The 242,936-nt window shown below is 45.6% G+C and overlaps 5 protein-coding genes, 4 long non-coding RNA genes, 1 other non-coding gene and 1 pseudogene across 29 annotated transcripts in view; 5 read left to right on the plus strand and 6 right to left on the minus strand.

Annotated features, from left to right (window-relative positions):
• Positions 1–621, plus strand: part of LOC148004155 (uncharacterized) — a 22,379-nt gene extending 21,758 nt beyond the window's left edge. For all 3 annotated transcript variants that reach the window (XR_015627727.1, XR_015627729.1, XR_015627728.1), the window contains exons 2-3: positions 1–23; positions 116–621. The exon at positions 1–23 is cut by the window's left edge. This is a non-coding gene — a long non-coding RNA (uncharacterized LOC148004155). The remainder of the gene's footprint in view (positions 24–115) is intronic.
• Cyp1a2 (cytochrome P450, family 1, subfamily a, polypeptide 2) lies at positions 428–7,348 on the minus strand. Its single transcript, NM_012541.4, is given in 7 exon segments — positions 428–990; positions 2,530–2,616; positions 3,369–3,492; positions 3,761–3,850; positions 4,761–4,878; positions 5,441–6,276; positions 7,301–7,348. Coding segments are annotated over 6 exon segments (1,542 nt in total). The 5' UTR covers positions 6,269–6,276; positions 7,301–7,348; the 3' UTR covers positions 428–695.
• A 12,737-nt stretch (positions 7,349–20,085) lies between these two features.
• Positions 20,086–27,230, plus strand: Cyp1a1 (cytochrome P450, family 1, subfamily a, polypeptide 1). 2 transcript variants are annotated; one of them, XM_087560401.1, is made up of 7 exons: positions 20,086–21,257; positions 23,737–24,584; positions 25,049–25,175; positions 25,260–25,349; positions 25,443–25,566; positions 25,715–25,801; positions 25,948–27,230. In XM_087560401.1, exons 2-7 carry the CDS (start codon positions 23,748–23,750, stop codon positions 26,255–26,257), a joined length of 1,575 nt encoding a protein of 524 aa, XP_087416527.1. In that variant the 5' UTR covers positions 20,086–21,257; positions 23,737–23,747; the 3' UTR covers positions 26,258–27,230.
• A 4,017-nt stretch (positions 27,231–31,247) lies between these two features.
• On the plus strand, positions 31,248–76,842 carry Edc3 (enhancer of mRNA decapping 3). 2 transcript variants are annotated; one of them, NM_001399316.1, is given in 7 exon segments: positions 31,248–31,330; positions 35,697–35,950; positions 38,649–38,968; positions 49,730–50,065; positions 66,229–66,382; positions 71,029–71,246; positions 74,848–76,842. In NM_001399316.1, coding segments are annotated over 6 exon segments (1,521 nt in total). In that variant the 5' UTR covers positions 31,248–31,330; positions 35,697–35,792; the 3' UTR covers positions 75,183–76,842.
• Positions 34,199–34,305, minus strand: LOC120094560 (U6 spliceosomal RNA). The gene has a single exon (XR_015628310.1). It is a non-coding gene; the product is annotated as a U6 spliceosomal RNA (small nuclear RNA).
• Positions 76,843–77,398: 556 nt separating the features above from the next.
• Positions 77,399–92,450, minus strand: Clk3 (CDC-like kinase 3). Of its 12 annotated transcripts, none has more exons than XM_087560305.1 (13): positions 91,431–92,450; positions 88,020–88,171; positions 87,061–87,277; positions 84,784–84,880; positions 84,441–84,507; positions 81,962–82,078; positions 81,198–81,364; positions 80,145–80,239; positions 79,918–80,047; positions 79,284–79,366; positions 78,792–78,871; positions 78,453–78,543; positions 77,399–77,810 (listed from the first exon to the last, which is right to left on the minus strand). In XM_087560305.1, exons 1-13 carry the CDS (start codon positions 91,941–91,943, stop codon positions 77,634–77,636), a joined length of 1,986 nt encoding a protein of 661 aa, XP_087416431.1. In that variant the 5' UTR covers positions 91,944–92,450; the 3' UTR covers positions 77,399–77,633. The 12 variants fall into 12 exon arrangements, 11 of the variants coding, with proteins under 11 accessions (XP_087416431.1, NP_001423377.1, NP_001423378.1 ...); NM_001436448.1 differs by having other exon boundaries at positions 91,494–91,534; NM_001436449.1 differs by having other exon boundaries at positions 91,399–91,534.
• A 2,818-nt stretch (positions 92,451–95,268) lies between these two features.
• On the plus strand, positions 95,269–114,622 carry LOC148004156 (uncharacterized). 2 transcript variants are annotated; one of them, XR_015627723.1, is made up of 4 exons: positions 95,269–96,317; positions 96,855–96,987; positions 113,816–113,916; positions 114,424–114,622. It is a non-coding gene; the product is annotated as an uncharacterized LOC148004156 (long non-coding RNA). The 2 variants fall into 2 exon arrangements; XR_015627724.1 differs by lacking the exon at positions 96,855–96,987 and having other exon boundaries at positions 96,123–96,317.
• On the minus strand, positions 109,510–110,745 carry LOC148004157 (single-stranded DNA-binding protein, mitochondrial pseudogene; annotated as a pseudogene). The gene has a single exon (XR_015627722.1). The product of XR_015627722.1 is annotated as a single-stranded DNA-binding protein, mitochondrial pseudogene (transcript).
• Positions 114,623–116,407: 1,785 nt separating the features above from the next.
• Arid3b (AT-rich interaction domain 3B) lies at positions 116,408–163,805 on the minus strand. Of its 3 annotated transcripts, none has more exon segments than NM_001109001.2 (9): positions 116,408–118,739; positions 121,228–121,326; positions 122,368–122,613; positions 122,739–123,049; positions 124,189–124,372; positions 136,300–136,372; positions 136,525–136,596; positions 160,656–161,254; positions 163,687–163,784. In NM_001109001.2, coding segments are annotated over 8 exon segments (1,698 nt in total). In that variant the 5' UTR covers positions 161,184–161,254; positions 163,687–163,784; the 3' UTR covers positions 116,408–118,554.
• LOC148004158 (uncharacterized) lies at positions 118,299–125,860 on the plus strand. The gene is made up of 3 exons (XR_015627726.1): positions 118,299–119,240; positions 120,503–120,619; positions 125,375–125,860. It is a non-coding gene; the product is annotated as an uncharacterized LOC148004158 (long non-coding RNA).
• Positions 163,806–211,923: 48,118 nt separating the features above from the next.
• Positions 211,924–218,170, minus strand: LOC134480188 (uncharacterized). Its single transcript, XR_015627277.1, has 2 exons — positions 217,624–218,170; positions 211,924–217,167 (listed from the first exon to the last, which is right to left on the minus strand). It is a non-coding gene; the product is annotated as an uncharacterized LOC134480188 (long non-coding RNA).
• Positions 218,171–242,936: the final 24,766 nt, after the last annotated feature.

Consider the following 242,936-nt stretch of genomic DNA (forward strand, 5'->3'; position numbering starts at 1 on the left):
TACTTGTTTCTGCCCCTTTACAGGCAAGTATGGATGGGTCCCTATTTTATGTGGGTGCTTGGGATTCGAACTTAGGCTGTCATGCTTGCACAACAACAACCTCTTTTACCCACAGAGTCATCCCCTCCAGTGAAACCCGAGCACATCTGAGGATGTTATTCTCCCCTGACTATGAGAAGCCACACCTTCTACTTGAGATAGGACATAGGAACTACTTATCCACCATCAGCTGGATTCCCTCCTCTCTGTCCCTTTCAAGTGTCCAAGTTTCAAGTGTTCAAGTGTCCAAGCATAAGGAGAAAGCAGTAAATGAAGTGCCCATTGTGACTATGAGGAAAGAGGATTCAAGAAAGCAAAGCCTATGAACCCGTATGACAATATAAATGGACCTGGAAAGAACTGTGTTAAGTAAAAGGAGCCAGTCACAGACCATAACTCACTGGATTTATATGAAACAGCCAGAGTTGGCAAATCTATTGAGTCAAAAACTAGATTAGCACGTGGCACAGCAAGCGAAACAGGGTAGGAGGAATAGTCATAAATCTTAATGGGTATGGGTTTGCAGGGAACAGTGTAGACAATATTGAAAATTGATTGGAGCTGAATTAAATGGTGGAGGAATTGTATCTTGAAAAAGCTGTTATTTAAAAAGAAAGGAAAAGGAACAAGGGTGGCGGCCGATGTCTCGGCCATCTTCACTTGGAGAAGCGTGGCCAGGCCTGGACGTGTTCACAGGTTCTGGGCTTCATGGTCAGCCCATAGCTGGGTGTCAGGTCCACCTTCACGCCCGGTGGCACAGTGAACTCCAGCTGATGCAGGAGGATGGCTAAGAAGAGGAAGACTTCCCACTTGGCCGGGATCTCCCCAATGCACCGGCGCTTTCCCAAGCCGAAGAGCATCACCTTCTCACTCAGGGTCTTGTCGATGGCCGTGTTGTCATTGGTAAGAAACCGCTCTGGGCGGAACACAAAGGGGTCTTTCCACTGCTTCCTGTGGGAGGAACAGATGGGACCTGAGCTGTGTGGCCTCTGGAAAGGGTGGCTGCATGCGGAAGGCACCAACGTTGCTGTTTATTTCCTTCTGTTATTGTTCTTTTTGTGTTGGTTTTGAGACTGGGTCTCATGCACCTAAAGTTGGCCTTGAACGCCATTCATAACCCCAGGGTCACCTTGGGTGACATTCTGACCCTTCTGCCTCGACCTCCCACGTGCTGGGATTACAAGCCTGTGCTATCACACCTGGTACTTCCAATAGAACCTAGGGCCTTGGGCAAGGTTGGTGAGCAACTCTACCAACAAAGCTGCACCTCCAACCATACTAATGACTTTTAAAAAAAAATTCTCTCTAAAATGATCAACTTTAAAGAGAGTGGACTTTGAGGAGGGGAATCTGAGGGAGAAGGGAGTTAGGGGGAAGGACTGGGGGAAGGAGAGGGAGGGCTGCAGCTGGGATATAATACATAAGAGAAGAATAAAAAAAGAGTGGATTGTGATTGTATTTTAATTTTTAAATCATATTTTTATTTATTTACTCGTGTGCATGTGGAGGACAGAGGACAACTTGTAAGGATCAGCTCTCTCCTTCTCGTATGTGGGGTCTAGGAACTAGGGCCCTCTGCACCACATATACTACCAGCGAGCTATTGAAAGAGGGAAGACATGTTGCTCTCCCTCCCGTTTGCAATAGCCCAGTAGCACGGAGCTCAGTGCTCACTCAGCTCATGCTCATTTTTCTGACTAAAAGTTGACAATACAAATACAGATGGCATTCTCATATTCAGTATGTCCTGGTTTGGATGGATCTCGTACCTACAATTTAGAGTGGACTTTCCCAAGGGAGTCATTAGATGATTCCCATAAATCATTTGGGGTATCCTTGTTATCAGATTGGAACCTTGGGATATGAGGAAACTTCCTAATTTCCCCTTCCTTCCTTCCTTCCTTCCTTCCTTCCTTCCTTCCTTCCTTCCTTTCTTCCTCCCCATTCCCTTCCCTTCCTCCCTCTTTCCCTACCTCGACCTCTACCTCTACCTCTCCTTTCTCTCTTTCAACAGATATGGAATCTATGCTAGCCTAAAACTCACCTAGAAGTTCACACTGGCCTTGAACTTGTAATTCTCCTGCCTCAGCCTCCTCAATAGGGTGGATTACAAGCATTTACCACCCACACCGCATACCTAGTTAAGTTCCCTGTACACTGAAGTTTGTGAAACAGGGTCTAAATTTTGTCACTTCAATAGGCTATCTAGCAATGAGGCGTTCCTCTTATAAGCACTTCCTGAAGGGACAGACTGCCTTCCTATTGCAGAGCATGACCTTTCCCGAAGGGACAGACAGATAGCCTTCCTATCGCAGAGTCTGCCCCTTCCTGAAGGGACAGACAGACAGCCTTCCTATCACAGAGCCTGCCCCTTCCTGAAGGGACAGACAGACAGCCTTCCTACCACAGAGCTTGCCCCTTCCTGAAGGGACAGACAGACAGCTTTCCTACCAGAGAGCCTGCCCTTCCCCGTGAGGGCTATGTGCTTACTCATCATGGTTGACCTGCCACTGGTTTATGAAGATGCAGCGCTCCTTGGGAATGTGGAAGCCATTCAGTGAGGTGTCCCTCGTTGTACTGAGGAAAGAAGACAGATATGTCAATCTCAGGGCTTGGAAAAGCTGAGATGTGGCTTGTTCCTTCCTCCATTCTATCTCAGTTTCTGACTACCACAGTCTCCAAACCCAGTACTGGGAGACCATGTGAAGGTCAGGGAATATAGGCCCAGTTATCTTTCCTTTTCTGGGACCCTGCGCTTCAACAGTTGTTTACTAGCCTCTCTTTGTGCATTGGGGCAGTCTGAAGCCAAGAAAGTAGCAGTTGGGACTTGCCATGATGAATCTGTAGCTGTTTGAACTAGGAATAACCAGACTAGGGTTTGAGCCAAGCTAAATGCTCGTGCTTACAATCAGGGAATGTGGGCTGGAAGTTCTACAAATCGTTGGAGAGTTACTGAGCCAAAAGGAGCGTCTACATGGAAGAGTGCACAGTCAGGACTGATGTTGGGCAAGAGTAGAATTTGGGAGCCAGATATGTGGTCTTTCCAGGGAGGGTCAAACTTAAGCAAAGTTGGCAGGTGCCTGGGTTACCCTTGAGAGGGACAGTGAGGAACACCTGGCTGGAGAAGGTGTCCACAGGGAGCAAATACAAGTGGAGGTGAATGACAGTTGGGGCCACAGGGGACTGGACTGGGTGGGGTAGACCAGGGGCTGAGGTCAGGAGCTGAGGACAGGCTTCAGGAATGAGATTGATCCTGAGCTGGGGCCAGAGCCGAGAGGCTAGGTGGAGGAAAGTATGAAAACTTGGGGGGCATAGCATAGGGTCATTACCTGTGGGGGATGGTGAAGGGGACAAAGGATGTGTATCGGTAGATCTCCAGGATGAAGGCCTCCAGATATGGCAGCTGGGGTCTGTCAGAAAGCCGTGGCTGCCGATCTCTGCCAATCACCGTGTCTGCAGAGCACAAACAGAATTCATGGGATGTTCTGCCTACTCCATTCACGTGGGTCCCTCCTGCACTAGTATCACTCTGTCTATGTTGGACTGTTGCCTTGTGTTTCTGAGACCCCCATAATCCTCCCACCCAACAACATATCCAGACAAGTGGGGGATGCCATATGCCCAGGACTTACACATAGTGGACACATAAACATATGTCTGTAGGTCAAGTGACCCAGAACCTCAGGGCTTCTCTGACTTTAGGGTTGGGAACAATACATACCCAGCTCCTCATGAATCTTCCTCTGCACCTTGGGCTCTGTCACAAGTAGCAAAATGCTCCAGAAGATGGCTGTTGTGACTGTTTCAAATCCTGGGCAGCAGGGAGTAGGGTAAAGGGGAAATAAGATGGACAGAGGGGGGTTGGGGATTTAGCTCAGTGGTAAAGCGCTTGCCTAGGAAGCGCAAGGCCCTGGGTTCGGTCCCCAGCTCCAAGAAAAAGGAAAAAAAAAAAAAAAAAGATGAGCAGAGGGAAATGGTTTTTTTTTATTTGTTTGTTGTTGTTTTTTTCTTTCTCTCTTTCTTTCTTTCTTTCTTTCTTTTTTTTTTTTTTTTTTTTTTTTTTTTGGAGCTGGGGACTGAACCCAGGGCCTTGCGCTTCCTAGGCAAGCGCTTTACCACTGAGCTAAATCCCCAACCCCTTGTTTTTTTTTTTTAACCATTCAACACAAATGGAGCTCTCTCTCTCTCTCTCTCTCTCTCTCTCTCTCTCTCTCTCTCTCTCTCTCTCTCTCTCTGTCCCTGTGTTTACCCTGAGGGAAGGACTGAGTCCTCAACAGAATCTTAAAAAGCCGAGCTTATATCTAGAATTCCAACACTATGGAGTCAGAGGCAGGAGAATTGCAGTAAGTTTGAGGTCAACTTGGAATACAGAGGTGACACCTAGTCTCAAATATAACAATTCAAAACTAACCAAATCCGAAACCCAAACAGATAAAACCCCATTAACACTCGTTTCTCAGTCAGCAGCTGGGATTATAAGCCTGAACTTCTAGGTGGTAGAACTCTTACACTTTCCCTGTGGGTAAACCCAGACCTCCAAAGGAGAGGGAACTCCTTTGAGTTGAGTTACTCCTAGGAGTTGGTGGGCAGCATGAGGTCACACCTTGGTCCTAGGGCAGGTGTCTGACCAGTGTCCCCTGACATTGTTGATGAATGGGCTGATAGGTTGGGTGTGGGTGAATAGCAGTTGGTACATGGAGAGGTAGGAATGTGGCTCCTACCAGCTCCAAAGATGTCATTGACAATGTTGACAATCTTCTCCTGAGGGATGAGACCACCGTTGTCTTTGTAGTTCTCACTGTGCTTGAACAGGGCGCCTGTGATGTCCTGGATACTGTTCTAGGAGCACACAAGTTTAAGAGAATTTAGGCACTTCGGTGCCCAATGCCCAACCTCGCCCATCCCATTTGATATACCCTTGGGGGCCTGAGAACTGCCTTGGCCTCCAGGCCCTGGGCTGGAGCTCAGATTTTTGAACTAGCATCAGAGCTAAACAGAGCATAGTCATTTCATGTGTCCCGGACCCTTCTTTCCCATAACCCCAGGGCTCAGGTTTCAGAGGAGGAAGAGATAGGGTGAACACAGGGAAGAAAACTGACATGAAGCTGGAGCTTACTTAGGTTTTGTTGAGGTTCATTTCCTGAAGAACAATAAATAGCCTTTAAATTAGTGACACCACCCCCACCCCATATTGCAAAGTTCTGCCAAGGCTCCGTTGACATGCCTTTGCTTTCTGGGGCTTGGAACAGTCCCCAGAGGCGAGCTGTAAGGAAAGGCTTCAGGTCCTACAGTTGCTAAGTAGCCCAGAGCCTTCCAAGGTCTTGGCAGCACATGGCAGCACCCGGGAGTACCTGGGAGTTCTCTGGTGGCAGTGCAATCACAGTCTGCCTCTCAGTCTCACCTTGTTGAAGTCTTGATAGTGTTCCTGGACTGTTTTCTGCAGAAACAGCACAAAGTTATCATTGAAGTTCTTAAACCTCTTGAGGGCTGGGTTGGGCAGGTAGCGCAGGACCGGAAAGAAGTCCACAGCATTCCCTGAGGTGACATTCTCCACAAAGTCCTTGCTGCTCTTCACGAGGTTGAGCATCTCCTCGCTCTTCCTGGGGAAGTTCTTCCCAAAGCACATGGCTCCGATGACGTTAGCCACCGATTCCACCACCTGGTTGACTGGTTCGAAGTGGCCAACCTCTGCCATCAGCTTCTGGAACTTGCTGATTAGATGGTTAGCCTCTTTGCTCACGTGCTCCTCCAAGTAGCAAGAGGATACTGATGTGGGGTCTGAGGCTATGGAGAAACTCTTCAGGGCATCCTGGGCCAGGCGCCGGCGGGCAGCCCAGACCGGTCCAGAGTCTGGGTTGAAAGTCATGCTCTTGCCATTAGTGATAAGTGTGAAGCTGTAGAGGTCTGGCCGGCCTTTGAAGTCATCCCCCTGCTTCACTAGGGCCTGCTTGATGGTGTTCAGGCCGCTCAGCACCACCACGGGTGTGGAGCCAATGCGGATCTGCAGCACGTCCCCATACTGCTGACTCAGCTTTGTCAGAGATAGGTGTGGGTTCTTCCCCAGGGTCAGCATGTGCCCAATGAAGGGCAAGCCCCAGGGTCCGGGAGGACTCTTCAGACCTTTGGGAACCTGGGTCCTTGTGCCTCTCAACACCCAGAACACTAAACAGAAGATGGCAGTGGCCAGTAGCAGCTCTGGGGCTAAGGAGATATACTGGGAGAACGCCATCTGTACGACTGCAGGAGAAATGGAGATGGACTGGTTGAAGATGGATTCTGAGCCTTCCATTTATTTTTTTCGCTCACTCACTCGGTAGGCGCTGACATACACTCTATGTTTGACCCTCAGCCCCACATCAGAAAAGTGAATCTACCTGGCATGTGTCTTGTTCTTTCGGGGATTTGCCCTAACCCCGTCACAGGAGCCAAGGGCTGGAAGGGAGCCTTGCATTTACAACTTTAGTGTCTGGATTTCCATCCCAGGCTGTTCTGTCTGCCTTTCTCATGTCCAATTCTGAGACTGGTGTGGATGCCAGTGACCACTCCAAAATAATGACACTAAAGGCAGCCCCTCAAGAGCACCAATAACAGAGTGTTTGCTGCACTTTCTAACAGAGGGTCCAACACATTGTCGGTTCCCTCTACATACCAAAGAACAGAAGATGCCCCTTTGCCAGCAACAGAAGGCCGCTTTCCCTGGGAGGTTATCAATGGCCTGTGATATCCACCCTTCTCAGTAACTCTATCACTACCCACAGAGGTACCTCCTGCAAAAGTGAGTCTTCATTTTAGCACTGTGCTTAGAGGCCGAAGTAGGCTACAGCCAGGTCCCGGGTTGTCCAATGTCAGGTGGGTATTCTCTCCCTACCTCTTCACTCCGGGTAACTGTCCTTAGAAAAAGCCTGGGTGAAACCGCTTAATTAAAGATAATGGGCTAGTGAGATGGATGGCTCAGTGGTTAAAGCACTTGCTGGCAAGTCTTCCTGGAATCAATGTGGTAGAAAGAAGGAACTGACTCCTGAAATATGTTGTCTCTGAGAGCCACACATAAGCTTTGGTGTTCTGATGGACAGACAGACAGACAGACACACACACACAGAAACAGAGATACACACACAAACATATAAACACACACACACACACACACACACACACGGGGATGTTAAAAAGAGAAGCTAAGGTGGGTCCCTGTTTCTCCATCTCTAATAGTATTTAGGAAATAGAAGCGGATTTCATGGTCTGGAAAGACACACAGACATACCTGAAGGGCAGGGGCTGGAGACTGGCAGAGTTGTAGGAGTCAGTCCAGGACTTCTGGGTTCTGACAAGGGGCCTTTTATAATACCACCTCCTCTGGACTGGCTCAGCTGCCCAGGTCACTTGATATCAAAGCTGGATACTGCACAAAGCTAAAAGGATCAATTCTTGGCTTCAAGCCATGATCCCTCAGTTCCACATTTCACTTGGGGCTTAGGAATAGCTCTTTGGGTCAGAAGTGGTTCTGGGTCCATGGAGATAAATATCCATAGAGATAAAAAATATGACATTTTAGGGGCCAGGGTATATTTCTTTGAAAGAATACACTTCTTTCAAAGACGGCAGAGTTCGGGTGTAAAAATTAAGCTGATGGACAAGTATAGCCTCTTTCCCACCCATGAGCAAGGGACATGCCTAGCCCCACAGCCAACCAGGGACGGCTCATGCTCCCCACAGAGGCAGATAGGGAGGTACTTTTACTAGTGACTTGTCTTGATGTGACAACCTACTGACAAAAGCAAGGAAAGGAAGGAAGGAAGGAAGGAAGGAAGGAAGGAAGGAAGGAAGGAAGGAAGAAAGGGTAGGTTATTTTGGCTCACAATTTTGGAGTATAGTCCATTGTGGCAGAGGAGTTGCAACACCAGGAACGTGAGGTGTCTGGTCACATGGCATCTGCAGTTAGCTGGTCACATGGCATCTATAGTAGGAAACACAGAGGGGGGGGAGAGCTGCTGGTGCTAGAGTCTTTGTTTTTGTTGATGTTGTTGTTGTTGTTGTTGTTGTTGTTAACCAGGGACTTCAGTCTAGGGATGGTACAGCCCACACTCAGGCTTGGTTCTCCCTCCTCAATTAACCATTTAGGAAAGGTACGCCCTGAGGGCCATCTTCAAGGTGATTCTAAATCTCACCAAGAGGACGCTGGAGATTAACCATCACATGTATGATCTAGCTACTTCATGATACCCCCCCCCGTGTGTGTATGTGCGTGTGCATGAGTAATTGAATCTACATCCACAAACATACTTGATGAAGACTCTACCACTGAACTATGTCTTGATTCCTCTCCCACCCCCCTCTCCCAACTTTTATTTTCTTTAGAATTTTGTTTTCTAAAGGGAGGCTCTCTCAACACCCTCCCTCCTGTGGAAGATGGCAAGGAATTAAAAGCCAATTAAGAAAATTCATGGGAGGGGTTGGGGATTTAGCTCAGTGGTAGAGCGCTTGCCTAGCAAGTGCAAGGCCCTGGGTTCAGTCCCCAGCTCTGGAAAAAAAAAAAGAGAAAAAAATTCAAGGGAGTTGGAGAGAGAGGTTAAGAGAACTGGCTGCTCTTCCAGAGAGGTCAATTCCCAGCACCCACATGCCAGCTCATAACTGTCTGTAATTTCCATTCCAGGGGATCTGACACCTTCACACAGACATATGTGCAGTCAAGACACCAATGTACATGAAATAAAAGTAAAGAAATTATTTTTTAAAGAATATTCATAGCATAGATTTCTCCTTATGACAACTGGCTTGGACTCTTGTGATCAACACTATTAGAGGGGAAAAAACAAATAAACCGGACAAGTTCCAGAACCAAGGAACAAAAGAAGTGAAAGCAAATGCAGGGCTGGGTATGGTGGCACACATCTCTAATCCCAGCATTTGGGAGACAAAGGCAGCTGGATTTCTGTGAGTTCAAGGCCAGCCTAGTGTACATAGTAGTTCCAGGACAGCCACAGCAACAGAGTAAGACACTTAAAAAAATCAAATGCAATATGTGAACTTGACTGGATTTTATTTTTAACATAAAGCAAATTTTAAAGATATAGGAGGCATTTTTGGAGAGATAACTGGGGACTCAAAGACATGGTCTGGACGCGGACATGGAGATTAAGTGACACTCTGAAATGAACACCAATTTTCTCAGATGTGACTTATAGTCGTACTTACATGATATCTTAGTTACTGTACTAGTTCTGTAAAGAGACACCATGACCAAGGCAAGTCATAAAACGAAACATTTAACTGTGAGTTTGCTTACAGTTTTAGAGAGTTAGTTCGTTATCTTCATAGCAGAAAGCAGCCAGGCATGGTGCTGGAGCAGTAGCTGAGAGCTTTACATCCTGCTCTTCAGGCAGCAGGCAGAGAGATCAAGATTGGGCATGCTGTGGGCTTTTGAAACCCCACCCCCCTTGGGGCTGGGGATTTAGCTCAGTGGTAGAGCGCTTACCTAGGAAGCGCAAGGCCCTGGGTTCGGTCCCCAGCTCCGAAAAAAAGAACCAAAAAAAAAAAAAAAAAGAAACCCCACCCCCAGTGACACACCTCCTCCAATAAGGCCACACCTCCTAATTCTTCCCAAGCAGTTCCACTAATGGGGGAACAAACGTTCAAATGTATGAGCTATGAGGGCCGTTCTCATCCAAACCACATGTAGGAAGATATTCTTGTTCTTAGGAGGTCAGTGCTGAATGCTTAGGGGTGAAGTTTCATGATGCCTGCAACCGTCTTCTAAATTGTTCTGTTTTTAAAAAAAAACAAACAACGACAAACCAAAAAAACCCTACATTTTGGGACTGTTGAGATGGGTCAGTGAGTAAAGGTTCTTGCCACCAAACCTGATGACCTGAGTTGGATCCTAAGGACCCATGTGGTGGGAAGGGTTGTCTTCTGATCTCCACATGTGTGCCCTGGCACATTTATGTCTTGACAAATGAGTACTCTCTCTCCCCCACCTCTCTTTCTGTCTCTGTCTCTCTCACACACAATAGATAAATACAATTTTAAGACTTAAATATACATACATATATATGTGTGTTATGTATGTACATATGTATATGTACATGTGTACATATATATTATATGCCAAGTGGTGGCAGCTGCTACCACTGCCTTTAATTCCAACACTCGTGAGCTCGTGAGTAGAGGTGGATTTCTGTTAGGTCAAGGCCAGCCTGGTGGTCTACAGATCAAGTTTCAGGACTACAGAGAGAAACTCTTTACACACACACACACACACACACACACACACACACACACACACACACACACAGAGGCACACACATATACCTTCTGGGCTGTCAAGATTGCTTAGTGGGTTAAGGAGCTTGTTGCCAAGCCCAAGGTCTTTGATGTCTATGACTCACATGGTGGAAGGAGAGAAGAGAGCCTACAAGTTGCCCCCTGACCTCCATGTGAGCATCTAGGTGCACACACGTGCGCGCGTGCACACACACACACACACACATACACACAAACACACACAAGCTTCAGGATCAACTTCTGCAAGTGTCAAGGATGAAGACTTGAGCAGAGTCACAAAGCTGTTTCGAAGAGAGCTAGGAAGGAAGGAACACAGTTTCCTGTCTGAGTCTTTACTGGGTTCAGCTCACACAATTAAAAGGCTCAACCTGGAAATTAGGCTAAGTTTTATACAAATTCATTATCTTCTTTCTTATTGACTGAAGTTTATGGTTTATTCTATTTAGATGCCTCTCCTCCATTTTTTTGTGAGACAGAATCTGTCTATGTACCCTTGGTTGGGTAAGAGGGAACAAGGAGATGAGTGGGATTGGGGTGTATGATGTGAAATTCATAAAGAATTTTATTTTATTATAGGTATGTGTGTTTTGCCTTCATGTGTGTTTGTGGATCACATGGGTGCAGCACCCATGGGGGCCAGAAGGGGCCATCAAATTCTTTTGGGACTGGAATTATAGATGGTAATGGGCCACCCTGTGGGCAGGGTTGGGGTGGGGTGGGGAACTAGGGTCCTCTAGAAGAGCAGCCAGTACTCGTAACCACTGAGCCATCTGTCCAACTTCTAGATGTCATTAATTTTTATTTAATATTCTTATTTGTTTCAGGATCTCCTTTGGGATATCGGTGATTCTTAGGTGTTTAAACTTAGGCTGTGACAGGCTTCTCAGGTTTTGACGATTTTGATAAATCTCAGGAGCCTGGGCCAAGTGTTTGCGATACATCTCTCTGCTAGAATTGGTCTGGAGTTTTCTTCTATCAAGCCTGAGGTTGGGGGTTGTTGGTAAAAGGATTTCAAAGGTATAATGATTCTAATGTCACTAAGCATTGTCTTTATGACTTTGGTTGGTTGGGTGAACAGAGACTAGCAAATCTCTCCAGAATAAACAGTGTTAGGCTGAGAAGTGATTTCATCCATTTTAAGTCCTCTCCCTTCTCTTTCCATTCTGCATCCTTCGAAAGAAGTCTGTGCACAGGCTACACCCAGGAAGTGGGGAGCAGCTACACAAATATTTGGACACTTATCTATGGCAGATAGCTTTTTGGTTTTTTTGTTTTTGTTTTTGTTTTTAAAGATTTATTCACTTATTATATATAAGTACACTGTAGCTGTCTTCAGACACACCAGAAGAGGGCATCCGATCTCTCTACAGATGGTTGTGAGCCACCATGTGGTTGCTGGGAATTGAACTCAGGACCTCTGGAAGAGCAGTCAGTGCTCTTAACTGCTGAGCCATCTCTCCAGCCCATAGCTTTTGTTTTTAAAAAGTAAACTACAAGAGGGCAGGCTTGCAGCTCAACTGGTAGAAGACTTACCCCATCATGCACCAGAACCAGCTTTGATTCTTAGCATTTTGTCAGTGGAACATGGTGATGCATGCCTATAAGCCCAGCACTTGGGAGGGACAGCCAGGAAGATTAGAAGGTCAAGATCATTCTCAGATACATAGGGAGTTTGAGGCTACCCTGGGCTACAAGTAAGTGTGTCTCAAAAACAATGTCCTACAATAAAGAAAAAGTGCACCTCATACCTAGCGCAGTGAATTGTTTTGTTTTGCTTTGAGAGAGTCTCACTGTGTATAGTGCTATGTCCATGCACAACTCCAGGATTTTGAACATGACTGGGGAAGCAAGGGAATGAAGAAAAGATAGACACCACACACACACACACACACACACACACACACACACACACACACACACACACACGGGGGGGGGGGAGGGGAGGGGTAGGGGAGGAGGAGGGGAAGGGAGAACAAGGTGGGTGGATAAACAGAGGGGGAAGGGGGAAGGGAGGGAGGGAGAGAAAGAGAGCAAGCACAGGAGAGGCAGGCTCTCAAATGGAGAAACTGGAGTACCCTAGAAGTTCAGTGTCTTTACTATATAGAGCTGAATGGAGAGGTGGGATTTTTGCATATAGCTGAACAAGGAGGTGGGGTTATCAGGTACAGATAAACAAGGAAGAGGAGTTTATGGCACTCAGCTAGATCAAGAAGACAGTAGGCGTAGTTTCTGGAGGGGAGGAGTCTTCGTACTGCAAATATCCAGAAGGGGAAAGCTGTGAAGGATGTTTTCTGCACACACCATCAACATACACACAGATCAGAAGAAAAGGCTTTGCCTCTGAGTCTCAGCTCAGGGGAGAAGGCTTTGCCATGTTCTCTGTGGGTTTGAGGCTCTGGGGTGCCTGGCATGGCTGCACCACCCCAATAACACACATTCACTCAGGACTTTTCTCACTCGGGCCTTACTTTGCTCTCTACGGTCTAGTCCAGGTTAGCCTAGAATTCAAGAGCCTCCTGCCTGGGGGGCCATGAATACTGGAATTAAAGGCACATAGCTCTAATGCCTGGCTTCAGTGCATTTACAAACTAAGTCAGAAGGTAGAACGTCACCAGACCCCAGAATTCCCTGTATGTCCCATCCCCCCAAAGTAACTGCAGTGCTGAATTCTAATTGCATATCTTAATTTGGTCTGGTTTTTGAAAAATATATTCCTTTATTATTTACGTTATGTTATATACACTTGCTGGCACGAGTGTGTGTACACCACATTGCATTCAGGAGTTCTCAGAGTCTGTGTCCTCTGGAACTGGAGTTGCAGGTTCCTGTGACATTCATGTGGGCCCTGGGAACTGAACTGGGGTCCTCGGCAAGAGCAGTAAATACTCTTTAATGCTGAGACATCTCTCGAGCCACAACTATGTTTTTAAGATTTACTTATTCATTTGTTTATTTATTTTATTTATGTGAGTACACTGTCACTCTCCTCAGTCACACGAGAAGAGGGCATCGGATACTTTTACAGATGGTTGTGAGCCACCATGTAGTTGCTGGGAATTGAACTCATGACCTCTGGAAGAGCAGTCAGTGCTCTTAACCCCTGAGCCATCTCTCCAGCCCAGTTGTCTGCTTCTTTCTCCTAAGTGCTGGGATTAAAGATGTATGCCACTATGCCTGTCTCCACCATGTTGAGACAGGATCTCTCTACATGGTCCTGGGTATCCTGAACTCACTATATAGTCTAATCTAGCCTCGAACTCACAGAGATTCAACTACCTCTATTTCTCAAATGCTGACATTAAAGGTGTGATACACCCAGTCACCTTTATTATTTAATTTTTTAAATTTCAAATATTTATATTTGGTTGTGAGCCTAGCCTTTAACGGCTGAGCCATCTCTCCAGCCCAATTTCAAATATTTAAAATGTGTGTTTTATGTGTGTCTTAGTCAGGGTTTAATTGCTGTGATGACGTCATGACTGAAAAGCAACTTTGGTAGGAAAGAGTTCGTTCCAGATCACAATCCATCATTGCAGGAAGTCAGGACAGGAACTCAAGCAGGGCAGGAACCTAGAGGCAGGAGCTGATGCAGATGCCATGGAGGGTGCTGCTTACTGGCTTGCTCCTTTCTTTTGGTCAGCCTGCTTTCTTATAAACTCAGGACCACCAGCCCAGGGATGGCACCACCTACATAGGGCTGTGTTCTCCCCAATTGGTCACATTGAGAATATGTCCTACAGTTGGATCTCATGGAGGCATTTCCTCAACTGAGGCTCCTTTCTCTCTGATGGATTCTAACTTGTGTCAACTTGACGCACGAGCCCAGCCAGTACAATGTGTATCAGTATTTTGCCTACATATATCTGGAGACCAGAAAGGGTGTTAGATCCTCTGGGACTGGAATTACTGCTAATTGAGAGCCTTCCTGTAGGTGCTGGGAATTGAACCTAGGTCCTCTGGAAGAATAACCAGTGCCCTTAGCCATTGAGCCATCCTTCAGACCTTTAAATTTTATTTTATGTGTATGGATGTTTTGCTTGCAGGTATGTATGTGTACCACATGTGTACCTGGTGTGCATGGAGGTCTGCAGAGGCCATCAGATCCCCTGGAACTGGAGCTGCAGATGGGTGTGAGCTGCCATGTGGATTCTGGGGATTAATGCTGAGTCTTCCAGCCACGGAACAGTTGTTTCTTGGGTTTTGTTTGGTCTCACTATGCAGTCCTGGCTGTCATCAAAACTATGGAGATCTGCCTCCACCTTCTGAGTGCTGGGACTAAAGGTATGCACCTGGCCTTTTATTTTCTGAGGGAGTCTCTTAGTGAACCTGAAAGTCAGTGGTTTGGCTAGACTGGATGGCAGTGAGTGTTAAGGATCCATCTGTCTCCTTCCCCTCAGTGTTTAGGTTACAGATTTATGCCACTGTTTCCAGCCTTCAAAATGTGTTTCTAAACTTTATTTAAAAGTGTCTCTGTGTGTATGGTATGTGAGTATTCATGTGTATGAATGTTGGCATGCCTTTGCCATACATAGGTCAGAGTACAACTCAGGTTTCAGTTCTCAGTCTCCATCTTTTATATTTTTTTGTTATTTACCACTGCTCATGACTGGACTTCTGATCCTTGAGCTCCAGGATTTTTCTGACTCCAACACTTACCTTGCAGTAGGAGCTCAGGAATTAGACACCTGCTGCAGAGTCTAGCTTTATGTGGGTTTCTGGGATCTGAACTTAGGTCTTCATACCTGTGTGGCAGGCGCTTTACCCACTGAGCCATCTCCCCAATCCATACCTGCCTCTTTGCACCGGGTCAAGGGATCTGAATCCTACACTATGCTGAGCAACACACACCAAGAGACAGGAAATACTTCCACAGTCTTTCTCTGTTGAACTTCATCCTGCCTTTCTGACCCAACTCCTGCTCAGTTTTATACCCTGCTCAGTTATCACCAAACCAGCCAGGACCCTCTGAATTTTTGGTTCTGCTCATCTCCTGCCTCCCTTTAGGACTGTGAGTAACTTAGAGTTTGCTGTGATTTGAGATGAGTGTTCTCCAAAGACCTATAAGTTTGAGACTTGATTCCCTGATCAATGCTATTAGGAAGGGGTGAAAACTTTGAAGTGTGTCCTTATTGAAGGTATGGATAACCAAAGGACCACCTTCGAAGGAGATTGTGAGACCCTAGATTTCCATTTTTTTTTCTTTTTATCTCCTAGCAATTTTGCTCTGCCATACTCTCCCCTCCACAGGTACAAAACAACAGGACATTTAAATTTCTAAAGTTGTGAGCATGTAAATTCTTCCCTTCTCCAAGCTGATAAACTCAAGTATTTGTTATAAGAATGGAAAGTTGGCTAACAAAGAGATTGACACAGCTTCAACTTTTCTTTATACCTTTAGTCTCTAATACTGGGACCAGGACACAACACACATTCAGGAAAAGGTTTGACAAATTAATTAGTCCTCGAAAGCAGGTATATAAACCTGCACAAGAGCTTGGTGAAGGCTCTTGTTAGGGAATGTCCTGCTTTGGTCACATAAGTGAATAAGAATAGTTAGTGTTCCCTGAGCATCTGCTCAGCCCAGGATCTCCTACCACATAACACAGGATGTCTCTGCTTCAACTGCTATTACTACCTGAGCCTCATTTCTCACTTGATTCAATGGAGACCTGGAGATGTTATGTGCTTGAGCCTGAGTCAGATATAGGGCAGAGGTAGAGGAAAGGGAAAATCAGAAAGTTTCTGTGAGTGGAGAACTAGGGGAGTTTACTCTCCGAAGAAGGTGGGTAAGGTAGAGTTGAAGCTGGGCAGTGGAAAGATAGTGCTGGTTGGGTCACTCAAAAAAATTTTTTTCCTTTTCTTTTTTTCAGAGCTGGGGACCGAACCCAGGGCCTTGCACTTGCTAGGCAAGTGCTCTACCACTGAGCTAAATCCCCAACCCCTCAAATTTTTTATTTAGGGCTATGGATATAGCTTACTTGGTAGAGAGTTTGCCCGGTGGGCATGAAGGTTCTGTCTCCAGCACTGCATAAAACCAGACATAAGCCTCTTACCCCGATCCTTGGGAGGCAGGAGTATTCACACTTCAAGATCATCTTTGATTACATAGGGAGGCTCGGGCCATTCAAAGCTACATGAGACTGTCTTGGGGATTAAACTCAGATGGTCAGGCCACCCATCCTGCCCGAAAAAAGGGTTTTCTATTTTTGTTGTCTGTTTGGTACAGCTGTAAAATGTGCTAGCCAGCAGTACTGACATGTTGTGCGTTTTATTCTCTTGAATTTCGAGTGTGACCAAGATTCACAGCTCCCAATGAGTGCTCCATGTTACCACCTAAGTGAACTTTGTAGATGCTAGATTCCTCTCAGAGCTGCTTCTTAACTTCTCAAGGCATTTAAAACAAGTTTCCTCAACTCGGTGTGTGATCCTGTCTTCCCGAATCATCTCCCTCTTAGTGTAACTCTCCCACCAGCCAGAGGAGAGACATCACTGATTCCTCCAGCTGCTGCCTCTGCATTCTCATGAGTTGTGCCCACTGCCCAGAATACACAACCCCTCCTCCCAACCACTCCTCCACCCTCGAGAAAGTGCAGTTTTCCATTAGAGATGCTTGTTTATACCTCACCATCATGAAGCACTGGTGGCAAACCAGTCAACCATCTCCTCCGGGAGTGGGTGGCCTGACCATCTGAGTTTAATCCCCAAGACAGTCTCATGTAGCTTGGGATGGCCCGAGACTCCCTATGTAATCAAAGATGACCTTGAAGTGTGAATACTCCTTCCAGTCAACCACCTTCCAGTCAACCACCTCCTCCGGGGTTATCTTTCTTTGGACCTTTTTCCCCCATGGAACCAACATCACAGTGTCTTAGTGATTTGGCTTCTTCTTCCTCTTTAGACTATGATGCCTCCCACCATGTCAGCAATATCTTTCCCAAGTTCCTCCCATTATTCTAAGCTCTCCAGAATCCCTATATCATCTGCCTCAGCCTCCTTGGGATTCTGTAACATCTTTGGGCTCTCCTCTGGCTTTCTTTGGGGTGTGACTCCTGTCTTCCTGGTGGAGAAAGGGATTTTTTTTTTTGGTAGGGTCTTGCTTGTTTCCTGGCTTCCACTACCTAGCCCTCAGCAGTACTAACCAAAAGTCCAAAGCTATTGACTCTGCAGGTTGACTACAAGCTCTCTGCCTCCCTCCAGCCCGGAGCCCTCTCCCCTCCCAATGTGTTCCTGGTATCAGTTACTAGGAAAGCCCAAGAGCTTCTCACGCATAGGCTTATAAACTTTGGCCTCAGTTGGGTGTTTATCCCTGTGCCAAGGTCTCCAAACGTTCTGCCCTTTAGCAAGGGATTAGTGAGGCCCATTCTTTCTATTGTGACCCTTAGCACAAACAAGTCTTGGTGATCATGAGTATAAGGCCCATAACCCCAGTGCACAGGGGCTGGGGAGATACAGGCCTTTGCTTAGAGCCTGGGCCTGTTGCCCAGGGCTTCCCCTTAGCAGGTAGAGCCATTGCCAGGAAGCAAGAGGTCAGGATCTTAGGCTCAGATGTCATCCGCCAGAGGTCACTGGGTCTTTTCTTTCTGGGATCAATCTCTCCAGCAGAGAAGAAAGAGAGGAACTGGTTTTATTAGCTAATAAAGTTTTTGGTAAGGAACATGAGCAAAACAGCGGGGCTTCCTGCATTCCTGTCTGCAAGCCTCGGAGCAGATTTCCTCAACTCTCCAGAGCTAAGGCATTGGTAGGGACAATGGAAATAGGCAGAAGAGTGAGTGAGGGCAGGCTGAGGGATCTACAAGTGTCTTGCTTCCACTGCCTGGCCAGGAGTTATTGCTACACGAGCTCTTCCAGTTCTCTAGTTCTTGCTCCAATGTGGGTACCAGGAAGGTTCTTAAGCTGAGTCCAGAGGTGCAGTGAGTGGAATGTCGGACTGTAAAGATGGCGAGAGGACCCACCTTACCTCCTATGTGGCTTGCTTGCTCTGATGCCCAATTTATTTCCCTATTTTCTTTTTCTCTCTCCTTGTCCTCCTCTTTCTTAAAATTTTTATTTTTTTATTTTTTCCCAATTTCGCTATATCTGCTGTGTAATCCTGGCTAGTCTACTGTTACTATGTAGCCTAGGCTGACCTTGAACTCATGAAAGTCCTCTTGCTTCAGCTTCCCAAGTATTAGAGATATAGGTATGTGCCACCGTGCCCAGCACTTCTCGCCTAATTTTATCATTACAGAGTTGGAGCTCAGTACTACCATGTTCCCCACCTATAACGCAGTTTGGCATTCATTTCTACCTCACAGGGACCCGTATATCTGATTAATTTTCCACATGCATATTTTCTGTGTTGGGGCATAGAGGAAGAAGAGGCAGATTGTCAGGGTCAGGTGTCCTGAGAATGGCTGCAAAGACGCTGAGAAGGCCCCACCTCACCTCCTATGCACTTCCAGTGGCGAGGAACAGGCTTCTCCCACTCTCTGGAGCTAAGGCAGTGAGTGGTAGGGACATGGACATCAGAGGAAGAGTGATACGGAGTGAACTCTAACTTGCTGTTGAGAAGATCCAGGAAAGGATACAAGGGGGAAGCCATGTTTTATTTAGACTCAGAATCGAGACTAGTAGAACCCTAGATGGGCAGACCTGGAGGATTCTGCAAGAGACTCTGGTTCCTATCTGCAGATAGGATTTCAGCAAACATGGTGGTGACAGAAAGGATTTCACATTCTGAGAGGCACAGCGGGGAAGAAGTTGAAAGAGTCAAAAGGCAAAGGGGAATCCAGTCTCTGGGGATCACTAGGGGTCTGGATGAGAGTATGGACATGGGGCTTCACAGATGTCAAAATGAACAGAAGGATTCTTGCCCTCCAGTCTACCTCCAGCACAGAAGCCTGAGTGATCTTGCTCAAGTTAGACAGCGCCCACACTGCTGACTCTTATCTCCCTCGCTGGGATACTTCTTGGTGGGATAGGTATGCATGTCAGGAGAATGTCACCCCTTACCACAATCTCTATACATTTGCCTCTGTTCAGTGCTGTCCCAGAGAGCACTCCCCTGGCCACCTCATTTGCAGCTGTAAACTGTCCTCTGCTTATCGTTTACCGATTGCCCCCTTTGCACTATGTCTGTCTCTGTGTCTTGTTGCTTAGCACCTCTCCCTATCCTCCTGCCCTCCCAGCAGAGGGTAAGCTCTGTCAAGGGAGCATTGTTAGGTCTTTTCACCAGCATCGATCACTAGTGTCCAGCGCATAGTAGGAGCTTGATGAATATTTGGGCAATGTATGAGGATGACATGTGACCAGAGTGGGAGGTGAGGGGGTGGATGAGGTGGTTTTTGTCTTGTTTTGTTTTTCTGGTCTTGGTCACAGAGCAGATGGCAATGTTCTTTCTGGGCTCTGGAGCTCACAGGGGAGGGCAGGTGAGGATGTTAGTTAGGAACAGGTTGAGTTAGACACGCAAGTTCAGGTGATCTTCTTACACTAATCTCACTCTGGGAGCACCCTTCAGGGCCAGAGAGCACCTGCAAAACAGCCAGCTAGGCGTGCCGGGTGGTGCTGTGTGTCCTGCCACTAAAAATGTGGACACACGCTGTCAGGCCTTTGCTCTCAGGCAGAAGCCGAGCATTGCACGCAAACCCGGCCCTTTGCACCGCTGGCGCTGTCTAGTCGCGCCCTTGCAAAGCTTAAGACTATTTCTTCCTCTCAAACCCCACCCCAACGCCCCGGGAGAGCTGGCCCTTTAAGAGCCTCACCCACGGCTCCCCTCCCCCAGCTAGCGTGACAGCACTGGGACCCGCGCCCGGTAGTGAGTTGGGTAGCTGGGTGGCAGCGCAGGCCTCCAGGCTCTTCTCACGCAACTCCGGGGCACCTTGTCCCCAGCCAGGTGGGGCGGAGACAGGCAACCCGACCTCTGCCCCCAGAGGATGGAGCAGGCTCACGCACGCCAGCTCCAGGAACCTGTGTGCACGCCAAGTATACCCCTTTGTGGCCCCAGACCCCCTCCTGCTGTCTCCCGTGGATCCTCCCTCCACTCTTTCCTCCACCATACGGTAGATAGCTCTGCTCCCGCCGCCAGACTTCTCTGTGTCGCCTGCTTCAGTATGCAAAACACTAGCAAGCCCTGGGAGCCTACAGGGAGCCGCGAGAGGAATCTCCCAGGCTTGTAGCTTGCCTAAGGTGACCCTTAGAGGTGCGATCTGCAAGCCACCCTTAGATGAAACAGCGCGAACTTCGGCCGGTACCCAATTTGTGAGGCACAGTCAGTCCAATGGCGCCACTGGCCTTCCTGCCCTGTGACCTCTGGGCTGGGGTCGCTGCACTTCTCACGCTAGCTTGGACTCAGTAACCCAGGGAAGCAAAGTCACCACTCAGCTTCTCTCTCTCTCTCTCTCTCTCTCTCTCTCTCTCTCAGCACTCATTGACTTGTAGTGAGCAAGAGGATCTTATACACCCAATGTCCCAATGTGTTAGGAGCGCAAAAATAGTGGAAAGGAACTCCTATGATCCGGGATGGAGCCCCCCCCCCCCCAATACAGCTTTTTAGGCTGCCCCAGAATTTTTTTTTCAAACTCCTCCCTTAGTGGGATTCTGTGCTGTCCATGGAGCGCCTTGAAAGTGAGGGTGACCCCAGCCTTCACACTGTGTGTGTGTGTGTGTGTGTGTGTGTGTGTGTGTGTGTGTGTGTGTGTGTGCCTGTACCTACATCAGGTGTCCCCATTTGGCTTCTTGCCTATCTCATCCATCCCCCTCCTGCCTAGAGCACTCCCTAAGGCTGTCCCTCCCTCAGTCCCACCACTGGGCTCAGAGAAGGAGGCGTGGCCAACAGACAGTCATATAAAGGTGGTGGTGCCTTCACCCTAACCATGAAGGGGGTAGTTCTTGCAGCTTTCCCCATCCTCCCTGGGGTCCTAGAGAACACTCTTCAGTTCAGTCCTTCCTCACAGCCAAAGGTGAGTGCTTGGGGGCTCCTGGACTGCCTTTCCTTCCCAAGAAAAGGAAAATTTTGGTGAAGAGTTTTACTGGGTAGCTCCTCCAAAAGACTAAGTTCTCTCTCTCTCTCTCTCTCTCTCTCTCTCTCTCTCTCTCTCTCTCTCTCTCTCTCTGTGTGTGTGTGTGTGTGTGTGTGTGTGTGTGTGTGTGTGTGTGAGAGAGAGAGAGAGAGAGAGAGAGAGAGAGAGAAAATAAATTCCTTAAGGGAGAAACTGAGGCTGGAGGAATAAGAGAACTTGCCTGGTCCAGTAGCTATTATCAGATATTTAGATGGAAATGAGACCCCTTTCCCCTTCAGGTCCACCCCTTTGATCCCCTGGGGCTTCTCCTTCCTTGCACATTTACCCTTCTTCAGGACTGCCAGTGGGGGTGAGGGTTCCTCTCTGGGTGGGTAGGGTGGAGAGTGGAGATGCACTGATCTTTTCCAGCTTTCTCTGTCTTATTTAAAAACCACCCCCAGTAGTCTCTGCCCTCCCGAAGAGTAGCATGTCAGGGCTGTTTCTGGCCAGGGCTAGAGAGGCCCCCAGGCCCACTGACTGTCTTACATCCTTGCTGGACACCATCAGGTCCATAAACTGAGAGCTTCAGGAAACCCCAGTGACGTTTCCCTCGGTCCTTCTACCTTACAAAGGTAGAGGTCCTTTGGGGCTTATGCTGAAGTATGTTTTGCGTTCAGCTCCTCCAGGAAGCCCCCTCACTTCAAGCTGGCTATAGTATTTGGGGTAGGAATTGTACATCTACCTGTTGTATGTGGTTCAGATTTTCCCTTCCTGGGATCTGCACCCCTGAATTGAGCAATCTTTTTTTTTGTTTGTTTTTGTTTTCCAAGACAGGGTTTCTCTGTGTAGCCTGGCTGACTTGGATCTCACTCTATAGACCAGGCTGGCCTCAAACTTAGAATTCCTCCTGCCTCTGTCTCCTGTGCTGGGATTAAAGGCATGGGCCAGCACCTCCCAGCTGAATTGGGCAATCTTGTCTTACCCTCTCTCCCGGTTATGTAATTGAAGCCTCAGAGTTAAAATGACTTGTCCAAGACTACCTGGATTGTACTTCATGGCAAAGTGATTCTCCTGACTGGGCAGAGCCTTAGAGCAGTCTGTAAATTTGCTTACCTTTTCTAGAATAAGCCCAAAGAGAAAGTGTCCTCTTAGACAAAACTAAGCTCAAATCCATTCCAGACTTACCTGACTCCAGTCAGTGGTTTTTTTTTTATAGCTCTAGTATGACAGGAATCTTCCTTTTCATTTCTGCTCTTTTAAGACCAGCAAAAGAAGGGAGGGGCCAGTCCATTCATTCATGAGAATTGAGCACAACAAAAAGCTTGGCTTGGATTGTCCTTACATGGAGCTGGTTCCCCTCCGCTTTTAAAGTGGCTCAGTTAAACTCAGGGAGCTAGGGCTGCGAGCAAGGTGACTTGGGCACTGGTTTCCCTGCACCCTCTCCTATTCATTCCTGTCCTCTACTGGGGTTTGGTGGGATTCTTTAGATCCTGAGATGAACAGTAAAGAACTGAGAACTCAAATTCTTTGATTTTTTTCAAAAGGAGGCACCTGGGAAAGCAGCCGTGCATTCCACAGAACTTTCCCTAAGAGCTGTGAGCCCTGGCTCTGCCATTATTGTTGGGTGACTTTGGGCAAGTCAATGCCCTATTTGGAAGTTGATTTTCCTGCTGCTAGAGTATGAAATGAGGCTGAAGAAACAAATGATCTTTGATTTCCCGATAGGATGGCTTTCCCAAAGGTGATAGGTAGGACCCAAAGAGACTTCGGGGTGATATTTGTTGATTGTGCACTAACTGCAATGTGTTAGGTGGAAAAAAAAAATCACAGCCGTATTTAGTTAGACACAGCTACCTAGGATGATGCTACCTACTGGATGCAAAACTGATTTTAGGAAACACAAAGTAATTGGGGGTTAGTGGAAACCACAGAGATTGGAAGCCACTGTTTGAAACCATACAGTTAAGAGAGGGTTTCTAGAAGTGGGTTACTTGGGTTGAAAGTTTACCCAACATTTCCTAGCTGCGTAACTTTGAGAATGTTACCTACTCTCTCTGAATCTTACTGCAGCCTTCCTCATCTGCTTATGTCTAAGACTGAATAAAAAATGATTGTGTGTGTGTGTGTGTGTGTGTGTGTGTGTGTAGTATGATTAAAATATATTGTGTAAAAAATAAAACGAACTCACACTGAGCTTCCTGGGTACGAAGACTTCTCCATGAGAGCTCAGTCTAGCAGACCTCAGCCTTTCTGTGTGTGGGGTAAGAGAGAGCAGCAGCACACAGTGGTAGCTCAACAAACTCTGCCCTGCTCTATGCCCAGCGAGCAGCTCTAGGAGGAAGGCTTCTCTTTTTCCTGACTAGCATGGCGATACTTTAGGATATTCATTCCCTCACCCTCAGTCTGATGATTTCCTTCTTCTTGCCTCACTTCTCAGCAGCCACCTAGATCATGCCTTCTGTGTATGGATTCCCAGCCTTCACATCAGCCACAGAGCTGCTCCTGGCCGTCACCACATTCTGCCTTGGATTCTGGGTGGTTAGAGTCACAAGAACCTGGGTTCCCAAAGGTCTGAAGAGTCCACCCGGACCCTGGGGCTTGCCCTTCATAGGGCACGTGCTGACCCTGGGGAAGAACCCACACCTGTCACTGACAAAACTGAGTCAGCAGTATGGGGACGTGCTGCAGATCCGTATTGGCTCCACACCCGTGGTGGTGCTGAGCGGCCTGAACACCATCAAGCAGGCCCTGGTGAAACAGGGGGATGACTTCAAAGGCCGGCCAGACCTCTACAGCTTCACACTTATCGCTAATGGCCAGAGCATGACTTTCAACCCAGACTCTGGACCGCTGTGGGCTGCCCGCCGGCGCCTGGCCCAGAATGCGCTGAAGAGTTTCTCCATAGCCTCAGACCCAACACTGGCATCCTCTTGCTACTTGGAAGAGCACGTGAGCAAAGAGGCTGAATACTTAATCAGCAAGTTCCAGAAGCTGATGGCAGAGGTTGGCCACTTCGACCCTTTCAAGTATTTGGTGGTGTCAGTGGCCAATGTCATCTGTGCCATATGCTTTGGCAGACGTTATGACCACGATGACCAAGAGCTGCTCAGCATAGTCAATCTAAGCAATGAGTTTGGGGAGGTTACTGGTTCTGGATACCCAGCTGACTTCATTCCTATCCTCCGTTACCTCCCTAACTCTTCCCTGGATGCCTTCAAGGACTTGAATAAGAAGTTCTACAGTTTCATGAAGAAGCTAATCAAAGAGCACTACAGGACATTTGAGAAGGTAGAGGCTGGGGAGAAGCAGGTGGTGATGGGAAGCAGTTAGGATCCAGGGCCAGAATGTCATGGGCAAGCTTAACACTGGTAGCAGTGTGCACTCAGTCCTCAGCAGGCCAATACAACTTTTCTTGGCTGGTCCTTCTGTGCATCCATAGGACAAGAGCTGCTGAATGGGAGGAGCCCTGGGCCAGTTCTTACTGGATTAGGAAGAACCTGTCTCCTGGCTTCATGGTAGAAAAAAGAACTCATCAAATAACTAACAGTGTCAGGCTCTGTGCCTCCAGGGTCCCTTGAGTTGGGTCATCAATTCTCTAAGGTAGAATGAGACTCTGAGAGGCAAAGGGAAACTGGGACAGCTGCCTCAGAATGTCACCTCTTGAAGAAAGGTGTTAATGGCAGTGAAGGGCCAGGCCGAGATGGAGAGGTAGGTCTGAGATATTTCTCACCTTGTGCTCTTTTGTCTCTCAGGGCCACATCCGGGACATCACAGACAGCCTCATTGAGCATTGTCAGGACAGGAGGCTGGACGAGAATGCCAATGTCCAGCTCTCAGATGATAAAGTCATTACGATTGTTTTTGACCTCTTTGGAGCTGGTACGTGTATCTGTGTATCATTTTGTGCTCAGGGGCCCCTCCTTGCTACCTACCTAACCACTGCCTCTGTTCTATCCTGTTCAGGGTTTGACACAATCACAACTGCTATCTCTTGGAGCCTCATGTACCTGGTAACCAACCCTAGGATACAGAGAAAGATCCAGGAGGAGTTAGGTAGGTGGTGGCTCCATTCCAAGGACTCTAAGTGGAGGACCCTAATAAAGTCTTGGCAATCCCTTAATCCTTTTGAACCTCTGTATTTTGTAGACACAGTGATTGGCAGGGATCGGCAGCCCCGGCTTTCTGACAGACCTCAGCTGCCCTATCTGGAGGCCTTCATCCTGGAGACCTTCCGACATTCATCCTTTGTCCCATTCACCATCCCCCACAGGTCAGGCCATAGATCCATTGACATCTGATACTAAGTCTTAGTTTAGTATACACAGCCCATTATGATTCATGGGAAGGACATGGCATGTGTGTGGGTGTGTGGATTTCCCTTGTGGCCCCGATCCTGACTGAGCATTCTCTTTCCCCAGCACCATAAGAGATACAAGTCTGAATGGCTTCTATATCCCCAAGGGACACTGTGTCTTTGTGAACCAGTGGCAGGTTAACCATGACCAGTAAGTTGACAGGTGCAGTGGAAACTCCTGAGTGGGATGGGTCCATCCTCGCCTGGGCTTCAGACCCCCTTGTCCCTTGGGGATTGACCTACTTGATACTTATAATCCCCTGAACACTGACTTCAGCTGTCTCCCTCTGTATACAGGGAACTATGGGGTGATCCAAACGAGTTCCGGCCTGAAAGGTTTCTTACCTCCAGTGGCACTCTGGACAAACACCTGAGTGAGAAGGTCATTCTCTTTGGTTTGGGCAAGCGAAAGTGCATTGGGGAGACCATTGGCCGACTGGAGGTCTTTCTCTTCCTGGCCATCTTGCTGCAGCAAATGGAATTTAATGTGTCACCAGGCGAGAAGGTGGATATGACTCCTGCCTATGGGCTGACTTTAAAACATGCCCGCTGTGAGCACTTCCAAGTGCAGATGCGGTCTTCTGGTCCTCAGCATCTCCAGGCTTAGACTGTCCTGGATGCTCACCAGACCAGGTGGCTGTTCCTAGGATTCAACTTCAGTCAGAAACACAGACCCTGGGGCATTGTGCCTGCCTCCTACTTTGGACTTGTTTCTCTATATGCTGAACACAGACACTGGGCACAGCAGAGACCCACAGGAACCTCAGATCCTTCTCAAGTTCAGCATCAACTAGGAGACCTAAAAGGGTTATGAGATACCTGGGCCTCAGAAAACCCCTGAAGAGCTCTCTAGGTCCTCCAGTGGCTGGCTGGTTTGAAAAATACTTACAACAGGTCATGCCAGGATCTGGCTGGTTACTTTGACAACCGGGAGTAGCCCAGAATGGAGGGAGAAGAGAACTCAAAATACTGGCACGGAGGTGCTCTTGCCATCTGCTGAGGCTCAACTGTCTTCCAACATGGGTTTATGACACTACATGTGGGGGTGTAGCACCTTCATTTACCCTACATAGAAATAAACAAGGTCTCCTTGTCCTTGCAAAGCCCATGTTCCTGTTTAGGAAGGGCTGAGAGTTGTGTGTAGAAAGACCTAAGAACATAGGGACAGACTTTCTGGGCAGTAAGACCAGGTTTAGAGTAAAGGAATGCCTTTTGAGACAGTATTGTGTAGTCCAGGCTGCCTCTGAACTTGCTACCAAGGGTGGCCTTGAACTCCTTAATTCTTTTTTCTGCTTTTACCACCCTACCAAGTGCTAGGGTACAGTCATGAACCGCTACACCAGCTCTTGGTCTCTTGTCTTTACTGTATAAAACGTTTCTTTCTTTCTTTTTTTTTAAAGAAAATGTTTGTGCATAAGAGTTTTTTATTGTGGCCTGTATTTTGCTTATGCATTTGTATTAGTCGTACCTCAATAGATTTAGATAATTCGCTTAGTGTAATAGAGAAAAATCTAACTCAAGTATCCAGAAATATATAGGAAAAACGTACCTGAGCTAAATAAAAATATTACCTGGAAGTACTCTGTGTAGAGAAGTTTTGAACCTGAAGTTAAGCCACATTCCCGTCCTTAAGCTCGACCTTATGCTGTGTTTTCCTGTGCGGAGGAGAGGGCTGGCTATTGAGAGCTGGAGAGAATGGCACATTATCAATGGGGTCTCCTCTAATGTGTCACACTTTGATAGAAAGTACTCTCTGGAACTCTAAAAAAGAAAGACTGCTTTCAGAAGCCCCCAAAACTGGTGAAAGGGTCTGATGCATAAGCACATCATCTAATTCACAGTAACCAGGGCTTTACTAGCCCTTCATAGGGGAATAGGAATTCAAGAGCTGAGGATGTGGCTAGGTGGGGAGGAATACTGGAAAAAGACCCTAGGTCTTTGGGGGACATTTTAACAGAGCCTTCCTTGAAGGATGAGAATCAATCTCTCTAGCTTTCTCTTTATTTTGTATTGGTTCTTTGTGAATTTCACATCATGTCCCCCGATCTCACTCATCTCCCCATCCCTTCGTATCTGTCCTCCACCCTTCCAGTATATATATTGGAAACAAAACAAACAGAACCCCATCACAGAAGCTTCAGTGTGTCATATAGTATACCCTTTTGCCCACACTTCTTTGCTTGCAAATGTTTATTGCAATGAATCATTCATTGGTCTAGTTGGAGGCCTCTGGCTTCTGCTGCACTATCAATACTGGATGCTCTCACTAGGACTCCTTTCAGATATCCTGTTGTTGCCTCGTGTCATGGAGATCCTGCAGCTTTGGATCTGCAGGGCCAGCCCCTTCATGTGCTCCAGCAGATCATAGATGGGATAGATGTTGGGGTGGGGCAACTCAAAACCCCGGGTGATAGCTAAGCTGGTCAACCTGTCAGCTCTCCCATAACCACACCGCCAGGTTGAGCTCTCCAGCACTGCCTCTGGCTAGCTCAGCCAATGCCACAAGCAGTGAGGGACAGGGCCAGCTCTTCTGGAGAAGCATTCTCTTAAGTGGCTCACATTTTTTATGCAGAAATCCTCATCCCTTAGTAATGTCAGAATGGCAGTGTCAGGTAGTGGTGAAGGACAGACCCACAGAGCTAGAAGCTCCTCTAACATGCTAAGAGGACATGCATCTTGGGATGTGACCCTTCCTAGTATCACCCCATTCAAGCCCCTTCTTGAACAGCTGGGAGTGGACAGTAGTTACCAGACTTATGCCTTTTGAATAGAGTAAATAGACAGTAAATAGAATAAAAAACATTCACCAAGAGTTTCAGGCCACGATAAAGAGCAAACCCAAATCAGAGGGAACAAGGGTACCCAGTTGCCATTCTCATGGTTGTGTTAAAACAAAGCAGTCGCAGCTGGAAATGTTGCTCAGCTGATGGCTGTCTAGCATGCCCAAAGACTTGAGTTCTGTGGCAGAACACAGCTGTAATTCTAGCAAGCAGGAGATAAAGACAGGATGGTCAAAGGTTAAAAGTCACTCCCAGCTACAGAAAGTTTGTAGCCAGCCTGAAATATGGGAAATTCTGTCTTTGAAACAACAAACAAATTTGTATTATATGCTATAATGTAGAGGAACACATAATATATCCAGAATAGGCAAATTAAATAGAGCCAAAAATTAAGGAACACAGGGCAAAGGGAATCCGGAGGTGTGGGTTTCTTCTACACAGAGAGCACGTATTTTTAAATCAGGAGTGATGCTTGTATAACTTTATGTACACTAAAAAGCAAAACAAACAGCAGCAGACCGGGGAGACCTATGGGTTCAAGAATTCTTGCTCCTCCTCTAGAGGACCCAAGTTCCATGACCCTTGTAGAGCAGCTCACAATTGTCCATAACCCCAGTTCCAGAGGAACTGACAGCCTCTTCTGGCATCTGTGGGCACTCTCACCCATCCTGACGTATGCATATACCCCCCTCAAATACCCACATACCCACAAAAAGTAAATCTTCATTAAAAATACAACAATCAGGGGTTGGGGATTTAGCTCAGTGGTAGAGCACTTGCCTAGCAAGCACAAGGCCCTGGGTTCGGTCCCCAGCTCCAAAAAAAAAAAAAATACAACAATCAATTGTGCAGGGTAAATGGAAGGGAAAATACCATTTTAAAAGTAAGGAATCTGGACAGCATAGGTAAAACAGTTTATAAGCAGGGCAGTGGTGGACACACCTTTAAACCCAGCCCTCAGGAGGCTGAGGCAGGCAGATCTCTAAGTTTGAGCCAGCCTGATCTACAGAGTGAGTTCCAGGTCAGTGAAAACCTGTTTCGCCATGTACTATTTTGCTCTGCTAATATCCTAAATCTTAGAGTCCATGGGCAATTGACAGAAATGAGCATTCTAACTTCCTAATGCCCAGATTGAGATCCAAGGCTTCTTATGAAAACAATTGGCCACAAATCTTGGACAGAAGTATTAATAAAAGACAAGCCTGGAACGCTTAGCCATGCCAGATGGTAAAGATACTATGAAGACTCCAGGGATAGATTAAGTCACTCGAGACACTCTTAAACAAGTTTTAACTCCTGAAGATAAGGCAGTTTGACTATTGATAATAATTTCTATTGTGTAGACACATGCTTTTAATCTCAGAATGTAGGCAGAAGGATTTCTTTGAGTTTGAGTCTAGCTAGGGTTATATAGCAACAAAGTGACTAAAAATTTGTCCCCACAAATTAAAACCCTTCATGAGCTCATAAACATTTATAAATTTGTTTTTAGATTTATTTTATGTGTATTGAATGTTTTTGCCTACACCATAAGCCTGCTGGTCCTCTCAGTGGTCAAAAGAGAGACCCTCCCTACCTGGACCAGGAGTTATGGACAGTTGTGGGAAAGCAATGCTTTTAACTTCTGAGCCATCTCCCCAGCTTCTCTTTTCTCTCTCTCTCTCTCTCTCTCTCTCTCTCTCTCTCTCTCTCCTTCTCTATCTTCTCTATCTTTCTTGCTAGCTCTCAGGAAATACTTCCCATAAGATTTAATCATGCTTAGTGGTGGCACATGCCTTTAATACCAGCATTTGAGAGAGAGAGGCCAGCTGATCTACAGAGCAAGTTCCAGAGAAGGAAAGAAAGAGAGAAAGAAAGAAAGAAAGAAAGAAAGAGGTTTCACCTCAACAATGTTTTTCTTTTCTTAAGCACCACTAATTTCTCAACTCCAGTCAAACAGTATTGAGTATCCCAGGAAAGCAAAAGTTTCACTTTTGTAGTTCTTGTTAACCACAGCCATTTCTTCAGCCCCACTTAACCAGAACCATAGAATCAAAGTAACAAATGGCCCAGATAGTCTTTAGATTTTTCCCTGAAACTTCACAAGCCAGGCAATCTGCACTGCTCTCAACATTCTTATCTTCCAATCTCCTACAGAAGAGCCCACTGAACTCTCGTGGCTTTTCCAGTTCAAAGTTCCAAAGTCCTTCTGAAACATGATCTGGCCTGTCACTATACCCTACTCCTAGTACCAATTTATCTTAGTTTGGATTTCTATTGATGTGATGAAACACCATGACCAAATACCAATTTGGGGAGGAAAGGGTTTATTCAGCTTACACACTCATATTAGTATTCATCATGAAAGGATCTTGAAGTCAGAAGCTGGTACAGGGACCACTGAGGAGTGTTTGTTACTGGGTTGCTCTCCATGCTTGCTCAGTCTTTTTTTTCTCATTGAACCCAGGACTGCCAGCCCAGGGAGGGCCCCACCCACAATAGCCTAGGTCCTCCCTATCAGTCACAAGTTAAGAGAAATGCTTTACAGGCTTTCTTACAGCCAGATCTTACAGAGGCATTTTTCTCAATAGAGGTCCCCTCTTTTCAGATAACTCTAGCTTGTGTCAAGTTGATAAAGTAGCCAGCATATTTTCCTTTCTTTCTCTCCTCTCTCTTTCTTCTTTCTTACTTCATTCAGATTTCACACATAGAAAACATCTGGCTTAATTTAGCGGTCTTGCCCATCAACCCTTAACAATCCAACCACTCAAATTTCCCGGGAGCCCCGCCCCTTGGCTCCTCCCAGTGTCAACGGAAGTGACATCATTCGCGTTGGCCCAGACGCAGGGGCGTTTCCGGCGGAGGTGGTGGCTGCTCCTGTGTCTGTGGAGGTGGGCGTGAAGCCCCTCGGCGGTGTTTTGGTGAGTGAGGACGTCTTGGTGTGCTGTGCAGCGCAGGCGGGGGCAGGCGGCCAGACAGTGAACTTGAGGGAGGCCGCGTGTTCGTGGGTGCTCGTTGGCTGGCGCTTCCGGGTGGTCAGCTCGGTTTGCTTTTTAGGCTGCGGGCTTCCAGGCCTTGTAGATTTTTATACTGGCGGACAGAAACTGCGGTGTGTATGTGTGTGCTTTTTAGGCTGCGGGCTTCCAGGCCTTGTAGATCTTTATACTGGCGGGCAGAAACTGCGGGGTGTATGTGTGTGTGTGCGCGCGCGCGCGTGCGTGCTCATGAAGAGTGTGTGTGTGTGTGTGTGTGTGTGTGTGCGCGCGCGCGTCCCCGCAGGAACTGGTGGGGGTGGGCGCGTGGGCCCGTGGGCGCATGTGGAGTACTCACTGAGTTAGGTGTAGCCCAAGGATTCGTGTTGGAGGCGGGAGGTAGAGAGATTGGACGTGATAACGGCTTGGACTGTCTCAGGCCAGCTTTGGTTGTCACTGTGGTTCTCACAGCTCTTTGCCTTCATTTCCTTTGACTAAAAGGTTAATAGCCAGTCGTGCGAGTGCCGCATGGTGGCTAATAACTTGTCACGGGACTGGGATGTGGAAATAGAGATACTGATGCCCTGCCAGTGCACACACTTAACTTCCCTCGATGCACTGCTGTGGTTGCCCTTTCTGTGCTGTGACTGTAGTTATTAGTGATACTTGATCTGTGGTTTGAGTGTTGGGGTGTGTTGGGGTGTGTTGGAGGAATAGCCCTCATCAGCGTAAGTAATTGATTTTCAGTGTCCTGATTGCAGAGTTAAGAGGAACTTTAGTCTTTCCACAATATAAATGACTATCCTTGGAGCCCTCAGGTGGTACCCAGTTTTTTGTTTTTGTTTTTGTTTTTTTTTTCTCCGGAGCTGGGGACCGGACCCAGGGCCTTGCGCTTGCTAGGCAAACGCTCTACCACTGAGCTAAATCCCCACCCCCCCACCTTTTTTTTTTTTTTTTAAAGAGTGATCTATCAGTGTTTTGGGGCACAAAATTACTAGTTGTTGGTTTCTCTGAAGTAAAAGTAGTTGCAAAGAATGACCTTTTTTTGGTGACAGGCTCTCAAGCCAGAGCTACATAGTGAAGAGCCTGTTCAATTGTCTATGTAGATCAGACTGGCCTGGAACTCACAGCTATCCTCTGTCTCTGCCACCAGAATGCTGGGATTAAAGGCTTGATTTTTGACTACGAAGGATTATTGGTTTTGATGTCATGGAGACATTCGGCCACTTGGGTCCCTGTTACTCAGTAATACTGCTGCTTTAGCCTCTGGAGTACTCAGATTATAGACATACACCAACACACCTGACTCTGCTTGTCAGTTTCTGATAAAGTCAAATGCAATTTCAACTCTGATTTTCTATGTAATATTAACCAGAGCACATGTAAAAATGTTACTTAAAATGGAACTCAGAACTTGAAATAATTCAACTGTGTATAATAGGCTGGCTAAATTCATTGATGCTTAAACAAGATGGTACAGACATGGTAATTAACTTCTCCCAAATGCTAACAGCTGAATTTCACACTTGTACTATTGATTAAAGGAAACCAGACACATGAATCTGCGTGATTCTACTTTTGTGAAGTTTGAAAACAGCATAAATTTGTCTTTCATGATGTCAGAATAGCAGAGACACAGTGAGCCCTTTGTGATGTTTAGGTCGCAGCTCCGTTGGGGATTACTGTGAACATTTTTGAGCACAAGATGTCATGGTGTGTCCCTGTAATCACAGTACTCAGGAGGCTAAGGCAGGGGGATCTTGAGTTGAGCTTGTCTGGGTTACATAGTGAGTTCATGTCTTGGGTTGTTGTTGGTTTTTTTTTTTTTTTTTTTTTTTTTTTGGTTCTGTTTTTCGGAGCTGGGGACCGAACCCAGGGCCTTGCGCTTCCTAGGCAAGCGCTCTACCACTGAGCTAAATCCCCAACCCCTGTTGGTTTGTTTTTTAATGTGGAGTGATATACTTTTATGTAGATTATAACTTGATGGAAAAGTACAAAATACAAAATAAAAGGCCTCAAGATTTGCCCTGTGCTAGATACGTAATTCAGTGACAGAGGTTATCTCGAAACTAGCACAAGCTCTGTATTTGATCTCCATCAAAACGCATGCATGAGCATGTACACACACACACACAGGTCAGCCAGGCATAGTGACATTAATCCCAGTAGCCGGGAGATACAGGTAGGCAGATCTCTTGAATTTGAGGCAGACTGGTCTACATAATGAGTTCTAGGACAGCCAGAGCTAAACAGAAGACACCCCCCAAAAAAAGTTCTTTTGTAGCTCCTGTCTATCTTCCTGCTTCACAAGCCCTAGCTTTTTTAAAAAAAAACAAAACCTTAGTAGTGTGTGGGTAAAGGAAAATGTTTTACTCTTTGTTGTTGTTGTTGTTGTTTTCAGTGTTGGGGAATAGATCCAGAATTCATGCACACATTCTAGGAAAGCATTCTCCAACTGAGCTGTGTCCCCAGTCCTAGGAAATTTTGGCTTATGTTCTTTCCTCTGAGCCTGGTTTTTCTGTGTAGCTGTGAATAGCCTAGAGCTTGCTCTCTGGGACAGATTGGATTCAGACTTGCTGCAATCCTCCTGTTCCAGCCTTTCAGGTGCTGGGATTCCGGGCATGCACCACCACACCCAAGAGGTAGTTTATAGGATAACCCATTTGATTTAATTTTCAGTATTTCGTCAATGTATTTTATAGGGGAATTTCCAATGAAAATGGACAGTTGCACATCAATATAGAAGCAAGTAAAAACTTGCATTTAACAACTAAAAGCCACATTTTCTTTTTTTTCTTTTCTTTCTTTCTTTTTTTTAAAAATATGGACCAATTTACAAATTTGTGTGTCATCCTTGTGCAGGAACCTTGCTAATCTTCTCTGTATCGTTCCATTTTTAGTATATGTGCTGCCAAAGCGAGCACAAAGCCACATTTTCTTAGTGCTAACATTTTGATTCAGTTAGCATGGTATAAATTTGAATGTAGAATATCAGGGCCTTAAAAATACATATTAACTGGAAAAACAAGAGCTGCTCTCCATTTTGTTAAATTTTAGTTGGTTTTTTTTTTGTTTGTTTGTTCTTTTTTTAGTTTTTATGACAGCTTTTTATAATGCTGTTATCTAAAGCAGGTGCCAAAATAAGATTATGGAGTATAAATGATAGAAAAGGAAATTGATGCTACCCTAACATAAAGTAGGCAAAAGCTGACAAGGAATGGAAACAAGTCTACAGTAGGTGCCTTTGTTGTTGTTTGTTTGTTTTTGAGATAGAGTTTCTTTGTGTAGACCAGGCTGGTCTCAAACTCCTGCCTCTGCTTCCTGAGTGGTGGGTGATGGTATTAAAGGTATGTGACACTACCGCCTGGCTAATAGGTGTCTTTTATAGATAGTAATTTAATTAATTAATTAATTTATTTATTTTGGAGCTGAGGACTGAACTCACTTTAATTTTATTTATAGTGACTTATTTAGTTAAAATTTTTATGTACAAAAGTTTACCCGAGTGTGTTCCTGTGCATCAGGTGTGTGCAGTGGCTGAGGAGGCCAGAAGAGGGCCTCAGATTCTCTGGAACTGGAGTCACCAGCACATGTGTGCTGGGAATGGAACCTGGATCCTCCAGAAGAGCAACCAGTGTTTAACTGCTGAGCTCTCTCTCCAGCCCCTTTTGTTCAGCCTTTTAATTTTTTTTAAAGTTTTGATGGTGCTAAAATTTAAACCTTGCTTGTGAGGTAAATAGCATTCCACTGCTTAGTCAAATACTTTGTCTCTCTTTGAAAGACGTTGCACTGTTACCTGCCCTGCCCTGGGCTCTGTAGACCAGGCTGGCCTCAAACTCACAGAGACCCACCTGCCTCTGCCTCCCGAGTGCTGGGTTTAAAGGACTGTGCCACCACCACCTGGTATCTACATGGTCTTTGCATACGTGTATCAATATTGCATATTAATATGCACACTCCTACTGATGGTTTTTGTTTTTTTAGATAGATTCGCACTGGGTAGTGTGAGCTACCTGGAACTTACTCTGTATACCAGCCTGGCCTCAACTTAGATCCACTTGCCTGTTTCCCGCCAGCCTCCCAACGTTGGGAATAAAGTTATTTTAAGCTGGGTGTGGTGGTACCTTTCACCCTAGCATTCAAGAGGCAGAGACGCATAAACCTCTGTATGGTTGAGATCTACATAGTAAGTTCTAGTTCCACCAGTTACACTGTAAGGCCTTGTCTCACAAAATAAAACAAATCCAAAACAAAGGTGTGTGCACTTACACCTCACTTCTTACCAAATGCTCGTCTTCTGTGTGTTTGTTTCCAGGCTTTATCACCTTAGTGGCAGAGTGTTATCAACAGCACTGAGCACAGAGCCTGACGTACTGGTTCTGCACGGAGCCTTCACATCCGACACGAGGCAATGGATTGGCTAGGCAGTATTGTGTCTATCAACTGTGGAGATAGCCTGGGCGTCTACCAGGGAAGAGTATCAGCAGTGGATCAGGTCAGCCAGACCATTTCTCTTACTCGGCCCTTCCATAATGGGGTGAAGTGTCTTGTACCAGAAGTCACCTTCCGGTAAGTGTCCTGACCGACGTCCTCCAAAATCCAGCCTGGTGGGTTAGGTGCTGGAGTCGAGGTGATTGACAGTATCTTCTTGCCTGGGCTGTTGGAGTTGAGTCTTGTCAGAAAGGAGAGTTCAGTCTTACAGGCCTTAGAGTTCTGTTGTTCCTCTCAGTGGAGACTGGTGTAATACAGTCATCATCCTGTACTATCTCTTGCCAGGCTTGCACAGGACTCAACTGCCAAATTCAGAAGTGCCCCTTTCTCTTTTTTTGTGGGGGGTGGGGAGTTTCAAAAATTGGGGCTTTTACGGGTTTTTTTTTTTTGTTTTTTTGTTTTTTTTTTTCTTTTCTTTTTCTTTTTTTTCGGAGCTGGGGACCGAACCCAGGGCCTTGCTCTTCCTAGGCAAGCACTCTACCACTGAGCTAAATACCCAACCCCACGTTTTTTTACTTAAACACCAAGGCAAGATTGCAGTATGCAGTCCAGGCCAGCCTGGAACTCCCAGAATTCTGCTCGCCTCTGCTTCTCTAGCTATTTTAGATATGTTAAAGCAATCGTAATATATAGGCATAGAAAGTAGATATACAATAAAACATCTATTGTTATTGGACCATATAGAATCTTTTATATAATCTTTGGTATATATAGAACTTTACCACTTATAAAAGGTGGATGTGCTTACTTATTTTTACATAAAGAATGCAAGATTGAGTTGGCAGAGGTAGCGCATGCCTTTAATCCCAGTACTTGGGAGGCAGAGGCAGGCAGGTATCTATGAGTTCAAGGCTAGCTCAGTCTACAGAGAGAATTCCAGGACAGCCTGGACTAGACAGAGAAACCTATCTCAAAACAACAGCAAAAAAGAATTCAATTCTAGCATGGCTGAATATTTGATACTGTAGTACACAGAGTATCCTCTTAATACTTTGATTTCATAGTTGTCAGAGGAATGTGGATTCATACATGTAGCTGAGCTCTAGATACTTTGTCTCCCGTCTGTCCCAGGTGGGTGGTCTAAAAGATACCTCAGATTGAAGACCTGCAGCTGAACACGTTTATTTACAGGTTTCTTCCTCGGGAGGCCTGGTCATATTATTGACACCTTTCACCAAAGTTAGACGTTTAAGACTTGGACTGGTGACATGGCTCAGCAAGAGAAAGTGCTTGCTCACAAGCCTAGCAGCCCGAGTGCAGTCCCCAGAACCAGCTCCAGCACATTTCCTCTGACTTCCATGTGCACACTGTGACACTCTGTCCCCTCCATCTATACCCTTCCCCCATGCAATGAATGAATGTAAAGAATCTTAAAAAATTAAAATTTCTTAATGTGAGAGACTGCATTAAGTAACTATGTAACACATGTGTGTCTGGTGCCTAGGTAGTCTAGAAGAGGGAGTGGGATTGCATGGAACAGGAATTACAGACAGCTATGTGTCCTCTAGAAGAGCAGCCAGCCTTCTTAACCTTTGAACCATCTCTTCAACCCAAGGGAAACATTTTTTTTTCCTTTTCTTTTTTTTTTTTCGGAGCTGGGGACCGAACCCAGGGCCTTGCGGTTGCTAGGCAAGTGCTCTACCACTGAGCTAAATCCCCAACCCAAGGGAAACATTTTTTAAAACAGGGTCTCAAAAGTATAACCTTGCCTGACCTGAAACACACTCTGTAGACCAGGCTGGCCTTGGACTCACAGAGATCCGTTAGCTTGTGCCACCATGTCCAGGGTCCAAGAAAACAAAACCTTAAAAAGGAAATTTAAGAATCATAATGAACGGGGTTGGGGATTTAGCTCAGTGGTAGAGCGCTTGCCTAGCAAGCACAAGGCCCTGGGTTCGATCCCCAGCTCCGAAAAAAAGAAAAGAAAAGAAAAAAAAAGAATCATAATAAACTTTTTCCCAAATATGATGATCTAGAGAGTACTCTTAGAGTTTCAAAGAAAATCCCCATCAGGAGCTGTCCAGCACAGAAAAGCCAAAAACAGGTGGAAGAGCGACTGTATCATCCTGGCTGCCTTGTAACTCTATGTAAACCATGCTGCCTTCAAATGGTGGTGATTGGAGGTGTCGATCCTGCCTTTGCCTCCCAAATGTAGGGTTCTGGGCAAGAGCTGCAATGCCCTGTTGGTTCCTTCCTCTTTCCTGTTGCCATGGAAAAGTCTATTGTGCTTATGATTATCACCTTACCTTCCCGATAGCCTTCCACAAGCATTTCTCCTTATGTACTACCGTAGAGAACATTTGCAGTTCTTCCTGTGGACAGTGCCAGATTTTCTTAGTCTCTGACTCTCTGGGTGAGATGTCTTTCACCCTAGCGTCCTCTGCATGTGTCTTTTCCAGTGCGCAGACTGAGTCCCTTAAAGGAAGTACTGTGTCTCTGTGTAGCTTGCTCATAACCAGGGCTCACCACATAGTAAGGGCATTGTATGTTGAAAAGCAAGTGGGTGAAAGAATTTAAGAAAGCTACTAGCGTTCTGGAAATCTAAGGAGGCTATAGAGCTGTTCTTAACAACTGGGTCTCTAAAGTAGTGTATGAGTTGCAAGTTGGTGGCTGGGCATGGTCTGTAGATGTCCTGCTACCTTTCTTAATTTCACTTCTGTTAACCCTGAGTTACTGCAGTTTTGCAGAGTGCAGTTTCTTCCTTAACCCCAGTTTCATCTCTACCACTTTCCTATTGCTACTATAATTTTGAGACTTGGACTTTTGTGTGTTTCAGGGCAGGTGATATTACAGAATTAAAAATCTTGGAGATACCAGGTCCTGGAGACAACCAGCAGTTTGGAGACCTTCATCAGACAGAATTAGGCCCTTCTGGTGTTGGGTACCAAATGAGTATCAATCAGAATGGAACAGGCAAGGTGGTCAAGAAGCCAGCCTCTTCCAGTAGTGCCCCTCAGAGCATCCCTAAGAGGACAGATATGAAGAGCCAGGACGTTGCCATTTCTCCTCAGCAGCAGCAGTGCTCAAAGAGTTATGTGGACAGGCACATGGAGTCTTTGAGTCAGTCCAAGAGCTTCCGTCGTCGGCACAACTCCTGTAAGTACAGTCAAGGTGCTGTCTTTTGTAACCTGGTGTTTCAGGCTGTAAACACTTACCTACTGTTGCTCCTTCCATGAGTCCGTGATTCCTCATACAAAGGGTTTCATGGAGATACAGTGTGTTTCTGCCATTCTAGGGCCAGTCCCTCAAGATACCAAGGAAAAGGAAATGACTTATTAGAGGTTCACCCAAGCTTCTTGCCCACTTTGTCACTTTTCTCCCTTCAGGAAAGGTCTTGGATCTGCACCATATTCATGTTTTAAATCTCATAACTGTTGGGGTTGTGATACCTGATTGACTCTACTTGGGGTATTCCAGCTAATTTCTTGAGTAGACTTTTACTTAGAGAGGAGGGGCTAGTGTAGGCATTGCTGTTACCTTTCATTTCTAACAAGCTGATTGGTTTGTTTGTTTGTTTGCTTTGTTTGTTGAGGTACTGTGGACTGAACCCAGAGCTTTGCATATCTGGCAAGCATTCGGCCACCAAACTCTTAACCCTAGCCTTAATTGAGTATTTTACTTTTTTTTTTTTATGTCCCCACTAAAGGCGATTAAGGAAAGCACTTACTGGTATATATTACTCTCTGGTCTTGCTTGCTAGTAACAGATATAGAACCATAGATGGGTCACTAAAACCTGTAATGTTTTTAAACGTGTACTAGAGTAATGTAATTTTGAGATATAACAGATTTGTTCACATCTGTTATGTTCCTTAAATACATATGAATGGTCTTTTTAAAATTACTTCTAGGAAGGCTGGATAATCAGCCTGTTGGTTAAGAGCACTTGTTTTTGTAGAAGACCCCATTTTAATTCCCAGCATGCAAATGGGAAGTTTACAACTCTGTAACTCTAATCCCAGGAGAATCTGATACTGTGTCCTGATTTCCAAAGGCACTAAGCAAACATGTGCTACATATATGTATATGTAGGCAAAACACTCATACATATAAAGTAATAAAATAGGACAATTTTAAAAATTACTTCTAGGACTGGAGAGAAAGCTCAGTAGTTAAGAGCAGTTTGGCTGTTTTTACAGAGGACCTAAATTCAATTCTCAGCACATAACTGCCTGTAACTCGAGCTCCGAAGGTTCTCTTCTGTCTTTTGGATACCTGTATATATTTATAGACACACAGACACATACATATAAATAAAAATAAATATTTAAAAATGGGTTTGGAGGGGTTGAGGATTTAGTTCAGTGGTAGAGTGCTTGCCTAGGAAGCGCAAGGCCCTGGGTTCGGTCCCCAGCTCCGAAAAAAAGAACCAAAAAAAAAAAAAAAATGGGTCTGGAGAGGTGGCTCAGCAGTTAAGAGCACTGACTGCTTTTTTTGAGGTCTGAGTTCAGTTCCCAGCAACCACATGGTGGCTCAAAACCATCTGTAAAGGGATCTGATGCTCCCTTCTAGTGTCTGAAAAGAGCAACAGTGTACTCATATACATAAAATAAATAAATAATTCTTTTTAAAAAAAGTTTAAAAGAAAAGTACTTCTAAATAGTAAACTATCTTAGGGTTACTGTTGTTACAATGTAACACCATGACCAAAGCAACTGAGAGGAAAGGGTTTATTCAGTGTACACATCTACATGATAGCTCATAATTAAGGAAGTCAGGACAGGAACTTAAACAGGGAGGCAGGAGCGGATGCAGGAGCCACAGAGGAATGCTGCTAACTGGCTTGCTCCTCATGGCTTGCTCAGCCTGTCCTCCCATACAGCCCTGGACCACCAGCCCAGGGGATGACACGACCCACAATGGGCTGATTCCCATTCCCACCCCCCCAATCAATTATTAACTTAAGAAAATGGGCTATAGGCTTGTCCACAGCCAGATCCCATGGAGGCATTTCCCCAATTGAGGTTCCCTTCTCTCAGGTGACTCCAGCCTGTGTCAGGTTTACTATCCAGCACAATATTCTTACTTTTCTTACATTTTATACCTAGAAGTAGTAGCAAATATATTAGGAATTTTAAGTGTGTTTTCGTTGATACATGTAAAACTCAAACTAGAGTCATACTAAAATAAAGCCAAGGCATTTCCTACTAAAAGGCAGAATTTAGAATGAGCTGTTTTCTAGAGCCCACATAGGAGTGGGAGAGTTGATTACAAAAGGTTCCAGATGCCACTTACTGTCCTTTTGGCTCCTTGTTATTGTCCCAGTGGCCGTCATAAGATTTTGGTGTGCTCTTCAGTTCCAACTTGTGATGTGACATTTGTGTCAAGCCTGACATTTAAGTTTTAGAAATTCCAACTTTGGGCTGAAGCAATGGCTCAGCAGGTTAGAGCACTGGCTGGTCTCCTGAGGACCTGGCTTCAATTCCCAGTACCCACAAGGTAACTCACACCAGTCTCCAGGATCTGACACCCTCACACAGACAGACACACAACAGTCTCCAGGATCTGATACCCTCACATAGACAGACACACATGCAAACGAACACCAGGGCACATAAAGTAAAAATAAATAACTAAAAATAAAGCAAGCAAAGAGAAGAAAAAGAAATGCCTACTTTAAGTGAAAAAAACAATAAAAAGGGTATTTCTAGGGCTGGAGAGATGGCCCAGCGGTTAAGAGCACTGACCGCTCTTCCAAAGGTCCTGAGTTCAATTCCCAACAACCACGTGGTGGCTCACAACCATTTATAAATGAGATCTGGTGCCCTCTTCTGGTGTGTCTGAAGACAGCTATAGTGTACCCACATATATTAAATACATAAACAACCGCCACCCCCATTTAAAAAGGGGGGGGGTGTTTCTAGACATTTTAAATTCCTGTAAAGCAACTGTATTACTGAGTGACGGCCTAAAACAGAAGACTGACATGCATGCAGTAGTACTTGCGTGTCCTAAGAAACACTTTAATGCTTGGGTAGAGAATGACTCAGTCCACTTAGACTTTAGTCTTTTTTTGAATGAGGTGCATATTTTATTCAGGTGCCCTTGTTTTACCCTAATGTCTTAGATCTTTTTTTTTTTTTTTTGGTTCTTTTTTTTTCAGAGCTGGGGACCGAACCCAGGGCCTTGCGCTTCCTAGGCAAACGCTCTACCACTGAGCTAAATCCCCAACCCCAATGTCTTAGATCTTATTCAGCATGTTTCGTTTAGAAATTACTAATCTTTAACTGACTGTATTTGTCTGTCTATTTATTTTGGGATGTGTGTTTGTGTGTGCATGCATGCATACAGGTATCCCAGGAAGTCAGAGAAGGACATTGGGTCCTTTACAGCTGGAATTTTAGTAGGTTGTGATCCGCAAGTGTCCTCTGGAAGAGCAGTTTACACTCTTAACCACTAGCCAGCACTTGCGCCGTAGGCTTTCCTATTTTTGTTGATAGATACTTTTGATGTATACTGGTCAGGTATTTTGTAGAAAGTTCCTCAGTTGATATTTTTCTTGTGATTGGACTAGTATATTTTGGGTAGGAAAACACAAAGGGTAAAATACCATTTTATTATAATGTATCAAGGGTCTGTGCAGTGACTGTAATTTATGACTTGTGTGTGTGTGTGTTGTGTGCCATGTGCATTTGTATGTGCAGATCTGTCCATGTGTGTGCACTTGTAGAGGCCAGAGGTTGACACTGGGTATTTTCTTTTGTCACACTCTCCACCTTACCTTGTTTTTTGAGACAGTTTCTTACTCAAGCTGGAGCTCACCAGTTGACCAGACTAGCTGGTTAATGAGCTCCTATGGTCTTCCTGTACCTACTCCCTAATGCTGGTATTTCAAGTGTGTGTAGGCATGTGTGTGCTCGTGCACACACACACACACCTCTCTGTTGTCTGTCTGTCTGTCTGTCTGTCTGTCTGTCTCTTTGTGTGTGGGGATATATGGTAGGGATCTGAATTACTAAAGTCCTGATGATTGCATAGCACTACAGGGAACCATCTCTCCAGCCCTGCTTTCTTATTATGTGTTGGTGTTGGAGATTAAACTCGGGACATTGAAGGTTAGGAAGGTGGTGTGCCGTGAGCCATGTCCCTAGCTACTGTGTGCCACTGGTACCATATTATTTCAGCCTTGACTATAGGAACACTTTTTTATTGAGTCCCCATGTCCCTGTGACATACTCCTGACACAGGAAATAGTTTTTTATTCTCTAATACTTCCTTTATGACACTTAAGATAACTTGAGGCTTATCTTGTCTTAGCCTGAAATGAATCAGGTTCCTTGTCTTCTTTTTTCTGGTATTAAAACCCAGTAGGTTTACCCATTGCTAATTACTGTCATCCTTATAACTGACAGCAAAGAAACGGGTGTCTGTCTTTATAGACATGTATAAATACTTATGTCTGGAACCATGTTTACCATGCTAAATGTGAGTCCATACTGATCTCCAACATTATTTCAGTATCTCATTACATCTATTAGTTTTGTGAACTTGACAAAAACTGTAGTCACTCCGTAAGAAGGAAACTCACTTAAGGAATTGCCTCCCTCCATTTAGACATTTTTGTTGGACATTTTCTTGATGAATGATTGATTAATGTAGGCGCACCCAGCCCACTGTGGGTGATGACATTCCTTTGCTGACTGTCCTGGGTTGTATTTCAAAGCAAGCTGAGAAAGCCAGTAAGTAGCATTCCTCCATGGCCCCTGCTTCATTGAGTTGCTGCCTACAGACCCGCTCTGCTTGGGTTCCTTCCTTGGCTTCCCTCAGTGATGAACTGTGTGATTGGGAAGCGTAAGCCACATAATCCTTTCCTCTGCATGTTATTTTTGGTCATGTTGTTTTTCAGAGCAACAGGAAACAAACTAATACATTCATGGATTAGTTTTCTAAAGATTTACTTATTTTTATGTGTTTGCTTGCATGAATTTTTGTGTACTGCATGCTACAGAGGTTCAAAAAGGGTATCAGGTCCTTTGGAAGTAGAGTTATAGGCAGCTGTGAGCCTCACGTGGGTGCTGGCTTTTTACAGCTGAGAGCCATCTCTCCAAATGATGCATTATGAGCGGCTTTTACCTTCTTTCACTTATTATAATCTCGCATGCCGACAGTGAGGAGCTTGATTCCTACCATTTGTCACCTCTCTCTTACTTGGTTCCAATGTATGTGCAGTGATAGAGAATGAAGATCGCTAATCTGAAGATCAGAAATTTAAACTTGACACTTGAACGGTGACATGATGCCACAGTTGGAAAATTCCATGCCTATTCACATGTCACAGGTTGCCATCAAAATCAGGTATACTGAAAATATTACATAAAATCACCTTCAGGCCTGGTGGGAAAGGCAGTTATGAATTTTGTGTTCAGTTTTGGGTCTTATTCCTAGGATAGCTTATGCGTATGAAGATATTCCTAGAATCCCAAACACTTCTGGACCCAAGCATTTCAGATGGAGAATACTCAGTTTATATCAGAATTACTAACTTGTATTCCCCAGCCCTGTGGGAGGCTGTCACAAAGAACGTAAGCGAATGTGTGATTCCTCTTGCTTTTCATCCTACCAACAGATTCCATTTATTTTCTGGGTTACTCAGGTTTTTTCACCCATGTTGTTGATTTGTTTCTTATATTCATAATACAGATGGGTTGCCATTTTTCATTCCATCTTGGGATTCCTCAAATCTACTGAATAATTTGAAAATTTGCAAATATAAAGGCTTATTACTCTTTTTGCTATAACATTTTATGCGTTTTTGACAAGTACATGGTTGTATCTTTGTCATTGGATTTTCATAGAGCGTGCTTTCAGTGTCCTAACTAGTCTTCTGTGCTTCAGCTGTTCAGTGCCCCTCCCTTTTCTCCTCTTTCTCCTGGTGGTCCTTGAGCTTTCACTTTCCAGAATGTCAGTTATAGCACACCATATGTTAACTATCTGAGTGGTGTCTTAGGGCTTCAGTTGATGCGATGAAACACCATGACCAAAAAGTAAACTAGAGAGAAAGGGGCTTACACTTCCATATTGCTATTCATTATTGAAGGGAGTCAGGACAGGAACTCACACAGGGCAGGATCCTGCAGGCGGGAGCTGAGGCAGAGGCTGTGGAAGGATCAAGCACTGGTCCAGGTGAGGGAAATCACTTAAGGTTTATTAAGTGGATAGGTCTCTGTGTAGTAAAACTCATATTTGTTGGGCTGGTGATGTGGCTTCGTTGCTACAGTGCATGCTTACCATGAAAACCTGGATTAGATCCGCAGGGCCATGTAAACTGGACTGGTCCCTGTCTATAATCTCAGCAATTAAGAGGTAGAAGTAGGAGGATCAGGGGCATTGTATCATGGGTGCAGATATGCACAAACATACACTAATAATAAATTTAAAATTAAAAAACCTCCTTTTTAAATCCCATGTCAGCTGAAAATAATGACTCTTAAAGACTGATAAAGATACTCCTTTGAAATCACATTATAATTGTGGATGTGGCAGTCATTCATTGGCTACATGCTGTTGAATGGTTAAGGCACTTTTGCTCATTGAACATGAAAGGCTTTTAGTTCACTTTTATATAAGCAGAGGTTGTCTTACAGGTAAGACATTTTGAGGGCTCTTAGTGCCTGTAATTCCAGCTCCAGAGGATCTAATGATTTCTGCTGGCCTCTGGGGCATTTGCCCCCACCCCAGAAGCACATATGCACAAAATTAGAAGTAAAATAAAATCATAGGCACAATGTTGTATTACTTGGTGCCAAGTTCCCCCTTCCTCTATTGAAGATAGAAATTAGTATAATTAAACCATTTAAATGGAAAGTTGTATGTTAACTTGTTGCAGTGCGACTGGGCTTTAATGAACTATTAGATTTGGTAGTGATCTGAGGTTGGAACTTAGGTTTCCATGGTTCTATTAGAAGTCCTCTTGACTTTGTTTCTCTTTGGATGTGCTTCATCTGTTTGCCAGACTGGAAAGAACAGGGCTGTAATCCGGTAAATGATCAGGATGTTTTCAATGTTGACAGGCTTTCTGTCATAGATTCTAAGTTTGGAACCAAAATATCTCAGTTTGTCTATCGGGCACCCTTTAGAACCTTAGGTGTAGGACAAAGTTCTCTTTTATACTGTATACATGGCAGAAGCCAGTTAGTAAGTGACACTAGGGTTACACAACTGTGGGCTTGTTACAGAGTGTTCTGGCCAAAGGGCCTGTGTATCAAAGGCTGGCAGAAAAATGGCACAGGAAGGCCAGTGTCCAGCCTTAATGCTTGGTCCTTGTTTGAAAGGTATGCAAGCCTGGGAAGGACTGTTTATCTTTTCCAAGGGAAGTTCCTTGTTCTCCCAGTGGCCAGAGGCCAGCCTGCTTAATGCATTGCCAGACCAGGGGTAAGTGAGCCAAGTACTGAGCAAGCTTAGTCTCCAGGGACTTGCGAGTGTTTGTGGGAAGGAACTGGGAGACTGACAACCCACTATCTTACCTGCTTTTCATTAAAAACAAGTCTTATTTCCTGATCATCTTTTTTCTGACTTGGGATTTATCAGTGTTCAGTGCACTTAATCTTCAGGACCAGCATAATTTTCTGTCGTGAACCCTGCTGCCTTTGTAGTGGGGCATTGTGTCAGCACGCTGAGAAGCTCTGTTGTACAGCCACCTCGGGCTGTTTGCTTTGGCTTTGTCCTGGGCATCTCAGTAGTACTTCATCGTCCAGTGTGATAGCAACTGAGTACACCGTATTAGCTTCATTGTTGTTGACTGATCTACTTTATTAGGTTTCTTATATTCTGACTTCTACATTTCTATGATAGTCATACAGCTATTGATTGGCTCAACAATCTGTAATTATTACCTGTTGATGCAGCAGTCTTTGTGTGTTGCTGCCTTCCATAATGTCACACAACAACCAAACACTGTAACAGCACTATTCTTAGAATATGTCCTCATCAGTAAATGACTCAGGCATTGTAATTTAAATACTGATACAGCCGAGTATGAGGCCACACATACACTAGCTTTTCCAGGAGCATTGTTGCTGGGCTACATGGCCCAGCTTTTCCAAGGCAAGACCTTGTCTTTAAAAAAAAAAAAAAAAAAAAAATCCAGACTTACTAAGTAGAGAATCCTGGGTTTTTCTCCAGATACCTCAGAAATGATAGTGATTTGTGGCATGAAACCTCATAGGAATGCCAGTGTACATTAGCATAGTAAATTCATGAAGTGTCATTTCCTACAGTTTTTCCCTAAAAGCGAATAATAAAATGTTTTGTGATATCTTCTCCATCCCAGTGGATTGTCCTGTGTGGACCTGGGGATGAGCACATCCACCTGAGAGGTGATTGGGTTACGTGCCCATTTCCTAGTAGGGAGTTGATTTAATATTGGATCATTGATTATTTGAGAGTTGGACTCTTTGTCCTGTGCTTTCTGCCCTTTGACTACAAATATTACTGATGGCATATTATTTTCAACTCCTTATTTTCATGCCTGTTCTCCCATTCTTGATCAAGCTTCATTTTCTCTCCTAGAGTTCTGTGGCACTTTATAAATTTCTGGGCTGGGGAGCATCTCAGTGGGTTAAAGCACTTGCTATGGAAGCATGGGACCTGACTTCAAATCTCCAGCACCCAAGTGAAATCTGAGCATGGCTGCCTGTGCCTTTAACCCGTGCAGGCCAGAGACAGGCGCATCCCTGGGGCTACCAGCCTAGCTCCAGGCTCAGTGAGAGACCCTGTCTCGGGGAATAGGCTGGAGAGTGATGGAGCAGGACACATGACATCCTCCTCTGTGTGTGTGTGTGTGTGTGTGTGTGTGTGTGTGTGTGTATGTGCGTGTATGTGCGTGTGTGTGTGCGTGCGCGTGCGTGCGCATGTGTGTGTATGTGTGTGTGTGCCTGTGTGTGTGTATGTGTATGCGCACATGTGCACACACACAACTGAAAACCTTTTAAGATTTGAGTCTACATGACATCTTCACTGTTTGTATACTTTATTCTCTGTAGTCAGTATTGATTGTGCACAGTCTGTTCCCAGCACTGGGTTATGCCAGGCAGCATGCCCTCAGGGATAAGTCTGACAAACTGTTGAAAGTGCAATTTAGTGTACTCTCTGAATTTTTCTCCTTTTGTAGAGGTTTAGAATCTGAACTGTTAATGGTATCTTGGCTACTCCTTCCCCTTCATTATTTTCATTGTGTTTTGTTTTTTTCTTCAGAGACCAAAGTCAGATTACTACCAAAACCAGCAAAAGTTTTTCCATACCTAGGCATTAGGAAAATATGAGTTATAATTCCATAATATTTACACCTCAGGATAATGTCATTTGCTAGTGTGGATTAATTTGTCAGCTGTTTATTAACTGCCTAGAAGCTGTGCTGTGAGCATTTGCCTGATGGAGACAGAAGACTATATGTCACTCTTGGTTTGTTTTCTTTTTTAAAAACAAGATCTCGTGTGGCCTAGTCCAGTAGGTGACCTTGAGTCCTGCCTCCCCTTCTCAGTGTGGGGATAACAGGTGTGTCCACCATTTGTGGTGCCAGGGATTGAAGCCAAGGGTTAGCGCATGCAGGGCAAGCACTCTGCCATCTGGACTTCAACCCCATCCCCAAATTCTATAACTCTGTATGTTCATTGTGTGTGAGTGTGTGTGTGTGTGTGTGTGTGTGTGTGTGTGTGTGTGTGTGTGTGTCTGTGTCTGTGTCTGTGTCTGTGTCTGTGTGATTATATGCGTGTGTGCATGCCAGTACACATCCACATGTGCTCAAGCTGCCAGCAGTTAACACTGGGTGCCCGTTTTCATCCCTTTCCTTGGTCTCTGAGGTAGGATCTCTCTCACTGAACCTGGGACTTATGGATTTGCCTGCACTGGTTGGCTCAGCCATAGCTCTCAGGGTCCCTCAGTTACAGATGTGTCCACCTTGCATCCAGCATTTATATCTGTACTAGGGATGCAAGCTCAAGCTGTCATGTTTGCTTGGCACATACTTTAATGATTGCTGTTTCCTGAGCCCTTAGATTATATAACATTGATGGCAAAGCTAGATGAAAAGCTCTTGGCCCGTGGAAGGATTGTGAAAAGGGAACATTGCAGTTGAGCTGAAATGATGTGTAGATGTAATTTGTAAAGATAATTCTTGGTTCTCTGTGAATGGTTGGTTTAGAGAAATGTATAGGGCTCCCTCCCAGAGAAGTATTGATTGACACATAGCAGCCAAGTAGAGTCTAAGAGACAGGGTGGTTGCGTACTGCAGTGTTGATGTTTGCTCTTCTCGACTTGTCTTTGATAGTTCAGAAAATGCTTATATAGAGATAAAGTTCTGAGAAAACAAGAATTGAAAGACCTTTCAGACTATCTGGATCTGTTGTCTGGTTCTTGCCTGCTATGGTCTCACCTGAGGATAAATTTGGTCAGAAAGAACCTTGGTGGTTATGCAGAGAATAAGAGTCAAACAGCGTCTTCCTGTGGACTTCCCTCTTGTACCTGGTGGCAGCAGCTGTCCTGGCCTGAGGACATGTTGCTGCCCTTGCCACTCTAGCTCTTACTTGATAAGCTTTTGTTGCCTTGTATGTTGGGAGTTCAGGGCCAGCCTAGGGGATTTATTGATAACCTCAATTTTCAAAATTTCTATCATCTCTTCCCTTATGAAAGGCAGCACTGGTTAAGGTTTTCAGGACTACTGCCTTTTTCATGGTCAGTTATTTGGGTGGTTTCTCACATTGATGAATCCATGTGAGATTTGTGTGCTTGTCTTTTTTGCTACTAATGTGATGTAGAAACACCCTGCCTTTCCCTTTGACTATACTCTGTCAGATGACTAATGTCTTGCACTGACACTGCACATTGGCGCACAGATTTTGTTCTTTATTCTCCCTTCCTCCAGGGTCATCTAGTAGCAGGCACCCAAACCAAGCAACCCCAAAGAAAAGTGGTTTAAAAAATGGCCAAATGAAGAATAAAGATGATGAGTGCTTTGGAGACGACATTGAGGAGATCCCAGATACCGATTTTGACTTTGAGGGGAACCTAGCCCTTTTTGACAAGGCAGCTGTGTTTGAGGAGATCGACACTTACGAGAGGAGAAGTGGTTCCCGTTCTCGGGGTGTCCCAAATGAACGGCCCGCTAGGTACCGTCATGATGAAAACATCCTGGAATCGGAGCCAATCGTGTACCGTAGGATCACAGTTCCACACAGTGTGAGCAAGGAGTTCTGCACAGGTGAGTCACGCTGAGCCCTGCCTTGGGCTGCTCTTACTTCTGAGTTTGTTCTTTGGAAGTCAGCATCTTGCATCAGAAATTGGTGACCTAGCTATTGACACAGTGCTATTGTTTGTTGGGGACTGTGGCTAACTTAGCACTGATCTGTGGTGGCGGAGTAATTTCAATACTTGTCCCTTTGTATCCTACATCTGGCAGATGTAATGTTCATCTGACCTTTTCTTTGGTCTGGTCTCCCTGTTAACTATCTATATATTTTACCAGAAATGTAGCTCTGTTTGCTAGTTTTTGGCTGATGCAAGAAAGAATTGAAGATGGGTAAAATCCATGTATTAAATTGGTGTATTAAGAGGTTACATTTGTTTGCCCTACTGCCCTTATCTGCCTTGATCACTGAGAGCTTGGCTAGTTAAGGTTCTCACCTAACAGAGTAGTCCCTTTGTAGTGATAAAAGCCACTGTATTATAGTGTAGTTCTCTTGCCTTAGCGATTTTCTTTGATTGATTTACTTTTCAATTTTATGTGTGTGCAGTGCCCTTGGAGCCCAGAAGAGGGCACTGGATTCCCCTGGACTGGAGTTACAGTCAGTTTTGAACAACCTTGTAGGTGCTGGGAATACAGCCCCCATCTTCTTTTTTTTTTTTTTTTTTTTCGGAGCTGGGGACTGAACCCAGGGCCTTGCGCTTCCTAGGCAAGCGCTCTACCACTGAGCTAAATCCCCAACCCTAGCCCCCATCTTCTAGAAGAGCAGCCCCTAGTTAGTTTTAAGGGTTTATTTTAGAAAACAAACTTTTACTCTGTAGCCCTGGCTGGCCTGAACACCCCAGAGAGCCATCTACCGCTACCTCCCAAGCACAGGAACTGGAGGAGTCTGCATCACATCCAGCTGTTCAGTTTTCTATTTTAGTTTCATTTTTAAAAGATATTCTTATTTTATGTTATGGATGTTTTATCTATACATCTATCTGCACACCAGAAGAGGTCATCTGATCGCCCAAGACCTCAGTTGTAGACGGTTGTGAGTTACCATGTCGGTGCTGGGAATTGAACTCAGGACATCTGAAAGAGCGACTAGTGTTCTTCACCTTGAAGCCACCTCTCCAGTTTCTGACTTTTTTTTAAAAGCATTTAATCGGGAGCTTGCTTACAGAGGCCTAGTCCATTATCCTCCTGGCAGATTGGTGTGATGCTGGAGAAGTAGGTGAGAGCTACATCCTGATCCACAAGCAGGAGAGTGGGGAGTTGGGGAGGGAGGAAGAGAGAGAGGGAGAGGGAGAGGGAGGTAGGGGGAGGATAAACTGTGAGCCCCTGGTTCTAGTTTGGGCTTCTGAAACTCAGAGCCCATCCCCAGGAGCACACCCTCTCCACCAATGTTACAGCTGCTGAGCCTTTTAATTCTTTCAAATAGTGCTACTCACTGGAGACTAGACATTCAAATATAGGAGTCTGTGGGGGCCATTCTCACTCAAATTACCCCAAGCTTGTCTTCAAATCTGTGGCCTAGAAGCACAAATGAAAAGCAGCTGTAGGAGACTGCCTCATCAGTATCCTTCCTTCTCCAAACCATATATGAACCAGATTTGTTAGAATACAGCATACAAATTATTCCCAGTGAACCTAGGAGCCCAGACATTTTAATCGTGAGTGCTCACAGAAAGAAATGTGTAGACACCCAAATTGATTAGATGACAGCTTGTGCACCCTATGAAGGATATGCAAACTGCCAGGCTAAGACTGCAGTTGTTCCAGTTCTCCACTGGTAGACCCTGGTAGGCATGCCTCTTTACAGGAGTGGGGTGGGGGTGGGGTGGGGGGGTGGAGGTGGAGGTCGAGGGACCTCCTTAGGTCTCAGTGACTGCTGAGCGCCTTGCGGTTTCAAAGCTACTTGTCTAAGGACAGGTAGCCTTGCTCAAACTTCAGGCTACCTACCCCCCTCCCTTCCTCCTCCTCTTCTTCCTCTTCTTCCTCCTCCTCCTCCTCCTCCTCCTCTCTCTCTCTCTCTCTCTATCTATCTATCTATCTATCTCTCTATCTCTGTATCTTTCTTTCGTTGTTGTTGTGGTGGTGTTTGTTTGTTTGTTTGTTTTTGAGGCAGGGTTTCTCTGTGTAGCCCTGGCCATCCTAGAACTCATTATTTAGATCAAGCAGGTTTCAAACTTACAGAGATCCACTCACTCTGCTTCCCAAATGCTGGGATTAAAGGTATACACTTCCACCTCCTGGCCTAATTTTCAGGCTTTTCAAAATTAGTCACCTACTAGGCATGCTCCCTGACCTATTAACTGCTGTTGTTGCTGTGTCTTTCTGTGCTGCCATCCCTGTGGCGCTGCAGAGTGGGGTTGGAGTATGAGATATGTGGTTTCCTGGAGTTATTTAGACCAAAGGAATGCCCGAGCTTGGGAAGATTATGGTCTTACCTTATAGGTAAGTGAGAGTCTACAATGAGGATGAGGAGAACATTTCAGATCCTTAAGAACCCAAGAAGAGGGGGGGGGAAAAAAAGAACCCTAGAAGACATTTCTTGAAGAGCCCAAACAAGTACTCATTTTTCCCATCAGACACTGCACCTCTACAGCTTTGCATTCATACATCTTTTATTTTAATGACAGGAATAGAAAATCAGTTCTCATGAAATTATTTTCCAAGAAACTATATGCCACATGTGCTGGTTCTTGACCAAGAACTCAGGGATAGCAGCTTGTGCTGTGCACTGCTAAGTGGCATTCTCCTAGTGCATGACCATTAGGCCACAGGAAGCCCAGCAGCCTCTTGCCACCCGGTTTTTCCTGTTTTTCCTAATAACAGTCAGTAGAAATTAATTCCCTCTGTCATGCTAGAAATAGAGCAACAGTTGTCTCACTGAGCAGCTTTCTTCTCCAGCTTTTTTTTTTCTTTTCTTTTCTTTTTTTTCGGAGCTGGGGACCCAACCCAGGGCCTTGCACTTACTAGGCAAACGCTCTACCACTGAGCTAAATCCCCAACCCCTGTTCTCTAGCTTTAAAGCACAGTCTTCAAGCAGGTTTTTACTGAGCTATATTCAAATAGCAAAGAACTGGACACTCTTCAGTTCCAAATGTTAGCATCAGAAAAAAGCCATCTGTCCGGGCTATTTGGAGAAATGATTTAGTTGATATTCCTTTGTCTCTTGTGTGTGAGGACAAGTGAGGAAGGGAATCTGTAGTGTAAGAAGTGAAATCTGATTAATGGCAAACAGATGCAGTCTCTAAAAAGTGCTGTCTCAGAAATGGCCCAGTCTGATCAGTAATTTCCAGGAGTGGCCTGGAGAACCCTCAGCCTTGTAGCATTCATGTTTTGAATACTGGATGCTTTCATTTTTGCTAATACCGAGGGTAGTGGAAGAAGAGCAATATGCTGATCACCTGTTTGGTGCTGGCTTGGGTTTTAGATCTAACAGCTTGCTGTGGCTGTCCTTCATATTCATGCTAAGTAGTGTCAATAACACGGAAGCAGGTATCTGATAATTGGACATATTCCCCTTACAATAATCTCTGCCAGCAAAGGGAGAGGAAGGGGGACATGGACGGGGACACACACACACACACACACACACACACACACACACACACATACATACACAGAGTACGTGAGCGAGTGCGAGCACGTGCGTGCATGAGCGAGAACACAAGTGTGAGCATGCCTGAGTGTGCATGTGCACGAGTTTATTACAGTAGGTCAGTTAACTGGGAAAATACATCCAGGATCAACTACATTTAGGTCCTTGTTTAGCCCACGTTTCTCTGGAAAGCTCCTTTCGGTTCTTTCTCAGGGCTATTGTCTCTACTGGGACAGGTTTTAAGACAGTGTCTTGGCCTACCTGAGTAGGTCAGGGTGTCTCTGGATCCAGACTTATAAGTTGAAACTCTGTAGAAAACAAATTGTTAGTATATGTGTATGTGAATGTACTAGGTACAATGAAGAAGTCCCCAGAGAATACTGCTTAGAGGTGGTAGGGTGCCAGAGGAGAATTTTTGCAAAATATATCCTGAAATGCATACTTGGGACCAGTTGGGTCTAACAAAACACTATACTTGGGCTGAGACAATTGCTCAGTCAGCCAGATGCTTACTGTACAAGTGTGGGACTCTAATCCAAGTGTGACTGCACAAGACCCACATAAAAAACTGGGTGTGTCAGTACATGCCTGTAATCCCAGTGCAGGATACATGGAGACAGGAGGATGGATTCCTAGAGCTTTCTGACCAGCCACTGTGTCAGGGTCTATTTTAGATCTGGTTTTAAAAAGTAAGATAATGACTGGGGGTGGTGGTGGAGGAGGGTGGTGGTGGTGGTGGTGGTGGTGGTGGTGGTGGTGGTGGTGGTGGTGGTGGTGGTGGTGGATGCCTCTGGCCTTGATATTCACCCATAAAAGCACACTAACACCAGAAGAAACTTGTGCTTATTATTTGTAACCTGCTCTTAATGTAGTAGGAGCTGGGCATGTTGGTTCACACCTTTAATCCCAGCACTCAGGAGGTAGAGGCAGGCAGATCCCGTGAGTTTGAAGCCAGCCTGGTCCACAGAGCAAGTTCCAGGACAGCCAGGGAGGGGTACACAGAGAACCCTGTCTCACAAAACCAAAGAACAACAACAAAAGGATTTAGTCGAGAGAGCTGGGGTACAGCTTAGAAATCAAGAGCTTGATTTGCATGTTCAAAGCTTAGTCCTCAGCTTGGGAGTAGGAGTGGGGAGTCACGGAGATAGAAAGATACCCTGAATGCCCAGAGCACAAGAAGGGTGTGGATAGTAGGAGTGCTAGGTGTTGAAAGGCAGGCAAGCTACAGGTGAGGTTGCAAGCTTTAGTCAGGAACAGAACAGAAGCTCTTGGGCAGAATTTTCTAGGCTGAGAAGAGGGTGTTTATTGGTAACAAGGCAGGTACTAATGATTCTAGTGAGCAAAAGCTGGTTTGGTTGAGGGTAGAGTTTGTAGGGTGACTAGAAAGTAGTAAGAACAGCTTTGGACCAGAGCACAGAGGCCTTGTATATATAGCTTTGCATGTGTATGTATGTTGCATACATGCTGTAGTGCACATGTGGGGTCAGAGGACAACTTGGAGATGACAGTTCTTTTCTTCCACCATGTGAGTCCCTGGTGTGTTAGTCTTGGTACCAAGTGCCTTTACCCATTATCCTGTCTCAGCAGCCCAACTGGATTTTAGATCAGAGCATTATATGATCCCAATCTTACTGGTCTTCTGGGAAGATTTAGCACTGAATGAGAGGAACAGAGGACACTGAAGCAGGATCAGGTTGACATTCAAGATGAAACAAATCAGAATGTCGAACAATCAACTGTAAATACAAAGATGAGAAAGATATGACAGGAGAATTTGATACAGTATGATAATTGGACACAGTTAAACTGTTAAATAAGCTAGAGGCTTGAGAGGGACTGGATGAGAGTGAAGGAAGAGTGGCTATAGCAGCCTAGCTGTACTTAGGTTGCTGGACTGTAGAGAGCTATGTGTGATTTTGTGAGTTGAGTCCCCACACCTCTTTTCTTCAGTAATGCTTTGCAGTTGAGCCCAGAGAAAGAAAAAGGTAGAGGTTCCACTCTGAAGGATAGATTGCTGGGAAGGTAGTTTCAGTAATAAGGTTTTGAGTTCTAAGCCAATAGAAAGTTACTGAGCCTGTGCCCTTCTCTGTAGAGTGGGTGATCATTGTCAAATAAAGTAGACTTAAAGCAACCTGCACAATTTTGCATTCCAATTGGTTGCTCAGTAAATACTTGAGTTTAAATGCGCAAAGGCTGCCTCAGGAAGATTATGTGGGTCTCCCTGCTCTTGTGGATCATTGGCAGATACAGTCCATGAGGGCAGTGGGAGCAGAGACATGGAATAGGAGGTTCAGGAGCCCTGTGAGTATGTACAGTAAATAAAGCATACCAGAGCCTGCAGTCAGTAGGCAGATCAACTTACTTAGGGAAATTAAAATCATATAAAGTTTTGGGGGACTGAGGGAAGGGACATCCAAGATGGGCAAGGGACAAAGGCTTAGTGTACCTGGAATGCCTCATTAGGATGGGAAAGCATTTCAGATGGCCGAACAGGTTTTGTCAGGAGAAAGGAAATTGATCCCATAAACTAATTGAGGCTACATTCCTCATGTAGAGGTGAAAATGGGGTCTTAGAATTCCCTAGATAAGGTCAGAGAAGAAGAAAATGCACTAAGGAAGGGAGTCTCCCATATTGCATGGAGCCCAGAAGCTATCAGGTCATGGTGGACTTAGCAGCGTTTTCCTGCAAGATTATTTTAGAACATCGACATTTTAAAAAAATACCAAGCGCCAGACACTAGGTACTAGATAACCAGATACTTAGTCACTTCAGGATCTTTAGAGTGCTGGACAGCCAAATACGTAAATATCCAAATACAGAAATGGGTTCAGTGCTTAGCTGTGGCTGAAATGGGTGGTGACACCTGGAGCAGTAGCATAATTATCAGCAGCTTAACAGGTAATGCAGAGTGAGCATTTGCTGTATTCAAACACCATTCAAAGTATTCCAAGTACTTAGGTCATAGGCTTTTCATGGCATCTCTGAGATTGGACTGTTGAGTTCCTTGTCTTTGTCATCACTGTTTTGCTGAAGTTAGGTGATTTGGTCAAGAATGACTTGTGTGTGTTTGTGTGTATCTGTGTGTAAGAATGTACATGTGAGTATGTGCATGTGAGTGCACATGTCTTCAAAGGCCATAAGAGGGAGTTGGATCCCCTGGGGTTAGAGCTACAGATAGTTCTGAACTGCCTGACATGGGCACTGGATCTGAGGTCATCTGTCAGCTCTTACTGCCTTAACTGCTAAGCCACCTCTCCACTTTGATGGGGAGACTTTACTAACCTCCACAATTTATTTTCTGCTGTATCCCTCTTCTAAAAGGATAGGTAGGGCCATTGGGCACTAGTAGTGGAGGCATTGACTCTTGGCAGCTCTCCTGTCTGCTTTACCGAAGGATTCTTTTCTACCTCTACTCTGGCTGCGGAGATGAGGAAAGCAGCAAAACCACACTGATATGTTTGTTGTCCTGCACAGGGTCCGTCTCAAATCTGAGTTAAGCTCTCTGGTTTTAGCGCAGACTCATTTCTTCTGACCTCAAGGCCATAGTTGGTTTGTTTCTGCTGTCTTGTGTTTCTTCTCACCCTGGCAAACTGTCTTTTGAGTCTTGATGGATGTCTCATCTTCTCAAGGACAGGTTTGATTCATCACTTCTCTTTGGCCGTTGTCTTCCATAGTTGGCATTTTATTCTGCCTCTGAGCTCTGGGCAGTTTACTCTTGTTACCAAGAGTCTTTCAAGAGCCATCTAGCATTTCTAAGACTAACAACATTTATCTCAAGAATAGGTAGGTGGTTCCAGAACTTGGGAGGCTGAGGCAGGAAACCACCTTAGGTTTCAGGCTGGCTTAGGCTTCATGTGATTCCAGGCCAGCCTGAGCTACAGAGTGAAAACTTGTGTCAGACAAACTAATTATCAAGGAAATCTGTTCTACTTGAATGTATATGCTCAGGAAGAATTCTGGAAGAAATCTGGGATTTTGAAGACACTGGTGAAGATGCTTACCCTGAGGAATATGGAGGTTTTTCTTGGCAGCAGTTATGCTCCTGAGGAAACTGCTTCTCTCCTAGAATTAGGTGTCCATTTCAGTGGGCACTGTTTTATATTACATGCCCTCTTAGACCACTGGCCCCACCCACTTGGTGAATTCCTAGTTTCCCCATGAGCGTCTTCTCATTACCTCCCTCCCCATCACAGGTTAGAACAGGTGCTAGAGATCACTTTCCAAGGGACGACTTCGCAGGAGACAGCAGGAGTTGAATTCAATGCGTTTTGACTAGAACATGCGCACTGGTCACCCTGTGCTCCAGTATCAAGGTTGTCGTTCTTCATGAGCAGAGAAGTAAGGAGCCTGGTCTCTGAAGTTCGCTCTCTGCAGGCAGACTGCCTGATGGCCACTTGACTGATTTGGGGGACCTCAGGTTCTAGCAGATCCTCTGTTACCAGACTACAAAAGTTAATAAACCTGGAAGACCTGTCTTGGTTTTTATAGTTAGGCAGTGTTGTCACTGGCCTTAAGGGCTTGTTTATGGTTATTGGTTCCACTGGGAAGAAACTTTGCCACAATTTTAAGAGTCTGAATTCAGGGGCTGGGGATTTAGCTCAGTGGTAGAGCGCTTACCTAGGAAGCGCAAGGCCCTGGGTTCGGTCCCCAGCTCCGAAAAAAAGAACCAAAAAAAAAAAAAAAAAAAAAGAGTCTGAATTCAAACTATGGGCTAGAGGAACTGGAACCTACTGTATTTTGGACCAATACCCCCAGTTTGATTACTAGGCTGATCTTGAGCCGATGTGACTACATTGCTAAATATATATCTTATTGCTAGTTCAGTGCCACGATTGCTTATCCAGAGTGAAAAAAGTTTGATTTAGTCTTAAAGGTAATAATATCTTTATTTATTTATTTATTTTCCGGAGCTGAGGACCGAATCCAGGGCCTTGCGCTTGCTAGGCAAGTGCTCTACCACTGAGCTAATTCCCCAACCCCTCTTTATTACTTTTTTTATTACCTTTATTAATCCATCTTCTATCAAAGCCAGGTTGTTCTTGCTCAACCATACCCTGACTCCTCCTTGTTCACAGTTAATTCATTGGATCAGCCATTTTTCAGGTGTTCTGCCTGACACTTTGGAGTCATCCTTCTGTCTGCCCTTCTGCACAGAGTTCAGCACTCCCTTTTCTAAATATAATAGCAAGAAGTACTGCTGTCCTCTGTAGCTGCCACAGGAGAGTGTGTCCTTTACTTACAGTATTCATTCTGGCTCCAAACTTGTTTCTTCTTTATTTTTATTTATTGTTATTTCATCTGCATTGTTTTGCCTCAGTGTATCTGTGTGAGGGTGACATCATCTAGAACTGGAGTTACAGACAGTTGTGAGCTGTAATGTGAGTGCTGGGAATTGAACCCTGGTCTTCTAGAAGAACAGCCAGTGCTCTTATCCACTGAGTCGTCTTTCTAGCTCGTACAAACTTGTTTCTTCTTTCAAGTTTCCCTTGAATTTTTCATGAGCTTTTTAGTTTCTTGTGCTACCTCATAAATCCCCAGATACCCCTTGGAATCACTCTGTTGGGCCTTTTTGTTTTCACTTTTTTTTTCTGCCTTCATCTCTTTGATAAAATAGTTTGTGTTTGAAAAGCCTTCTGAAAAGCGGTACTGCCCGTTCTCCTCAGCTGAACCTGATATACGCCAGCCTTTGTGGGCGGAGAACGATGCCTTAACTGCGTGTCATTGCCCATTCTGGTCTCTGGAGTTTTGTCTGATTCCTCTCCATTTGGAGCCCCTCTTCCCTTGAGACTGCAGTCCTGTTTGCTTTTTTTTTTTTTATTCATTTATTATATATAAGTACACTGTAGCTGTCTTCAGACACACCAGAAGAGGACATCAGATCTCTTTGCAGATGGTTGTGAGCCACCATGTGGTTGCTGGGAATTGAACTCAGGACCTCTGGAAGAGCAGTCGGGGCTCTTAACCACTGAGCCATCTCTCCAGCCCCCTGCTTGCTTTTTAAGGCACAGCTGACATGCTTTGCAGTCCATGCTTGGCACCTTGTTCAGACCACACAGTTTAGGATAGTAAGCGTTCTTTTCCTGCACCTGTATTTTTTCTGTTAGGTTCTGAAACTCTGAACAGTGGGTCTGATGGTTTTCCTCACTTGACTCCTTAGCCTACTGCTGGCTTGGTTCTTTGTTACTTTGCGAACAGTTAATGTCATATTCTGAAGCACTTAGCTGTGTGGTTTTTTTTTTTTCTTTCAAACTGTGTGTGTGGTTTTCATGTGGGTAACAATGCAAACTTCATATTGAAACTATTTAAATATTCTTAAAAACCCCTAAAATAGTGTAGTGAGTAACCAACCATACATCCTTTGTTCAAGGAGTCTCAGTTACGATTTGGCACATTTAAGTATGTACACACAGCACAGAGCTTTGCGACGATTTCTGTGACGTTCCTTAGTCAGGGGCCACCATGCCTGACCTCCAGTACTTATTTTTAAATTACTACTCTTTAGACAGCGCATGGTGGTGCACACCTTTAATACGGTAGGGGTTTGGGGGCTGGTGCTTGCCACAGTGAGCATAGTGGTCAGAGGACAACCTTTGGCATCCTGTCCGTCAACCTTTATGTGGGTTCCAGGGATTGAACTCTGCTCATCAGTCTTTTACAGCAAGTGCCTCTTACTCTCTGAGCCATCATGCCACCCTAACAGTAGTGCTTTTTGTTTTTATTTGGGGACAGTTTCTCATTACAGAGGCCAGGCTGGCCTGGCACTCAGAATTCAGAGATGCACCTACCCCTGCTTCCCAAGTGCTAGGATAGAGTCATACACCAACACGCTCAGCTCAGTGGTTTATAGCTGTGTTTGAGTTCACCTTTGCCTGGATACAGTTACATGTCGGGTTCCTTTTGCTTCCTAAAGTCTAGACCAATTTCCTAAATGTTTGTTATGTTTTTTGGTTGGTTGGTTTCTTGTTTGGTCAGGTTTTTTTTTGTTTTTGTTTTTTTGAGACAGGGTCTCTCTGTGTAGCTCCAGCTGGCCTGGAACTTGCTAGGTAGCCCTAGCTGGCCTTGAATTCACAGAGATCTGCCTGTCTCTGCCTCCTGAATGCTAGGACTAAAGGCAGTCCCAGCATCCTTGGCTAATATTTGTTATCTTTTGTGATACTCATACTTGTGAATAGTCTAGGTCATTGCTTTGTAGACTGTCGTGTTAGACGAGTTCTTCAGTGATGAGTAGGGTCATGTCTTTCTCAAGACGGCACATTAGGAGTTCTCAGGTAAATCTATCCTGTAACCAAGACTCTGGGGGTCATTTGGTAAGGTATTGTCCCTCTGACCTTTTCGTTGTAGTGGTGTTTGTCTTTTGATTTAATTAATTCTTTGATAATTTCATATAGCCATACATAAATCATATTCACTCCCAGCAGTCCCCTCTCTTTTCAGTGCAGCCGCTTGCATGCTCTTTGGCCTTCTTCTCTCGTGCAGGTAACCACAACTGCAGTGAGTTTTTAAGTGCAAAAGCCATGTCATATACAGAAGATGGCATTTCTCAGTACCCTCCCCATCCCCTGGCTCTGAAATTCTTTCTGCCTCTTTTCCCAGGATGTGGCCTGAGCCTTGGGGGTTTGATGCACGTGTCTGGTTTAGGGCTGGGCCCTCAACAGCCACTAACTCTCAGACTCTGACCAGTTACGAGCCTCTGCATTAACCACTGCCCACTGTGGAGGGGGTTCTGTGGCCAAGGTAGAGAGCTGTACTAATATATGGGAATAAACATAAATATATAGAAGGCAGTTTGACAGTGTGTCCATTTAGTAAATTACCAGTAATGGGTTTCCCCTAGGGCTAGGGCCTCCAGCCCTATGAGCTGTAAATCAGGTTTACAGTACCAAGCGTGATTCCCCACCTGTGGAACAGGCCTCAGACCCAGCTGAGGATCTGAGTTGGTTACCCCATAACCCCTATGCCACTGTTAAATTAGTGGGCACATCTTGCCTAGCAGGTTGATATTGTAGCATTCAGAGTCTAACACTGGGTTTGACCTAATTTAAACATTACACATCTCCATGTTTGTTGAACATTACATGGTACCACATTAAGATATATAAGTTTTTTTTTTTTTTTTTGGTTCTATTTTTCGGAGCTGGGGACCGAACCCAGGGCCTTGCGCTTCCTAGGCAAGCGCTCTACCACTGAGCTAAATCCCCAACCCCAAGATATATAAGTTTTATGCTTGGCGTATTAGTTAAAAGTAAAAATTACTGGTCTGAGCAGGGCGACCATGGTATAAACCTTTAACCCCATGACTTGGAAGGCAAAGGCAGATCTCTGTGAGCTTAAGACCAGCCTGGTCTACAGAGTGAGCTTCAAGACAGCCAGGGCTACATAGAGAAACCTTGTCTCAGAAAAATTATTGGTCTGATATCTGACGACCTGAGTTTGATCCTTAGAACTACATAATGGTAAGAAATTACTGACTCCCACAAATTTTCTTCGCATTTCTACATATATGCCATGACATACATACACAAATGAGTAAAAAAATAAAATATTTTAAAGTAAAAGTTGAGAAATTCTAATACTAAGAGAGGGAAGCTAAGAGTTCCTAAAGGAACTGTTGGAATAGAGACCATAAGTAAGCAAGGTCTCTGGGGCCTGATAGAGGTGGTGTGTGAAGTAAGAGCTGTAGGGTAGTTGCAGCCAGAACGGAAGGCTCCCTGTGTCAGGGTAAGTTTGCTGTAGTAGTAGGCTTCTCTTAACAGTTCCTTTAGAGACCACATTGCACTTATGGTAGCTTTCATAGAGATCTGCAGGGGCTGCCTGTACATTGCTAGTCTGAAGATGCTAATTTACAGGGGGTTTTGAAATATAAAAGGAAGACATACTCACCCTCCAGACTCCCCGTTTGGGAACTGCCACAGAATAGACTCAGTTCACAGATCCAGAGGAATCCCACACCTATCATTGGAGCTGTATCCATTCTTAATGAGATACAGGGCACTGAGCCTTTCCCACTAAAGAGCCACCTTTGTGTACAGATTGCATCACACCAAGAGGCACTTGGTTGTAAGAGTCAGTTAGGCAGGAGAAAGGCCAGACTTGGACAGAAGGGAGGGGAAGCCTGGATGTAGCACTGCCATACTGGACCCTGGAGAGTATCAGAACATGTGTGTCTGTAAGGTGTACTGGAAGGTGGAGTGCACAAATGACAGTGCAGGAGTGGCAGATACCTGCAGTCTAAGACCCAAGAGGCAGCCCAGCCACACTGTGGAAGTGAGTAGTGCAAAGAGGAGCCTCATTTTCTGGCCCATGCAGTGTGTACTTGAGTTGTTTTTCTTGATACCTAAAGGTTAATGGAAGCCTTACAGATGCTGTGCTTGTCACAAACTGGATACAGTTAGCTCTCCCTTTCTTCAGTACAGCTGTAGAATACATAGAATATTGAGAGAAACCCAGCAACTCATTTGACTGCCTCTATTCTCAAACAACAAAGACCACCTTCCAACCCAAACATAATTAGACTTGGCCCATGTTCAGATTGCCAGTGTTATTGTTTGCAGTACACACGCTATGTTCTTGCTTCTTTTCCTTTGGGGCTTATTTTATTCCTCCTGCCTGTTTCTGATAAGCCCGTCTAGCTTCTTGAACTTTATTTATAAGTGTTTAAAAGGAACATTTTGTGATTCTTGTGTGTTCCTTTTTGGAGAAGCAAACAGAGCAGGCTCCAGTAAGGTCCCCAGCATAGGACTGCAGGCAGAGAGGAATCGAGTCCACCTCGCTCTAGGTTATCAAATAGTGCCAGCTCATCGTCATAGAGCAGGGGGAGATGGTAGGAGGGACACTCTGTTCCCAGCTGGAGTAGCCCCAAGTCAGGGTGGAGACTGCTTGTTTCCCCTTATCTCTGGAGTTTCATTCATATTCTCTAGGACTGTGAGGGAGTACCAGCTGAAAATGAATCACTTGTTCGCAGAGAGCCCCTTTCTGTGCAGCATAAAAACTAGGCTCAGAAAGCCTGGTTTCTAGTGTAGCAGGCCATTTTAGACCAACAGTGCTTATTCAGGTACATGGGTGAAGGAATGTAGACAGTGAAAGCCCTGCCTTGCATGACTTTGCAGGTAAAGAGGTTTTTGAGGTAGATAGGTGTGTACCCGGTTGGACAGGACAGCCTAGGAGTCTTGAAAATTCAGCCAGCCTTTTCACTGCTATCAGGGCTTCCTAATTAGTTCTAATATGTGCCTGTCTAAAGCAGGCCATAAAAATGGCTGTTTTAATCAGCTCTTGACACGTAAGGTCAGGCTGCACCTTCAGCCTTGGCACCTGGGACACCACTGACTTATATTTTAGAAAGGGGTAGAAAGTGTTTTTAATGGCACTGTTTGTCACCTTTGCCCATAACAAAAACAGGAGGCAGGCAGGCAGAAGTACTCAGCTGACATTTATTTTGACAAATGTTAGGCATTTTTCATTATGTCTTCCTTACATTAAATTGTATTATTCTACCTTCCTTGAGAAGACACAGACCTAAATGCCATAGAATTGGACTTTCTGCTTGGTTCCTTTTGCTAAAACCCATAGCAGATACTCTACTTGTGTCTGGTTTGGCAATCTGTACATCCAAGATTAGATTCATAGTAGAAGTAAAAGCAATTTCTCTAGAAATGGCCAGTAAGTAGGCAGGCATATTTTTCTAAATAGGAAATGCTGGAGCAATGGGATGATGATAAGTCCACAAGAAAATTAATGTTTTTAGGCTAGATCGTAAATAGCATGAGGTTTGACCAATTGGTGAGACCATGCCTGCGTTAAAGACAGATGCAACAAGCTAACGAGCTTAGTGAATCATGGCTACTGATGTAAAAGAGGCACCACCCTACTTGAAGGAGTTAAGGATTTGGGATCCAAAGTGACAGACAGATAATCTTTAATTTTCTGATGACTTGCTAGAGCTTGTTTTGTTGTTGTTTGTGTTTTTTAAATGTGTACAGGTGTTTTGTCTGCATGTTTGACTATACCATGTGTATGAGTGCCCACAGAAGCCAGAAAGAATATCAGATTCCCTGGAACTGGTGTGGGTGCTGGAATCCAGTCTGGATCTTCTGAAAGAGTAGCCCATGTTTCTAGCCTTTGAGCCATCTCTTCAGCCCAGAGGCTCTCCTGGGCCATTGCATTTGTGAGATGACGTTGTTCTTTTGGGAGAGCAGGGCCTTCGTTATTAAGGAAAGGGCTTTGGATCATAAGTTTGTACTTTGCATTGTTCCTTGCTTGACTCCCTGGCCTCTAAGCTGTTACTGGTCTGCAGATGCTGATATGTTATGTGTGGTACACCTCATAAACTACCAAGAAGACTAGCGGCCAGATAGAACTCTTAGACTTTTGTTTCTGGTGACTGAGAAAAAAATGCTCTTTTAAATAGCTTGGCAGTCGCTCTGCAGTAGTCCTTGCTGGCCAGAAGGTCGGGTAGTATACATGGGGAGAAGACAACGCGTTCTTTGAGAAAACAAGTTGCTGGCTGAATTTCTTAAGCTAAAAGGGAAGTACTAACTGGAAAAGAGAAATAAGAAGCAGAGAACAAATGAATGGGAATTCCTACCAAGAAATTGACGAGAATAGTAATGTTTAAAGGAGTCAGCGGACTAGTTTGTATCTGTTCCGATTCTTGGAAAAGAGGAGCAGCCTGTTTATGAAGAAAACTCTATAGTGTCCAAGGTGATTTCCCATTTCAGGAAAGTGTGCTGTTTTGTTGTGATGGGATGCATAGTGGCCTAGGCTGCATTGCTAAGCAGGGAGATTAGAGCAGTGCTTCTTAACCTCCCTAGTGCTGCCACCCCTTACTTAGTACAGTTCCTCGGGCTGTGGTGACCCCAGCCAGAAAATAATTTTCATTCTTAACTTCATAGCTGTAATTTTGCTACTGCTGTGAATTGTAGTGTAATATCTGTTTTCTGACGGACTTAGGCCACCTCTGTACATTTTACCCCACGACCACACTCCCTTCTACCCTCCATGCCCTGGGTCGTGACCCACAGGTTGAGAACTGCTGATCTAAAACAGGTATTATAGGTTGCCATGCATTCGAAAGCATGCTTTAGCCTCAGGGAGGAGGCTGGAACAGGAGGCTTGGTCTCTACACAGCCATGAATGTTCTGGACTCACTATGCAAACTAGGCTTGCCTCAAACTCAAAAGAGATCGGACTGTCTCTGCCTTTAGAATGCTGAAATTAGAGTCGTGCTCTAACTCCCTAGAAAGGCTTATTCTTAAGAAGTTGGCATTTGACCTAGAATAAAGCTCATTTGATAGTTTTTGCTGAGCATACACAAAGTTCTAGGTTCAGTTCTCAATACTGAATAAACTGGGCATGTGTGTGTTTGTTTGTAATCCCAGCAGTTAGAAGGTGGAAACGAGGTTTAGAGTTCAAGACCATCTATGGCTACATAAAAAGTTTATGCCTGGGCTACCTGAGAGGTCCTGTCTCAAAACAAAAACAAAACAAAAACAAACCAGTTGACTTTTGCAGATTCTGTGTAGAATGGCCACATTTTTAGACCTGATTTCTTATAATAAATTTTCCTTGTTTCTTGCCTCTCTTTTACCATAGACTCTGGCCTGGTAGTCCCAAGTGTTTCCTATGAGCTACATAAAAAACTGTTGTCTGTGGCCGAGAAGCATGGGCTGACCCTAGAGCGGAGACTTGAGATGACTGGTGTGTGTGCCAGTCAGATGGCCCTGACTCTCCTTGGAGGACCCAACAGGTGAGTGGCTCTAGACTGGCAGTGCTAAATGTGGGGTGGCAGTGCCCTGCATGGTCAGCCCACATACCTCACATGCACATAGGAGCTGCTGCCAGGCAGTCACTGATGTCCCCTGTGAGCCTCTTATGCTGCCAACCTTCTTTGCCCTCTTCCCTGTCTCCTGGAAGTCCATACTGCCTTCTTTCCTGATAGCAGCGGTCTGGTCTTTTGAGATCCATGCTGATTGTCAGGTCTGATTTTGGGAAGTCCTGCAGGGATCTGGCCTTTGACACTGGCTTTTCACTAGAAAGCGTATCAGTCCCGAACGCCATCGCTCAGGGCATTTAGAGGCACCCTGACACCTAGTGGAGGAGGTGGTTTCTGCCTGCCTAAAGGCCACTGTTAGCAGCAGAGCTTGGTCTTCCCAGAGTATGTGTTCTAGACCTTCTCTTTGACCTTGGGCACACTGGAGACAACACAGTACACTGCTCATGCCTGGGGAAGTCCTCATGCAGGAAGTAAGGTGAATTGTCATGATGAAGGAAGCAGAGAAAATTGTCTAGAAATCCCCTGACTGCATTTGGCGGGACAGTGTCTCCTGGTTCTAGAGCAGTCTTACGAAAGCAAGTTTGGTCCAGGAAGGATAGATTTCATTCTGGTCTCAACTGCTTGCTTTGTAGAGTTATGAGTATTTGTTCCGTTGTGTGCTTTTCTTGGACCTGTTCTTTCCTATGCCTGACACTCATGTGCAGAAAGGGAAGTGGGCTCCCCAAGGAGGGATAGCTTGCTGCACACCTACTCTTGGAGTAGCCACCTGGATTGTCTTGGAATGAATTCACTGGGCAGAAGGATTTTTGAAGCCTTTAAGTGACTTTCTAGAAACTGGTGCGGGGCAGAGGGTATGCATGTCCACACCAGTGTATTCTTCTCTCACTGACTTCTTCTGACTAGTGGACTACTTTTTTTCCTTCCTTCCTTCCTTCCTTCCTTCCTTCCTTCCTTCCTTCCTTCCTTCCTTCCTTCTTTCCTTCCTTCTTTCCTTCCTTCCTTCCTTCCTTTTTAAGGACAGGTTTACTCTGTAGCCCTGGCTATCTCAAATCTCCTGCCTCAGGCGCCAAGGCTTGCAGGCACTTGGCTACAGGTGTTTACCACTGTGCCTAATCCATTTAGGATTTTTCTGTGTTTGGTTGGTTTTGAAAAAAAATTTGGTTTTTGTCTGTTTGGTTTTTTTGAGACAGGGTTTCTCTGTATAGTCCTGGCTGTCTTGGTGTAAGGGTCCATGATTCGCCCAAGAATGATACTCTGGACTTAAATAGTATGCAAACAGAGTGTTTTATTCTGCAGAAATCTAGCATGTTGGGGTCGCTCCATTACCAAGATAGACAACTAAGTGACCTCACAGGCCAGATTTAAAGCACATTAGGGGATTGCAGAGTCAGTGACCTTTATCTTACTCCATCTCTAGGATATTTCATTACTGGGACATGGGGTCTGGCTAGAAACTGCTGACCCATTGTCCTCGTTTCAGGCCAGGTGGTGGGACATTTCTGATGGCAGTGCAGTTTCTAACTAGCTGCCTAAAGCCTGGGTGTTTAGGCCTAATGTCCTGAACGACCAATTTGCAGCCTGCCATGGAATCAAACTCTCATCATTGGAACTTGCCTCACTCTGTAGACCCAACTGGCCCTGAGCTCACAGAGAGCCACCTGTCTCTGCCTCCGAAGTGCTAGTCTTAAAGGTGTGCCACCACCAAGCCTTGCCTGTTTTTCTTAATCTGAGCTTTCCAGTTGCATCTCTGTCCTTGTAGCAGTTACTAGTCTTTGGAAGTCAGACACATTGTTTTCTGTCTGTCAAATGTGTGTGTCAAGTGCCGTTTTCACAGCCGAATTTTATGTGCTCCTCAGAGCTTCACATTGAAGGGAAATGTTACAGACCCATGACTTAAGAGGAACAAACTGTGGCTTGGAGCTTGAAGGAGCATCCAGGTAACACTGCTGGTATAATGGTGCCAGAGCTTCACCCTGCAGAGGTGCTGTGGGTGCTAAGACCCCAGTCGGCTTTCATGCTGGTGAGAGCTTATGGGGTTAGGAAGGGTCTTGGGGAGTAGACCCTTGAGTCAGATGCCAGGACTCTGTAGCATGTATGTAAAGGAAGTCTTATTTCCTCTAGAACAGTGGTTTTCGGCCTTCCTAATGCTGCGACCCTTTAATACAGTTCCTCATGTTGTGGTGACCCCCAACCATAAAATTATTTTCGATGCTACTTCATAACTGATTTAGTTATGAATCATAATGTAATCTGTTAAATGAATCCTGCAGAGGGTTGTTCGGCCCAAGAGGGTGTGACATACAGGTTGAGAACCACTGCTCTAGAAGCAGAGATAATGGGGTAGAGAGTAGCTTGGCATCTGTTTAGAGGATTGTACTAAGTTCTCCCAAGTATGTTTGGGAATGAAAGTCCTGAAACTCCTTTTAGTCTCGACAATACCTGTAAATCTTCCTCTGTGGGTGGTGATTGGCACTGGCCCACCCTACATCTTACGGTTCATCTCATCTCTACCTTGTGGCCCCCTCTAGGGCTGATCTCAGCCTCCTTAGCATTGGCTGTCATAAAACAAAGACATGGCAGCTTTGACTAGCAGGAAGACTGCTCCAAGGCAGGTTCTGCCCTGATGTCTAGGAATCTCAGTTGAGGATTTCTGTGTGTGGGGAATCTCGGTCGATGCATTTGCTCACGTAACTCCACAGGAAGTAACGAGGCATCATCCACAGCACTGCGTTCCTTGGATGAGTGGCAAATAATCAGGGACAATAGGAGTTGAGAAAAGAAGAGTTATCATGACTCATAAGAGTGAGGTGAAGCTTTAATCTGGAGCTCAAAGAAAAGGGAGCTCGGAGTTTGAAAAGTGAAGGGCTTGTGTGCTTAGTGGAGGTCCTGCTTGCCCATGGCTTTGCTTGCTGTCCTGGCCCAGAACCAGCACTCTGGGTTGGTCCATCGGGCATCTGTTCCATCTGCAGGCTTCTGGGGCATGTGGAGGAGCCGGTCCTACAGAGTCAGACGTTGCTGAGTGGAGCAGGTCCTGAGTCTGCCAGCTGGCCCTCAGCTTGTAACCCTGCCTGATAGACATGGGCGGGACATGGGATGCCGCCTGAGGGCTATGGGTATGAAGGTGGAACCTAGTGAGCCTCTGGGAAGCCAAAAGGGCAGGGAGGTGTGCGGCAGCCTGAAACTCACCTAGAGCCTACCCCGAGATGATCACCCTGACTCTGGGCAGTAGCAGGATATACTAGACGAGTTCTGGCAATAGTCCAGTATTTATGGTTCATCAGAGACCAGAGGCCTTGAACCAGACCGACAACTTGTAGTGAATATTAGCATGTAAAGCTGTTTGGGCAAGAAAATAATACTGTGTGACATCCTGCAGTTTCCAGTGCTACTACAGTGAACAAATATGGAGAGGAGAGAAGGATAGGGGAGCAGAGAGGTGCATGCGTGGTGGAGAGAGGCTGAACTAGAGACTCAACAGTGGTGACAGGTGTGAGAGAAGGTCCATGCAGATGTTTTTGGTCTATTGCCACCTGGGGATGTCCATGAGCTGGGCTGCTGCTGGGGACCATATTGGTGTCCTTGGCCCATGTTAGTGTGCTTGGTCTGTGCTACAGCAGAGGGTCATACTGATATCTGTGGTCTGCTGCCACTGGAGACCATGCTGAGGTCCATGGTTCATGCTGTTGCCAGAAGCCTTGGGAGAGTTTGCTCCGTGTTCCTGCTGACAGTACAGGGCAAGGGAGCTAGCTGTTTGTGCAGTGGCATTGATGACTCATGGTTGAGAAAGGGACATAGAAAAGGCTTTAGTGACAACTTCCACCCCATCCCCAAAATGTCAGCACCCAGACAGGAAACCATCAAAGAGAACTCTTAGACAATCGTGATAAGGACACTGAAGCATAGCTCTCACTATTGAATGCTTCTGGCGGGGTACAGGTGGGGAAGGACTTATTTGTCTTTAAGGGCTGGCCACTGGGAGTTTGACTATGCTCCAGTGAGTATATAGGCAACACAAATTGGACTATTGAACTTGTGGGGGTTTTTCCCTTCTCTTTTTGGAGGGGGGTTAAAGGAGTGGCAGACAGACCTTGGAGGACTGGGAAGTAAATGTGATTTTGAGGTGTATGATGTGAGACTCCCAGATAATCAATAAAAATATTATGGAAAAAAATGAAGGGCTGTTTGGCCAGAGGACATGGTTTAAGCATGGGCAGATAGAGCCTTACATCTGTAGGAAAGAATGAGGAGATTGACCATGCTGGCGAGCCAACTACCCTTGAGAGGCCTGGGACTCAGAGTTGGAACACGTGGAGTTCCACCACATGGAGTTTGGACTTCACTGTTCTTCACATGCAGATGTTTTGGGGTTAGAACATAGTTTGGACAAACAGGGTTGTGTGTTTCTTGTTCTGGGTGAAACAGTGGAAAGAACAAGCAATGAATGCCACATTACAGGCATGGCGGGCTTGTAGTGCTCTTGGTTTATTCTGGGGCCCAGAACTTGGTCAGCAATGGAGAATAAGGTGCCCACAGAACAACAAGTACTTGTTTCTGTGATAGGGACTCAAGGGATTGACCCAGTCTGTCCAAGTAACTGCTTCTCCACTTTTGTGTTCTAGGTTGAATCCTAAGAATGTCCACCAGAGGCCTACAGTAGCTCTGCTGTGCGGGCCCCATGTGAAGGGGGCTCAGGGTATCAGTTGTGGGAGGCACCTAGCCAACCATGATGTACAAGTCATCCTCTTTCTGCCCAACTTTGTCAAGATGCTGGAGTCTATTACCAATGAACTGTCTCTCTTCAGCAAGACCCAAGGTCAGCAAGTGTCCAGCCTAAGAGGTGAGCATCAGCATTGGAGTATAGCTCAAGGGTAGAATACTTTGTGACAGTCTGGTGGTGCCACCTAGTGGTACCAAGTAGAAAGGCATTACATGGGGAGAATTTTCTTCATTCACTCAATATGGTGGTGACTCACACCTAAAATCTGTTATTAGGAGATGGGGACAGGAGGTTCATGAGTTTGAGGTCAGCTGGGATTACATAGTCAGAATCTGTGGGGTGTGTGTGTGTGTGTGTGTGTGTGTGTGTGTGTGTCACACACACACAATGTTTTACTTCTAAGGACGTCTTTAAATTACCTAGAAGAAAAACCCCAGGCCCTGCCCTTTTCCTGCCACTCAGAGAGAGATAGATACCCACTGTCTCATTTCATAAATATTTATGGAACTGGCACTGTTCCCAGTTCTGGGAATAAATGTGGAAATGACTTATTTTTCAACCATTTTCCCAGCAGGGTGTGGTGGTGCATATCAAGTTCTAGGGCTATGTAGTGAGACCCTGTCTCAAAGAAATAAACTTGTTTCCCCTGATGTGATTCACACTGGTCAGAAGAGGTGGACATACAAGTGAGTGACATCAGATCAGAGTGTTAAATGTCAGGGGTGAAATAGCAGAGAGGACAGAGCATGCTGGAAGTCGGTCACAAGGGATTGAGCTTTGACTCTAGGTGGGATGGAGGGTTATTGGTGGCAGAACAGAGAGATTATATACTAGGACAATTTTTTGTTTGTAATCAGAATCTCACTATATATCCATGGTTGGCCTGGAACTCATTCTGTAGACCAAGCTAACCTCAAACCCATAGACTCAAACCTGTTTCTTTTTTTTTTTTTTTTTTTTTTTTGGTTCTTTTTTTCGGAGCTGGGGACTGAACCCAGGACCTTGCGCTTCCTAGGTAAGCGCTCTACCACTGAGCTAAATCCCCAGCCCCCTCAAACCTGTTTCTTATCTAGCTCAGCTGCTAGACAAGCACTGGGCTTTGAGTGGGTGATCCGGTTACAGAAAGGTTCTGAGAATCTCTTATGAGAATTAGAGGTAGCAGATCGTTGAGACAGTAGCTAAAATAGAGGGAGTGATGGAAAATGCTTAGCTTTTGAATCATTTGTGATGTTGGAGAGTCAGCTTAATATCAAGATGCAAAAGAAGAAATAGGGATGACGGGGTTGGGGATTTAGCTCAGTGGCAGAGCGCTTGCCTAGCAAGCACAAGGCCCTGGGTTCGGTCCCCAGCTCCAAAAAAAAAAAAAAAAAAAAGAAAGAAAGAAAGAAATAGGGATGACTCCAGTGAGCAGCTCAGGAGGCCTAGGCAGAGAGATTCTTAGCTTGGAGACATCCTGGGCAACCCAATAAAATTAAAAAAAAAAAAACAAAAAAACGAAAAGACAAAGGAGAGATGGCTCAGTGGTTAGAAGCACTCTACTTGCTGAGGTCCTGAGTTCAATTCCCAGCACCTTCATGGCAGTTCAAAACCATATGTAGCTCCAGTTCAGGGTATCTGACATTGTTTTCTGGCCTTTAACATGTAGTACACATTCATATATACACATAAAATGAAAGGACATCTGAGAAAAAGAATGAGAGAATGCTCTAAATGTTTTGGCCTCAGTACTTGGCAGAGGAAGAACCTCTTAGGTTAGATGTCTCTTGAGTGTTCAGGGGTTGGAACCAGTGCTGCTCAAGCAGGAAATGTTGTGGCTCTGGAGTAAAAAAGGGAGGATCCAGCCTGGAGTTTCAGGTGTTGTGGGGGTAGAGAAGTTGTTGGGGAAGAGGAGCCAAGGACCTGGGTTCTTCTGTTTCTGAAGCCAGGGAGTGTCAGAGAGGGTGGAGGAGGTACAACAGAAAGTCATGTGGAGGAAAGAGTTTCAGCTTCATTCCCAGGAAGACTGAGAGTGAGACTGAGCAGTGTGGAGGCCTGGGATACTTAGGAAGCACAGTTCTGGTGTAGGGCCAACTTGTGACTGTAGTGGGATTTAAGTGAGAATGGAGTCAAAGATAGATGGTCCGAGAGGGAAAGACCGGGGGCTGGAGAGATGGCTCAGTGGTTAAGAGCACTGACTGCTCTTTCTAAGGTTCTGAGTTCAATTCCCAGCAACCATATGGTGGCTCAGAACCATCTGTAATGAGATCTGGTGCCCTCTTCTGGTGTGCATGAAGACAGCTACAGTGTACTCATACATTAAAAATAAATAAATCTTTAAAAAAAAAAAGAGGGAAAGACCTAGTCAGAGGCCACGTGGCAAGTCAGGAGGACTGGACCAGAACCACAGGCTTCTCTGCACACAAAGGGTTCCATGTGAGTGATGGATTCATGGCCCACAGGAACTTTATGCGCGTGTTGTAAGTAGGGAAGCTTCTAGTCTCTGATTGAGCAGTATCATTAACTGTAGACTGAGCACTAGAATGAGTGCTGGGAATGCACTACAATCTCTGATGTATGCTATTGTCTTAGGGTTTCATTGCTGTGAAAAGACACCATGACCAAGGCAAACATTTAATTGGGGATGGCTCACAGTTTCATGACAGGAAGCATGGCAGCATCCAGGCAGATTTGGTGCTCCAGAAGGAGTTCTATGTCTTGATCCAAAGGCAGCAGAAGGAGACTGTCTTCTGCAGGCAGCCAGGAGGAGCTTCTCTTCCACCTTGGGTGAAGCTTAAACATAGGACCTCAAAGCCCACCCCCCATGTGACTCATTTCCTCCAACAAGGCCACACGTCCCAATAGTGCACTTCCCATGGGCCACGCATATTCAAACCACCACTGCCATGTTCCAGCCGGTCCTTCCTCTAGCTATCTAAAAAACTTCCTATGGTAGCTGCTTTAGGAAGCTGGCCTGCAGATAATGACCCTGCAGTTTAGTCTCATTGTTGCTCTATCAGGTTAATTTCTTAGGTTAACCCTGGATTTGCATACATGTTGAGACTTCCTGTTCTTACTGTTACAGAGGACTATAGTCTGGTCAGAGCAGAGGAGGAGTTTTTTCTAAAAAGAAAAACAAAGCATTGCTATTCCATTTTAAGTTTGTGTGGTATGCATATGTTATAGCGTGTGTGTGAGGGTCTAAAGGATAACTTGGGGAAGTCAGTTCTCTCCTTCTACCATGTGTATCTTGGGGATCAAACTCGGGTCATCTGGCTTGGCAGCAGGTGCCTCTGTAAAGCATTGAACCATCTCACTGGCTGTTAGGGAAACCTTTAGGTTCTGGGAGAACAGAGATTGTTACCTCCTAGTCCTAAATTTGGGCTGAGTGAAGGAAAGGACCCATTTGCATGAGGAATTCCCAGAGCAGGGCAGGCTAGCTAGAGTGGGATATACAGGCCAGCTTTTGAGTAGAAATGCCTGTTGCCAGCTGGTGTTTCTGCTGGACCCTGAGCATCCTGAGAGGGCTGACTGCCTTTCCAAAATGTATAACATCATCAGGGTTAGTCAGATATAAAACCCTATCTGCAAGGCAAGAAAGCCTTCTGCCCTTGAGAAGACTGGCCTTTGGAGAGGCACTGGAGTGGTAATATCTAGAAAGCCGGGTGTTTCTGGGACCACTGGAACCCTGGTCTGGCCTGCTGTCTGCTCCAGGAATTTTCAGATGCGTTCTTTCTATCTGCAGATCTCCCCACCAGCCCTGTGGACCTGGTTATCAACTGCCTGGATTGTCCTGAGAATGCCTTCCTGCGGGATCAGCCCTGGTACAAGGCAGCTGTGGCCTGGGCCAACCAGAACCGGGCACCAGTGCTCAGCATAGACCCTCCTGTACATGAAGTTGAACAGGGCATTGATGCCAAATGGTCCCTGGCCCTGGGCCTGCCGCTGCCGCTCGGGGAGCACGCAGGTCGAGTCTATCTGTGTGACATTGGCATTCCCCAGCAAGTCTTCCAGGAGGTCGGCATTGACTACCACTCACCCTTTGGCTGCAAGTTCGTCATTCCCCTACACTCTGCCTAGAGGCTCTGGGCAGCTGGGCCTGTATTCCCTGCACTTCCGCCGCCAGACCCACCAAGGGACGCCTTAAGGATGTGAAGCTTTGTGGACCTTGTAGACTATCTCTTGGGTTTATTTCTTCTGTGAGAGAACAAAACATACTTAAAACTTGCCTGCCACCTGCCCTTAACCAGGGAATGCTTTCCCACTGGCATGTATGTCAGGAGTAGACCAGTGGCTCCAGGTAGCTCTCTATCCTACCCTGCCTCCATTCAATTGGGGCTTTGTTTACAGACATAGGCAGCTCTAAGACTGTTTCAGGTTTACAGCCACTGGACATGGGCTGGCACATTGTGGGGTGAGCTGTTAGGGCCTCCAGCCACTCTGATTTCAGAAGGTTTTGTGTTCTATGCTTCCTCTGGCCCTGCAACCAGGCACACACTCTTCTGTAATCATGTGATCAGGCTGCATGGCAGCTATCCAGAAGACAAACCTGTGCTGTCTCTGCTTCCCCCCCAAAGCCACCAGAGTTTGTTTGGAAAACTTTGGACCCTCCTCAGATGTCCCAGTTTTATGTAGGGACTTTTCCTGAAGATGATGATGACCATGGTGAGATTTTGGGCTGGCTGCTCTGCTGTCACCTTTAGCAGTTTTGTGCCCGTCATGCTATAATGCCCATCTCCTAGTTGGGAACCAGACCTTCAGGATGCAGCTTTTCAGTATTGGGGAGACCCTGGGGGAGCTTGGTGCTGAGCCATAGGAGGCTCCCTGGTGCTTCAGTCCTACCATCAGTTCCTACCTCCTTGTCCATGAATAACACTCCGTCTGCCCCTTCTCCCTGTCTCTCGCCGCCCCCCCCCCATCCCCTGCCATGGTTCCACTCCAGTTCTTATGTTTAGGCTTTAATCCTTTATAGTTGCCCTCCCCAGGTATGCAGACTAGTATGGGACTACTGGCCTGTCTCAAACATGCCAAAAACAAACCGTTCCAGATGGCCATAGTGGTGGGATTCAGCCACAGGAACATGTTCAGATCGAGGATCTTCCTGGGCTTAGGTCCTTCAGGTTAGTAGGATAGGACCATGCCTTGGAGCCTTAGCAGAGACCTTTGTAAAGTTTTTCCCCACAGGCTTTCTGCTGTGCCCATCAATAGTTGAGGGGGTATAGGTGGACAGGCAGATGGGCTCACTAAAATGTTTGGGTACATGGGTAAACCCTGGTACCTTAATTTCAGGCTGCTGTCTTGTAGGAACATGGCCAGAACAGATGGTGATAGCTTTTCCTTTCCTATCTTTTTCTCTTTAGTTATTTCCAACTGCAAGAAAGAGGCCAAAGGATTGGGGGCCTCAGCTGCACGACAGGACTTTGTAGCTTTCAAACTGGGCCTCTTTTCTAAAGGCAGGGTTATAGCAGGCAGCCGGTATAGGTTACTAGACATAGGCTACTAGACACGCATAAAATGAGGTAGAACTCTGGTCCTGAAGGTGGCTAACAGGTAGTTCTCCCTGCTCTTGGCCTGGACCTCCCTAGAGTTGAAAGTGTGTTACTCCTTCCTCCAACTCTTTTTGGAAGTTCCTGCTCAATGGCTGGTTTCAGTCAGGTGGTCAACCCTGTCACTAATGCATGCAGCTCTTGGGGAACCCAAAGCCAGCACAATAAAGTGACAGTAACCTGTGCTATCTAAACTGCTTTGTAGAGTGATGGGAGTGCTGCTTTTCTAATCCCTAGGAGCCTACCTTGATCACTGGAATTGTTGGGTATGGGTGTGTACACAGTGACATAATGGCGTGACCAGATTGTTTGGCTAGCTATAGTAAGCTATGTCCCTTGAAATGAAAATGCAAGAGCCTTTCTAGGTCTGGCAAGTCTCCTCAGGCCAAGACTACTGAACTCTAGTGCAGTAGTGCTCAACCTTCCAAATACCAACCTTAAAACTGATATGAAACTTCCTAACAGTTTACTGGTATTATATATCATAATATAAGTGTTTTCCTATGGTCTTAGGTGACCCCTGTGAAAGGGTTGTTCGGTCCCCAAAGGGGTTGTCATCAAGAGGTTGAGAACCGCTGCCCTAGAGGGATGTTCCAGCTTCTAGCTTATTCAATGGCTTGCCTTTCTGTGTCTGGCTCAACCCACACTAGCTTTCCACAAGCTGAGCTGCTAAGAAAGACTTTATTAGTAAGTCAGTCAGTATAGGGAGAAGGCAAGGAGCCTGGAGATGGACACACTGGTACCAGGGGGTTACAAACAGTAAGAAACACTTTATTATAACTTTACAACATATAAATAGCTTGGGTCCAATCTGTGCTTTCTGGCAGCTGGGCACCACACCCCCAATCCCTTGCAGGTTCCTGCCTTCCTTCACATTGCACTGTTCATCGGTGGCTCTGGCTCTGAAGCCAGTAGGAGAGGCTGGAGAAAAGGGGCCAGCAGCCCAGTCCAGCTCTCCAACTCTTCGTGTGCTGGCCTGCACCTGTCATCTGCTGGGGTTACGGCTGCTGTGGAAGGACCGCTCCTCAGGGGTCAGGCCAGCAAAGAAGGGGTGCAGCAAAGCTTCTGCCAGTGTGATGCGCTGAGCAGGGTCGAACTCTAACATCCTCCTCATCAGGTCAAACAGCTGCACATGCTCCAGGGAGTCCTGGAGCATGTAACTCTGCTCAAGGACACAAGGTGCCTCAGTTTGACGGCAGGGTTGTGGGAAGCCACCGCAGTCCCCTTGCCTCTGGGAAGCCTTGCTGGGATGGGTCGAGGAGGCAAGGATGCCTCCTTAGAGGACTACTTCTGCCTTTCAGGACAGAACAGCCGCTCCTCTCCTTTCATGTTCAGAACTTAGGCTACAGGGTGGGATCTTGCTGGGTTGGTGCCTCTACCCCACATGCAAAGTTCTGATGGGCAGGTAGAAATCACCTCTGAAAAATGCACTTGTTCAGGTACCAAATTACAGTTGACAGGCCTCCTTTGGCCACATCTAGGTTTTCCCTCCCACTTGCCTCAGTCCTGCCTAGTTCTTCCCAAAATTCAGAGAGAGGGACAGGAACTGGCAGTCTGAGAGCTGGCTCTTCTGGGTTTTTTCCCCCATTACATTCTCAGCCACCCTGTAGATGGGCAGGGCTAAGGGCCCCTTGGGCAGCACGCAGAAAGCCTCACTGCCAGTACCCAGTAGTCTTGGGTGCTGCCTTACAGAGAACTGAGACGATCAGGCAGCTGTTGGCTGCCCATCCTGTCTCTGCTGCTTGTTTGCCCAATGCCTGGGGTCTCCTTGGCATGAGCTGAGCTGGGGGAGCCATAAACTGACCTTCAGAGGTTTGCAGTTCTCCTTCACATACCGCCCGTCAGAGCTGTTCTCATCCCAAACCAGGCCCCCTTTGTAGAAATACTTCTGCTTCCTGGAGAGTCAAGAGGAAAAGGGGAGTCAAGGAATAGAAACCCTTAGTGTCTAGGGTTAGGTGGGAAGTGGGAAAGGGTGGCTGCTGTCAGTCTTCATGTGGGCCTGACCTAGCAAGTAGGGACAATAGCTTACCAGATTGGCTTGAAAGACATAGTAAAGGCTATGTAGCAGCTTAGAGAACCAGAGTACTAGGCAAGGGCTGTACATCTGGTACCCTGATGACCCAGAGCCATGGAGACTTCTTACCTGGTACGGTGGATCATGTGTGATGGGATGGGTCCTAGGATCTTCTCCATCATAACCAAGTGTTCTCTGTTTTCATGGGTCTACAGAAGACCAGGGACAGAGCAAGTTGGAATTAGGCACAACCTCTGCTCACTTTGGGAGAATAAAGCATGAAGAAAGGCCAAGAGCTCTCCCTGCTCCAGGAGAGAAAAACTTAACTTGGTGGCCACCTAGGACTGGAACAGATGGACCTGGTTGGCTACTGGCACTCCAGGTTCTCCATGCGAAAGGAAGCCTATGATAAGCCCTTGCTCAGATAGTATCTTTCTGTGCCCAGTCTTGTCCTTGATAAAATCCTCCCTACCTGCTTTAGACTCTTCAACTGAGTCCTTCCCCTAATCAACTATAACCCTTAAGAACCTAGACTCATCCTAGGGATGGAAGATATCAATTCCTCAACCACACAGAGCTTCCTGCCCATGTACCCTGCATTCCACCAATGCAGTCCTTTACCTGGAAGAGTGTAAAGCCACGGTAGTACTCAAAGAGAATGCAGCCGATACTCCAGACATCACAGGGCTGTGCCCAGCCCAGCTCTGTAAGCCAAGATGGTAAGATATGAGACCTTATACCCAAAATTCCTAGGAAGCTACACGTCTGTCTGGCAGAACTCTTGTTCAAGCCCCACTGACAAGGCTGTTTCTGCCTAAGACCAAGTCTACCTCATCTTAGGTATTGTCTAGGCCTAAATGGCAGACTGTTTACCACCACTTGCCTCATTTTGAAACAGGATCTTGGGTAGCCCAGGGCTGGCCTGAACTGATCTGATCTGTTCTTCTACCTTTTAAAGACTTAGATAACAGGTGTATGCCACCACATCCAGCTATTTTTTTTTAAGCTATATTTATTATATATTCAGTTTTCTGCATCCATGTATACCTGCAGGCCAGAAGAGGGCACCAGATCTCATTATGGGATTATGAGCCACCATGTGGTTGCTGGGGATTGAACTCAGGACCTCTGGAAAAGCAGCTAATGCTCTTACCACTGAGCCATCTCTCTCCAGGCCCGCCCCCCCCTCCCCCCAGCTGTTCATTTTGATTTCTGCCCAATGTAAACAATATTGAAGACTAGGAAGCACACTCACCAAGGATCACCTCAGGTGGGCGGTAATGCCGGGTGGCGACAATGGTGGTGTGATGTTCATGGTCAAATGTGGCACTGCCAAAGTCTGCCACTCGGATGCTGGTGTTCTTCACTGACTTCTCCTCGCAGCTCTGAAGGCAAGGCATGCCACCTAGGTCAGTCTGCTCAGGTAGATAGCCTACCTTAGAGCAGGGCCACACTCTTGCCCACCCAGTCAGTGCTGTCTACCTTGTGCTCATTGTAGAGGGTTTCAAACTCAGAATTCACAAACAAGATGTTCTCTGGCTTCAAGTCTGTGTGGGTCAGCTGGTTCTCATGTAGAACTAGGAGAGGGAGAAGCACATATTGAGACCCTAGGCTTGTCCACCAGTGCTAGGCCCTAGCCCTTCCAAGCTTTCAAAGAGCTCTGTGAAACTTCATAAGCATTCAGAAGGCAGGGATAGAAGGAGTGTTTTCATTTAAAAAAAAAACAAAAAATCCTCTACCACTCTTACCTCACTCACCATCTCACTGAAGCTTCAGGATGGGTGAGCCCTTTTCCTCAGCACTAACAGGCCTCACTTCAAAGGTGTGACTTGTTGGATCCCATGCCTATGAAGGACACCTGCCTCCACTATACCTCACTGGTACTTCTTACCACCCATTTCTTTTCAACCTCAACGTTCCCACTTGGCCTATAAGATTCTCACATGACCCCACCTGAGCCAGAGCACTCTCCAGCATGTTCCTTCTCCCCTGGAATGAGTTGTCACATCCTATACCTTTGCAGAGCTGTGTCCTTTACTGGTAGGTTCTTTTCCCATCACCTACTCAGGCCCTACACATCTTAGTTCTAAGCCTTTCACTTGTCCCTTTCCAAGTTGCCTTTCAACATAAGTTCTACAGTGGTACCATCAAAGCTGCTCTTCAAGGTTGGGGGGACGGTGAATGATGGGGTGTCTGAGTAGCAAGACCTGAGAATCTGTCAGGTCCACCTTCTGCCTTTTCCTCTTCCATAAAGGTGAAGGCAGGGTCAGTAGCTAGGCCACTTCTAGAGTACTTTCCTGTTTAGTTTCTAAACTGGGGAAGAGCTGGGCCCAGGATGTCCATCCGGGGAACTCTCGAGTTTTCCCATCCCTGCACTACAATTCCCACCTGAAGGCAGAAAGACCGTTCAGCCAGAGGCTCTAAGCCTATGAGGCCTTGCAGAATGATCAGGTGTGCTGGAGGACAGCAAGACCACCAGGTGACTTATTTTTGAGGGTAAAGTACTCCATGCACCAACCAACAATGAACACTTACATCTAAGGGCATGACAGAGCTGGTAGGCCATGTGCCGGACATGTGGTAGGGGATAAGGCTGGAAGTTGTTCTCCTTCAGGAACTCAAAGGTGTTCTTGCCCAGGAGCTCAAAGGCGATACACATATGACCATGGAAGTTGAACCAGTCAGACATCAGGACACAAAGGCTAGAGAAAAAAGACAGGTGGGGTTCAAGCTCTGCCTCACCTGACCTCCCCCGCCCCCAAAAGGCCACTGTTCTGTAAGCCTCAGAGCCAGAGCACATGTTGCAATCCACTGTCACACAGCTAGACTCTAAGCAAAAACTGTACTTCCCATTGTGTAGAGGGGCTACATTTTGATCCCAGCTCACCCATGGCACCCAGAGTGGGCAGCCCTAACAGTCACTGAGGGGCAGATAGAATGGCACCAGTACAGCGCAGGCCTCCATGTACTGCTCAGCTTCTTGGGGACCTGGTCAGGTGCACCGCCTGTGCTGACTGTAGCACAGTTAAGTGCTTGTAGAGAAGCTGACTGGTGTCTTAAGTGTCCCCAACCTGTTACGTCCCTTAACTCATAAATGCAGGGCTTGGGCTACTCCAGAACACAAAGCCAGGCAGGGTAGAGCCTGAAGTTCAAGGGCTCTACAGAAAGAACACCTGTCAGATTCCCAGGAACAGTACCAAATGCGGGGACACGGAGATGTTCCCAGGGAGTCGAGGTAGCTGGAACTAGAGAATGCCACCCCACTGAGTGATGCCTGTGCACTCTTTGCAGATACTTACAACTTATTTTCTTTGTCTTTCTCCTTGATTTTCTTGAGAACATTAATTTCTAGACGAGCAGCTTCCCGGTACTTGCCCACATTACGGATGATCTTCAGGGCAACCTGTGACTTCCCTCTATAGAGCAGGAAAGAAACAAAGGCTCCCATAAGCCAAGTGTCCAGCCCTCTTCCCTTTCCTGAAACCCAGCAACTCATAACAAACCCCACTAGATAAATCACAGGTTCTAAGACTGTTTATACTTGAGGTCCAGCCTGTTGAAAGCAACACCAGCCCTCTGCTCACCATACAAGCTTCCCTGGCATTTGAATGGGTACTCTTGGCTTTCATAATGTTACGTATATTTAGGATCTCAGAAACTTCCAGCTCCCCAGGGAGAATCCAGGCAGAGGGGCTGAGGCAATCCTGATTACCCCCAATGCCCTGGAATCTTATCTGACAACCTACTCTGTAGGCCAGGCTTTCTTGACCTGGGCAGTATTGAGATTGAACAAGCAGTTAGGGTACCAGTAGTGGAATTTTTGCTGAAGCTTAGGCCACTCCTTATATTACACCCTAATCTAGGTCCTTTCCCCCAACTATCTAACTGCCTCAGAATTTACTACCAGCCACAGAGGGCCAAGAACTCTGTGTCCCAGGAGAGTTCCTGCAGTTGTTGCTCGATCCTTCATACTCCACTCCCATTTGCAGGACGTGTGCAGACAAGGAAACATGTCAGGCTAGGTGGCCAAGACTTGCCAAAGAGAGCTAGTACTGAGATATCAGTGGAGACCTGAAATGAGGTAGTCCTAGCCCACCAGGGTATATCCTCTGATATCTCAAGCGTTGGCCTTGATACTGGGAACAAGTTCATCCGGCTCTGGGCAATCAGAATGCCCTGCTTTGCTAACCCTTATTTTTTTTTTTTTCTTTCTGGTTTCTTGGGCAGTGCAGGCCTAAAGAAGAGGCCACTACTACAGTCTTCTGAAACAAGGTTCCTCCCCACAGCCGTCTTATCTTTAACATACGTGTAACTTATTCCATAAGAAGCCCTGCCAGGGGGTTGGGGATTTAGCTCAGTGGTAGAGCGCTTGCCTAGGAAGCGCAAGGCCCTGGGTTCGGTCCCCAGCTGCAAAAAAAAAAAAAAAAGAAGACCTGCCAGGGCTGCTGGCAGAGCTGAAGTTCACATCCACTGGCCCTGCACTGACTCCCTTTGTATTCCCCTTAAAGGACCCAGGACCTTGTCTGTCCTTTAGTGACCAGACTCATTTCCTATCCAGCTACTCAACACAGTATAGCTGTCTTCATAGGTCAGAGTTCTTGGGTCTGTCCTGACTACATCTGGTCACAGGACAGTGTATATGTGTTCCTATATACTCATTCTAGGTTCATGGTGAAGGGGTATTTGAATGGAAAATGGGACCAGGAGGAAGTTTCTCAGTCACATTAGTACTTCATCTCATAGCTGAGGGAATGGCTAACTTTGGGTCCAGTGGTCTTTTCTGAGCAGCTGACTTAATGTGAGAGACCAAGAATAGCAGGTCCAGCTCTGTCATCAATGGCTGAGGTATAACTTGGGCAACTTCAGAACATCTTCATATTTTATGTCTGCAGCAGTGACTGGCATAGCTCAAATGAGGATACCAGCGCTCTGTAGCTAATGCACTAAAGCAATTAGAGGTTATTAAGGCAGGAACACAACTGGCTCCCCAGAGGGTTACCTCTCTAACATACAGCTACAGGGAAGGAAGCAAAGACTCTACTCTTGCAGATGATAAGGGGTAAGTGTTATATTGCTAGGATTGGAAAGAATGATTTGGCCCCAGCATTATGACATACGGGTACTGCCTCCCCAATCAGCATGGGTTATTCATGACCCTAGCCATAATGGGGTAGGTAGTAGTAGCTGTTTGGTGAGAAAGGCCAAAGTCTCATTTCCCTCAACTGGGATCTCTCCGGCAGACACGGGAGGGGCAAAGGCACTATCAGGCCAAGCCAGCAGCATTCTCAACCTTCTGGCCAAGAGAGGCCACTACTTCAGACTTCTAAAACAAGGTCCCTCCCCACAGCTGTCTTATCTTTAACATAGATGTAACTCATTTCAAAAGGAGCCACTGGCCCTGCTGGTAGAACTGAAGTCCACCTCCACTGACCCTGCACTGACTTCCTTTTAATTCCTCAAAGGTTCCCAGAACCTTATATGTATTCTTTTCTCTGCCCAAAAACCAGAAAAATGGATGAGGCCTGGCCAAAACTCTCCAAAAGCTCATGGGATGTAGCACTAGGCCACAGTATCTAATGCCACAGCTCAGAAGTAGGTAACCAAGGAAGAGGCACAAACTAACCAAAAGTTCTTGTAGGTTATCACGTGCATGTCTAATCCTAAGAGTGTCTCCCTTAGATCATGAGATCAGCAAACCCGACACAATCCAGCAATGGCGCCACCCTCCAAAAAGAGTTGCACTAGCTCTTTCAAGGATATTGACGCCAGCATGCTCACCTGGCATGGTCCAAGCACTCCACCACCTTGCCAAAGGTGCCTTCACCCAGGTTCCCCACGATCTCATCTGTGAGAAAGAAGAAGCTGAGCATGAGAGTCTAGAGGGTGGGAGGCTGGCAGCTCCTGCAAGTTCACAGCATTCAAATCCTCAAAAACAACAAAGGTTCTTGCTCACTGCTACACTCTTTAAAACAGAAGTTGCTAGTGTCTGTGTCATTCAGGCAATTACTGGTGGCCCCACTAAGGCGCCACGCGCACTAGAGGCCCCTCCACGCAGGAGAGGTCTCGTCTAACAAGGGGGGTAGAAAGTAGAGAGGTAAAGTTTTACGAAAGGTGGCTGTACATCGCTCTTGGAGCCAATCGCCGATCCGGCACACCAGGTGGCCCTCCTTGTCATCTTCCACACTCCGGCTGCTGCGCTTACTGCTCTGTTGGCTTCTCTGCATGCACCGCCCCCCGAAACGCCATCCGACCAATCGCATGGTAGGCGGTTCCGATTGACAGATTGAGGTGTCAGTCAAAGGCAGAGGTGGAGACGGTGAGGAGCCGGTGGGTTGGTTGGTTGGATTTTCCAGATCCCAGCATTTCATAAGGCACACAGCATATATAACGATAGGGATATTGCAAGGGACACGTCAAGACACAAACTGACTTCAAAACAGAAAAGCAAAAACAGCTACAGGTATGTAAGAAAACTCGGACATTATCTCTAAGAAGAGTGCCACAAATGCTCAGAAAGATGTCCAGCCTCTGACAGAGGGGCCAGGCCCCAAGTACAGCCATAGCCCTGACTCCCTCCTCTTCTAAGTCTCCCCCTCCCTGACCCTCCCATGACTCTGGCCAGAGCTGAAGACGGCGCAAAAAAAGGCAGCTGGCCCAACCTGAGTCCAACCTTCTAGATCGGTTGGGGCTATCCTGGCTTCAGCAGCAACAGTATGGTCAGCCTTTCTTTGCCTGCCTATGCTAGCCCACATGGCCTTACAACATGTTCAACAGCTGCCACACAGAACCAAGCTACTACCTGCCCCCACATGACATCCTTAGCCAGATGTAACCAACTACCAGAAACAGAACTCTGCCAACAGCCCTCCTGCCACCAGACTCCAGCAGGAAATGAGCCTGGCTGAGGTCCTTTGGGCCAGCTGACCTTCAGGTCCCACGCCAGCTCCTGACCTGGCCTTAGCACTTGTGCCACTCATAAGTCAGACCCTTCCCACAACGACAGAGGGCACCAAAAATAAGCAGAGCACCAGACTTGCACTGCCATCCAGTGGCAGCATATGGCACTGTGTGAGGCCCATGCTTAATTCACCTGCAAGTCAACCTTCAACTCACACCACTCAAGTCACAGCGCTGGGTAGAAAAGATACCTCCACCAAACCCACCACTACTAAGAGGCCTCTTGGCCCGCAGGAGGACAACACAGGAAGAACACACGAGAAGAAGAGAAGACAGCACATGACCTTGGAAACACAAGTGACTTTCCTTTTCCACGGGATTGAATACCGTGTGGGCTCTTGGTCTGTTCAACACACCACCAAGAATGATGGCCAACCTCTGTTCTTTAAGTGGCCTGCAACAAGGTGAGGCCTGGGACCTCATCACACAGCCAGCTGTCGCTCCTTACCAGAAGTAACCCACCTACAAAGGAACAAGGTAGAAGAGACCCTGGCTGGAGGTCAGATGAGAAGCTCCAATGTGAGCTGACTTGACAGGGCAAAGTGATGTGCTCTTACAGACCAGCAACTTGGAAAGGTAAACACAGAAATTCAAGACCCATATCTAAAAAAGAAAGGGCTAGGAAGCCAGGCAGCGGTGCCTAGCACTCAGGAAGTAGAGAGAAAAGGATCATGAGTTTTAGGCCAGCATGGAATACATAAAACTTTCAAAAACAAAGAGGAGGTGTGGGGAATGGGGTGTGATACAGTTCAGCAGTAGAGTACCTGCCTAGTATTATGTGTGGACCCTGGGTTGGACTCCAGCATTTAAAAAAGAAAAATAAAATTGACTGGTAAAGTGTCCCTTTTTTATTGGGTAATGCAGACTCTGGTCCTCTGGGAGAGGAAGGCTGTGGAGATGAGCTGCAGAGGTGGTCAAGTCCACACTCCTCAAAGCATAGCTATGGGGCAGGCCTGATAGGGACAAGACCTGATATGAAAAAGACTGGGACATATAGACCCAAACCACAAACCAACAATCTTAGTACCAGCCCTGAGAAGTGTGTCCCAATCATGTGTACCATGTAGCCTGAGTCTAGAACAGTGGGTAGACACAGACAGGCTGGAAATCAGCCAACGCCGGAGCCAGAGCCTCTATAGTTGCCATTGGCAAGAGGCCAGAAGATGGAAGGCATAACATCCTCACTCAGTCCTATACCAAACACACACACCACACCACACACACACACACACACACACACACACACACACACACACACACACACCATACACCACACACACACACACACACACACACACACACACACACACCTCTTGTGTGTATCCACAATGGTGTATGTACGCGGGGTTGCCAGTACTCACCCAGACCAGCTAGCCTGAGAGAAGGCGAGAAAGAGGTGAGGCCTTTAGGCCCCTATTAGCACACTTTGGCCACCACTCACCGAGGAGGCGCTGCTACAAGACCTGGTACGACGTTTGTGACAGTGGTGGGCATGCTTGCGGGTACGGTACGGCCCCCTCTCTCGTGACCGTCTCCGATGTCGAGAACGTGAAGACCCATAGCAGTCCTCTCCAAAGGATGGGCTCCGCTCTTCACACCGATATGTATCGCTGTCTCGGTGTTCCCGGTACCTCCTCTGGTAGGGTATACGATCATGGCTGCCAAGAGAAGGTAGTGACATGAGTCAAGAAGGGTTCTACTAGTCAGGTTCCTGCCAGCAGGCAAGAGGCCTTTGGCAGGGCCCCTGAAAATGCTCGAGAGAAAAACCTGTTAGAGCTGAAGTAGCCAGGCTAAGGGGAATGAACAGGTAAGCAGAAGGTACAAAGGTACAAAGCTTACTCTCCAGAGCCTTGGGTAATGACAGTGTCCCTCCAGTGCCACAGAGGGAGGAAGGCCTCAAGAGTAGCAGAGTTGGGGCTGGGGATTTGGCTCAGTGGCAGAGCGCTTGCCTAGGAAGCGCAAGGCCCTGGGTTCGGTCCCCAGCTCCGAAAAAAAGAACCAAAAAAAAAAAAAAAAAAAAGAGTAGCAGAGTTGACCAGCCTGGTACAACTATAACTTTGATCTGGGGACTCAGATAGGACTTGGGACCAGTCTTTCCAAGGCTAGGGTTATGTTCCTACTTCCACTGAGGAAGGCCAGAGATAGAGTACTGGCCTAGAAAATACAGAGGGAGAAAGACCACTCTGTGACAAAGAAAGAAAGGGTGACAAGGAAGAATTTCTGTTGAGGTCAGGAAAAGGAAGTAAGGATAGGCAAGGATCCCAAAGAGGTCAGGGCAAGAATCTATGGGCAGCTGGGCAGAACAGTCATCTAAAGGAACCTGAAACCATTGAGCCTCTGGGCCATTTTGCTCATCCAACTGAGGAAAGAAGTGTTTCTTCCAACCCCGCTCCCACTCACCTTCTGGACCTTGATCTCCGTGGGGGAGGCTCCCTTCGGGATGGGTATCGTAGTCGACCTTCATGCTCCCGACTGTAAGACCGCCTCCTCTTCCAGCGGTAGCTCAGGTATGGGTCTGGCTCTGGGGAACGGTATCGCTTACAGTGATGCATCTAGGCCACAAAAAAGAGAAAGCCCGGCTCAACACGCAGCTCACTGCTTCCAGCCACAGGGCGGCCTGATGCAGCCAGGTGTTCCTGAAGAAGAGGCCCATTGTTCTGTTTAGGGGCAGCCCCTCCCAGGGGTTTATGAAGTAAAGAAGAACTCTGAGGTCACAGTGACAGAACAGCCGACAATGACTCCTTCCTTTGCCAGTGAATAAACAAACAGGCACCTATCCAGCATGGCCTAGAGGTCTAAACATTTGAACTATGTAAATCAGGGCCGGGACACAGAAGTAGACCTAGTGGGATGCTGAGCACTGTCACAGAGATGTCAAGGACAGGAGGAAAAGAGCTTTTTTGCTCAATTTCTTCATGCTTATGGAGTCCTATAACCTTAATGTTCTAGAAGCCTGAAGTTAATGAACTGACGGCATAGACCCAATGTACTAAACTAAAACTTGCCTGGTTAAAGCAATGAACTGAACTCAACTCAAAGAAATTCAACTCTTCAGTCAGTGAGAAACCACAGTAGAAATGAGAACTCTGACCCTTGAGCAAAGATACAATGTCTCACCGATATTCCCTACCTCTGCCAGGTTCCAGCCAAGTGGGCCTGGGCCCAGAAGGCCTGCCCAGTTCTTACTGACCCGTCCAGTCTCAGCCCAGAAAGGTGCCACAATCCTCAGGGACTCTAAGCTTCTTGCCGGAGGCACATCCTAGTGGCCCTCAGACCAACTAGAGTCCCATACCAGGTGTTTCACCTTTCACTAACAGCATCACTGCCATCCCTCTAGCTCCCACTCCAGCACACTCACTCTCTCTCCCTCTCTCTCTCTCTCTGCCCTATCTCTGGAGGAGCCAAGACGTGGCTGTACATTGGGAAGTAGGACAAGTATTCCTTAGCCACTGAGCACTTAGATCCAATACAGGAGACTCCCAAGTGGGTTCAGCAACCATTGACAGAGATGGCTACATGAGTCTGGCACTGTTTTCACCCATATCCAACCCCTTCTCATTCTCTCCACCAGATGGCCAGGCATGAGAGCACAGCTTGTTTGCTTTCCAAGCCTTCAATCGCTCACACCCAACCTCCTAGTAGTGCGTAGTCCTAGGCTTGCCCGGCCAAGCACCTTTTAAACAAATCCATCAAGGCTGCTCCATCTCACCAGCACAGTCCAAAGATGAAATAGGTACTTGTGTATGAGCAGGATAGGGAGGCAATTTATCTAAACCTCTGGGAGCCTCTGGGAACCCTAAGAAAGACACTGCCATCTATCTTCCCACTAACAACCCACCATCTGAAAAGTCTAGGGAACCAGAAATCCTTGGTGATAAACACTATATAAAATCAGAAGACTTGTTTTCACAATCATCTGAATGTTCCCACCCCCACCCCCATTATCTTATGGCAGGTGCTCAAGCTATGGTCTGAAAGCAGTATGTCACGTCTCACTAATTGACCCAAAAGACATCCTACTGGCCAGGGCACACATCTTCCCAAAAGGCAAATGGTCCTGCCCATCTTCACCAGGCAGACGGAGCACTCTAAGCAGGAATCCTATCTGGAGAATGTGGTAATGTGATCTAATCTACAGCAGGCCAAAATTTTCCTTCTGAGACCTAGATAGATTCTATGACCACATATGTCTACTTGAGTGGAAAGTCACAGCTTCAGAGTTGAAAGTCAACCTGATCCACAGCACTACCACCTCACTGTTTGCCTTTGGGCAAGTTATTAAACCATTTTGAGCTTCGGCCTCCTCTTGAAACAAGGGAACAATAATCTCTTACAGGCTCCGTAAGAATTAAATATGTCTGCCCTATAAAGTAAAAGCCTAGCACAGGTTTGGGCCACAAGAAGTACTAAAGACAGCCTTTCATTAGCACTGAGAAGATGCCGGCTAACACTCAGGGATATGCTGAATGCCTTAATTTATAATTCCTTCCTTCCAAGAGACCGGGTAGGAAGTTTTGGCAGGAAACCTTGAACTTGATCCCAGTGCTGCCACTTACTGGCCCTGTGGCCTTATACAAGTCACTCTAGACCTCAGTTGTCATGCCTGAAAAATAAAGATAACACCTTTTAGATGGGCAAAGATGGCCAAGTATTTTGGCCATGAAGTACCACACATAGGCAGTAATAGAGATCATCTCCCTTGCAACGCATCCAAGGCAGGTGAAAAATGGGAAATACCAGGTGGCCCACGTCATGCTCCCAGCCAGGTCTTTTGAGCCTATTTCTCGAAAATTCCCTGGTTTCCTGAGACCTCAGCAGAAAAGCTATTTTAAAACTTAAGGACCACAATTATGCTTTGGGAAGCTCTGCTCTGCACAGTAAAGAAAAAGGTAATGTGACCAATGAAACTAAGCTAAAGATGCCAGCTTTTCTCTGAGCACAGGCCTCTCTGGCTTCTCATTTGCTGTTCCTGGCTAGAGAACCGGGCTAACAAGAAGAGCAGCCAGCCAGGTCAGCGGCTGCCCTCCCGGATTCCTGCCACCCAAGCGACCCATGGTTATTTTTGGCTGGCAGTGCCCCACCACTGCAACCTCAAACCTGCCACCTCGCAAGCTGCGGCTGCCACCGGGCAAAACGCTCCTCCTTTTCAAGGGCACGGAGGAGGGAAACTGGAAAGCCGCCAACTCCGCCTTGATGGGGGCTAGACTCAGGCAATTCCCACCCAAGCATCAGGGAGCCCGCACCCGGAACTAAAGCATAGAGGCTCCCGACCGGACCGAGGAGCAGCCTGGACATTTGTACTCCTGGCTTAGTGTGGCCCATTCTCCGGAATGAAGCGGTCCCATCATAACAAAACACCGAGGGGGCCGGTGGCCCGCACTCAAGTCCCTTCCTTCCTCCCGGAACCCAGGGATCTTAGAGTCCCGTTCCCCGTAACCGCCAAGGGAAGACCCGGCGACCAAAGGGATGGCCAGCCTGGGCCAGAATCAAACTCCAGGCGGCGCGCGAAGGAGGTCTGCGGGCTATGCCTCGAGCTCGGGATAGGGAAAGCCTTTTCCAGGATAGCTTAGATCGGACACGACCCCAGCCTGAGGGCCGGCTCGGAGCCCAAAGTGGATCCTCCCAGCCGGCTCCGAGGCAGCTGGAGCTCCGCCTCCAACACCGCGGGAACCAGAAAAGGGGTCTGCAATGACCGCCCTCCGGGAGAGAAGCGGCGGGTCAGGGGTGAGAGGTCGGGACCGCGGCCTGACGTGGGCCGAAGAGGGAAACAGGTACACACCGAGACCCGACCGAGTGCCAAGGTACCCGTACCAGCTTGGCTGTCCCCACTGACTGACCCCAGCTGCCCGGCCGTGGGCCCAGGCCCACACTCACCGTCTCCCAGGCTCCGGCTGCGGCTAGGCCCCACTCCCCACTCCGAGCGCCTCTTCCGCTTCCGGCTCTGGCCTCCGCCCGTGGCAGCACCGCCCCCTCGCGTGACGCAGCCGTCGGCGGCCCGGGCTCGACCCGGCCCAGAGGCCTGGCCGCTCTAGCCGCCAACTCGCAGACTCTGGGGGACTGGCTTGCCCCGCCAGGGTCCGGGCCGCAACGCTGGAGGTCTCTTCCGGGAGGTCCGGGGAGCATCCTCGGGCGGCGGCCTGCCCCTCTCCGTGTAGTGGTGCACGTAGGCCCCCGAGGTCGCATCTGTGCGCGGCCACGACCGCGGTCTGAGGCCAGCTCTAGGCCTAAAGGAGGAACCCACCGGACTGCCAGGCTGGGGCCGCTTCCCCGCCGCGGCCCGGCGATGCTCGCCAGCCTCTTCCTGCGCGAGGAGAGGACCGGCATTGTTCTCCCGGGACCCGGGAGGGCGCTAGAGACGAAGGCGGTCGGTGCGCCCGGGCAGGGGAAGGCGGGCTCGACTCCGCTTGCGCGCAAGAAGCAAACGACACATTCTGCTCTCGGCTTGTGCGGGTTTTTTGAAAGTCTTGGCGCCACGCCCCAGCTTGCTGGAGCTTGAGCAGCCTCCGGGAAGATCCCCACGAGCCTCGGCGGTGGGGTATGACGGAGAAGACGTCCCCTTCCCTTGAACACAGCGTCTTGCTTGTCAATCACCACGGTTGCTGGGTTAGGAAACCCGCGCCACACAAAAGCCCCGTGTCGCGCCGAGCTCCCGCTCTGCCACTCGAATCACTCGGCCAGTCCTTTTGCTGAGGCATCGGACTTGAGGCACCCAGTCTAGACCCCTCCCACCTACTGTCCAACGCTTTGTCGTGACAGGATCATGAGGTCTTATTTTTTCAGAAGAGAATACAAGTCGCGGTCCTTTGGTAGGGCCTCGCTTTGACAGCGTCCCCGCCCCCGCGCGTTGCGCAGCCAAGCGGGCGGGTGCGGCGCCTAATTGCCCCACGCCACGCGATGTCCGCGAGGCTGCGGCGGCCAGCCAGGGCGGGGCATCCCTTTAGGATCTTGCTGACTCAGCGGGGCAGCCAGGGTTTCCCAGGTGCCCCCTCCCTGTAAAGGATGCTCGCCCACCAGGTGCTGTCGCTCCTGACTCCCTCCAGTGCTGAAACTGTCTAGAGACTTTGCCTCTGGTTCTGACATAATGACCCGGCATCTTCATCACCACCCGAGTAAACAACAGTGGCTGAGTTAAAAGGCTGGGTGATTATGTTTGCTAAGGCAAACTCAAACTGATCCCTTAATCACCTTCCAACCACGCAGCATTCAACAGTCTTTAAACTGCTTCTGCCCCTGAGTCTTGTCCCATTGATTTCCAGCCTAGGAGCCAAGACTGAAAAATCCAGGCGTCAGAAGATGCACCTCCCACCTGAGGCCAGGCCCACACTGACAGAATTTCGTTCATTCACAGGTTTCTGTGGTGTCTTCACCTCCCACCAAAGCTGCCCACCCATGTTTCCATGGCTACCGGAAAACAGTATCCTCCAGTTTAATGCCGACATCTTCAAAAAGTCCCTGTCTCCTGCCCTACCCCAAGTGTCAGAAATGGGGTAATTTAGGCAGTCTTCCTGCCTGCTCTTCCAACGTGGAAAATCTAGGCAATCTACCCACAGCCCCACCCCCTCTACAGAAAGCATCTCTTGCTGACTCTGATACTGGAGCTGTCTCCTCGAAGTCCTGTCCTCTCCAGAGACTGCTGCTTGCCCTTCCTTCTTGATGGTCTCCCTTTAGACCTTCATCCTCTTGTCTCTTTTCATAAAACCTAGCAGAAGGAAAGCGTTGGTCCTGAAGTAAAGTTAGGTTGATTCACTTCTCCCTATGTTCAAATCTCATTCTCTCCAGTACCCTGTTGAGAGGCAACTCGGACCAGCTCCTCCACCCCACTCCTAGCCCCCCAAAAGGAGGCTTGCTGCTCACTGCTCTTAAGCACCACACTTTTCCCAGCCTGTGTCCTGTGCCCTGTACCCACCAAGACTTTTCTGTGTGACTGGTCTGCAACATGACTCCAGGACAAAAAGGAGATGCCCCTTCTGTTTTTACTCAACTCCTACAGCATCTAGTACTCCCTGTCTTTTTTTCCCTCCCAGGTTCGTGGGTCCCAGTGCTCTCTCATCTGTCTGCCCTTGAATTCTCCTTTGCGATATCCAGCAAATGAATGAATTGATGTACATTTGAGCCTCAGCTCTGAGGTCACCTTCCTGGAAAGCAATCCTGGGAGAGGTCAGGTTCTTTCTGTGCTGTGATCCCACCCTCTCTTGGCTCCTCTCACCCAACACTCTGACCTGGAGGACCATGCACCTCTTAAAACAAGTTCAGCATAGCTCTGCTTCTCAAAGAGGGCAAGGAGCAGCCACCTCTAGAAGCCTTGCTTCTTCTTGAGCCTAGCTAGGGTGGACTTGTGGGTGCTATGCCAGGGTGTAGGATCAATCTTCACAGTTGGATTTTCGAGTGAACTGATGTAGATGAACTGGTGCTGGTGTAGGAAGACAAGGAGGGGCTTTGGAAATGACCTGGAGTGGAGGGGTCAACCTGCTTAAAGGGGAAAGGAGGACTGCTGGAAGGTGGTGCCAACCTTAGAGGGGCAAAGTTCTGAGAATATAAGATATGTCAGAGCCCTAAAGGGTGGGATAGGAGAGGGGCTCAAATGGAGGCATTGTCTAGGCCCTTCTTAAAGCTGGAACAGGAGACCTGGAACCTGGAAATGGGAAGGTCACAGAGGCCTCCCAAATCCTGTGAGTGGATGAAACCCCAGGAGGACTTGGTCCAGCCCTTGTGAAGAGGCAGGTGGTGAGAAAAGTTGGTGCCCCTGAGTCCCCTCACCCAAGCAGTGAGGATGGAGGGTAGGTGTGAAGCCAGAGAAGTACCAGAGCAGAGATGAGAGCTTCTGACTCCCCACATCAGAAAGTTAAGTTGCAGATATCCACCTGAGCCCTACACTTTCCATACTCCGTACTTCTGGGAAGACAACTGGGCAGTGACAGAGCTGGGAAAGTGCGCTCTTGAGCCAGTCAGTACTGGGTACAAACTCCAGACTTTTCTGGACTGCCAGCATGACCTGAGACACCCATCATCCTGTTTTCAGCTTCAAGTCCCCTCCCAAACTGCCTCTTGTGAGGATCAAACAAGGTCTTGTTGACTGGGGAAGGCTGTCTGCAGTCAGCACCCACAGTTCAGGGAGGCATAGAGCTGAGCACCAGAAGAGTTGGGGTTGATGTCTATATGAAGTCTGAATCAAATCACTGAGGGACCCTGGGCCAGGGGTGAATGGTGGGATGAGCCTCAGGTCTGCATCCCAACCCTGTACTTAGGAGCCCGGCCTGTTCCATATCTAAAATCTGCAGGACTTGTAGCACAGTATCTGTGGACACATACCCAGCCCCGCCACCTGTCTCTGGCACTCCTCCCTCTGGCCACTGTTCTGTGTCCAACCCCTGAATCCCACTAAACAGCTAAGTGAAGGAGTCAACCACAGCAGCCTCCTGGAATCCAGGTCACAGCATGGCTCCTGGCCTCCCGTCAGGTGTTCAGACAGACCCACAGTAGAACAGGAAGAAGTCAAAGGAGCTTCTGGTCTGGCTGGCAGAGAACAGGTGGCAGTGAATGAAGCCAGCCAGCCACCTGTGAGCATGCCAGAGGCCCTGTGGAAGCAAGCCCAAAGTCTGTAGACGTGTGGGCACAAAATGAGGTTAAGCCAGGCCTGCTGTGATCCAATGATCAAAAAGAAAATGAGTCTCCCATACTCTCCCCAGGTCCTTCTTGCCTACCTACAGGCCCAAAGAAGTCTTCTCAACTGACAAGTTCCCCTTACCAGGATGAAAGCTCCAAGATGCTCATAGCTCCTGTCCACGCCTGGATTTATCCTGTTCTAGGAGTCTGAAGGAGAAAGGGGAATGCAACACCCAGCAGGGAGGCCCTGTTGAACAGTGCTCTCTCATGGCTGTCCATGGAGCTGTGCTGACATTTGGGAAGCACGTGCTGGGTGAGGCAAGGGACACTCACTGGCTGGAGACAGAGGAAGGGGCAGGATAGCACTTCCTTATATAACCAGATAAAGTGAGTATCGCCAAAGATAGGGCTAGGCTTCCTGGTAAGGTCACCACTACTCTGCTCTTTCCAAAGATATAGGTAAATCCTCTTTGGTTGCCAAGACTTCTAAGTATTTAACGACTCAGTGTATAAGCCCATTGATGACCTCATGGATCCAATTGCATTCGACCTGGGCTAGGTAACCTTCAGGACCCAGTTGACAACCCATTTCCTTAGTCTTCCTGCTCTCTGGCATTTCCAAACTAGAGGCTCTGGTACGGCTGCTCTGAGCTCTGGGGCCCCTTACAGCTAGAGGGGAGAGGTGACAAGGCTCACTCAGATCAGCTAGGGTGGAACTTGCACATCTTGAGCTCTCTCTGTAGTAATAGATAACACAGTGGAACAGTCAGTCCGCCTTTCTCAACCCCACCCTTCCCCAAGATATGAACCACACTCCCTTGTGTACAAGCCATGACTCAGGACTCCTCCTGGCTGGCCATCAGTTGAGCCCCTAGCGAGGAATCTGCTTTACCCAAGGCTACAGACTCCATCCTGCTTGGTGAGGTGAAGAAGGCAAGCTCGCACTCCCCACCTACTCTGCAGGCCTGCTGCTGCCTTCAGGATTATTCCCAGCAGATGGGATGATTTCTGGCCCACATGGAGCCATAGAGGCACTTGCTGTGGGGACCCCAGGGACAACAGGAGTGGAAGAGGCCAGTCCAGAAAACAAGTGAGGTGAGAACTGAGAAAAGAGAGGAGTGGTAGAGGGGAGGCAGAGAGCCCCAGACAGTGGCAGGAAAGTCTCAGCAGCCTTTGGACCAGATGTGTTGACAGCTCCTTGACCCACAACCTAGCCTAGAGACCCCTAGGGTAGGGAAGACTTCAGAGTTCCCCCTCTGTAGTGGCTATTCCTGGTTGTCAACTTGACTATATCTGGAATGGACTATAATCTAGAATTGGAGATTCTAGATTAGACTATAATCTAGATTGGAGATTTTGAGGCTGGGGGATACAAGTTTCTGACCTGGATCTTGGTATGAAGATCTTGAGGCAAAGTGGCTATGAATCTCAGGAGCTTAAGTCAAAGAGATCTCTGAGTTCAAGGTCACCTGGGACAAAGCAAGTCCTAGACCCAGGGGTGATAGTATACACCTTTAATCTGGGACGCACCTAGGACATTGGAAGAAGGAAGACTCTTTTTTGCCTGCCTGCCTGCCTGGTGGGACAGAGCCACTGCTAGATCCTTGGACTTTTTTTTTTTCTTTTTTTCAGAGCTGGGGACCGAACCCAGGGCCTTGTGCTTGCTAGGCAAGTGCTCTACCTCTGAGCTAAATCCCCAACCCTGATCCTTGGACTTCTATTCACAGCTTCTGCTGATCATTGTTGGGGAGTTGGACTACAGACTGTAAGTCATCAACCAATTCTCTTACTATATAAAGACTACACATAAGTTCTATGACTCTAGAGAACCCTGACTAAGACACCCTCCAAGTGGAGTATGGCAAAGCTCTGCCTCCAGATCAACTGTGCCTTGTACTTTATTGTCTGGTCCTCAGTCTTGAAGCAGGACCCAAGGAAGGACTTTTACCCAGGTAGAAGGATACCTTCTCAGCCTTTCAACATTCAGTCTAATTTCCCCTGGCCAGATGGAGAAACTGAGACCAGACTGTAGAGAGAGCTTACACACAATTATTTTTTTTTAAAAAAAAGATTTATTTATTTATTATATGTAAGTACACTGTAGCTATCTTCAGACACACCAGAAGAGGGCATCAGATCTCATTACAGATGGTTGTGAGCCACCAGGTGGTTGCTGGGATTTGAACTCACGACCTCCGGAAGAGCAGTCAGTGCTCTTAACCACTGAGCCATCTCTCCAGCCCGTTTACACACAATTCAAGTTGTGGGGAGGTCCTAGCCACAATGTACCCCTTGGATGGAAAAAAGCCCACAGGACCCTGCAGTGTATATTCATATATTCATAGCAAATGCCGAGGTCTGGCCTGTAGAGCCAGGAGCAGAGCTGTAATGATGACAGGGCACAGATGCCTCAGGGGCACAGGCACAGTCTCTCTGGGAATAGCTGACATCTCTGCCCTGGCTTGGGAATGGCCTCATCTGATGATTGTTCAGGTGGGTTAAGAACCTTGGTAGGAGAAATCTGGGTACAGAGTACATATATACCTGGGGGCAGAGAGAGAAGAGCCTGGCTCTATTCCTGGGGACTTCTGAGGTTGGGCAAGGGCTACTAAGAACAGGTGGGAAAGAGAGCACTGGGAGAGACCAAGTGGAATAGGCCTTCACATAGTGTAACCTGAGGAAGTTCATCTACATAACTGTTCCCATAGCTAGCCCACTCTGCTGATTGGTAGTCCAGGGCAGATCTAAAGTGGTAGTTGGTCCATGGAAATGTCTCTGCAGCTGGAATGGTAGCAACACACTACCTGGAAATGTTGATGTGATCCGAATAAGAATGGTCCCCAAAGACTCAAATATTTGAACGCTTAGTCACCACGTAATGGCATTGTTTGAAAGGATTAGAGGGGTTGAGGATTTAGCTCAGTGGTAGAGCGCTTTCCTAGCTTTCCTAGGAAGCGCAAGGCCCTGGGTTCGGTCCCCAGCTCCGGGGGGTGGGGGCAAGACTGCTTTGGACTGTCTGCAGTAGCTGACTATGATTTGCCTCATGCTCTAGCAGAGGCATGGTTTTCCCAGCTGAAGATAGTTTCTGTGATTGTGTGACATCTGGAATTCTGGGAACTTTTCAGAGGGTATATAAATGCTAGGGCCCTGATAGACAGGGTTGGTGGTTGGTGGGTGGGGGATTGTGGTTTGTTAGTGGCCAGGGCAAAGAAGAAACAAAAGAAATTAGATTCAGTGATCTCCCCCCCCCAGTCTCCCTCTCCCTCTTCCCTCTTCCCTCCCCTTCCCTCTTTCCTCTTCCTCTCCCTCCTATCTAGTGATGGGGGGGGGGTGAAACAGGGGGGTAAAAGATGGGAAATGAAGAACTTACAAAGTAGCAAAGACCAAGTACACTGACCCCTCCCTGAAAGCTGAGTGGGAATCTTCCAGAAGGAAAACTTAAATACAAGACACTTCAGAAAGAGCAAGCAATAAGTCCAAAGGCCCAGAAAAGAGAGAGCTGGGTGGGAGCTTGTAAGTGACCCCTGACCCAGGCTGGGGCATGAGCAAACATCTGCTCACTCAAGACAATGAATTGAGGACAAAGTAAGGATATCACCCAAGTCTAATTTGTTGAAAACATTGAGTTTGCTGGGGTTCCTTACAGGTATATGAATGAAGGGTGATTCTCAAGAGCAGGAAAGACACAAGGGCAGCTGTGTCACTGAAAGCCCACCTCAGCCCTGGTGACAGCTCTTGAAAGCCAGAAACCTAGAGCTCATTGCACAACTTACAGGCAGCTCAACCAAGTCTCTTCCAAGCAGTACTGCCATTCTGAGGATGGCGCTCAACAGTCCTTACTGCTTATATGAGTTCAGGGAGAGAGGCCCTAGCACTTTGTTTCAGGAACTTCCTGAGGCTATTTTAGTTGTTTACTTCCTAAGTCTTAACTTATCTAGAGAGAATATCTTAGGTCTTTATGGATGTAGCACCTGTCAATAACAAATTTGATGACCTATGGTTAGTCAGGAAATAGGAAGTGGGACATCCAGGAGGAAGAATAATTCTGGGAGAGAGCCAGGTGAGAAATCTGCCCAGGAAGATGTGAGGAGATGGACAAGTGGGACCTGAGCACAGATAACCAGCCACGTGGCAGAATGTAGGTTAAAATAGATGGGATATTTTAAGTTATATCTAGTCAGAGAAGAGTCTAGCTACATGGCCAAGGTATACGTAAATATATTTTGAGTCTGAGTCTTATTTCTGGGAGCACAGGGCTGGGAGGAAGAACCAGGCGCTAACTTTTACAATCCCCCTTTAGAACTCTGAGTCTTAATGAGATTCCACCAAGATGGAATCTTTTATCTCCAGGGGAATTGTTACCCAACAGCTGGAAGATGCTCAGGAGGGAACCACACCTAAGCAAGCCTGGTGACCTAAGTCCCATCCCTGCAACCAGCTTAAAGGTGGGAGGAGAGGGGCTGGAGAGATGGCTCAGCGGTTAAGAGCACCGACTGCTCTTCCAGAGGTCCTGAGTTCAAATCCCAGCAACCACATGGTGGCTCACAACCATCTGTAATGAGATCTGATGCCCTCTTCTGGTGTATCTGAAGACAGTGACAGTGTACTCACATACATTAAATAAATAAATAAATAAATAAATAAATAAATAAATAAATAAATAAATAAATTCGTAAAAAAAAAAAAAAAAAAGGAGATCTGCCCACACAGGGGCCCAATTCTTGTCCCTCCACTTTCATTTGCTAGCTAGCCTCAGCCTCAGACTCAAACAGTTCTGCAGGCTGGAATTTCAGAGGCAGACCCTGCCTGTTGCTGCAGGGTCCCTACTGTGGGATCCTATCTGCAGGCTCCTGCAGCCTCTGCCATTGCTGTCACCTGGGTCCCTGCTCAAACCCCCCAGGCCACACGTGCATCCGAATTTACTTTTCCCCTTCTGTAAAGATAACAGTCACATGGGATTAGGACCTAGTTCAGGAGCCTCTTTCTAATCTGGTTATAATCTCCAAATATGGTCATATCTTGAGATGCAGGAGACTGCAAAAATCCTCTTTTTGGGGACACATCTCACACAACACCCCCACCTTGCTTCCTGCTACTTTCTTGTTGGGTGGGCGGGTGTGACTTAGCATCTCAGGAACCAGCTACTCTGTTTCATTTGTCTCCTTACATGACCCAGGGAGGATCACAGCTGCCAAGAGCCTGGGTGTTCAGAGGATGGTGGAGGGCACTGCCCAGGATACCTACCTTCTCCATGGCCCAGCTATGAGGGCAGGCAAGGCTAGGCTGCAGGGTAGGGCCGTTTGCATGGGGGCCCTGCTCAACCTCAAGGGAGAGATGTGGGCTTGGGATGAAAATGCAGTTTACGGGGTTGGGGATTTAGCTCAGTGGTAGAGCCCTTGCCTAGGAAGTGCAAGGCCCTGGGATCGGTCCCCAGCTCCGAAAAAAAAAGAACCAAAAAAAAAAAAATGCAGTTTACCCCTCCCAGGCCTTCCCTGGAGGCCAACAGGAGCAGAACACAGGCTCTGGAGATGGGGGACAATCAGCTGGATGTTGAGACTTAGAGGAGCTAGGAGCAGCAGGAGGATAACCCCACATGAGATCAGGACCCTCTTGCAGAACAGTGAGAGCTACAGGCACTGCCAGTCACTAGCACCCCTTTCCTCACAGAGCATCTTCTTTCTGTAAAATGGGTCCCACACTTCCTGTCCAGGGACCTGTATAGTTCCTGAGCATTCAGACCCAAGAGTATATAGGGCTTCCAGCCCTGTAGTAGCTATTCTGTTCCAAGATTAGACCCCAGGCATGGGCTATGGTGACTACATGTATGAGGGTTGGGCCAGGGTTTGGCTGCTGCTGATACCAGAACCTAGGGTCAACTGCTAAGATTGAGAATTGGTCCATTGGTCAGTGTGGCCTGAGCTCACACCCAAGGACAGGGACATGAGAACCTGAACAATTAGCCAATTAGAAGGGAGGCAGCATTTCCTGCAGGAGCCCAGGTGTTCCTGTGTTCTTAGCACCTTGCCCCTTCCCAGAGCTAGACCTCTGCAGGAGTTCCAGGCCAATTACTGGAGTCCCAAAGAAAAGTGGGCCCCAGTTTGGCTTTTCTTTAGAGATCACAAAGGTGTTTCTCTCATATGGGATCTATCTGTGCCCCGCTCCCTCAGCCTGTGGTAACCACCGATGACTCTTTCTTATGTCCACTAGACACAGGGATTTCATAAACTCCTGCTCTCAGCTCTACTGCTTACTGGGCCCTGTGCTGTCCCCATGGCTCAGATACCTACTATGGGCCACTGGGAGCAGTACTCAAGGGACTCTAAAGAGCTGGGGCACTTGGAGACCCAGTGGTCTCCTTGACTTCACAGAACAGGGCCAGTGTCTCACTAGAGTGGGCCACTGGCTATGGTTGGACCTAGCCGTGGTCAGAATGGAGTGGAGACAAGGGGACAGGCCACCCCCTAATAGTTTCTTTGCATCTCAGCACCCAGAGGCCTATAGAGGAACTAGAATCTACAAGCTAGGCTCCAGCAGAGGCCATGGGCAGAGTTCAGTGGGGCCGGCTGAGGTGGGCTTCCACAATCACCTTTACGGGTGAAGAGTTGACCCCAGGTTTTCTAAACACACTCTCCTAAACCCCAAGCTGGGGACAGTGCCTGGAGGTAGACTCTCCTGTGTACAAGACACAGCCCTGATCTCCCTCTGCACTATGGAACGAGTCCTCTAAAGCCACTGGACCCTTGTTTCTAGGAATGGGAGGAGCTAAGCCTGAGGACATCAGAAGTTAGGTAGGGTCCAGGCTGGAGGCAAGCCACAGAGGTTGGCAAGGTATACAGAGTGAGTAATGGGGTCTCCTCTCGGGGCCACATATGCTTTCCAGACCCAGAGACAATCTCTTCTGCCCTCATACCTTCTCAGGGGCCCTGGAGGGGCCAAGGATGCAGGGATGCCAGAGGCTATGTGGGTATTCGAGGGAGCCTGTGGCAGGAGATGGGAGGGCCTAAGCATGTAGAACAGAACTGCCCTGGACTGACTTTTGGGACTTTAGCAAAAGAGGAACTTTGAGTGAAGCATATTCCACTGAACATTCTGTTCTCCCACAACTAAAAGGTTGTATAGTGCAGTGTGGAGGGAAGAACGAACCATTTCACCCTCTCCTCCAGTGCCCACCGTCAACCTTATGTGCGGTGCCAGGGAGACCTCTTCTCTAGGTGCATCCACAACCACAGAAGGGACCCAGTGAGGGTGGGGCCCTGAGTCCTGCCAGGAACTGTGCCTTTGAGGAAGGAGCATATCAAGACGACTCAATTCTGCCTCTCTCAGTCCCACAAGAGGTGGGCTGGGAGCTGGTGAAGTGATGGGCTGGGCTAGAAAGGATCTGGACCACTCTGGAAGCAACCTCCTCCAAACTGTGGGCTTTGTGTGAACCCTGGAGGCCACACAGGAGTAGCCAATCAGCACCCACCTCTAACGCTGTCTGTCAGGCCCCTCAGGATCCTAGGCCTAATCCCTGGTGTGCTGCTGGTCACCTCCCCCTCTCACACTGGCTCCAGCCAGGGGTGTGTTAACCATTTGTCTCTCCTCCCACACAGCCATCATAGACATCTGGTTCCTCTTCTAGAGCAGGAGCTGGTAGACAAATGAGGACTCAGGTTGGGGAGCTCCCATACCCCGGAATCTGCAGAAAATTGGCAGGGGCATTCTGGAAAGTGAGCCTTCAAGAGGGAGGTGAAGTTGGGGAGGTGCATGGGCTGAACCAATGTACCTCCTGATTAGCCTTTTCTCCCTGGCCAGGGGATCCAGGGAGGAAGAAGAGGGGCTAAGCTAGGACTTTGGATGATGGGGGACCTGAGTGATATGTGGGAGAGGAGTGGCCCTCCAAGCCCAGAAACCCTGGGCTCACACTGGACCACTGAGCACTCAGAGTAGGAGCCAGGCTTCCCCAAACCTATGTGTCTATAAAATGAGGGCAGCGACAGCCCTGGCTGTACAGGGGTGAGGGTGACACCAGTCGATGCTATCTTCCTGACCGTCCCCCTTCCCCCAGATTTTCCCTGGAGCTGGGGTCCTGTTAGACTGAGGGAGGCTGGAAGTCAGGAAGTACATTGTGTTCTGGGGCCTACACATTAGCTTCGGTGACGGTCTGTTTATCCCATGTCTGATGGACAAGGCTTCATTGACAAACACTTCTTACCAAACCAAGAAACACATAGAGGCTGCCAGTAGTCACTGATGTGACACCCACTGAGTGGTGGCATTGGCCCACTTGTGCTCAGACATTTTACTCTGGGACCCTGAGGAGAGGAGCCCTAACTTCTCTTGGGGACTTTAGACAACTGATCAGTATCCCTAAAAGGGATCTAGGTGACTCTAGGCATTCCGGGACTTAGGAGAACTGTGTCCTCAGGGAGTAGGACTGATACCACTCTCAACACTAAGGGTCATTGCAGCCTCTGGGGACCCACTAATAGGGTGGACAGAGTGACTGCCTCCCTGAATAGCCCAAGGAGTGCAGAACTGTTCTGTGCCCTGGTCGCTCACCAGCAAACTGGAGGGAAAGAAGAGATTCAAAGGCTATTCCCAGCTGGGGCTGAGCTGGTTCTCAGTAGGTTTATCATCTGTGTCCCCTTTCTGTCTCACGCGTAGGTAACCGTGTGTCTCTTGGTCTCTTGGTGTCAGCCTCTGCTCATCTGCTCCTAGCTCCCAATCCCAGCCCTGGAGACCAGGAGAACACTGAAGACAACTGAGAGCCAGGGGACAAGCCCAGGCTCTGTAAAACTGGCCCTGAGCACTGGGGACTGTTACAGCTGTGCTCCTGAAGCTCCAGAGGCCAGGTTAGCCCTGCCCACTTTAAGGAGATAGGCGGACCTGGCATAAGGACCTGGACACACAGAGAAACAAGGACTGCTTGGGGGAACAGGGGGATCATGCTCTATGGCTATGGTGTGGTAGGTAGCTACAGTAAGAGATCCCTCCATTAAAATCTTGTCCTTGCTCTCTGTCTGCTATGGGGCCTAAAAAATGCCTGTGCTGACCAAACTGCTGACTTTTGATGGGTGAGGCCATGTGTGTGCCCGTCTCCATGTGGATCTTGTGACTAGGAGAGCAAGGGACAGATTTATCTGTTAGGGGTGCAAGAACCCCATATGGCTTCATGTGCCTGCTGTCATAGGGATGCCAGCACCGACCCTGTGTCCTGCTGGGAAAGCCCTCGAGTACTGGCTTTAGAGACTCAGAACTGGTGCCTCAAACAGCTGCATAATCCCCCTTCTAGGCAGGAAGACTGCAAGGAGAGTAGCTCGCCCCAGATCACACAGCTCAAGAACCACTAAGTCCTTCCTTGGTCTCCTAATCCAGGTCGGAAAGGTGCTTGCTCTCGGCTGGTTGGCATGAGCGTCCTCCACAACCACAGGCGAGGTCAGTTTGGGGTTTGCATCTCCCTCAGCTTATCTGGCTGTGCTGGCTAGTTTTATGTCAGCAGGAAACAGTGTATAGTCATCAGAAAGGAAGGAGACTCAACTGAGAAAATGTCTTCATAAGATTAGGCTGCAGGAGAGATGGCTCAGTGGTTAAGAGCACTGACTGCTCTTCCTGAGGTCCTGAGTTCAAATTCCAGCAACCACATGGTGGCTCACAGCCATCTGCAATGGGATCTGATGCCCTCTTCTGGTGTGTGTCTGAAGACAGCTATAGTGTACTCATATACATAAAATAAATAAATCTTAAAAAAAAAAAGACTAGGCTGCAGGCAAGCATGTGGAACATTTTCTTAAATAGTGGCTGATGGGAGGATGGGAGGCCCACTGTGAGTGGTGCCAGCCCTGGGCTGGTGGTCCTGGCCTCTGTAAGAAAGCAAGCCATGAGAAAGTCATGAGGAAGTCACTGAGCAGGATTCATTTCTCCATGGCTTCTGCATCAGCTCCTGCTTCCAGGTTTCTGCCCTGTTTGAGTTTCTGTTCTGATCAATTCCAGCGATGAACAGTGATGTGGAAGTGTAAGTTGAGTTAACCCTTTCCTTCCCAAGTTGCTTTTGGGTGTGGTATTCCATCAAGCAATAATAACCCCAACTAAGACTGGTACCAGGATAAACTAGCACCAGAATAAACTGGTACCAGGGTAATGGGCAAGACTATAGCAGATCTGACCATGTTTGGGGAAGGATTATGAAAAGACTTTGGAATATTTGGGCTAGAAAAGCCATTGAACGTTGAGAGCTTAGTGGGATCTTCTTTGGGAGCTTGGAAGATAAGAAGGCTGATCATTAAGATGATGGAGGCCTGGTTTGTGAGGTTTTTGGAGGGAAGCAATGACCCTACTGGGCCATTTTCTGTGAGGTCTACAGTGTCTGATCAGCTGGGGCTAAAGAGTGATTAACAAGAGGCCAGCATCATGGAAGTAAGCCTGTGCCTTACTGAGACAATTGATGCTCACCAGCTCTAGCTTAGAAATTAGCTGTGCTTGAGACCAGCATCTCTGAGGTGAAACCTCTGGGAAGTACTTCCTGAGAGTCAGCACTCAGAACCTGTGTTAGTCCGAGGTTGCTAAGGTTGTGCCTCGCGTTGGCAACCAAACTTGGTAGTGAAAGGGCCAACAGGTGATACTGGCTTTGAAGGCATGGGGAGCAGCTGAGGCTTGGCACTGTGAGCGGTCAGGAGAGGCCATTGGTGAAGCCTCAGTAGCAGTTGGCAGGCCAGGACTGAAGGGGTCATGCAGAGAAATTGAGGTTTGGCACCATGAAGAGAGCCCAGGAGAAGCTGCTGGTGAAAGTACAGCCCAGCTGCAGCAGGCCCAGCATTTTGGAGATGCCAGTACCATGGAAAGACCACCCAAAACAGCAGTAGCAGGGAGCGGACTCCACCGAAGCCTAGAGGACAAGCTCTGTACACTACAGAGGGTGGAGTCGGAGAGGTGACCCAAGCCCTTAGGAGGAGTCCAGAAGACTGTGAAGATCCCAGACTTTAGACACTGGGTCATTTCCACATTGGAGCTTGGTTTTGCTTTGATCTGATTGTGACTGTGTCCTGATTCTTCCCTCTCAAAGGGAGGAAATATTTATTCGCTTTTATAGGAGCCCACAGTTTGACTGAAAAAAATTTTTTTTTCTTTTTTTCGGAGCTGGGGACCGAACCCAGGGCCTTGTACTTGCTAGGCAAGTGCTCTACCACTGAGCTAAATCCCTAACCTCTGAAAAAATTTTTAATGATTTATTTATTTTTACTCTATGTTCGTTGGTGTTTTGCCTGCACATATGTCTATGTGAAGATTTCAGATCCCCTGGAGCTGGAGTTATAGACAGTTGTGAGCTGTCATGCAGGTGCTGGGAATTGAACCTGGGTCCTTTGGAAGGGCAGTCAGTACTTCTAACTTCTGACTCATCTCTCCAGCCCTAAGAGAAACTAAATTTTAAAAGATATTTTAGATTTTTAAAGGACTTTGGATTTTTAAATAGAATTTTAAAGTGTTTGAGCTTGTGAAGACTGTCAGACTTTTAAGACTTGCAATATTTTATATGGTGATGCTCATATTAATGTGTGTTCTTGGGGATGAACAAGAAAGGAAAAGTTATGGCTTAACAATGATGTGTTTGTGTGTCGAGCTGACAAGGGCTCAATTGGGCTGGCTAGTTTCATTTCAACTTGTCACAAGCTAGAGTCATCAGAAAGGAAGGAACCTCAATTGAGAAAATGCCTCCATGAGATCAGGTTGTAGGCATGACAGCCTGTAGGGCATTTTCTTAATTAGTAATTGATCAGGGGAGGATCCAGCCCTTGGTTGGTGCCATCCCTGGACTGATGGCCTGGGTTCTATAAGAAAGCAGGCTGAGCAAACCATGAGGGGCAAGCCAGTGAACAGCACTGGTCTCTGCATCAGCTCCTGCCTTCAGGTTCCTGCCCGGTTTGAATTCCTTCCCTGATTCCCTTTCATGATGAAGAGTGGAGGAAGTGATAGCTGAATAAACCCTTTCCTCTCCAGTTAGCTTTTGGTCATGGCGCTTCATCACAGCAAATAGAAACCCTATGACTGTTAGGGTCCAAGGATTGCCCAGGAATGGCACCCCAGACTCAAGTGGTATGCAAAAGCAAAGAGCTAACGCTTCAGCTGACTTCCCTGCATGCATGGGTCTCCCATTTGGGATTGGAGACCTCTGGTAGACTCTCAGGCCCAGCTTTTATTGTTAGGGGAATTCCACGGAGGGGTCTGTGTCCTTTTACCTTGATTGGTTAGCTCTCTCTCTAGGGGTCTGGCTGACTGTACAATTGGTTGGGATCTGGAGACATCCCGGGGGGTTGTTTACTCATTCTAGCTACCTATTTTTACTTTAGGCCAGATGACAAGGTGTCTTCAGATTGGCTGCCCACTGTTGTGGTTGGCTGACCATAGATAGGTTCCTGGATCTGGGTTCTCATTTCTGGGAAACAGAAACTTAGGCCTAGTCTCCCAAATGGCCAGTTTGCAGCTTGTCATGGAGTCAGCCTGGCTCTAGCTAAGAGTCCTCTCAAACCCTTGGCCATTCTTTTCCTGGATGTCCTTTCCTACTCTGCCATTGATTTCCCCCCTCCCATCTATATCAGCAGGGGTATACAGACTCAGCCGTGCCTGCTTGCCTCTCTGCTGAGTTTCCTGAGACTCTTGACTCAGCATTTTAGGATTGCCCCAGTGGTTCCTCTACACAGCCTACCTATTGAGGATCCCTTCCTGAATCGTTGGATGTGGGGTGAGGGAAAAATGGGCACCTGCCAAATGCCCCACTTCCCGACATGGAGAGAGCTGGATTTTGGTGAGAGCAGATTATTTCTCAGGATGTAGATTTGATGGAGAGATTATAGACAGGTCAAGGGAGTCTCACACATTGAGAAGACGTCAATTTGACCTCTGGGGGTGACCTATAGCAGGAGGGGGCTACCATCCATAGATGAAGCATCCTAAGCCTCCCCCACTCCTTGCCCCAGCTCCTATTTGTGTCCGTGGCTCCAGGGTAGGGCAGGCCACAAGCTTGTTAAAACTGCCCGCCTCTCACCATCTTGGCCTTGGTCTTTTGATGTGTGGGGCCTTGTTTTGTAGCCTGGGCTGGTCTCAAGTTCCTGGGCTTAAATGATCTTCCTGCCCCAGCCTCTTCAACTGCTGGTACTACAGACATATGGACTATGCCTGGCTCCCCTGTCCTTCATGTATCTTAGTCATTGTTTGGGTTTGTACTTCAATGTCCCCAAGCTCAGCAACCACAGCCACCCCTTCCTATTCCAGCCACTCTAACTCTGGACCAGGCTGGCCTCGATCTCAGATATCTGTCTGCCTCTGCCTCCCAAGTGGTGAGATGAAAGGCGTGTGCCACCACTGCCTGGCCTGCATGCCATTCCTTAGCAGTTCCTTCTATCCAGTCATGGCTCAAAATTCTTGCCAAGTCCCTCAACCTCCACATCCCTTTCCTTCTAACGATGACCTCTGTTTCTTCAGAGAATATAATGGCTCTCCTTCTGTATTAGTCATGGTTCTCTAGAATCACAGAACTAATGGAATGTCACTCTATAAAGGGAAATAATTGGAATGACTTAGAGCTTGCCGTCCAACTAACCCAACACTGGGCAGCTGTGAGAAGTCCGAGAATCTAGCAATTGTTCAGTCCCACAAGGCTAGTTGTTTCCGTTGGTCTTCTGTATAAGCTGGAATCCTGAAGAAGTAGGTTCCAGCAGATGTGCTGGCAAGTAAATACAAGGGGCAAAAAAGAGCAAACCCTTCCTTTTTCCATTGTCTTTATGTAGGCCTCCAGCAAAAGGTATGACCCAGATTAAAGGTTGGATTTGGAACTTGCTCTGTCCCAGGCTGGCCTTGAACTCAGGGATCTGCTTGTCTCTATCTCATGACATTAAAGGCATGTGCAACCTTGCCTTGGCCTAAGCTTTTCGTGGCCACTATATCTCAAGATCTGGATCACAGATGTGCCCTCCATTTCTGAATTATAGTTCATTCCAGATGTGGTCAGGTGACAACCATCACGCCGCCAGAGGAGGAACACAGTCTGTTTGTGGTCTTTGACTTTGTGCAGGGTTTTTAGGCACACTGCCATGCTCTGCTTCCACTGGCTCTGAGGAACTCCAGCAGAGGAGAGGTGGCCAGTCATGGTGTACTTGCTGGATTTAAGTCAACTGGACACAAGCTAGAGTCATCAGTGAGGAAGGAGTTGAGGAAATGCCTCCATGAGATCCAATTGTAAAGCATTATCTCAACTAGTGTAAGTGTTGGGGTTCAGGAATCCCCCCACAAACCACATGAACACAGATCTCAGTCAGACAGGGATAGTTTATTGAATGCACACCTAAGACTGATTGATCATGTACATAGCCAAGACTTCAGGAGCTGAAGCTATCTATGACCCTGAATATTTCTCAGGGCCAGCTTATAAAGGCTAAAACCACAGATCATACAGAGATGCTGGAAGTGCTGACCAGTGGTTGGCTATGATTCAAGCTATTCTAGATACAACTGTTCATATTGACCTTTAATTTGATGGGTCCTAAGTGGAGCTTATAGTTGTGGAGTTTCTGAAGATTAGCAAACCTCATAACATATACAACATAACAAGGTGTGTGGTCAGCATGACCCTGCTCTGGATTGAGTTATTTTTCTGCATCAATGGCTGGCAGGCATTTTACAGTGACTGTATGAAATAGTTGGCAGACAGGGAACAAAATGGCTACAGCTGTGTTAGTGGGGCAGGCCTTAATAGTAAGAAAGCAGGCTGAGCAAGCCAGGGGAAGCAAACCAGTAAGCAGCACCCCTCCACGGCTTCTGCATCAGCTCCTGCCTCCTGGGTCCCCTGTTGAGTTCCTGTCCTGACTTCCTTCAATAATGAATTATTCCTTGAATAATGAATATGGAAGCATAAGCCAAATAAATAAATAAACTTTAATTAGTTCAGATCCTGTTTTTTTTTTTTTGGAATGGATTTTTTTATATAAAAATTTTAATTTTTGTCTTTAAACTACAAACTGTACATGATTTGCAAAGGAGACTGTACCAAACAATGATCAACAAAGAATCATCCGTTCTATGGCTTTTCTCTAGTCTGGTCACTCAGAAATATAATGTTATCAGCTATGATTATTGTTGCTTGCCACCTCGCATTGTTTTTATCCATGTATTCACCATAGTCCATTTTGCCTTCCTTTTTCACATACTGATAAGCCACATCTCTGAGGCCTGGCCGAAACACTGATATTCTGTGCCATGTCGTCTTTTGACTGACGTCACTCATTTGGTATACTTCACTGTCCCCTGATCGCCACATCTCATTTGTTGCTAGAGAAAATATCGTGACTGGGTTTTTTTCCCTCCACCTGTCTCATGACAGGGTCCTGACCTACTCGCCCAAGTAACTGAACACGATTCAGAGATCGTTCAAGAACCAAACTGCTGGCTACTTCAGACTCCTGTCTTACAAACTGACGAAATACCTGTAACACAGGTCTTCGAAACATGGCTTCGGTTTTCTTATAACCTAATCTTTAGGCTTTTCCTGACGCGCAAGACCAGACTGCCAGCAGCTCACTTCCCTCTTTTTTTTTTTTTAAGATTTATTTTATTTATGAGTACACTGTAGCTGTTTTCAGACAGATCAGAAGAGGGCATCTGATCCCCATTACAGATGGGTGTGAGCCACCATGTGGTTGCTGGGAATTGAACTCAGGACCTCTGGAAGAGCAGTCAGTGCTCTTAACCGCTGAGCCATCTCTCCAGCCCATCAGATCCTGTTTTTAATGATGGTTCTTAAACCCTTTAACCTCCTTTGTAGCCACCACCACCCACAAGAGGTAGTGGAAAAGAAAGGATATGGGATGGGAAGTGGACCTGTTAGAAAGTTGGTTTTGCTTCTTTCTTTCTTTCTTTTTCTTTTCTTTTCTTTCTTTTTTTTTTTTTTTAGCAATTCCCATCTGTGTTGTCTGGAAATTGGCAGTTCAGTTCACAGGTTAGCAGTAGCAGCCTGATCCACTCGCAAACACTTCATGGATACAGCAGCAGTCCAGTAGAGTTGGGATAGCAAACAGGAATCAGAAGTGGTGGCACTGCCTAGCAGAGACAGCCAGGCTTCAGCCTCTTCTCAAACAAGCAGGAGGTACTAGGAGAAGTTCTCGGCTGTGCCTGTCTCAGGGAGGACTCAAGACCCTCAAGCATAGCACAGCAAGCTGTACCAGCAAGCCTAGCTCAGCCTCCATCACTGTCCATCAAGTTCTAGTTATACTCCCTCCAAATAGCCTGAGTCCTCAGAAGTGGCAAGAAACACACCAGCAGGTTTTTTTTGGTGCATTTCTCTCTATAGAGTCCCAACAAATGGAGCTCAACTACGGGATGTAAGGCGGACCAATACATGCGTGTTGTTAGCTAAGAATCCTTCATCACGTGTCCTTTCACATGTTTGCTTTAGCAGAACATCCTTTCACCTATGTCTGCTTCCGTGAAACACTCCTTCACATGTTTGCCCCAGCAAAACACCATCCAACACAACTGACTTTCCAAAGAACCCTTCAAGTGTCCACTTCATAAACCCTTTTCTCTCCAGCTTACTTTAGCAATAGAAACCCTAACCAAGACACATGGATAGCAGCAGAGGTTTTTACCTCAGGGTGCTAGGGCCACCAGGTGGCCCAGGATGGGCACAGGGTATAGCTAAGACCTGTTGACAGACACCCGTGGATCCTTTACCTCCCTTTTTCCTTCTCAAGAGGGCCGCCATTTTGAGTCCAATCCTCACCCTTCGGCTCATCAAGCACACTCCTACTCAATATTTACATGTGTACCATGAGCAGTAAGTGCTTCACAGGCCGCACAACATGAGCACTGGGCATACGGCACTTGGCATGGTGGTTGTGGATAATCCAGCACCGCCTACTGTGGGCCTAGCCTTTCAACCTCTCTGCCTGTTTCTTCATCTGTAAAGTAGGTTAAAAAAAAATGGTAAGTCCTACCTGATAAATAGGTAGAGGACTGAATTAGTTACATTTCCACTGCTGGGAGGAAAACTACCATTGCCAAGGCAATTGATAAAAGACAGTGTTTATTGGTGCCAACAGTCCGAAGGGTTGGAGTCCATGGGCATCACAGCAGGGAGCATGGCAGGCACGCTGGCAAGGCACTGAAGCAGAGGCTGAGAGCTCACATTTGCTGCACAAGGAGTCAACGAGGAGAGACGTGTATGGTGTGGGGCTTTTTGAAACCTCAAAGCCCTCCCCCAGTGTCACACCTCCTCCAACAAGATCACAGCCCCTAGTCCTCCTCAAACATGTCCACCAACTGGGGACCAAGTATTCAAATATATGAGCTTACGGGGACCATCCTCATTCAGACCACCACAAAAATAAAAAGGACTTAGTCCGTGTAGATGCCAGAGGAGAGACCCCAGCCCATGCCAGGTTCAGTGGCTGCTCATTGCTGCCTCCAGAGCTCACTGCTGTGACACACACCCAGGGGTGACTTTTCTGAGCCCTGGGGGGGCAAGCGTTTACTCAGAAACTGGTTTCCAAATCTGTCAGGCCACTTCCCCCCAGCCCCCAAGGAGGAAATCCCCACCACTCATACTAATCCGGACGGGGTATGGCTGTACGACCTCGGAGCTATGCAGTGTGTGTGCACTTTGATTCCTAGTGAAGTCGGCTGTGTTCTGTCTTCTGAGCTACTCTAGTGCCAGGCACAAGTCCCACCGAGCTACTTCTCCAGCTCTATCTTCATCTTCTGAAATACGGTTGTTTGTGGCTCCTGCCTCCTTTTTCTTCAGACTGGGTCCTGTGCAGCTCAGGGAGTCTCCCACTCCTTATGTAGCCAGTGGTATTCTTGAACTTCTGATTGTCCTGCCTCTACCTCCCAAGGGCTGAGGAGCCTACATCTCTACACCCACGTTTCCTGCTCTCCTGTCTGCTTTTGTCTTAGTAATGAAGAAGCCTTCAACAATCTATCTCACTACTACCTTTGCAAGCACTCTTTCCCAGTTTGTCTTTTTGGAAACAGGACCAAGCTGGACTCTGTTTCATAGATGACTGCTTCTTTCTGAGTACTGGCATTCAAGGCATCTGCCACCATGTGTGGCTTTGTTTTTATTTTCAATGTGTGTGTATTTTGCTTGCATGTATGCATGCATGTATGCATGTGTACCACATGTGTGCTTGGTGCCCTTGGAGGCCAGAAGAGGGCGCTGGATCCCCTAGTATTGCAATTACAGATGGTGCGATCACCACGCAGAGATTAGGAATCAAATCAGAGTTCCTGAAGGAGCAGGCAGTGTTCCTAATAGCTATTATTTTATGGTTTGATGACTCTCTGTGTGTGTGTGTGTGTGTGTGTGTGTGTGTGTGTGTGTGTGTGTGTATTGGTGGGGTGTGAAGTTTGAAAATATTTCCCCCCGCTCTGGCATCTTGAAATAGAAGGAACTACAGCGGCCTGGTGTGTTTCTCAGACTCAGTTGATGAATTATTTGGAAAGGATTGGGAGGTGTAGTCTTATGGAGCAGGTAGTTGGGGGAGGTGTATCACTGGGGATGGGCTTTGTGTTTCCAAAGTCCACACCAGACCAACTGTCTGCCTCTCTTCCTCCTGCCTGTGCATCAGGATGTAAGGCTCTCTGCTCTGCTCCAGTGCCATATCGGTCTACCTCCCATCACGAGTAACTAACCTGTACAACAAGCAAGTCCAGAATTAAATGCTTTCTGGTAAGTTGTCTTGGGTTACGGTGTCTGCTCACAGCAACAGAACGGTAACTGAGACAGTCTCCAAGCCCCCTACAGTGTCACTCCTTACCTCCTGGCCCTGAAGCCTGAGGCTGGCTCTAGGCGTGACACACGGCTGGTGACTAGGGATTAAAGTGATGGTCAGTTTTTATTTTTTAGATAGGATCTCATGTAGCCTAGGTGGGCCTGGAATTCCCTAGGTAGCTGTGATGGCTAATCTTGGTTGTCAACTTGAGTACATCTGGAAGTAACTAAAACCCAAGCACTCGGGCATTTCTGTGGGGGATTTTTCTTGGCTGAATTGAGGTGGAAGACCCACCTTAATCTGGGCCACATCTTCCAGTGGCTGCCTACACAGAAAGAATGGAAGAAGGTAGCTTTTGCTCTTATCCTGCTTTCTCTCACTCTCACTGACAAGTTCATCTGTCCTGTTCCTGAGCCATTCTGTCCCTGGTTCTAGAAACTATTTTTTTTTTTTTTTTTTTTTAGGTTCCAATGTAGACTGAAAACTGGCAGCTCTTTTGTGACTTCCCTAGGATTCATGTTGTGGCTTGAACAACTGCTGGACCCTTGGCCACCGTTGGACTGCAGCAGTTCTTAACCTTCCTAAATGGGGGACCCTTTAATACAGCTCACGTTGATGTGATCCCCCAGCCATAAAGTTTTCATTGCTACTTCATAACTATAACTTTGCTACTGTTATGAGTCATGAATGCCTGACATGAAGGACATCTGATGTGTCCCCCATGGAACGGTTTGACCTCCATCCCAAAGGGTTAGCAACCCACAAGTTGAGAACCACCAGATTACTCAGATCCCAGCTGTAAACCACTCTAACATATATAATTTCAGTCTTGTTCCTTAAGGGGACCTAATTATATTAGGGTTCTCTAAATTCACAGAGCTTATAAAATGAGTCTCTTTATATACATATATATGTGATGCGCTAGCAAGGTGAGAGCAAGCAGGCAAGGGACAAAACCTTTCTTCCTCCACGTCCTAATGCAGACTTCCAGCAGAAGGTGTGGCCTCAAGGTCTAGATTAAAGGTGTGTGTCTTCTGACCTCAAGATCCAGATCAGAGGTGTGTGTTCCTACCTCAGAGGTCCGGACTAGAAGTGTATTCACCCATCTCAACCAAGCAGAATCTCTCTCACAGGCATGTTCTCCATTTCTGGATTGTAGTTCATACAGCTGCAAAGGACGACTCACTCTGCCCATCTTTCTGGTTACTCTTGCTGTTCTCATATATGTGTGGTCTCATCATTATAGCCCTAGCAGGCCTGTAACTTACAATGTCTCAGCCAGGAGGCCTCTGCTTCTTGAGTGCTAGGATTAAAGCTGTGTCCCTTTGGCTAGATCCATCTTTAAAAAATTTTTTTAAAAAAAATTGGCCAGGTGGTGGGAGAGCATGCCTTTAATCCTAGGCCTTGGGAGGCAGAGACAGGTGGATCTCTGTGTTTGAGGCCAGTCTGGGGCTACAGAGAAACCCTATCTGGGGGGAAAAAAAAGGGTTTGTATGGTATGTTTGTGCCCCAGCATGTATATGAAAGTCAGAGGACAACTCTGGGAGTGGTGCTCTCCTGCCAATCAAACTAGGCGTCAGCTCCTGGGACAAGAGCTTTTACCTGCTGAGCCATCTTGCTTCTGTGTGCCAGGTGCTGGCATTACAGATGTGTACCACTCTACCAGACTCCCTCCGCCCTTTTAAAACAATTGTATTTTGTGTGGAGGTCAGAGGACAAGTGGCAGGAGTCAGTTTTCACTCAGGGGTCATCAGGCTTGGCAGCAAGGACCTTCACCTACTAAGAATCCTGCTAGGAGCTTTTTTCTTTTCCTTTTTGGGGGACAGGATCAAGTATGTATCTCATGAGCTTGAACTCCAGATCCTTGCGCACAGCCTATGGAGAAGAATGAATCTGTTCCTAAGGTTCTAGCGCCTCTGAGTGGTGTGAGAGGGATCAGCTGTTTGTGGTCCTGGACAGAGGGGGCACCATCAACCCATGAGGGCCTTGCCCTGCGGTTTTCCTCCTACTACTCTGCTAAGAGTGAGCGGCCTGGCAGAAAGGATCTACACCCAGACTGACATCCAGTTCTAGGTCACCCTTCTAAGTCCGTGCCATGGTTAGAACATTCTCTAAAATACAATGACACACAAACCCATTAGCCCGGGGCCCTTCCAGGGCCCACACACATCTCTTCCGAATGTGACCCAGTGAAAGGGTCATCAAGGGTCTGCTAAGCCAGAGGTGGCCCCTGCTAGTCAGACACTCGAGTAGCACTGCTATGGTGAATAGTAGTCAAGAGATTCTGACAGCAGAGCTGAGAAATGGAGGTCCACCCTCTGCACAAGCAGACAGTGAAGGGGGAGAAGGTTTAGGAGGAGCTGGGGACCTGAGGCTCAGCTCATGAAGTCCCTTTGCACTCTGAAGGTCCTTGTCCAGTTCAAGTCAGTGAAAGGATCCCAGACTGGCTCATGTGAAGAGGTAGAGCTTTATTGAAATATAAACATTCGAGAACATGTAAGACAGAAAATAACCACAACATATACAGACACTTGCTGTGAGAGGGAGTCTGAGGTATTTATTCACGGCCTAGGCTACCATGTGCTATCACATTTCTTTCTGGTTAGAATACATACAAGACATAGAAGGGGAGGACGCTGTCCTGGCCAACCACATGGCCACATGGCCTCCAGGACTATACCTGTAGGGGAAGCGCCACTTGGGCCATAGCCCTAAAGCTGGGCATACAAGGCACCCAGCTTTTGCATTTTCTGGCTAGGAGCCTGCTGCTGGCTTGAGGGCAGTGAGGGGCATTGAGAGGGACAGGTGGACAAGCTGCCTGAGGGAAGAGTATTTGGTGACCAGAAAAGTCTTGCAGCCCTGTCCCTGTCACCTCTGGGTAGGAAGAATCTATCCTTCATGACTAAATCCTGAGACACACTGGTCAAATGAGCTTCTCACAGCATCGTTCCCCAAATGTCCTTTGCCCAACCCTGCATGTGCCTCGTGGATAAGGCTTCTGAGAGCAGAAGAGGGTCAGACCTCAGTGTAAGAGCTGTGTGTGTGTGTTACTGACAATGTGTGCCCTGGAGCAGGGATAAGAGCCAGAAGTCAGCAGTGCTGTGCTTGCTAGGCTGAGGTATGCATGTGCATAAGCTTTTCCCTTTCTTGTCCTAGTCAGGACTGCTGGGCCATGCCGTGGTCTCCACTGCTACAACCCAAGTAGTCCGGTGGGTATGGGTGATGCTTTATGTAACAGAGTGAGGCACAGTGGGATGAGAATGGAGCCCTGTTTAAGGACCACCCTTTCTCTACCACAGTGGCCTGATCTAGCTGCATGCCAGCAGGAGACAGAGCTCTTAGCATCCTCTTGTCCCTGAAGCTCAGCCTCAGGCGGGGCCCACAGCCATCTCTGCCTATGCCCCATGGTGAGGGTTCTAAGGGCAGACAGATACTCTGCCCTACCCTGACAGCTGGGGTAGGAGGTGGTGGAAAGAACCAGTGTGGTTTCAGGATCCACCAGCAGGAATGGGTCCCTCCATCCTATTCGCCTGCTGTGGTGATCCCTGAGTCACCCTACCTGCTACACCTCCTGGCCAGGGCATGGGCAGGTTGGAGGGAGGTGGCTGCAAACTGCACCTGGCTGGGGTGATCGGCTTTCATTTCTTTGGTGCTACAACAGCAACAATAAAAATTTAAAAATTAAAGTCAGTAAAACACATATTAAAAAATATTACAGAGATGCAAATACTTCCTGAAGAATCAAATATCAACAATTACAAATCTGAGGTATTTCAGTGAGCCTGACATCAGCATGTCTTGGGCTGGTGGGGCTGAAATGGCCCCAAGAGACGACGTTACGGGCCAAGGACCAGTGATATATTGGGAGAGTTGGCCAACATAGGCAGGCAGGGAGCCGAGGCTGGGGGATCAGAACGGGGTCTTGTCAGATAGGTATCAGAGCCTGGGCACCATGAGTGCTTCCTCCTCTCCATACACAGAGGGGCCCTGAACCCAAAGCCAGCCATAACATGCTTTTTTCTTAGGAAAAACAAAAAAGGTATTCCAGGGCCCTGAGGAATGAATTTAAGACTTGGATATGGGAAGCCCACACCCAGAGAGTAAAGGAGGCCTGGGAAGACACATTCCCAAACCATGCTCATCCCATGCCAACAAGAGCAAGGAAGACAAGTTCCTAACTCCTAGAGCCCCAAATGGGATTTAAACACAGGGGACTGCGCAGACTAAGAGTCTGGTGACCCTGGGGTGAAGGCAGAAGGCAGCAGAAGGGAAATAAATTAAGGGGGAAGGGAAATGAAAAGCCTCCAGCCCCATGTCGCCTTACAGATTGTCAATATACTACTCTGGGATGGGAGGTGGCTGGGGAACCCTGGGGAAGCTGGATGCCCAGATGCCCCACCCAGTTCTCCAAGACAATCCCTGATTGGACAACGCTACTCTGTCCTGCCCCCAGAATACAGCAGAACCTGAATGGAGCTTGGCCAGATGTGGCCAGATGGTGTCTGATGTGGGCTCCATGAGGTGAGGTAAACTCTGTGCATCAATCTCCTTTAATCTTGGCAGGAGAGTAGGGAGTGGGTGCAGAGTGCTGCTCATCAGAGGGACCAGCTGGTGGAGGGCTCTGCACTGGGGGTACCCCGGGATGAGGTAGGACTTGGTGAGCAGTGAGAGCTGCTGCTGCTGCTACTGCTGCTGCTGCTGCTGCTGGCGCTGCTGCCAATGCTCTGGGGAGCAGAGCCCGCAATGAGGTGGACCACTGGTTTCTGGGCAAAAAGCACACCTGGGGTGGGAGAAAAGGCAGTATGGGCTAAGGAGGAGCGTCTGTAGCTCAGTTCAGTTAAACAGGGCATGACTGCTGGGCTAACCCTGTATGCTTCACTTTCCTATCACACCAGATGTCAGTGGAAGCCCAGACAATTGTTCTGTCACCAAAGGTTCACAAACTGCTGAAGGACAAGCATGCAAACAGTATCTTTGCTAGAATGACAACTGTTCTGAGACTGGTGTACCTCTGCTTTTGGGCACATCATAAGGGTTCTGGAGAGGGGAGCAGAAGTACAGCCCAGAAAGGTTTTTGTGGTTAGTAGTGTCTACATTGCTTGAAAGGGAAAAAGCAGCAAACTGAAGAGATGGTGGCCAAAGAACCCAAGACAGCAGCGAGATGGGCTATCCCACATCCCACTGTGGCTTTGTACAGCTAGAGGAGCCTGTTCGGAAGCTCTGGAAGCTCTAAGCAGAAGACATTTGTGAGGAGCAGGCCTGGCAGTGGCAGCAGGCACAGGTGAGAGGCAGCAGGTGGAAGGGAGCTGATGAAGGATAATGGCTTTGCATTTTTTTTTTCTTTTCTTTTTTTTTTTTTTTTTTTTTTTTTTTTTTTCCGGAGCTGGGGACCGAACCCAGGGCCTTGCGCTTGCTAGGCAAGCGCTCTACCACTGAGCTAAATCCCCAACCCATGGCTCTGCATTTTGAGACTACCCTTAGGTTCCTGGGTACCACATCTCAACAGAGAAAGCCTAGGGCACACAGGGTCAAAACAGGTGAGTGGCCCATTGTCAGGGTGCTGGGAGCCTCAACTCCTGATCCTTCCTATCCTGGAAGGAAAGAAGGTTGCCCACTTCCTCCTCCCAAGAAGATGACAGGCAGATGTTGAGAGCTGGCTATAACTCCTAGCTTCTGTTCTCTTCAGGACTTTACCCAGCTCCACATGCCCCAAGCCATATCATGAGTGGCACTAGGAGGGTACAGGAGACTGGCAAGCCACACGAGTATAGCTATTTCTAGTAACCTGTTCTCTCTATATATATGATTTATTTATTTATTATATATAAGTTTACAGATGGTTGCGAGCCATCATGTGGTTGCTGGGATTTGAACTCAGGACCTTTGGAAGAGCAGTCAGTGTTCTTAACCACTGAACCATCTCTCCAGCACCACCTGTTCTTTTCCTGGCTGAACTTTGATGCTTGTAGCTGGTAAACCTGCAAGTGACTGGGAGGTATCCCTAGGGAAATACCCTGTTTTTTTTTTTTTTTTTTTTTTTCTTTTTTCTTTTTTTCGGAGCTGGGGACCGAACCCAGGGCCTTGGGCTTGGTAGGCAAGCTCTCTACCACTGAGCTAAATCCCCAACGGAAATACCCTGTTTTGAACACAAGGTTTTACTGGCCTTCATGTGAATGCTCACCGGGCGGCTGACATACCTTATACCTTGGGAAAACAGGCAGATGTCACCAGCCTGAGCTTGTAAGCTCATCAACTGGTGCTTAACAAGACTCGGCCTAGCTTATTCCCAAGTCTGTCCCGAACACATGCAACAGTTGGGGAGTCGGCTGTGTCTGTTGCCTTTGTGAACTCTATGTTGAACACCTGTGAGGTCTATCTGTTCATTACAGATAAAAACCCAATTACCCACCAAAACAACAGGCACCTAGATTGTGAGCTCCAACTGAAAACCGGCGATGCCCAGGTCAAGGCTGGCTTCTGCAGCACTCAGACTCACGGCTGGCATTTCATTTATTTTTGACAAGGTCTCATTCTGTACTACAGGGGTCAGGGAGGAGGAAGAGAGAGGTGAGGGAAGAGGAGGATTTGCCATGAAAAGAGGGTTGGAGAAACACCATGGGAAAACACCCGGAGCAGCGAGAGCCAGACCGATACTAAAATGCAAGTATCTTGGGGATTTTGGCTGGGAGGGTGCCAGATTAGTTCAGAGGAATGGAATAGATTAGTAACTGCTCAGCCACTGTGCTGTAAAGCTTATCAAATAAATCTTAGAGTCCTGTTTATTTGGGAGCTAGCTGGGGTGGAGAAAAATGTTACTTTAAAAATTATGGTAACAATAGAATGAATTCTAGAACAGTCAGGGCTACACAGAGAAACCCTGTCTTGATCCCCCTGTACCAAAAGGCCTGGAACAACAGAGGAGTTTTCTGCAGTCAGAGAAAGGATTCTTGTTCTCTGGAAGACTTACACAGTAGATGGTGGCCCAGCTAACATATGCTAAAATGTATGTGTAGTTCTCCCACTAGATCCATCCTCAACCCACCAGACACCGACCGAGAGGTTCCTGGGACTGTGGAAGGCTCGTCATACCATCAATCAGTGTACCTACAGTCTGAGGCTACCTCTTTATCTTAGGACTGCTAAGTCAGTGTAAAAAGACAGCCCAGTCGCCCCACCCCAAGGTGTCTGAGGGAGTTAGGCAGGGCCAGCTGGGAAGCTGCACCGTGGCCTCCAGCCAGCGTGGGCCTCCCATAGCTGTGGACACCTACCTGTATAGGTGATGCCATCAATATCCACAGACATATTGATGCTCCCAATGTTGCTTGTGGTCAGGTTCAGTGCTGCAGCTGAAGTCTCTGCTCTGTCTTCTGTGGAGTCCGTCAAAAAGCAGACATGGTCAAGCTCCCGCCATCTTCTGGTGCTGCTTAGTCAAGCTCATCTGTAGTCTAACACTATCTGCCTCTACTACTACCTCTGATGGCTGGCAGCAGAGCCCGGCTAGCCGACTTTCTGCCAACTCAATTCCCCGACTCACAGAGGGAAGGGACAGCAGGCCAACCCTAACGGAGCACCTGCTATACTGAAGTAATTGGAAAGTCAGCCCTGGCCTCAAAGCGCCTGGTGCACCCGAGTGAACTGTGAGGTCTCAGGGAGAAGGATTGCTTGCCTCCAGCACCCAGCCCTTCCTGCCCGATGAGGAGGCCGTGCATGGGACTCTCTCTCCACAGTCAAACACTCTTCCTTCCGTGTGAGTTAGCTTTTCTATTGTCCTCTGAATGGTTCCCTCTACCCATCATCCAACAGAGGCTGACTGGGGATCCGAGGGCTCCTCTCACACTGCCTCCCTTCTCAGCACACAGCTCCCCATGTGTGCTCAACAGAGAACCACAGCAACAATGGCATAGAAAGGGGGCTTGAAGGAGAATGCAGGGAGCAAAATGAGGGGAATGGAACGTGTGTTTTGAGAAGGGGGAAACTAGAAAAATGAGGAGGGGAGGGGGGAATGTCACACATTCTGCTAAACATGCATTGCCTACTTCTTAATCCCGAGGCCACTGGTGGCTCTGCTGTTTCTCAGGAATGACAGACCTGATGACAGCCTATACTGGGAAGGTACTGGGGTGGATGCAAGCCTTGTAATTTACACAGATCAAAAGGCAGGGTTGGGGGAGCACAGCATCTGTGCCTGAAGCAACTTCTGACTTAGAAAGCATTAAGGCGGTAAGATCTCTCAGCAAGCAGACACACACCTCCAGTGGCTTTTCTCTGGTTCTGGACTCTTCTAGGGCAGTGAAGGCAATGGGAAGGAGGGCTGGAAAGAATGGTTCCTAGGCCAGGCCTAAGCCTGTGTAGCGCTGGGGTGTGACAGTCGGTATGAGGGGAAGATGGAGTTATACACAGATGCTTACCCCTGCCATTGATTCTGATCTTCATGGGGAGCTGTCGCGCCATGCTGAAGAGGTTGCGCTGAAAGGCCTGCTGCACCAGGCGCTGCTCCTCCTCTGACAACCTCGATGCCTTCTTCTCAGGGGGCTCCCCTGATTCCAGACGCTCCCGTAGCTGCTCCAGTGTGCCAGTCCGGTTGCCAGCCTGCTGGCCTGCCAAAGGTCCTGACACAGCCAGGCGATTTGGCACAGGCACTGGGACTCCATCACCTGTGAAGGAACCGGAGCTAGACCCATCCACTGTAACTTACGCCTTCACCACAAGGCCCACCCTGAGCGAAGGGAAACGAGGCTTCCTTTCTCCATCCCTTCCTTCCTCCAAAGGCCCTACTCACCTTTCCTGAGAGTAGATGCTGGGGGTATCCGAGGGCTACTGGTATTGGTGCCACTGCTGGAGCCAAGCCCAAGGATGGAGAAGCGGATCTTGGGGGGCGAGAGAAGGGCAGGGGCCCCAGCAGAGGCAGCACTAGCAGCGGCGGCGGCGGCAGCGGCGGCAGCAGCAGCAGCAGGAGAATAACCAAAGAGGGAGGAGCTGTAGCTGGGCCTCCGACCTTCCCTACGGTTGCCATCGATGGCAGCCTGTAGTTCGGCTGGGGAGCTCAACGCTTTCTTCTCACACTCATAGGCATATAGATACTTCATGTACCTGCAGGGAAGGAGGGAGAGTGATCCAGAACACAGTGCCAGGCAGAGACTGTCCGGTTTAAGTAGATCTGGTTTTGGAAGCAACCGTGGTCAGGCACGAGCCAGGGTGTGGTACACATAGCAGAAAGAGTCCAGGCTCACAGCACACATTCCTCCAGGCTTCTCGGGAGGCTCAGGCTTCACTGCTTCAATCTGAAGCACCAGTCATAAAGGGAACCTGAGGGCCTTAGCTAACATCTTCCCTCCGGTCTCAAACCTTTGGAATGTCGTTAGGGAAATGAGGCCTGTGTTCCACCGTGCCTTCTTTGCTCCTTCTGATTCGTTAGGCTGGTCTCCCCACTGTATGGGACCCTTGTATGTGTGCCCTGTGTTCCCAGGCCATTCTCCCCAACACTGACATTCTGGTTACTGCTGTCTCTAACAGTCCTGATGGGTGAAAGTGCTGTTTGTTGTTTTTACAGTCACTCATTTTGTGTGTTTGTGTACGTGTTAATTACATAAGCACACACATGCCACGGTGCTGGTATGGAGGTCAGAGGACAACTTGCAGGAGTCAGGTTTGACAGCAAGCATCCACCCGCTGAGCCATTTTGGCCCCCAAAACCTTACCATCTCTCAACAAGGTCAGGGCACGCTACCTGAAGATACGCCAATTATCCACTCACAGAGCAACTAGAACATTCCAGAAAAATACTTGCCACTCTGGCTTTTGTTCTACATGGCTACTCTTGGATTGACTGTTTTCTGTCAACCCTTGTAACTAGTTAATCAGTGGCCAAACAAGTCAGCAACCACTGACCTGAGGCCTAAGGCTAGAGTAAGAGGGGCCTTTTGTGTGGTCATAGTCTCGGAAGAGCATAGATTGCAGGGACGAAGCCCAAGTCTGAATTTCAGGCCTTCTGGCCCAGTATGGCAGTGACTAAATAGACTAGATTTAGTTCTCATAATCTACAAAATGGGATGCTATCTACTTGCCGGGACAGATTGTGAGGTTTAAATCATACAGAATAGTAAAATAAGCTCTTCAGGTCTGAGGGATTCATCTCTAAGGCTCTTCATGTCAGGAATTTGCTTCCCTTCCTCACTTAGGGCTAAACACCTACTGCATGCTTGGCTTCCTTCTTAGCCCTGGCCACTCACTGGGTCCTCAGGGTGAAGGCAGCGCTGGTGATGGACGTGGGCAGGTTCAGGCCTTTGGTGATCTCCCTCCAGATTTTCTTGTTGATGATCTCCACCAAGCCGCCTTTCTCTGTGACCAGTTTATATAGCATATACAGGTCCAGGATCTGCTTGGCCATGATGGGAATCCGGTTGATTGGGGTGCCTGTGATTGTCCAACAAGAGGGGGGGGGAGAGCTGGGTCAGTCAAACTGAGCAAGAAGTCATCAAATTTGTGCACGTTCATCACTGGCAGGCTAGACACAATGCTTGTGAACTTCACAGGTGTCATCTGACCCCAAGGGCTCTGGATCCAACAGCAATTAGGCTCACTGTCAGCTCTCTTTGGAATAAGCAGGAGAGGCCCAACACAGGGGGGGGTTTGTGGCCTGACGTGAGTCCCTTCAGCTTTTCTGGTGCAGAGGAATTAAGAGGGTGTTCTGTTTGCAATAATTTCTGCTGAAGCCCTGCTAAAGCATCCACCTGCCTGCAACCCCACTGGTGCTGAGGGCAGTTAGCCATGCTCCTCTGTAGACTGCCTGCCTTCTCTCCGGAGACAGGATGGAGAGACTTGTTTTCTTTTTCTCTTATGACTAGCCAAGTCAAAGTAGCTACTGGACATAAAGGTCTCCCAGGGAATAAAAAGCCACTCAACAATTCTTTCCCCACTCACTAATCACTCCCCCTTCCCCCTGGCCTCTTAAAGAGGGAGGGTCAGGGCAGCTTCCGCCCACGGGCCCAGAGGGGAAGTGAGAGGAGCCAGGACTTGATTAGGAACCTGGCACTGGGCAGGAAGGGCTACTAATGAGCACCGGGGGACAGGAGCGAGGGAGGGGCCCAGGTCCTTTCACAGGAGGCTGGGATGCTCGTCAGGAGGCGTGATGGATGACTGTCATCTGGCAGCTCAGGATTAATGATCTGGAGGTCAGAGGAGAGAATTCCGCAGGGAAGGGTCAGCATCCGGGGCAGTGAATGAGACTTGTTGCCTTTTGATGGCAAACTCCTCTTACTGTACTGCTGCTGCCCCACCCCTTCCCTGCCCCCATCTTACTGAGTTGCCTCATAATGGCAGGCCAGCCTGAATAGAGGCTGTTCCTTTCCAGTGCTGCTGCTTTATCCCTCAGCTGAGCGCCTTGGCCTCACCACTGTCTTTTTCCTTTTTTTGCAGGATTTAACTAAGTCGACCAGGCTGGTCTCAGTCTCCCTTCTGACATGTGGCAACACATCCAGTTCCTCTGCTGTTTCACAGGATAATCCAAGCAGGAGAATGGGATGAAGGGTTCCCACCCTTTAAAAAAAAAAAATCTTATGCAGGGACCAAAAAGATGGCTCAGCAGTTAAGAGTATTGGTGGTTCTTCCTGGGTTTGATTCCCAGCACCCACGTGCAGGTTCATTCACAAGCATCTATGACTCTAGTCCCCATTGATCTCATGTCCTCTTTTGGCCTCTGTGAGAAGTGCATGCACACGGTACACAGACACACACAGCAAAACACACAAAATATATGGGCGTGGTGGCACATGCTTATAATCCTAGCGCCTGGGAAGGAGAACCAGGTAGATTTCTACGATCTGTGAGTTCAAGGCCAGCATGGTCTACATAGAGAGTTCCAGTCCATTCAGGGTTACATGGTAAGACCCTGTCTCAAAATTTAAAATTTAAAAAAAAAAATCATCTGAATTTGTATATGCCAAGTGTTTTTGTATGTGCATGTGGAGACCAGAGGGCAATTTTGTGTGCAATCCCCAGGATGCCTCTACCACGACCCCATTCCCAAAGAGAAAGCAGTGTGAACACAGGCACAGGGATTCTGCCCTGCTAAGACCAGAGCGCTTTCATTCGGGCAGAAGGAGACTATTGAGTTTCAAGACCTTTGTCTTCACCAGCTGTTTTCTGAGCTCTTTGACAAAGGGTCATGGAATTAGGTTTAAAAATGCATAGGTAGGGCTGGAGAGATGGCTCAGTAGTTAAGAGCACTGATTGCTCTTCCACAGGTCCTGAGTTCAATTCCCAGCAACCACATGGTGACTCACAACCATCTGTAATGGAATTCAATGTCCACTTCTGGAGTGTCTGATGACAGCGACAGTCTACTCATATACATAAAATAAATAAATATATCTTAAAAAAAATGCATGGGTAACCCAAAGACAATGGTATATGCTTCTAACCCCAGGTTCTGAGAAATCTCAAGTTCAAGGCTAGTTTCTGCTACACAGACCACTGTCTCTAAATAAATAAAAAGATAAAGAAAACCCAAACAAATTAATATAGAAAATACTAGACTACTGACCTACATTCCATGTTGACCACTGTCTTTCTGTGCTGCTCTGAATAATGAACCCATTCCTACCACGACAAAATGCCTTAGATGGTGAAGTTGTGGTTAGGGCTGGTACCACTTTCTTTCCTCCAGAAGCTTCCAAGGCATCTTCACATGGGTAACCTGTCCACTTCCAAGTCAGAAATGTGCATGCTGACCGCACCTTCACTTCCTTTACTTGCTTCACGCCCCCTCTCCTCTTTTGTCCTCCCAACAAGACCACAGTCCTTAGGAGTTAGGCAGGAGCTTCTGGATCAGCCATGGCTGTTCTCATCAGCCTCTCTCAGGCTGTGAGGAAGTCCTGGTGTCTCTTCCTCGGAGGAACCCCTCACAAGCACTTTTCCTTTTTCATCTGTGTTGGCTTGCCTGTAGCGGCCTGGATCACACTTATGGTGTGCACACTGCAGTCAGATCACCTACTTTTCCTAGGTATTTCATCTGTGTATTTAAAAGCCCACAAAGCCTCACTGCTTGTCCCAGCAGACATGACTAGGTCACATGACTCACATTCATGAATGCTCCATGAAAAATGGTCTCTTTCCCATAGATCCCAGCTACCTCTTCTTAGATCTGGAATACTTGTCTCCATTCCACTCTCCACGCTGTCTGTTTTTCAGGATCTGCTGCCCACAGGGAGAACTTTCTAACTACTCCAGTTCACATAGATTCTTCCCCTCTCCCCTCTCAGGATTCCTGTGCTACCCTTCCAAATTCAGCAAACGACTCTCATTGTTTCCTATCTGTTCACATGGCTTCCCAGAACCGTTAGCTCTATAAAAACAAGGACTATTTTTCCCTTCATACACTAATATTATTGTGGCTAAATTGCTGTGGTCCCAGTACTTGGGAAGCAGAGACAGGAGGATCTGGAGTTCATTTTCTACCACATAAGCCAGCCTGGGGCAACATGAGAACCACTCAATTAGATCCATCCCTAGCTCTAAATGTCTAATGGTGACAGTCCTGAACAAACTGTCCTTTCTCAAGTTCTGTCATGGACCATTCGGATCTCACTACTGAAGAGCCCGAGGAACAGAAGCTTAGAATGAGCAAGCTCCCAGTAGGGAGGCTAACAGAAGAGTGGACACAGAGGAAGGGTCTTGGTGAGGCAGAGCAACTGTTACTCCATCAGTGGGAGGAGTGGGAAGGGAACGTATAGTCAGAGAGAAGTAGAAGGGTGTGGAATATACAGGTCACCTGTAGCTGAGCATTTAGCCAGCATAGTGGGCTTACCAGTCAGGGACTACTGTTCTTCAGAAGGTCCGTGGAGGACCAGACATCTCTCAGATCACCATGTCTCAATGGCACTATTTTCTTCTGGACTACTTCAATGGTAATACAACTTCCAACAGAAATACTGCAGTCTACCTTTTGAAATGGTCATAATTCATTTGGAGGCAAGCCAGGTGTACAAGATGAAGGGGCCAGGCTGTTCATCCTGGTTTTGTTTTTGTTGTTTTTCTGGGAGGGTTTCTCTATCTAGCCCAGGCTGTTCTGGAACTTGATCTATAGACCAGGCTGGCCTTGAACCCACAGAAATCCATCTGCCTCTGCCTCCCCCGAGTGCTGGGATTAAAGGCATTTTCCTCCACCACCTGGCTTATCCTGTTTTCTGACTGAAAATGAGGTGTGGACACAAACCATGACAAATGCTACTGTGGTTCACGCTCCCTCTGCAGTATGAAATTCTCAAACAATTTCCATGTTCACCTGAAGTAGCTACTAGGCTAGGCTCTGGCCACTGGAGGTCTACAAAAGCAAACAAACAGGACTGCAGATGCAGGAACTGTGATCTCTAGTCAGGGAATGCTCACGTATGAGTCTGCAAACTACTTAGGGAAGAAAACCAGATCAGAGAAGAAAGGCCAGAGCAGTACTTGAAGTGAAGGCTGTACCCTCCCCAGGAACTTAACCAGCTCCCTACAGGGAGAGCAGACACCACTGGCAACATCTACTCACATCAGACGCCTCAGCTTCGGTTCTGCTTCCCCTCACTACAGCCCCCTACTGCTCATGCACCCTAGGCTCTAGAGGAGGTTCCTGATACAAGAGACTGGTACTGTCTGTTTGGTTTGAGGCTAGCCTTCTGTTAGAGTGTTAAGATGGCTTCCAGAGCAGGCTGGCCCCTGAGCACCCTCAGAAACACAGTATGCTTTTCTTACATTATCCAGATAAACCAGACTCAAAAACCTGCCTTGCCTTGGGTTTTCCTGACAAATAGAAGAACCAACTGGACTCCTCAGGCTGGTCTCTCGGCAGTTTGCTTTGTACTGAGTGGACCTGGAAGCTGTTTCCCTTGTCCAAAGGAGATGCTACTATGAAGACAGAGGAAGTCTGTTAGGACACTGTGCTGATGCCAGGGTGTGTATACACGGGAGACAGCAGCTTATTACTGTGGGTGGGTGGGGGGCTTGGTTTTTGGGAGCTGTCTGAATTACTAAATTAGGGACTGGTATTGGCAAGTTATCTTGAAAATGGATGATTGGGAATCTTTTCTTTTGAAGGACTACTGTGAGGCTTAAGATCCAGTCTATGAAGTTCGAGTCCAAAGCCAATGGCCACCTCCCCAGACTTTTGAGGAGGGGAAAGGGGCTCTGGCTTTGTTAGATCCTCCTCTGTGGCAAGTAGGCTCTTTGCTTGAGAGGGGCAAAAGTAACAGCAGAGCAGCAAGGAGGCAACAGCCTGATAAAGAACTCTGTGGGTCACTGTGATAGCCCTGCAGGGGAGGATCTCTCCTCCAACAGGGAAGGGTGTGTGTATGTGGGGGCACCTGACAGGGAAGCCTGCAGACTGTCAGTCACTGCTATCAAAGCAAGGGCTAGGATTCAGGGTAATTAATCATGCTAACTCTGACAGGAATCCAGGGCCTTATCTGTACCCCAAGAAATGCCACTGGTCTCTAGTTCCCTCCTCAATAAAGGAGACTGACAGTTGCAACAAAGAGGGCCCTTATCAGATTTCAGCCAGGGAGCCTGAGGCAGCCCCAGGGACAATGTAAAAAGGCTTTTATGAGGGCTGGGGACCCAAGCAAAGCCTCTGAGCCTCCTGGGGCTTTAACCCTTGTTGGTGGAAATGCTGCCGGACACTAGCACTAACAGGCTAGAGCTGTCATCAACAGCTCCCAGGGTAGATACGGCAGAAGCTGCCCCCCCCCCGCCCCCCAAGTGGTACCTTCTGTATCACTCAGGTGATGCAGATGTAGCCAGATAGGGGGAAAGGCAAAAGAGACAACTCCCCTGCCTCTAGACAAAAAATGGGCATCTAGGAGACGCTGAGGGGAAGCCCTGCCCTTGCCATCACAGAGAATGGCCTGCTGCAATGAAGACCAGCAACAATCTGAGCAAAGAACTCAAAGGTGCTTTCCTGTCTACTGGCCCAGGGTGAGTGCCTAGGACCTAGGGGGTGGCCCTGCTGGGGACCCTTGCTGCTTTTTTTCCTGGCTTTAAAAAAGGTCATTAATCATGCCCATAGTCCAAATGAGACAATCAACCAGGGAGTCTGGAAGAGTTAAAATCCATATAAGACCAGGGATGTGTGCGTGTGGGCGGGCGGGCAGGCAGGCAGGCAGGCAGGCAAGCTGACATCCACACCATCCCTCTGTATATTAATCCTTGCCCAGCTCCTCAGGAACAGGAAGGAAACTAGCTGGTGATTTCTTCCCCTGACTTGTTTATGTAGAGTGTATCTCCTAACAGAAGCCTGGGTAGCAGTGTCTGGCAGGTAGCAGCAGTCTGCCATAAAGGCATACCAATATCCCATTATCAGAATGACAAGGGTTCTTAAGCCCTCTGCCTCAACTGCCTGCAGCACGGATATGTGACTTACATGGGATGTAGTACACTAACTAACTTGACTAGACAGAGGATTTTCAACAAGCACGGGTGGAATTAACCCTCAGGTCAGAATAACATATTTCCAATGTCAGAATGTTCCCTCAAAGCCCTTCCCTCCCAGTAACATTCACCCTCCCACCCCACACCAGGTGTCCATCATTCTGATGTATATTTTCTTGAACTTTATAAAAACGGAGCCATCCATAACATAATCTGTGTCCGGCTTCTGCTCCACATTAGGTCTATTAGAACTGTCCTGGGTATGCCAGCCGCACTCCATTCTTATGACTGTGTGTATGTATGTTATATATCATGTCATCTGATTGAGACAAGATTCATCATTCCCATTTACAGTAATTGGCAATGGGTAAGATTCTGGAGGCTTTACAACCAGGAAGCTAATTTGAAATGAGTCTTTTCTGATACTCCACCTTGGGTTTGCTTTAGATAATCTTAGATTCTGCTGTGGTTATCAATGAAGTCTTGACTGTGACCATACCCCCTCTTATTTTACATCAGAGTGTCAGCTCAGCATGCACAAATCCCTGAGTTCAAAGGTTAGCAAAGTTCGAGGAGGTAGGCTGTGGTCCTGCTTCTTAGTGGATCATGTTTTGCCAAAGTTCAGAGGAGAAGGATAGTAGCCAGGCCGGGACATACATGGCTATCTGCTTCCTCTGCCACCTGTGGCAAAACCTCCTAGTCCTCACCTAATGGTGTAAGTGGGCCAAAACCTTAGCTGAGCCTTTCCATAGGCCAGCCCTTAAGGTGCTGCCTCAACACTGCGGCAAGGGGACAGAAGACTAGAAATAACTTAATTACTGTGCTTAATCACTTATGCAAGATTTTGAAGGGGAAACCGGTGAATTTAATAAAAGTGAGGCATTTAAAATAATTGTACATTATGCCTAGGAAGCGCAAGGCCCTGGGTTCGGTCCCCAGCTGGGGGGGGGGGGGGGGCAACGGATGGGACGGGACCAGACTCCCTTTTCCATTATCATGGATGGCTGGGTGGTTACAGGGTATTGAATGACAATTAGAGATGGAAGGAGGAAAACCAGTGTACTTAGCAGCAGCAGCAGCTGGATCACCTGGGGGAGAGAAAAGGATCTAACTGGAAGACTAACCCTGATTTGAATTTCAAGCACTCACTGGCGGATAAACTTTGAAGATAAAGCTCCCAAACCCATTTCATCTGACAAACATCTTAGTCTATTAGAAGCGGTGTCCTGGGCTGGGGATTTAGCTCAGTGGTAGAGCGCTTACCTAGGAAGCGCAAGGCCCTGGGTTCGGTCCCCAGCTCCAAAAAAAAAAAAGAAGCGGTGTCCTGGGCACAGGAGAAACCACCTCCACCAAAAGGCAAAGCAATATATGTCAGCAACACTTCCTTGCCTGAGATGGATAGATAAGCACACAACAGAAGGAAAAACACTCAAATTGCACTTTGAGGCAGACCAAGCCTTTTTCCCACAGTAAATTCTTTGTATATGCACATCAAAAACAGATCTAACAATCCACTGGGGAAAAGCAGGGGCAGTTGCCAGCCTGGACAGAACTGGTGGGAGGGCAGATCGTTAAGTAAGGTCTTCCTTGTGACCATACAGTTGCTTACCCTGGCATTGTGAAGGGTGGGGGCAGGGATGAGAGCCAAGAAAGAGTCACTTGCTAGCGGGTGCTCTGGGTGTTTTTCCTAAGTCCACTGCCTCGTCCTGCCTCAGCAAATAGCAGCCTACTTCCCACTGTTGAGCTGTCACATCTGTCCTTCCAAGAGACACAGACGGCCTAGATGTGAGTATTTCCCCTTGTATGCAAAGTTCTATCCCAAGTTAAGCAAATCCTGTGCTATACAGAGGCCAGTGGAATGGGTATCCTATGCTACAGGAGGGACAGGGCTTGCATATATCTTTAAAAGCAGACCGAGCCACCACGAGGCTGCTGGTGTTAGGAACAGTCTCTCAAAGACAGTGCAAGAAGGAGGAGAGAACGCCGGCCGAGGACTGAGGAGACTGAGGAGACTGATGAGGAGTCTGCTCTCTGGTTAGGTAAGTCTCCTAACCTAGGGGCTGATTCTTCATTGTCACTCATTGTCACATTCTAACTCTTCCACCCCACAGAACCGGAGCTCTTGGTAGGAAAAGATCACTCAATAGATTGAAAATGTTCTGCAAAGTATCTGGGATAATATTAACGATAACTATAAAATCGCACCACCACCACCACCAGAGCATCCTATTTAATTTCCTCTCAGGGCGAGCTTTTCTTCCTTCCTATCTGTGAAGATACAACTACATCCACCCGGCCCCTCCCCTTGGGCACTGGAAAACTAACCGTGTAAGGGAACAGAAGCTCAGAAATCACCCAGTGAGTTAAATTAGTACACGATTTTATTTACATGGGTTTGGCTTTATTTTTCACAACACACACACACACACACACACACACACCCCTGAATATATGTGCACCTAAAAAGGATACCAGAGCTCTAAAACCTAAGCATTATTCTGAGACAACGTGTTAGGATAAGAGACTCTGGATGCAACACAATGTGTGTCATTCAGCTTGGTTTCAGTCTGCAAAAGAAGAAGGTGTTATTTAGCAAAAAGAGGGAAGAGACACTTGGTCTTAGAGAATCTCTGGGTGGTTTTGTAGAATTATTTTGCTAGAGACCGGCTAACAGGACTTCTCTTCTTGTTGTTTCTCCCCAGGGGTAGACATGGTCTGCAGGGAACTTTAGCAGAGTTGCCATGGAAGCAGAACACAGAAAGTTCCATGCTGACTAAGTGAACCTTCAATATCTTACAGATAAGGAAGGCGTGGCCAAGGAGAGGGCTTTGCTCAAGATGGTGGAGAAGGATGGGTGTTTGCCTGGCTTTGCACAATCCCCGGCCTTTTCCGTCTCTGAGGGCCTCATTTCCTTAGGCCAGCAGGAGCTCAGCCTACTGTGATCTTAGGCTCCTCTACTGGCAGACTGACCTATCAGGAGGGGAGGGGCCACCAGGGAAGTTCAGCCTAGAAACTAAAGGCCAAAGGCTGAAAGGCCCATCTGTTGCAGTTAATTCACCCAAATGTGTTAACAGGCGGGAGACAGCACAAAGCAGCAGTTACAACCTGTGCCCCTTCCCAATGATGGCCGTTTTTATCACCTGCAGCTGCAGTCATTTGAGGCAGCCTGCTGTGTACTGCCTCTCCCAGATCCCCGTCCACTTCCTCTGAGGTGCCTGCTATATGGAAACTGCCCGCCAGCTCCCAGGCCAGGTGGGCATCACCAGGACTTTTAAATTCAGGTTTGTACAGGAGGTCCTGTGGAATCACCTTCTCATCCTTCGAATGTGCTGGTGGCGGGAAGCAGCAGCTGACTTGCTGCAGGGCTCCCGACTAAGGAGGCCTACACCTTGAATGCCCTATATCTCACTCTGAAGAGTAACATAAGAACAGAGACAGCCTGCTTCACACAATCAAAAGTGTAACCTGCTTCCCAGGTCACCAGAACCACACTCTAAGTTATGCTAGGAGCCAAGAGTGCTCCATGAAGGAGGTCCTGGGTCTGCCTCAGCGGCTCTCTCTGTGCTCCACATAGCGTGGGCTCCTAGAGCTCACTTCCACGCTCTAAAGCAGGAGCTGGGAGGGGAGCTTGAGACACTACCTGACAAAAGCCAATCCCCAACCATGGAATATGATTTCCATGGAGGCCATTTTTATTTATTTATTTTATTTATTTATTTTTTTCTTGCACAGAAAACTTTCTACTTACTCTTTTCCACGAAAAGACCGTGTGGCTCTTTCTAGAGGGCAGTTTGTCCCCACAGGCCTACACCTGGCTTCTAGAGACATTTTTGGTTATCATGACTGAGCACTGCTATGGCATTCACTGGGAAGAGGCCATCCTACTGCTAATGTTCTACAGTGTGCAAGTGTACTTCTATAAAAAAGGATAATCCAGTCCCTAACGTCGACAGCTGCTAAGGCCAAGAAAATCTGCCTTAGACTAACTAACAAGCTCGAGATTCAGTAATGTTTCCTCTCTTGGGACAGCCCCAGGACAGCCGTGCCACTGCCCTAAGTACAGTTCTGTTATGGAAAGGAAGGAGATCTACAGCAGTCCAGGCAGCTGAGCCAGCGACAGGGCAAGAGAGTCAAGAGAACCAACAGGATGCAGACAGCAGACACCCTGAGCACTGACCAGCCTGGCTCAGAGATAGAGGTGTGACAAAGTGACTGTCCTCCAGGAAACATAGAGGAGGACACAGCCACCCATCCTCACTCATCACTAGGCTGATCTAGCTTACGTTTTCTTTTTAAGATTCTTCTGGGAAGAGAGAAAAACAATAAAGTAGAAAAATAAAGCAGGGGCCCCACCACTGATTAAAACCTGTACTGCTATGGCAGCCCCTCTGAGACGGGATCAGCGCCTGGCTTTGCACCAGCTGGGCAGGAGGAGCTTGTAAATAATTAAAAGGCAATTGGAAGGCGAGACCAAAGTATTAAGTGGATTTCTCTCTCTTAGGGCATAGAGTCTCCCTGCTGCCAGTCACATTATCTTCCAGGGCTGTATTTTTGTTTTTCACTCACACACCAGCTCCAGATAACTGCTGGAGGAGTAAACTAATTAGGGCTGCTTATACTGCTCTGCTAGGCTGGGAGACAGAGGAACAAAGCCTCCAATCTTTCTGTTGCCTTTTAAAGAAAACCAGAGTGATACTCACTGTCATGAAGGCATAAGGCTTTTGAAAAAAGGAGGAGGAAAAGGGGAGAAGGGGTGGAGAGTCAGGGTTGGGGAGAAGAGGAAAGAAAGCGGGAGAATAAGAGAAAGAGAGAGAGGGAGCAAGCAAACAGGAGAGGTAGCTCAGCCAACAAAAACAACAACAGCAGCAGCAACAGCACCAACAGCACCAACAGCAGCAGCAACAGCAGCAGCAACAGCACCAACAGCAACAGCACCAACAGCAGCAGCAACAGCACCAACAGCAGCAGCACCAACAACAGCAACAGCACCAACAGCAGCAGCAACAGCACCAACAGCAGCAACAGCACCAACAGCAACAACAGCAGCAGCACCAACAGCAGCAGCAGCAACAGCAACAACAACAGCAACAGCAACAGCACCAACAGCAGCAGCAGCAACAGCAGCAGCAACAGCACCAACAGCAGCAGCAGCAACAGCACCAACAGCAGCAGCAGCAACACCCTTCCCAGATCTTAAGTTACTGACAGACCTCAAGGGATGATCAGGTATTAGCAGGGTACTAGGGAAGGGGTCTGGTGGGACCCAGTGGCTCCAGTGGCTCTACCCCGAGGGTGATGAAGGTGGAGCTACATAAACTGCTATGGGTCTCCTCATTGAGTGACTGAAGTTCCCGCCATGCTTCCTGAGGCCTGACCTAGCTGGTGAACCCATTGCTATGACAGGATAAAGCCAGGAAACTGAGTCATTGGGCTCAAGACTCAGTCACGACGTGGAGCCAGCTGTAGGGGGTAGGGTGGAGGATAAGCAGGACAAAGAACTGAGAAGTGGATTATGAATGGGTGTCTACATACTGGGCAGTAAACCTGCAGGAATATTTCAACTATGTCAAAGACATCCAATAGATAACGCTGGCCATGCCTCTTCATGGAACATTTCACGTTCTCCAGAATAACCTGAGGGGTTCCCTATGTTTCTACTTACCTTTCTCTGTCCACATGGGACTACCTACACCAACAGTACATGCCACATGCTGATTTAAATGAAATTTGAGGCAGCTATAAGGCTACAATAAAAACATTTGGATTTGAAATGTCTCCAGAGATCAGTTAATTAGAAAACAGACAAAAATAAGGCAGAACTAAATCCATCTTTTGCTAAGGACCTCTCTGCTTCCTTCAATCTGGTTGCCAATTATTTCAGTAACTCTTGGACAAGGAAGATGGGTTAACAGTGACATAGCAGTCACCACACGTACCTCTCTTCTGCATGAAGATGAAGAGGTCATCCAGAAATTCTTTCCTTTCAGGATCGCCGTCCAGTTCATACAGCTGCAGGCCGGACCCCAAGAGAAAACACAATGAAACATCCCATCCCGCTCTGGGTGCCATCCCAAGTGCCTACAGGTATCTGAGTCACGTGGTGTGTGGGAAGACAGCCCACCGCAGGGCTGCTTCCATCTAAAGCTCAAGACATTACAGACCTTGGCGAAATCTCGAGAGATCTCTCTTCCCCGGCCTCCATCAGCATCGTCACTCCAGGCCAAAGCACCATTCTGAAGGAGACAAACACAGACAGCATTGTCAGGGAGGGAGTGGAAGGCGAGACCTTCATTCAGGGGACAGCACAACCCTCAGCACACCCACTCACCTGCTGCCCACTAGAAAGGCCTAGTCAAGACGCTCCACTACCCTCCAGCTTTGCTTTTGAGGATAGTTCCAAAATATGGTGTGTGGCTGGGCCTGTGGTGGGTTTTAAAGGATCTTCTCCCTTTCTTGGCAAGGATGGATATTATTCATGCTTGCTAATGCTGAGAAGGACCCAAAGCCCAGGGTCCCGAGAACCCCCAGCTCAGCTGACTTTCTAAGACACTACCGTCTGAGACACATTCACTGAGCAGTGGGTGCTCAGCTCAGTTCCCTGCACTGCACTGAGAGTGGTCAAAGTGCAAAGGGAAAAGAGCCACAAGCTGTAGTGTCCCCAAGCCTGCTGAGGAGAATGCCTGACTATGCCTGAGGTGCAGAGTAGGCCCAAAGGCTAATTTTCATTAGGGAATTAAGAAAACAATGGATACAAGCGAAACACCCAAGCTTTGGTTAGATCAGAGTAATGCCACTCAGCTGGGTGGGAGGGAGGGATGAGCCTTATTCACATCCCTTACTCAGCCAGGTAGCTTGCTCCTCCTCTGTAGGAGACCTACCCCGCCCCCAGCTGCATTGACAATTCCAGAAGCAGTCCCTCTCTGCTGCTACTTCAGAATTTCAGTCTTTTGGAATTTTGTCCTCTTCATCAGAAAGGAATGTCTGTAGATAGAATCAATTGTACTTATCTTCTCTGTACCTCAGCATAATAGCACACTGCCTGCCACATAATCATCTTGCTATTAGAACTAAAAATCTCTTCAACGAATACACAAGCGCATTTACCACAGAGATGGCCCAGCTTCCTCTGTGCCAGGGGCAGGTGTGAATGAAATCTCCCAGGGTCCTCCTCCGCTCACCCTGTCCTAGTGGAGGCAACTCTATCTTGAGCCTGTGACACACGCTCCCTTGTGCTCTCTCCCAGACCACAGGTACACACAGGCATGACACTCGGCTAGCAGGAGTATGGAAGTGCTTGAGGAAGGCATGGGGATCAGGAGTGGGGCCTTCCTGGGAGACTTTCCTTTGGATTGCACAGGGATCTTGTTCTAAAACCATGAAATGATGGTCTGGGCGAGTGAGTGCCTGGAGGGAGAGGCATCACTCAGCTCTATTTTGAGGTCACACTCTGCTTTCCCTTCTCAGATGCAGACCCACTTCTTCCTCACAGCAGCAACAGCAGAGAATGAGGGAAGTCTGACAGAGAAGAGACCCGATGTCAGTTGAAATGAAACAGGCTACACCAAATTGTTTTCCTGCTTATCTAGTCAACGATGTGTGTAAGGAAGTGCTTGGTCAGGGATTGCACACACCAGGCCCAGAGGGAGACACTGTTACCAGTGTCCTTCCAAGCCAATAACCAAGCAGAAGCGTTGTGGGGTTTTGTTTTTTCTTTTCTGTTGTTAAATTCAACCCCACACTGTAATTATAGTCACCAGAAATCTAGTGTCATCTGGTGGCAACCAGCACAATGAATAATCAAGATGAATTATGTCTGTCAGGTCAGCAAAACCAGACAGTTACATCTGAACCCCTTTCAAAGGGTTTCAGTAGGTTGCCCTAATGCCCAATGATTTTGTTTAGCCAGTAATTCCTGCTGGAAAGTCAATTATCCTGGGAGCTCCCATTGGCTGAAAGACATTTAATGGGGGATCACTGTGCTTCTGTTATGTCAGCTGTTTACTGTGGCAGCTCAATTTCCAACTCTGCAGCTAGAGATCTGAGGCTGATGCTCACAGGAGAATTCTTTATCAGTCCCCAAGATGAGAACTCTGGGTTTTTGCTAATTTTACAGTAACTTGCAGGCATTCCGAAGGCCCAGGCACTGTGTCACGCTCAGTTGGAGGGAAAGGACCTAATCCACAACCTTGAATGAGTGGGGCTTTCAGCAGTGGGGGAGGGGTGTGAGAACAAGCATGCCAGTGTGGCCACCTTAGGGCTATGTGTGAAAATAAACACCCAAGTGCCAGCAGAGCCCCACAGACAGCAAAGAGAAGCACTGGGGATGAGGTGGGGGGAGGGAAAGGGTGGGAGAGAGCTGGTATCCACCATGTCTCCACCACTTTCTCCAGCTCTACCCCAATTGCAAGGAATTCTAAGCATTGGCTACAGCCATTAAGTAGGAAACAGCTTAGAATGTGCTGGGTCCAGAGAAGAGTCAGCTATGGGGGATGGGGTGGAGGGTGTGGAGGAGAAGGAAGAATTGTGAACAACGCCACAAAGTGCACACCAATGTTTGCTACAGTGTCAGGGTTTTAGCCAGAAACATCTCAAACCCAGGGACCACAGAGCACTGTCACATGACAGAAATGAGACACTGAACTTTATTATTATTATTATTTTTTAAATGCAAGGCAAAAAAGGTTGTATGGATGTATGTGAGTCTTCCTTCTCTGGTTCCAAGGCAAGGATATCCCTTTATTGGGGGGGGGGGTGTTCAAGACAGGGTTTCTTTGGGTAAATCTGTCTTGGAACTTGCTCTGGAGACTAGGCTGGCCTCAAACTCAAGAGGTCTGTCTACCTCTGTCTCCCAAGTGCTGGGATTAACAGAGTGTGCCACACTGCCCAGCAACAGTCAAGTTCGTAGTTTAGAATATTACATTTGGTTGGAGCCTATGCAGAACTCTCTCATATTATTTTATCTTGAGGCACTTAAACTTTACTCAGCTTTACAGGCTTTTTTTTTTTTAAGCTATAGTGAGACTAATCCTGCATCCTGCCCGCCCACATCACAGTCCAACAGGGATGACAGTTTCTTTATGAAGGCTGCTAGTTTCCCTTCTAGGCCATCACCTCGTGCTCATGTCAAATCTTAAGCATCGTTAGGGTATCCCTGGCTCCCAGTGCAATGGCACTGATAGCCGTTGAGAGACATGGTCAGTTTCCCTGGGACCCACTGTCTGTCATCCCTTCTGCCTGCAATGAAAGGGTTGACTGCAGTTCTTCTGTTTACAATTCCGAATGGATGCCATAAATGAATGCTATAAATAGCTTTCTTGTGCAATTCAAGTTTTCTTGACCTACCACCAGGATGTGGACATGACTAAAAAGTTTTCGGCATGCTTGTTCTCACACTCCTTGACAGACTGCAACAGTGGGAAAAAATATGGAGAAGTAGAGGCAGACAGAAAATGTGTAAAACACTTGCCAAGAAACATCTCAACCTCTGTGATCACGAGGGGTTTGTAAGGAGAAGAGTCACTGCCTCCAGGAACAGGCTTTGAAGCCACTGGCACAGGCAGCAGTATTAAAGAGCCCAGAACTGGGGCCAAGGGGAAATAAGGGTGGATGTCAACAGTAGCCAATGGTTACTTATTGCCATTTACAGCCTCTAAGGCCTCCTCTTACTTCAGAAATCCCTTTTAACATCTTTGATCTCACCTGGAGCTCACAGGAAACTGACAGTTTGTCTCCAAATACCCACCGAAGACTAGTTTTAGCTGCCATAGCCAAACATTCAACTCATTTCCCCAGGGGAACCAAACTATTTTGCCTTTAAACGCCTTGAAAAAGGTAGTGAAAGAAGACTGGGAGGAGAGAAAGGGGCAGGAAGCTAGCTTAGCATCGCCGTGCGCTCTGTAGTATCTGTAGATGACTTTTCCTCCTTAATCCTACATATGGTAACGGTTTGAGTTGGAGAAAACATGGGTCAAAGAACTGAAAAGCCTCGTGTAGGTCTCACAGCTCCTAACTGGGTTTGCCTGGCTCGCTTGGTGCTGACCTGATACCTCCCCCTGGGATGCAAAGAACACATACTGTGCTCTGCACAGGGGAATTAAGTATGTCAAGGAGAGAAAGGAGCAGAGAGAAAAGTCAGTCTACAGAATGGCTAAACCGTAGTCTGATCCTGAGTCTTCTTGCTGGCTTCATCTGGCCAAATGAAAATGGGCCTCTCTTGCCCTAGGAATTATCAAGGCACACCAAAAGGGGAAACCTTTACCTCTACCTCCCAAACAGCCCGTCTATTATAGGGTAACCCTCTTTCCCACAGGGAGAAAGGAGATCAGAGGGAGGGAAATGGAGGGAGAGGAGATTACACTTCTTAAGGGACCAGAGGAATGTGACACTTAACACTGTGACATGTACATATAAAGGTTTCAAAATAAAACAAGTCAGTTTTAAATGACTGCCATTCAAAATTAAAACACCGAACCTCTAATTTCTCAGTCCTAACAGATCAACAAAGCAGGGGAAAGTGAACATCATTCCTTGAAAATCTAAAAGGTTGACTGTGGAAGAAGGCCAGGCTCTAAGTTCTAGCCGGCAATCTGGCAGCAGCTGGGCAGAACTGGCGGGAGGATGAAGGCCTTCCTCTAACAGATCTGCCCAGCAGTGGAAAGAGCCTTCTTAGGCAGCAAGCAGATGCCTGGTTCCAGATGACTATCTATCCAGAACCTCATGGTTTGGAATCCCACACAAGGTGGGGTTAGACCATGTGGCCTTTACTTTTTCTCTTGAGAAGCAAAAATGTGCTGATAAATTCAATCAGTCCAGATTTCCTTGAGAACCCAGGTAAGGCAGGCTGATGAGGAAAAGCTCTCTAAACAAAAGTGGTCCCCACCAGGAGGGTTACCAAGGAACCAGAAAACAAGACGGCATCCATACATATATAGCAAGTCATCTATGAGTACTTGGGAGTTAGAGGGTTGAAGCTCAGAGCTGGAGGTTAGAGTAGCCTCGAGGATTTATAGTTCAAATGAGCACAGGGGAGGGGATAAACAAGGCACGTCTTGGCAGGAGGATGTGAGGATGTCAAGTCTAATGTTTAAAGTGGAAACAGGCTGTGAAATGCCTTGGATACCAGGGGGAAATTTAAACTGAACTGTGAACAGTGGGGAGGCAACCGACAATTTCTGAAATGAAAAGAGGATGAAGTCAGTATTCTGAGTAACTTTAACAAACTACTTTTGTTGGAGAAATACTTTATATAGATGGACGTACAGACACCTAAGGGACCCAGGCTGTGGGTGTCTTTCACTTTGCAGCTTTTCTACCTGTTCTAGTCACTCATACATGAACGCTGATCTCCTAGGATACACTAGACTTTCTAAGAGGTTCTGAGGGGAAAAAAGCCAAAAGACAGATCAAAGCCTCCAATTTAGTGAAGCATAGTAGAAGGAGATAAACAACTTTAAATAATATTTGTGCTAAGGATATAGTTCATGGTAGTGCTCACTCCTGTTCAATTCCCAACACTGTGGGAGGAAACAAAACAAAGTAAATTCCATTTATGTTTGAGTTTTTTAAAAGATTGATTTTTAATTTTACTTTATGTGTATGGGTATTTTGCCTATATGTATATCTGTGTACCACACGTATGCCTGGTGTCCCCGGAGGTCACAAAGGATTGTCATATACCCTAGAACTGGTTGTTCGCTACTATGTGGGTGCTGGGAATCAAACTCTGGTCTATGGAAGAACAGCCAGTGTTATTAACTGCCAAGGCCATGGCTCTAGCCCCTGTCTATGGTGTTCTTAAAAGCATTATTTTTTTTTTCTACATTAGCTTTTTTTCTTTTTTTGAAACAGGGTCTTACCAGTTACAGCCTGGCCTGGAATGTGCTCTGTAGACCAGGCTGGCCTGGAATTCATAAAACATGTCTGCCTCTGACTCTGCCTCCAAAGTGCTGGGATTAAAGGCATGCACCACCTCACCCAGCCCTGCTTTAACTTTTAAGTTATTTTAAAATAATTTTAATATTACGTGTATGTGTGTATGTACCATGTGTGGGCAGGAGCCCTAGGAGCTGAGAAGTGGGCAGCAGATCCCTGGAACTGGAGTTACAGGTGGCACTAAGCCATGTGGGTGCTGGGAAGCAGTGTTCTTAACCACTGACCCATCTCACTAGTCCTGACATTAACTTCTGACCTACTGTATACTCCCTGTCCCTCCCCCTCGTGATGCAGACCAGTACTTAGAAAGCACTGAAAGGACAGAGTAGCCCACCATAGAAGCAACTCCTTTACAGCAGCTAGTCCTTCAGGAAAAGAACAGTCTGACTCTTCATCTCTATCGAATGTCTTTTTAGTGTCTGTATACATAGCAATGGGTGGTGGCTAAGCCAACTGGGATCCTGGGTTGGGTGAGGGCTGGGCAGCAGAACCAGGGGAGATGACTCTCCTGAAGTAAAACCAGCTCAGAGAATCAGTCCGATTGGGCTGCAGGAATGAGAGAGGATGATTAAATTCTTAAGGGAGAGAAGTATGCTCCTGTGCAAACAGAGGGAAGCCAGGCAGGGGATCAAGCAGGAAGCCTTTGAGCACTAATGAAAACAGACCACTGTCTAGAGGATGGGGTGACAATACCAGTCCCACAGCTAGGAAGAAAGCCAGGTTAGAGAAGCAGAAGCCAGAGGCTTTATTATTGCCAAGTGGGGGGAAAAGGTCTAATATTAGCACATGCCTCCAGACCCAAGAAGGCTTGGCTTTTGTTTTCCCTTGGATTGGGGGATGGCAGGAATAACCCCAGCAGACCACGCCTCTAAGACCTCAGGAGCCAGCCCTGCATTCCTCAGAGCCCTACCTCCCTGGAGCCCGGAGCCTGACTTTAAAGCAGTTAAGTATCTAGGCTATTTTAGGATTACTCCTTGACCACCTGGAATATCTTATTAAAACACAGCTCAGATGTCCAAAGCAATTTTAGTTCCCATTCCTCACTTCTCCTCAAGGCAAAAATTAACCCTTTCCCTAGGGTTAAGCACAGGGGTGAAGCTAACTCTTCACTTAGGGTCTCTACATTCTGACACCTATAAGAAATGTCAGAAAGAAAGAAAGAAAGAAAGAAAGAAAGAAAGAAAGAAAGAAAGGAAGGAAGGAAGAAAGAAAGGAAGAAAGATAGATAAAAGAAAGAAAAGAGAAAAACTGTCCTTAAATACCTTTGTGCAAACATGATTCTTGCATTTTGAGCATTCTCTGAAACAACAGAGTGGTAGTGCATCCCCTGCCCACAACCTGGTAGGTATGGGCCCCAAAGGCAAGGATCTGGGCAAATTCCTAGGAACTGACCCTCGATGTAGTCATCAGCAAAATCACCAGGCTTCAAAGATGCTGATCTCAAACTCTTGGGTGACAATTGTTCTGAAATATTGTCCTATCTGAAGTATGGAGGCTGAGTATGGCTGTTTCGTTTTTTCCATTATAAGCAACACATAACTACTTTTGCCCAGATCCATGGCTCGGTATTCTATGTGCCATATATGTGACCACTTTCCTGGTGACCTGGCTGGTGGTGTGATGTTTAAAATCTATCCTAGATCTTAGCTTGAAGGGAAGAAAACCACTCCGGATCTCATCCCATTTTAACTGACTGCCGGAGAAGGCAAGGGGCAGCATTACAGGGGACTCCTGAAGGGAGAGGGGAGCCCCAGGAAGTAAAACAGATACTGTTAGAAGTACACTGATAAGATCAGGATTACTGCTCTTAACTAAAGCACTCCAGCCCCGGGAGCACTGGAATTATAACTATCAGATGCTCACCTTCCACTGGAGGTTAACTTCAGCAGGAACCAGAAAGAGCTTGCCCACCTCCTGAGCAACAGAGATCATTCAAACTCAGTGGCTTGGAAAGAGAGCCAAGTGACACTTTTTCTGATTAAGCAGCAGAAAGGGGGCAGGGTGAGGAAAAGAGGGGACATGATCCTACATTCCATCTAGGCACAAAATCACACCACACAATCAAGACCACCGGCCAGAAATGTGTTCCTATGAAACAAGGAGGAACAGGAAAATACAAAGTTGGTGATGAGAGGACCCAATGCCAGGCAGGGCTGGCAGGAGAAAGCCTAGCTCCTCTCTGTAGAACCCAGTCCTTCCCAACCTCCCAGCTGCTTCCGGTGCTTCCAACAAACCTGGGGCTTGGAGCTTACTCAGAGCTGCAGAGTCTGTGAGGACAACTAGAACGTAAGGAGGGAAATGCCTAAGAGTTAGGAGACTGGTCAGCCACAGCTCTGCGTGTCTCAGGAAACACAATTTAAATGTCCAGGAAGCAAACATTTAAGAAAACAACCTATCATGCATCAGCTTATAAGTGTTTTTAAAAAACTACTCTTGTTTGTTGCTTGTTTGGTCTGGGTTCTTGTGTAGCCGAATGGGCTAGAACTTTCGACTTTCCTGTTTCAAGCTCCCAAATGCGGGGACGGCACACATGAGCTGCCAGGTCCAGGTTAATGTTCACTTTACTATTTACTTCTGTGTGTGTCTCTACAGATATGTGGGTACCGTGCAGGTACTCACAGAGGGAGACAGATCCACAAGCTGGAGTTAAGGGGCTGTGAGCCACCCAACATGGGGCACAGTACTTACAAGAGCAGCAAGCGCTCTTAACCACTGAGCTGTCTGTCTCTCCAGCCCCTCGTGTTTACTTTTTAGACTCTAAGTTTATACTCTGAATTCATCTACAGTTGTTTTCATAAGTGCCTATTCATCAGCACTTTTGTACTTTTCACTCTGATGTAAGTAACAATAGAAACATGAGTAAAGGGTGAAATGTAGCTTCGTGATTAAGAAGCTTGTCTAGCATGTTCCAGAACTAGGTTTAATAACCTTCAGTACTTTAAAGGAAACAAACAAGAAACCACGAGTAAACGCAGCCTTATGAACATTCATGAGAGACAGCCACAGTACTGAGAAAAATGCAAGCTGAAGCACAACACACAGGGCTCCTGCTTTTGTTAAAAATACAGGGGCTGGGGATTTAGCTCAGTGGTAGAGCGCTTACCTAGGAAGCGCAAGGCCCGGGGTTCGGTCCCCAGCTCCAAAAAAAAGAACCAAAAAAAAAAAAAAATACAAATGCATGATTTTTAAAAATCTGAAAAGGTATAGACTTACCGAGAAACCACCCCAAAGTCCTGCTGACTTTTACTTTATGCATTTTAAACTATATGTCATTTTCACTTCTCAAATATTTTGAAATACATTTGACAGACATGATGAATTAAATTTGTAATCCCAGTACTTGGGAGGCAGAGGCAGAATGATTCTAAGTTTGAAGCCAGCGAAGGCTAAGGTGATATCATTTCTCAAAATTTTAAAAATTATATTTTATTTTATTGAGACAGAGTCTCACTGTGCAACCCTAGCTGACCTAGAGCTTGCTATGTAGACCAGCGTAGCCTTGAACTCACAGAGATCCACCTGCCTCGGACTCCCAAGTACTGAATTAAAAGTGTGTATCACCATTAATTAAATTTTACAAATGACACATTAGCATTTATTTAAATAATAAAAAACTTTGCAGACTATTAGGTAATAAAAGAACACAAAATGGTATATAAAATAAGACAATAAACCTATAGTAGCCATTTTCCCTTAAAATACAAAAGAAATACCACAAATGTTTATACGTATAGCTAAATTGTACAACTGTAGTTAATTGTTATCTTTTCTTTATAAATTTGTATGTTTTCCATATTTCCTAAATGAGCCCAAATGACTCCTACAATTGGAGTGAAAAAAATAGAAGTTGATTGATTATTGAGACAGGGTCTTAAGCAATCTTGGCCGTGGATAGGAGCCAAGGTTGACACTGAACCCTATGCTCTCTATGCTCTATGAATTTAAGACACCACATACACAGTCTATGTGGTGCTGGGGACTGAACACAAAACTTTGTGAGTCCTAGACAAGTGCTCTATTGTGCTCCAGACCATAAAGTTAGTTTTAAAGTAATGAAACCTTGAGCGACTCTACCTCTTCCCTGTTCTGTCTGCAATGAAGCAGAAGGGGGCACAGGGCTGTAAGTAGACTTGCAGGGTTCACTGCCCAGCCTCGTCCTGGTGAGACCACATAGAGGTTACTTTCCTCTTTCCTTATCTGTCATTAAAACAGAACAAAAGGGATGTTGGGAGGTACTGTCAATGAACTAGAGCCGGTCATTGTCAGAGGACAAAAGTCCTAGCTATTAAAAACACAGAAAGAAAGAAACCACTAGCAAGGAAAGGACAGTCTGATTTGGAAAAACTACTGACTTCCGCCAATTCTCAACAAAACCTTTAGAAATCCTAGTCTGCACCTCCTACGCAGAGCTAAGCATAGACTCAAGGAATGAAGAGAAAGAGGGGCAAGTGAGGGCTGAAGAGCCAGCTTGCCTACCGAGCATGTACCAGAACCCAGGTTCAATCTCCAGTACTACAAAAGAAACAAACAGGAAACCACGCATAAACACAGCCTCATGAGCGTTCACAAGAGACAGCCACAGTACTGAGAAAAAAGCCAGTTGAAGAACAACACACAGGGCTCCTGTTTTTGTTAGAAATACAAACAAAATATGCGATTTTTAAAAATCTGGAAAGGTACAGACTTACCGAGATACCACCCCAAAGTGACTTCTACCTCACACATTTTAGACTGTTTCAGTGTTACTTCTCACAAGGGTCCGGCTCAGCTTTAACACTTGCCCCTATTCCTATTGCTGCCCAACTAGTTCTTAAACTTAGGGTTCTTTTTGTTTTGGTTTGGTTTTTGGTTTTTTGTTAAAGATTTATTTAATGCATATGAGTACACCACCACTGTCTTCAGACACACCAGAAGAGGGCATCATATCCCATTACAGATGATTGTGAGCCACCACTGTGGTTGCCGGGAATTGAACTCAGGTCCTCTGGAAGAGCAGTGAGTGCTCTTAACCACTGAGTCATCTCTTCAGCCCCTTAAACTTAGTTTTAATTATTACTTTTCAATGCATTTATTGGGGGGGGGGCTGTGAGTCTTGTCTCCTTCTACTACATGGGTCCTAGGGAGCCAGACCTTGGTCACCAGGCAACTAGCACCTCTGCCTGCTGGGCATCTTCCCATTCCCAAGCTTGCTTGCTTGCTCGCTCCTTCCTTCCTTCCCTCCTTCCTCAGACAGGATCTCACCAGGTAGCCTCAGTTGGTTGGAACTCACTATTTGGAACAGACTAGTCTTGAACATATAGAGATCTGCCTGCCTCTGCCTTTTGAGTGTTGGGATTCAAAGCATGTGCTACCATGCTGGGATTTGGGGGTAGGGAGAAAAGGGCAGCTACAGTTCTTAACGGGGGGGGGGGGGGGTAAGGATTGGGAATTTAATCATTTTCCCCAACCCTAGACTTCAAGTTGCAGGTCTCAGGTATGTCAAGAAACAGAAGTGAGATAACTACATAAAACTGCTCACCAGGTCAGAGGCAGCACAGAACTTTCCCGTCATCCCAGAGCAACCACTGTAAGTCAGGCTCTTACTAGGCACAAATGTACACTTCCAAGCTGCTAAGCAGGAGCCAGCAGAGGTGAAAACAAAACACCCTTAAGTAGACTGTCTTTTGCAAATAAATCCCTACAAAATGAGCTTACAAATAAGACAGAGCAAAGCAGCACAGGAGGAAATGAACAATTACACAAGTGAGGACAGGACAAAGGAAAAACAGGCACTCAAATTCAAAAGCATCTATCAAAAGAATGGCCAAATATAGATACTTCAAAAAACTCTGAGGAAAGTCTTCCTGCTTCTTCTGTATGCTTGAAACTTCCATAACAAAAAGTTTTAACAAGTCCTATGATTCAAGTTTGAAAAATTAAAGGTATCTTATTTTAAAATTCTTCCTTTCTTTTTTCTTTTCTTTCTTTTTTTTTTTTTTTTTTTGGAGTTGGGGACCGAACCCAGGGCCTTGCGCTTGCTAGACAAGCACTCTACCACTGAGCCAAATCCCCAACCCCACTTTCTTTTAAATTTAGGTGTGTGTCACCCATATACAGGTGGTAGGTGTGTACATAAGCATGTATGTCATGTGCGTGTCTGTGTGCATATATACACATACATACATACATACATACATACATACATACATACATACATACATATATGTGCTTCTTGGAAGCCAGAAGAGGGTGTCAGATCCTGAGAAGTAGAAGTTATGTGCACTTATGAACTGTCTAAAAATTGAACTCAGGTCCTCTAGAAGATCAGTAGGTGCTCTTAACCACTGAGCCATCTCTCCAGTCCTTTTAAGTGCTGGGATCAAAGGACTGAGCCACACTGCCCAGCCAATGATTTATTTTATGTGCATTGGTGTTTTGCCTACATGTGTGTCTATGTGAGAGTATCAGATTCTCTGGAACTAGAGTTAAAGACCATTGTAAGCTGCTATGTGTGTGCTGCGAACTGAGCCTGGGTCCTCTGGGAGAGCAGCCAGTGCTCTTAACTGCTGAGCCATCTCTCCAGCCCCCAAATTAAAGGCTTTTAATATATATAAAAGGAATACAAATAATTGTTAAAACAAGCAAATTTCTAAATGTCAAAAAATTATAAATACACCGATTAATTTTAAAAAGTGGAGTAAAAAAGGCCGAAGAGAGAATTTGAAATTAGAAAACTGAACATGAGAAAGTGAAGGCTGTAAAAGGTACCAGACTGAACAATAAGATGCAAATATTCCTGGCTAAACCCTTCACCAAGAACCGGGCTTGTGGTGTACACATTTAATCCCAGCGCAGGAAGCAGAGGCGTGCAAACCTTGGAATCAGAGGCCGGCTTGGTCTATAAAGCTGAGCTCCAGAACAGCTAGAGCTCTGGAAACAGACCTTGTCTTAAAAACAAAAAATCATATAAAGAATTTCAAGCGCTTGCTTTGAAAGCATGGGAACTGGAGTTTGGTCCCCAGAACCCACATACAAATGCCAGGTGTGGTGGCACATGCTATGTTCCCAACATTGGGGAGGTAGGGACAGAAAAATTCCTGGGGTTTACTGGCCAGTGTTCCAGTGAATCTCATACTCAAACATACGCACACGCACACACCTGAACACACACATACTTAAAAAAAAATGGCCAAGGGGTAAATTAGTGGAAAGAGGGGAAATGACCACGAGTTAGCTGAAGGCACAGAACAGAGTCTGGGTGAAATAGGTAAAAGAGCGCAAATCTAGAATACTATGGCCAAGCACAAAACAGTAGAGTCAAATCTTAAAAACCAAGATTTACAAAGATAAGCAGTCAGACTCGTTAACACACTCTTCAACAAGAAAAACAGAGTTAAGGAAGAGAAAGCAATGGTCAGGGCGAGGACCCAGGATCTAAGAGTTCAGGACAAAGTCTAAAAAGGCAAAAGAAACAAACGAAGAAATGTTTCATGCCCGCCAGAGCTGAATTTATCACAAACTTACAATCTTAGTAAAGAGGTAAAGAAAAGTAAAGCTAGAGAGCAGAGACCATGTAGAGGTGAGGAAAAAAAAATACACCAATTCACTTGGCCACTTGGTGAGTGTGAGGAGCTGACTGCCCAGGGGATGCCAGGAAATGAACTGGGACTCAAGTATAAAGCACAAGAGACTCCAATGGAACAGGAGCGTCATCAGAAGTTAGGAGCAGAACTGCTTAGATGCTATGGTTTGATAAAAGGATAAAGGGTACAAATTACAATCTAGAAGTAACCAGTAAAAACTCCGAGGCTCAGCGGGTATAAGTGCTTGCTGTCCAGCCTGACAACCTCAGTTACATGGTGGAAAGGGAGAGATGAATCCTACAAGTTGACCTCGGACTTCCATATGCACAGCACGGCATGTACTTGTACACACACTCTAAATAAATATAATTTTTAAAATACCTGTCATCTCAGCTACTTGGGCGGCTAAGGCAAGAGCATGACTCAAGCCTGGGAGGTGGAGGCCAATCTAGGCAACAGAGGGAGACCCACAGCTCAAAAAACAGACAAGCAAACAGAGTAATCCATAACAGAACGGAAATAGGAAGTATAGTTTCTAAAACCACGTAAGAGATACAGAATGAATAAAGGCAACAATAAAATAAATGAAGACAGGATTGGAGAAAAACAAAAGAGGAGCATGCTTAAATTAAATCAAAACAAGAGAGTGGAAACAGATCCATGTGTGAGACTCGGGCTGTAGCTCAGTGGTACAGCACTTGCCTGGCATGCATGAACTGTAAAAGAAACGAGAAATCTACTTGTATCTATCTCAATAGCCAAATACTAACAAAAAAACCCAGCTAATTTTGTTTTCGAATATTTTAATTAAGTCCTAGAACCTAATCATACAAAAAACTCAGAATACTTAAGTACTCAAAATAACAAATGCAATCCAACAGACACAGGTAACACGACATCTATCAAGTAGAGAATACACATTGTTTTCAAGGGCATTCGTAGAAACTAATCATACATAAGATTAAGACAGAGAACATTCTTCTAGACACTCAAAAGCATTCTAGTTTTCAAGGGCCAGAGATGTAACTCAATTGGGGAAGCACTCCTAGTTTGGGTTCAATTACCAGCGCCACAAACACTGGGCACAGGGAGGCTGCCTGTGGTCTCCATGCTCAGCAAGTCCAGGCAGGAGGGTCAAAGGTTCCAAATGATACTCGGTTACATGGCAAGTTGCAGGCTAGCTTGTGACATGCGAGACTCTGTCACAACCAGCCAACCAATCACACTAGCTCTCCAACCTCAATCTGATTAAGCTATGGATTAATATTCCAAAAGATAAAACTCTCAGATATGGAAATAAAAACCACTTTATACAATCTCAGTTGAAGAAGCAATTACAACTGAAATTATAATATGTAATAATTTCCAGCAAGAGCTGAAATATAGTTCAGCCTGGTCAATCAATCAATAACTAATAATGAAAATTTGCAGAATATAACAAAAATAAGATAGATTCACCAAAACTATTTATTGCCTAAGATGTATTTGCTGACAATGTAAGTAAGATCAGCAGGTCATACCTATCAACTTCATGAAAAAGGGCTGGTCAGCAGCTGGCAGAGAAGGAGGGATGAAACAGTGGAACACACGGGATTTCTAGGGCAGCAGAGTTGCTCTGTATTGTGGGGGATACATGTCATTGTTAAACCCACAGAATGTACAATAGGAATGCATCCCAAAGGCAGGCAAGATAGCTCAGAGTAAACGTGGTCACCGCCAAGCCTAATGACTGGGTTTGATACAGTGAGAGCTCTCCACTAAGTGATCCCCTCTGACCTTCACTTACTTACCATGGGATGCACATATTCAGAACACCCCACCCCTGCACATAAAGTTATGTCATAAAATCTATTTTGTAATAATTTCTTTAAAAAGAACTCACCCTAATGTAAACTATAGACTCAGTGATGATAATCTGTCAGTGTAGTTTCCTTGTTTATAATAAACGTACTCTCTGATTCAAGACAGTGATGAAGGCCAAGAAGGAGGGATTATCACGGGACCTTTGGCTTAATTTTGCTATAATAACTCTTTGAATAAATGGTCTATTTCAAAACAAATGTGTAGCTGGCAGGATGGCCTCTGAACCTGATGACCTCACTAGTATTTAAAACACACACAATGGAAGGTAAGAACCAATTCCCACAGGTTGCCCTATGGTCTCTCCATGTGCCCACTCCCCCGACACAGAAAATAATCTAATAATAGTTTTTAAAATAGGTTTAGAGCAATTGAGGCTAACATCGCCACCATGCACAAAATGAAATCAGTGACATAAAAGCAGAGTACATTAAACCAAAGTAGAAGTAGCAGAACATCGAGTGCCTGCTCCTGGGATACAAAGGAAGTGAGCTCCTGAGCTCTTGGAGCCGACCTGCTGGTGCAGTGGTTCTCAGCCTGTGGGTCTTGAACTGGAAGTCAAAGGACCCTTTCACAGGGGTCTCATATCAGATATCCTGCATATCAGATATTTACATTGCGACTCATAACAATAGCAAAATTATAGTTATGAAGAAGCAACAAAATAATTTTATGGTTAGGGGTTAACCACAATATGAGGAACTAACTATATTAAAGGGTCACAGCATTAGGAAGGTGGGAACCATTATTCTAGTCAAAGAACTAGACATCAACCATAACGTTCAATGGCAGGATAGAGAGAGAACCTGATCCTGCACTGAGGGTGAGGACATGACCATGTCTGAGTAAATGACAGTCATGGAGACCTGGGGAGACAAAGAGCCTGGGCAGGGCTGCTCAATCAGGATGATCCGCACGAGCAAAGGTCACAGTGTTCAGAGTGACAAGACAAGGGATTACTACGGTCAAGGCTAGAGATGGTGAGCGGGCCTTAGATCATGCAGATTCTAAATTCTATAATTAGGACACCCGGCATATGTGCAGGGGATTAAAGCAGCGACACACCCTGCCTTGGATCTTAGACGATCACTACTGGCTGTGGAGAGTGGATTAAAGTGGGTGAGCAGACTTGGTGAGGCTGGACAAGTGGCAGGAGTCAGATATTCAGATGATAAGACTGACGGGCTTTGGTAGTGGGCTAGAAACAAGGAGTGACAGAAGGCAGGTATGAAATAACCCAGCTCTAAGTGCCTGGCAAGGACATTCCTCAGAGAAGAAAAGTCAAAGAGAAAATGACTACTGGGGAGAGAATCAACTAAGAGTTCAGGTTTACCAGAACGTGGAGTGGATGCAGGAGGATCCAGAGTTCAAGAGCAGCTTCAGCTATAGAGCAAGCTAGTGAACAGCCTGGGTTCCTCCACACTCGAGTCCTGTTCCTTAAAAAATTGCTTTTAGTTGTTTTCCATGTATTAAATTTGAGTAGTCAGTCTGTCTGTCTGTCTGTCTGTCTATCTATCTATCTATCTATCTATCTATCTATCTATCTATCTATCTATCTATCTATCTTGGTATTTCGAGACAGGGTTTCTCTGTAAAGCCCTGGCTGTCCTGAAACTTACTCTATACATCATGTCAAACTCGAACTCAGAGATCCTCCTGCCTCTGCCTCCCAAGTGCTGGGATTAAAGATGTATAACACTACCACCGGTTGTGAATGGTATATGAATGGAAATGTTAAGCAGGCAGTTGGGATTATACACACTGATCTCAGACTAGAAACACAGATTCGAGTAACATGTATTGGAAATCCAAATAAAAGAGCCTCCCGAGGTTGACATAAGAGAAGGCAGCTTGGAGTGAGACCTGGAGAACTGAACTAGGTGAAAAGAAAGATTACAGGGATAAAGGAAAAATAAGGGGGTTGGGGATTTAGCTCAGTGGTAGAGTGCTTGCCTAGCAAGCACAAGGCCCTAGGTTCGGTCCCCAGCTCCAAAAAAAAAAAAGAAAAAAAAAAAGAAAAAAAAAAAGAAAAAAGAAAAATAAGCAGGAAGAACAGAATATTCCAAGAAGGGAATGGTTACTCCTATCCCGCCCTCTTCTCAAATATCAAATGAGGTCAGGGAAGCCCAGACTAGGTAACATGGAGGCCATTAGAAAATTTAGCAAAGGGGTTGGGGATTTAGCTCAGTGGTAGAGCGCTTGCCTAGGAAGCGCAAGGCCCTGGGTTCGGTCCCCAGCTCCAAAAAAAAGAACCCCCCCCCCCAAAAAAAAAAGAAAAAAAGAAAATTTAGCAAGCATTTGAGTACAATGGCAAGGGTGACAAAATGAAAAGTAAGATGTCCAAGTCCTCTGAGAAACCATTAATGGGGACATGCACAGTCCAGAGCTTCTTTAAAAAGCAAACTCATGTTTTCTTAACAATCACGTGATATGTGGATTTGAAGGCTACCGTATTTTTTTTAAGTTTGAGAGATGTTTAATTGCAGAGAACGATTCAGAAGAGAGGAGTCTAAAGAGTCAGAAAACAGAGGGCTTCATGGAAGGAGCAAGCCCCTAAAATCTAGGAGAAAGTGGGACCTGAAACACATGCAGAGGGATTAGTCTTTGAGGGATAAGAACCAAAGTCAGCAACCACTTATGTAACACTCACAGATCCCTACGCTAACATGAAAAGCACCGCAACGTACCATGGTTTATGTTTCCATAGCCTGAGAGGTCTCTAGAATACTTGTGCTTGGCCATGGCTCTAGAGAACCTCAGGGAATTGTCCTCAAGTATCGACTAGGATTTACTGAGCATCTTATCTACGAAGGCAGTAAGGACTGAAAATTAGAGCCTTCAGTATCTAGGAATTAGTGACAATTCAACCTCACTTTGAACATTATGTGCATTTTGCAAAGATCTTTCACATTTCTATTTTTCTTCCGCCTTATAGCTAGCATCTATAAACGACCCCAAGGATGGCGGAGAAGATACCATCCCTCAGGAGCAGATGTCTGCACTGGTGAAGTACACATGGTGAGAGTGTTTATGAAAAGCACTGCGACAATCAAGTGACCCAGAGCCACACTTCCTGCTGCTCACAATCACATCTCAGTAAGCTGCCGTAAAGATCATAGATCATAAATATCACAGGGCTCCTGGGCTTAAGAGCCAAATAAGGTACGTCAAGTTCTAGATCCCAACCCTCTCGCAAGTACAGCGAATTCACTGTGATGACTACCAAAGACCAGAAACTCAAAATGGACAGCAAAAATAGACTTAAGCCGGGTGTGGTAGCACATGTCTTTAATCCCGTCACTCAGGAGGCAGAGGCACCTCTGCAGGTCTCAGGCTCTCAGGTCTCAAGCTACACCCTGAGACCTTGTCTCCACATAAGTAAACGCGTAAGTAAGTAAGTAAGTAAGTAAGTAAGCAAATGAGCAAATAAATTAAAGAAGTTTTTTAAATGAAAAGATAAGAAAGAAGCCAGGTATGGTCGTGGGGGTAGGTGAATCTTTGTGTAGGTGAATCTTTGTGTTCACAGCTACGCTGGTCTATAGAGAGAGTTCTGGAACAGCTACACAGAGAAACCCCGTCTTGAAAACAAAACAAAACAAAAACGCAAAAAAACAAAGAGAAGTAATACTCAGAAAGACCTTGTTTCAAAAATCAAACAAAGCAAAAAATAAGTGAGAAGAAATAGCACGGAAGAAGAAAAGTGAAGGCTCCCAAACTCCTCAGCTACTTAGACGGAAGCTGAAGACAGCCTCTGAAAGCGCAGCCTACATTCTGCCTAGACAAAACCACTGACAGCAGGGTTCTCAACCTTAGCACTCTCAGTCAGACAATTCTTTGCTTGTCCAGTAGTCTATGGGATGTTTAGCAGCATCCATAGCTCTTCTCTTTAGATGCTACTAGGAGCACTCCTTCCTGATTGCAGGTACCACAACATCTCTTGACACTGTGTCTGCTGGACCAGTAAAAAGATCAGCTCCTACTGAGAGCCACTGCTCTAGACAGACTACGAGTCCAGATTCTGAGGGCCTGGAGACACACTACAGAGAGAGCAGAGAGAGCCTACCCCTTTTCTTTCTAGGCAACAATTTAAACAAGTTTTGCAAAACCTTGCAAATGTCTTGCATGAAGTACTTAGCAAATAAGTATGAAGCACAGTAGGCCTACTGATGGGTCCACATTCCAGGGAGACGGATCCTGGAGACAGTTTGTCAGAGCAACAGAAGAAAAAGACCGATGTCTCACTCCAAGCTAATTACCTAGCAGGAATTAATCTCTCATAGTAAGACAAGACTAACCTTGATTTTTGTTTTTCAATTTATTTACTTAGTTTCTGAGACAGAGTCTCATGAAGCAGTGTGTGCTCTCAAGCTCAACTACACAGCCAACAATTATTTTGAAATTCCGATCTTTCTTTTACCTCCTAAATGCTGGACTGCAGAAATGTGTCCTGTGGGTCAAGCTCAAGGCCTGTTTGAGCATTCTGCTAACTGAATCCACTAGAGCCCAATTTCCACTTCTGTGCCATTAACTGCCCACAAATCCAATGGTTTATTACAACAAAACAAAACAAACTCTGAACCAAGTTGCTTCTTCTCAAGAAATACTCCGTTCTGTCTGCCAGTACACACAGAAGAACTTAATGGTCCTTCCCGCCTTGGAGCCTCTTCTCTATCTACCCAGGCGCTGTCAGAGACTGGAAATGCAGCAGCCAGCTTCCATGTTATGGGAGCTGGCAACTCAGGGTGAGCATGAACATGGAGAAGGGTTCTGACTTTTTCAGTTGCAACTTCTCTGAAGTAAAACTCTTCCATCCTAGAAGGCAACTCGAAACAAAACCTCGTACAGCACAAGGGGTTGAGGAGAGGCCAATCTCTATTGAGCAGCAAACCCTAGTAAATCTCAGTGCTTTGCACTAAGCTGGCAAAGCGAAGCCACACACGGTAACCACAGTGCCTGGCAAAGTATGCAGAAAACCAGCCATATACACTCTAGCCCCCACATGCCTATCAAACTACCCCTCATCTTCCTCTTCTGTGGAAGGAAGCCTGGCTCCGTTAATGGGCTCTAGACAAAGCCTGTATTGCCGAAACACCCACTGTCCAGGCAGCAGAAGACCACCCCTAAAGGCAGCAACCCCCCATCCCCCCAAGTCGGTTGTGTGATCTCCTTTGAGAAAAGGGACATTCAGTTCTTTGTTGTCTTGTTTTACAATTATTTACTCTGCCCATAGAAATCTGCCCGTTTTAGAATGCTAGGTTCCATAGTGTTATCCATCTTCCCATCACCCTGGTGTCAGAAAACGAACCAGGCCTTGAGAAGCAAATATTTTGCAAGGCTTGCCTTGAGAAGAGAATCCGAGATTCTATGTGCTATAAGAACAGGATTCCAGAAACAAACAGAGGATAAGTTACCACTCTGAAGGTTTTCAGTTTGCAAATGCCTGCCCAGCCCTCACTGACTCCTGTAAAACACTTTCTGAGGATTCTCCACTATGCTGTAAGGAGGAGGGGGAGCCTCTTCTACTTTGGTATGTATATGAATGTTTGGAAAATAATCTGTTTTAGAGTATTTGCATCACAGAGCAGCCTGGGAAGCGTGTGAGCTGACTTGGGGAGGAGTTATTACTTCCCACTTCCAGCCCTTCCTTGAGGTTGGGGTTGCTGCAGCACCACTGCTAGGCTCCCTGAGGGAGGCATGCCTGTAGCAGACAGCCCTGGCACAAAGACTCTGCCCAAACCCGGTTTAGAATAAGGGATACTACTATAACTCATTAACAATTAAGATCTTGTGTCAACTGCAAAAGGTCTTTGAATTGTTGCTGGAGCAAGTGCTACTTAACTTCTACTCTCCAGAAGCTAATTACTTAAAGAACAAAAGGCTGAAGAACAAAACCAGCCGCTCTCAACCAACCAGTCTGCAGGCAGGGCTGATGGTTTTTACAGGCTCTCTCTCAAAGCCGCACTTTTAGTCTTCCGTCCAAAGCGTAACTGCAAACATTAAAAAAGAATCTCAAGCACATTACGTAGTCCTTTAAAAACAGGTTTAAAGGCTGGTAAAGCACCTGCCACTGTGCCAGCTAACCTGAGTTGATGCTAGCAGACAAACAGAACTGACTGTTCTCTGACCTCTACATGAGCCCACCCACCCACACCCACACCCACACACAGAATGTAGTAAAAATTTAGCACTTACACAAAGCAACAACAAAAAAGCAAAAGAGAAGCTCACAGACCAAACTGAAAATCTAAATCTACAAGAGAAACAAGAATTGTCTTACCTTCTGTCCCAACAGAGTTTTCCTCTATATTCAGAAGGAAGGTAAATATAGAATGAAACATTAGACCTTAGCTACTCTGGCATTTGTGAAAACCTTTTTGGCAGGTGTTCTGCCAAACAAGTCTATATTTAGTATGTATGCCTCAGAAACTTAAACGAACTCAGAGTATTTGAGCTGCCAACAGTCAGCCTCCAGAGCCCTGATCTGTGCAGCCACCGGGCAGCTGCCATACAGAACGCAAGGCCGGGCGCCCTGCCACAGGGTACACGTGTGCACGCACACGCCAGTCCTGAAGAGTCTCTTTTTTCAAAGCTCTAATGGCTTGACCTCAACACCTGCTGCACTTCCTGAAGACAGACAGGCTCTGGAGCTCCACTTGTTCTTCACACACACACACACACACAGCTCGGCTGCACTTTCTAGGAATGACCGCACACACAGAGGCTGGCCAGCTGCCAAGGCGGGGGCAGCAGCAGCCTCAGGCCTGAACTTTCCCAGCCCTGTCAGGGCGGTTCCCGCTATGAGCTGACTCAGCGGCCACCATGGAACTGTGCCAACCACACAGCAGTGCAGGGGCTGAAGGCAACTCACAGATGTTTTACTAAACCAAAGAAATCAGCCAGGAGGCAGATCTGGGCTGGTGGCCAGGGTGCTGCTGTCGTGGAAGCTGGGATTCTGATTCTAGTCTTAGGTCTGCCGCTACCTCAAGTGATCTGTGTCTCCCAGTACCGCCTCTGCTTCAGAGGTATGCCTCTTATGATGCAGATAAGGAAGGCAGATAGTTGTACAAAACAACTCCGACAGCACATCCGCCATGTGCTTGGCACCAGACAGGCATTCACATGGCTCGCTTACTCTCTTAAAACAGTACTGTTTTTAACTTTGTACCTCAGGACGGCCTACTACTTACTCTGCACCCCTGGATGGCCTCAAGCTCATGACAATTGTCTTGGCCTTAGTAATTTGGAGTTTATGAATATAAGCCATACTCAGTTGCATCATTTTCAATCTCCAGTTAAGAAAACACAAGCTCAGAACAATTTAGATTGCTACCAAAAGATCCCTAAATAGACACGAAAGGGATGGGATAAGAGCCTACGGCTGGGGGCGGGGGGGGGGGGGGGAAGAAAAAAAAAAGAGCCTACGGCTGACACTGCTGTTATAAAACTCAGGTAAACTGCACAGGGCTCCTTGAGGAAACAATGTCTGATTTTTCAGCCTCCAAAGGACCTTTTTAATTATGAGTTCCCAGGTGCCCTTTTGTGAGCCACAGCTCTTTACAGATGGCTACTAGGTAGCACCACTGGACACTGTGAACCTGTGAGCTCAGAATATCAGGTACTAATGGCCTTATCATGAATGTCCTGTCTATAGTGCCAACCACTCACCCTGGAACAATTTGTCATTACTCTCATACTTTGAATAGAGAAAAACTGTCGTGTAGCTCACAAATTATGAAGACAATGACTTAGTTGAGAAGAGATTCCCAAGGCTCCACCCTCCAAAATAATCCACGGTTAGGACTCCACTGTTGTCTTCCTAGCATGCTGGAGGCTCTCGTCCCAGCACCTCTAGCCCCACCCTCCCAAAGAAACAAGTAAACTCCCCACACTTGACTCTGATGGGAAATCTGGTTTGGAACTAATTTCAACTTTCTATAGGTAAAAAGGGAATTCTAGGATCTCCCTTCCATCTTTCTAATCAGATAATATAACAATAAAACAAAATCATGTCTACAAGACTCTTGAGAAATACACAGAAACTGCTTGTAGGTAGTTATCTTCAACTTCAAAACAAAAGAACATGACCCTGGGTTTGCATGGAGCTAAGAAACTCTTAGAGAAAATGGTTCTACATTCTCACTAGAAAACTAACTAGAATCATGAACTTTATTATTTAAATTCTTTTAGACAAGGTCTCACTATAAAGCCCTAACTGGCCTGGAACTCAGTATGCAGACAAGGCTGGCTTTGAACTCACGGAGATCTGTTTGCCTCTGTCTACTGAGTACCGCGGTTAAAAATGTGTACCACCACACCCAATTCTTTTATTTTATTATTACTATTATTGTTATCATCTTCTTGTTTTTGAGACAGGGTTCACTCTAAAACTCATGGTGAGCCTCTTCTTCCTCTACCTCCTGAATGTGGAATTACAGGTGGAGCTAATCACTTTGGTTTTTATATGGTTCTAATGAAACATAGTCACCCCCTCGTTCTTCCTTTAAAAAAGTAAAGGAGAGGGGGTTGGGGATTTAGCTCAGTGGTAGAGCGCTTGCCTAGCAAGCGCAAGGCCCTGGGTTCGGTCCCCAGCTCCGAAAAAAGAAAAAAAGAAAAAAAAAAAAAAGTAAAGGAGAGAGTCTTTAACAGCAAATTGGAACAGACTACATTAACTTATATACTCTACCGCTTTAATGAAAAAACAAACAAACAAACATCGCTTAACTTTTTCTGGTCCTAGAAATTAAATGTAGGGCCTTATGCTATCATGGAACAACACCCTCAGTTCAAGAAAACAAATGCTGAGAAAAACTTCACTTTTTTCATATCTAGGTCAGCAAGGTGGGGTGAGAAGGCATAGAGTTTCAGTTCGTACTCATCCTGCACCCTCTGTAGCTGGCCTATAGGTAGGAGAAACGGGTTCTCACAGCAGAGAGACTGACCTGCTTAAGCTGCTCATCCAGATTCCAGCTCGGCTGCCCAGCCGTGGGCACAGAAGGTGGGGCCTTGGAAGCATCTTTGGTATGGTCTTCTTTAGTTTGTCCCTGTGGTGGGAGCCCAGGTGCTGGAAGCAGACTGGACATGGGTGCTGCTCTGGGTTCTTGGCGAGTTGCTTTTTGCATGTGGAAATATTTGGAAGCAGCCTGGGCCTCTTTTTCAGCCACCTCTGTAACATCATCATCTCCATCTTCATCTTCCAGACCTCCTTCCTCTTCCTCAGGCTCAGAGTTCACGTTGCTCTGCTCAGACACTCGAGCCGCCGGTGTGGCTGGTAGAACTCTGCCTAAGGGACCCAGAACGGGACTACCAGAAGGTCTCCCCGGTGTGACGGAAAGGAGAGCAGGCTGCGTGCCTAGTTTTGGGGCATACAGGAACTGTGCTTCTCTTGTGTGTGATCCCTGCTTCTCTCTGGCATCCATCTGTAGCGGAGTCTGCTGTGGCTGCTTTTGCTGCTGCTGCAGAGGCTCCATTACTGTCTCAGGCTTCACCCACAGACTGGCATGGCTCTCAACCTGGGCACAGCCCAGCAGGCACACTGGCTCTATATTTTAAGTGAGTAACCAAAACCACAAGAGAGGAAGAGGAGGGGAAAAATACTATGTAAAACAGGTATAAAAGATTTTCTTTTCTCCAGTAAAGTTCTGAATATTAAATGTTCCTAAACCTGACTTTCAGGATGAGTAAGTCCTATGGGTTTGGAGGGTAAGGAGGGAAAATTATAAAGAGAACAGGCTCTAAGAGGGGAAGCTGGGTGTGTGCAAATCTCAGTAGCGGCAGATCTGAGCATTTTTTTTCTTTTTAAATAAAATCCAGAAGATAAATTTAAGTCTGCTGATAACTGAGTTCTCCTCTCTTACTCTCTATGTTATCAAGCATTTAACTACTAGGCTTGCACGGTACAAGAGTCTGAACTGTGAAACTAGCAATAACTATGAAAATTGCAGTTAACGAAGGCACAGAGTGGCCCGACTGCAGAAGAAAAGAAAATGGCCTATATTCCCAGGCCCTCTGGAGAAGATTACTACTTAGGGTAGACAGAGTCATAGCAGGCAGACAGAATGACTCTTCAGATGGAAAAAAGCAAGACCAAGCAAAGCGCTCTCGGTTTAAACTTCACAAATTTCCCAGATCAAATTGCAGGGCAGCTTGTTGAGTGGACTGAACCAGGCTAAGTGGACATTATAGCCTCCAAAAGAATCCGGTTTCAACAACATGAAAGAAAGAAACATGCCAGGAGGAGGTGAGTCTCAAATTGCAAGCTTCACTCAAAAACAAACAGGGGGGGGAAATTCCTCTGGAGATTTTAAAGTTAATTAATTTGAAACAGGGACCAATATTGTCTAAATAAGTTAATGTTTCTTTTTTTATAAACCACAAATAAATCTCCTCACATCCTCTTTCTTTCTGATTCACTTCTTCTATATTTATTCTATGAGTACAGTGAGAAAAGGCTTCCAGTCCCAAAGTATCCTGGGGGCAGGTTTATCTGCATTCTTACCACTGTCTCCAAACACAAATCCCTTTCACACCCTTCCACCTCTAACCCTTCCCAGGCTCCCCCTTCACCCCACCTCACTTAAGTTATATTTTCTCACAAGTCCTCCTCAGAGCAAATCTTAGGGTGAAGAGAACTGGCAACAGGGTGTGCAATTCTGTTGCCACATGAAAGGGGAAGCTGCACCGCGCAGGTTGGGACTTGATATTCGCATTGTCTCAGTGTTTTAGGATTGAGTTGGAAGATAGGAAAATGAAACCTCTACCATCTTCAAAAATTCATGGGGGAAGTAATCTCTAACAAGAAAAAAAAATGGCTTTGATTTATAAATTTTTACATGTTTAAGAAGTTCGATTTTTTTTAAAGCTGGGGGGGGGGGAGGTTCAAAAAACAACCAGAGTCATGCTAGACAAATCTCATTTTGTTTCTTAGAAGCATTTGGTTGTAGCTTTCATAGGCGGATAAAAGACTCAAATTCCAATTCGCCTCCTACTGCCTGTACTTCCTCTGAGCAGTTTGGAAAGTATAAGTTATGCCCGCAGCAATACTTTCTTTCTGCTTTAGATCTTACACTGTAGGGAAGCCTGAAAGTTGGCAAAAGTGTTCATTTAAAATAAAAACCACTTCGGGGACAAAAATACCGAAACAACGCACACAAAAGAATAACAAGCAATTCACTGGTCATTTAGAAATATTCGTATAATCATTAAAGCTAAACAACACAACTGGAATATTTCAACCAACTCCGGCCAGTCATTATACAACTGCTTCTTTTCTGGTTGGCACCATCTTCTCAGTAGGCTGTCCTCAGCAGGGGAGGGGGATGTCTGATAGCGTCTTTATTAAGACAGAGATGACTCCCTTTTACAACCCAATTGGCATTCTCCCGCACAGAGTCCATCTCATCCCAATCCCTAAGCAGCCAATGATTCAAAACAATACTACTAACATCTAGAGAATTTACGTCTCAGAAATCTAAAGCACTTCATCCCTCCATCCTTCGCTCATGTTCTCTAAACTCCCGGGACCTCCAAACCGAGAGCAACGGACTGCTTGCCGCTTGAGCCCGGCCTTGCTGACCATTTCCCTTACCTTAGTTTCTAGCTGCTCTGTCCCCGACCCTCTTCGAGCCCTCTTTCCATTCTTTGCCTCCCACCCAATGGAGCCTATCACTTTTACTTCCACTAAGCCCCCTCTGCCGATCTCCCGGCTCTTCTTCAATTACTCCATCAAAGCTCGCTCTGCGGTTGCCCGGGGGCGGGAGGAGGGGTCCCTTACCTTTCCCATCTCTTTATCTCAAATCACTCCTCTGGGCACCGGGAGGATTCTCCCGGTGCTCTCACTTTTTCTCAGCGGACCCCGGCTTCACTGGCCCGCGTCTCCCCTACACACCTGCCTCGGCTCCCATTTCGGTCCCCTCCACCTGCCACAGCCCCGCTCCCGCCGCGGCAGAAAGAACCAAGACCCGCGCCGCTCACCTATGTGCAGCGTTCCGGGCTCGCGGATAGGGAGGAGGCGGCCGCTCAGACCCCAAAGTAGCAGCTGAGCCTCCGACTCCTCCGCAGCTGGGGGCCACAGCCGGGGCGGGGCCCGCACCGGAAGCGGTGCCGCGGGGCCGGGCCGTCAGCCCGGGGCGGGGGAGGGGCAGTAGGGGCGGGGTCCCAGTGAGGGGGCGGGGCCCGAGGCCGGAAGCAGCTAAAAAGGGAACGAGGTGGGGGTGGGTGGGTAGTGCGAGGCGGAAGTGACTCCTAGAGACCGCCCTCTGGTTGAAGCTGGGCGGAAACTATTTAAGGCGGGCGGAGTCTTTAGCCAATGAGAGAGCACAGACACAGAGGAGTTCCGGTGTGAGCGCTTTCGCGGGGAGTTGAACAGGGCTGAGTACAACATACACTGTTTTCTTGCTGCGGGGGTTGTGAGTTGCTTGCAATAAGTGAAAGAAAGGAGTAAATAGTGTTATCTTTCAGCCAGTCTTCATCAAGCATTCCCACTTTTTATTAGTTATTTTTTTTTGGTTCTTTTTTTCGGAGCTGGGGACCGAACCCCGGGCCTTGCGCTTCCTAGGTAAGCGCTCTACCACTGAGCTAAATCCCCAGCCCCTAGTTATTTTTCTAGTCTTTTTTTTTTTTTTTTTTTTTTTTTGGTTCTTTTTTTCGGAGCTGGGGACCGAACCCAGGGCCTTGCGCTTCCTAGGCAAGCGCTCTACCAACTGAGCTAAATCCCCAACCCCCCTAGTTATTTTTCTAAACTTCACCTTTTGGATTGAAATTTTCCTGTCCTGGAACACCACCTCCATCCATCCCTAACCCCACCCCAGTCACAGGGGTTAGTATTTTCTTTCTCCAGGTTCCAAAGAATCCTGGCACCGCTTATACAAGAGGCTCTTGACTCTGGGGAACATCTGTCAATGTATGCATGTACCTCCTTGCTTTAACTTTCTCCCAACCAACCGTCGTCCTTGATCCAGAGTCGACACACGGCCGGCTTAGTTTTGGGTCTTAAACCAATCCCAGCAAAAACCTAGACCTTATTGCCAGGTCTGTCTGTCTTGCCTTTTCTTCTCACTTCTTTTCTTGATAAAAGGTAGCTCACCTATTTAGCAAGAGTAGTTGACCATCAAGCTCCAGAATCCTTTCTCTACATTCGAAATACTAGGATTGCAGATGTGCACCACACCTGGCTTTTTACTTAGGTGTTGAATATCCACATTTAGACTCTTAATCTTTGGTGCCAAGTTCCTAACTCACTAATCCATCTCCTCAGTTCCTGATGAAGACTTATATTTTTAATTACGTTTCTTTTTTAGTGTGTGTGAGGGCACTGAGCCATTTCCTCCCTTTTTGCTCAAGAATTCTAACATAACTCTTCCTCAACTTCATCAGAAATTCCAATCTGCTGAAAGCCTCTTTCTTATTTCATACATAATAACCTCTACTTTCTTCTTATCTAGAATTCAATGGCACATCATTACAATCCCAATCTTTCAATCCCACACTGATATTCCTTTTCCTCAACTAAGACCTCTAGAGACACGGAAGAGACTTACATAATTTTCATTCTTTTATCTTGTCATGGAAAATGATCTAATTGAACAGATTGAAATTAAATTGTCCACTTAAAATGAATTCTAAGCAGTGGCTTCAAAGTTCATTCTTGTACTCAGTGTGATCCTCACTATCTCTGTGAATCTCTGACTCTGTATTCACACACCACTTCTCCTGATCACCTTACCATATAAGTAACAGAAAATGTAGAACACCCTGAAATCTAGAAATCTACTCTGATGGGTTCCCATCCTGTCTTTCCCTTTTTTAAATTATGCAATCAAAAACACCAAATTCCTTGCACATGCCTGGTCAGGCCCTCAGTTGAGTATTTGTTGATCAGTAGATAAAACTCATTTCCTGCCTTCAGTGATCTGTACTGGTTCTGGAGAGAGAAAGCAAAATACAAAGTGTCAGATAAGTGCTATGCAGAACAAAGCAGGGTAAAGATTAAACAATGGTGTCAGGCAGCTTCTATTTTTAGATACTGGAGAAGAACTCATTGATAAGGAGCTCTTAAACCAAAATGGGACTAACTTGATAGGGATGAGCCACATCTAGTGGATATCTAAAGAAAGAATGTTCGAGCAGAGGACACAACCATATTTGAATGCTCTGAGGTAAGAATGAATTCAACAGGTTAATAGGAAGGGAGATACTAAGAATAACAAGGAAACACAAACTCACAGCCAACAGACTAATGGCTGACTGAGAGGTAAGTAGCAGAGATTCCATAAGGAAGTAGCCAGGGTCTCAAGCATGTAGACTACTGTAGACTACCAAACAATTTTGCCAGTCTCTATTAACACCAATGGAAAGTTTCGAGCCAAAAGGTCACTTGATCTTATTTCAATCTCTAAAAGGACCATTATAGCTGTGGCACAGACAATAGAATATGAGGCTAGAGAGAGAAAAATAAAAGAAATAATCCTGAAGGAAGATAACAGTGTCTTGAAGTAGATGATGTCATTAAAGGGGGTGGAAAGTGGTCAGATTTCAAGTCTGTTTTGAAAGAGAAGCTGCCAGGATTTGCTGGTATTCTGGTTATACAGGTTAAAGAGGAGTCAAAAAAGATACTAGTTTTGGAGCCCAACTAACCAACTGGTAGAATTGCACCATGCACCTGGGGGATGTTATCAGATCTATGATTAGCAAGAAGGAGGAATGCTGAATTGATATTTATAACAACTTGGCATTAGATATTACAATATAATAAAGACATTTTGTTGAGTGAAACAAGTCGGTCACAAAATTACACTCTTGAAACTAGGAAACTCTGGAGGGGTGATTAAAAGAGGTAGCAAAAAGAAAAACTTTGTAGTTGTTGGGGTTTTAAATTTTAATTGGGGGGGGGGAGGGTATTATATGCACTGAGACCGGAAAGAGGAACTTGGATGTCTGTTTTAGCCTTCTCTGCCTTGTTGCCCAGAAACAGGGTCCTTCACTGAATCTAGAAATAGGCTGGTGGCCAGCCAGCCTCAGAGGTCCTGCCTCTGCCCCGCCATAGCACTGAGGTTTTATGAGTTTGAACTCCAGGCCTCATGCTTGCACTGCCCATTAAGCCATCTCCAGTCTGAAGTTTGATTTGTTTTGTTTTCTACTTCTTCTCTTTCTTTCTTCAAGGCAAAATGTTTTCATATGGTCTTAAGTTCCTCTTCTCCATTCCCAGAAATCTCCCTTTAGCCTCTTGCAATGGTGGATCTTTCAATATTCAAGCAAATTAATGTTTCACCCACTTTCTTAGTATATTTTGTTTTGTTTTGTCTTGGGGATTGAGCCTAAGGCCTCACACTTGCTAGGCAAACACTTTTCTTCTAAGCTTTATTTCCAGCCCCTTACTCTGTTTTGATTACTATAACAGAATACCTGAGGCTGGGTGCTTCATTAAAAAACAACAAACTGCCAGGCAGTTTAATTGCTGGCCCATGCTTTTAAAATCCCAGCACTCAGGAGGGAGTGGCAGGTGAGTCTCTGTGAGTTTGATAGCAGCCTGGTCTACAGAGTAAGTTTCAGGATAGCCAGGGCTACACAGAGAAACCCTGTCCTGAAAAACTAAAAACCACAACAACGAAAACAACAAAGAAAACACACAGGGTGCTGGATAATAGCTAAGTCTTTAAAGTGCTTGGTACACAAGTAGAACCTTAGTTCCATTTCCAGAACCCATGGGGGCAGTGAGGAGAGAGAAGCTGGGCACTGTGGTGTGTGCCTGCAATCACAGTGCTGGAGAGGAGAGATAGGAAGACCCCGGGAGCTGTAGGCCAGCAAATCTGGTCAAATTCTAGTCCCAGGCCAGTGAGAGACCCTAGATCCAAAAAAAAAAAAAAAAAAAAAAAAAAAAAAGATGAAGAGCACACAGGGGAAAAGAGTCTTGGTGAGGATCCGTATTGATGGTGTCATAAATGCCGGAGATCTCAAACCAGATCAGTGACACACTGCAATGAACATTTACAAGTAGAGATGTGTGGACAGAGTTTTTACTGTGGGACACAATACAGCTTCCACAATGAGCTGTTCTCTATGCTTGGTTTTTGCTTTATTTATTTATTTATTTGGGGAAGGTATTTAGGTTTCTTTGTGTGTGTTTTTATTGTGGGGGTGGAAGGTTACAAGGGTGAATGGTGGATATGAGGGGACGAGGAGATGAGCAGGACCGGGGTGCATGATGTGAAACTCACAAAGAATCAGTAGAAAGTTACAAAACAAAAAATAAAAACCCTAGAAGTATTGCTGTTGTCTTCTCAACCAAAGTGCTTGATCTTTTTCCTTCCAAAGCATTTTATGACTTCCCATTGCTCTTGAGGTCAAGACTTAAAATCCATCACATAGTCTGCAGGACCCTAGGAAGATCAACTTCTTGCCAATCTCTTTGGTTTTAGCTCCTCTTCAGGGTATAGTAGTGAGCTCTGGAAAGCAACCCGGGTGATGTCACTACTTGTAAATGTAACCTTTATTTGCCTGATGTAATCGTTGTTATCTCAGAGGCTTACTGCTGAATATGCTCACACTTTCTAGTTCTTTCTGAACTCTGTATGACTGGTTAGGACTCAAAATTCCTCTCCAAGCTGACTGATTCAATCTGGCTTCTCTCAGCTTCTCACTGAATTTCTCTACTTGGTCTCAAACTAACTCTGGCAATTTGTTCTAATCATCTGGCTCCTTCTTATCCTCTAGCTTCAACTGCCTCTGCATGAACTCACAAAGGAGCTCAACTCCTCTGCACTGCACTCATTACACTGGCTCCCCATTTCCTCACCTCCCAACTCACTGATGATGTGATTCCTCCCTCTCCCTCTCCCTCTCCCTCTCCCTCTCCCTCTCCCTCTCCCTCTCCTTCTCCCTCTCCCTCTCCTCTCCCTCTTCCTCTCCCTCACCCTCTCCCTCTCTTTCTCTTTCCTCCTCCCCCTCTCCCTCGACCTCCTCGTTCCCTCGACCTCCTCTCCCTCTCCCTGTTCTCTCTCCTCTCCCTCTCTTCTCCTCTCTTTCTCCTCTCCTCTCTCTTCCCCTCTCTCTCCCCCCATCTTTCTCTTTCTCTCTCTCCTACTTTTAAATAGCTTTTCTCCTAAAAGTTGGTCCAGACCTCTGGAAGTGCAGACACTTAACCACTGAGCCATCTCTCCAGCCCAAGTTGGTCCTATCCCAACTCTGATTCACTCTCTCAAACCTTTCCCTGACTTATTTTGTCTGCTCCTCAATTAGACATCATTGTTTGGGATTAAAGGTGTATACTAAAAGATTCCAGCCAGAGATTAAAGTTGTATGCTAAGGGTGTGTCTGTATTCCATCTGGATCACACAGATTTAGGAGGTCTTATTTGCTGGATTAAAACTTCTCTATAGGGGGGCTGGGGATTTAGCTCAGTGGTAGAGCGCTTACCTAGGAAGCGCAAGGCCCTGGGTTCGGTCCCCAGCTCCGAAAAGAAAGAACCAAAAAAAAAAAAAAAAACTTCTCTATAGGGGTTGGGGATTTAGCTCAGTGGTAGAGCGCTTGCCTAGGAAGCGCAAGGCCCTGGGTTCGGTCCCCAACTCCGGGGAAAAAAAAGAACCAACCCCCCCCCAAAAAAAAACAACAACAAAAAAAAAACTTCTCTATAGTAGCTGAGACAGAAAAGTAAAAGTCGGGCTGGAGAGATGGCTCAGCGGTTAGAGCTCCGACTGCTCTTACAGAGGTCCTGAGTTCTATTCCCAGCAACCACATGGTGGCTCACAACCATCTGTAATGAGATTATACATTAAATAAATAAATAAATCTTAAGAAAAGAAAAGAAATTGAGTGGCTACAGTGTAGCACTGTAGACACCTTCAGTTTCAGTAAAAAAAGAAAAAAAAGAAAAGTAAAAGTCTTCTTTTTCCCTCTCTTAGAAATGGGGGGTGGGGGGTGAGGAGGCTGGACAGATGGTTCAGTGGCTAAGAGCACTGGCTGCTCTTCCAGTGGCCCTGAGTTCAATTCCCAGAAACCACATGGTGGTTCCCAAACATCTGTAATGAGATCCAGTGCCCTCTTCTGTTTGTGTCTGAAGAGAGTGAAAGTGTATTCACATGAAATAAATAAATAAATACATCTGTAAGAGAGAGAGAGAGAGAGAGAGAGAGAGAGAGAGAGAGAGAATTAGCAACTGTGAGGTGAAAAGATGTTTGAACCATGATAATAGGGGCTAACCCTCTCATGTTACTGGGTGTTTTCCTACTGTCACATAAATAACTCCCAACTGACCTGATGGTCAACAAATATGAGGACATCAATCCATCTGATATTAATCCATTGCTCCATATCAAATGTGGCCCCTTAGAACAAACAGCTTGCATACCTCTAGACATGAGAATCATGCCATTCTAGACCATCCAGGAATGATTGAGCTGAGACCAGAATTCTCCAACAAACTCCCAGCCTAATGAAAAAATAAGAACCATTTATTGTCTTATGGTTAAACTAGAACCTTTTGAGATGGGTTATTCTGCAACAAAAGAAAACACTGGTCAGATGGCCTCCTTTGTGGACCTCCTGAGCACTGAGGGAACAGAGAGGCGGGCATCATTTCATCCTCATATATTTGGCCCAATTACATTAATTTCCACCATTAAATTTTCTTTTTTGGGCTGGAGAGATGGCTCAGCGGTTAAGAGCACTGACTGCTCTTCCAGAGGTCCTGAGTTCAATTCCCAGCAACCACATGGTGGCTCACAACCATCTGTAATGGGATCTGATCCCCTCTCCTGGTGTGTGTGAAGACAGTGTTAGTGTACCCACATACTTGAAATAAATAAATCTTTTTTTTTTTTTTTTGGTTCTTTTTTTTCGGAGCTGGGGACTGAACCCAGGGCCTTGCGCTTCCTAGGTAAGCGCTCTACCACTGAGCTAAATCCTCAGCCCCTATAAATAAATCTTTAAAGAAAATTTTATTTTCCCCCCTTCTATTTGCCACTCTAAAGGCTGTGAGAATGGAGCCTTAAAAACAAAGTAGACTGAAGTCTCATGCAATCGCTGTCTTTATTCAGTGAATCAGGCAGTTTATACCCTGAGGCTTAAGAAACTTCACTGAGTGCAGAATCACGAGAACAAACTACACAAAGCAAAGACATGTTTTTCTACAGAGGCACGGAAGCAAATAGCAATAGCCAGCCGTAATGGATAATCTGAAGTAAACTCTCTCTTATCTGTTACATCTGGGGTCAGCACTATTACATATTCAGAGAATATTCTGAAGAAATTGAGGTCACAAGACTCTTGTTTTCTTGCAGCTTTTTTTCAGAAGAACTCAGAAGTCCCCTCATACAACTCCATTCTTGGACTGTGTTCTGACACCCTCCCATCAAATTTCTTACAGTATTGTCTATTTGCAACGACAAAAAACTGCATAATGGACACATATGAAGGATAATTTTACACATTGTATCTCTCACATGTTAATTGAATAATTTTCATTGATCTTATTATAATTGTTCTCTTCAGGGCTGGAGAGATGGCTCAGTATTAAGAGCACTGACTGCTCTTCCAGAAGTTCTGAGTTCAATTCCCAGCAACCACATGGTGGCTCACAGCCATCTGTAATTGGATCTGATGCCCTCTTCTGGTGTGTCTGAGGATAACAACAGTGTACTCATAACTAAAATAAATAAATCTTTAAAAAAAATTGTTCTCTTCATCTGTGACTTTCATATTTGTGGTTTTAGTTGTGTTTTAAAAATATTTTAGGGTTGGGAATTTAGCTCAGTGGTAGAGCGCTTGCCTAGCAAGCGCAAGGCCCTGGGTTCGGTCCCCAGCTTCCAAAAAAATTTTTTTATTTTATGTATATGATGTAATTGATATCTATATGCAGGCAAGGGCTCGCACAAGATAAGGCAAGGCCTGTGATTGGGCAGTGAAAAAGTATGGCAGGGACAGAGTTTTTGTAAGGCGGGAGAGAGGAAAAGAAAGGAAAAGAACCAAGATGGAGTCAAAGAAAGACAGCCCAGATCTGTGTGGCCTTAAATGGTCACAGGTAGTTATGAATATTTCTTAAAGGATGGATTTTTATAGGGCAATTTGTCTTATCTAGGTGGGCAGTTTATATCATTATCAATTGGTTGTGAGTTTATTATGTGGACATTTTGTGGATTGAGGATTTAAGATATAAATCTGATTGCTAAATTACAAGCTTATTGAGTTTTGACTTTAATGGGTTACTGGGAGTTTTGACTATAACCACAGTGGGAATGTGAGCAGAGTCTGAAGCAAGAGAGTTGCAAGAGGGAGGCTGCTGCCAGGCTCAGAAAGTAGCTGGTGGCAGCGTGGGATGGAGATTGGGAGCTTAGCAGTTGAGATGCTTTGCTGATTGAGATGAAAATACCTCACAGATGCCATGTGGCCTACCTGAGCCAGCACTAGTCAGGGTTGGTAGAATCTTTTTTTTTTTTTTGTTTATTATTTTATCTTTTTTTTTTTAAATTTAGAGAATACTTTATTAGTTTTTGTAATCAAACCCACGTAGATAAGACCTTACATATTTAATACAGTGTGTTACCCCTGTACAAATGGAAAAAACTTAAGTTCAACATTTCTAGACCAATATGGCTGTTAATTTCTGTACAGTGCCAACTCAACACAGTAAACGGGGATACTTTTTTCCAAAGTTGAGAGCACAGCTAAAGTTTCAAAAAATTCAAATTATATATCTGTATATATATATTTATATTTATATAAAAAGACCAATAATAGCAGTGTGTTATGCATCAACAGCAGCAACAGCTTTTCCAGGTTCTGCAGTCATCTGAACAAAACTGTAGAGACATCCAGCACACTCCATTAAAAAAAAAAAAAAGTAAAAAAACAAAACCCGAGAAAACAGCACAGTTCTGTTACTCTTGTGGTACCTGGCACCATTTTTTTTTTAAATTAGCTTCTCAATCATCATCTGGAAAGAAAACATTCTGAGCAACATCATTAAAAACAGCTCTGATAAAGCACGGTCACTACTACGTATCATAAAGCAGGTACAAGCTATTTTACATCCACAGAGGTATGATACAGTACTGTCCTACATCTATAATACTAGAGGATACAATTTAAAAGGCATTATTTGAGACTTGATTCTACTTTTCCAGCAGAGGGCCCAAAGGATGGTGTGACACAGCTTTGTAAAGAAACATACTCTAGACAGGATTTCCTTTCACTAGTGGCACAGTTCTAAGGATTCATTCTCTCCATGAATGTCAGCTAAAACCGTTATTAAAAAAATGAAATATCCCTAGAACAAAACCGTATAACCACCGGATTCACATGAAGATGACCTAGTGGAGACAAGCTGGACCTCACCTTACCAACAAGCTATCAAATCTGTTATGTTTAAACAGTGAGACCTCCAAGGAAGGAGATGCCAAGTAGAGCTTCAAAGCTTCAGACCACAATCAAACACAGCATCCTTTTCAACAGAAGCAGAAGCTCATCTGAATATGCTCAAGGATGCTGACATCAACATTTAATCATCTCCTCACTCATCCAGGAAGAAGGGGAGATCAGTTACTACTGTACTTTATTGTGTTCAACCAAATCACCATGTTACAAAAATAGCAAGCTGCCATAATAAAAAATATGGCTCCTCTATCCAGCACCAGATAGCATCATTTTACTTTCAAGCCTAGAAATTGCACACTTGTATATAAACCAACCGAAGATGAGGATTGAGAGTTCATCTTGGTGGATTTTTCCTTTGATGAATATGAAGTGTCCTTCCTTATCTTTTTTGATGACTTTTAATTGAAAATTGATTTTATTTGATATTAGAATGGCTACTCCAGCTTGCTTCTTCTGACCATCTGCTTGGAAAGTTGTTTTCCAGCCTTTCACTCTGAGGTAGTGTCTGTCTTTGTCTCTGAGGTGTGTTTCCTGTAGGCAGCAGAATGCAGGGTCCTCATTGCGTATCCAGTTTGTTAATCTATGTCTTTTTATTGGGGAGTTGAGGCCATTGATGTTGAGAGATATTAAGGAATAGTGATTATTGCTTCCTGTTATATTCATATTTGGATGTGAGGTTATGTTTGTGTGCTTTTCTTCTCTTTGTTTTGTTGCCAAGATGATTAGTTTCTTGCTTCTTCTAGGGTATAGCTTGCCTCCTTATGTTGGGCTTTACCCTTTATTATCCTTTGTAGTGCTGGATTTGTAGAAAGATATTGTGTAAATTTGGTTTTGTCATGAAATATCTTGGTTTCTCCATCTATGTTAATTGAGAGTTTTGCAGGATACAGTAACCTGGGCTGGCATTTGTGTTCTCTTAGGGTCTGTATGACATCTGTCCAGGATCTTCTGGCCTTCATAGTTTCTGGTGAAAAGTCTGGTGTGATTCTGATAGGTCTGCCTTTATATGTTACTTGACCTTTTTCCCTTACTGCTTTTAATATTCTTTCTTTATTTTGTGCATTTGGTGTTTTGACAATTATGTGACGGGAGGTGTTTCTTTTCTGGTCAAATCTATTTGGAGTTCTGTAGGCTTCTTGTATGTCTATGGGTATCTCTTTTTTTAGGTTAGGGAAGTTTTCTTCTATGATTTTGTCGAAGATATTTACTGGTCCTTTGAGCTGGGAGTCTTCACTCTCTTCTATACCTATTATCCTTAGGTTTGATCTTCTCATTGAGTCCTGGATTTCCTGGACCAGTAGCTTTTTCTGCTTTACATTATCTTTGACAGTTGAGTCAATGATTTCTATGGAATCTTCTGCTCCCGAGATTCTCTCTTCCATCTCTTGTATTCAGTTGGTGAAGCTTGTATCTACAGCTCCTTGTCTTTTCTTTTGATTTTCTATGTCCAGGGTTGTTTCCATGTGTTCTTTCTTGATTGCTTCTATTTCCATTTTTAATTCCTTCAACTGTTTGATTGTGTTTTCCTGGAATTCTTTCAGGGATTTTTGCGATTCCTCTCTGTAGGCTTCTACTTGTTCTCTAAGGGAGTTCTTCATGTCTTTCTTGAAGTCCTCCAGCATCATGATCAAATATGATTTTGAAACTAGATCTTGCTTTTCTGGTGTGTTTGCATATTCCGTGTTTGCTTTGGTGGGAGAATTGGGCTCCGATGATGCCATGTAGTCTTGGTTTCTGTTGCTTGGGTTCCTGCGCTTGCCTCTCGCCATCAGATTATCTCTAGTGTTACTTTGTTCTGCTATTTCTGACCGTGGCTAGACTGTCCTATAAGCCTGTGTGTCAGGAGTGCTGTAGACCTGTTTTCCTGTTTTCTTTCAGCCAGTTATGGGGACAGAGTGTTCTGCTTTTGGGCGTGTAGTTTTTCCTCTCTACAGGTCTTCAGCTGTTCCTGTGGGCCTGTGTCTTGAGTTCACCAGGCAGGTTTCTTGCAGGGGAAAAGTTGGTCCTACCTGTGGTTCCAAGGCTCAAGTTTGCTCGTGGGGTACTGCCTAAGTCCTCTCTGCGGCGGCAGCAACCGGGAAGATCTGCACCGCTCTTTCCGGGAGCCTCCGTGCACCAGGGTTCCAGATGACGTTTGGTGTTTTCCTCTGGCGTCTGGATGTGCGCAGAGTGCAGTCTCTTCTGGTTTCCCAGGCGTGCCTGCCTCTCTGAAGGTTTAGCTCTCCCTCCCACGGGATTTGGGTGCAGAGAACTGTTTATCCGGTCTGTTTCCTTCAGGTTCCGGCGGTGTCTCAGGCGCAGGGGTCCTGCCGCTCCCGGGCCCTCCCCCCCTACGGGAACCCAAAGGCCTTATACAGTTGCCTCTTGGGCCAGGGATGTGGGCAGGGGTGGGCAGTGTTGGTGGTCTCCTCCGCTCTGCAGCCTCAGGAGTGCCCACCTGATCAGGCGGTGAGGTCTCTCTCCCACAGGGTTTGGGAGCAGAGAGGTAGAATCTTTTTTTTATATCCATAAGAGTACTGCAACATTATGAGTACACTGTAGCTCTCTTCAGACACACCAGAAGAGGGCAGCAGATCTCATTACAGGCGGTTGTGAGCCACCATGTAGGAATTGAACTTGAGACCTCTGGAAGTGCTCTTAATCACTGAGCCATCTCTCCAGTTCACAGTTTTAGTTGTTTTTTTTTTTTTTTTTTTGTCTTTTTTTTTTTTCGGAACTGAGGACCGAACCCAGGGCCTTGCGCTTGCTAGGCAAGCGCTCTACCACTGAGCTAAATCCCCAACCCCCAGTTTTAGTTGTTAATGATCAGTCTGGACCCAACGTCATAAAGGGGAAATTTTAAAAATAAATTGTGCAAGGGTTTTATGTTATTCTTTTGAACAACATGATGAGCTCTTGCAGGATCTTGGCCCTTCCGGTCCAGGATCCTTTTTGACAGAAGAGTATCCATGCTGCATGTGTTACTTAGTAACCATCCAGTTTTTAGATCTACTGTCCTAGTGCCCTAGTGCTTGTGTTCAAAGAACCATAATTTTACTTAGAAATGGCTCCAAAGCACAAGAATAGTAATGGTGGTGGTTTGGATATGCCAGTGCACTTCTTTTGACTGAAAGGCAAAAGTACAATATGAGTGGGTGTTAATTTGGGGACCTGTAGCATGTAGTTTAAAAAAAAAACAAAACATAGCTACCACCTTCTCGGGACTGTGCTCTCAGCTCGAGTCTGAGAACAAGCTGCCGCTGGCCCCACTCCCGACAGAGCTCTGCCAATGGGCAGCTGGTTCTCTGACCCCTGGGACCTGTGATCCACTCCTCCAACCCCTCACAGCTAGCTCCACCAAACCTCTAACAACTACGCCACGGCTGTGCCCTTTCTCCTGCCCTCCTGTGTCACAGCAGATAGAAAACATTGGGCAGCCTTAATATTTTAAAGCCAGACATACAACGCAAACTGCTGGGCTCTAACTAGATTCTAATAGAGAATCTATTGCTCTAAACTCATCAGCTCTCCTCTATTAGAATTCTGCCAGTGACGAGGCTGTCACCAGTTCTAGTAGCCCCTAGACCTTACATGGCTCGTACTCTCCTCTTCAAAGCCTGGCCAAAAACCCACCTTTCTCTGTCTCTTTCCCTCCTCTTCCTCCTGGGACCTGGAAAACCCACCTCTTTGCCAATGAAAGCTTCTGTTGTCTTTATTGGCATAATCAAGAGTATCCAATTAGGGAACCAGACTTTAATTATCAGCTCTTCCTCTTCCAGGACCCAAAAGACATACATATACAATGCATTGCCTTTGAAATTAATAGTTATTGCCTCTTCAGTTTGAGTTCATATTCAAGGGATATTTCTGGGAATAATTGCCCTGATGAGACTGGAAAAGATTGTTGTGAAGTTACTGTACCTTTAACCATCATGGAAACTTAAAACGTAAGTAAAAGGTGAAGGTTTCCTCTGGTCATGAGATCAAGGGACACTCTCAGGAGCCTCTGTTGGCGTGTGTTAAGCCTCTGTCCAATAAGTAGTATTAATAGTAACTTGTGTGGAGAAAGAATGTGACAGAAGGGGTTCCTGAAAGGTATTGTATCAAGTTAGCACACTCAGCAAGGGTTCTTCCTGTGTGGGGTGGAGTCTCAATAATATCTGCAGCTTCATTGGGCTTCCAGAATGTCATCCTACAGGAAGGGGATGTCCCATCAGGCCTCCCCTTGGAGTCTCCTCTTTCAAAGAACTGTTTGGATTTTGAATTAGACATTTGGTATTTGGTGTCTGGTGATCTGCCTGCGTGATAAAGTAGGCATCGGCCAATCAATTTGGGGAAAATACTATTGCCTACTGAGAGCAAAAGCTAACCTTTGAAAACTTTTTCCAAGTGACAACTCCTGTCAGACTTAGGGGCTTAAGAGGCTAAGGCAAGGCAATTGCTAGGAGTTTGAGAAGCCCTGAGCATGAGCAGACAAGCACTCCTCTGCTTTTTTTTTTTTTCTTTAAGGACATTCTTTCCTGCCAAGGTCCTTTCCAAGCTTTAGTCTGAGGTTTGCCAACATTCTGATGAAGTAGTTTGACTTTATTCTCTTCTATCTGGGAATAGAAAAGGTCAGCCCTCCATGACAAATGAAAGGCAAATCCTAAAATAAATCAGCCTTCCTCTAAAACATTGTACTGTGTCAGCAATGGAGAGATGTCTCACCAGTAAGGGCTTTGGCTGTGGAGCCTGATGGCCTGAGGTTGATCTCTGGAACCCATATATTGTAGAAGGAGAGAACCAACTCCTGCAGGTTCTCTTCTGAGCTCCACAAGTGAGAAGTGGACCACAGCATCGCTGTCACATAAACAAATAAGATGTGATTAAAAAATTATAGCAAGAACGTATTGTTTCACTTCCCTTGGTATTTAATTGAAAGTTATCTTTGCAATGTTCATCTAGATTTCCATGTTGCCTGGAGCAAGGTGGCCCCACAGACTGTCAGAGCCAAAGGGAGGTAGGAAGCCATTTAAGCCATCTGTCCCAGAACAAAATAACTGGTTACAGAACTATGCCTCCAAACCAATGGTAAAACAGAGGCCCGTAAAGTGTTGTTGAGAGTAAGAGGAAAAAGTGTTCACTGAGGCCAACCTGGCAATGAGGCGGCTGGCTGGCTGGGAATATCTCCGGTTTAACCAACTGGTGTAGAGTGTCCACAGATACCTGCATGGACTTGGGATTTCCAGTCACCACACATTTTCTAGCACTTTCAAGGCTAGAAAGATGGCTCAGAGGTTAAGAGAACTTGATGCTCTTCCAGAGGACCAGAAATTCAATTCCCAGTGCCCACATGGTACCTCATAACTGTCTGAAAATCCAGCTCCAGGGGATCCAAGGCCAGAGTCATGGGCATCTGCACTCATGTGCACATATCTACTGCACACACACACACACACACACACACACACACACACACCTACACATAGTTAATAAAAACAAGTCTTTAGGGGTTGGGGATTTAGCTCAGTGGTAGGGCGCTTGCCTTAGGCAAGCACAAGGCCCTGGGTTTGGTACCCAGTTCCGAAAAAAACAAAAAAAACAAAAAAAACCCCCAAGTCTTTAAAGCAAGAAATCTTTATTTTCAAGAACCAACACTAAATGGGAGTGTCTATGTGTGTGTGCTGGTACATGTATGTGTGTGTGCGCACACATGTGTGTAGATGTCTATGCATCTGTATACATCTGTGTATGTGTATATGTGTGTGAATCTGTGTGCGAATCTACGTATGTGTGTAAGCTTGTATGTGTGTATATGTGTGCATGTGTGTATGTGATGTTTGTGTGAATGTGTGTGTATGTATGAGTATATGTTTGCATTATGTGTGTGTATGTGTGTACACATGCTAGGCAAGAGCTCTACCATCTACCAGTAAGTTACATCTTCAGCTTCTTTTTATTTTTTATTTTGAGACAGGGTCCATTAAGTTTCCCAGGTTGACCATGAACTCACTCTGTAGTCCAGGCAGGTTCCTTGAAATTGTGGTCCTCCTGCCTCAGCCTTCTAATCAGCTATGATTATAGGGCTGGATCATACATGTTCTGCTAACATACATGTTAAGGTTGGAATTCCTGGGATTATTTCTGGAAACAGAAGCAAAAATAAAAACCAACAGTAATAACAACAATAAAAACCAAACCAAACAAACAAACAAAAAAAAACAACCCATCAATTTCAACAAAAGACAAGCAGAGACTTAGTTTACACTTTACAGTGTGTTTTAAATTGTTATTTAAATATTTTCCTATGTATAGATGCTTTGCCTTCACGTATCTATGTCAGATCCACTGGAGCTGAAGTTACAGACAGCTGTGAGCTGCTTCGTGGGTGCCGGACACGTGGGAGTACAGTGTTCTTAACGGCTGAGTCAGCTCTCTTGTCCATACTGTGTTTTTGAAACAGAATCTCATTAAGTAGCCCAGGGTAATCTCGTAATCACAATGCTCCTGAGGTAGATGTTTTAGAACCCTGATATCAGGGAGTGCAGGTCACTATGGAGAAAGTTCAGTGGGAAGACCCCTTCCAATTACAGAATGGAAGGGCTTGCTTTGGTCTGCTGTACTTTTGTGCACTAACTCATTGTCTCCATTATCGCACACAGCACATATGCGCCTGCTGCAAAATTAATGCTATTTTATTCCTAGACTTTTGCTAGAGGAAGCTTCATATGAGAGACACAGATTTTTTTTATTTAAAAATATTATTTTTTTTAACATCTCAACTGCAGTTTCCTTTCCCTCCTCTTCCCCCAGTTCCTCCCCCCTCACTCCTCCTCTACACCCCCCCTCTCCATTCTTCCTTTGTTTCTCTTCAGAAAAGGGCAGACCTCCCAGGGATATCAACCAAACATGGCGTATCAAGTAGCAGTAAGACTAGGCACCTCCCTTTGTATTAAGACTGGAAGAGGAAACCCAGTATGAGAAATGGGGTTCCAAAAGTGGTCAAAACAGTTAAAGACAGCCCCTGCTCCCAGTGTGAGGAGTTCCATTAGAAGGCCGGGCTACACAACTGTGATATAGGCCTAGGGCAGTCCCATGCAGACTCCCTGGTTGTTGATTCAGTCGTTGTGAGCCCCTGTGAGCCCAGGTTAGTTGATTTTGTGGGTTTTCTTGAGATGTCCTTGACCCCTCTGGCCCCTACGGTCCGTCCCCGCTCCCTACCCCCCGACCATCTTCTGCAGGATTTCCAAAACTTCACCTAATGTTTGGCTGTGGGTCTCTACATCTGTTTTCATCAATTGCTGGATGAAGGCTCTCTGATGACAATTGGTCTAGACACCAGTCCTGTTTGTCTTTCTGGGCCTGGGTTACCTCCTGCCCGGGAGTGATTAGCTGAGTCTTGAGGTAGATCAATTCCCAATTTTCTGAGAAACCACCATACTGATATCCAAAGTGGCTACACAAATTTGCACTCCTTCCAGCAATGGAGGAGCATTCCCCTGCTCCACATCCTTGTCAGCATGAGCTGTCACTTGTGGTTTTGATCTTGAGGTACTAAAATTCTATTAAAATGAAATGTATTCAATGCTACAGAAATTAAAAAGTTGCCTATCCTCTGGGCCTTTGCTTACTGTTCTATAGAAAGAAGACATGTTGAATATAAGGTTTATGCAAATCAACAACACAGACTTTTAACCCAATTCCAGGGAGAAATGGATATGCTCGTTTGGGAACCTGATTCAGAAATCCAAGTTTTAAAAACCGAACTGGGATGTCAGTTTGTTTAGCCGGGATTTCAATTTAATATTTTAAAATTTAGTTTTACACATGTACATTATACTCGCTCTGAAGTTCAATTTTTATGAACTTGTAACTATACTGAGATCTGATTTGAAAGATAATAGAGTGGTTAGAAAGCAACTGTTAAAAAACCATTCTGATTAATTCCCTTCACACACACGGTAAAAAGGGGCAAGTTATTTAGTTTAACACTGCAACCATCTAACAACCAGCCATTTCCTAATATGGGCATTTCTGCTCGCCAGTTTCAGTTCTGAAATCCAAGTGTTAGAAGAATGGCATTTACATCTGTGCTTCTACAACTTCCTCCCTTTGCGCACTGCAAAGTGAGGGAGTTTCTATGTGGAGTGTCTTAACATTAACTATGGCATCATCAATAACTGACTGACCCTCCTGGCCCCAAATTATAGGATCTGCTCTGATGTATTCTAGTCCTAATAGTTTAATTACAAAATTCAAATAAATACTTACAAAGTTTAATGACTCTCTTTTTATTAAAAAATAGATAGCAAGCCAGGCATAATGGTCCACACTGGAAGGTGGAATCAGTGGAAGGTTCAGGAGTTCAAGGTCAACCTCACTAAAGAGTATGTACAAGATCAGACAGAGTATGTAAAACTCTGTGAGGAGAGAAAACAAAAGCCAACATAGAGTTGGCAAAATGGCTAAGCAGGTAAAAAAAATACCACCAAACTTAAAGACCTGAATTCTGAGATTGACCCCTGGAATTCACATTGTGGACAGAGAGAAGCAACTCCTGCAAGTTGTACTCTGACTTCCATACATACAAGCGTACACAGCACTCGTGCACATGCACACACACACACACACACACACACACACAGTAGATATTAGCAGTAGAAGAGATGACTTGTTGGTTAAGAGCACTTGCCATGGAATTATGAGGACCAGAGTTTGTATTGTATCCTAGCAACAATGTAACAAACTAAGCATCCCACAAGCATCTATAGACAAAGTCAGTACACTTGTATTGACATGGGAAAGTATTAGATACTCAATTTGAAAAGAAACCAGTGAGCGTTGCTGCCAAGTCAGAGGACATGACTGATCCCCGGGGGAGCATGATGAAAGGAAATTGGCTCAAGTTGTCCTCTGAGCTCCATGCTGTGTCAAAGCACACACACCATATATAAATAAAAATAATAATAAGTTTTAATAAAAAGAAACTAGCTAGCTAGAAGTATGTAAAATAAATCATTTGGAAAGGAAAAAAATTTCATGCTGATTCAGTCTTTTGAAAAACAATTTTTTATCTTACTGATAAAGACAGTTATGACACATGTCCTATTTTTAAACTACAGGTAAAATATTGCTTTCTTTGGTAATTGAGAAAATTATATATTTAGGGGAAAAAAAAACCCCGTACACACTCACGAACCGAAAGTCACCATGTGCTGCTGATCACTTCCAGTTAAGGTTCTTGCAGCGAGCTTCACGCCTCAAGAAAGTTAATGCTTGAAAGTTCCCTGAATTGCCTGATGCTTGGAGAAAAGGTCCACATTCTAGGGAGTAAGCTGAGGTTTGTATCCAGGGATGTTTCAGTGTGATTCGTGTGAGGTCACTGTTAGTCTTCCTATCAGTGTAAACATCTGCTTTCTTATCACTCAAGTGTTTTCTCCAATGAGCACTTTGCCATAGTGCATGCCGAACAGTCATAGGGGCACACATGAGCTTGCTTTCTTCCTTCCTTCCTTTCTTTCTTTCTTTCTTTCTTTCTTTCTTTCTTTCTTTCTTTCTTTCTTTCTTTTTCCGGAGCTGGGGACCGAACCCAGGGCCTTGCGCTTGCTAGGCAAGCGCTCTACCACTGAGCTAAATCCCCAACCCCATGAGCTTTCCCTATAACTTGACTACAAACTAAAAGGAACTGTAAGCTAGTGAGTCAAGCTAGATGGCGCTGGCATGAAGCTGGCCAAGTCTTTGCATTTGCAGAGTCCCAGTGGAAAGAACTTGACCACAGGACAGTAGCAAGAGATTAGTAACAACCTAAATGTCTATCCATAGGAAACTGATAAATGACGTGTGGTACTTCTACTATGTACAAAGTGAAAACAGGGACTAGGGGTGTAGCTCCTTCACTAGTCTGCCTTAGTCTTTCACGCCTGTGTCCACTTTAATGAATCATTCCTTCACATGTTTGCCCCAGCAAAACACCATCTAACCAACTTTCCAAAAAACCCCTTAAGTTTCCACCTCAACTTGCTGTTGGGATTCTTCAGTTGCTCCATCTCTGAGAGCCCATCTTTGGACTCTGTTTATTCTGGTTTGTTTCACTTTGGAGCTTGCCGCTGGAGAGATGGCTCAGCGGTTAAGAGCACTGACTGCTCTTCCAGAGGTCCTGAGTTCAATTCCCAGCAACCACATGGTGGCTCACAACCATCTGTAATGGGATCTGATGCCCACTTTGGAGCTTGCCTGAGTTTCTATCTCAAGACTCTCATTAAACACAGCACAGAATAGTTATCAACACAACGCACATTATGATGCCTGGGTCAGAACTTCAGAGCACCACGGGGAAAACAATGCTGTGTTGTTATTGGTAGACACCAAATTGGTGAGTTTCTTTTAAACTCTTTAAATTTATTCATATGTTTGGTGAGTTTGTGTGCGTGTGTATATGTGTGTGTGTGCGTGTGTGTATGTGTGTGTGCGTGTGTGTATGTGTGTGTATGTGTGTGTGTGTGTGTGTGTGTGTGTGTGTGTTAGCATGTGTATACTGTGCTTGTGTAGGCACTTATTCCATAGTGGGCATGTATGTGAAGGGCAGAGAATAATCATGAGGAGTTGTTTGTTATTTTTCCTTCCACCTTTACATGGGTCTACGGATTGAATTCAAATAGTTAGACTTTTTGAGGCAAGTACCTTTACCCACTAAGCCACCCACTCGCCAAATGAGTAAGTTTCTTGACAGCTTAGAAACCACAGTCACTAAGAGGTCCACACTAAAAAAGCTTGTCAGAGCATACTGACAAGGTGTTTTTCCTGAAGGCTTTTAAACAATGGCTTCTTTTAAACCCTGAATGATGAGTCAGGAAGAGGCTCCAGGGTTCCATCACATATGAATAAGTCAGGTAAGGTGCTGGCAGATAGCTTCCAGGTGACATTGCCTGGAGTACCTTTGCTCCACTTAGATAGGAATTGTGTATAGGATAAGTCCTTCTGGTGCTGGAGATCCTGGGTCCTTCTGTGCCCAGCGGTGAGGGGTGTAGACAGACAGAACCAGACAGAGACAAGTCTGAGAGCCAGGGACCTATTATTCTGGTTTTTTTTTTTTTGGAGCTAGACTGGTAGTTCCTGATGCTCAAGTTAGAACTGCTAGAAGCACTGACATTTGATTGCTATTCTGAGCCTTGGCTTCCAGGAGCCTCAGGTGATATCTGTTGGCATGGCAGCTCTTGAGCAGGTCTCAGATGCTCTACAACAATGGTTCCCAACCTTCCTAATGCTGGGACCTTTTACTACAGTTCCTCATGCTGTGATGACTCGCCAACCACAAAATTATTTTGTTCTTATTTTGTAACTATAATTTTGCAGCTATTATGGATCATAATGTGAATATCTGTATTTTTCCGATAGTCTTAGCTATCACAGTGAAGGGTTGTTTGACCCCTCAAAGGGGTCCTGACCCACAGTGACATGGACTTCAATTTGGGCTGGCTAGCATTGCAGGTCTTGGGACTAAAGTGTCAGAACTCTTAGTCCTAGATAGTGACTAGTGTTAGATCTCTCCGTTCTAGGGCGTCTCTTTACCCCTAAAGCACAGCAGCTCCCTGGGCTGGGGAGATGGTTCAGTGGTTAAGAACACTGACTGCTCTTCCACACGTCCTGAGTTCAAATCCCAGCAACCACATGGTGGCTCACAGCCATCTGTAATGGAATCCAATGCCCTCTTCTGGTGTGTGTGAAAACAGCTACAATGCACTCATATAAATAAAACAAATAAATCTTTACAAAAAAAAAAAAAAGGCACAGCAGCTCCCTAAACCAATTCCAGCAACCAGAGCCTATGGCTTCTCTTTCGTTTTCATATACCCTTCTGTATTTCTTCAGTCTTAGCTTTCCACTTTTTCTTGTATTCTCTCTGCTTCCATAACCTCTGCTCCCGGTTGTTTCTGAGTTCTTGTTGTTCCTGCTGCAGCTACCAGCACTGCCATCCTGCCCCTTCTGTGGTCCTTGGGTCACTATCAGTCAGCTCTCCCAAGGATGAGCAAAAAGTTGTCGAGAAAAAAAGTATTCTGATATTGTGACACCAGAGGGCAGCACAGGAGGGTGTTTCCCAGCTGAAGAACTAACTGAGCCACACAGCCTGCATTCAAAGCCACAAGGGGAGTGTGGCAAGGACGTTTGCAGCCATCACAGAATACTCATATACAAATGAAGGGTGACATTTGGATCTATCCTGGCACAATCCTTCAAGCAAATGAAGGACTGTGTTTGCACAAGCCTCAGATCTAAGAGAAGGGCTTTCCTTCTGGCTTAGGTGAAAATGGCTGCAGGGTTGCTTAGAATTCGCCAAGCCTTGCCTGGCTTGGAGTTCTGCTTTCCAAGGCTGCCTGGAGCAGTTCCCAGCAGAGTCCTTCAGTTGTCATTATAACGATCCTCTGCAGCTGGCAAAATAACCTCAGAGAAATTGTAAAGTGTCCAGACTCACCAGGCTGCCAATAAAGGGCGGCACGGTTGACAGCTCCCCATTCAAGGGTACCAGGCATAAAGGAAGGGGCCTGTCAAATGCCTGCTCTTGACAGTTTTAGCCATTCACAGAAAGCATTAAAAGGGCGTTTACAGTAAAGACTTAACAAAAGCTCAGAAACTAATGATTCTAATAGCTCACAGTAGTTGATGGTATTTAGCAATGCTTAAAAGTGCTTAACTCCTGCCACAATGCTCCAAGGGAGAGGTGAGTACCGAGTACCTCTAATCTGTCTCAGAAGCACTGGCAAACTTTAAATGGGGCCTATAGTGGTTCTCCACAGAACTGATTAACTGGGGAAGAATGTCCCAAGCAGAAGATGTTGCCATTCATGCTCATTTGTGAACTATGTAACACCAAAAACCATCTAAGAGCACAGAAACAGAAACAGGGACCTTATCTTAAGAGACCCTTGGGACTCATGCAGTGACTTTGCTGTGTGAGTAATGGAGATTGTGATGGACATTCTTGGTTGTCATTTTCACTACATCTGGAATTAACTAAAATCCCAAGCAGCTGGGAACATCTGTAAGAGATTTTTCTTTTTCCTCCCTCTGTCTCTGTCTCTGTCTCTGTCTCTGTCCCCGTCTCTCTCTCTCTCTCTCTCTCTCTCTCTCTCTCTCTCTCTCTCTCTCTCTCTCTCTCTCTTTTTCCTCCCCCCTCTCTCTCCCTCCCTCTCTCTCTGTGATCATTTGAGGTTGAAAGACCCATCTAAATCTAGACTACTCTATGGCTCCGTGAAAGGCACCCCGGTTTCCAGTGAGGAGGTTTGAAACCCCGGTGACCCTGAAAGGGACAGGAGGCATTTCACCTGACTCCCAGGAAACCAGGCCAGTCCCTAGCCAGCAGCCCGCAATAGGTTTGTGACCATCAGTCACATAAGGGCAACGCCCCAAGACCCACCAAAGGTAGAGGATGTGACCATAGGTCACAAGACAAATCTTCATTATAATGAGGTACCTAAAGGCCTGGAGGCTTAGTCAAGGAATTTCTCTTCCAGACATTCCTTCCTGCAAAAGGTATTTAATCTCAGGCCCACTCTGAGAAGTGGGTTAGTGTTTTACTCATCCACTTTCCACCATGACAATAAATACTTTAAAACCACAGACTGTCTCTTTTCATCAAGATCCGCCTTTGGAAATCCGCCTTGGGGAGCCACAGAGAAGGCTTTCTCCTACAGAGCTGCTGTCTAATCTCTCAAAGACTCCCTGTGCTCCTAGTTACACCTCCACCACCAAGTCTAGCCTACCGCTGTCAAGCCAAAGACTTTTCTCAGAGGGACCAGCCGGAGCTTCCCCCTTCCCTCCACCTTGGCCCCTGGGCTAAATCCAGCCCCAAGGGGCCCCATTCAGTTCTCAGCTCTTCTGCGGCATCCCAGCGGTGCCTGGATGCCCAAAAATCTGAGAACCCGGCGGTCCCAGCCTCCTCGAAGACCTGGGGACCACGGAGCCAGCTCCGGCGGAGATCCGCACCATAGACTGTGCTTTCCTCCACCTAGATCGGTGTTCCCTAGCTTCCCACTGCCCCTGCATGGAGTAAGCGCCGTCAACTTCCCAGGTCCTGCCTCCCAGAGTGGCCCGAGCCCTATGGTGGAGCAGATCCGTGATCCCACACTAACCCTACAATGGGCGCCAGCTGTAATCCTACACTGCACCTCATAACATTCTACGAAAGACAAGGAGGAAGGAAATTTTTGCCTTTTTTTCTTTTCCTTCTTGCCCTCACCTTCACTGGCAAGTTTATTTATCCTGCTGCTGAGGCATTCCTTTACTAGCATTAGAGCTTACTTTTTTCTCAATTCCAACCTGTACTGGGGATCAGCTGAGATATCCAATCTCATGGATTTAACAACTGTTGGGTTCTTGGACTTTTTGTGGGGAGACAGTTATTGTTGGGCTAGCTGGACCACACCCTGTAAGCCATTCTCTAATAAATCACAGAGAGAGAGAGAGAGAGAGAGAGAGAGAGAGAGAGAGAGAGAGAGAGAGAGAGAGAGAGAGCTGCTCCTCTAGCAAACCCTGGCTAATACAGCTATGTATTGGAAATAGTGTGGCAGTTTATTTCTTTTCTCAGTAAATTGAAGCGTTGGTCAAATAATCGCACCTTGCAGTGCTGTACCTCATATCCTCACGGTGGTTATTCCAATTCAGTTGTCTCATGATAGAGGACCACATTTTACTAGGACAATAACTTTTGAAATGTGTATAGTATAGACTTTAATGTAGATGCTTCAGTTTTTACCCCTCTCAGCCATCAGGGAAAACTAAAAATCAAAACCCAAAAGGATATTAAAAATTAGATCTGGGGTTGGGAATTTAGCTTAGTGGTAGAGCACTTGCCTAGCAGGCTCAAGGCCCTGGGTTCGGTCGGTCCCCAGCTCCGGAAAAAAAAGAAAAAAAAATTAGATCTGCTGGCGGGTGGTGGTGGTGCATGCCTTTAAAATTAATCCCAGCACTTCAGAGACAGAGGCAGAGAGGTTTCTATGAGTTTGAGACCAGCAGGGTCTACAGAGTAAGTTCCAGGATAGCCAAGGCCATTCGGAGAAACCTTGTCTTGAAAAAACATTTTAAATGAGCTAAATTATGAGACACACGTGACTTCTGCCCATCACCTAACATTTGGTATGGCTCTGAGAGATGAATATTTAGTTTTTTAGTCATCATTTGAATATTATAGAGTGTACATCTAACTAGCTCTGTTGTTTTGTTTTGTTTGTTTGCAGGGGTGTGATTCCCGCTCACACGGCAGTTCTGGACAGGCCTCTGACTTGGCGGAGCAGCTGCTTCTCCGTGGATTCGGGTTCCTTCTGTCTGACACTGTTTCCATTCTTCTCACCATTTGCATCAAAGTGGCAAAAGAGAAAAGAAACACAAAGAGTTGACAGACATTTATAGGCTAGGCATCCATCACATTAAGCTGAAGACCCACCGAGTTCTAGGGAAGACACTAGAAGGTTAGAGCAACTCCAAAGGATGGTGGGGAATAAGCCTTTGTGTTTAAAGGAGAGAATACTCATTAACAATGAGTTAGGAGTCCTACTATATAGACTTCTAGTCAAGAATGACCTTGAACTTATGGTCTTCCTGCCTCTACCCTCTAAGTGCTGAGATCACAGGCAGGCACCATCACACCCTATTTTATACAGTGCTGTGATTAAACCTTGTGACTCAACTTTATACAGTGCCATGATTAAGCCTTGGGCTTGGTGCATACTAGGTAAGTACTCTACGAACCAAGTAGATCACTGGTTATCTCTACACATAGGATGCGTGCATTAGAGTTTGTTTTTCCATCCACATCTCCTAGGCATAACTCAGACATTAGCTCAGTATGTTTACCAAGTCGGAAGATACATATGTTTTACTAGCTTATCCCAGTAAACTTCTTTTATTAGTATGTAGCATACACCGTAGATGCGAGGTTAGGGGTGGTAGCAATGACTCAGCACACTGATAGAGTTCTCTAAAAGCTTTGAATTGTTTATGTTTCCTTTACCTTTTGTAGGCTGTGAGTGGGTGGTGAGCTTGGAGTGCAAACTGGCTTCCTGTAATCTTTGCATATTTTGTGTTGGTGGATGCATGCTTAACTTTGAAATGTGACCTTATCATTTTGAGATCTCAAGCAAAGGGGATTTATTTAAACTTCCTGTGCATGACGAATCTTTGGAAATATACAGGGAACAGAAAATATTGGTTATCTTCGGAAGGGGATTTGTTGGCTCAGGACAACAGTGGGAGGGAAACCCTCCCACACACAGATAGTCTTTAGAAGTCTTTTAATTTTCTACATATTGTATGTGATGTCTATCCAAAAACATTAAGGAAATGTATCTCCTAACTATATTGAGGTGTGTCCATGACATACTTTGTAAGTTGTAAAAAGAGTGAGCTATATACTGATGTAGAAAATCTCAAAGACATTTTGTTACACAACAAAGGCGGGATTCCAGAATATTCCACAATGTGCCTATTTATAAATAATAAAACTCTACCTTGATATTGAAATATATAACACGTTTCTGGGAAATTTGTAGTAGGGCTGGCTAAATTATGTTCTAACATATAGAACTTTGAATCTCAATTCCTGATCACACAAAGACGGACATTTCTTGCAAATGCACGTGCTCAAGCAAGCTCTTCGGGACAGCTGTTCTCCGTGTGGTAACTTAAGGACCCAGGCTACATCCACCTCATGGCACCATGATGTAAATGTATGCCCGCACAGCTGCTGCACCAAGGGAGAGAGCAATCTGGGAGATCGGGCACTGGCACCAACTGCCTTGGCATAAGAGTGTCTGACTCACTGTCGTTCCCAGTCTTAAGCTTAAGAATTGTTGAATCTGAATGTGTCCCCACCAATAAAGAGATAAAATGTAGTAAAGGTTTTTAGAGAGCATTGACCAACACAAAGCTGTCCTTCCTGCCTGTATGATTGTCAGCACTCCTTGGCATTGAAGGCTTATATCCTATCAGGCAGATTTTTGCCTGGCTGTCCTGAGTATGTCAGAATTGTTCTTGGAGGGATCCACGTAAGAAGTCTTTCTATTATCTTTGGCAGGAGCAAGGACAATGTTCTCTGGAACTGCTTATATCTCTTTAGCCAGAACTGGTCCCCATTTGCATGACAGGCAGAATAGAGAATGGCCTTCTTGTAGCTTTTGGGGGGGGGTGCAGTGGTCTTCTCCCAAGTGCTAAACTATGTGGAAGAGGGGTGTGTCTAAAGAAAATCCGGGCAACCGAGAAGAGGAATGTATTATAGGAATGGACACACCACTGTTTAGAGGAGGAAGGGTAGGGGGCATACTGTGCTTTGTGAGAGCCGCTGTGTAAGTGCAGAGGAGGGAGCCGGAAGATGCTGGAAGATGCATCAGATGCTTCAGAGCTTGCAGGGTCCTGATCATGTGGTTCATGTTAGGCAGTCTGCACTTCCTCCAGACTGAGGGTGCTACCCAAGTAATTTAAGTGGCTGACAGAATATTTTTATTTTAATACATATATAACTAGTCTGATATGTATCTTTAAAATATGTAGTAAGAAGAAAACAAAAACATTTAAAAGTACTCACTTCCTGAACAAGAGTTTAATTCCCAAATTCCATAGCAGAAGGAGAGAACCAATTCCCAAAAGTTGTCTTCTGATTTTCACACGTGTGCCATAGCATGCACATACCTGCTCTCTCTCTCTCTCTCTCTCTCTCTCTCTCTCTCTCACACACACACACACACACACACATCACATGTGCATGCATACACAGACACACAGACACACATGAATAATAATAACTACTACTACAATAAAATTAAAAGGTTGATTATTTGAATTCATTATTATAAATTTACAGTTTTTGACTCTGGAGCAAATCAATGCCATTTATATCGAAGTGCCACCCTTTGAAAAGTACAGAGTACAATACTACAAATGAATAGGGGGGAAAAAAAACAACTAAATTGAGAGCAAAAGACCTGTACAAGCACTTTGTAAAAGTAGATACCCAACTGGTTGATAAATGTGAGAAGTTTTAAAATCTTATCAGTCACGGGAGAAATATAAATGAAAACCGCAAAGCGAGCCCACTTTACACCAAGGAGAATGACGGAAAGGGAGTAACTGATGGTGTCAGGTGCTGCTGGGATCCCGAGGAGCTGCGAGCTCATTGGCCTTTCCCTGCAGGACTGAATTGACAACATGGAGTCCAGGTAACAGGTGGGATTCTGCTTCGGGTTTTGTCTATGGTGTGTCCACTGAGTCACTGAGTCATTTCCTAGTCCCTGAGTGTGACCAGGGGTTGAGCAGAAGTGAACCAACATCTGCTATATAAGAACATGCCAGGAGTAGGAATAACAGAATTAGTTCCAACCTTAGGCCTCTGAAGACACAGAATAGTGAGGTCTACCTATATCTGTCAGATTTACCATTCTTTTACATTTTCAAACTTAATTTTATTTTTTGTGTATGGATGTTTTGTCCAAAAATGTGTCTATGAACCAAATGTAAGCCTGATGAAGCCGGTGGAGGCCAGAAAAGGGTAGCGTGTTGTTTTCTTAGAACTGCAGCTACAGTTGGTTATGAGTCACCATGTGGGTGCTGAGAATCAAAACCTGGGAGCTCTGGAAGAGCAGCCAGCATCCTTAACTGCTGATCCATCTCTCCAGCCCAGATCTAACATTCTAGACTTTACCGAAATCAGATGAACTCTGCAGGATGACCACACACTACCATAAATTAAACCAGGCTCTGTAGTATCCTGATTGCAGCCACTCTGCCAGATGCTAGAGACTATTCTCACACCAAGTCTATCTTATCACTGATTCAGAAAGCGTGTTAAGTCATATCCCAACCAGAAAAGAAGGGGTAGAATAATATTTGCATTTACAGGAAATGGGCTAAAATCTGTCCTTAGAGTTTTCTCCCAGGGTCATGAGTCCTATCCTCTATCATAATATGGTCTGAAGTGAATCACACCCTCTGGTCATACTGGATAGTAGAGTGTTACACTGATCTATTGTTCTCATAATATCTTCTTAAGGATCCACATGAGAAAGATGCCGCACAGCGTGATCGAGGCCTTGGTAAGATGCATTTGTTTCAGAAGGATTTCCGTGAAGAGTCAGGGGCCTGTTACATCCATTTTCAGAGTCTATGTGTTGCAGGCATATTGGGATATCCCCTCCAAGGTAAAAGATAAGTTGTTGCATCCTGTAGTTATAACAGACACAGACACATAGTCACTTAGACTGTGTGTTCACCCAGACACACACACACACACACACACACACACACACACACACACACACTCAACTCTCTTCAGGATCTAAAGCCTAACTCTGCTCCAATCTACCAATCAGGTGTCAAAAAGGCTGACAGACTTGACTGAGATCCAAAGTAAACCCAAAGCATGATAGCTCTGTAGGAAGCCCAGTGTCCTGTGGTTGAGACTCCATACAATTCAGAAGAACTGGTAATGCTAGGGATTATCAGAGGAAGACACTGCGTAATTTATGACGGCCCCTAGGAGCATCACACTGTGTCCACAGTTGGGAAGGCAGGGTGATGAACGGAAGTGTGTAGAGTTCTCCTTCATTTTTGGTCAAAAACCACAGACCATGAATGGCACTGTCCATCAGTAAGCTGGGTCTTCCCACCTACATCAACCTAACTAGATAATTCCTCAGAGGCATCCCCAGAAGTTAACCTAATCTAGGCGATCCTTAACTCTGCATGCTTGGTAGTTTCTCATCTACATATATCTAGGCCTTGTTATGGGGATTTGAATGAGGATGGCTCCCATAAGGTCATATATTTGAATACTTGGTCTCTAGCTGGTGAACTGCTTGGGAAGGTTCATAGTTTGGGTTACTATTATTAGAATGAGACACTATGACCACAAGTAAGATGGGGAGGAAAGGATTTATTTGGCTTACGTCCATAGTCCATCACTGAAGTAAGTCAGAACAGGAACTCAAACAGGGTGAAAACTTGGATACAAGAGCTGATAAGGAGGCCATGGAGGGGTGCTGCTTATTGGCTTGCTTCTTATGGCTTGCTCAGCCCGCTTTCTTACAGAATCCAGGACCACAGCCTAGGGATGGTGCCATCAACAATGGGCTGGGCCCTCCCCATCAGCCTCTAATTAAAAGAAAAAAGTGCCTTAGCCATCTGCCTACAGCACTATTGCATGGAGGCATTTTCCCCACCGAGGCACCATCCTTTCTAGCTGGTGTCAAGTTGACATAAAAATAGCCAGCACAGGAAGGATTGGGAAGGGTGACCTTGTTGGAAGAGGTGTGTCTCCGAGGGCCACTGGTTTTGAAGTTTTAAAAGACTTAAGCCATTCCCAATGTGTTGTCTGCTTCCTGTTTGTGGACTGGGATGAGAGCTCTTATTTCTGATCCAGCAGCCTGCCTGCTGCCGGGCTTCCTATGATGGTAGTGTTGGAATCCTATCCCTCTGGAACTGTGAGCCCCAAATGAACCCCTCCTTCTGTAAGTTTCCTTAGCCAGGATATCTTATCACAGTGATAGAAAAGTAACTAATACTCTTGTCAAGTTGACAATTATGAGAACTTTCTCTATAATGGGGACAAAATAATACCTCCCTCTCCCCTTCTTCTGTTCCTATGAGAAACCAGAATTAGATTCCACCAAAGTGCACCCTGGAGAATTTTTGTTTATTGGCTTCCTTACAGAACTATGTATGGGTGAGGGTGGTTACAGGCAGGGGCATGAGTAACATTAAAGCAGTCACATTGGGAGGACTGTACCCAGAAAGAATGACAGTTCCCTCATGACTACATAGACCACGCCCTCTTCTTTAACTTGTCTCCAGTCTCTATACTCTAGCCGGGGCCCCAAACTGTATGAATGTAGGGCAGAATTGTATAACACTTGTTGGGGGGGGTGGCTGGATATTCAGGGGAGTATCCTGTTGACCATCCTTGACCTCTTCTTCTCTGTGGAATGCCAACAGTCAACAAACACGGCTGTGATGATCTTTTGCAATCAGGCACAGCTGAACTCCAGAGATGGTGGCTATTTGGCTTTGAGGGTAGCACTGTAGAACAACAGTAACCATTAACTCTCATAACACCCAAGAAGGCAAAGTAACTAAGTCAGTTGACCTTAGCCAGGCTCTATTGTCAACCACCCCAGGTTGGCATTAAGGGACACATGGGTAAAGTGACCATAGTGATAGACAGAGGTTGTGATCGTTGATTTTTATAGTTAGCTTCATGGGATCTAGAATTACACAGGAGTCACAGCTCCATGCTGGCCTGTTGAAGGTGTCTCCAGAGAGGGTAACTGATAAGAGATGACTGGCCCTCAGAGCTCCTTCCAACTGAAGGCCCAGGTATAAAGAAGTCCTAGGGAAAAAAGGTAGTGGCAAGGGCTGGGAAATGGCTTAGTAAGTAAAGAGTTTGCCAGGAGAGCCTGAGAACCTGTGTTCAGCTCCTTAAAACCCATGTGGAACCACATACAGTAGAATACATCTGTAACTCCAGTGTTCTGTGGCAAAATGGGAGGGGGAAAGAGAAGACTCTGGTGCTCACTAGAGAGCTAACCTGGCTGACACAGTGGCATGCAAGGAACTGTGGTCTCAAACAAGATGGACAGTCAAGATTGTCCTCTGACCTTCACATGAGCACTGTGAACATACCCATACCTACACAGGTGAACACACACAGACACACAGACACACAGACACACAGACACACAGACACACAGACACACAGACACACAGACACACACACACACACACACACACACACACACACACACGCATCCACGCACATGGATTTCTTAAAACACAGCATTACCTCATCACCTTCAATTCTTCCTGCATTTTTTTTTTTTGGTTCTTTTTTTCGGAGCTGGGGACCGAACCCAGGGCCTTGCGCTTCCTAGGTAAGCGCTCTACCACTGAGCTAAATCCCCAGCCCCTCTTCCTGCATATTTGTTCCTGCTCCCTTCCTGCCACCCTCTGCTGCCATCATGCTCAGCATGGAAGCCACCAGACCTTAGGTTACAGAATGGCTGCTGAGGCATTTGGCTTTGTGGACTAAGCAGAAGTCAAGTTCTCTGCCTCTCCAGCAAGGGGGTGATTACTGTTGGACTACCCAGCCTTTTGTGTAAGCTATCCCATTATAGTGTATGTTCTTGGATTGGTTCTGCTCTTATAGAGATTCCTGTCCAGTAAAGAGGCCACCATTGGACCAACAGCACTTCCTGAGGCTGGCCTAGTTACCATATTAGCCCAGCATAAGCCTTCCACCAGCAGAGACCCACTCAAAGGTGAGACTTTGATTCCACTCCTTGAGGAAAGCACCTGAACTCCATGACCATGCTACACCCCTCTGTTCTGTTCAGAGGTTCATCCTCCGAGGAAAAGATTTATGTTCAAGGTTTATATTTGCCTTTTCCATGCCCAGGTTCTGGAGGCAACACCACTAACTGAGGATACAGGAGATTTTTCACATGGCATCCCGTGTTTGTATCAGACTGGGGACCAATGCCCATGTGTTACAATATTCCGCCCCCTGGAAATGTAAACAAATGTCTACTCATCCCTACCAACGATGGACCGAAGAGTCAATGCCATTAAAATCTAGCTTAAAGACACAGTCAATTTACTTGGGGTTACTTGTAGCAGCACGGGTGAGGGCTTACTTACAGGAGTATGAACAGCTTATGGGTGGTCAAACCACTAAGACTCCCTTAACCCTCCCCCCAAGTCTGGCTATTTCTTTCTTTTTATTGTTGTTTGGTTTGGTTTTTTAGAGACCAGATTTCACTATGTAGCCCTGGCTGTCCTGAAACTCACTATGCAGTCCAGACTGGCCTCAAAATCACAGAGATCTTCCTGCCTCCCAAGTGCTGGCATTAAAGGCATGTGGCATTAGGCTAAGCTCAGTCCAGCAATTTTTAACCCTTATGTCCTCGGGGCGAGAACTTGTAAAAGGTAGCCAAAGTCCCCTCCTTCTTCCACAAGGGAAATGTCAGTAGGCCCAACTTTTTTAGGGTCTCATTCAGACAATTACAGCTGTTCTAGCTTATTTTATTTCTTTTTTCCCTTCTTTTATTTTTGTATGTATGTATGTGTATGTATGTATGTATGTATGTATGTATGTATGTATGTATGTATGTGTCTCACTGTGTAGCCTTGACTGACCTTGAACTCGATTTGAAGACCAGTCTGACCTTACACTCACAGAGTTCCACTTGCCTCTGTCTCCTGAGTGCTGGGATTAAAGGAATGCCCCACCACACTGGGCATCTGCTTTTATTCTATTAACGTAAGGTAGTTATAGGTCATTGTTCCAAAAGAAGATGCTTGATAGTGTTGGGAAAGAGGGGACAATTGAAGCAGAGACTGGAAAACAGGGGTGCTAACTTCCAGGTTATAGAATATGTATTGATCTATTCAGCATATATGGTACAGGCACACACACCCATGTGTCTTGAGGTCTTCACTTATGGACCCTCCTGTCTCATTATACTAGGATGGGTTTATGGACGTCAATATGGATTATTGGCATGGGTGATAATAGGTTGGGGTAATATGGATTATTGGCTTGGGTGAAAACAGATTAACTCATTTTTCCTCCTAGAAGTATAATCAAATCACTTCTGAAAATTGATTACTTTGTGTTGAAGTATATACACATATATGCATAGCCATACAAGTTTACTTTAGATTTTTCCTCTCCACTAGATTGATGGTGAAAATAAGATTTCCCCATTTTTCTTTTTTATTATGAAATAATTTCACGGTTTTGAAAAATTACAGTGCTAGTGCAAAAGCAGTTTTGCTCTGAGATATTTAAGAATTCATTGCCAGCCACATGCCCTGTCACCTATGCAGAGAAATTAATGTATTTCCTAAAAACAACATTCACACACATCAATATAATATCAAAACTAGGTCATTGACAATGACACTTTACTTCAATCCAACTCACAGATTCCATTCAAGTTTGACAGTTGTCACAAGAACATCCTCGGAAAAGTACCCAGGCCAGGATCACTGGCCGCTTTTGTTTTTCATCCCTCTTTAGTCTGCTTTGGTCTGGAACAGTTTTTCATTCTCTCCTTGACCTTCATGACCACTTTTGAAGACAGCAGGCCAGCTATTTCATACACTGTCCCTTGATCTGCCTCTGTCTGATGTACAGAGACATCACAGGAGTGATTCCCTTCGTCCTGTGCATCCTCCTGACAGTGTACAGTGTCAGTGTCTGCATTACTGGTGCTGCCTTTGAATACTTGGCTCATTGAAGATGTTATCAGCTAGGTTTCTTACAAGTCAGATTCAAATATGTGGGTGCTAAGTGGACTCCAAACTTCAGGATATCACTGTTCCTGGTTCCTTTAAAACCTACCCAGGAGGTACACATCCTGCAATAATACACACACACACACACACACACACACACACACACACACACACACACACACACGTTTTGTCTCCTATGTCTTAGTCAGGGTGAATATTGCTGTGGTGAGACACCATGACAAAAAGCGACTTGGGGAGTAAAAGGTTTATTTGTTTTACACTGCCCCATCACTGTTCATCACTGAAGGAAGTTAGGGAAGGAACCTGGAGGCAGGAACTAATGCAGAGGCCATAGAGGAGTGTTGCTTACTGGCTTGTTCCTCATCCATCACTAATTAAAAAAAATGAGCTGGGTGGTAGTGGCCCATGCCTTTAATCCCAGCACTTGAGAGACAGAGGGGATCTCTGAGTTTAAGGCCAGCTTGCTCTACAGAGTGAGTTCCAGGACATCTAGGACTACCACAGAGAAATCCTGTCTCAAAACAAACAAACAAACAAACAAACAAACAAAAAATCAAATCAAAACAAAACAAAAATCAAACAAACAAAAAGCCCACAGCCCTATTTTATGGAGGCAGTTTCTCGGTTGAGTTTCCTCCTCCCAAATGATTATAGTCTGTGTCAAGTTGACATGAAACTATCCAGCACACCTTATGTCACACAAAACAATGACTTCATCCCTAATATCTCCCATTTCAATCTAAGGCCATTGGGCCAATTCTAGTTTCCTCATTACTACATTTGTCTCTTCCTCTCTAATAAAACCTTGACTCTCATTAATATCAACGCACTTATTATTAGTTTGACTAATCTCTGCTTCTGGTGCTGGCTCTCCAAAGTCTTCTCTCCTCTTCCTCTGGGGCTCTAACATTTTCAGCTGGGTAGCTCTGCTAGCATCCCCGCCTCCCTATGGAAACCTTCCTTGTGCTGAGATCCAACACCTCAGTCTTCGCTCCCACCAGTCTCTCTCTTTCCATCTTTTTCTGCCTGTGTTTGACATTCTGAGCCCAGTTGTAAAAGTCTGAGGACTGAAACCAGCGGATCCCGGCCCGCAGCAGCTCTCTGCTCCCAAACCCCGTGGGAGAGAGACCTCACCGCCTGGTCAGGTGGGCACTCCTGAGGCTGCAGAGCGGAAGAGACCACCAACACTGCCCACCCCTGCCCACATCCCTGGCCCAAGAGGAAACTGTATGCGGCCTCTGGGTTCCCGTGGGGGAGGGCCCAGGAGCGGCAGGACCTCTGCCCCTGAGACACCTCCGGAACCTGAAGGGGCAGACCGGATAAACAGTTCTCTGCACCCAAATCCCGTGGGAGGAAGAGCTAAACCTTCAGAGAGGCAGACATGCCTGGGAAACCAGAAGAGACTGCACTCTGCACACATCTCTGATGCCAGAGGAAAACACCAAACGCCATCTGGAACCCTGGTGCACGGAGGCTCCCGGAAAGGGCGACACAGGTCTTCCTGGTTGCTGCCACCTCGGAGAGCTCGTAGGCAGCACCCCACGAGCAAACTTGAGCCTCGGGACCACAGGTAAGACCAACTTTTCTGCTGCAAGTGACCTGCCTGGTGAACACCAGACACAGGCCCACAGGAACAGCTGAAGACCTGTAGATAGGAAAAACTACACGCCCGAAAGCAGAACACTCTGTCCCCATAACTGGCTGAAAGAAAACAGAAAAACAGGTCTACAGCACTCCTGACACACAGGCTTATAGGACAGTCTAGCCACTGTCAGAAATAGCAGAACAAAGTAACACTAGAGATAATCTGATGGCGAGAGGCAAGCGCAGGAACCCAAGCAACAGAAACCAAGACTACATGGCATCATCGGAGCCCAATTCTCCCACCAAAGCAAACACGGAATATGCAAACACACCAGAAAAGCAAGATCTAGTTTCAAAATCATATTTGATCATGATGCTGGAGGACTTCAAGAAAGACGTGAAGAACTCCCTTAGAGAACAAGTAGAAGCCTACAAAGAGGAATCGCAAAAATCCCTGAAAGAATTCCAGGAAATCATAAATAAACAAGTAGAAGCCCATAGAGAGGAGTCACAAAAATCCCTGAAAGAATTCCAGGAAAACACAATCAAACAGTTGAAGGAATTAAAAATGGAAATAGAAGCAATCAAGAAAGAACACATGGAAACAACCCTGGATATAGAAAACCAAAAGAAGAGACAAGGAGCTGTAGATACGAGCTTCACCAACAGAATACAAGAGATGGAAGAGAGAATCTCAGGAGCAGAAGATTCCATAGAAATCATTGACTCAACTGTCAAAGATAATGTAAAGCAGAAAAAACTACTGGTCCAAAACATACAGGAAATCCAGGACTCAATGAGAAGATCAAACCTAAGGATAATAGGTATAGAAGAGAGTGAAGACTCCCAGCTCAAAGGACCAGTAAATATCTTCGACAAAATCATAGAAGAAAACTTCCCTAACCTAAAAAAAGAGATACCCATAGGCATACAAGAAGCCTACAGAACTCCAAATAGATTGGACCAGAAAAGAAACACCTCTCGTCACAGAATAGTCAAAACACCAAACGCACAAAATAAAGAAAGAATATTAAAAGCAGTAAGGGAAAAAGGTCAAGTAACATATAAAGGCAGACCTATCAGAATTACACCAGACTTTTCACCAGAAACTATGAAAGCCAGAAGATCCTGGACAGATATCATACAGACCCTAAGAGAACACAAATGCCAGCCCAGGTTACTGTATCCTGCAAAACTCTCAATTAACATAGACGGAGAAACCAAAATATTCCATGACAAAACCAAATTTACACAATATCTTTCTACAAATCCAGCACTACAAAGGATAATAAATGGTAAAGCCCAACATAAGGAGGCAAGCTATTCCCTAGAAGAAGCAAGAAACTAATTGTCTTGGCAACAAAACAAAGAGAAGAAAAGCACACAAACATAACCTCACATCCAAATATGAATATAACAGGAAACAATAATCACTATTCCTTAATATCTCTCAACATCAATGGCCTCAACTCCCCAATAAAAAGACATAGATTAACAAACTGGATACGCAACGAGGACCCTGCATTCTGCTGCCTACAGGAAACACACCTCAGAGACAAAGACAGACACTACCTCAGAGTGAAAGGCTGGAAAACAACTTTCCAAGCAGATGGTCAGAAGAAGCAAGCTGGAGTAGCCATTCTAATATCAAATAAAATCAATTTTCAACTAAAATTCATCAAAAAAGATAAGGAAGGACACTTCATATTCATCAAAGGAAAAATCCACCAAGATGAACTCCCAATCCTAAATATCTATGCCCCAAATACAAGGGCACCTACATACGTAAAAGAAACCTTACTAAAGCTCAAAACACACATTGCACCTCACACAATAATAGTAGGAGACTTCAACACCCCAGTCTCATCAATGGACAGATCATGGAAACAGAAATTAAACAGAGACGTAGACAGACTAAGAGAAGTCATGAGCCAAATGGACTTAACAGATATTTACAGAACATTCTATCCTAAAGCAAAAGGATATACCTTCTTCTCAGCTCCTCATGGTACTTTCTCCAAAATTGACCATATAATTGGTCAAAAAACGGGCCTCAACAGGTACAGAAAGATAGAAATAATCCCATGCGTGCTATCAGACCACCACGGCCTAAAGCTGGTCTTCAATAACAATAAGGGAAGAATGCCCACATATACGTGGAAATTGAACAATGCTCTACTCAATGATAACCTGGTCAAGGAAGAAATAAAGAAAGAAATTAAAGACTTTTTAGAATTTAATGAAAATGAAGGTACAACATACCCAAACTTATGGGACACAATGAAAGCTGTGCTAAGAGGAAAACTCATAGCGCTGAGTGCCTGCAAAAAGAAACAGGAAAGAGCATATGTCAGCAGCTTGACAGCACACCTAAAAGCTCTAGAACAAAAAGAAGCAAATACACCCAGGAGGAGTAGAAGGCAGGAAATAATCAAACTCAGAGCTGAAATCAACCAAGTAGAAACAAAAAGGACCATAGAAAGAATCAACAGAACCAAAAGTTGGTTCTTTGAGAAAATCAACAAGATAGATAAACCCTTAGCCAGACTAACGAGAGGACACAGAGAGTGTATTCAAATTAACAAAATCAGAAATGAAAAGGGAGACATAACTACAGATTCAGAGGAAATTCAAAAAATCATCAGATCTTACTATAAAAGCCTATATTCAACACAACTTGAAAATCTGCAGGAAATGGACAATTTCCTAGACAGATACCAGGTACCAAAGTTAAATCAGGAACAGATAAACCAGTTAAACAACCCCATAACTCCTAAGGAAATAGAAGTAGTCATTAAAGGTCTCCCAACCAAAAAGAGCCCAGGTCCAGATGGGTTTACTGCAGAATTCTATCAGACCTTCATAGAAGACCTCATACCAATATTATCCAAACTATTCCACAAAATTGAAACAGATGGATCACTACCGAATTCCTTCTATGAAGCCACAATTACTCTTATACCTAAACCACACAAAGACCCAACAAAGAAAGAGAACTTCAGACCAATTTCCCTTATGAATATCGACGCAAAAATACTCAATAAAATTCTGGCAAACCGAATCCAAGAGCACATCAAAACAATCATCCACCATGATCAAGTAAGCTTCATCCCAGGCATGCAGGGATGGTTTAATATACGGAAAACCATCAACATGATCCATTATATAAACAACTGAAAGAACAAAACCACATGATCATTTCATTAGATGCTGAGAAAGCATTTGACAAAATTCAACACCCCTTCATGATAAAAGTCCTGGAAAGAATAGGAATTCATGGCCCATACCTAAACATAGTAAAAGCCATATACAGCAAACCAGTTGCTAACATTAAACTAAATGGAGAGAAACTTGAAGCAATCCCACTAAAATCAGGGACTAGACAAGGCTGCCCACTCTCTCCCTACTTATTCAATATAGTTCTTGAAGTTCTAGCCAGAGCAATCAGACAACAAATGGAGGTCAAGGGGATACAGATCGGAAAAGAAGAAGTCAAAATATCACTATTTGCAGATGATATGATAGTATATTTAAGTGATCCCAAAAGTTCCACCAGAGAACTACTAAAGCTGATAAGCAACTTCAGCAAAGCGGCTGGGTATAAAATTAACTCAAATAAATCAGTAGCCTTCCTCTACACAAAAGAGAAACAAGTCCAGAAAGAAATTAGGGAAACGACACCCTTCATAATAGACCCAAATAATATAAAGTACCTCGGTGTGACTTTAACCAAGTAAGTAAAAGATTTGTACAATAAGAACTTCAAGACTCTGAAGAAAGAAATTGAAGAAGTCCTCAGAAGATGGAAAGATCTCCCATGCTCATGGATTGGCAGGATTAATATAGTAAAAATGGCCATTTTACCAAAAGCGATCTACAGATTCAATGCAATCCCCATCAAAATACCAATCCAATTCTTCAAAGAGTTAGACAGAACAATTTGCAAATTCATCTGGAATAACAAAAAACCCAGGATAACTAAAACTATCCTCAACAATAAAAGGACTTCAGGGGGAATCACTATCCCTGAACTCAAGCAGTGTTACAGAGCAATAGTGATAAAAACTGCATGGTATTGGTACAGAGACAGACAGATAGACCAATGGAACAGAATTGAAGACCCAGAAATGAACCCACACACCTATGAGCACTTGATTTTTGACAAAGGAGCCAAAAACCATCCAATGGAAAGAAGATAGCATTTTCAGCAAATGGTGCTGGTTCAACTGGAGGTCAACATGTAGAAGAATGCAGATCGATCCATGCTTATCACCCTGTACAAAGCTTAAGTCCAAGTGGATCAAGGACCTCCACATCAAACCAGATACACTCAAACTAATAGAAGAAAAACTAGGGAAGCATCTGGAACACATGGGCACTGGAAAAAAATTTCCTGAACAAAACACCAAAGGCTTATGCTCTAAGATCAAGAATCGACAAATGGGATCTCATAAAACTGCAAAGCTTCTGTAAGGCAAAGGACACTATGGTTAGGACAAAACGGCAACCAACAGATTGGGAAAAGATCTTTACCAATCCTACAACAGATAGAGGCCTTATATCCAAAATATACAAAGAACTCAAGAAGTTAGACCGCAGGGAGACAAATAACCCTATTAAAAAATGGGGTTCAGAGCTAAACAAAGAATTCACAGCTGAGGAATGCCGAATGGCTGAGAAACACCTAAAGAAATGTTCAGCATCTTTAGTCATAAGGGAAATGCAAATCAAAACAATCCTGAGATTTCACCTCACACCAGTCAGAATGGCTAAGATCAAAAACTCAGGTGACAGCAAATGCTGGCGAGGATGTGGAGAAAGAAGAACACTCCTCCATTGTTGGTGGGATTGCAGACTGGTACAACCATTCTGGAAATCAGTCTGGAGGTTCCTCAGAAAATTGGACATTGAACTGCCTGAGGATCCAGCTATACCTCTCTTGGGCATATACCCAAAAGATGCCCCAACATATAAAAAAGACACGTTCTCCACTATGTTCATACAAGCCTTATTTATAATAGCCAGAAGCTGGAAAGAACCCAGATGCCCTTCAACAGAGGAATGGATACAGAAAATGTGGTACATCTACACAATGGAATATTACTCAGCTATCAAAAACAATGACTTTATGAAATTCATAGGCAAATGGTTGGAACTGGAAAATATCATCCTGAGTGAGGTAACCCAATCACAGAAAAACACACATGGTATGCACTCATTGATAAGTGGCTATTAGCCCAAATGCTTGAATTACCCTAGATGCCTAGAACAAATGAAACTCAAGACGGATGATCAAAATGTGAATGCTTCACTCCTTCTTTAAAAGGGGAACAAGAATACCCTTGGCAGGGAATAGAGAGGCAAAGATTAAAACAGACACAGAAGGAACACCCATTCAGAGCCTGCCCCACATGTGGCCCATGCATATACAGCCATCCAATTAGACAAGATGGATGAAGCAAAGAAGTGCAGGTCGACAGGAGCCGGATGTAGATCTCTCCCGAGAGGCACAGCCAGAATACAGCAAACACAGAGGCGTATGCCAGCAGCAAACCACTGAATTGAGAATAGGACCCCCGTTGAAGGAATCAGAGAAAGAACTGGAAGAGCTTGAAGGGGCTCGAGACCCCATATGTACAATAATGCCAAGCAACCAGAGCTTCCAGGGACTAAGCCACTACCCAAAGACTATACATGGACTGACCCTGGACTCTGACCTCATAGGTAGCAATGAATATCCTAGTAAGAGCACCAGTGGAAGGGGAAGCCCTGGGTCCTGCTAAGACTGAACCCCCAGTGAACTAGTCTATGGGGGGAGGGCGGCAATGGGGGGAGGATGGGGAGGGGAACACCCGTAAAGAAAGGGAGGGGGAGGGGGATGTTTGCCCGGAAACCGGGAAAGGGAATAACACTCGAAATGTAAATAAGAAATACTCAAGTTAATAATAAAAAAAAAAAAAAGTCTGAGGACTAAGACTGTGCACTAGAAATTACAACCATGATGAAATTAATCTTCGGTCATGCTGATAGGTGTGGGGGAACAAATTAGTGATATTCTCAGCTTAGAGTGGCATTCTAAAAGTACCAGTTCTTTCATCATTTAATCTATATGAAAGTTATGTTTGAACATGATTACAAAATGGGAGCATTTTCCTGGTAAATTTTATCAGTATCACTGATTATATAATCGCCCTTTCTCACTAGATTAAAATTTCCATAGTCTGTGCTATTTTTCTTTTTGAGACAGTCTTATACAGCCTAAGCTGGTCTCAAGCTCACTATGCTGCTGAGGCTGACATGATATCACTATGTCTGAGTTGGGAGGATTGAACCTAGGGCAAGTACTACCACCCGAGGCACATCACCAATTCTTTTTTTTTTTTTTTGGTTCTTTTTTTTGGAGCTGGGGACCTAACCCAGGGCCTTGCGCTTCCTAGGTAAGCGCTCTACCACTGAGCTAAATCCCCAGCCCACATCACCAATTCTTACACAGCCTATTCTATTCTATTCTATTCTATTCTATTCTATTCTATTCTATTCTATTCTATTCTATTCTATTCTATTCTATTCTGTTCTATTCTAGTCTACTATATTTTATTCTATTCTACTCTACTAGCAACTTACTCCTACATCAACATAACTGATGTAATTATGGTAGCTTTATAATGCCTTTTTATATCTGGTTACTAATATAATCTTCTTTTTTTTTTTTTTTGGTTCTTTTTTTCAGAGCTGGGGACCGAACCCAGGGCCTTGCGCTTCCTAGGCAAGCGCTCTAACCACTGAGCTACATCCCCAACCCCTAATATAATCTTCTTGTGTTATCAGTCTCTTAGAGATGAAATTCCAAAAACAAAATCAAAATAGTTAATCTGATTATAATTCAATCTGAACCAGAAAATTGTGGCTCACTTCTGTAGTCCTGGCATTTGGAAGGCTGAGGCAGGGGGATTGCCATAAATTCAAGGTCAACTTGGGCTACATGGTGATCTCTGGGACAGCCTAAGTGAGCTACAGAGTAAAAATCCTGCACTCGCAATACAGATACACACACACACACACACACACACACACACACACACACACACAAGTCCAAGGCTGTCTTTGGCTACTTATTGAGTTTGAGATTAGTCTGGACTACAGGACACCTCAAAATAACAACAAAAAGTCTTGGGATTAAAACTAGCATTTAAATTAGGACTGGAATTTTGTTTCCAGCGCTCACCAGACTGCCCACAGCTGCCTGTAACTCCAGCTCCAACATGGACACCGACTGCTCATCATGTGCTGACTTAGACATTGCAGGACACAACTGTGAATAAGACACACAAAGTGCCTTCTTTTTTGATGTCTGACTTGTAGTTTGGGGAGATAAGTAATGATTAACTCCGTAAAGTAGAGGCCGGTGAGATGCTTCAGTAGGTAAAGCATTGGTTGTCCAAATGTGATGTGAGTTCGATCCCTAAAACACAGGTAAAGGAGACACAAACAACCGAGTCCACAGACTTGTCTTCTGACCGTCACATACACACCATGGTGTGCGCATGCCTGCACACACATACACATACATGCACACACATACACAAACACGCACACTAAAAAGGTAAAGTGCATAAAATACACATGTACACGTTGACGCTTATCATTTTGGAGAGACAGGTAATAAGCAACTACACACGTAAATATGTACATAATATTTACACACATACAAACACACACACATATGTACATACAGTTTCCATGTCCTCCTCTTCCTCCCCCTTTGTTTGTGTGAAGGGGTGGAGAAAAGAGAGTACAGAGCTTTGGGAAAAGGTTGAGAAGTGAGAAATAGAAAATATTCTAATTGGCCTGGCGCAGGTGCTGTCATAGCCCACCAGAGGGCGTTGCATATGTCCTGTTTGGGCTGTACAGTTACGGCAGGCTCTGCCTACAGAGTAAGAGCACTCTGTTCTCCATGCTCTTAGATATTGAGGGACCATGCTGTGCCAGCCTCAAAGAATCAATCAGTAACCACCCAGTGTCACCACATTTCTTTGCTCTGGAGACCTTCCTGTCTCTCCACTAGTCTTTCCTTTTATATGCTTACATGGATCAGTGGTGTGTTTCTGTAGCTGAGAAAGCAGGTTTCCGGAGCACGGCAGGGATCCCTTACTTGCCATTATTTCCTACGCGCACACAGCGTTTTCAACTCACAATGCTGAAAGGGAAAAAATTAAACCGTTCAAAGCAGTTTACAGCAGCACTTCAATAAAACAATAACGTGAGCCAGGTATAGAACTTTGGATTTAAACACACAGGCGCCTGCATGGTGGCACATGCCTTTAATCCCAGCATTTGGGAAACAGAGGCAGGTGGATTTCTGTGAGTTTGAGACCAGTTTGGTCTTCACTGTGGGTTTCAGGCCTGCCAGAGTATGTGCTGAGACTGTCTCAAAAACTAACTAGACAACAACAACAATGACGAAAAACAGAAACACATTAAAGAAAGGCCCAATTTTTAGGGACAGGATATAGCTTGTATAGTCCTGGCCTCTTATATGTGGTTCCCTGGGTTCTGTAACTGGCATTAGGTATAGGAAAAAAAATAATAAGAAAAGCCAAAACTTTTACTGTAGAAAAGAAGGTTCTGTGTGGTTTCCTTGTTACCACATTGGCTTTATATTTGGCCAGAACGCTCTCATCCCTTCATGGTAGCTCACAGGCAGGGTCCCAGGTCTCTAAACACATCACAGAGCCCTGTGGGATTCCTTCTCCTGCTGTTCCTTCTGCTTAGATATCAGCATAACTGGGGCTTTCACTTCCTTTAGGCCTTAATTACTCTTTTCTTTCTTCTTCTTCCTACTCCTCCTTTCTTCGTTCCTTTCCTTCTGTTTTGCTTTTGAGACAGGGCCTCATCCAGCCCAGCCTGGCCTCAGACATACTGTACAGCTCAGGTTGGTCTCAAACTCTTTTAAGAGCCCAGGCTGGCCTTGAACTCCTGCTTTTCCTGCTCCCACCTACTACATGATGAAACCGAAAGTGTGCACCACCACTCCTTGCTCCAAGAATCATCTTTCTAGTGTGGCCTTTCATGTCTCCAATTCCTCCGTTGGTTTGTTTTTGTTTGTTTGTTGAAACAGAGTCTCTCTATGTAGCTTTGGCTGTTCAGGAACTCTCAGTGTAGACCAAATTGGCCCGGAACTCCAAAGATCCACCTACCTCTGACTGCTGAGTGCTGGGATTAAAGGTGGGCACGTTCACTCTCCGACTCGTGTGGTTCGTGATAGCTCTTCTTGGTTGTCAACTTGACTATGTCTGGAATGAACTAAACCCCAAGTGGCTGAGCACATCTGTGAGGGATTTTTTTTAATTGATTAATTCTTTTGAAGTGGAAAGACTCATTTTTAAATCCAAACCTTTTGAGGTAGGAAGATCCACCTTTAATCTGGGTCACACCTCCTTCTGGAAGCCTATGTAAAGGATATGGAAGAAGGAAGCTTGTCTCTCTCTCTGCCTGCTTGGCCTCACTCTCCCTGGCATTAGACCTTACTGTTTTGGGGAATTTTGGGATATAATGAAGACCAGCTGAGACATCCAGACCCGTGAACTGAGCAACTACGGGATTCTTGGACTTTTCATCGGTAGAGGCAGCCATTGTTGAACTAGTTGGACCACGCCCTGTAAGTCATCCTAATAAATTCTGTAAGTTCAATTTCTCTGGAAAAGTCCAACTAATAGATGATTCAAATGTGAAATCTCGTGCACAGACTCATGTTTCGGACACACACACACCCTCCATTTGTAGTGTGGTGATGAGCCTGCAGGAGGCAGGATGTGAATAGTGAAAGTGAATCCTAAGCACAGGGCCCTATAAGGGATATCATACCCCATCCTGGTTCCAGCCCAGCTTCCGTTCCTCAGTCTGCCTTTAGTCAAACACTCTGCTGCGAGCCTCACTGCTGCTTTCCCGGCTAAGATAAACAGCAACCTTCTAAAAAGTGGGAGCAGAAAGCTATAAAAGCTGGGCTTGCTGGCTCCCACCTTAGATCCCGGCACTAGAAGACAGAGGCAGGTGGATATTTGTGAGCTCTTAGCCTGCTTGGCTCACATAGTGAGTCCCAGGCTAGTTAGGGCTACAGAGTAAGACCTTGTCTCCAAAACCTTCTCTCTCTCTCTCTCTCTCTCTCTCTCTCTCTCTCTCTCTCTCTCTCTCTCTCCCCCCTGTCAGGTATTTGGTCACAGCAGCAGAGAAGTAACTGATGGCACCCACTGCTCCTTATTTTTTGCTCCTTAATAGTTTATACTAAGCAACATACCACATTTAAAATTTGTATCTTGTCTGTCTACCCCAGAAAAACACAAATCATTCAAACAAGAGTTCCTGATTCCTCCTTTTCTTTGTTCACTCCTCTTTCAACCTGGCATGTGTTGTTTCTTGAAAGAATAGTTCTGTGGTTGGAGATGATTGGCACCAACACATCCCAAGGTCTTTACATTGTTTGGGTGGGGGGAGGCAGCAGCGTAGATGAACACACATGCACATTACATTTTAAGGGTTACTATTAAGAGGAGATAAATAGACTACAACTCCAATATCTGCACAAAGGTACAGGCCAAAAAGAGAAGCCAATTAAAGCAGTAGAGAGCAAAAAAATAAGAAAAAGTAACAGCAAAAGCACTTGTTATAAAGAAAGCACAAAGCTTCCTGATTCCTATAGAATCAGCTTTCTAAATCCCTCCACAATCCTTCAAAAAACATAACAGAGCAACAACAGAAACCAATTAAATCGCCCCAGCCTTCATGGAAGCCTCAATCAGGGACAGAGAGAACACCTTGAACTTCGATTTACATGTAAATGGGAGATAAATGTCTGAAACCTGAAGGACCAGCTCAAAAGGGACAGCCCAATAAACTGAGAAGGGTGAGAGTGCAGAGAGTAGTTGGGAGCTAGAACTGGTCAGACAGCATCCACGCCTCTATCCCATAAGGACTGGATGCTTGTTAGCCTGGGAAGTTCTGCTCTGGGACCTGGTGATTGCTCAATGACAGAGGAAAACATTTGTGAACATTTATGACATATTAAGACCCCCAACTGGGCTGGAGAGATGACTCAGTGGTTAAGAGCACCGACTGTTCTTCCAGAGGTCCTGAGTTCAATTCCCAGCAACCACATGGTGGCTCACAACCATCTGTAATGGGATCTGATGCCCTCTTCTTGTGTGTCTAAGGACAATGACAGTGTACTCACATACATAAAATAAATAAATCTTAAAAAAAAAAGGCCCCCAACTACTTTAAAAATAGCTACAGCATTCTGTGAAAACAATACAGTGAAAATATGGATTATAATACAATGAGCAGCATAAGACCCTCCTACCTAGGAATTTCAGGAATGTTGTTAAACAGTTACTGGGGGGTTGGGGATTTAGCTCAGTGGTAGAGTGCTTGCCTAGCAAGCGCAAGGCCCTGGGTTCGGTCCCCAGCTCCGGGAAAAAAAAAAAAAAAAAAACTAAACAGTTACTGAATCAGAAGTGTAATACAAGTTAAAGTGGCAGAGCCTCATGAAACAGCAAAAATGAACACAGCTTATTTGCATCTCTGCGCTTCTGTAGAAGCAGTCATCAAAAAGAAGCATGAGGCTGGAGATAAAGCTCAGTGTTTAAGAATGCTTGCCTCGGGGGTTGGGGATTTAGCTCAGTGGTAGAGCGCTTGCCTAGGAAGCGCAAGGCCCTGGGTTTGGTCCCCAGCTCCGGAAAAAAAAAAGAACCAAAAAAAAAAAAAAAAAAAAAAAGAATGCTTGCCTGGGGACTAGAAAGATGGCTCAGTGCTAAAGAGCACTCTCTGGGGACTGGAAAGTTGCCTCAGTGGCACTGTCTGCTCTTCTAGGGTTCCTGAGTTCAATTCCCAGCACCCACATGGTAGTCTACAACTCTCTATGTTAGGATCTGATGTCATCTTCTGCAGGTGTACATATAGATAGAGCACTCATATGTGTAAAATAGATAAACAGGTCTTAACAACAACGAAAAGAATGCTTGCTTGCAGACTCCACCTCTTGGTACAAGACCAGCCTAGCTCTTCTCCATGACCCTCTCAGCATTTTCTTCTGGGCAATCTCCACTCCTTTGGTTCACCCTTCTTCAGAAATACTTTATCAGGGGTAGGGGATTTAGCTCAGCGGTAGAGCGCTTGCCTAGCGAGCACAAGGCCCTGGGTTCGGTCCCCAGCTCCGAAAAAAGAAAAAAAAAAAAAAAAGAAATACTTTATCAGGGACCCACAGTGACCACACTGGGCTGGGACTCAGGTAGGCAGTTTTCACTATCCTTCCTGCCCCCATTATGATCTGTCCAAATAGTCTTAGTCCTGTAGTAGGAATTCCTTTTTCCACCTATCTCACTTCCTGAGGACTCTTGTGACAGATCGCTGTCCCCAAGGACCCCTTTCAGCCTTTCTTTCTAGCCAATCTCCATTCTTTTCTATCACCCAAGGACCTGCAGAAGCATCTCTAGCAAGGACCCCACAGCCATCACCATGCTGAGGACCCTGAGAGTGCAACATCTACCAACAAAGACACCCAGACAGCAATACCAAGAAACACCTCAAACGTCATAACTCCAATGCCAACATGAACAGCTGAGCGTGTAGCGTCGCTACAGTGAGTCCCCAAATGCGGTAAAGCTGCAACACAGGACAATGACCTCAGAATAGCAATCGTGACTGTTCGAGGACCTTAAACAGGATAAAAATAAATCCCTTGAAGTCCGTGAGAGTACAGCTAAAACGAAATAATGAAAACACAATTTGAGACATGAAAGTAGAATTTAACAAAGAAATCGAATTGCTAAGGAAAGCCTAAATTGAAATAAAACTGGAAAGGAAAAATTTAGGTTGTCAAACAAAAACCTCAGAGCTAAGCCTCACCAACAAATCATGAAACTTGGATGAGAGTGAAAGACCCCCAGACTTGGGGAGACTCTCGCTCCAGTCACGGGTTGGGGTACCCCCAGGAAACACGAGAAGCCGGTCTTGATGTAATCAACAAGAGGCAGTTTTATTTACGAGATCTCGGGCTGACACGTATCTCACACAGGAGATTGAGTCAAGCCCCGAGCCTCTCTAGGCAGGAGCTTATATAGGGAAAACCAGGGGTTTCGTGTGAATACACATAATTGGCTAATACAAAGGGTGCACAGTTACTTTTGGCACGGAGTTACATCAACAAAGCATACGTGTAATCTAGCATCTCAGCAATGTGGGCAGGGCAACTCATCTCACTGCAGCAGGGGGATGACCCATCCTCAGGGAGTGAAGGAAGGGGAGGGGGTGGCTCCAGATGGCCAGTGTCCTTGGGAGTTGATAGTCGGGCCAGTGAGCCCTGACTCAAATTCTCTCAGGCATGTCTGGACTTTGTTCATGACTAACTTTTAGAAATTTTAACCCTTCATTCCCCTCTACTCCTTGTGAATAGTCCTAATCTTAGGACTACGAGTCTAGCGTCTAGAGGCTCTTCACCCCGTATAGCCCGATACAGCCCGATACTGTTGTCTCAACATAAGGACATGTATAGCACTAATCCGTTCCCTGACAAAAGCTAAAAGGCGATTAATGATGTAGGGCCCAAAAGTGAGCAAAAGGAGGAGGATAATCAAGGGACCAGCTAAGGCTGACAGCAGGGTGGTAAGCCATGGGGACCTATCGAACCAGCTTTGAAACCAGTTATCAGTGGTTTCTCGTTCTCGTCGTCTCTTGTCCAACCTCTTCCTAAGTTTAGCCATAGAATCTTTAATGGTCCCGGAGTGATCGAGGTAAAAACAACATTCTTCTCTCAAAGCAGCACATAGCCCTCTTTCTTTAAGGAATATCAGGTCTAATCTTCTCCTATTTTGAAGGACTACCTCTGAGAGGGAGGTTAGGTATTCTTGGAGGTCAGCTAAAAAGTCTTTAGGATTCCAATTTGAACACTATCTAAACCTATACACCAAGGTCATGACTATCTTAGAACTTTTAAACTTATGGTCCCTGAGGCACAGTCCCAAGAAGTGTTAGGAGTATTAACATATGTAATGTTACATCATTTGTAATAGAAATCAAGCCTATCTCTATATTTTTCTCGATGGAACCCAGGGCAAACATGAAATTCTTGTTTCTAAAGCACACTCCTCAAGTGAGCATTATAGCAACATCCCAGTCACGTCTCTGATGTATCCACTTATCTGATGTGCAAGTCTAGGGAGCTTTTTGAAGATCTGAGTGTCCCTCTAGGTCCCAGCTCTCAGCCCCAACGGCTAGTATGCAGCTGGTGAGGGCTGAGAATTGACGGCTGTCAGGGTGGTCAGCAGCACCAGGTACGGTCCTTTCCAGCGAGGCTCGAGTGTCTGGGCTCCGTGTCATTGTATGTACCTACAGTCTCCGACCTGGAACGGATGAGATGTCTCGGAGGTCCCTGGGGCATAGGCTGCTGCCAGCTGTGAGCAGATTTCTTTCTGTATCACCTGTAGGTCTTTTAGCCTGACACATAAATCATTATTACTATGACATGTTGGTTCAGTAACATCATCTAATACAGTCAGAGGATCTGAGGCCCCATATAAGATCTCAAAGGGGGTAAAGCTGAATCTGGAAGGGGTATTTCTTGCTCTGAAGAGAGCGAGAGGGAAGGAGTGTCACCCAGTCTGCTCCAGTCTCCATGGTCAATTTAATTTGGTCAGGGTCTCTTTTAGAGTTTTATTTATTTACTCTACCTGTCCTGAACTTTGAGGTCTGTAAATATAATGTAATTTTCAATCAACCTCTAAATACTTGGCTACACCCTGGCTTACCTTGGCAACGAAAGTAGGGCCATTGTCTGACCAGATTACCTTGGGCATTCCAAATCGGGGGAAAGATTTCTTCCAGTATCTTCTTGATGATTGTAGAGGCCGTCTCTTAGTCCAATCCCAGTTCCCAGTGGCTGTCTCTTGTAGGCCTGTAACCAGGATAGGCTCCTGCATAGCCATTTTCTGAGCCACTTTATCTGCTTTGTTACTGTCCTATGCCACTGAATCTCTTCCTTCTGATATCCTGAGCAACGAATAGTACTCACAGTTGTTGGCTTCACCAGGGCATCCAAGAGATGGTAAAGGCATCTGCAGCGCTGATGTGCTGGGGGGTAGAAGTTCAGCCATCCCAGCTGACATTGTGTTGTCCACCACGGCAGCACCCACTTATCTCTGACCTTCATGAAGAGAACTGTTCCCGTCTGTGGACAAGGTCCTCGGCTTTCAGCAGGGGTCAATCAGCCAGTCGCAGAGGTCTTTCCTCCACCCATGGGCTTCTGCCAGTGCTTGACACTTGTGCTGTGGTGGCTCCAGGTCAGGATTGGGCAGCAAGGTGACCAGATTGCCCCCAACAGGTGGAGAATCTAGTCCATGTCAGCTGATCAGTGATCCCATCCTCTGGGACATTTCATTTAAAGGCAAAACATCAGCCACTCTACTGCAGTTTAAGTCCTGGATTGGGTGATAATTGTCAGAGCCCGGCTGGCAGGAATGATGTGTTCCAGGCAGAACGGCACTAAGCCACACACACACATCTCCCAGCATCAGGTACTGGTGCACTGAGACAGGTCTTAAGCTCCACATACACAGTCTGTAAATATGCATACACATGGCCTCACCCAGCCATTTTAGCCCACACAAGCCATTTTGGAGAGCAATTTTCTCATGAGCAAGGGATAGGGGCAGTCAGGGATGACCATGAACTAGTGGGTGGGTTACCCAGCCCACGCCAAGGTCCACTGTTCTTCGGGCAGTCCATAAGTATTGTTCGTTGCCAGTAGCCCCTTGCACTCAAGGTCTTTGGATATTGACCCACTTGGGGGGGGGCATAGGAGCACAGAGCATTGGGTCCCTGTATCCACACTTCCCTTCTATCTCTGTACATAGCCAGCACTCTAGGACCAAGAAGCTCTCCAGTGGCCCCTCTTGTTCTTTCTTGGGCAGTCCCTGACCCAGTGTCCTTTTTCTTCGTATTAGGCACACCGATATTTAGCCAGGAATTCTCTTCTGTTGCCAGGTACTATCTTCCTAGGTTCCCTAACTACTGTGGCCAGTATATGTTCCTCTCTTGTCTCTTTCTCTTCCTCAGTCTCTCTGTCTGTATCTTCTTCTACAGCTATTAGTTGCTGTCTACTTTTGTGCACCGACCCTGAACCATATATCAACCTTATTTTCTCTGCAACTTACAACAACTCTCTCAGTGACTTAGCTTAACCCTTCAAGTTTCTGTAACTTTTTCTTTATATTTTTTTCTTACTTTAGCCAAATTGGTGGGGCATTTTCTAGCCCCTCTGAGACCCACCCTTGGAGCCTGGCGGCAGACCTGGCACTCCCTACCTTTAGGCGTTTTGAAGTCAACAGGCAGAAGTGAGGGCCTTCCATCCGTGTCTGGAACATTTTTTTTGGCCTCTAGTAGGATTCCGTCTTTCCTCGGTGGTAAAGAAGACCTGTAACAGTTACTAACAAGCATCTCAAATGGGATGGTGAGAAAACAAGGGAATCTTGAGAATAGAGGTCCACTGAAGAGGACAAATAGCATTTAGTCACACAGCTAAACCAGGAGGCCTTCTTGGGACAAAAAGGCCGTTGTAGAAATAAGCACAAGCTTTGTTCCTGAGAAACAGAAAGGCAAGCAGAGAGGCAGCTGATCTGTTATCGACTATCTCTCTGGACTTAGATTTTACTTAAGAAGTACCTCCCTTCAGTGTCAGCTCAGTGGCTCTGTCTCTCAATAAACCCAGCCTCTGAAGGACACTAGGCTTCTAGTAAGAACTAATAACAAAAGGATGGAGAGAGGGTTAGAACCTGGGTGTTAGATACTAAGTGGCTGACAAAAGAATTGTAACCAGTTCACCTGGGGCTATCAGGACTGTAGTAGTAGTCCTTTACCAAGCTGTCTCACTGGGTTAAAGGCCCATGGAAAAGAAAACATTAATCCTGACCTTGGCCACAGCCAAAGACTCAATTCTAAATTTTGACTGGCAAAACAAAGTTCTTCACAGTTTGTTGCAGATTCTTTGAAACTATTTTAGGGGCTTCTCTGCCCCCCAACCTGGGGCATTTTGACCACAGGGGCAGGAACTGGCTGCTGTGGGGATAGGATCAAAGGCACTCTCCATGTCAATGATGACTAACAGGGAAGGTTACTTAATGTTGGAGATCAACTCCTCTCTTGGAATAGGGCCAGCAGATAAGGCAGGCTCCCTTAAAGAACTTCTCTTAATGAACACTCTCCTTTTGTGAGCAAGTGTTGAAGGTCTGGCCACTGAAAGCAGCAACTGGAATTTTTTTTTTTCAGGGCCAAAATACAACCACTAACTCTACGCTATCTTTGTTGTCAAAGCGCCAACCCCAGCCAGCCTCCTTACCTTGAAACTCCTCTTGTGCTGACTTGGCCAGAGCTGCGCTGTTGCCCATGCGCAGCCTGTAGCTTGCTAGTAGCCTGCATGCTTGCCACCCTCAGCCCCTACATTTTCCTACTCTGTGTTGTCCCTTCCTTAGAAGCTGTGAATGTTTAAGCCACAGGGAGAATTTTTCTTCAGGATCTAAGGTAAAGCTTTCAGGTTCTTGTTAATGCCTGCTTCAGACGGATCACTCGCTAACCTGGAGTCCTTCATACACAACGGTTAACAGCAGCTGGGCTGGACAATGGGAGTAAAGAGAGGGGCAGCTCTCCTTGGGGAGGAGGCTCAAGAGAGAAAGATAAAACTCCCCGGCAGAAAACAATTTCTCTCAAGCAAATTATTTTTAACTTTTAAGTTAAGCACCAAGAGGACCAAGTAAAACTCCTTGACAAACAAAGCAAACAGTTTCATGATTTCAAACACAGTCGTCAGTCCAAGATTTCAAACTCAGTTGTCAGTCCAAGTCCAAAAACGAAACAAAAGCCAAAAAGACACTGGACAATACCACAGAAAACAAACCAGACAAACAAGACCAAGACAAAGCATCCTATAACCAATTTCCACAGATGCCTGGTACCTTCAGTACCTGGCCCAAACTGCAGCTTAACCTTAGCTGCTTCTGGGATACCAAACACAGAAACAGAATACAGACAACAGACACTAACACATCTAAGCACACTTGTCCATGCCTATACTTAAATAGGCAGCCGAACACGACCTCCGAAGTCAAGTCACAGTCAGATCTCTTTGACTGTCACCTGCCGGGTCCTCCTGACAAAAGTCGGCTCGTGGGACGTCTCCCAGAGCTGGGGCGTCCTCACTTCCGCTATCTAAAAAAAGAACAAAAAGAAAACAGCTATTCGAAGTAGAAACCCAGTACCTACTCACAGGTGTCTGTCCGGGGTGGGAAGCCCTTCCACCCAAGCACACTTAAATACGGGGTAGGAAGTCCATCTACCCAAGTGTACTCAAAAACAACGGGGTGGGAAGCCCATCCACCCGAGTGCACTCAAAAACAACGGGGTGGGAAGCCCATCCACCCGAGTGCACTCAAAAACAACGGGGTGGGAAGCCCATCCACCCGAGTGCACTCAAAAACAACGGGGTGGGAAGCCCATCCACCCGAGTGCACTCAAAAACAACGGGGTGGGAAGTCTTCTTCTGCCCAGACAGTGCACCAAGACCTTAAACCGGTACTGAAAAACACAGACTACAGGACTTAATTCACACACACACTACTCTCACACTCACACAGCGGCCGCTTTCCAGCACTCACACTAACGTACCTCCAAGAGGCATTCGGATCTCCGGGGGTTACGCTCCTATCCCGGACGAGCCCCCAATGAAAGACCCCCAGACTTGGGGAGACTCTCACTCCAGTCACGGGTTGAGGTACCCCCAGGAAACACGAGAAGCCGGTCTTGATGTAATCAACAAGAGGCAGTTTTATTTACGAGATCTCGGGCTGACACGTATCTCACACAGGAGATTGAGTCAAGCCCCGAGCCTCTCTAGGCAGGAGCTTATATAGGGAAAACCAGGGGTTTCGTGTGAATACACATAATTGGCTAATACAAAGGGTGCACAGTTACTTTTGGCACGGAGTTACATCAACAAAGCATACGTGTAATCTAGCATCTCAGCAATGTGGGCAGGGCAACTCATCTCACTGCAGCAGGGGGATGACCCATCCTCAGGGAGTGAAGGAAGGGGAGGGGGTGGCTCCAGATGGCCAGTGTCCTTGGGAGTTGATAGTCGGGCCAGTGAGCCCTGTCTCAAATTCTCTCAGGCATGTCTGGACTTTGTTCATGACTAACTTTTAGAAATTTTAACCCTTCAAGAGAATCTCAGGTGTTGATGTAGAAGAAAAGGCTAGATCAGTCAAAGAAAACGCTTAATCTAAAAATATCCCAGACACAAAACATCCAGAAAATATGGGACACCATGGAAAGACCAAATCTATAAATAATAGAAACAGAAGAAGGAGAAGAAAACCCAGGCCAGGGTTGGAGAGATGGCTCAGTGGTTAAGAGCACTGACTGTTCTTCCAGAGGTCCTGAGTTCAATTCCCAGCAACCACCTGGTGGCTCACAACCATCTGTAATGGGATCTGATGCCCTCTTGTGGTGTCTGAAGACAGCTACAATATACTCACATACATTAAATAAATAAATAAAATCTTTAAAAAAAAAAAGCAACTCATGCCAAAGGAACATAAAAAATAGTGTTAGGCATTTTCTTTTTTATTATATTTTTTATTATTTAAAACAAATTTTATGTTTAAATATATTTTCATCATATTCTTTTCCTTCCCCAAGTCCTTTGAAATCCTCTCCCAGTCCCTATTCACCCAAATTTAAGTTCTTTCTCAAAAAACAAAATGTTCAATACAGCATCAAACACTCCACAAAGCAAGAAAAAAATAAAACAATACTCAAAAAGTAAAAGAAAGAAACAAAAAATCCTGTCACCAAACTGTAACAAAATAAAAGTGTATGTACACACACACACACACACATACACACACACACACACACACACACACACACACACACACACAGAGAGAGAGAGAGAGAGAGAGAGAGAGAGAGAGAGAGAGAGAGAGAGAGAGAGAGACACTCATGTGGAGTCCATTATATGTTGGTCAACTGCTCCTGAATATAAGGCCTGTTCTGAAGTAGTTAATATATCCAGCATTGACTCCATCACAAGAAAAAAATATGTTTTTTGTTTTGATTTTCAAGACACAGTTTCTTTGTGTAGTTCTTGCTATCCCAGAACTTACTTTGTAGAACAGGCTGGCCTTGAACTCGGAAATTCATCTCCCTCTGCCTCATTAGTGCTGAGATTAAGGTACACAACACCACTGCCTGGTGTAAAAAAATTTTTTTAGCTAAATCATAAAAGAAAAAATTCCTAATCTGAAGAATGAGGTGCCTATCAAGGTATGAGAAGCATACAGAATGCCAAATAGAACTAGAAAAATAAATTCTCCATGTCATGTAATAATCAAAACACTATATGTACAGAACAAAGTATATTAAAAGTTGCAAGGGGGGTTGGGGATTTAGCTCAGTGGTAGAGCACTTTCCTAGCAAGCGCAAGGCCCTGGGTTCAGTCCCCAGCTCCGAAAAAAAAGAAAAGAAAAGTTCCAAGAGAAAAAAGACTGTGTAACATAAAGGCAGGCCCTTAGAATAACACTTGACTTCTCAAGGGAGATTCTGAAAGCCAGAAGAGCCGGAATGGATGTTCTTCAAACCCTGAGAGAACACAGATGCCAGCCTAGACTACTATACCCAACAAAACTATCAATCACAGTAGATGGAGAAAGAAAGCATTCCATGATAAAATCAAATTTAAGCAATTTCTATCTTCCAATCCAGCTCTACAGAAGGCACTAGGAAGAAAACTTCAGTCTGCAGAGGTCAACTATACCCAAGACGACACAAGAATAAATAGTCCCAGAACAGCAAATCAAAAGGGAAGAGGGGGAATAACTCACACCATAACAACAAAGTAACAGGAATGAACAAACACCATTCACTGACAACTCAGTATCAATGGTCTCAATTCCCCAACACAAAGACTGACAGACTCTATTAGAAAACAGGATCCACCTTTTTGCTGCATTGAAGAAGCAACTTCACTATCAAGGATAGACATCACCTCAGGGTAACAGGATGGGAGAAGGTATTCCAAGAAAATGGACCCAAGAAGCAAAAAGGTATAGGCATTTTAATATCTGGCAAAATAGACTTCAAACCAAAACTAACCAGAAGAGGGGAAATACTACATACTCATTAAAGGAAAAATCCACCAAGAGGATATTGTAATTCTAAATATTTATGTACCAAACACATGGGCACCCAAGTTTATAAAAGAAACACTACTATAGCTAAGGGTATAGTAGTGTTGACCCTCATGCACTGATAGTGGGTGATTTCAGTACCCCACTCTTACCAGTCTTCAGGTCATACAGGAAAAAAAAAAACCAAACAAAACAAAAAACCAAATAGAAATGCTAGAATTAATTCTACCCAAATACAGAAGAATATATTATCTATTCAGCACTTCAACTTTCTCCAAAACTGATCACATACTTGGACACAAAGCAAATCTCAACAGATATAAGAAAATTGGCCAAGCATGGTATGGTGCAGGCCTTTAATCCCAGCACTCAGGAGGCAGAAGTAGGTGAATCTCTATGAGTTCATGGCTGATCTAGTTCCAGGACAGCCAGGGCTACACAGAGGAACCCTATCTCAAAAAAACAGGGAAAAAGAAGAGATATAAGAAAATTGAAATAACACACTACATCCTATCTGATTAGCATGTATCGAAGCTGGACAGCAGCTGCAACAGCAACAACAGCAACAACAGACAGTCTGCACACTCATTACAAGTGAACGACCCACTCCTGAGTGAAAAATGGGCCAGGACAGAAAATCCTAAAAGAAATGTAAAACTCTGAAGACCTGAATGAGAAGTGTGGTGAGACACTGTTGGCAGTGACTGACTCTTGCAGGGAGGGTGAGGCAGACCCGAGTAAGTAGGTGGTGGAGAGATGGGAAGAGAGAAGCAGAGAGATTTGTGTGCTATGAGGAGAGGTGGAACTAGAGACTTGAAGGCAGTTGCTGTTCTTGTTCCTTGGGAAATGGGAATTACATTGTCCATCAATAAAGCCATTAACCAGGGAGTGGGGGCAGCATTTGGGATGTAAATAAATAAACAGACAAACAAATAAGTCAGCAATGAACACAAGTGCCAATGGGCCTATGGCTTCTTCCTTTGAGAAAACCAACTACTATGTGAGTCACTGTGACTCCCAGAGCTGCGTCCTGGCTCAGGAAGAAGAGCAGGACCTGTGCAGTGGAGACCCACAGCTGACTGACATGTCCCGCTGTGTTCGCTTCTCTTCACTGGCCTCTTTGCTCATCTCTAGTTGGCTGTGCTGGAGGCTCAACCACGACGCTATCACTCAATGTCGAATTACAGTTTTCCTGTGTGGCGTTAGCTTCGGCCAGGAATCTACTTCCTTTGGAATCTTAGGGTTAATCATCCTATCTTTCGAAAGAAGATCCCATTGCTGACGTGTCATTGCTGATGAGTGGGTGGCTGGTCAGGCGCCACTACAGTGAGCAAAGTTGTGGGGGAGAGATGGGAGAGGACGAGAAGAGAAATGGTCTGTGCAGTAGAAAGAGAGGTGGAACTGGAGATGAGAGGGTGGTGAGGAACAGCCTAATGGGAGTAGCCTGGGCTACCACCTGAGGCCATGGTGGGGCTCAGCCTGTGCTGCCTCCCGGGGTCATGTCTGGGACCATGGCCCTGCAGCAGTAGGGGTTTATATAGATGCCTGTGGCTCATGTTAACATTAAAGACCGTGCAGATGTCCGTGGTCTGGGCTGTTGCCTGGTGCTACGTTGATCTCCAAGGGCTACACGGAGCTGACCTTGTCCCTCTCTGCCTGTGGCACTGGGGTGAGCTGACCATACCCCTTGCCTGGGCAGCAAAGGTGAGCTGGCCCCAAGGGCATAAGAATGGGATTGCTGATCGCTCCCTTTGCTGACTGTAGCTCGCCCGAGAGTGGCCCCATACCTAACCTGGACAGCACTGTAAAGCTGACTCTGGTGGCAGGTGAGATGCCTCCTTTCCCCCATTGGCCGTGTGATGGCATGGGTGTGGGAAAGATTGCCATCCCCCAGTTGCCTGCAGCAGGTGGGAGAGCAGGTCCCCAAGGCATGAAAGTAGGAGAGCTGGCCCTGCTCCTTACCAGCTCCAGCAGGCTGGGGAGTTAGCCTTGGTGGTGGTGGTGGTGGTGGTGGTGGGCAGATGGACTCAGCTACCAGCAAAGACCAGATCCGAACCAGACCAATGACTCATTGCAATAAACATTGGCAAGTAAAGCTGTTTGGGCAAAAGGGTATACTGTGGGCTGGAGAGATGGCTCAGTGGTTAAGAGCACTGACTGCTGTTCCAGAGGTCATGAGTTCAATTCCCAGCAACCACATGGTGGCTCACAACCATCTGTAATGAGATCTGGTGCCCTCTTCTGGCCTGCAGTCAAATATGCAGGCAGAATGCTGTACATAAAATAAATAAATAAATCTTTAAAAAAAAAAAGAAAAGGGTGCACTGTGTGACAAACTGTGATATACCACCCCTTCATGATGAGATTTTTTTTTTCTTTTGGTGGAGACATTACAAGGACAGAGGGTGGATATGGAGGATGGGGAGATGAGTGGGACTGGGGTGCATGCTGTGAAATTCACAAAGAATCAATAAAAAGGTTTTTTTTTTGTTTTTTTTAAAGAATTGGAGGAACTGGGCAGTGGTAGTGCTGGTCTTCAATCTCAGCACTAGGGAGGCATAGGCAGGCACATCTCTCTGAGTCTGAGGTCCAGCCTGGTCTACAGATGAATTCCAGGATAGCCGGGGCTAGACAGAGAAACTCTATCTCAAAACTAAACCAAACCACCAAAACCAGAAACAGGACAAAAAGTTTTGAATGAAATGCAAATACAGCATTACCCAAATCTGTGGGACAATGATGGCAGTTCTAAGAGGCTCACAAACCGCGTTAAGTGCCTACGTCAAAATACTGAAGAGATCTCATATTAGCAACTTAGTAATACACCCAAAAGCTCTAGAACAAGAAGAAAAAAACAACCAAAAAGAGTAGATGGCAAGAAAAAATCAAAGTCAGGGATTAAATCAAAACAGGGAAATTGGGGTTGGGGATTTAGCTCAGTGGTAGAGCGCTTGCCTAGGAAGCGCAAGGCCCTGGGTTCGGTCCCCAGCTCCGAAAAAAAGAAAAGAAAAAAATTAAAAAAAAAAACAGGGAAATTAAAAAAACGACAAAACAATGCAAAGAATCAGTGAAACAAAGAGTTAGTTCTTTAAGAAAATCAACAAGACAAAGCCTTAGCCAAATTAACTAAAAGATGGAGAGATCCAAACGAATAAAATTAGAGATGAAAAGGGGATTAGAACACACACCCAGGGAAGTCAGAGAATCATAAGAACATACTTTAAAAATCTGTACTCCACTCAACTGGAAAACCCAGAGGAAACGGTGAGATCTCTATCATAGAAATTTGCTAAAGTTCAATGAAGATTGAAAAAAGCCAAGGGGTGGATGGATTCAGAGCAGAATTCTGCCTTATCTTCAAAGAAGAATAAACACTAATAATATTCCACAAAATAGAATCTGAAGGAACATTTTCTAATTCTTTTTATTTTTATTTATTTATTTATTTATTTATTTATTTATTTATTTATTTATTTTTGGTTCTTTTTTTCGGAGCTGGGGACCGAACCCAGGGCCTTGCGCTTCCTAGGCAAGCGCTCTACCACTGAGCTAAATCCCCAACCCCTCTAATTCTTTTTATGAGGTCACTATTAGCCTGATACTAAATCACACAAGGGCCCAACCCCCGCCCCCCCCAGTAGATCGATGTCCCTATATATGTATGCATTTGTAAAAATTCTCAATAAATACTTGATAACCAAATCCAAAAACACAATAAAGATTATCCACATTAATCAAATTTGCTTCATCCCAGAGTTTAGGGATGGCCCAACATATGTAAGTCAATAAACATAATCTACCACATAAGCAGACAGATAGACAAAACTCATGATCATCTCCTTAGATACAGAAAAGGCTTTTGACAAAATCCAGCATATCCCTTCATGAGAAAAGATCTGTAGAGTCTAGAGATACAAGGGAGGGATAAACTTCAACATAATAATAGGCAATATACAGCAAGCCCACAGCCAACATCACCTACATAGAGGGGACTCAAAGCATTTCAACTAAAATCAGAAACAAGGATGTCTACTCTCTCCACACCTATTCAGTGTAACACTTGAAGTGCTATAACATAACATAAACATATAACCTATCACCTCTGACATATAGCATACAACAATGGATGGTGATCAAGGGAATACACAAAGGAAAAGGAGAAGTCAAAGCATCTTTATTTGCAGATGATGTGACTTCATATATAAAAGTCCCTAAAAACACCACCCGGAAACTTCTACAGCTGATAAAGTAGCAGGATACAAATTTAACACACAGAAATCAGTAGCCTTCCTGGGTACAACTGAGGGGAAAAATTCCAAGAAAAAATACTTTTCATAACAGCCTCAAAAAAAAATAGCTTGGGATGAATCTAATCAAGCAAGTGAAAGACTTATATAATAAAAACATTAGGGGTTGGGGATTTAGCTCAGTGGTAGAGCGCTTGCCTAGCAAATGCAAGGCCCTGGGTTTGGTCCCCAGCTCCGAAAAAAAGAAAAAGAAAAAAAAAAAACACCATTAAGGCATTGAAGAAAGAAATTGAGGAAGGCACCAGAATATAAAAAGATCTCTCAAGCTCATGGATTGGTAGGATTAGTTTTGTGAAAATGACTACTCTACCAAAAGCATTCTACAGTCTGAACACAATCTCCATCAAAATCTCAACAGAATTCTTCATAGAAATTGAAAAAGACAAATTTAGCTTCATACATAAACACACACAATTGTTTGATAGCTAAAAAATAAAAAATAATAACCGAACTGCTGGAGGTGTCACCATGCTGGAGTTGTACCCCAGAGCTGCAGTCATACAGACAGCATGGTATTCGCATAAAAGCAAACATGTTGACCAGTAGACTCGAATAGAAGACATAAACATAAGTTCCCACACCTATTGACACCCGGTTTTTGACAAAGAAGCCAAAAGTACAGACTGAAGAAAAGACAGCATCTTCAACGAATGGTGCTAGTACAACTGAATGGCTGAATGTGGAAGACAGCCAACAGATCCACATTTACCGCCTGCGCAAAACTCCACTCTAAGTGGATCAAGGACCTCAAAGGAACACCAGATACCCTCATTCTGATAGAAGAGAAAGTGGGGAATAGTCTTGAACTCAGTGGCACAGGAACCAGACACTGATAACACAGGTACTAAGATCGACAACTAACGAATGGGACCTCATAAAACTGAAAGGACTCTGAATGGCAAAGGACACCATTATTCTGGAAAAGTGGCCGGTTACAGCATGGCAGATCTTTACTAACTATACACCTGCTATCAGGTGTATAGTTATCGGGGTTAGTAACTGCAATTTATAAGGAACTGAAAAAGCAAAAACCGACAAGTTAAAACACTAAGACAACAAATAATCCAATTAAAAAGTCGGGTACAGGGGGCTGGAGAGATGGCTCAGAGGTTAAGAGCACTGTTTGTTCTTCCAGAGGTCCTGAGTTCAAGTCCCAGCAACCACATGGCTCACAACCATCTGTAATGAGATCTGATGCCCTCTTCTGGCCTGGATGTACACCTGCAGGCAGGACACTGTATACATAATAACCGAATAAATCTTTAAAAAAAGGTAGGGTACAGAACTAAGCAGTTTTCTCAAACGGTGAAAATGGCTGAGAAGCACATACAGAGATGTCTAACATCCTTAGCCATCAAAGAAATGCAAATCAGAATACTCTGAGACACCGTCTTGTACCAGTCAGAATGGCCAGGCACAAGGGGAACACATGGCCACTGCTGGTGGGAATGCAAACTTGTACAGTCACTATGGAAACCTGTATGGCAGTTTCTTAGAAAGAAATTGATCTACCTCAAGTTCGAGCTTGAGGTATATATTCTTAAGCATATATGCAAAGGAGTCTACCTCCTTTCACAGGAACACTTGCTTATCCACGTTTATTGCTGTTCTATTCATAATAGTCAGAGATTAGAAACAGCCTAGTTGTCTACCGACTGGAAAGTGAATAATTAAAACGTGCTGCGTTTACACAATGGAATATTGTTCAGTTGTCAAGAAATTATAAATTTTTCAGGTAAGTGGATGGAGCTAGGAAAAAAAAAAATCATCCGGAGTGAGGTAAGCTGGACTCCAAAGGACAAACACTGAATGGTTTTCTCTAGTATGTGGATGTTAACTTTCAAGCCACTGATGTGTGTGCTATGATCCAAATAACCATAGAGGTCAGGTAATTAGTAAGTAAGGGATTTAGAGGAGGAAAGGATCTCCTACAGAAGAGGGAAAAAGATATTTTATGGGGTGGAGGTGCATACCTTTAATTCCAGTACTCTGGAGACAGAGGCAGGTGAATTTCTGAGTTTGAGGCCAGCCTTAGCTACCGAGCAAGCTCCAAAACAGCCAGGGTTACAATAAAAAACCCAGAGAGAGAGAGAGAGAGAGAGAGAGAGAGAGAGAGAGAGAGAGAGAGAGAGAGAGAGAGAGAGACTGGCTACATGTAAACATACTACTGGAGGTTTACTTTCATACATGTATTGCATGTATGAAACTAAATAAAGTCACCACACAATAGGGGAGGGAATGGCCCAACTAGACATCTTATGCCACCAACGAAAACCTTCAGTGCCAGGAATGGATTACCTCACGTAGAGTTGTTGGCCAAAGAGGCCCCATGGAAATAACTAACATCACAGGCTACTGTCAAGGTTGTTGGTTACTCTCAACAACTTGATGCTAAGGAAGGCCCTCTTCTAAAGACAACACTTACTTATGTCATTGGACACAGAGAAATTGAACTGATGTCCCTACTGGCCTGTGCTCATGGTCCTGGAAGGAACCTTGCACACTACTGGAGGAAAAAGATAATAATCGATATCTCCCAGTGTATCTCTTTGACCTACCAAGGCCTGCCTGCAAGATACACTGGCGCAACAGTAGCACACATGTTATGGAGTAACCAACCACCTTCTGGTTGGATGTAAGGTCCAGTCTATGAGACAGAACCCATACCTAACGCTGCTAAAGAGCCAAGAACCTGACTTAATAGGTCATAGTGACAAAATGACTCCAAGTGACAAACTGGTTTACCTGTAGATCAGTGCCTTGCTCAGCCCTCATCTTCTTGTAATAGACGGGAACTAACACAAAGACCCACAACTGGAAAATGTGCAGAGAGTGATGAACTTGGGAGCCCCCAGTCCTAAATGGGGTGTTGTCATCAAAACCTTCCTTTCAAGTCTTGGGATCTATGTGGAGGAGGAAGCAGAAAGATTGGTGAACAGCCAGACATGATAGATGACTCCTGGTGATAGATGAAACACCAGGACTGATGCACACGTGAACTCAGAGACTGTGGCAGCATGCACAGGGCCCGCATAGGTTCGAGACAGCACTGAGACAGGGAAGTGAACATGGGCTCCCACCCCTAATCAAGAAGCTCTCTGTAATTCATACCTGCTGGCAAAGAAAACAAAATCAGCTTTCTCCAGTGAGTCTTACTGGGTATTGAATACACCTCAGAGTAGGCCCTGTGCTCAGGAGTAGTTGGCCAAGACAAAACAAACTAATGCTATTTATGTAGACATTTTGTTTTTCTTTGTATGGACATTTTTGTCTCATTGGTCTTTTGGATATTTGTTTTGGTATATGCTTTTGTGTTCTTTTGGAGTTTTTGTTTCTTTTAAAGAAAGAGAAAGAACTAGAAGTTGGGTGAGCAGGGAGGTAGGGGCATCTGGGAGGGTCCAGGGAGGGGAACCATAATAAAAATACATTGTATACAATTTTTTTCAATAAAAAGTTTTAAGAAACCCAAACAAACCTGAAAGCAATGAATTAGGTATGGGAACTAAATTAAGCAAAGACAGAGAGGCAGAAATAACAATGGCTGGGAAAGACATCAGGAGCCAGTGGAGTGCCCAGCACTCTGAAGGCAGACTTTGGTACTACAGAGGCTCAGTACCTGCGGGTCTCTTCCATATTGACACACTGAGGGGAACATAGTGACACTTTACACTGTAATAGCTTTCCTAGAAATCACTTGTACTGTCACACAATAGCACTGTGACCTTTCAAACACAGCAACTAATGGGACATTGTAGGACAAAGGGAGACAGCAGGCTCTTTGTCTATCACTGCGTCAAATGGTTAATGATGTAAAGGCACAGAAAGATCAAATGATAGCACTCTATTCTTACAAAAGCTTCTAGTTCATGATGGCAATTCTAAGAAAAGAGAAAGCTTTACATTTCATATGACCAGAAATAACATTTTTTATTGGTTACAACCATCTTTCAGGAAAGTTAAAATTATACTTTAAATAAGCAGTAAAAAGATATGTAGAAAATCTAAACTCATATGATTTTCTACTTTTATTAGGATGGGACAAAGAATGCTTGCTGCTCTTGCAAAGCAGCTCTGGCAAAACCTGGGTTTTGTTTCCATTACCCACAATGCTCCTTGCAGTGGTCTATGTCTCCTGTCCCGGGGATTCTGTTGTCCTTTTCTGGCCTCCATGGGCACTAGGCATGCACAAGCACACATTCAGTCAATTTTATGTTATAAGCATACACATAAAATAAGAACAAATCTTTAAAAAATGTTTAAGAAAACAAAAGAAAGAAATATACTGATGACAAATACTGCATCAATAAAATGGCACACACTGGCAATCCCAGCCCTAGAAACAGGCAGGGGATCATGACATTTGAAGCAAGCTTAAGCTTCACAATGGATTCCAGATCAGCTTGTGCTGTAGAGTGAGATACTGGATAAAAAGAGAGCAGAGACTCATGAATTAAACAACAGTAAAACACACACAGACACACAGACACAGACACACAGACACAGACACACACAGACACACACACACACACACACACACACACACACACACACACACACACACAAACTAACAAACAAAAACGTGTATCTAGAGATGACCTGGGCAAATGTCAAGTTGTTTGGGCCATGGCAGAAAGTGTCCCTGCTCTGTCCCAGCACCCACCACTCTTCTTCACCATCCTTCACACCAGCTTTGAAGCATGATTCCTTGCCTCCTCTCCTAGTTATCTCTATCTTCTTCTCCCCTGTCCCCTTGGTATAGGGAAGCAAGGTGTGCCTACCTACTTGTGTCCATTGTCCATTGTTAGACCCTAACTCCCAGAGCTGTGGAAGGTCTTGAACCACATCTCCAGTTTCTCCAGAGGAGTCCCTCAGTTCCCCATCCTTCTGTGCCCATAAGAAGACTTAGGATGCCCATGGAAATACAGAGACTGAGAGCCTGATGTAGAATCTTGCTTTCAGGGGGCTGAAGAAATGGCTCAGTGGTTAAGAGCACTCACTGACTGCTCTTCCAGAGGTCCTGAGTTCAATTCCCAGCAACCACATGGTGACTCATAACCATCTACAATTGATCTGTGATCCGATGCCCTCTTCTGGTGTGTCTGAAGACAGCTACAGTGAACTCACATAAAATCAATCAATCAATCAATCAATCAAACAATCTTGCTTTCAGGAACCTTATACCCTCACCAGATGTGCAGATGGTGCTGACTATGACAAGTTTTGGTGTATAGCTCAATGGTAGACCACTTTCTTGAAGCAAAAATTTACAAAAGATTCTAGAATTCTGCCAAGGACCAAAGAAGACAGAACAGTGAAGCCACATACAGTAGCGGGAAAATAAAATATTGAAGCCAATAAGAAAGATGACCTAGGGAATAGCTATATCAAAATGATTTATATAAAAGAAACATAATTGGGCTGGAGAGATGGCTCAGGGGTTAAGAGCTCTGACTGCTCTTCCAGAGGTCCTGAGTTCAAATCCCAGCAACCACATGGTGGCTCACAGTCATCTGTAATGGGATCTGATGCCCTCTTCTGGTGTGTCTAAAGACAGCGACAGTGTACTCATATACAAAATAAATAATCAATCAAAAAAAAAAAGAAACATAATTTTCAAAAATAAATGATAGCTGGAATCTTCTAATGGTTTACAGTCCTCATTTGGATGGATTTTCTTCTCTCCAAATGTAGAATAAAGCCACCCCTGTGTTGTGCTTTATTCTCTAGGGAGTGGCTAAGAAAGACCAACATGGACCATGAAGGTTGGCCATCTGCAGGAGTCATGACTCGGTAGTTAGATTCATCTTCCAGAACAAAGATTAGCTCCCATCTATATAATTTTTTTTCTTTTTTCTTTTTTTCGGAGTTGGGGACCGAACCCAGGGCCTTGCGCTCGCTAGGCAAGCGCTCTACTGCTGAGCTAAATCCCCAACCCTCCATCTATATAATTTTGGCTTCTCTTTCATCTTGTCTATAAGTTGTGGCATTACGACGGGAAAGACAAAGTCAGTTGAGGACTTCTCTCTCCTCAGCTTTGGCTAAAATGACTTAGGTTCGCGGCACTTCTCTCTTAATGTGGTAAGTGGTCACCTGGACTCGGCGCCAGCTTTTTATGGCCAGGAATTCCTCTAACAGGGCATGCTGAGCACACATGTTGCTGTTGGTTGCGCCCTAAATTCCCATCGCTTCCTAGAAGAAACGGTATTTAGGCTTCTCCTCAAGCTCCTCTGCTGGCCTCTACATTAAACACATGATCAAGTAAAGGCTTAATGGTTGAGAGAGAAAAGAAATGATGTGAGCAACAGTATGCAAGGAACGCAGGGCCAAATTTGCCGGGTGGTCTGTAGACCGTAGGAGCCGGAGTCTAAGATGGGCAGAGAAATGGTGGCGAGAAGAGGTGCGTTGCTGGTGGTGGAGCTGTGCCTCAGCTCCCAGCCTCATTCCTAAAATCTGCCCTTACATCGGTGTTAGGTTAAAAAAGATTTTATTTAAAATTTAATTACGTTTCGACATGTCTGTGTCTGTGTGTACGCATGTAAATGTCAGTGCGGGCGTTTGTGGGGGCGGGAGGAACGTTTTGGATCTCCTGGAGCTGGGGTTACTAGCAGCAACTTGAGTGCTGCCTGCTGTGGGTGCTGGGAGTTGAACTTGGTCCTCTGTAAGAACAGTCAGTGCTCTGAACGCCCCAGCCATCTCTCCATCCCGGTTATCTTTGTTAAGTGATTCTATTTCCTATTTGTGTATTGTGGTGCGTGCATGTGAGCATGCCACTGTGGGTTCGTGGTGAAGGAACTGATTTTTCTCCTTTTATCATAGGTTCTGGAGACTGACCTCAGGCTGTCAGCTTGCATACCAAGGCTGGCTTGTCCCCCACTGAACTATCTTGCTAGTCCCACTTAGCTTTTAAAAATAGAGTTAGTATATTCACTGGGTCGGGGAAGCAACAGGTATAGGAAAGTTGTCTTAAATTAAAGATGTGAGACTGATCTTGCAGCACCTGTGGTCCCAGCTACTGAAGAAGCTGTAGCCAGATTGTTCGAGCATTGTAATCTCATACTTGGAGAAGTCAGGAAGATCCTAAGGGCTTACTAACCAGTCATTAAGCATCCGGTTTAGTGAGAGAGCCTGTTGCAGAAAAGGTGGGCAGTGCTACATATGGAGCTATGGCCTTCATATGTGCACATGTGGGTGCATGTATCTGCATACACACACACACACACACACACATAATGCACATACACAAAAATGAGGAGGAAGAGGAGGAAAGGAAGAGAAAGGAAGGAAGAAATGAAAAAAAAAAAGGGCTTTCATCATTTTCTTTCCTTTAAGGAATATTTGCAGCCCAGCATGGTGATGCACCCTGTTAACCATAGCACTTAGAGGGCAGAGGCAGGAGGATCTGCGTTTGGGCCAGTCTAGTTTACAGGACAGCCAGGGCTACTCAGAGAAACCCTGTGTCAAAAAACCCAAAACCAAACAAAAGAAAATTGAATAATGAAAGATTAAAAAATGGCTGGAGAGATGCTCAGTGGTTAAGAGCACCGACTGCTCTTCCAGAGGTCCTGAGTTCACTTCCCAGAAACCACATGGTGGCTCACAACCATCTGTAACAGATCCGATGCCCTCTTCTAGTGTGTGTCTGAAAATAGCTGCAGTGTACTCATATACATAAAATAAATAAATCTTTAAAAAAAGATAAAAAAGGAGAACTGATTAGATTATGATTCTGTGATTAGAATTCACAAATGATGATAAACTTCTGTAGTCACAGTATCAGTTCTTTCCTTTCTTTCTTTCTTTCTTTCTCTCTCTCTCTTTCTCTCTTTCTTTCTTTCTTTCTTTCTTTCTTTCTTTCTTTCTTTCTTTCTTTCTTTCTTTCTTTTTTTGATAGTATCTCATGCAGCCCAGGCTGACCTCAAGCTCAATACCTAGCCAATGTAAAAAAGAAAGAAAGAGGGGCTGGAGAGATGGCTCAGTAGCTAAGAGCACCGACTGCTCTTCCCGAGGTCCTGAGTTCAAATCCCACATGGTGGCTTACAACCATCTGTAATGAGATCTGATGCCCTCTTCTGGTGTGTCTGAAGACAGCTACAGTGTACTCATATATGATAAAATATAAAAAAAAAGAAAGAAATAATAAGGGCACAGTCATTAAAATATTTAAGAATTTAAGTAATATTTAAAAATTAAGGCTACAGGGGAAGAACCCCTCCCCGAGGATAGAGGCTCAGGAGAGGGAGTCATATTCCACAGTGGTGTAGCCACTGGCAAGTAGCTTGATAAAGTAAATAAACTCCCACCTGTGCCTATGCAAGCAGCCTGTATCAAATGCACCAGGGTGCATGCGTACATGGGCATACACACATGCCTCTGACATGGGAGTAGGAAGGAGACTTGGGAAAAAGAAGGGATTGGCGGGAGAAGGAGGGGATAAGAGAGGATAATGAAGGTGATATAATCAAATACATTATATATGTATGAAACTGTGGAAGAAGTAAGTAAAAATACTATACTATTTTTTCTTAAGCCTGGAGAAACATATCAGAAAAACATAAATACTTTCCTAGGAAAACACTTTTTGCCAAAACTGACCACAATAGACATAGAAGACTAAAACAATAATCCCTCAGAAAACCCCAAGGCTTTCTGATTTACCAGAAACTCTTCAAAACTGCTTAAAATATCCCAGAGAGTAAAGAAAAAGTCCATTGTTATTTTAAGTCACATGGGGAGTTGGTGGTAGGGCACAGCTGACCATGAACAAGGCTCTGGTTTCAATTCTCAGCATAAAGACCTAAGCTATGGGCATTTGTTTAACAGGAACCAGGACCGGAAATCAGTAGCCCTTGCCATGCATTACTTCCTGGAAGTTTCAGTTTCCCACAGTCATCTTTTGGTCACAAGCACGATGTGGACATTTTCAGCAACACACAGTTCATAAGTTCTAAGAGAGATGAGATCTGACACTGTCTTGGTCTGTACTGAATGAGAATCATCTTTCACTGATGCTGTATCCGGTATCAACCCAACAGTTGCTCAGTAGCCATCATATAGATAAACTGTCCAGTTATCCCAGTGCTTGTGTTCAACTAACCCTTGTACAGTAGCTCAGTGCTACATCGCAATGCTCACATCATCCTATCACTTCATCCCATTATAAAGCTATTGTGTTATTCTTTTTACAGCTGTTCTTAAGGTAAGGGCTCATGTGGTCCAGGGTTCATCTGTGCAGTGAGTCTCAGACTCAAACCATCCCAGGAGCAGTTTGGATCCCCACAGAGAAAGTACAGTTTGTTGAAAAGAGATTGGTGACCACTGTAGTGAGATAGGGAGCAGGATGAGAAAAAGATAACCAACGTATGTCTCCAGGACGCAGAAAGAGCCAATCAGAGAGAGGAGGGAAGGCCAGTGCTGTCTGGCCTTCTCCATTCTGCCTCTATTCCATGCAAGCCCACCCCACCCCCAGCCTGTAGAGCTTGCTGCTTATGTTCAGGTATGGAAACGCTGAAAATAGAACTGTCTGTGAGGTGACATTGGCAATGTTCATCTGAGCACTGCTGAGAGAGAGAAACCCTGGTCCAAGGTCACATCCTGTTCACATCCCGTGACCGGTCCATCTGTATTGTTACGTAGGCGCATGCCCCAATTCTTTTCTGTGCTGGTGCTCTGTAGCCCACTGATTAGATTGTTTTCCTAGGCTGTCTTCTTGTAGGGAGAGTGTTTCTGTCAGAAACTGGGATGCTTAGCAGTCCTAGTTTATGGTGTGAATTAATCCATCAGCATTCTCTCGTTTACATGAATTTCTGACTTGTCTGCAAAAGCTCTTTTCTTTTCTTTTTTTTTTTTTTCTTTTTTTCGGGGCTGGGGATCGAACCCAGGACCTTGCGCTTCCTAGGCAAGCAAAAGCTCTTTTCTAAGCATGTGTATCTGAGGAGTGCAGAAGTCTTGGTATTTTCATGGTATCTAATAATCTGGATCTGTGAGCAAACACATTGTCATGCATACAAGCCATCACCTAATTCTTATTAGTTTGAGGCCTCAGTTGAGTGCAGAATAGCACTGCAGGCTGCATTATTTAAGGCTGGGTCAGAGCTGGCACAACATTCTTTTTTAGACTCAGCACCTCTTGTTGTCAGACTCATGATCTGTCTAGCTGCCCTTCTGATCTTAGATGAACAGATGTTTCGTCTACAAAAAGGGACATCTTAGTGTTTGTAAGAAATGTTACTTACGCTGATTAGTCATAATGAATATGTAATGAAAACATCAGGTATTTCATACCTGTTGGAATCGATAAAATGTTGGCACATGCCTGTAATTTCAGCATTTTAGGAGACTGAGGCATAATTGCTACTTTAATGCCACTGAGCCTCCATAGCAAGTGTCTTAGTCGGGGTTTCTATTGCTGTGACAAAACACCATGACCAAAAGGCAAGTTAGGGAGATAATGGCTTATTTGGCTTACACTTCCAGACCATAATCCACCATTGGAGAAATTCAAAACAGGAACCCAAGCAGGACTAGAGCCTGGAGGCAGGAGCTGATGCAGAGTCTATGGGAGGATGCTGTTTTACTGGCTTGCTTCCTGTGGCTTTCCTAGCCAGGACAACCAGCCCAGGGATGGCCCCACTCCCATAGATCTCGTTGAAAGAATGCCTTACAGCTGGATCTCACGAAAGCGTTTCCTCAACTGAGGCTCCTTTCTCTCTGATGACTCTAACTTGTGTCAGGTTGACACACAACACCAGTCGGTACAAGTTTCAGACCAGCGTTGGGTTACATAGCAAGACCCTGTTAAAAACCAAGCCAAACCAAAAACTTTAAGTATTGGTGAACTCTAGAACAACAGGAGCCTCACGTGGTTCTGGTGGGAGTGCAAATTGGTGTAACAACTTGGAAAGCAGGTTTGGCAGTATTTACTAAGCTTGACCAATACTCTCATTCAATAACCCAGTAACTAATTTCCTAAGTGCTTGTCTTGGTTTTGTTTCCACAGCTTTGATAAAGAGCATGACCAAAAGCAGCTTGGGAAGGTTTTATTTGGCTTACACGTTTCTGTCACAGTACATCATAAATAAGTCAGAACTGAAACAGGAGGAACCCTGGTTACTGGTTTGCTCCACCCATCACTTGCTTAACGACCTCTCTTATGCAAACCAGGGGTAGTGCGGTCAGCAGTGTGCTGGGCCCTCCCACATTAAACTTTAAATCAAGTCAGTGTCCCACAGACTTGCTACAGGCCAATCAGGTCGGGGCATCTTCTCCATCAAGGCTCCCTCAGATGACTCCAGCTTGTGTTAGTGTTAACAACGAAACAGCACAGCAACCGTAGTGTGTAACAGTAATGCACAGATAAGCTCACCAAAACACGTGTTTGAGAGTTTTCATTATTCATAATAGCTTTAGGTAGGAAATAATACAAATATGTAGCAACATGAGAAGTAATACATTTTATTATATTTGTATACAAAAGTATACTAAATTGTATATTATAAAGAAAAGAAAAAGAAAGTGTTATGATTCACAACAACCCGGAAGTATCTCATTGGCATTGTGTTGAATGAAGGCGTGTAGTGATCCAGTGCTTGCTAGCATGTGCAAGGCCCTATATTTGATCTCTAGCGCTACAATTTAAAAAACTGTTGACTGAAAGCCAGACACAAAAGTCTATGTGTATATGGTATTATTCCAGTTAGAGCACGTTCAAGAATAAACAAAATAAATTACAGTGTTAAAAGTCAGGATCGGGTTGGGGATTTAGCTCAGTGGTAGAGCACTTGACTAGCAAGCGCAAGGCCCTGGGTTCGGTCCCCAGCTCCGAAAAAAAAAGAAAAGTCAGGATCACTGCCTCCCACCCCCGTACTCCACCTCTCATCATTTGTAGCAGGTAGGACAGCTGGCCCTTGGGTCGTGAGAATGAGAGAGCTGGCCCTTCCTCTCACCAGCTGCAGCACCCAGAAAAGCTGTGGGCACCTCCCCTAAGCAGCACAATAAATCTGGCCCTGCTGGTGTAGATGAGGATGAGCTAGCCCCAAGGGCATGAGAGTATGAGCTGGCTTTGCTCCTTGCTGGCCCGGTATTGGGTGAGCTAGCTGGGACAATGCTGGAGAACTCAACAACATTGGTGTGTGTGTGTGTGTGTGTGTGTGTGTGTGTGTGTGTGTGTGAGAGAGAGAGACCTGGCTGGCTGCCAGAGCCAGGGCTTTGATTGGCCCATTCCAACATCGACCCCATCTATGAACTGCTGGAGCATATGAAGGGGCTGGTCCTGTGGATCAGCTGCGTGATCTCCATGCACAGGGCAACGGCAGGATATCTGAGAGGAGTCCTGATGAGGATCCAGCATTGATAATGTAGCAGAAGCCAGAAGCCTCCAGGCAGACCAATGATTCATTGCAATGAACATTGCAAGCAGAAAAGTATGGACAAAAGGGCGTACTGTGCGACGCACTGTGACACATTACAGCTTCCACAATGAGATTTCTCTTTTCTTCTTCGAGGAAGGTTGGAAGGGTGGAGGGCAGGTACAAAGGGATGGGAGATGAGTGAAATTAGGGTGCATGATGTGAAATTCACAAAAACTCAATGAAAAGTTTTTTGTTTTTTTGTTTTTGTTTTTGTTTTTTTAAATCACGGGCCATGTTGGCCTTTGGCGGAGGCGCGAGTAATGATGGGGCAGCAGGAGAAATGCTTCTCAGGTATTAAAGTTCTCATTTTTCTATCTCCGCGGTGATTATATGAATGTGTTCATTTTGTGAAGACTACTAAAATGCACTTTTCTTGGCTGGGGCTCCTCACATAGCTAACCTAACCTCGGGGGCCTTTAACTGTGGCAACACATATCTTTCTTGTTCTGATGGTGATAGCTGAGATGCGAATGGACACTTCCCACCGGGAAGTCCATTCCAAACTCTGCTCTATCACATCTTCCAGCAAGGCGTTGGCTAGAATAAGCCACGTGATGGAGCCGGATTAAGGGGTGGGGCAGAGTACTCCGCTTAGGATGGGAGCATCATGCTACATCACACGGTGCAGGAAGAATACAGAGAGGGCGATAATTTGGCCATCAAGCCGATCTACCTCAACGCAGAAGGAAAAGGGATAATTAAGACAATACAACAAAACCACCTAATAATTAGCAGCGAGCACTCGAGGGGCACAGAATAGGGCACGCTCCATATTTTGTAGTTCTGGGGATGGAATCCATTCTTTCATCTCACACTGAAATTATTCATTCATAAACGTGTGCGGATGTGTCCCTTTCAGGGTCATAAAACCTCTAGTCGGTGCTGCATTTCCACATTTCTTCCCCGCCCCCTTTTCTTTCTTTTTTACAGTTCCTGGCACAATGCCTTGCACAAAACAGACAGGTACCTGGAGTTTTTTGGTAATAAAATTACGGCCAAGGGGTTGGGGACTTAGCTCAGTGGTAGAGCGCTTGCCTAGGAAGCGCAAGGCCCTGGGTTCGGTCCCCAGCTCCGAAAAAAAGAACCAAAAAAAAAAAAAAAAAATTACGGCCAAAAGGCAGTCATTGTGTCTTTGCCCATTTTATTTCCAGTTCCGGAAGAGGGAGACCCACATACACGGCAGGGCCCAGCTTCTCATTTTATAAACATCTCCGAAATCGCCTCTTTGAATTTCAGGCTAGACCCAACCGAAAGAAGAGCCAGCACATCTAGCTCCGTGACTGGTAAGTGCGACCGCCACAGGGCGAGCTGTTCAGGTTCGTTATGTTTCTTTGAAAAACATGGTGAAATATGTGTAACATAAAACATCCCACTTAGATCATTTTCTTTTTTTTTTTTTTCTTTTTTTCGGAGCTGGGGACCGAACCCAGGGCCTTGCGCTTGCTAGGCAAGCGCTCTATCACTGAGCTAAATCCCCAACCCATCCAAACTACTTTTTTGATGTCATAAATTTATATGGTTTTGCATGTTACATGTATAGGAGGTAAGAAAACCCAAGAGTTAGTTTGAAGGATCATCTGGTTACTAAGTAATGTAACTGGTGTTTCCTCCCCCCCTCCCTTTTTTTAAGATGATTTCTTCTTTTTTTTTTTCTCTATTCTTTTTTTTTTTTTTTTTCGGAGCTGGGGACTGAACCCAGGGCCTTGCGCTTGCTAGGCAAGCGCTCTACCACTGAGCTAAATCCCCAACCCCCCATTTTCACTGGATAGTAATCCAGTGGCATGTTAATGATTATAGTGACACGTAACTGCCATCTATCCCTCACTTCTAAGTTATTCTGAGGGTTCATGCATACTGTAGATGTACACTAGATCATGTCCTCATTTCCAGGAAACAACTGAAATATTCGAGTAATGATGAGACATATTGGCCAGGGATGAAGGGCTGGAGAGATGGCTCAACGGTTAAGAGCACTGACTACTTTCCCTGAGGTTCTGAGTTCAATTCCCAACAACCACATGATGGCTCACAACCATCTGTAATGGAATCCGATCCCCCATTCTGGCGTGTCTGAAGACAGCTACAGTGTACTCATATACATAAAATAAGTAAACAAATATCTAAGAAGAAAAAGAAAGGATGATAAGGAAAATGTAAAATGTTAACAATTGGGACTTTGGGTGAAGGGCAGAATGAGTTATTTTGTAAAATGTTTCAAAGATTTTATTTTTGTGTGTATGAATGTTTGTTTGTGTGCTTTGTATCGTGTGGGACTTGTGCCGGCACAAGTCAGACAAGGGTGTCAGATCCTCTGGAAGTGGAGTTTGGATTGTTCTAAGTCATCATACAGTTGCTAGGAACTGAACTCTAGTCCTCTGCAAGAACAGGAAATGCTCTTAACCATTGAGCCACCTCTGCAGCCCCATTTTGTATAATTTTTGTAACTTTACTATCAACTTGAAATAACTTGGAAATAGTAAAAGCATCACTTTTTCAAAAGACAATTTCAGCATGTGTGAAAATATTCAAGCTAAGTGAAATATGTAGATTCCTAAACAAATGTGCAGTTTAAATTTTGTTGACTGCATATATTTAGCTGGATATATTGCTCATGCATGGTTAGTTTAAAAATATAGTTCATATATATTTTAGGAGCATTAAAAAAAGTAACAATTGTCATCTGTTGGTAAGAAATAGCCATGCCCAACTTAGAACAAAAGAAAGTTGGCAAGAATTTGTGTTACCAGATTCCAAGGCTTACTTTAAAGGTACGTGGATGGGGATTGGAGAGATGGCTCAGTGGTAAGAGCTCTTTCTGGGACTCAGTTTCAACTCCCAGCACCAATATGGCAGCAAGCAATCGTCTGTAACCTTAGTCCCAGAGGATCAGGTGCCCTCTTCTGGCTTCCTCTGGCACTGTAGGCACGTATTTTATAGACATACACACAGATGAAAACATCCACACACAAAATTTTAAAAGATAATTCTTTATAAGAAAGGTTATTTGGGCTGGAGAGATGGCTCAGCAGTTAAGAGCACTAGCTGGTCTTCCAGAAGACCCAGGTATAAATCCAGCAACCATATGGTGGCTTACGACCCTATGTAACTCCAATCCCAAGAGAGCTCTTGTCTTCGTCAGCCCTTCAAGGCACCAGGCATGCATGTGGTGCGAAGACAAGCATGCAGACACAGCACCAATACACACAGCAAAAAATTAAAAAACCCACAATGTTATATAAATCACATTTATTAAAAGTCACACGGCCGTAATTACGGGAAAACAAGAAAATCCTCAGATGCCAAAGAGAAAAGAGGAACTGAAAAGCTCAGTGAAGTTGAGAGTTGATGAGAGCCTCCCTGTGAAGAACTGTGGTTCTCAACATCTTGCTTGGGAGTTTTTGGTTTGGGGCCCTGGGCCTTTCAGAGGTTGAAACTGATCATCTCAGCACCAAGTGGAAACCCTTAAAATATTTGCTAATATTTAGTAATCTGGAAGGCCAGAGTACTAAAACAATAACTATATACTACAAGAAAACAAGGAAGATTCTCTCTGCTTGACTTTGAGGAGAGGGATCTGGAAAGAGCACCTGTGTGACAAGGGTTCTTCCCTGAGATGTAAAACCTCAAGTTTGTGCTTTGCATAAGTTTGAGGTGAAACTTTCTAATACCATCTAGGGATATCCACAATTTGTCCCATGGACCTTGACAAACCCAGTACTAATTCACTGGGACAGCACTAGCAACACCCACACCATTAAAAGAAATGCCACAAACAAAGTATTCATAGAAATAATTGAGAGTTATAAAAAAGAGCAGGGCTGGAGAGATGGTTCAGCGGTTAAGAGCACTGACTGTTCTTCTAAAGGTCCCGAGCTCAATTCCCAGCAACCACAAGGTGGCTCACAATCATCTGTAAACACTGATCTGATGTGTCTGAAGTGTGTGTCTTCAGGTGTGTCTGAAGAGAGTGGACAATGTACTTACATACACAAAATAAATAAAAAAAATTAAAAAGCAGAAAAATGCATCTCCTCAGAAAAAGTCACCAGGAAAATAATAATCAACAGTGAAAATTGTAAAACAAGTCAATCTGAATGAAAACAAAAGTACAAAGACACAGAGAAGTTGCTAGCCTTGAAGAGTAAGATACGTCATTGCTCTTAACCACTGCCTCATTTCTCCAGCTCCACCATTCGTGTTTGCAGCAGGAACTGTTATAGGTGAGTTTCGTTTGCTTTCTTTCTTTCTTTTTTTTTTTTTTTGGTCTTTTTTTCGGAGCTGGGGACCGAACCCAGGGCCTTGTGCTTCCTAGGCAAGCGCTCTACCACTGAGCTAAATCCCCAGCCCCTCGTTTGCTTTCTTGTGAGACTCCGAAATCCTCATATTTGATTAAGCTTGTTAAACATCATTTCAAAACTAATAATGTTGAACTAGGGAGATGGCTTAGTGGGTCAGGTACCCACTGGAAAGACAGAGAGGCAGTAGTGTAATTCCAGGGGATGGGGGAGCTGAAAGGGGAGACTGTACAGAAGCCCTTAGGCCATCTAGCCTGCTTTACATAGCATTGAAGAGAACCTGTTTTAAGTGAGATGGAAAGGTGAGGTTCAACACCTGGAGGCTGTCACCCGACTCTACACTTTTATCAGGACACACACCCACCTACACCCTTTGCTGTGAGCATTCATGCGCTCCCCCAGAATAATACTAATAAAAATTTAAATGTCCATTCTTGCAACTTGTTTCTCAATAGAATTATTGACTACGCCAAATAGTATCTTGAGTGTTTAATGAATGATCATCCAGCACTTTCTTAGTCTGACAAGGATATCAATGTTTCCAAATATGAACTGGCAGAAGGACCTGGTTTTGAACTCTTTCCTTCTTGCCAAACATCTGTCTTTATGTCCAGGCTTCTCCTTCCTTCTCTAGGACCTGACCTTTGCTTGGGAGCATAGTACTTACTTGCTAACTGGGTCCACACAGAACCTGTGTGGTTGATCTTAGCTTACTCCTATATTAATTTGCCCATCCGCAGCATCCTCACATTGCAATACATACAATAAGGCAGCCATATTTGATAAATAGCTTTGGCCTGGATTATTCATTCAAGACATATTTCTTGGGGGTTGGGGATTTAGCTCAGTGGTAGAGCGCTTGCCTAGGAAGCGCAAGGCCCTGGGTTCGGTCCCAGCTCCTAAAAAAAGAACAAAAAAAAAAAAAAAAAAAAAAAAAAAAGACATATTTCTTGCTAACCTGCTATGTTTCAGGTAAAGATCACCTATGGAAGGCAAACAAGACCGTCAGGGTCCATTTTTCCATGAAGATTATGATGACAACAAACAAAAGAATCTCACAAGCATTCAGCACCATTTTGAGAACACAAGAAGAGATAGGATTCCTGACATCTCCAGCAAACGGTTAAGACACAGTACTAAACAAAATTTAATGAAATAAAGCGTGGAGCTTAAGTGTCAGTACTCTAGTAGACAGAAAACTGGCTAAGAGGGTGGCCACTTAGGAATTCCTGAAAGAGGGGCTATATTTAAAAGTGGATGCATGGGATAGGGAAGAGGGACTTTGGGAACTGTGAAACTGCCTACCAGCATGCATACTTTATAAGAACAGGAGGGGGTAGTCATGTATGTGTAGTTTGCTTTTTCTGTCAAGCTATCCTACTCAGTTACTCCCCGAGTTCTGTCCTATGGTGGACTGTACAAGGATATAGCTTTTACACCTGTGTACACAGAATCAGTATTCAGCTTTTGTGAACTATCCCCCTAAGATTTATATATGTATTTACACTGTCATTGTCTTCAGACACACCAGAAGAGGGCACCGGATCCCATTACAGATGGCTGTGAGTCACTTGGTTGCTGGAAATTGAATTCAAGACCTTTGGAAGAGCACTTAGTGCTCTTAACCACTGAGCCATCTCTCCAGCCGGAACTTTATTTCTTAAAATTACATTTGTGTGTGTGTGTGTGTGTGTGTGTGTGTGTGTGTGTGTGTGTGTGTGTGGTCAGTTTTGGGGAGTCAGTTCAATCTTTCCACCACGTGGTTCCCAGGGGAACTGAAGT

This window comes from Rattus norvegicus, chromosome 8, assembly GCF_021556685.1.
Source record: "Rattus norvegicus strain SHRSP/BbbUtx chromosome 8, alternate assembly SHRSP_T2T, whole genome shotgun sequence".
Taxonomy (NCBI): Eukaryota; Metazoa; Chordata; class Mammalia; order Rodentia; family Muridae; genus Rattus; species Rattus norvegicus.

What these genes read in the sequence shown, in the direction of transcription:
- Cyp1a1 (XM_087560401.1), top strand. Translation starts at nt 23,748, where the DNA reads ATGCCTTCTGTGTATGGATTCCCAGCCTTCACATCAGCCACAGAGCTG. An exon ending in ACTACAGGACATTTGAGAAG is followed by an intron (nt 24,585 to 25,048) that starts GTAGAGGCTGGG and finishes TTTGTCTCTCAG; the next exon opens with GGCCACATCCGGGACATCAC. An exon ending in TTTTGACCTCTTTGGAGCTG is followed by an intron (nt 25,176 to 25,259) that starts GTACGTGTATCT and finishes TATCCTGTTCAG; the next exon opens with GGTTTGACACAATCACAACT.
- Clk3 (XM_087560305.1), bottom strand. Translation starts at nt 91,943, where the DNA reads ATGCCGGTCCTCTCCTCGCGCAGGAAGAGGCTGGCGAGCATCGCCGGG. An exon ending in CCCTCTACAATGAGCACAAG is followed by an intron (nt 80,048 to 80,144) that starts GTAGACAGCACT and finishes CCTTGCCTTCAG; the next exon opens with AGCTGCGAGGAGAAGTCAGT. An exon ending in AGAACTGCAAACCTCTGAAG is followed by an intron (nt 77,811 to 78,452) that starts GTCAGTTTATGG and finishes GTCCTTGAGCAG; the next exon opens with AGTTACATGCTCCAGGACTC.
- Arid3b (XM_087563106.1), bottom strand. An exon ending in AGCATCTACTCTCAGGAAAG is followed by an intron (nt 122,614 to 122,738) that starts GTGAGTAGGGCC and finishes GTTCCTTCACAG; the next exon opens with GTGATGGAGTCCCAGTGCCT. An exon ending in GATCAGAATCAATGGCAGGG is followed by an intron (nt 121,327 to 122,367) that starts GTAAGCATCTGT and finishes CGGACTCCACAG; the next exon opens with AAGACAGAGCAGAGACTTCA.